Here is a 241707-nt window from a genome sequence, read left to right on the forward strand (position 1 = left end):
CCTCTGTCGTTACGTGACCTTCCCTGCGTGTCCTCTCCTAAGGGCACCATTTTTTTAAAATACGTATTTTTGAGAGACAGTATGCCAGTGGGGGAGGGGCAGAGAGAGAGGGAGAGGGAGAATCCCAAGCTCTGCTGATAGCTCAGAGCCGGACACGGGGCTCAACCTCACAAATCGTGAGATCATGACCTGAACCCAAATCACGAGTCAGATGCTCAATGAACTGAGCCACCCAGGTGCCCCTCTAAAGGACACCAATCTTATTAGGTTCAAGGGTCCATCCCACTCCAGAATGACTTCATCTAAGCTTAACGAATTACATCTGCAAAGACCATTTCCAAATAAGATCACATTCTGAGGTAGTGGGTATTAGAACATCAGCATATCTTTCTGGAGGATACAATTTAAACTGTAACAAGGTCTGAAAAAAAGACCTTTCCTGAATATCCAGAGCTTCATGCCTCCTCCCAGTGATTCATATGTCACCTGTCTTATATCCTTCATAAAAGTGTTTGTCTCCATGTTGGTTGTATGCATCCCTCCGTGGGTATATAATCTGCACGAGATCTCAGGGATTGTGTCTTTGTCTTGGTCATCATCGTATTCCCAGAGCTTGGCACATAGTAGGCCCTTAATAAATATCCGCTGAAGGAACAAACATGAAAGATGCAAAGCCTCTCAACTTTTGGGGCTCAGAGACCACTCTAAGAACTCCGAATGGGAAATATACACATAAACACATAGAGAAATATTTGGAATTCTTTTTTTTAATGTGTATTTATTTTTTAGAGAGACAGAATGCAAGCAGAAGAGGAGCAGAGAGAGGAGACACAGAATCCAAAGCAGGCTCCAGGCTCTGAGCTGTCAGCACAGAGCCCCACACGGGGCTCAAACTTACGAACCAGGAAATCGTGACCTGAGCCAAAGTCAGACGCTTAGCCCACTGAGCTACCCAGGTGCCTCCAAATGTTTGGAATTCTTAACTAAGGCCTGAAGAAGAGTGTGACTTAAGATTCCCAGATAATTAGTGATGGACTTTGAATTATATTCTCATCCTTGAGGGTTGGAACTTCAATATATCTTTGGGAGCCACAATTCAATTCATAACAACGCCTCTCAATAAAGGTGAAACAAGTCTTGTTCGTGTGCCTGGTTATTATTGATTGGGCTGATTATGAATAAAACCACTATAAACATTTATGTAATTTTTTTAATTAAGAAAAAGATGATTTTACATTAAAATCAAAACTTTTAAATTTAATTTAATCTTTTAGAGTAATCTCTACGCCCAACATGGGGCTCAAATTTACAACCCCAAGATCAAGAGTCGCAGACTCTACTGACTGAACCAGTCAAGCACCCCTAAAATCCTAACTTTTATTTTGAAAAATGGGAAAATCTGGCCATTCCAGATGGCTCACATTCCTGCATGGTAATGGGCTGGAACAGAATAAAGATATCCCCTTCACAATGGGCTGGCCAGTGGCCACAGTCCTCACCATGCTCAACTACATTGCCCCGACTACTTCACGTATTTTTGTAAACTGTAGTCCTCAGACATTTGAATTTGAGACTCCCGATATAATATGTCATGAGGATTGCAAAACCATATAAATCATTTAAATGGTGAAAAAAAAACGGAAAAAGGTTTATTTAATTGGGATTAGTGGAATCAAAAAGGAAACATAGGGCCTTGAAGGATGAGTAAAGTGTCACCAAGCAGAGAATTGGGGAAGACGCCCTTTCACTTCGGCTTGCAGTGACTCAATCCAAGCAGGTCCACCTGCCCCAGGCTGCCTGTGGCCAGGAGAGGCTGGCTCTGCCCGCCAGGGAATCTGGGCAGGTGCACCTTATCTGCAGGCTGGCCAGCGGTCAGGCTGCAAATCTAAGTGACTGTTTTCTCTGTGGGGTCAGGACTCAGAATGCATTATTCACGAGCCCTTTTGTAGATGGCAGGGGCTGGCCACCCCAATCGGTGTAGCCAGTGGGTGCCAGAAGTATCAGATCTTACCCGACTGCCACTCTGTCCTGGTTCCTACCCAAAGTGCTTTCAGATTCACTTGTCAGCTCCTTGGAATTGGATCTGGCTCTACTTATGGACTTTGATATGAGGGGTGAGAAAGTGTGTTATCCTCCTCATCCCTGCCCACGCCACCAAGGGGAAATCTCTATTTGTTCTCTTTAAGACACTCTACTTAGGAACCTGTCAGTCTGAGACGTTGGACAACCAGCTGGGAAGAGTCATAAAAGTAGCAAACACAGGGGCACCTGGGTGGCTCAGTCGGTTAAGCGTCTGACTATGGCTCGGGTCATGATCTCGCAGTTTGTGAGTCCGAGCCCCGCATCGGGCTCTGTGCTGACAGCTCGGAGCCTGGAGCCTGCTTTGGATTCTGTGCCTCCTCCTCTCTCTGCCCCTCCCCTGCTCATGCTCTGTCTCTCAATAATAAATAAATGTTAAAAAAAAAAAAAAAGAGGAAGTGTTTATTTTTTAAAAATTTTTTAAAATGTTTTATTTATTTTTGAGACAGAGAGAGACAGAGCATGAACAGGGGAGGGGCAGAGAGAAAGGGAGACACAGAATCCGAGGCAGGCTCCAGGCTCTGAGCCGTCAGCACAGAGCCCGATGAGGGGCTCGAACTCACGAACCGTGAGATCATGACCTGAGCCGAAGTCGGGCGCTTAACCGACTGAGCCACCCAGGCGCCCCGAAGAGGAAGTGTTTAAAAAAAAAAAAGTAGCAAACGCATAGAAAGCACTATGTGTCTAGTGCTCTTGTATACATTTTATGTATATGCCTTAATGCATTAAGTCTTCACAACAGCTTGAGGAAGGACCTCTATTCTGTTTTACAGGTGAATATTCTAAGGCATAGTTTCTCCAACTTAAAAAAAAAAGTTATTTATTTTGAGAGAGAGAGAATTCATGAGTGGGGGAAGGAGAGAGAGAGAGAGAGAGAGAGAGAGAGAGAGAGAGAGAATCCCAAGCAGTCTCCATGCTGTCCGCATACAGCCAATTCAGGGCTTGATCTCAGAAACCATGAGATCATGACCTGAGCCGAAACCAAGAGTCAGATGTTTAACTGACTGAGACACACAGGCACCCCAGTTTCTTCAACTTTTGATATGACCAAGAACTACAGATTGCAGATTCTGATTCAGTAGGCTCTAGGAAGGGCCAGAGGTCCTGTAATTCTACGAGCTCCCAGCCAATATCACTGGTCCAAGGACATTTTAAATAGCAAGTGTCCAAGTTGCAGAGAGGTGAAGGAACTTACCCAAGATCATCCAGCTACTGGTAGCTGTGTTATGTACATATTACAAGACGCCAAGAGCTAATTCTAAAAAAAGTCCAAGGAGAACTGAAAATTCCAGGGACTTTTCCTTCATCTGCTTCCCACAAATGCCCTTGCTCAAAATAGTCCCAAAGATTTTAACAAGCAACTTGTGCAAAGATGTTTATAGCAGCACTTTTTAGATCAGCCACGCACTGGAAACATCGCAAATGCCCCACAACAGAGAAACGGTGAAGTAAGCTATAGTCTAGTTCATGCAATAATATATAGCTATTGAGATGATCGCTATGGGACTAAATGAATGCCTATAAACAAGTATATTAAATCGTGATAAGTAAAAATGTATATCCCAGGGGCGCCTGGGTGGCTCAGTCAGTTAAGTGTCCAACTTCGGCTCAGATCTCATGGTTTGTGAGTTTGAGACCCTCATCGGGCTCTGTGCTGACAGCTCAGAGCCTGGAGCCCACTTTGGATTCTGTGTCTCCCTCTCTCTCTCTGCCCCTCCCCAGCTTGTGCTCTCTCTCTCTCTCTCTCTCAAAAACAAACCTTAAAAAAAAAAAAAGTAGAGCCCAAAATAATGTGTATATACTGATTAAAGGCACATAGTCATTTGTGCACCCTAAAAAAGACTGGGTGAATTTAGTGTAAGAGAAACAGTTGATCACATAAATTGATGGAATTTTTTTTTTCTGAAATGTTTTTCAGCTGTTTGATAAATTTTAAGCCCCTATCTTTCTGTTCACAGGTTTATAATGAAACAGCAAACATGAGTATTAAATTACATTTATTTAATATTTACTCTTCAGGTATCAAAATACCCTTTCTGTCCTTATTCAGTTATTTGCATTACTGGACCTACCTAGGGCTAAAAGTCCTGGGGCTTGATGGGGGTGTGATTTATTTGGCCCAGCCAGACAAACATGAGTTCAAATCCCAGCTCTCGCATTTGCCAGATGCATGACCCTGAGTCCATAATTCATTTTCTCTATGAACTGGGGGTTGCTCTCTTAGGACTGTTGTGAGGATTAATGCATTGACATAAATAAAGTGCCCAACACTATGTAAGTACCAGAAATTACTGACTATAGATTTGGGTTTTTTAAAAAATTAGACATTAAAAAATAAATAAAAAATAAATTTAAAAGTAAGCATTTTATTTTGGTATAATCTTAGATTTGCAAAGCTGCAAAGATAGTACAGAGTTCCTATGTACTCTTCACTCAGTTTTCCCTCTTGCTGACAATTTACATAACCATGGCAGCTTTATCAAAACCAAGAAATTAACACAGGCAATTATTATAAACTAAATCCCAGACTTTGTTCAGGTTTTTCCAGTTTTTCCACTGATGTCCTTTTCCTGTTCCAGAATTCAACCTGACGTTGAATTTAGGCATCGTGTCTCCAGAGTCTCCTCTCCTCTGTGATAGTAACTCAGTGCTTCCTTGGTTTTCATGACCTTGACAGTTTTGAATAGTATATATTGTTGTTCTTGTTGTTTTTAAGTAATCTCTACACCCAGCGTGGGACTCAAATTCACAACCTCAAGATCAAGAGTCACATGCTCCACCAACTGAGCCAGCCAGGTGCCCCTATATATTGTTTTAACAATAGCTTTATTGAGATATTGTGATGGTTAATTTCATATGTCAACTTGACTAGGCCACACTTTAAAGTTTTTTTGAGAGAGAGGGAGACAGAGCGGGAGCGAGTGCATGCAGGGGAGGGGCAGAGAGAGAGAGGGAGAGAGAGACTCCCAAGCACTGACAGCGTGGAGCCCGACTCAGGGCTGGAACTCATGAACCATGAGATCATGACCTGATCCGAAGTCAGATGCTTAACCGACAGAGCCACCCAGGCGCCCCATGTCTTGTCTTTTCTCTTGGTATCACCAAGGAGTGGAATTGCTGAGTCGGATGGTAACTGTTTTTAACATTTTGAAGCACTGCCAAACCTTTTTCCAAAGGTGCCCCACCATTTCACACCCTCACTGGCAATGCACAAAGACTCCAATTTCTCTAAATCCTTGTCAACACTTGTTATTGACCGTCATTTTAGTCATCCTTGCAGTTTTGTGTGAAGTGTATCTCACTGTGGCTTTGATTTTGTGTTTTCCTAATCACTAAAAGTGTTGAGTGTCTTTTCATGTGTTTGTGGACCACTAGTATATCTTCTTTTGGAGAAATGTCTGTTCTAATCTTTTGCTCATTTTAAAATGGGATTATTTCCCTTTTTATTGTTGACTTGTAAGGGTTCTTTATATATTCTGGATACAAGTCCCTTATATACACAATTGCAAATATTTACTCCCTTTCTGTGAGTTGATTATACTTCTATATAAAAATGTTTTAACTTATTCAACAATCTCAAACTTAAAGAAAAGCTGCAAGTACAGTACAAAGAACTTTTTTTCCAGGCCCATTTTAGATTGATCTGCTTTGCTGCTTTGCTTTGCCCCATCACTCCTGAATACGTTAGTGAGCATTTCCCATAATCGAGAACATTCTCCTCAGGGCACCTGGGTGGCTCAGTCAGTTAAGTGTCCAACTTCAGCTCAGGTCATGATCTCGCAGTTTGTGAGTTCAAGCCCCACGTTGGGCTGTGCTGACAGCCCAGAGCCTGGAGCCTGCCCGGGATTCTGTGTCTCCCTCTCTCTGCCCCTCCCCTGCTCATGCTCTGTCTCTCTCTGTCTCAAAAATAAGTGTTAAAAAAAATTTTTTTAGGGGCGCCTGGGTGGCTCGGTTGGTTAAGCATCCGACTTCGGCTCAGGTCATGATCTCACGGTCCATGAGTTCGAGCCCTGCGTCAGGCTCCGTGCTGTCCGCTCAGAGCCTGGAGCCTGTTTCAGATTCTGTGTCTCCCTCTCTCTCTGCCCCTCCCCTGTTCATGCTCTCTCTCTGTCTCAAAAATAAATAAATGTTAAAATTTAAAAAAAAAAATTTTTTTTTAAATTTTAATGTTTACTTATTTTTGAGAGAGACAGAGCGTGAGCAGGGGGAGGGGCAGAGAGAGAGGGAGACACAGAATCTGAGGCAGGCTCCAGGCTCTGAGCTGTCAGCACAGAGCCCGATGCGGGGCTTGAACTCACAGACTGCAAGATCATGACCTGAGCTGAAGTCAGCCACTTAACCAACTGAGCCACCCAGGCGCCCTAAAAAATGTATCCTGATGAAAGGTTTGATGACCAAGGTGATCCCTTTTTTGGCTTAGTCTCCAGATTAAAATGTGTTTTTTCTCTTTATACTTTCTATTACTAATTTTCTAGTGAAAATTTCCCCAACTTCCAATGGCTGTTATCAACCAGAGATGAGTGGAAAGATGTGCTTGATAAAGGTTTAGAAACTGAAGACTTCCTAATTCACCTCAAAAGCCGAAAGCCACCTAAGAATATTTGAGGAATGTATTTATTACTATTATTTTTTGCAGACACAAAAGCCCTATATGAGTCCCAGCCGATCCTATTATTTTGAAGACCCTCAGTAGAAACAAAAGATAGAAATCACTCAGTGTCTATGTTTTTCTCTTTGTTCAAAGCATTTGAAGAATCAGGTCTGACAGTTCCCCAGTGAAACCGTAAGTATCAGATTCTTTTGTATGATGGCAGATACTGGAGGAAGATTGTAGATAGTAGGAAATTCACACACAAAAAAAATGTTTTCCAGTGACCAAGTGGAGTGTTGGCTGCTTTTCATGTTTTTGTTTTGGTTTGCTTTTTAGGCTGTAACTCTTGTTTCATTGCACCACCTGCTGGTGACTTCTCAGAATTTGTTTCTTCCAACAAAAGGCAAAAAGTTTGTTTAACCAAGATTTAACAGATATTCCTTTTCCTCCCACCTAAAAAACTATCATTCCCAAAGCTAACGTGGTAGAAATATTTCAGTGCTCTTCATCTTTAATAAAACAAAATACTTGACTCCAAATTTTCAACACTGAGAACATTTTTTTATTGTGACATATATTCAGAAAAGTACATATATATTTTTGTATATAGTTTAAATAATAATTATAAATATAATCTGTGCAACTAAGACCGACATCAAGAATAAGATTGCCATCACCTGGATAACCCCATGTTCCTCTTCCCTGATCATAACTTTCTCCCTCCCTCCCCACAAAGGTAACCACTATTTCGATAGTCATTTCAGCATGTACTACTTTTGTAATAAGAAAATAATTCAAGTACTAATTTTAAAAACCAGTGTAAAAATTTGATGCAGCTACTTAAACTGGAAATTTCCATGATTATCCCTGCATTTAACAAATATCTACTGAGTTCAACATTATTACAGTCATTATGAATAAAAGTCAAATGATGAGATACCATTTAACACCCACTAGGATGGCTAAAGTCAAAAAGACAGACAATACCAGGAGCTGGCTCAGTCAAGGGAGTGTGTGACTCAATCTCAGGTTTGTGAGTTTGAGCCCCACTTTGCATGTGGAGTTACCTGAAAAAAATTTTTTTAACTTTTAAAATTTATTTTAAACAAACAAGCAAATAAACAAGGGCACCTGGCTGGCTCAGTCAGCAAAGCATGCGACTCTTGATCTCAGGGACGAGAGTTCCAGCCCCATGTTGGGCGTGGAGCCTACTAAAAAAAAAAAAAAGTCACCATCTGTCCCTATACAACATTATTACAATATTATTGACTATTCATAATTCTTTGTTAAGCTATACATGTTTTTTGCATTTTCCTATATGCAGATTTCACAAGTAAAAACTTTCCCTCCTTCCTTTGTTCTCTCTTTTGAAATTTCCCAAAATAAAATAAAAAGCAGAAAAAAATCAAACATCTTTGTAACGTGATGCTTTCATCTTTTCCATTCTATACTCAAGGGCTCTCTTCCCTTGTTAGTTACCCTCAAGGTACGGTGTAGGGGGCAGGCATCACCTTTACTTCCTTTCATTGAGAAAGGAGATTTGAAGCCTTGTTTCATCACAACAACAATGCTACAAGGCAGAAAAACTGAGAAGTGTTGTGTTACGAATCAGGACTGCCCTCCCTTTGAAGATCTTCCAAGATCTTTTGTGTGATGCAGTATTTAACATGACATACACTACACGTAAGTAGGAGCTCTGTCTAGCTTTGCTCATTTTTGCAATCCCAGCGCCAGGCACAGTGCTTGGCACACAGCAGGCAAAAACATGTATTATTAATAACAAGTTTTAAGATGTGAGTCACTTACCATAAAATTCACTCTTTAAAGTGCACAATTCAGGGGGCGCCTGGGTGGTTCAGTTGACTTTGGCTCAGGTCATGATCTCAAGGTTCTGGGTTCAAGCCCCGCATCGGGCTTGCTGTGGTCACAGCACAGAAATTGCTTTGGACCCACTGTCTCCCCCTCTCTCTCTGACCCTCCCCCACTCATGCTCGCTCTCTCCCAAAAATAAATACACATTTTTTAAAAACCAATGCACAATTCAGTGGTTTTTAGTATACTCAAAGACTCGTGCAGCCATCAGTACTAATTCCAGAACATTTTCATCACCCCAAAAAGAAACCTCACATCTTTAGCAGCCAGTCTTTTCCCCTTCATCCCCATTCTCTGACCATCACTTATGTACTTTTTGTTTCTATGGATTTGCCTATTCGGGACATTTTAAATAATTTATTTATTACCTATTTTATTTTTTTGAGAGAGGAGGAGAGAGCGTGAGCCAGGGAAGAGGGGGAGAGGCGCCCCAATGGTAACTACATTTATCACGGTGAGCATTGAGTAATGAATAGAAGCACTGACTCGATATGTTGTACACCTGTAATATAACATGGTATGTCAATTGTACTTCAATACATTTTTTAACTAAAAAAAAAGAAAGAATATATTCGCCTAAGGCAAGGTTACTCATACTTTCAGTTTCACCAGATCATACCAAAGTGTCTTCCAAAGTGGTTCATACTCCCTAAGAGTTCAAACCTTCTGCCTTTTTGAAGTACCTTTGAAAAGTGTGTTGATGGTTTACAAAAAATCTAAGTGGGTTTTCATGAAAGCTGCTTTTGGGCTATTTGAAATGGGGAGATAGTGCCACCTGCCAGAAAAAGCACTTTAAAAAATTTACCAACTGCTCAGCACCTCCCAGCTGTCTACTTGGGTTGACGACAGGGCAAACATCCCCATGTATACATTTTCCAGCAGCGCCTAGCTGGCTCAGTCAGAAGACCGTGCAATTCTTGATCTCAGGGTCATCGGTTCGAGTCCCACTTTGGGTTGTAAGATTACTTAAAAAAATAAAACTTGGGGCGCCTGGGTGGCTCAGTCGGTCGAGCGTCCGACTTCGGCTCAGGTCGTGATCTTGCGGTCTGTAAGTTCAAGCCCCGCGTCGGGCTCTGTGCTGACAGGTCAGAGCCTGGAGCCTGCTTCCAATTCTGTGTCTTCCTCTCTCTGTCGCCGCCCCCCCCCCCCCCGCCCTGCTCATGCTCTGTCTCTCTCTCTCTCTCTCTGTCAAAAATAAAAATTAAGAAAAAAATTAAAAAAAATAAAACTTAAAAAAATACATTTTCCACACACCTTCGATGTGGACAGGTGTTAACTGTTTACAATGCACTTTCACAAACATTTTCATTTAATCATCTTAACAATCCTGAGAGGTAAATGTTTTTATTGTGTATTTTATGGATGAGGAAACTGAGATTCAGAGAGTGAAAGATGTCCAGGGGCGCCTGGGTGGCTCAGTTGGTTAAGCATCTGACTTCAGCTCAGGTCATGATCTCACAGTTCTTGAGTTTGAGCCCCATGTCGTCTGCACTGACAGCTTGGAGCCTGGGGCCTGCTTCAGGTTCTGTATCTCCCTCTTTCTCTGCCCCTTTCTCGCTTGCTTGCATGCTCTCAATCTCTCTCTCTCTCTTGAAAATAAATAAAACAATGAGAAAAAAAAAAAAAGGAAAGAAAGCTGTCCAGATTATCCAGTAAATTACAGTGCAGGGGCTTGTCCCAGGTTTCTTTTTGTTTTTGTTTTTCATCACACCATTGCTACGAATCTGACAAAGTAGCTTGTATAGAAAATTTTGTTGTAAAGGACTCATTGTAACCAGATCAACAGAGCACTCACTCCACACTCCCTAGGCAGAGTGTACTTCCTATACTTCATTTGAGATTTGGTCATGTAGCTTGTTTTGTCCGTTACCAAAGATTTAAAAAGCATTTGAACGAATAGGCTTGCTCTCTCACACTCCTGCCATTGCAGTTAAAGTATTTCTGAGCTGCCCATTGATCCCAGAGGGACAATGAGAGACACTTGGTGCAGAACTGCCTTAACCAAGGCCAGCCTGGACCAGCAAAACTGAATAAGCTACAGAAATGTTCTTTGCTGGATGCCACTGAGAAACAGGTTGCTGTTTGTTTTACCACAAAAACTAACAGATAACTATCTGGGATACAGGAATAGATTTGTAATACTGAACTCTTCCTTGGAAAGGTACCTAAGATCAGGAGATTTTCTTTTTGTATTTTAAATTTTTTTAAGTCTATTTATTTATTTTTGAGAGAGACAGAGACAGCATGAACAGGGGAGGGGCAGAGAGGGAGAGAGAAAGAGAATCCCAAGCAGGATCCACACGGTCAGCGCAGGCCTGAAGCGGGGCTTGAACCCACGAAACCATGAGACCATGACCTGAGCTGAAACTGAGTCGGATGCATCATCAACTGAGCCACCCAGGCACCCCATGAGATTTTCTTATTAATAATTTATATTTAGGGCCTGCTATGGCCTAAATGCTTGTGTCCCCCCAAATTCACATGTTGGAACTCCAATGCCCAATATGCTGGTATTAGGAAGTGGGGCCTTTGGGAGGTGATTAGGCCATGAGAGTGGAGCCTCACTAATGGGATTAGTGTCCTTATAAAAGAGATCCCACAGAGCTCCCTAGCCCCTTCTACCATGTGAGGAAACAAGTCTGTAATCTGGAAGAGGGCATTTACCTGACCAGGCTGGACTTGCAGCCTGTAGACTGTGAGATATAAAATTCTGTTGTTTATAAGCCACTCAGCCTACGGTATTTTGTCACAGAAGCCTGAATGAACTAAAGCAGAGCCTAACGTTTTGAGTTTTGAATGAGGTCCATATCATTTATAACACAATCTCAATTTCTTTTTTTTTTTTTTTTTTTTTTTTCAACGTTTATTTATTTTTGGGACAGAGAGAGACAGAGCATGAACGGGGGAGGGGCAGAGAGAGAGGGAGACACAGCATCGGAAACAGGCTCCAGGCTCTGAGCCATCAGCCCAGAGCCCGACGCGGGGCTCGAACTCACAGACCGTGAGATCGTGACCTGGCTGAAGTCGGACGCTTAACCGACTGCGCCACCCAGGCGCCCCAACACAATCTCAATTTCATTCAACATTTTAGAAATATAGTTATATATTGTTGCCTTTAAACATCTGACCTTTAAAGCCAAAAAATATTTACTATCTTTACAGAAAAGACTTGCTCAATGATAATTTACCCCCTGGCTCTGGGAGGTGGGGGTCACCCTCCCTGAACAAGAGGGAAGCTCATACATTTGGAGATCTGCCATCAAGAAGGAAAGGGGATCAAATTTCAGTAGCAACCAATAGGGTCTACTGCAGGGAACCACAGCCACCCACTCTACCCGCCCATATTATCACGGTCCAGGACATGTGTGAGACACAGGACAAAGTCAGTATCAAATGCAGTGATTATAAAATGGGAGAAAATGAAGTAGGTTGTGGAAAGGACCAGTTTTTCAACCATTCACTGGAGTTAAAAGGATAGTGAGGTGCCTGGCTGGCTCAGTCAGTAGAGCACGAGACTCTTGATCTCAGGATCATGAATTTAAGCCCCACAATGGCCATGGAGACTGCTTTAAAAAAAAGAAAAAAAGGGGAGTTATTATCTTGATAGGTTTGTCATCTTTTAAAGAGCCAGAGACAATACAATTATACTTTATTCATCAATCCATTTATTCATCAAGTAGTTTTTTAAGGACCTATGGGAAACTATTCACTTCCTAGGGCTGTTGCAACACAGTTCCACAAACTAGGGGCCTTTAACAACAGAAATGTCTGGTCTCTGGGGCACCCAGATGGCTCAGTTGGTTGAGTGTCCAACTTCAGCTCAGGTCATGATCTCACAGTTCGTGGGTTCATGTCCCACGTCGGGCTTTGCGCTGACAGCAAGAAGCCTGCTTCGGATTCTCTCTCTCCCTCTCTCTCTCTCTCTCTGCTCCTCCCAGGCTCACTCATGCTCTCTCTCTCAAAATAAATATTTAAAAATTTTTAAAAGAAATTAAGAATTTCAAAATGGTGACAGCAAAGCATTAAGCCAAACACAAAGCCCTTCTTAGCATGAGGCCTGTGTGAATCCTCTAAGGGGAAAATGGTACTAATGGGTATATTTTGAGTCAATTTAAGGTTTGTTTGCTTTTCCACTATTTTTCTGTGTTCCTTGCAAGGCATTTATGAAGCAGTTCATTCTTTCTACAGCAGGTGCATTCTTGGGTTAGGACCCTTCTTTTTTTTTTTTTTTAATGTTTTATTTATTTTTGAGAGAAAGAGAGAGACAAGAGAGAGCGTGCGTGCGCGGGGGAGGGGCAGGGAGATTCAGAGACAATCTGAGGCAGGCTCCAGGCTCTGAGCTGTCAGCACAGAGCCCAACAAAGGGTTTGAACCCATGAGCCGAAGCCAGATGCTTAACCAACTGAGCCACCCAGGAGCCCTGACTTAGGACCCTTCTAAGATCCAATCTCTCAAGGAGGAGATAGTTTAAGGAGATGGTAGCTATCCAAAAGGGAAAATCTTTTCTCCCCAGCTCCACAGAATGTCTGAGTAACTTCATCAGAATACCCAAGAATCACTTTTCCTTTCCCTTCAGTTTTTGGGTCCTTGATTAGGATTTATAACTCTTGGCATGGAGGTTTCTCTGCTCACCAGCTTGAGACGTTCTTAGCGTTTTCCAGCTTCTCCCTGTTTAACCGGGTCACTGTGGTCCAAAAGTCACCTTCTGCCTCATCCCCTGTATCAAAGGAAGTTCAAGAAAACACACAGGTTCCTGACCACTGGCGTCTAATCTCCTCTCCCCCCAGGCTACCCCACTTTTTCATAGGACACCATCTGCCATCTTGAGGTCAAGACAGTCTTCAGAGTCACTTTGCACTATCATACCCACTTTCAAGACCTTGCCCAGGGGGAGTCCTATCCCTGAGCCCCACAGTGTGAACTCTTCAAGGATAGAGGTTGAATTGTTATATACATCTTTGAAACTCTAGTATCCAGTAAGGTGCACACGTATGAAACATAATATGCTTTCCACAAATGGTTATGGAATAAAGTTGATGAACTGACACAAGGGACCTTCAAAACATTTACAATTTTAACGACACAAAATCACTTACCTTGATGCAGATTTCTTTCTTTTCCGGCTCTTATTTAATGTATCTTCCTAATGGTTTCCTGACTAGGGACGAACGTTTCTGTGGTTGAGAACATACGCTGTTTTTTTGTTGTTTTTAGCCAGAATACTTGTTCTCCAACTGGGCATATAGGCATTCAAATATCTCTTTGACTCCTGAAGTCTTCTAGAAATGTTAAGAATTCGGGGGGGGGGGGCGGTGGGGAAGGAAATTTAGGGGAAATCCTCCCTTTCCTTAAAATCTTCATTTAACACACATGTAAACAGAATAATCTTGTAAAACCTTTTTAAAATCGAAAAGTAAGTTCTCTCTGACCATATTCTGGTCTTTACATTTCTAGGCTCAGTAGTTCTGCAGCAGGGCACCTGAGACAGTGTCCGGATTCAGCGTTCCATTCAGCAACACAGATCTTTGCCGCGCTTTCTCCCTCCGCCCTTTAGGCTTTGGAACACGATCCGCCCACTTCCGGCAGGGAGGTCTATAGCGCAGGCGCAACTCCACAGCCTCGCAACAACCCATGGGTCTAGTACTGATGTACGCGCATGTGCAAAAGGGGGCGGGCTGGTTAATAGCGCGGGAGAATCCGGCTCACCGAACTCACGCGACTGTCTCCGCCCACCTAAGTAGGCGGGCGGAGCCGACACCCCCCGCCCCACACACCCAGGTTCAGGCAGCGCACGCGCACTTGAGTGAAGGAACGTGGCGAGGGAAGTTTTAACGCATGCTCATTTAAATGTGGCATGAAGCTTTTTACGTCAGCTTCGTACACCTCCTCCTTTGCGGTCTTAACCCGCCTCTGACTTTTTAAAGGGCCAGAGCACTTTAAAAAAAATTTTTTTTTTCCTTAATGTTTTTACTTTTGAGACAGAGAGAGATAGAGCATGAGCAGGGGAGGAGCAGAGAGAGAGGGAGACACAGAATCGGAAGCAGGCTCCAGGCTCCGAGCCATCAGCACAGAGCCCGACGCGGAACTCGAACTCACAGACTGTGAGATCATGACCTGAGCCAAAGTCGGACGCTCAACCGACTGAGCCACCCAGGTGCCCCAGGGCCAGAGCGCTTTTTCACCCAATCGCTTTTTTTTTTTTTTTAAATTAAGCATTTATGGAGAGCCTAGTATGTGCTGGGCCCAACTTACATTGTCTCCTGTATGCATTTTCCAGTTTTTCCTTTTGCAATAATTACATTAGTTAGTATTTACATGTTTGAGTAAATTTCTTCCTTTGTCCCAGTTGTGCTATTCCCTTGGAGGCAATTCTTCGAAATGAGAGGCAATGTGATGTTCTGGACAGGCCTTCCTAGGTCAAGAGGTCTGAGATTGAATCCTGGCTCAGCCACTTCCTTGGTCTTTTAACTCTGGATAGGTATCTAACTTGTGAACCTGAAGTTGACTTTTTTAAGTGAAGATAAGAATTCCTACCTGTCTTAGAGGATTGTTGTGAAAAGTACTTTCTTTTTTTAAAGAATGTAACAAGTTCTATGCCTCACACCAGCTACCTGTTACATAAATAATGGTCATTAAGTGGAATCAGAAAATAGTTTTATAGTTTCTGTAAGATAATTCCAAATGGTTTTTCAAGAGCATTTACCTAATTGCCTGGATGGCTAGCAGTATGTAATGGTGCCTCTTTCCCCACAGTGCTGCCAATATCACAGTCTATCATTTTTACACATTTTTCCTAGTCTAGACAGTATGTAATGGTATGGCAGGATTATTTTAACTTTCATTTCTTTAATTGCTGGTGAGGCTGTGCATTTTTCTCTGAGATGATTTATTAGCTGTGTTTGTTTGCTGAACAACTGTTTTCAAACCCTGTAATTTCCACTGGCTTACCCCTGCAGACATTATGTTAGGTTCTGACAGAGAATTTTGCTGATAGATTAAAAAGAAAAAAAAAAAAAAAGGATTTGGCAGAGAGAGAGAAATGAAACTTTCCAAGGAAGGGTTAGAGGCAAGAGATGAGCTCATCCCAAAAGCAGCACTTTCCAGTAGAACTTTCTATGATAAAGGAAATGTTCTGTATCTTCAATGTCCCATATAGTAGCCAGTTGCCACACATGCCTACTAAATACTTGGAATATGACTAGTGGGACTGAGGAATTGTTATTTTTATTTAACTTAAATTTCCATATAAATAGCCACCTCGTTGATAGAGTAACCCTAGAGATTAGGAAAAAAGGAGAGAAAGGAGGGAGAAAGAGTCCCTACAGAGTCACTCCTCAGAAGTGGCCTCATGTTTATGGAGGGACTCAAATTTGGACTTTAGGCACTGTTCCCCAGAAGACAGTTCCAGAGACTGCCAGTCTGACAAGAAGGCTATGTTCAGTTTAAAAAACTGCTTGCTTGATAGCAAGCTATACATTGATGATATTTCCACTTTTCTATATATATTTTACACTTCAACAAAAAGTTAAACAACATGTGCTGCACTTTGTATTACCCTCTGTAGGTATTTCTCTCTCTGATTTTTAAAAAAATTTTTTTTTCAACGTTTTTATTTATTTTTGGGACAGAGAGAGACAGAGCATGAACGGGGGAGGGGCAGAGAGAGAGGGAGACACAGAATCGGAAACAGGCTCCAGGCTCCGAGCCATCAGCCCAGAGCCCGACGCGGGGCTCGAACTCAGGGACCGCGAGATCGTGACCTGGCTGAAGTCGGACGCTCAACCGACTGCGCCACCCAGGCGCCCCTCTCTCTCTGATTTTTAATTTAACAGAATTTAAACTGAAAAGTGGCCTGTGACTCACTCTGGTCATCTGAAAACCCCTAGAGGGCGCTCATCCTGCATCAGAGACTTTGTGAAAAAACTATTGAGAGAATTCAGGAATCCTACAACTCACCCATTTAAAGAGTACCATTCAATGGTTTTCAGTATGTTCACAGAGTTGTGCAGCCATCATCCCAGTCAGTTTTAGAATATTTTCATTACCCCTGAAAGAAAGCTCAAGCCCTTAACTATCACCTTCCTAACTTCTCATCTTCCCCTCTAAATAACCACTAATTTACTTTCTGTCTCTGTAGATTTGCTTATTCTGACATTTCCATTCACATGACCTTTTGTGTCTGGCTTCTTTCACTTACCAAAATGTTTTCGAGGTTCATCCATGCTTCAGCATGTATCCGTGTTTCATTCCTTTTTATGGCCGAATAATATTCCATTAGATGGACAGATGACATTTTGTTTATCCATTCATATTTAAAAAAAAAAATTTTTTTTTAAATTTTTTTTTCAACGTTTATTTATTTTTGGGACAGAGAGAGACAGAGCATGAACGGGGGAGGGGCAGAGAGAGAGGGAGACACAGAATCGGAAACAGGCTCCAGGCTCTGAGCCGTCAGCCCAGAGCCCGACGCGGGGCTCGAACTCACGGACCGCGAGATCGTGACCTGGCTGAAGTCGGCCACTTAACCGACTGCGCCACCCAGGCGCCCCTAAAAAAATTTTTTTTTAAGTTTATCTATTTTGAGAGAGAGAACACAAGCGGGGGAGGAACAGAGATAAGGAGAGAGAATCCCAAACAGGCCCTGTATTAATGAAGCTCTCAAACTCATAAACCATGAGATCATGATGTGAGCCAAAATCAAGAATTGGAAGCTCAACCAACTGAGCCACCCAGGCACCCCTATCCATTCATCTTTTAATAGACATTTGAGTTCTCTCCATCTTTTGTCTATTATGTACACCAGAGAGTTTTGCTGGTCCTCACAGGTGGGTCCTTCCTGCCACTTCTGGGAAGCCTGAGACCCAAGTTACTCAGCATCAGAAGGCCCCTTCTCATTTTATGCAGATGGTCCTCTCAGAAGTGGATTTCAGTGTGAATGGACCCCCTAGGATTGACAACTCAGCAACTATTGGATGAAATCTGCAAGGATTTCTGGAGAGGACAGAGCCTCCAGGCTTTCAGCCAAAGCTTTGTGCTCAGGAAAGCATAAGTAGGAGCATGTCTCCTCAAGGGGATGTTTATCTGTGGGTGTATAGAGGAGCCCCTCTGACCCCAGACCACACAGGAGAGCTCTCTTCACCCCAGGCTTTACAAAAGATCCTTGGGAGGAGCCCAGCTAAATTCTAGCCACTCAAGTCTGGCAAGTAATTATCAGAAGGGTCTTTGGAACGAAGCCCTCTTGGCACTTCAGTATTGGGAAGTGGCCAGTCCGTAGAGCCTACTTAGGAGTTTGAGAATAATGCTACCAGATTCTGACCCCATAGGAAGACTGATGTCATAGATTTGTAACCTGCCTGTCCAGCTGGCCTGTGGATGCAGGTAAACGTTAACCTGCTCCACATTCTTCTCCAGGGGACAGTTCTAGCTTCCCTGAGCCAGGACCTTTATTAGAGGCCATCAAAGGGCTCCTTGCAGTGGTGGGACTGTGACTCGGGCCTTGGGAGAGGGAGAGAGGAGATTCTAGACCATGAGGCACCACTCAGTGGGTGGCAGGGTGGTTCTGGATAAAGTCACAAGCCAAGGACAGTTTGTACTAGGGTAAAGCCTGCTGGACCTGTGGGCCAGGCATCTGAGGAGGAGAGGAGAATGTCGTGAGAAGAACCACAGCATTAGTAGTATGACTGGCCAGGGGCAGACTCCAGACCCTACCTGGACCACTCATGAATTTGGGATTGGAATTCAAAAAGAGCCAATTCATTGTGAGTGGTTATATAACCAAGGTATATAAAAGGCAGCTCTTTTCCACCACAAGCATGAGAAAGCTGAGTGAAGGAGACACACAGAGAGATGGAGAGACCAAGTGAGACAAAGAGGATGGCTTTGCTGTTAACAGCTTTCCAACACTCTTGTATCATTAATAAATTTCCTTTATGAGGTAGTACGAGATGGTGTCTCTACTTGCAACCAAAGGGAACCTTGGATGAGGCAACAGAGCAGTTACCCTCTGCTGAGAGGGAGACACACACCCAACAAATTAACTATAAGTGATGCAATGAGTGTGGAAATCAGAGCAAAAGTCCCATTCCAAAATAAACCAAAAAACCAAAACCAAAGCAAACAAGCAAACAAAAAAGTTCCATTCCAATTGGAATGAAGAACAAAGCCATGAAGGAGAGTCTACTGATGATCAGAGAAAAGGTCATCAAAACTAGATTTTGGGGGGCACCTGGGTGGCCCAGTTGGTTAAGCATCTGACTTTGGCTCGGGTCATGATCTCACAGTTGGTGGGTTTGAGCTCCCCACCAGGCTTTCTGTTGTCAGCACAGAGCTCTCTTCAGATCCTCAGTTCCTCTCTTTCTCTGCCCCTTCCCTGCTTATGCACGTGCCCCCCCCCCCCCCCGCTCTGTCAAAAACAAAAACAAAAATACCTGAAGGAGAGGAAGGAATGATGAATGATCTAGGCTGATATCTGTAGGAACAGATATCCTGGCAGAAGGCACAGAAGAGGCAAAGCCCCTGAGGCAGGAACATGCCCAGCATTTTCCAGGAACAGCAGGGGAGCACGTGTGTGGCTGGAGCAGAGTGAGACTGGGTGCCAGAAGTAGGGGACAGGTTCAGAGAGGAAAGGGGAGGTGGGTGCGCAGATGACAGGGAACTTTGGAGGGACTGTGGCTTTTACTGAGTGACCAGGGAGCCACTTCAAGGATGTGAACTGAGGAGGGAGAAGTGACTGGGGCTGACTTGTGTCGGTGTAAAATACACGCATATTCAAGGGGTGGAGGGTCTGTACAGCTTCCATCAGATTCTTTTTTTTTTTTTTTAACGTTTATTTTTTGAGAGACAGAGCACCAGCAGGGAAGGGGTGGGGGGGGGGGGGGAGACACAGAATCTGAAGCAGGCCCCAGGCTCTGAGCTGTCAGCACAGAGCCCACGCGGGGCTCCAACCCAGGAACCCTGAGATCATGACCTGAGCGGAATTCAGAAGTCAGATGCTTAACCGACTGAGCCACCCAGGCGCCCCAGCTTCCCTTAGATTCTTCAAGGTGTCTAGTAGACCCCTGATGAGACTCAGAACCGGTGTGATGTTGGTTTTCCCTTCAAATTTTGCCTCTTTGTCTTCGAAACGTGGCACAAAAGGCTTTCATCTTTTTCTGTCTGCTTAGGGTTTTGTATTTGCCCGGAGGACCCCAGATGGGAGAGGGGCGCCGCATGGCAAGGGCAGTAGCCTCCCGGGACACACTGGGGCCCACGCTCCGCGGTTATCGGCTGTGGGGTCTTCGGGCTCGCCCACCAGCCTTTGGCCACCAGGCCTATGTACCAGCGGCCCTCGACCTCCACAGGCCCTAAAACATCCTTCCCCACGCCTGCGGATCTGCACCCTTCCGGCTGCTCAGCGAGCGCAGTCTCCGCAGGAAGGGGCGGGCACTGCCGGTGGCTTTGCTGGGGCCCCGCGTTGCCATAGCGACCCCAGCCGGGCCAGGGACGCCTAGGCGCGAGCTGCACTCGGCGACTGAAGCAGGAGGCTGAGACCCCACCGCTCTCGCCCCCGGGGCTGAGGATCCAGGTTCCGCCTCGCAGGTGAGCTGGCGCAGGTGAGTGGGGTGGGGGCTCGGGACGGACCCTCAGCCATCTGGGCCCCGCCCCTCCACCTTCCGTTGTGGTTTATTGCGATTTAGTATACAAACTACGGGGCAGAGTCCGCGCACCGCCTCAGAAGGCTTCCTTTCCCTGTCAGTGGCTCACATATTAAGAACGCAACCTCCTCTTGAGTTGAACCTGTGTTCCCGGGAAAGTGTGGGACAGAGGATGATTTTACTTTTTTTTTTTTAATGTTTATTTATCAGAGGATGATTTTATACTACACTGATGAGGCATTAAGTAACACCCAGTGACATCGTAAAAAAGTTATTAGGTTCTAGGTTGTCTTACACTTCTGAGTAAGCCAAGGAGAAAGTGTCAGTTTGGGGGTAATATGACACTACCAACTTTCTGAACATTTGCTAAACTCAACTTCACTAAGCCACAATATCTAGCTAAGACTTAAGTTGGTTTCTTTATAGTATTTCAATTTGTACAGTACCTTCCCCTTAGGGTATCTGACGCACCTTTTCCATTTATAGTAATGACATGTGAAGTCTCTTTCTTCACATGATAAATATATTGATTTTTAAAAGTGAATTAATTTACATATAAAAATCCATCATCATACAGGTGGTACTAGGAAATGGGAGGGGGAAAAAACACATTAAATTTAAGGCCTGAGACTGTTTACTCCCTCCCAGCTTTTGCCCTTGCTGTTTTCTTTACCAGGAGGGACTTACCCTGTTCCTAGGCACGATTGTCAAAATAAATGCCAGCCTGTGTGCTTGGTCAGCCTGGTCAGACTCCTGGAGACCCTGCTGTAGCCCAACAGAAGGAACTTCTTGATGTGTGGGCCCAGCGCAAAATGGAAAAGGGGGCCCTCACCCACAAAATATTAAGAATTAAAAAACAGTGGGGCACCTGGGTGACTCAGTCGGTTGGGTAACCGACTTCGGCTCAGGTCATGATCTCACAGTTTGTGAGTTCGAGCCCCGCGTCGGGCTCTGTGCTGATGGCTCGGAGCCTGGAGCCTGCTTCGGATTCTGTGTCTCCCCCTCTCTCTACCTCTCCCCTGCTCACACTCTGTGTCTCTCTGTATCTCAATAATGAATAAACGTTTAAAAAATTTTTTTTAATAGAATTAAAAAACAGTGACATCAAAGGAATAAACCAAGCACAGGCCCTTCTAAGGGTGGGCCCTGTTCGACTGCACAGGTTGCATACCCACAGGTTGCCCACCCACAGGCTCTGGGTGGTTGGATGCTTGAGATACCATGACCTCCTGAAACCTGCTCAGCCCAGAGGTCATTCTAATTGGTCAGTACCTATCAGGATATTGGTTAAATATTTCACTCTAGCCCCTTCTGCCAGCTCCACTGGCACGTGTGAGTATTGCCCAAACCCATGGAGCAGGATAGATAGTATTTGCTGAGGGGAAACAGATCCCCTGATTGGGAGGAGACCATCTTTATCACCTTGCACAAGCTGCGCCGAGACGCACAGATAGACATGAATGTCCTCACTGGAGATCTTGAGGACATGAAGAGCACAGGTGGTGGGGTCCCAGACTACAGAGAGACCTTAGACCACCCAAAGATTCCCTGCAACCCCATCAGGCGTGGCAGGAAGGAGAGCCCTGGTCTGATGGGAAAACCTAAGCAGGTAATAAGGCAGACAAGTAGAATATCCGGGCAGAGGGCAGAGGTCATAGATAAAAGGATGACCATCCATCCTGGTGTGCCTGGGATCAGCCCAGTTTTGGCACTGAAATCCAAATTCCTAGGAAACCCCGCAATCCTAGGCAAACCCGGACAGTTGGTCACCCGAGATGTAGTATCCTTGGTGGGCTTTCCTGACCACTTCAAAAGCCAGGCCCTGAGCCTTTCCCGTACCCGCTAACAGATAAGGCAGGACCAAAAGAACTACAGTATTGGGTGCTGGGTGCAGAGAAGGTGTCCCTGTGGGCTCTGCTACAGCAGCTGTCCGCCAGCCCAGAGTGGCCTGGCTAGCTCTTCTCCCCCCAACTCTCCCTGAGTGAATCCCACTGCTCACCACTGGGGGCTCCAGGCCAGGCTCTAGACTTAGGACCAGCATCCACTCTGACTGGTCATATTGGTTATTAAATATGTGACTTTCAACCATCGGTGGGGGACAGCTTTGTCATCACAAACCCCCCTGCTCTACTGGTTTCCCTGGGTTCCCAAGCAATTGTGCCATCAGACCCACCGCAGGGAGGCCCTAGAGATGCAAAGGAGATGACAGACACAGGCCAGTCTAGTGCAGAAGGATCCCCCCCAAATGGCTGCTCATCTGCCCAGGGACTCCAAACACACATGACTCACACCATTTGGGCTCAGACAAGTGCCTCCCCAGGAAGCCCCGGGATCCTGGCATTACTAGGGACACACTGAGCCCCTGATGTCCCTAACCCTTTGCCAGCACCTCTGGTCCCGCAGAAGCAGCCAACATGCCTAACTCCAAGTGCCTGCAAAAGTCGGAGCCCCTGTGGAAGGAGTGGGACCAGAAGGCCCAAAAGAATGGACTGAGGCACCAGGTGAACGCTGTCAATGGTGACTGCTATGTGGGCCAATGGAAGGACAACATGAAACATGGTGAGTGGGGGATCTTCAGGGGCTTGGGAGTATGGAGTCTGGGCCATGGTGGGTGATGGGGGCCAAGGAAGTAGCTGGCAGAGCTTGTCAGGGACGTACGATATCATAAGATATGTCACCAAGGCTCCCCCAGGGGGTAAATGCTGCTGACCTGGACCAGCTGGGGGCCTCCACAGCCTGGGGCTCTGGAACCAAACTCAACCCTGACTTTAGATGACCAGGGACCAGCACGGGACAAAGTGGTCTTGAGATACCAACCATAACCACGGCCAGGGTTCTAAGGACTCCAGCATAGTCCTTACCCTCTGAGACCTGGGCTAAGTTGGGCCTGGTTAGCAGGAGGAAAAGGAGCCCCCCAAACCACTTGCAGTGGTGATTCAAAGAGCTCTGATGTGGGGGTCTGACCAGTAATGAGTGAGAGAGGACACACACACACAAGCACATACACACACAACTAGCTGGGGCTTCAAATTTAACTGTAGCTTTAACCAGCAAACAGCATGGGGGTCCTTGTGGTACAAAATCAGCCCTGAAGAAAATCAAGTGTTTTTAAGTTTTATTTATTTAGGGGCACCTAGATGGTTCAGTTGGTAGAGCATGTGACTCTTTTTTTTTTTTTAAGTTTATTTATTTATTTTGAGAGAGAGATAAAGCGAGCAGGGGAGGGGCAGAGAGAGAGGGAGAGAATCCCAAGCAGGCTCCATACTGTCAGTGTGAAGCCTGATGCGGGGCTTGAACTCACGAACCATGAGATCATGACCTGAGCTGAAACCAAGAGTTGGACACTTAACCGACTGAGCCACCCAGGTACCCCAAGCATGTGACTCTTGATCTTGGGGTCATTGTGCCATCAGACCCACCGCAGGGAGGCCCTAGAGATGCAAAGGAGATGACAGACACAGGCCAGTCTAGTGCAGAAGGATCCCCCCCAAATGGCTTGTAATCTCTACACCCAACATGAAGTTCAAACTCATGGCCTCAAGGTCAAGAGTCACATGCTCTTCTGACAGAGCCAGCCAGGCACCCCCCAAAAAACAAATTTTTATTCTAAACAGATGGTATGGCTTCTCACTCAGGACTTGAAATCCAGATGCTGTGTTCTTAACCACTTTTCTGTCCTGCCTTCCTGAGCTAAGCACTTTGGAGTCCATAAAGCTGGGTCAGAATCTCAGCTTCACCAACTCTGGCCTTGAGGAACTAATTACACCACTCTGGGCCTCAGTGTTCCAATCTGTAAAGTGGGAAAATACTTATCAGTAAAGATAAAAGATGACGTCTATCAAGTGTGTAGCCCAGGGTCTGTACAGAAGGGGAACTTCTTGAGTGTTCTTTGAGGGCTGAGCGTGGCAGGGATCACCACTCCTGAGAACTTTCCTTGTCCGGAAGCACTCCAAAGCTCACCCCACCCAATGTGCGACACAACACCACCACTCAGCACTGACTTAAAGGCCAGACTTTATGCAGCTACTCCGGGCTTTGTGTGCAGTTAAAGATGCCTGTTTGTGTGCTTTAGTCCCTGTGGGCAGCAGGTGAGGTGGACAAGGCCCTAAACTAGGAATCAGGATCCCGAAGTTCCGACCCTGGCTCTACCACTGAACAGCTGTGTGATTTCGGGTAAGCCATCTCCCATTCTCTGGATCTCAGCTGTCCCACCTGTGATATGAACTCATGGGTTGACAAGGGCCTCTGAGCCCTTCTTCTGTGTGAGTCCTGCCTCCCCTAGGACCCTGGAGGCATAGAGCTGATTGGGCTGGGGCTCCAGAAAATGGACCTGTCAGAGAATCCAGACCCAGCCTCCCCTCTCTTCAAGACGTGCCTTTGACCACGCTGACAGGGGATTGCTGTGGTGTAAGCAGCCTGGAAGCAGTCAAAAGTCATCATCATTCAGGGCAAGGATTGGAGTGGCTAGTGCTTCCCCAGCCTGTTCATTCGTTCACTCTGCTAACACCCATTGCACTCCTAGTCCATGCCAGGCCCTGTACTGGGCATCTGCTTAATGCCAGCCCCCAGGGAGCTCCAGACTCACAGAGAAGCCACACAGTAAGTAATATCCCATTTTAGAGAAGAGGAAATTGGGACTCGGAGAGAAGAAATTATTTACTGAGGGTCACATACCTATGTGCTAAATGACCTGGAGGCAGAAGCCAGCCTCCCAGAAAAAAAAAGGAAACATGCTGTCTCGAAAACTCAGTGACTATGTATGCTACATGGTGGAGAACCATGGGGATGACTATAAAGCTATGGCCTAAGATGAGGAGGATTACTGTCAAGATATCCCAAAACAGATTCAGAATAAGACCAATGTCTATAAGCATTTTTACCCAGCAGAGTGGCAATCCTTCCTCGATTCTTTGCAGAAGAATAAGATAGAAGTTGAGTGATAGAGGGGCGCCTGGGTGGCTCAGTTGGTTAACCATCTGATTCTTGATTTCAGCTCAGGTCATGATCTCATGGTTTGTGAGTTCAAGCTCCTCATTGGACTCTGTGCTGACAGCACAGAGCCTGCTTGGGATTCTCCCTCTCCTTCTCTCTTTGCCCCTGCCCTGCTCATGCTCTCTCTCTCTCAAAATAAATAAATAACTTAAAAAAAAAAAAGAAGTTGAGTGATTGGCTTATGCCTGCCCCAGGCTGAGACCTCCTCCTGGACCAGAGAAGCTGGAGCCAAAGTGTAAGATTTTAGGCAAGGAGAAGCATGTGGCTAGATCTCTCTCTCTCTCTCTCTCTCTCTCTCTCTCTCTCTCTCTCTCTCACACACACACACACACATACACACACACACACACTCCTCTCTGGGGAAGGAACTGTCTCCCAGACGCTTCTGAGGGCCCTGGGAAAAGCCAGAACCTACTGTTTTCAGAGTGGGTGATTTGTTTATATATAGTCTGTACATAATAAAACAAGGTTATTTTGCATCAAAAAAATAAAAATAAAAGTGTGGCATCAGGATGTGAAGAGTGCCAGGGAGGAGACACAGAGGCAGCCATGAGAACACAGAGAGGTGATGTTTGAACTGAGTGCAAAAGGATAAGGATTCACTTGGTAGAAGAGCATATCTTCTAGATGGTGGAATCAGAATGGAAGGCTTTGGGCTGTATTAAGTCTTGTTCAGTCTTGTTTTTGGAACTGACTGGAAGCCCATGTGCCCAGAGCAGAGAGAGCCAGGGGAAAGGGCAGGCAGGGCAAGGGTTCCAACCACAAAGGACCTTATTGGGGCACATGGGGGGCTCAGTTCATTGAGCATCTGCTCTTGGTTTCCGCTAGGGTCATGATCTCTCATGGTTTGTGGGTTTGAGCCCCGCCTAGGGCTCCACACTGCCAGTACAGAGCCTGCCTGGAATTCTCTCTCTCTCCCTCTCTCTCTGCCCCTCCTGCACTCTCTCTCGCTCAAAATAAGTAAATAAACTAAAAAAAAAAAAAAAAAAAAAAAGGACCTTTGAGGAGGTGGTAAATTTGCCGTCATCCCAGAGGCAAACAGTCTCATTAGACCAACTTGAATCACATGCCCTTCATTGAACCAATCACAGTGGCCTGGGCTGATTGGCTAGCCTTGCCAGGGGGAGGAGTCTGATCCATACAAACCTTAGGGATTGAGAGTTTGGGAGGTGCTGGTTCCCCAAAAGGAATAAAATTAGAAGGAGGACAGGTATAGACAACCCAGTGAGAGCTCTACCTCAAGGGCAAAAATAATTGGTAACATCTTTCCTATTTGCAGGCACTGTTCTAAGTGCTTTCCATACGGTAATGAATTTAGTGATAGAACAACCCCATGAGATTCTCTCATCTCCCTTTTACCGATGAGGAGCTTAATAACATTGAGGCACTTAATAACATTAAGTTATTTGTGCAAGATCAGAAAGCTCACAGGGACAATGTTGGATTTGTTCCTGAGCTACCAAGGACCAAGACATGAATTGGCCCATGTAGGTACTCCACAAATATTTTATTCATCCTTTTGTTCAACAAATGTTTTTGTTCAGCATGTATTTGTCTCCTGCAACTTGCCAGGCACTGTTCCTCAGTGCTGGGAATAGAGCGGTGAGCAGAACGGACCAAAGTCTGTGTCCTCAGAGAGTGCACATTCTCCTCATGGAGAGCTAGACAATAGACAATAAATGACAAGTGAGTGAATTGTCTGTTAGGTTAGGAGTTGATAAGGGATATGGAAAGAAACAGAGCAGGGTAAGAGAGGAAGATAGGCTTGTGATTTTACAGGGGTTGGTCAGGGTAAGCCTCGCTGAGAAAGATTTGAACAGAGACTTGCAGGAGGTAGGGAGTGAGTGAATATTTGGAGAAGAGCGTTCTAGGCCAAAGGATAAGCAGGTATAAAGGCCCTGAGGCAGAAGCATATCTGGCGGGATCCAGGAACAGCAGGAGGCCATAGTGGTTGGAGAGCAGTCTGGAAGGCGGGAGTGGAAGACACAGACGAAGCAGGAGTGGTAGGAGAGGGTCCCCATGTGTGTTCTGGAGAACTGAAGAAATATGCAGAATATTTTCTAGAAATTCTGGCCATCTGGCATAATCATTCAGTATTATTAAGAGATAAAGCTAGGGGCACCTGGGTGGCTCAGTCGGTTAAGTGTCTGACTTCGGTTCACGTCATGATTTCATGGTTCATGAGTTCGAGCCCCGAGTCGGGCTCTGTGCTGACAGCTCCGAAGCCTGGAGCCTGCTTCGGATTCTGTGTCTCCCCCTCTCTCTCTGCCCCTCCCCCGCTCACACTCTGTCTCTGTCTCTCTCAAAAATAAATCAACACTAAAAATATTAGAATAGAAAAAAGAGACAAAGCTTATTAAGAGAAAAAGAAGTGGCAGATTTCTACTTGGGATTTGTTAGAGCAATCTGGTTTCAGAGCAAAGGACTGGAGAACTGCTATTTGTAGAAATGGAACTTTCTTGGTGTTTTCCCTACTGGTGGGTGTCTAGGGGCACAGACCCTGGCCCAGCCCTTGAGAACACCAAGGCAGCCCCTGAGGCCAAGGCAGACACAGCATCTGCCCCTCCAGCCCCATGGCTGCCGTGTCTGCAATCTTGGCCCATCTCTGTGTCATCAGGAAAAGGAACACAGATCTGGAAGAAAAAAGGAGCCATCTATGAGGGAGACTGGAAGTTTGGGAAGCGAGATGGCTATGGCACCCTCAGCAATCCTGACCAAGAGAAGGGAAAGTATAGGAAAGTATACTCTGGCTGGTGGAAAGATGATAAAAAATCGGTGAGTGGTTCCCATCATGCTCTGGGGTGTGGGCCGGGCTGAAAGCAGGCTGTGTGTGTGTGTGTGTGTGTGTGTGTAGGGGGAGCAGTCAGAGAGGCCTGGGAGAAAAGGGGGGAAGGGTTGAGGGAAGGAGGACACGGGCACTGTGTGCGTGGGAGAAGGAAGGGGTGGGGAATCATCAAGGGTTCTCAGAACAAAACCCAGGAAACAGGAAGCAAGAGGAGAGGGCCCAGGGAGGAGCCCATGAAACCCTGTGGCTACAAAAAGCCAGCCAGGCTGTGTGGGGGCCAAGTCTCCTCCCCCATCTCCCCCACTCATTTCCTGGCTTTCTTTTCCCTGGGCATTCCTTTCTAAGAATCCCCCTTCTGTTGGGCCTGAACAAGAAGGGGGTAGGAAAAGTGGGAGCAAGAAAGCAGAGGCCACACCCTTGGCCACAGAACAAGAAAGGAAGGTCCTGGAGGTAGAAGCCAGCCAGAGGCATATCCTCAACCCATAAGTGCCTGACCCCTCACCATAGGCCATAGAGACAGATAATAACAGTGCTGCTATTGAACAACTGCTATTGCGATGCCAGAGTCACAGCATATGATGCTTCAGCTAACTCACAATATCGTCATCATCATCATCACTCATTTTATTCATAAGGAAACAAGCTCAGAGAGGTGAAGTGCCTTGCCTGGGGTCACACACTGCTGGCAAGTGGTAGAGCTCAGGATTTCATGATCTCTGCTCTGAAACTGTTTACTGACCAGTAGGGAGAGAGATCCCAAAATAAACAATTCACATTTAATATGGTGTTAGGATAGAGGTTTTCACAGGGAGCCCACAGGAATTGAGAATTCAGGGCAGGCTTCCTGCAGGAGGTGATGCCAAAAGGTACAAAGACTTAAACAGGGAGGGAAAAAAGGAGAAGAGGAAGTAGCAAAGTGGAAGGAGCAAAGAATGTGTCAAACAGCAAGGTGTGTGTGCCCACAGGTAGGAGTGAGGGGGGAGGGGTAGGTGGGGGCCTTGAAGGCTATGTGGAGAATCAGGATTTTGAGGGGTAGATGGGCTGCTTAACCCAACTTCCTTAGGTGTGATCTGCGGGGAGTCCATGATTCTGTGTAGTTGTGGTGTTCATTTTTCTGGGGAGAAAGTCCATAACTGATCAGATTCTCTCAGAAGCATCTGTGACTTTTAATAGGGTCAAATCAAAGCTGAGGAGAGGGGGCAAACATGATCAGATGTGCGATGTAAAGATCCATCTAGCTGCTTACTGGGGGATGCATGAGGAGGGGAGAATGGGAGAGTTGGAGGAAGGGGACCCGTGGGGAGCAGAGATGAGATACTGGGCTGCATGAAGGTGACAGCATAGGGGTGGAGGGCAATGGGACAACCCGGGGAGCTTTTTCAATTCACGACCATGAGCTTGGGATGTAGGGCTGAGGGAGGAAACAGGGAAGTAGCCAGGGTGTGGCTTGGGTGCCAGGGAAGATGCGGGTGACTTTCCTGGTGTTGGGGACGCCATGAACAGGGACACCTTCATGCTTTCAGGGCTATGGGATTCAGTTTTTCGGACCCAAGGAGTATTACGAGGGTGAGTGGTGTGGCGACCAGCGCAGCGGGTGGGGCCGCATGTACTACAGTAACGGCGACATCTACGAGGGCCAGTGGTTGAAGGACAAGCCGAATGGGGAGGGCATGTTGCGCCTGAGTAAGTGCCCCGCCCCAATAGCCTGCTGGCCACGCCCCACCCACAACCCTTTCTCCAGCTCCAGCTAAGATGAAGGACAGGACCAGATCCCTGCCCTCAAAGAATTTATATTCCTTTTTTCTTTTTTTAAGTTTATTTATTTATTTTGAGACAGAGTGGGGGAGGGGCAGAGAGAGAGGGAGAGAGAGAATCACAAATGGTCTCCAAGCTGACAGCACAGAGCCTGACCCAGCCTCAATCTCACCGATGGTGAGATCATGACCTGAGCTAAAATCAAGAATCTGACTCTCAACCGACTGAGCCACCCAGGTGCCCTCCTGGGAGCTTATATTCGAAAGGGGGAGCCTAACAATAAACATCAACAATTAAGACATTTTCTTATGGTCCTAATAATCATAGTCTATGCTTACACAGCACTGAGCTCACTTAATCCTGGCTATGGTCCTATAAGATAGATACTCTTAGCCCGATTTTGCAGATGAACTGAGGTACAGAGAGGTTAAGTGACTTGCTCAAGGTCAATGCAGTCTGTTAGTCGTTAGATCCAAAGTGCTAAGGAATATCCCTTGAAAATAGAAAGGTGTGTTGGATGACAAAGGAGTTGTGGACAGGAGCGATTTAGATTGACTTATGGTCAGGGAATGTCTCCCTCAAGAGGTGACATTTGAACAGAAGACTTGAAGGAAGAGAAGGAACCTGATAGGCATTGAGCTGGGAAAGAACAGAGGAAAGAGTAATCAGTCAAGTAAACTGCCTTAGCGTCAGGACTTAACCCATTCCCTACGTAGCAACCAGCATGAATTTTTTACAGATTGGACCTGGTGGCTGCCCTGCTTTCAACCATCCGTAGGCAGCACCATCTGGCCCTCCTCACCTAATTGTGCTTCCCACGTCTTCCTCTGGGAATCCCTTCATTTCAGCCAGACTCATGTTCTTCCAGTTCCTCCCACGCTTTCTGCCTCAGGGCCCTTGCACTGCAGTTCTCTCTTCCCCGCAATAGAAAGAAGATCCTCCAGGTCTTTGCACTGTCTCCTCCTCAGAGAGGCCTTCCCTGTTCACTCCACTAAAGCACATTCTCCTCAGCACCTGCTTGCTTCCTTTCCTTTTTAGCGCTAGGTGTATAACCTTGGGCAAGTTTCTTTCTGTCGGTGCCTCAGTTACCTCACCTGTAAAATGGGAGTGAAAGTAGTACCCACTTTGTAGGTGCTACGAACACGTCTGGCACATAGTAGGCTATCAATAAAGCTAGTGCCATTGTCTCTCCAGACTGTGAGCTGGATAAGGACCTGGACTGCGTATTTATTTTGTTCCCCACTGTTTCCCCAATGCCTGGCACATAGTAAGTGCTCTTAGTGAGGACACAGACCAGAGCTCAGTCTCCTGAAAACTCAAGATTCCAACTTCCAGTGAGATTTGGCCAAACTGAGGCATTGGGGCCACTGAGGAGGGTTTAATCCAGTCACTTCTGTCTGTCGTCCTCAACCCCCGGGCACCCAGTGCTGTGCCTGCTTTCAGTGAGCATCTGATAGCCTGCATTTAGTGAGCACCTGCTGCGGCCACACATAGTGTAAGGGTTCTAAGTGCATCATTTCTAGTGGCCCAGACTCTGGAGACAGCTTGCCTGGGTTCAAATCCCACCGCAAGCTCTTACTACCTACGTGACCTCGGGCAATTTGCTTAAACTCTCGCGCTTTGGTTTTCTCATCTGTAAAGTAAGGATAAAAATAAAACTTAAGTAGGGTATTGTGAAGGTTCACTGAGGTTTGTGGAGTGCTTAGCATGGTGCCTGACACGTAATAGTAAGTGTTCAACAATATTATAGCTCATACTTGGAGGTAGCAGGTGTCAGCAAATTACATTCCTTGAACCAAATCCAAATCCAGCTCCGCGTACGTTTTGGTAAGTAAAGTTTTATTGGCACACTGACTTGCTCATACATTTACACATTGTCCACGCTGCTTTCATGATTCGATGGCAGAGTTGAGTGGCTGTGACAGAGAACATGTGACACACAAAGCATAAAATACCGTCTGCCCCTTCACAGAAAAAGTCTGCTGACCTCTGACCTAGAGTTTATCCAGTATCCTTCTAAGCCCTTTCTGTGTTTTGACTTACTTAATCTCCACCGCAATTCTGTGAGGTAGGTGTTACTGTTATTCCCATTTTACAAATGAGGAAATGAGACAGAATGGTCGAGTGATTTGCCCGAGACCACATGGCTGCGAGCGTCTCAGCGGAGAAGTGCTAGCTTTATTATTACTCCTTTTGCAGCACCACCACCATCCGTTGAGCAGGAGAGTTAATTCATGATTAAAAGCATGGTCTCCTGGGATGAACAGCCCTTGGCTTCAAATCTTGTCTCTGACACTTCCTAGCTCTGTGACCTTGAGCACGTCAGTCAAACTCCCTGAGCTTTCAAGCTCCATCTGTAAAAATGGAGTCCGTTATCCTTCATAGAACTGTTTTTGTGAGGAGCGCGTGAGGTCAGAAACATAGCAAAGAACCATGGGCAGAATGAGTGCCGGAAAAACATTGCCTCTTCGTGTCAGTAGCTACATTTTGTATAAATAGGAAACGATGTTGCTCATCCAAATTCAGGCAAGTAGTGGAGGCAAGACTTGGACCGGCTCTGATTCCGGAAGCCATTGACACCCCTAGGCTCTGATGTTTATAGTTCGGGCCTCCCAGACTCCAGGCAGCCCAGCCCAGGGCACTCTCAACATCTTGGTCTCCTTCTGGCTTCCCTGTGGGCACAGTGGCATGTGGAGGGGCCAACGTGGTAGTGGGGCCTGGTTAGGTGTGTCCAGCACCCAAGTGACCCTGTCCTTTCCCCCAGAGAACGGGAACCGCTACGAGGGCTACTGGCAGAGAGGCATGAAGAATGGGTCGGGCCGTTTCTTCCACCTGGACCACGGTCAGCTGTTTGAAGGCTTCTGGGTGGACGACGTGGCCAAGTGTGGCACAATGATTGACTTTGGCCGCGATGAGGCCCCTGAGCCCACCCAGTTCCCCATTCCTAAGGTGGGCAGCACCCACCAGGGCCCTGTGGCCACACCCAGAGAGACAGAAAACAGTACCTCCCCCCAACTGCCCACACACACCCAGGCACATCCAGCCTGGCCAGGCCTAGCCCAGCCCAGCCCAGCCAGGGAACAGACCAGATTTTGTTTTCAGTCGGGGCATCCCCACGGAGACTGGCAGCGCCCAAGGCAGACAGCACTTCCAGAGTCGGGAGCACCCCACAAGGTGGGCAGCACCCCACAGGATGGCGGCCTGGGCCTTCCATGCTCCCCAATCCAACCCCTTACTGCTTCCCTCCAGATCGAAATTCTAGACCCTAATGGTGTGCTGGAGGAAGCCTTGGCCATGTTCAAGAAGACAGAGGAAGATGAAGATTGATGCCAGGTGAGGGATGGGTATACTTTCCCCCCTCGGATGTGGTTGAGAAAGCTCCTGGGGTCTCCTTTGGCCAAGGGGCTCAGGGGCAGGACCAGAGGGTGGGTTTCTTTCCTCCTGCAATCCAGCTGGTTCTTTTTGGTTCCTCCCCTTGAGAACTCATTTCCTCAAAGACCAGGTCCCTCCTGAAAGCCCTTGAGTAAGGTAGTTTGCCCCAGGCCTGCACTTGCGCATCTGTCCTAGCCCCTCCTCGTGTGGGTGTTAAGTGGGGTTCCAGGAGAGGGTGATGGTACAGCATCTTAGGGTCACCAGCTGCCACCAGCCCCTTGCCCCTGCAGAGAATACACCAGAGCTTCTGGAGAAATTCAAGCCCGTCGCCCAACTGCTCAAACCGGTGCGGCTTCTGAATTGAGTGGTGACTCGGGCACACCCTTGGCACCCTCAGAGGGCACCTCACTCCTCCCAGCACTGGATCATCCTCTCCCCAGCTGGCTTTGGGGATCCTCTTGTTACAGCTTTCATTCTGGGCCCCCATTCCTGAGCACGGGAGTATAAAGAACCTGGTGGCTTCAGCCCAGGGCTTGCGGTGTGTGATTGTGGGTGGGGTGGAGAGGGTGGAGTTCTGGGAAGGACTTTAGGTGAGGAAGACAGACGTCCCCACAGGCTGCATGGATTTACCCAGGGGGAGAAAGAAGAAGTGTCTCTAGGTCTCTGACCTTTGAGATACTCCAGGGAGAAGAGCCGGTGTCTGGTCACATTGGCCACTAAGATTTGGGGTTGAGACAGAACCTGGCTTCTCAACCTAACACAGGAACACTCAACCTTAGGATCCTGCAGGAGCTTTAAAAGCTACAGACACCCAGGTTTTGTGACTTACTGGTTTTGTGACCCTAAGTGACCTCAGCTGCCCCATTTGTAAAATGGCACTTAGGAGATCTCACAGGGGTGTTTTTGAGGATTTGCTAACAGATGTAATAATAACAAATAAGTTGTATTGAGGTTAATTGTGAAGCTGAGATCCAGGAAGAGCTTTGCAGAATTCTAGACAACATTCTGCAAGATATAAGGGACCCTTACATAATGGGTAGGAACATGAGCTCAGCAGTCAGACTGCCTGGGTGTGAATCCCAACAGTGATTTATGAGCAGTGTGTTCTTGGACATGGCACCCAACCTCTCTGTTCTCTAGGTTCCCTCCCCTCAGACCCGGACAATAACAGTCCTTACCACCCAGGTTACCGTGGTTAATATGAGGATGAAATAAGGTGTGGTTCTAATCTGAGGGTGCTGTTGTCTCCCTTCCCTGCTGGGGGACACTTGGCAATGTCTGGAGGCATTTTTGGTTGTCACAACTGGCAGGGAAAGATATTACTGGCAACTAGTGGCTAGAGGTTGAGGATCCTGCTAAACACACTATAATATACTCTAGGGGCTCCCGACTTCAGCTCAGGTCATGATCTCAGGGTTTGTGGGTTCGAGCCCCACATCGAGCTCTGTGCTTGACAGCTCAGAGCCTGGAGCCTGCTTCAGATTCTGTGTCTCCCTCGCTCTCTACCCCTCCCCTGCTTACACTCTTTCAAAAATAAACATTAAAAAAATAAACAAATAAACATTCTACAATAGTTTTCCAGCCCAATGTCGGAAGTATAACCCTGTAACCCCATGTTCATAAAGCCCTCAGCAAGTGCCAGATATAAAGATTCAATAAGCAGGGACACTATTGATGTTCTTTCTGCCCTCTAAATCATAAGCAGGGTGGCCTGACCCTCGGTATGGTTCTCACACCAGGAAGCTGGGCCTGGCCCACTTGGGACACAGAACATTCACTCGGTGCCAGGCCCTGTGCTGATATGTGTCTCCTCCCATGACCCCTCAACAACCTATGAGGTGTCCTGCTATTATTAGTACCTTCTCAGAGGAGGAAACAGGTTCAGGGATGTTCACCAGTCACAAAGCTAGAAAGGAACTGTACTTAAACTTAGATCTGTCTGCTCTGAAGGCACAGAACAGTGGCAGAGCATATATAAGGCCAACTTTTTTTTTTCCACCAGAAAAAGTAGGGTGTGTTCTAGTTTATGTATAAAAATCTCTCTAGATAGGAACACAATAAATACACTGGCGACAATGGATGTCTCTGGAGAGAACTGGGAACCAGGGAGGAAGGGCAACTTTTCACTGTTGTATTTGGAACTTGTGAATGTATTATGTATCCAAAATATAAATAAAACTGAAATTAAAGACTGTTCTTTAACTACCAGTGTTTTCCTGAGTTGCCTGGGTTTGAGCACCTGGGGTGCTTGTTAAAAATACAGATTCTAGATCTACACAGACCAACTTGAATTGGAACCTCTACGGGAAAAGCTTGGAAAGCTACATTTTACAAGCCAATCTGGTGATTTTTTGACTTAGGAAAGAAAATAAACCTAAGGGGCGCCTGGCTGGCTCAGTCGCTGGAGCGTGTGAGTCTTGACCTCGGGGTTGTGGGTTTCAGCCCCACATTGGGTGTGGAGATTACTTAAACATGAAAGAAAGAAAGAAAGAAAAGAAAGAAAAAAAAGAAAAGAAAGAAAAGAAAGAAAGAAAGAAAGAAAAAGAAAACAAAGAGGGGAGGGGAAAGGTGAGGAGGGAAGGGAAGACCTAAGACTGGAGTCGTAGCCCAGAAGTTAGTGCAGCCAGCTCCCAAGAAAGAAAGAAAGAAAGAAAACAAAGAGGGGAGGGGAAAGGTGAGGAGGGAAGGGAAGACCTAAGACTGGAGTTGTAGCCCAGAAGTTAGTGCAGCCAGCTCCCAAGTCTTTGCAGAAGCAAAGAGGTGGCCAGGTGACGGGGCTGCATGGAAGATGGCCAGGTCTTCTCTGGGGAGCAACGGAGAGCTTCACACAGGGGGCCCTGCTCCCCACTATTCAGTCCCAGTCAGAAGGCTGTCCAAGGACAGGGGAGAGTAGGTCCTGGTGCGTGAGATGCAGGAGAGAGGCAAGAAGCTGCAATAGGAAAAAGGAGCGCCCCTGCCCCACTCAGCCCACAAAACTGCTCTTATCGCATCTGTTTGCACAGAAGGACAAGAACCTGAAGCCACGCTTTGCCCCAACGAACTCTGACTTCACTCAGAGGACTTTGTTTTTATAAAATCCCATATTGTATTGTGTTTCTGGGACCCACAGAGGTCTCAAACTCAAAGGCCCATGGTGGGGAGCCAGGCAAGTAACATAAACGAGGCTGGCCTGGTGTGAGACAAGAAGGAGAGGTGGGGTCTGTGGCAAACACATCTCCTGGGGAAGAAGGCGGCTGCAACTCAGTTCCTTCTCACTGATGCTCTGCAAGAAGGTGGGACCAGTCCTCCTGCTGCTGCTGGATCTTCCAATTTCTTAAGCAAAGCCAGAATCCACATATATGACTTTTGTGAGAGGCTGGGCTCTGAGCCAGACTTTCTAGGTTCGAATTCTAGCCAATTACACTTAACCTCTTTGGGCATCAACTTTTGTCATCTGCAAAATGGAGATCAACATTCCTGCCAAAACATCACGTCGGGGAAGCCAGGCTGAGGTGGCATTCTACAAAACCACAGGCCCAGACTCCAAAAATGTCGATGTCATAAAGGACAAGACAAGGCTGTTCCAAATTTAAGAGCAACTAAAGAGACGTGACAGCTCAGTGCAACACCGGGGTAAAATCAATGCTAGAAAGGACGTGATGAGGACACGTGGAGAAGTCAACATACATGTCGTTATTAAACAGTACTGCGTCAATATCAAATTTCCTGAATTTGATCACTGAGTTGAGGTTATGTAGGAGAAATGTCCTTGGTTTTAGAAGGAAGTATCTAAGCATGAAGGGTGGTATCTGCAACCAATGCACATGGCTCAGGGGAGAAACACACAGTTCACCCCCATCATTCAGTTTCAGCATCTGGGCACCTGCCTCCTTGCTGAGGTCAAACGGCACTGTTCTGTCTTCTTGTTTCAGCTTTCCTAAATGAGTGTTCTTTTCATGTCGTCTATTTAGTGCCACGTTGTTCACATTCGGTGCTTTTCGTCGGCGATTTTGCTACTAATAAACTGTTAAGAATTTTTTAATTTTTATTTTAAGTAGGCTTTGTGCCAATGTGGGGCTTGAACTCACAACCCCAAGATCAAGAGCTGCACGCTCCACCAATGGAGGCAGCCAGGTGCCCCGGTGATTTTGCTATTTAAAAAGAAGGCAGTAGGGTGCCTGGCTGGCTCCATCAGTGAAGCACGCAATTCTTGATCTCGGGGTTGTGAATTCGAGCCCCATGTTGGGTGTAGAGATTGTTTAAAAATAAAAATCTTTAAACAAACAAACAACCCAGAAACACATAAAACAAGGTTTAACCTATTGAACGGCTGACAAAATATTGTGACCAGAGCCTCATAGGAACCACAGGAGCAATGGTTCAATACTAATTCAGTGTTCATGATGACTTTGTAGAACACAACTGCTATGAATGACAAGAATTGACTGTATATGTATTTCAGTTGCTATTCTCGCAACTTTTTTGTAGGTTTTTAAATTTTCAAAATAAAATGTTAACAAAATTTCTCACTTAGAGGCTCACCTGACTGGGGTGCCAGAATTCATACCAGGCAGTCCAGACCCAACAAAGACAGACACAAGAGGTGTCCCTTATGAGTATATTTATGTGTATACAGACACACACACACACACACACACACACACACACACACACACACACACACGACACTGAATGGGGAGGGGGATCAAGACAGAAAAAACAAGAAGCATCCAAGTGGCACTGGCACAGGGGAGGAGGAGGGACAAAGGGAGCATTTGTCCCCACTGTGGCTCCCACCGGCGGCCTCCTAACAGGAGGTAAACCCAAAGCTGGAAGAACAGGAAGTGCTTATTCTCTTAGAGGAAAGTTTCAAAGTGCAGTCATTTCTCTTAAAAAAAAAAAAAAATAAAATAAAGAAGAAGAAGCCTCTTCCCTCCACTCTCTGCCCCCCAGAAAAAAGCCCAATCCCTGGAGCTGGCTGTCCTTAAGGCTGGGGCAGGACGAGGTCGTGGGGAGCGGCGTAAGGCCAAAGATCTGAAGTGCCCAGGCCCAGAAGGGCTTATGCATAGTGGCTGCCGGGCGTCAGGGGGTGATCCCCTCTGTGGTCCAGCTGGTCCTGCAAGCGGGCGAACTCGGCCAGCTCGTTGAGCTCCTGGAACTGTCGGTCCGTCTTATGGCTGACCAATGAACGGTAGAAGTGGACGGCAAAGACGATGAAGACCAGGCCAAAAGGGACCATGATGGTGGTGGAGGCGATGGCGGCGGCTTGGCCCGGAGTGATGCCACCAGTGCTGCTGACGTTGGCGACTGCATCGCTGGCCGGGGGCTTGCTGGTGGGCCGCAGCTGCCCGGGCTGCTTCTTGAGAGGCAAGAACTTGACCCAGCAGAGCAGCACCACTTCAGCCAGGAAGAGCAGCGTGCCGATGACCGTGGAAAAGGCCCAGGCCAGCTCGATGTGGCGGTGCATGCGCTCATGGGGTGACTCCTTGACCGAGTTGAGGTTATGCACGTTACTCACCGCCTCGATGTTGGGCAGGATGCAGGTGCTGATCATAAGTGCAAACAGGTGCACGGCCACCAGCACCGTGGTGCATGCACTAAAGGCGATGAGCAGCCCAGGAGGGTAGTCATGGTCGGCATCTAGCTGTACCTCCACCATCGCCACCTAGGGGCAGGGGAGAGGCAGGCTGAGTGCCAGGATTGTCATGGCCCACAGAACCACACTCAAATCCTGGCTCCCCTCCCGTCAAGCTCTCGGACCCTGGGCAAATCAACCTGGCCTCTCCAAGCCTCGGTTTCCTGATCTATATAACGGGGGTAAGAGCACCCCCTCACTTAGGGTTGAGAAAGTACTAGTGAAGATAGCAGGTTTGGAGCCCAGGCTGCCTGGATGTGAATCTCAGTTCTGCTCTTCGCGGGCCACATGTCCTTGGGAAAGCCACTGAGCCTCAACTTCTTTATTGTGAAACAGAGATATCACAGTAGTTCACAGGATTATTTTAACAATGAAGTCAGAGGGGTGCCTGGGTGGCTCAGTCGGTTGAGCATCCGGCTTTGGCTCAGGTCGTGATCTCACGGTTTATGAGTTCAAGCCCCGCGTCGGGCTCTGCGCTGACAGCTCAAAGCCTGGAGCCTGTTTCAGATTTTGTGTCTCCCTCTCTCTCTGCTCCTCCCCTGCTCATGCTCTCTCTCTCAAAAATAAATAAACATTAAAAAAAAATTAAAAAAAAAAAATGAAACCAGAGTCCCTGGTACATGGTAAACATCTCCCAAATAGTATCCACTGCTCCTACCAACCAGCTAGGTATTAAAAGCCAAACCACAAATGGTTAAGATGGTAAGTTTGAGGGGCGCCTGCCTGGGTGGCTCAGTTAAGCGTCTGACTTTGGTTCAGGTCATGATCTCGTGGTTTGTGAGTTCGAGCCCTGCATCTGGCTCTCTGCTGTCAGCGCAGAGCGCTTTGGATTCTGTGATTCCAGAGCTCTCTGCCCCTCCCCCGCTCATGCTCTGCTTCTCAAAAAATAAACAAACTTAAAAAAAAAGATGGTATGTTTGATGTATATTTTACTATGATACAGTTTGCATTAAAAAAAAAAAAAGCACAACCACCAAACCACCAGCGGCCCTCTCTGTTGGCCTAACATATGTTCCCAAGCACAGGCCTCTCCTTTACTCCCCGCTCCAGGGAGAAGGAGAGGGGCGGGGTAGAGAGATGAAGGCCCTCCCAGGCCAGGGCCAGCCCTTTCTAAGGACACAGTGCACCAACCAACTGAGGAACGTGAAGCTTCCTCAAAGAGACTGAGCCAGGCGCTGTTGCAGTGTGATTGGCAAGCCCTGGAGCCATCTCCTGCCCTCGCCCCAGCTCTGGGCCCCACGGCTGACGCACTAGCTGCTCCCCAGTTCCTGGAGACCTGTGGACCCAGGGTCACCAGGGGCACGTTCTGGGCCTGCCACCTGCTGCTTCTCACTTGGGCCTTGCAAATCACCCCCATGTGAAGATGCCAGCTCATCAGATCTGGACCAGGAACAGCGAGCAGTGGGCACACTGCCAGGGTCTGCCTGCCAGGCTGGAGGGACTGGGGCAGCAAACGCCAATGGCAATACCATTAAGGATAGTGAGTGGCCTTTCATAAAATGTTTGCTATGTGGGTACCAGGCTCAGAGAGGGGAGGTCCAATGCTGAAATGTATCCACTAGCCCCATACCAGGCGACCCTGACCCCTCCTTACCCCGGAGGCGGGGGGTGGGGCTCTTTCTTTCCCCACTAGCTCTCCTGCCTGTTTGCCTGGCCCTGCTTGCTTTCATTTCTCATCTCTCTCTCTACCCTTCCTTTGACCAGGAAAGGCAGTGTGGGGCATTGGTCAGGATCACGGGCTCTAGAGCCAGGCTGCCTGGCTTTGAACCCTGACTCCTCTGCCCTTTATTCAGCTGTGATTCTAGCAAGCTCCTTCAACTTTCTGGGCCTCAGTTTCCTTATCTGTAAAATGGGAATAATAGCACATGACTCAGAGCATTGTCGTGAGGACCGAGTTAATCCCATGTAAAATACTTAGTGCCTGGCAGAAAGTAAACACTCAATAAAAGTGAGCTTTATTATCATTTTTCCAGTTTAGAAACCTTCATCCCCAAACCCACTATCTCTATATGGAATTGTCTGGAGTTTCTACTCTCCACTGGAAGGGTATACCTGGACTGAAAGAACACCAAGGCCAAAGTGAGGGGCCTGAGTCTGGCTCCAGAACCACCTTCCTTATTTGACCTTGGTCAAAACTTTCCCCTCTTGTCTGTAAAAGGAGGGAACATGGCGAGATTAAGGTCACAGGCTAAAGCTAATCTGGGGTCTGACACCTTGAGAATCTGATGAAAATAATGGATATCCTCCTTCGAACATCCAGGCATATATATTCACAGGGCTTTTCAGACAATTTCAACGAGATTCACAGACTTGCCCCAGACTTGCCCCAGTTGATGACTGTATGAACTGTTCAGCCCAGGAGTTTACAAAATGTTTCAAACTCATATAAATCTGGGGCAGTGCCATCAGGATTTCAACTGTTTTTTAAGATCACTGGTGGCCTAATGCCAATCCTGAGAATTCTTAGTACACACGGGTGAGGGCAGGCCATCAGGGCACAGTGAGTTAAGGGACACAGTTAAGGGACACATCCCAGGGACCCCTGTTCTCAGCCACCAAGCCTGCCCACGCTGGAAAGGGAGGGGGACACCCTCCAGCAATGCATGCCTTCTGCCACCACCTCCCCACCCCCAGCACTTCCTCTTCCTGTTTTTGGCCTGTTGCCCCGGAACCTGAAACTGGAGAAGAGACAAGCAGGAGAGCCTGCTGGCTGCTTGGCTGCCTCAGGCCCACTGGCTATTTATTCACTCACTGGAAATATCCAGACCCATGAGGTACATCAGGCTGAACTGAATGCTGGGGTATATTCCAGGGGGACATATACAGGTAACTAATCTGTTCCCTTACCTGGTGTCTCCCCTTCTATGTAGCCATTAAGGATGAATTGGCTTCTCCACTTACAAAGCTGGTGACCTTGGACAAGTATTTCAACCTCTCTGTGTCACATCAATAAAACAGGGGCCCACTTCTTATGGTTGTTATGACCATTTAATGAGCTAATGAATATAAAGCCCTTGGAACAGGAGCTGGCATACAGTAAGCTTAACAAAGTATCAACGATTATGAGCAACATCATTATTCTTTTACAAATGAGGAAAAATGGGCTCAGAGAGGCGAGGTCAGACTGCTTCTAAGTGGGAGCTCTGAACTCAGATCCATGTGGCTTTAAAGCCCATGTGCAAAGTGGATAATAGAAGCTCTTTCTCATCTGGGTGCCCCTACAGACTGAATGCTTCTGTTCCCTCTAAATTCTCACCTTGAAACCCTAATCCCCAGTGTAACAGTAGTAGGAGGTGGGGCCTTTGGGAGATGATTAGGTCAGGAGGGTGGAGCCCTCGCAACAGGTTAGTGTCCCTACAAAAGAGAGCCCGGGGGCACCTGGGTGGCTCAGTGGGTTAAGCATCCACTCTTGATATTGGGTCAGGTCATGATCTCACTGTTGCTGAGATGGAGCCCTGCGGAGCCTGCCTGGGATTCTCTCTCCCTCTCTCTCTGCCCCTCCCCTGCTTGTGCTCTCTCTCTCAAAATAAATATATAAATAAAAAAAAGGGGGGGGTGTATGTGTTTATGCATGGAACCTGCTTAGGATTTCCTCTCTCTCTCTCTCTCTGTCGTTCTCCCCCAATCACACTCTCTAAAAGAAAAAGAACAAAAAGAGTGAGAGAGCCCAGAGAGCCCCTTGCCACTCCAGCCATGGGAGGGCAGAGTGAGTAGACAGCAGCTTTGAATCAGGAAGCCAGCCCCTCCACAGATTCCGAATCTGCTGACACCTTGATCTTGGACGTCCAGTCTCCAGAACTGTGAGGAAATAAATGTCTGTTGTTTATAAGCCACCCAGTTTGTTATTCTGGTACAGCAGCCCAGATGGACTAAGACAGTTGCTGAGGAGACTAAATAAGGTCTTGACATGTAAGCATTTACCACAGGGCCAGGCTACAGGAGGTGCACAATAAATTTTAGTTAAAAAGAAAAACATGGGGCTTGAAGCAGAAGAGAAATAGCCCAGGGGTGCCTGGTTGGCTCCGTGGGTAGAGTATGCGGCTCTTGATCTTGGGGTCATGAGTTCGAGCCTCATGTTGGGTGTTGAGATTGCTTAAATAAACTTTAACAGAGAGAGAGAGAGAGAGAGAGAGAGAGAGACAGGGAGACAGGGAGACAGAGAGACAGAGAGAGAGAGAGAGAGAGAGAGAGAGAGAGAAAGAAATAGCCCCTGGACACCCTCAGCTGATCCCATGAGAGAACTGATCCCATGAGCCAAGGTTCTACCCCCTGGGGTGGGTGAGAGGGTCAGATCCCCACTCTGGGCCTCATCTGCCCAAGTTCCAAACCTGGGGCATAAGGGGAAAGTGTGCCCCAAACCACACGGTGCCAGATGGCTACCTCAGCAGGACAGAGACCATGCTTTCCACACCATTTGTCATGGAAATGACATGCATCCAGGACCAGAAATCACAGCTGTTGGAACGGACTTGACCTGGGGACACCAGAACTGGCCAGCTCTCCCAGAGGTCTTGAGCTGGGGAGAGGCTGGCAGCAAAGCCTGAAACGCTGGGCACTTTGAGGAAGAGGAAAAGCCCTGCTCCCAAGCTCTGGAAGAAACCCCATTACCCTCACCAGCCCCTATAATTCCTGGGGCTTTGACCATGCAGGCTGGCCGTATGTACTGTTCCCACACTAGGGGCAGAGTTCAGTGCCGTGGGGCTGCGGAAAGAATAATGTGGACTGAGAAGGAACGGATGGCACGCGTCTTGGATCCTGATGAAAACCATTCACAGGAATACAAGCCACTGTTTTTTCCAGAACGCTTCCCGCTTGGGAAATCTTCCCACAGATAGCAAGAGTAAAGTCAAGGGGGCCTCGCGGAATCTGGCAGGCGACTCCCAGGGCCCCAGCTCAGTCCCAGAGAGATCAGATCAGATCAGATTGCAAGCAACTTCACAAGGTAAATATAGCCAGAGTGCTGGGCCTGTTAACCCAAAATAAACAGCTCCCAGCCAGCCAAGGGCCTGCTTGAACCTGGCCACATGGGGCCTAAAGGGATAGGAAGGACGAGAGACTGCCAGCCCCACCTCACACTGGTCCGTGGATCCCGCACAGTGAACACTGGGATGCCAATTTTCAAGTATGAGACAAGAAGATGACCATAGGACTCTACAAAGGGTGGGGCCTGGCTGGCTTTGCCAGGCATGTGCCCGCTACGCCCGAATGCCAACCATCATTCCTCGCCCCTGCTGGGCTCCATGGAGACCCCTGCCACCTGGTGACTCAAGGTCCAGGCCCTTCTGAGACAGTCCTCCCATGCCTGGCCCGACCCCAGCACCCACAGTTGGGAGAGCCAACTGTCCTTTTCTAAGCCGAAGCTTCACTGTTCACTCCTTAAGGAGGGTGGGTGGCTGGGCCTGGAACAGGAGGGCCACCAAGCATAGCCACCCAGGTCATCCAGAGTTGTCTGAGCCTGCCGCACTACCTCAAATGCAAACCATTTATTAAGAAAGAATTGAGGCCTTGTCTAGTGGTTTATAAACTCTTTTGACCACTTCAGTCCAGTACTCCAAATGTTTCCATAAAGAGAAACACATTTGTAACAGAAACAAAAGTTTCCCCAAACAATACTTCTTTTTTTTTTAATTTTTTTTTTAACGTTTATTCATCTTTGAGAGACAGAGAGAGACAGAGCATGAGTGGGGAAGGGGCAGAGAGAGAGGGAGACACAGAATCCGAAGCAGGCTCTGGGCTCTGAGCTGTCAGCACAGAGCCCGGCGTGGAGCTCGAACTCATGAACTGTGAGATCATGACCTGAGCTGAAGTCGGACGCTCAACCAACTGAGCCACCCAGGTGCCCCACAATACTTCTTCTTAAAGGAAGGTAATATAGCCTATCCTTACAACACCCAATGCATGCTATTTCATTCCATTCTTATTTCATTTGAAAACAACAACAACAACAACAACAAAACAAAAAACAAAAACCTGGTGGTGATTCACTAAATATAGGTCATAAGCTAAATTTGTTGAACTTGCTGGTTGGGGGAAGGACAGGCCTAGGCTCGCTCTTTCTTTCTTTCTTTCTTTCTTTCTTTCTTTCTTTCTTTCTTTCTTTCTTTCTTAAATTTTTTAAAAAATATTTATTTGGGGGGAGGGGCAGAGGGAGAGAGAGACACAGAATCCAAAGCAGGCTCCAGGCTCTGAGCTGTCAGCCCAGAGCCTGATGGAGGGCTTGAACTCATGAACCCTGAGATCATAACCCGAGCCAAAGTCAGAAGCTCAACCAACTGAGCCACCTAGGCACCCCTGGGCTTTCTCTTGATCTAGCTAATTCCAATTCCTTGGTTTTACCTTCCAAGTCACCCCTGTTCTGTGGCCTCTCAGGTGAGGATGAGACCATTCACCTACTTATGGGAAATATGTATTGAGAGCTTACTATGTGCCTGGAGGACCTTGTGGCTCCGAGAAAGTGCAGGAACTAGGACAGCAAAATCTCTGCCCCAGTGAGCATGGCAGGCACTGAATATTTAGGCAAAATAAGTATTTTCAGATTGTGGTAAATGTCCTTCAATCCACACTCTCCTGCTACTACACTTATCGAACATGTCCTAAAGACGTAACTATATGACTTGCTTCCTCCACTATACTCTTATTTCCTGTTTCCCCAGGATCCAGCACTGTTCCTCTTCCCTCTAGGGGCCACGGTAAAACACTGTCGAAGAAATAAATCAGGGACACCTGGGTGGCTCAGTTGGTTAAGCGTCCAACTTCAGCTCAGTTCGTGATCTCGCAGTTCATGAGTTCAAGCCCCGTGTCAGGCTCTGTGCTGACAGCTCAGAGCCTGGAGCCTGCTTCGGATTCTGTGTCTCCCTCTCTCTCTGCCCCTCCCTCACTTGCACTCTGTCTCTGTCTCTCAAAAATAAATAAACATTAAAAAAAAAAAAAAAAAAGCTACCCAGAAGTCCCATTAGAGAGAAACCTGCTGGCTTTTACTTAAACTTTCTCAGCTTTACTTCTCCAAGGGACCCCACCCCAGCCCCAAACATTGATTACTATCATCTTAAGAAACCCTAGAGTTCTCTCCTTCACCAGACCTGGACCCAACAACTGGCAGAACTCAATACAAATCCCAGCTGAAAATTCCAGAAATGCAGGACAGACACTTGTGAAGTTTTACAAAAGGCTTCTCTGCGAGGCAGGGAGCACCCTCCCCTTGGGGCATTAGACAAATTTCCATTTATAAACAGCCTGGAGTGCAGAACCCCACATCTGGAAGGATTCAAAGGCCCAGCTATCAACCAGCTACAGCAGCCAGAGGGCAGTTAAGTAGAAATGGCTCCAAGTCAGACCTACCAGTCCGTGAATTTTACTAGCTGGGTATCTTAACTTCTATGTTTCTAAGAGCCTTAGTTTTTCTATCTATAGTAAGTATCTTTTAGAGTTGGTCTGAGGAGGGGGGCCTGGGTGGCTCAGTTGGGTTAAGTGTCTGACTCTTGATTTTGGTTCTGGTCATGATCTCATGGTTCATGGCTAGGGAGTTTGAGCCCAGCACTGATAGCTAGAGATTCTCTCTCTGCCCCTCCCCCACTCGAGCTCTTTCTCTCTCTCTCTCTCTCTCTCTCTCTAAAATAAATAAACTTAAAAAAAAAAAAAAGAGTTGATCTGAGGATAAAATAAGAATGAAAGAAAAGGGTCCAGGGCCATTCATATCTAGTGGTTAGTAAATAGTAGTAACATCATCAAGATTATTCTAGAATTCATCGCACAACTCCTCTCCTCCAAAACCTTAATGCCTCCCACTGCCTACACAAGAATTCAGATTTCCAAAACAGCCAGTCAAAGCCAAGCAACACCTTACCTGACTAGATTCACCTTTCTCAACTACTCCCTACACACCCTCAACTCCAGCCACACCTGCCCCGCCACCTTTCCCTGAGACCCTAAATTTCCCATTTTGTAACTTTGCTCCCAACACTTCCTCTGATAGGAGGGTTCTTCCCGAGCTCTGACTCTATCACCTCTGGAATCACACTCTTTGGAATCAGTTCACCCCTAGGGCGCCTGGCTGGCTGGCTCAGTGGGTAGAGCGTTCAACTCTTGATGGTGGGGTTGTAAGTTCAAGCCCCACGTTGGGTATAGAGATAACTTAAAAAAAAAAAAAAAAAAAAAGAGGGGCGCCTGGGTGGCGCAGTCGGTTAAGCGTCCGACTTCAGCCAGGTCACGATCTCGCGGTCCGTGAGTTCGAGCCCCGCGTCAGGCTCTGGGCTGATGGCTCAGAGCCTGGAGCCTGTTTCCGATTCTGTGTCTCCCTCTCTCTCTGCCCCTCCCCCGTTCATGCTCTGTCTCTCTCTGTCCCAAAATAAAAAAAAAAAAAAAAAAAAAAAAGTCAAAAAAAAAAAAAAAAAAGAACAAGAAATCAGTTAACCCTTACCAAAGTAGTCCCATGGGAACAAGGGTGAGCGAGATTCCTGAAAACCTGGGCCAGGTATGTTCTAAGTGCTTTGCAAGTACTAACGCAATGAACCCTCACACCAACTCTGTGAGGCAGGTACTGCCATTATCCTCATTTTACAGGTAAGGAAGCGAAGGCCCCGAGACATTACGTGACTTCCCCAGGACCTCACAGTTGTAAGCGGTAAAGCCGGGATTTAAACCCAAGTTGTCTGGCTCCAGAGTCCTTGTTCTTTCTTTGCTCTGCCGTATTCAGGCCTCGAGCTCTGTCCTCCTACCACTCCCGGTGTTTCCCCCTAGCGATGGGGCCACCCCAGGGTCACAGGGCTCTGCAGCTCACCAGCCAAGCAATCCCAGCCAAATTATCCACCTGAGACAAAGCACCTGCCTTCGCCTGCCCTCCACAGATCGTGTGAAGATCACAAGAGATGGTGCAAATAAAACACTTAGCACAACGCCTGGCCTACTGCAAGAGCCCAATCAACAAAAGCAATGATTACTATTTAGTAATTAGCACTATGAGTAGTAACAGTTATTTCTTACTCGTCTCCATGCCCCCCTGAACTCTGAACGTATCCCAGAGGCTCAATGTCTTATGATTTCAGCCCTTCCTTCCAACTCATTTTCACAGACATTCCAAGCAACTTCTGAACCCGTTCTGGGACCCGGGAACAAAAGGGTGCTGGCGGGCAGAGAACTTGAGGAGGCAGATAATCCAAAAATAATTGATCCCAGGTTGTGGAAAGCATTTTGTTTACGGCAGCAAGCTGACCTTCCCAATTATCTTCTGCTTAGGCTAACGTTACAGCCTGCCCTCCGCAGCAAACCAAGACTGCCAGTGTGCTTGCCATGGTCCCGCAAGGCACAGGGTCAGGCCGAGGGGGCTGCCTCTCACTTAGATAAACTGAGGCACAGGTGACTTGAGTCATACCCGCATCTCCAGGAGCTCCTGCGGGATGCTGATCATGTGCTATGTATCCAGGGCCCCTGGTTTAGGGAGTCCGGATGCTGAGCCTAGCAAAGGCATGCTGTTTCTAGAAACGCTGTCAGGAGTAGGATTCTTGTTTGCAGACGAGAGAGGGTCCAGCTACGGTGTGTACAATCAGATTCTGACGATTCCTCAACCTCTGGTGGGCTCAGTGAGGACTCATAACGAATCCTCATGCAAGACGAGAGCAGGATAGGTACCCGTTTTGTCCACATGAGGAAACTGGCTTCAAAGAATATAAGCCGCTTATCTGAGATCCTGCAGCCTATCTCCCCAGCACATCAGGGCACCTGGCCAGGCCCTTCCGCCCACAAGGGGGGAGTCTCTCAATCCCCTCCGGGCTCTTCAGAGACCCTCCCTCAATCTCACCTGCTGAGCAGGTGAGCCTGGTAGCCTTGCCAACTCTCCTACCTTTGGAGATCGGAGGTCACATCAGTGCCTCTGGTTTTCCATGTCTCTAGGAAGGAAGCCCTCTGGGGGCAGGAAGTTGGTTGTGCTGACTCACGGGCCAAGGGAGAGTAGTCCAGGAAACCTGCCACTGTTTCCATGGTGCCGGGCTGTGTGGCACCCCTTCCTCTCAGAGGCTCACTCACAAGGCTGGGTGTCTGTTGTGGGGAGTGGAGCAAGGTAGACCTGCCTGCCTCTTCGATCTGTCTGTCCAGGCCAACTCCATTTCTCCCATAGATTTACAGACTCACAACAGTTGCCCCCTTGTAACCACTTTCCCAGAACGCAGGCTGTGATGGGGCCGGCCCCTCCCTGTCAGAAGAACTTTGGGGAGTTCATCTGTGGAGCCAGGAAGCCTTCTCCACCCTGACCAGGGAAAATATAAAGATTTTTCTTTTGTAGGTTTTTTTTTTTTTTTAAGTAATCTTTACACTTAACATGGGGCTCGAACTCACAACCCCGAGATCAAGAGTGGCATGCTCTTCCAACTGAGCCAGCCAGGCACCCCCTGACCAGGGAACTACAGGTCCCCAAGATAGAGTCTGGATGAGCCAAGGCCCACCCAATGCCACTGGCTGCCCTGCTTCCTGACTTCCTGCACCATATTCTTAGCAGGAGGAAGAGGAAGGTGCCATCTGATTGAGAGGCTAGCTTCTTCAGGCTTAACAGGACTCCACAGGGCAGGAAAGTGCTACCCATTAGATCCTCAGTTCTCCCGAAGTGGGAAGGGGGCTGGGCAGTTATGAATTTATGACCCCAAGAAAAAGGGGAACAGGTATGCCACCATCTTAAATCCAGTGCACAGCTGTGAGAAGCTAATGGTGTCATGCCCTGCCCCGAAACCGTAACGTTTTTATTTTGCTTAGAAGAAACTTTCCTGCTCTATTTCCCATCTCCCAGGAGTCTTGGTCAAACATGTCCCTGGCTGGACGTTGGTCAGAACTCCACATACCCACAAAAGGCAGAAGTGCCCAAGACAGTTCTGAGCCTGCAGACTCAGGTTCAAATCCTGCTCTAGTAGAGTACCGTATCGCCTTGGGAAAGTTCCGTGGCAAAACCACCTGAAAGGGTAGTTGAGGAATTAGTGTGGAACTTTGGGAACCTACAGGATGCCTAGTACAGGGTGAGTGATTGGTAAATGTCAGCTAGTCTTTTTTTAAAAATTTTTTTTTTTCAACGTTTATTTATTTTTGGGACAGAGAGAGACAGAGCATGAACGGGGGAGGGGCAGAGAGAGAGGGAGACACAGAATCGGAAACAGGCTCCAGGCTCTGAGCCGTCAGCACAGAGCCCGACGCGGGGCTCGAACTCACGGACCGCGAGATCGTGACCTGGCTGAAGTCGGACGCTTAACCGACTGCGCCACCCAGGCGCCCCAATGTCAGCTAGTCTTAAAGATTCTTCAGGCAAAAGGCTCAGACTTGTCTCCAAGGATCTGGGAATGACAGAACAGAATTCCATCATATGACCTAAACTAAACACTAGGGTGCCACTCCCTCACACAAACACACACATTCTCTCATCTCCTCTCAAGGGCTTCCTCGATTTAATTCTTTTTTTTTTCTTTTTAATTTTTAAAAATGTTTATTCATTATAAACACAAACAGAGCACAAGTGGGGGAGGGGCAGAGAGAGAGGGAGACACAGAATCTGAAGCAGGTTCCAGGCTCTGAGCTGTCAGCACAGAGGGCGACAAGGGGCTGCGACTCGTGAGCGGAGCCGTGAGATATGACCTGAGCTGAAGTCGGACGCCCAACCGACTGAGCCACCCAGGCACCCCTAATTCTTAGAGATACTTCTAAATAGCAGCCTTCATTTACTGATTCAGAAATCAAGATCCAGAGAGAAATGTGTCTCAGGTCACCCAGGCAGTGGCAGACCTAGGGAGAGCTCTTCCCCACCGGACCACCCGGCTTTTCCACTGAGGCCCCGTGTGCTCTGGGCTTGCTCAGGGCTTCTAAAAAGTTCAGGCTCCATTGCGTCGGCCCACTTGTTTGTAGAACACAGGGAGAGTACCAGACACACTCCCAAGAAAACACGAGGGTGCAGCCACTCCCTCCCTCAAGGCCAAGAGCTTAGCTCACTCACTGGGGAGGCGGGAGTGCCCTGGGCTAGGGACCTTGTGGGGGGGGGGAGACCCCACTCACACAGGTTGATGTCACACAGTGATAATCACGAATTGTTCTGTAGGCCCCGCCCTGGGAGACTCCAGGCCTGAAGGCATCCTCAGGGCCACTTCTTGGTCCAACCTGCAGCCTCACCTACACCGGCTCTCAGAGGCTTCTCGCTCTCAGAGGCTTCTCGCTGCAGCCCAGCCTGGCATGGGAAGAGGAAACTATGCCTGACCCCCCAGATCAGCTGAAAGCCCATTCATGGGGAATATGTCCCACTGGCCTCCCCCACACCCAGTGACTCAGTGGCAAGTTTCTGAAGAGTAGACTGAGGGTGGAGAGCGGTTGTCAAAACCCCAGGCTGAGGCTCTCGGAAAATGCAGTGGGAGAAAGGTTGTCAGGAAATCCCCTCCACTAGGTGATAAAAGGGCATGGCCAATACCTTTTGGCCTCAAGTATGAGGTCATGTGAGAGACAGCTCGAGGGTCCCTCTCCACCTCTTGACACCTGCTCCCAAGGAGATCACACCCTTTCCGTCCTTCCTTTCCCCCTGAACATATGTGAGACTGTCTTCTTACAGATCCACTTCTAAGATACTGCTCTTTCCTCCCTACTTGCTGCATCAAACTTGTCCATTTGAAGGCACCTGAGCCCCCCAACCCTGGACAATTTCTATGACACCCAATCTCCCACACCAGGTGTCACTTGTCGCCCACTTTTCCTCACGTCCAGCACTCTGGACTTCCCACCCCCCAGCGTTCACAACACCTTTCTCCCAGATCTTTCCCGCATCCCCTGCCCTCCCGGCCCGCCCAGCTTGCTCCCTGTGGGCACCGTCGGGGCTGCGGGCGGGAGCGGCCAGGACAGGAGAGGGGGCAGGGCAGGGCGGCCCGAGCTCACCATGGCGAAGCCGGAGAGCAGAGCAGAGGTCCGGCTAGAGGCTTTGAGCTTGGCACGGCTCAAGTAAAGCTTGCGCCAGGACAGCGCCTGCATCGAGTGCTCGTTGAGGCTCATCACCTCGGAGTAACTCTGGCCGATCCAGTCCGGGTAGGTGACGGCGGCTGGCGGCGGCGACGACCCCGGGGTCTCCCCGTCCCCGCTGCGGCGGCGGCTCCGGCGGCTGCCGCTGGTGGTGCTGCCGCCGCTGAGGGGAAGCTCGGGGCTGTTGTTGTTCGGGGGCGGGGCGGGCTCCGGATGCATGGAGCACCGTGCAAAGGCGCGGGCCGGCCCGGGCGCCTGCGAAGGCAGCGGCCCCCACCCTCCGCCGCACCTCCGCCTCCGCCTGAGGCAGCCGCCGCCTGCCCCCCGCGCGGGCCGGGCCTGACCCAGACGGCCGCCGAGCACGAGAGGCAGGTCGAGGAAGCTGCTGCAGCCCCAACTCGCAGGCCCGCCGCGCCGCTTGCAAAAGCCCGGGGCGGCCCCGACGCGAGCCTGCGCGCTAGCCGGCGTCCAAGATCCTTGGTCCGGACCCTCGGCGCGCGCCGCGATTGGCCGCCCCCTTGGGCTCATTAGCATGGCCCCCGCCCATTCCTGACACCCCGCCCACGAGGAGGTGGGAGGTACCGGCGCAAGTCATGTGACTCGTGCCCTCCGACGGCACCGCCCACCGTCTCCGGCGCGGGCTACGAGCGTTTGCTCCTCTTTCTGGCAGCTCTCCAGGCCCTCAGGGCCGTGTCGAGCTCTCGCTGCCCGCGCCTCCCGTCTCAGCTGCTCCGATGGCCCCTCGCCCAGAGCTCGGACTCCTGGGTCGGGCCACCTGAGGTCACCTCTCGGCACCTCCTGAGGCCCGTTCCCCCTTGGAACTAAGTGGCTCAAGGTCTGTAGGAAAAAGCTGGCTGAGGTCTAGAGTTCATTCGGTCTTTACTTACTGAGCACCTACCAGGTGCCAACTTGTTTAGTCGCTCAGGGGTGAACAACATGGACAAAATCCCCTGCCTTCGTGGCGCTTATATTCTAGAGGGAAGACACACAAACACCAAGGAGTAAAATTATGATAGTTTAGAGGGTGATAAATATATCCGGGGGGAAAAAAAAAAAGGCAGGGTAAAGGGGATGAGTAGTGCCCGGGTTGCAATTTTTATTTAAGAATGCTGTGGTCGGGGAGTTTTGGTCTGTTTTGTTCAATCCGTTCACTTGATGGGTCACCAGCGTCTGATGTGTAGTAGGTTGGCTGGCACCCGATAAATATTTTTTGAATGAATGAATGCTCAAACCCATTCAGAAACTGTTTACTGAGCGCCTAGTAAGTGCGAGACTGAGGGATTCCAGGAAAATGGTAACCTTACTGGAATCATATTTTAGTGGGGACAACAGGCAATAAATTAATAAGTTTACACTTTTCTGACTTGGTCACATTTGAAATGAGACCTGAGCCAGCGATGCAAAAAGCCAGGAGCCTGTATTCAGGGGACAATAGCAAGTGCAAAGACCCTGAAGTGGAGGCAGAGGTGAGGTGGGGTTAGAGGTCTAGGCTCTGGCAGGACGGGGACATTTACTGTCGGGTTCACAAGTGTACCCCAGTATCTAGAATAGCACTAGGCACGTAGGTGGCGCTCAGTAAGTATCTGTTGAATGAATAGATGTGGGAGAGACAGTGATGAGTGAAGCTCATAATTAGCCCAGTCAAATCACAGGCATGTGGCATTCCAGGTCAGCGATGATGAAATTTAACTATTGTCACCACTAGAGGGCGCTCCTCCACACCCCCCACATTATGGGATAAACCTTAAGGCCCCTTCCTCCCCAAAGTCTCTGGGATTCCTCAGAGGCCTTTCTGGGCGTTTTCTTGAAGACTAGGCAAGTTGGAATTTGAAATCTCACCTCACCGGGCTTGTTTCTTTGATGGCTTTTGTACTTGTTACTCCTTCTCCTTACCATCTGTGTTCAAATGCCACCTCCCAAGACAGACCTTTCCTGTCTAAAGTAGCCCCTATCTCATATTCCATCATCTCACCCTACTTTATTTCTTTTGGAATTCTGATTACTACAGTATCTGAAATCACCTAGTTTATTTATGTATTGACCTGTTTGTCCTTGTCCCCACCCCAGCCAATGAGCACCCTGAGAGCAAAGTTGGTGTCTGTTTAAGTCACTTTGTCAACACCCCAGGGACTCTCACGGGATTAGGTGCACAGGAAACTCCTATTTGAAGCATGTTTAATGAATAAGATGTTTTGGGTCTGAAGAATCCTTGCTCAGACAGCATTGGGTACACACAACATTTGGAAGCTGGTGGGGCCTGAGGGAGGCCACGTCTGAAAGGGGAAGAGGCTGGAAGCTGGAAGGAGAGATTTGCTGATTTAGAAGGAACAATGGGATCTGGGAGTGGCAGTTTAGCAGGGGGCTTTGGAGTTGGGATGAGGCCACGTTTCCTTCCTCCAACTTCTCCATCATGCCCCTCCCCCCCTCCTTCTAATTCTCTGCAGTTTGAATCCTACCACATGCACAGAGCAGAAAAAATAAAAATATTATCCAGACTTGGAGGGGAGACATCTGGGCAATCCCTGCTTCCGGCCCTAGGTCCTATAGCCCTGAAGGGCCTGTGGTTAGTAACTTTTCCCCACCAGCCGGGACCTGAGATGCACCAACTCCATCCCAGACTAACCATTAGAGAGAGAATCCTGTTTGAAACCCAAGCTGCCCAGCCCGGCGGTGCTTCCAAACTCCACGCGTAGCTCCCCCTAGTGGCCAAGGACGTGTGCTCTCAGCCTTTGGGAGTTTATATCCAAAAAAAATCCAAATAGAATTTTTTCAGTCAACTCTGTGCGTGAGCCTATAGAGCTCCAACTGAAAACGTTGCTGTACCCTGCCGCTGTGGCTGTGGGCACAGCCTAGGGCTGACCAAAGATGGCCCAAGCTGCCCTTGGAGATCGGGTAGCAAGCTCCTGGTAAGATGGAGTGAAAAAAAGCTAATGCTTAAGTAGTGCTTACTAATGACAAGTGCTATTTTAAACCCTTTATTATTAAGTAATTTATATATTGTAAATAAGTACATAATATAAAAATATAACACGTATGATTTAATATATATTACATATAATTGATATATTTTATTAAAATTGTTATATATGTTATATATTTAAGTTTTTTATTTTATTTTTTAAGATTCTTTAAAAATTTATTTACTTTTTAAATTTAATTTTCTTTTTTTTTTTAATGTTTATTTATTTTTGAGAGAGAGAGAGATAGAACATGAGCTGTGGAGGGGCAGAGAGAGAGGGAATCACAGAATCCGAAGCAGGCTATAGGCTGTCAGCACAGAGCCTGACACGGGGATCAAATACACAGACTGCGAAATACTGACCTGAGCCAAAATCCAGTGCTTAACTGGTGGAGTCACATAGGCACCCCTATTTTATTTTTTTTTAATATTTCTTATTTTTAATTTGAGAGAAAGAGATTGAGAGCAGGGGAGAGGGACAGAGGGAGAGATAGAGAATCTCAAGCAGGCTCCATGCTCAGCGTGGAACCCAATGTGGGGCTCCATCCCATGACCCTGGGATCATGACCTGAGCCGAAATCAAGAGTCCAATGCTTAACCAACTGAGCCACCCAGGTGCTCCTAAATATTGTTTTAAGTAGGTTCCATGGCCATCATGGGGATTGAACTCATGACCCTGAGATTAAGAGTCATATGCTCCACTGACTGAGCCAGCCAGGCGCCCCTTAAAATTTTATTTTTAAGTAATCTCTATACTCAACATGGGGCCTAAACCCACAACCCAAGATCAAGAGTTGCATGCTCCACAGACTGAATCAGCCAGGGCCCCCCATATTATAGGTTATATTAAATACGTGAAATGATTTCATTGTTTATTATTTTATTATATTGAATATATTGTATTCAACTCAAGAGTTTTTTACAACTCATGCTATTAATATCACCATTTTCCAGATGGAAAAATCAGAAAACTAATGAGTATAGTAAGTACTACAGGACATTAAACCTTAGAGTGGGACTCTAGGATCTGGGGCTTCACCACCATCAAACTCACACCTGCCTGCATCTCCAGAGGTGTTTTGTTAACGTGTAAGTTACTAAAAACCACCCAAGCAGTTTAGTTTTAGCTTGTTCTTAGGGCAAAGTTTGAGAACCACTGAACTAGATGGGCTTTAGTTTTTAAGTACTTTCAGTCTTTTACAATGGTTGGGGTTGGCTGTTCCCTTGTCTACTCAGTTGCAATGTGACCTTGGGCAAATTACTTAACCTCTCTGAGCCCCCAGTCCTCTTAGCAAAAATGGAGGTATTAGAAATATCTATTCATGGACCCTGAGTGTGGACACCTAGTCACCTCTCTCAGGCAGATTAATAGGAGAGGTATATTTGATGCCCAGCTGAAGAGGAACCTTCTTGCCACTTCCTGTTCAATAAAAGCTCAAAGAATTTTCCACTTTTAAAAAGAGAGTACTTTGGGGCGCCTGGGGTGGCTCATTCAGTTGAGCTTCCGACTTTGGCTCAGGTCATGATCTCACTGTTTGTGGGTTCAAGGCCTGCATCAGGCTCACTGCTGTCAGGGAGGAGCCCGTTTTGGATCCTCTGTCCCCTCTCTCTCTGCCCCTCCCCTGCTCTTGCTCTCTTTCTCAGAAATAAGTAAAACATTTAAATAAATAAAGAAAGAAAGAAAGAGAGAGAGAGAGAGAGAGTACTTTGTCGGAGCCCATCGTAATCTGATCCCTTGCTTCTGTTTACTTCCTTCTCCCATCTATGCCTCCCCCTCTGCTCTGAGGTTTAAAACCCCTAAATTAGGAGTGCCTAACTGGCTCAGTCTGAAGAACCTATGACTCAAGAGTCATCTAGGTGTCATGAGTTTGAGCCTTGTGTTGGGTATACAGATTACTAAAAATAAATAAATGTTTAAAAAACACCCTAAATTAATAATCATAAAAACAACCACCATTTCTTGAACTCATGCCTCTACAGAACAGGGCTTGTATACCTCTGGTAATAGGAAGCTCACTCCTTCCAGAAGCCATGCATTTCCGTAATGGTTATTTTTAACAGTTCACAAGTTTTCCTTGTATGGAATTGGTATAGGCCTCCCTGTGACTCCCACTGTGTGCCACACAGAATGTGTGAAATCCCTCTGCTGCCTGGCCCTGATGCCAACTCCACAAGACATCTGGAAGGCAGCTTTAGTGAATGATCCAGAAGTCTTTCAGAATGGAAGAAGTGGGTAAAGAAAGCTGGAAACAAAGTTAGGTAACTGTCAGGGGAGAGGTTGTAAAATTCAGAATTAGGATTTGTGGACTTCACTGTTGATCTCCAAATCATTCTCTGGGCCTGGAGCTCAGAGAGCATGTTGGGGAGTCCCTGCTCTTCCTCCCTGGTCTCCACTTCCTGGGCTTGTGGGGCTCACTCTTCCCCCCTGGTCAGGAGCCATTGCTGGGTCCATGGCTTTTATGGGCCTATGCCTTTTATGGGTAGTGTTTTTTCTGTCCTGGCTAAGAAACCATTGCCAACCCCAAGGTCATGAAGATATTCACCTGTTTTAAAACTTTAAAACATGGATTAAAAAAAAAAAAGATCTAGAGATATTGTTGTATGTTTAGGCATATGATCCATCTCAAACTGATTTTTTTTTTTTTAACTTTTAATTGTAAGTAATCTCTATACCCACGTGGGGCTTGAACTCACAACCGTGAGATCGAGTCATATGCTCCACTGACTGAGCCAGCCAGGTCACCTTCAAACTGATTTTTGAGTGAAGTAAGGTTTCTCTGTTAAAATGTGAGGACGGTTTTGTCAAAAACCAAGTCCCTGCATATGTGAGGGTCTGTTTCTGGCGCCCCCACCTCTATTTCATTGCTCACTTTGTCTATCCTTTTGCCAGTATATCCTGTCTTCATTAGTCTAGCTTTATTTATTTATTTTTAAAAGACATTTGAGTTGTTTCCAGTTTTGTTTTTTGTTTTTTTGTTTTTTGTAATTATAGGCAATGTTGGTATGAATGTTGTTGTTTTTTTTTAACATTTATTTATTTTTGGGACAGAGAGAGACAGAGCATGAACGGGGGAGGGTCAGAGAGAGAGGGAGACACAGAATCTGAAACAGGCTCCAGGCTCTGAGTTGTCAGCACAGAGCCCGATGGGGGGCTCAAAGTCACGGCTGCGAGATTATGACCTGAGCCAAAGTCGGACGCTTAACTGACTGAGCCACCCAGGTGCCCCGATTAGTCTAGCTTTAAAGTAAGTCTTGGGGTACCTGAGTGGCTCAGTCAGTTAAGTGTCTGACTCTTGACTTCAGCTCAGGTCATGATCTCAATAGGGATTGAGCCCTGTGCCAGGCTCTGTGCTGACAGCCTGGAGCCTGCTTAGGATTCTCTCTCTGCCCCTCTCCAGCTCATTCTCTCTCTCTTTCAATAAATAAATAAACATTTAAAAAAAATAAGTCTTGAAGTCGGGGCACCTGGGTGGCTTAGCTGGTTAAGCATCTGACCATTGATTGCAGCTCAGGTGATGACCTCACGGTTTGTGAGTCTGAGCCCCATGTCAGGCTCTGTGCTGATGGTGTGGAACCTGCTTGGGATTCTCTGTCTCCCTCTCTCTGTCTCCCTCCTCCTCCCCCCCCCCCGTCTCTCCCCCTCTCTAAATAAGTAAGTAAACGTTAAAAAAAAATAAGTCTTGAAGTCAACTAAATTAAGCCTTCCAACTTTGTTCTCCTTTTTCAAAATTGGTGTGGCCACACAAGGTGCTTTACATCTCTCTCTATATTTTGGAGTAAAATGGGATAAATGTTGTCAATGCATACATGATTTGGGACTCAATGCATCTCTTCAAGGGGCAGGGTGTCAGAGAATTAAACATCGTCCTGGATGATCTAACATCTTCCCTGGCAAAACAGGACCAACTAGGCCACACTCTAGAGACTCAGCACCGGAGATCAGGGAGGACTGTATGGGCTGAATTGTGTCCTTGCAAAAGGATACCTTGTAATCCTAACTCCTAGTGCCACAGAACATGATCTTATTTGGAGATAGAATCTTTATAGAGGTAATCAAGTGAAATGAAGTCATTAGGGTAGGTCCTAATCCTATATGAGTAGTGTCCTTATAAAATGGGGAAATTAGAACACACACAGACGTACCCAGAGGGAAGATGATTTGAAGAGACTCAGGGAGACGATGGCCATCCACAAGTCAAGGAATGCCTGATGCTACCAGAAGCTAGCAGAGAGGCCTGGACCAGATCTTTCTATAGAGACTTCAGAAATACACCTCGATTTCCAATTTCTGGCCATCAGAGCTGTGAGACAATACATTTCTGTTGTTCTCACTCATCTTGGCTGTGGTACTTTGCTGCAGCTGTCTAGGAACCGAATATAAGTACCCCAGAGTGAGCTGAGGTGGGGTCTTCCAGTGAGCCAGGGGAGTTGAGCTCATCAGAGGGCTGCAAGTGTATTCAAGATGTCAACAGAGATTAGAAAAAGATACAGACTTCGGAGCTAGGTACACCTGGATTTGAATCCCAGCTTTGTCAGTTTGTAACTGTGTCACTTTGGGCAAGCAACCCAACCTCCCTAAGTCCCATCTGTCAAATGGGAATAGCAGTGGGTCTTGGCAGAAAGGTTTGTTATGAGTGTTCCACGAAAGAACATTTGTCTGGCAATTAGCACAATGCTCAGTAAACTGTGGTTACTATTTTCCCTCTTGTGGGATGTGCTGTTCTCGATGAAAGGGGATTGTCTCATTCCAAATCTAATGAATTGGGTAATCTGTGAGTATCTACTAAAGGCAGAATATCAGTGAGAATCCAATGGGAAAAACCAGACACCAGAGGAGGGGAATGGCTTTGTAGGCAGTGGGAGAGCTACGGAAGAAGACAGACAGGGGAGGGGGAAGCAAGCGCAGATTAGCAACAGTAGGAGGGCCTTGATCACCTCTGGGGTTGAAGCCACTGGGGGAGGAGCTGGGGTTTCTGGGATGCAGGAGGGACTGGAGTCACCAGGTAGTAGCTGGACCCACAGAAGGCCTGCCTGGTGGGAGGTGGAGACACAGGAAATGTGGCTGCTGCTGGAGATAACTGCCTGAGGCAGATAGAAAGGGAGAACCATCCTGGCTTCTCCCTTCCTCCCACCCACCTGGTTCCTATCACTGCCTCCCACTGGCCAATCTGGCGGAAGCCAGCCGATCTGGCAGCTTGCTGGTGTTGGCCTGCCTGTGCTACAGAGCAAAGCAGAGTGAGGGCAAAGCATGGAGTTGAAGGCAGATAGGCCCAGGCTCAGCATAAGGGAGCGGGGGTCACGTTTCAACTCCATGAGCCGGATTCCCTTTCTAGAAAATGGGGATAACAGTAGTATGGTAGTCTCTCCGCATAGAATAGTTGAGTGCGTACAGTAAGATAACACGAGTTAACAGTTTAACCCAGTTCCTGGCACACAGTAGGAAGTACTCTATAAATGTGAAGAACGATCTAGTTAGCCATTTTCTGCTCAGAGGATGGAAGGAGGGAGGAGGACAGAGCCCTGGGTATAAATTCACGGCACAGGAACGGTCTTGGTGCTGGTGATATTTTTATCTCAGACACGTGCCCATCTGTCCCCTCTCCATTCTAAGCTGGTGACTCTGTCAGTCTCCTTTTAGAAACCCTGAGTCAGGGCTGACCGCACTGAGTTCAGGGGAATTGGGAGTTTGGTCTCCATGCTCCTTCAAAAGGATTTCAAATCCTCTTGACTTTTAGCTGGTGTCTCTGCCTCCCACTGGTGCCAAAGCCTCCTGGCTTCCCCCAGCCTGGGGCTGAGCCACCTCCAGTCTCTCTCTTTGTATAATTAAGAAGAAAAATAGAACAGCCGATGTTGCCAAACATGTATTTAACGTGACACCCTGGGTTCAGGGAGTGAAAAATGAAAATGTTAAGGTTTAGAGTAAAAGTCTCCATGCTCAGCTGTCTTCTGACCCTGGGATTTCTCCTCAGCCTGACTGCCTTTAATCCTCTGCCCTGGCTTGTAAAAACCTTTCAGGCTGAAGGCATGTATTTCCCAGAGAAGTGTTCCAGCCTAATCATGCAAAAATGCCCAGCATCCCAGGAATAGCCTGTCAAGTGTGATGTGGTTCCGTGAGGCCCCGGGGAGGGTGGGGACGTTGGGGGTGGTGGTGGCGATGAGTTCTTGCTTTCCTTCACCGAGCCCTTCCCCTACAACATCCAATCCATCAGAAAACCCAGTTGACTGTATCTGAGCTCTCCCATCCGGCATCATCTCTCCCATTTTATCCAGACCACCACCATTGCTCGCTCAGAAGTTTGCAGTAACCTCCCTGGTGTCTCTGCTTCTACTTTTAATCCTCCTAAAGCCATTCTGTAACAGCAAACAAAAATCTTTCTAAAACAAGTCTGATCCTGTTCCTTGTCCAGTTGATTAGCTTTATTATTTTAATGTTTATTTATTTATTTTTGAGAGAGAGGGATAGAAACCGAGCAGGGGAGGGGCAGAGAGAGAGAGAGAGAGAGGGAGATAGAATCCCAAGCAGGCTCTGCACTGTCAGCATAGAGCCCAGTGTGGGGCTGGAACTCACGAACTGTGAGATCACGACCTGAGCCGAAACCAGGAGTCGGGTGCTCAACCGACGGAGCCACCCAGGTGCCCTTCATTATTATTATTTACTTATTTTGAGAGCAATAGAAAGCATGAATGGGGGAAGGGCAGAGAGAGAGGGAGAAAGAGAGAGAATCCCAAGCAAGCTCCACACTGTCAGCGCAGAGCTGATGCGGGGCTTGAACCCACGAAACATGAGATCGTGACCTGAGCCAAAGTTGGATTCTTAACTGACTGAGCCACCCAGGTGCCCTCTTTTTTATTATTACTCAAAATTTTATTTTGAGTAATCTCTACACCCAATGTGGGACTCAAATTCACGACCTTAGGGTCAAGAGTCACATGCTCCACCTTCGAAGCCAGCCAGGCGCCCTTGGTTGATTAGTTTCCTGTTGCTGCTGCAAGAAGTTACCACAAATTTAGTGGCTTAAAATCATACCAATTTATTCTCTTACAGTTCTGGAGGCCAGAAGTCCAAAATGAATTATGAGAGGCTAAGATTAAGGTGCTGGCAGGGCTGGTTCCTTCTGGAAGCTCTGAGAAATGCATTTCTCTGCTTTTTCCAGCATCTAGTGGAAGCCCATATTCCTTGGCTTGTGGCTCCTTCCTCCTTCTTCAAAGCACATTTATCCAATCTCTTCTGTTGCCACATCTCCGGTTCTTTTTGACCCTCCTTTCTATCTCTGATAAGGACCCTTGTGTTTACATTCAGTCAATCTGGATAATCTGGGATAATCTCCCCATCTCCAGATCCTGGACTTGGTCAGATCTGCAAAGCCCCTTCTGCCATATGCAGTAATATACTCACAGGTTCAAGGAATAAGAATGTGGACATCTTTGGAGGTTCATTGTTCAGGCTACCCCACAGTGCTTAAAGCCCTCCAATGGCTTTGCATCTGAGTTAGAATAAAACCCAAGCTCCTTACCGTTAATGGGAATGCCTTCTGTGATCTAACCCATTCCTATCTGTCCCGCCCTCCCCTTGGCTCAGTTGCATAAGAACCTACTTGCTTCTCACTGTTCTTTCCACAGTCCGACTCCGTTCTTGCCTCAAAGCCTCTGCATATGCTGTTCCGTCTGCCTAAACGCTCTTTCCCCAGATCTTCATATGGCTGGCTGGCTGTTTCTTCCTTTTCAGACTTCTCCAACGTCCGCTTCTCAGAGAGGTCTTTCCCTGATTAATCTCTCTCACCCACTCCTCTCACCTCCCTGCAGTCCTTCACATCACTTGGGTTTACTTAATGTCACCGGGGTTTACTTACTGTTACTTTTTTTTTTTTAAATTATTAACTTATTTACTGTCTTTCTCCTCCATCAGAATGTGAGCAAATGAGAGAAAAACACTTGCTTGTTCACTGCTATATCCCCAGGGACTGGCAAACAGTAGATCCTTGATAAATGCTTGTTAAATGGATGAATGGATGGATGATGATCAACACATCCAATATGGTCTTTGGGCTTCCATGTCCAGGATTCGGGCTCAGGACAGAGGTAGGTCAGACAGGCAGGAGGGTGCGACATTTAATGAGTACTTCCAGTGTGCTATTCCTTCCTTCATGCAATTCAACATTTACTGAATACCTGCTGTATGCCGGGCCTTGTGCAAATTATTTATTCATGCATTGTTTATTCAATTCAAAGAGCATTTATTGAATGCCTACTGAATGCTAGGCAATGTACATTTATCAAACATTTATTGTATACCAGCTGTCTCAAATCAGTGCCTAGGTACACAGTACTATTCAGTAAATACCTGAATCAATGAATGTCCTCAAGGAGCCCCCAGTCTTCCTGCTAAAATGGCCTGTAAATAAATAACTCTAACATACAAAGATAAGGCAGTAATGTGGGTGTGTTCAGACTGCAGAGGGGCCCCTTATCAACTTGTACTGGCAGGTACCTTTCTGAGTCTTATCTTCTTACCTGGGAACCAGCTCTTTGAAGGTCAGATAGACTCTCCTCTCATTCACTTGCATATCCATCCCCTGGGCACCCAGGAAGGACCTGGCCTGTAGCACACGCTCAGTCAGTGCCTGTTATCTGGTTACTGCTGCTTCCCCTATGGACAGTTGTTCATTCATACACCAGGCAAGAGGGCAATAGCTGGGTCCTCACCCTGGTGCTGCTGGCCGGGAGCCGGGAGCCTCTGACAGGCTGCCCAACCTCCGTTTGGCTTGATTCTTCCAGCAATAAATGAGGGATTAAGTCCTCCTACTTTGGTGCAACCCCTTGACTATTCTTGTAAAAACTGAGGCAATGCACAGAAATTGTTAAAGACTTGGGGCACCTGGGTGGCTCAGTTGGTTAAGCTTCCCACTCTTGATTTTGGCTCAGGTCATGATCTCATGGTTCGTGAGTTTAAGCCTCAAGTAGGCATCTGTGCTGACAGCGTGGAGCCTGCTTGATTCTCTCTCTCTCTCTCTCTCTCTCTCTCTCTCTCTCTCTCTCTCTCTCTCCTCTTCCCTCTGGGTGTGTGCTGTCTCTCAAAATAAATAAATAAACATTAAAAAAATAAAAAGAAATTGTTGAGACTCAAATATTCACTGCAGTCATCAGGTTTTGCCTGATCTGACACTTTCCTTCCTTCCTTCTTTCCCTTCTTTTTTAATTGTGGTAAAATACATACAACATAAAATTACCATTTTAACTATTTCATTTTATTTATTTATTTTTAAACGTTTCTTTCTTTCTTTATTTATTTTGAGAGAGAAAGAGAGAGTGTGTGCAAGCAGGGGGAGGGACAGAGAGAGAGGGGGACAGAGGATCTGAAGTGGGTTCCGTGCTGAGAGCGGCGAGCCCGAAACGGGGCTTAAACTCATGAACCGTGAGGTCATAACCTGAGCTGGAGTCTGATGCTCAACTGACTGAACCACCCCCTTTCCTTTAAGTTATCTCTACCCCCAACATGGGGCTCAATCTCATGACCCCGAGATCAAGAGTTGCGTGCTCCACTGACTGAGCCAGCCAGGTGCTCCCTTTTATTTTTAATTAATAAAAAAATTAACTCATTTATTTGTTACCTTTTACTGGGGTCTTCTATTTAATGATCAGGTTGTTTAGAACATTTACAAAGATAACTTTAATAATATACCAATTATTTTGATAAGAAATGGCAAATACTGAGTTTGTCATAGTAAAACCGAGTCATTAAATTACTTTTTGGAGGTACTTACTGTCATGCAAAATAATGAAGACAGTGCCACTGTGGACCAGTTTAGTAATAAAGAATCATATTATGCAGTTCTAAACTTTAAAAATAGGAAATAAACATACATGTGGCTTAAAAATAATTATATATTTGGGGCGCCTGGGTGGCTCAGTTGGTTAGGCGTCCGACTTCAGCTCAGGTCATGATCTCACAGTCTGTGAGTTCGAGCCCCGCGTCAGGCTCTGTGCTGACAGCTCAGAGCCTGGAGCCTGCTTCAGATTCTGTGTCTCCCTCTCTCTCTGCCCCTCCCCCGCTCATGCTCTGTTTCTCTCTGTCTCAAAAATAAATAAAAACATTTCAAAAATTAAAAAAAAATTATATATTATTATCATGATCAACTTAAGAAACAAAAATTCACCACTTTTATAGCAGCATTATTCACAATAGCCAAAAGGTAGAAACAACTCAAATGTCAATCAGCAGATGAATGGGAAAACAAAATGTGCTATATACATACTATGGATTATTATGTAGCCTTAAAAAGGAAGGAAATTCTTTTTTTTTTTTTTATGGTTATTTATTTATTTAGAGAGAACGAGCAGAGGAGGGGCAGAGAGAGAGAATCCCAAGCAGGCTCCATGCTGTCAGCGCAGAGTCTGACTTGGGGCTCAATCCCACGAACCATGAGATCATGACTTGAGCTGAAGTCAAGAGTTGGATGCTTAATGACTGAGCCAGCCAGGTGCCCCCAAAAAGGAGGAAATTCTAACACACGCTACAATATGAATGAACACTGAAGACATTACGCGAAATGAAACAGACCAGATACTAAAGGACAAATATGGTATTATTCCTCTTATAGGAAGTCCCTAGAGTAGACAAATTCATGGAGACAGAAAATAGAATAGTGGATGCCAGGCGCTGCCTGGAGAGGGAATTTTGGGGAGTTAGTTATTCAGTAGGTGTAGAGTTTCTGTTTGGGATTGTTATAGGCTGATATTCCTAAAACTCATATGTTGAAACCCGGACCCCCAGCGTAATGGTGTTTGGAGGTGGAACATTTGGGAGATGATTACGTTTACATTTTAGAGGTCAGGAGAGAGGGGCCCTCTTGATGGGATTAGTGCCCTTATAAGAGGAAGAGAGAGAAATCTCTCTCCACACACGCTCCAAGAAAAGGCATGTGAGCACACAGGGAAAAAGCGGCTGGCTACAAACCAAGAAGTGGGCTTTCACCCTTATGATTGGGATTAATGCCCTTATAAAAGAAACTGTAGAGTGCCCCCTTCCCTCATGTGAGGTTACAGTGAGGAGACCATCTGTGAGGAAGATGGCCCCCATTGGACACCAAATCTGCTGGCAACTTGACCTTGAACTTCCCAGCCTCCAGAGCTGTAACAAAGAAATGACTGTTGTTTAAGCCACCCTGTGGATGCATTTTGTTAGAGTAGCCCAAGCTATCCAAGAGTGGGATAAAGGAAAGATTCTAGAGTTGGATGGTAGTGATGGTTGCACAACGTGAATGTGAATATACTTAATGCCACTGAACTGTACCCTTAAAAATTAGTTAAATGAAGGGGTGCCTGGCTGGCTCGGTGGGTGGAGCAGGCGACTCTTGATCTCGGGGTTGTGGGTTTGAGCCCCACGGTGGGTGTAGAGATTACTTAAAAATATAATCTTTTGGGTGCCTTGGTGGCTCAGTCGATTGAGCAGCCGACTGAGGCTCAGGTCATGATTTCATGGTTTGTGAGTTCGAGCCCCATGTGGGGCTCTGCACTGACAGTGTTGAGCCTGCTTTGGATTCTGTGACTCCCTCTCTCTGCCATCCCCGCGCTCATGTGCACATGCGCGCACACTCTCTCTCTCAAAAATAAATAAGTGTTTTAAAAAAATTATGAGATTGACATGCTGCCCGTTGTGCTAAGAGGGCTGTAAACATTTAAAAAATTAAAAATAAATAAAAATAAAAATATAATCTTTAAAAAAATGACTTAGAGATGCAGAGGTGGCTCAGTTGGTTAAGCATCCGACCCTTGATCTCAGCTCAAGTCTTAATTTCAGGGTCTTGAGTTCAAGCCCTGCATTGAGCTCCAACCTGGGTGTGAAGCCTACTTAAAAAAAAATTTTTTTTCTTAATTAAAGATTTAAATGATAAACCCTGTGTGGTATTTGCTGCAATTAAAAAACCCTCCTCACTTCATCAGGGTATATACTAAAATTGGGACAATTCAGAGAAGATTAGCATGGTTCGTGCATAATGATGACACATGTAAACGTGTGAAGTGTTCCATATTGAAAATAACAACAACAGAGAGGTGGCTCAGTCAGTTAAGTGTCCAACTTCGGCTCAGGTGATGATCTCACAGTTCATGGGTTCAAACCCCCATGTTGGGCTCTGTGCTGACAGCTCAGAGCCTGGATCCTACTTCAGATTCTGTGTCCCCCTCTCTCTCTGCCTCTCCCCGGCTCGTGCTCTGCCTCTCTCTCTTTCTCTCTCTCTCTCTCAAAAATAAATAAACATTAAAAAAAAAAAATGACAACAACAAAAACACAGTAGCAACAACAAAACCCCCAACATCACCAGCATTTTCTCTGGAATTCTCCATGGCCTCATAACAATTTCCTCCTAACTCCCCAGAAGCAACTAGTAGCCTCAATTTTGGATTTATCTGTTATTATTCCACTGCTTTTTTATACATGTTGTCTACACTGGCTTCTTTTTGAACTTTATATAAATAAACTTCACCTTGTACCTTCTTCTGCAACTTGCCTTTCAACTCAACATTGTTTTGCTAGTCTTCATGTGCACGTACGCAGCTATACGTCTCTTTCACTGCTGTATACTATTTGGTATTACATCACATACGTCACAGGCCTCCTCAGCTCTTCTCAGCCTGCCTTCTCAGACAATCTCCCTTGGTGACCTGTTCCATCCTGACCCTTACACGGTGACCGATTCTGTGTGGGCTCTGGCCAACTAGATTCCATCTTGGGCTTCTCCTTGTGGCAGACATGTGCAGCACTAAGGGGCGTCCGAGGGGCTTACACATGGGTAATCTCCACGTAGGGGGTGGTTTACACCCCATGAGGCAAACGTTGGACCAGGAGCCAGCAGATAATTCTCTTCCCTTCTTCCGACCCCCAGAACTGTCCAAGATGCTGTGGTAAATATGGCCACTTCTTGGTACCCTCATACTGACTCACCCTCTTTCCCTGTCTCACTGCCCCTTTTCCTCTCTCTTGCTTCCTCAGGACTGCATTCTCCGATAAAGGAGTACTACACTAACTTTTGGTGCAGACTGCTTTCTGAGGAACCCAAGGAAAACATTCTGCAATTTGTCCATTCTCCTGTTGATGAACATTTGGGTTGTTTCACTGTTTTTTTGAGACTGCATACAATGCGGCTAGGGCTAACTTCCTTGTTCATGCTTCCCAGTGCACTCGTGGCTGTTTCTCTAGAATGTTCCTAGAGTTGGAATTGCTGGATCATAGGTTGTACACTCTTTCAGCTTTACCACACATTGCCCAATTAATTTCCAAAGTGCCGACTTCTATTTCCAGTTTATTTCACCCCTGTCCCTTGCCATCGGCTCACTACATTGGGATCATCCAGGCTTTCTTTCAGTTCCTTTAGTACATGGACTCCCCCATCATAAGGCCTCTACCTCTGCTATTTTTTCTGCTGAGAACACTTCCCCTACCCTCAGCCTAGCCAAGACCTCTTCTTTCCACGGGGCTCAGCTCTATGCTGAGAGAAGCTCCTTGACTTCCTCCTCAACCCAAGACCAGGTCAACCCCATCCTCTCCATGCCCACATTCTATATGTCAGAGCCTCCTATACCTCCTTGTCATGATACACTTAGTTGCAATGTTCCATCTGTCTGTGCAATTATTGGAACAAAGTCTCTCAACTCTGCTAAGTTTCACTAGCCTGAAAGTCATAGCCACAATGTTTGTTTGAGCTCATTGCCTTATCTCCAGCAACCAACATTGTGCCTGGTGCATAGTAGGACGTTGGTATTCTTATTATTCTAGTAGCTCTTCCATGTTCTCACTGATATTTGAGTCCAGAATGTAATTTTTCCAGCATGTCTTCATATATCTACTGTAGGCCAAGATCATGACAATGTAAACACAATCTCTTTCCTTGAGGAGCTCACAGATCGAGGTCAATAAACATTAATTAAGCCTGCTAGACCCTGACATATTTGAGTGCTTAGCAATGGTTTAATTGACTTAGACATCACCTCTCATCTGAGTATTACTATAATGAATAATGATGATCACTGTTTATTGAGCACTTACTATATACCAGACACTCTACTAAATGCTTTACATTACCATCTTATCCTATCTTCACATCCTACCAGGGAGGTGCTATTATTACCTCCATTTTACAGATGAGAAAACTGAGCCTTACTTAGGAAAGCAAAGTCACTTGTACCAGATTACACAGCTAGTAAGTGATGCACACAGGATTTCTCAGCTTGAGTGCCAACATCCTATCGTGATGCTAAATTTCTCCTGCCTCAATTATTCCGCTTTCAGTTAGATTCCAGAGACTGAGTGCTCGATCACAATGGTAAACTAGCGATCATTATGGGGCACTTACCAAGTGCTAATCACTTTGCATCCATCCATTCATTTATTCAACAAATATTTATTGAGAATCTCATGGGTTCAGTTCTATTTGACAGGTGTGGGGGTACAGAGGTGGACAGAAAAGATTAAAATTGCTGCTTTGTGGAGTTGACATCCTAGTGGGAGGAGAAAAACAACAAATAAATAAAAGATCTGATAGATGGTGATCAGTGCTAGAGAAAATGAAAGCAGAAAAGGGAACTAGGTCGTGTGATGACTGGGGTTTCTGTGGTTTCATTTCATTCTCCCAAACATCTATTATTTTCCCATTGTAGAAATGATAATGAGATTAAGAGGGGTGAAGTCACTTACCCACAGGCACACAACTTACAGGCTAAGAAGTCGGGCCTTTGAAGGACTGAGGATTCTACTCTTTGCTGTGCCTCTATTGAGTGCCTAGGATTGTGGTGTAAAGAAAAGGAGCATCAAACTTTCTTCTAAGAGTTTATAATCGGAGGTGGGTAAGTTGACCCAGGTGAGTGGAGGACTCACAGAACTCTGCTGAAGCGTCCTTGCCACGCCCAGGGCAGACATTAAGCATGATCCCCTGTGGGAGATGCGGACGCAGGGGCTGAAGTCAAGGCTCAGGCAGATGAATGGATTCCAGAGATCAGGAGCAGAGGTCTAAGGCCCGCTAGGTCATTCTGGGGCTGCTGTTGACCCAGAGGCACTACCAGCCCCAGCCCTGCCCCCACAGCAGGCTCTGTGCCACTCTCCCTTCCGCCCAGGGTCTCCAGACTCCAGGCCATCAAGCCGGGAGACCAAGTGGCTAGTGACCAGTGATAAAACCCCTGCATCGCCCTGGGGAAGCCATGCTCACATGCAAAGAGCGGCTTCCCCTCTCCCCACCCAGCATCAGCAACTCCAGGGGCCTCTCAGACCAGGGGGTTCGCAGGCCTCAGCTGCCTGCGATGACAGCTGGTTCCCTGCCCCCTGTCTCCCCTCCCCTCACCCCTTGGCCCTGCGACTCAATTTCTGCCCAGGAGATCTCATGAGATGGCCAGGCAGTCTGGGATGGAGTGGAGGAGAGCCTGGGCTTTGGAGCTAGAAAGGGGTACCACCTCCCCAGGCACACCACCTTGTCTGTTGCACTTTCAGAGAACCTCTTAGAACTTTGCATCTTCAAAGAGGTACAGTTTAAGATTTAGTGAAGCTGAAAATAGAGATTTTATGAACCAAGCCCTAGGGACTGAGGATAAGTAGTGAACTAAGACCAAGGTCAGTCTCCTCAGAGTCTTCTATCTATGTGTCTGTCTATCTATGTATCTACCTACCTATCTTAACATTTATTATTTTTGAGAGAGAGAGAGAGAGAGAGAGAGAGAGAGAGAGAGAGAGAGATAGAGAGAGAGAGACAAGAGCATGAGCAGGGGAGGGGCAGAGAAAGGAGACACAGAATACAAAGCAGGCTCCAGGCTCTGAGCTGTCAGCACAAAGCCAGCCCCATGCGGGCTTGAACTCACCAACGAACTTTGAGATCATAGATCATGACCTGAGCCAAAGTTGGAAGCTTAACCGACTGAGCCATCCAGGGGCCCCGGGACATTTCCTTTAAAAGAGAGAGCCAGACAATAGACTGTTCACACATGAGTATTTTATTATAATTATGACAAGTATTCTGAATGGAAAGAGCTTTGTGCTAGGGTAAGCTGGGCAAACTTACCTGCTCTCAATTTGCAAGGGGTGGTCTCAGAGATCCCTCTCTTTGGGTTGGGGTAAGAGCCAACTGCCCATTCCATTTCAGAGCATCCTGGCCTCCCAGGGTGAAAGGCCCGCTCTGTGCCATGAATAGGTGCTATAGGGTGAAGAGCAGGCTTTCCTACAAAGGCTGCTCTGTGTAGGAATCTAGGAGGCACTCAATAAGTAATTGGTGAATTAATGAAGTGCATTTCAAGGCGAGTTAAAAAGCCACTGACTCCATTTGCAAAGGATGTTGTAATATGGCTAACCAGGACAAGAGAAAAATCTCAGTACTGTTACTCCTAGATTTCTGGAAGGGTGAGAAATTTGGGGACTAAGGGAGGCACAGTAGGGGTGCTGGACTTCCATTAGACGGGTACTTTTTTTTTCTTTTTTTTAAGTAGGCTCCACACCCAACATAGGGCTTGAACTCACCACCCCAAGACCAAGGGTTGCATGCTCTACTGACTGAGCCAGCCCAGGTACGCTTAGATATGTACTTTCAGAGTAGGTGTTGGCACTGTGCTAGGCAGGAGATACGTCCATGCATGAGGCAGACAGGGGCCCTACAGCCCCAGGGTTCCCAGTGTGCTGACAGCATAGGCAACACTAAGAAAATGTGGTAAGTATTATGAGGGGGACAGGAAAGAGAAGATATCAAAGCTGGTTCCAAGAGGATAAGTAAGAGCTATGGAGAGGACGGCTGGCAGGAGAGACAACTCCTGGTGCACAGATCAGCAAATGCAAAGGTCTGGAGGAGAGAAAGCAGCTCTATTCAAAGAACCCAAAACAGTTGAGTGCGATCAGACTTTGAAGGCTTGTTGGGGAGAGAAGGTCGACTTCATTTTAATGAAGACACACACCATGACCACCACCCTGTTACAGAACACTGGTTCATTCAATCCTCCTGTAGCTCTTATACGTTTGATATTATGACCCCCATTTTACAGATGGGATAACTGAGGCTCAGTTTGGGCACCTTGTGTGAAGTCATAGAGCTCACTGGATTTGGGAATTTAGAATGTTCCTTTACGTAAATGCTCTTGTTCTAGCAGTTCCTTTTTATCCGAGGTAATGCGTGTAAAAGGTTTTTTCTGTAACAGACCCGTGTCCACATGAGGCTTTTTAGTCCTCTTGCAGGGCTTCTGGCTCCATCCAGTTCAGCCTGCAGCATTCAGGGAGCCCAGGAAGGGGCAGTAATGAAAGCCAAAAGGCCCAATGGCCTCTCTTAAAATTCCCCTGTGTCTATTCTGGTTCCCTCTCTGGGGGCACCTCCAGATATTATCTTCTGCTAAATAGAGAGTTTGATTCTCAGAAGTTCCAAGACGTGGGAGGTTAAAAAAAAAAAAAAAAAACTGGCAAAATCAACAACTACAAAAACCCCTGCAGCAGCCTGAGCACAAAGAGTTTGAGTTTTGAACAAAGGGCAGGGTGAGACCTGAAAGTAAATGCTGACACATCCTCTCTCCAGCTGTGAACTGGGGGGTCTGAGGGCTGCTGCAAAGGTCATCGGTCTCTACATCTTTGGGGCAGGAAATGCAATTCAATCCTCTCAGTGACTGATTGCTCTGCAAGATTAATGGAATTGGCTCCAACACTGGTCGCTGTTCTGACAGCACAAAAAGTGAATCAGACTTCTCCCTTCCCCTCTCCTCCCACTAAGCAAGGTCAGCTGATTCCCAATTTTAAAAGTTCAAAACTTTTCTCCAGGAAATTTGTCCCAGGGTGTTCCTTTGTGGGGCGAAACTCTACCTGCTGGGCTGAGATCCAAAACGGACACTTGAAGTTCTAGGGAATCTTTCTAGGCTTTTCACCCATCCCTACTTCATCTTTCAAAATAAAATTGATGTTAAGGGCAAGATCGTCCCTGAAAGGGTTAACTGCCAGCCGGGCTGTCAGGCCCTCAGGGATTGGCAACCAACGACAATTTAGCATGATGAAGTAATGCTTGGAGTTTGATTTCCATTGGTTAATACACTTGTCCATCAATCCAAAGATGCAAGTTTTGAAAGTATCTTTGAACTTTTAGGACTCGCCTCCTGGAGTTAACCCCTTAATTAACTCACCTGTTATTTCCAAGTTTCCTTCAGATCCTCGCTCAGGGAGATGTAGAACTCTCGCAAAGTCTTCCCCAAATGCCCGAAGCCAGACGCTCAGGCTGTATGTAAGCTGCCCTGATACTTCAATCTACACGGGACTGGTTGGGGGGGGGGAGGGGTGGGGAAGAAAAAAGAAAAAAGAGAAAAGGTCTTTGGGAACTCCACTCACTTGAACAGAAAAAGTACAGTATGCTGTTCCCCAAGTATTTTTTAAATTGCGAAAGCAATACAAAATATGACAAAATCCAGGATTTGGCAAAGTAGGAGGTGGATACACAAGTCCTTGTTATATTTGGTATATTTATCTTCTATGCCTTTTTGTTTAAAATGTTTGATAAATTTACAAGGGCAAATAATATATGAGATAGTCCCTATATCACTCCTTCAAAGTTTTCTCCCCCCTTGGAAGCGATCAAACGTAATGGCTTGTTGCTCCATTCAAGCTCTTTCTTCTTCTTTTTTAACTTAAAAGGGATCATAGCATATATGATATCCTGACTTTTTTATTTCTTAACCAATCTTGAACTGTTTCTAAATCACGACATTCAGATTTACTTCATCCTTAGCTAATATTTTAGAATGATGCAGTTCTCCAGACAATATATGGAAAGATCTCCAGATCATATTAAATGCAAAAGGAAAGAGGACAATGGGTAATATTTATGTGACATAATAATAATAATAATAATAATAATAATAACAACAGAAAAAGTATATAGAAGTGTGTAAATGCATAAACTATTTCTGCTAGGATACCCAAGAGACATGCTAACAAGTTTTCAGGGGATGGGAGTATGGACAGGAGAAACTGGGTAGATGGGTGGGGATGGGGGAGAAAGACTTAAAGCCATTTAAAAAAATTATTTTATTTTTAAGTAATCTCTACACCCAACATGGGGCTCGAATTCATAACCCTGAGATCAAGAGTCACATGCTCCACCCCCCAGAGCCAGCCAGGTACCCTTAGACTTGAAGCAATTTTAAAACAGTTGTTATTAAAAAAATTTTTTTGAATGTTTATTTTTGACAGAAAGAGAAAGAAACAGAGCGTGAGTGGGTGAGGGGTGGAGAGAGGGGGAGACACAGAATCTGAAGCAGGCTCCAGGCTCTGAGCTGTCAGCACAGAGCCCAACGTGGGGCTCGAACCCACGATCTGCAAGATCCTGACCTGAGCTGAAGTCAGATGCTTAACTGAATGAGCCACCCAGGTGCCCCCAAACAATTTTTAGATTGTGGAATATTTCATAAGTACAATCATATTTGTAAAATCTTAAAGAATACACTCAGGTGTTTACCATCCATATTAAGAAACAGGAAATCACCAGCACTTCTCCCTGTTCAGAGTTGAGTCTCTTCCTGCATTTTGTGTTAATCACTCATTTGCTTTTATTTATGCCTTACTGCTTATGTATATATGCCTAAACAATATTTATTTGGCTTATATTTGCCAGATTTAGAACTTTATTGTCTTAAAAGAAGAACAAAATGAAACTCCTGGGGCACCTGGGGGGCTCAGTCCAACTCTTGATTTCGGCTCGGGTCATGATCTCATGGTTTGTGGGACTGAGCCCCATGTCGGGCTCTGCCCTGACAGTGTGGAACCTGCTTGGGATTTTCTCTCTCCTTTTCCCTCAAAATAAATAAATAAACTTAAAAAAAAAAAAATAAAATGAAAGTCCTGCCTGAGTAGGTATTATGGATACTACAACACAGAAAGTGAAATTGAATCTGTAAGATCTCAAATCAGGCAACTCTAATGCATACATGTGGTAAAAATGAAACGCTGTACCAAAGAATACATTTTCTTCTCTTTTCCAGGTTCTTTCCCCCATTTTTTGATTATATTTATTTCCAAAGAAAATCCTGTACATACGAAAGAATAAATGTAGATATAGATTTGTTCCCTTTGGTTGACATAGTGGTCAGCACAATTTGATCAGCACAATTTGGTATTCCACATCTCATTGTTTCATGTTTAGGATGTCATGAAATCCTCCCACATCAGTATATGTAGAACTACTTTGTTCTTCTTAATGTTTTGATAACATTTCATTGCACAGAAAAATGGTCCAAGGATTATTTAATCAGCTCCCTTAGATCATATTCAGTCTTTTTCTTTTTAAAAAATTTTAATGTTTATTTTTGAGAGAGAGAGAACGCACGAGTGAGAGTGCAGTGGGGGAGGGGCAGAGAGAGACACACACTCAGAATCCCAAGCAGGCTCCAGGCTCTGAGCTGCCAGCACAGAGCCCAACGTGGGGCTCGAACTCAGGAGCTGTGAGATCATGACCTAAGCTGAAGTCGGAAGCTTAACCAACTGAGCCACCCAGGCGCTCCATATTCACTCCTTTTCTGTTGCAAACAGGGTTACAATGGATTGCATCTTTGTGTTCCTGTCTATCAGCATGATACATATCAGGAAGTGGTTACCCATTTCTAAGGCTTCCTGCCCCATCACCAATTATCTGTCCTTGAGAAGTTTATTTGTCAGATCTGGGCAGGTGGGACAATCTTCTACCCAACTGGCATCCCCAGGCAGGCACGCAGAGTGACTGGTTGAAGGGCTAACACTCCAAACATTCACAATGTACCAGATGGCCCCTTCTAGGAAACCTTTGCAGACATCCCTTGTCCTCTTCCCCCACCTCATCATTCCAATAGTTCATTTTCTCAGGGTCCCTTCGTTCATTCCACAAATATTTCCAGAAGGTTGATTATGGAGACCCAGTGCCAAATCAGACTGTGAGGCAGCTTGGTAGGTGAGTTAAGACAAATTCTGGAAAACACTAAGATTGCACAGTCCAATAATGGTAGACACAGCTACATACATACAGCTATTTATATTTTAATTAAAATTAAAAAATAATTTAACATTCACTTCCTCAATCTCACTACCTACATTTCAAGTGCTCAGTAGCCACATGCGGCTAGAGGCTGCTGTATTGGACAGCGCAGACATAGAATATTTCCATGACCATGTCCTAAGGGACAGCCCTGCAGAGAGGTATAGTAAATGGTAAAGGCTGTGAGCTCCGGATTCCTATAAGCCCTGGATGCAAATCTTGTCTGTTATTTTACAACTGTAAAATTTGGGCAAGTAACCATAAAGGTGGCAAATTCTAGACTCTCCCTCATTAGGGTTTAGATGAGGATTCAAAGAAATAGCAACTGTGAGTACCTTTGCTTAAAGACATAGTAAGCATTCAAAAATCAGGAGTTCTTATAAAATCATGTATGAGTGTGAAAACAGCTTCAGTTTCTAACAGTTTGAAAATCTAAATTCTGGGGATTCCTAACTCCCTTTGGAGCTGTCTGTCCACTCCCTGTGCAGCCTGGAGTATGTCTACAATCAGAGCTGGTTCTTCTGTATCCCCTCTGTCTTGAAGCACAGAGCTGCTCAATCAACCTTTGATGAATGAAGAAATGAATGAATGAGGCCAACACAGCCAGGATTTGACTGGGCCTTTTGTAAGAATGAGAAGGAGGGTCCGGGAAGTCATTATTACTAAGTTTCAAATAAAACTGGCCTGCTCTTTTTTTCCTGCAAGAAAAAGTACTTCTCTTGGAGAAGCACCTTAATCTTCCCTTCCCTCTCTCACCTACCTCCGGCACCTCTGGGACAATTAGCCAACACCAGGAGCTCAAGGGTCTTGGCCCTTCCCCCTTTGGCCCAAAATAACCTCCTCCCCCACTTTGAGCAAATGCCTGGAATTCTTTCAAGGGGAGGACAAAGCCTTTCATCTGCCAATTACTGATAAAGGGAAAATGCAAATATGCTGGGGAAGGTGATCCATCAAGGACCCAACATTTATTGAGTGACCACTTAGGACCAGGCGGTAGGGTAGGCTTTCTGGGGGAGTCCAAGGGGAACAAACCCAGGCTGGCCCATTCTTCTTTCGGGTCTGTAGTTTCCTTATGGTTTGTAAAGGGAAGGGATTAAATTAGGTGACTACTCAACCCCTTTCCATTCTGACAGGCGAGGACCTCCCCTTTGGGGTGATATATGGACTTAACTGTTTTTGCAGTGAGGTGCCTGCCATCGGATCTTTTCCTGACACCAGACTTTGGGGACACCATGAGGCCACATGGGGAGAGAGAGAAGGGTCTATGGGAGGAAAGGAGAATCAGGATCAAGCATTCTATTTCGCTTTTACCTTATTGCACTTAACTTCCTTTTCTTGACCCTCCAACCCAGACACCCTCCTTTGAACATGTTCATTTCATTATGTGGGAGCAAGGAAGGTGGTCAATATCCAAAAAACCATCAGATGGCAGAACCAGGCTCTGGTTTGAGCCCCGCCAACTACATTTACAAGCTTGTGAGCTTGGGTGAGTGGTTTTGCCTTTCTGAGACTCAGTTTTTCTTTGTAATGTGAGGAATAACCAGACTATTACCCTTCAAGGGGTCTTGTGTGAAAGAGAAGCAGATTAATTGGTTCCTGGTTCTTGACAGGGGCTGAAGGCTAACCCCTTCTCACTCACACTGAGCTAACCTGGGCGATTTCAGTCTGGAAACAAATTTTGATATTTGCCATCTAGTGGACTGGGATTAAAACAAACTTCAAAGAGCAGTTTTTGGGGGTGGGTAGAAAAGAATATAGAAAGCTAGGACAGGAAACTTTAAGGTGAGGTGATTTCAGTCTGGAAACAAATTTTGATATTTGCCATCTAGTGGACTGGGATTAAAACAAACTTCAAAGAGCAGTTTTTGGGGGTGGGTAGAAAAGAATATAGAAAGCTAGGACAGGAAACTTTAAGGTAAGAAACTATCTCTTAGCGTGACCAATCCAGGGCTGATAGTTCACATCCGATCTCTGATGGGGAAGCCACTTCCTCTCCACACCTGTCTGAATGGAGTGTTGACTGGGGACCATATGGGGGCAGAGGAAATCATTCAGATTGATAATTTCTCTGAGCCTCAGTTTTTCAAAATTACTTGCTCCAACTATCCTACAGGGGCTAATGGCAGAAATAAAAAATATGGGAAGTTTTTTTTTTTTTTTTTTTTTTTGGCAAAGCCTGCTATGAGCATCTGTAATGTTCCTTTATTGTAGCCCTGGTGCTATGTGGTTACCCCAAAGATCAGGCCTAGTTGGGCTAGAGAAATGTTTAGGGCCAGCTTTTCTCATCATCAAAGTCTAACTGACTATTACTGTTCATAATGGAATTACAGGACAGCACATTTAGGATTACAGTTTTGGGGGTGGCCATGGCCAACCAGGTATATTGACAGAAAGCAGGAGAGTGCCAGTATCTCTGCCAAGAATCCCTACAGGATTAATCGAGGGGCTCCCCAAGTTCCCCACGCCCCATCCCAGAGCTTTCCACCGACTTTTCTCTTATAATCGGCCAATGAGGGCTTACCCTTCGCCTGCTTGCCAGCTGCGTTAGGAGGCGCCAGATCCGATTCTCTCGGTATTTCACTCCTGAGCATCTATTTCCTTCTCTTGGCGAGCGCAGGGACCTTTAAAAACTGTCCAACTTGTGTTCCAGGGCTCGTCGCCTAGTAAAGGACTCCACAGACGCGGGCAGGATGAATGAATGAAATGCAACGTCTTCCGGTCAGCTCGGGTCTGAAAAGGCTCTGGTCTGGCTGTTATTTCCTGTACCTGCGTGTGTGTGGGTCCGTATCTTTGAGTCCGGGAGTTTAAAAGTTATGCAGTCCGTACAGGTATGGAGCTGCGCTAATTTCTTCCTGAGCCCCCAAATGCCTCCTCCACATGGCAGGTCCGCATATGGGGGTCTGGAGAGGATCGCCACCCCCAGCACCCCCCCTCCCCCAAAAAAAAACAAGACATGCAGCAGAAAAAACAATTATATATACAAAGCTCTTTGAATTTGGGTCGGCCACGTAGGTAATGGGGTGGGGTGGATGAAGGAAGAGGAAGAGGGGTGGCCCGTGGGGGCCGTGGGCAATGGGGGCAGGAATTGAGGTGGGGGGTCGTTTTGGGGGGTGCCAGGCCTCGGGGGCTTTCTAGCCAGCAAGCTCGGCTTGCATTTCCGCGCCTCCCGCTGAGGCCAGCCGTGCAAATCTGCACCTCCCTCCCCACCCCCTCCTCCTTCCCTCCCTCCCTGCCCCGCCATCTCCGGGATGCGCCCGCCGCCTGCAACTCAGCCCTCCAAAAGTCAGCTCTGCACACAACTCCCGGGCGGCGGCGGCGCCTGCGTGCAAGGCGCACTCGTGACCCAACAACAAAACAGCGATGCCAGGGCGCTAACGGCGCCCGGTGCCTCCCGGGCGCCCTCCCCGCCCCTCACCTCCTCGGGCAGCCGCCCCCGCCCCCCCCATCCCGGGCCGACTGCCCCCTCCACTAGCCCGGCCGCGGGCTCAGAGCGCGATCGGCAACAATGTTTACGTTCCGGGGATTATGACGTCGACGCCTCCCCCCCCACAACTGCTGAAAATGGTTTCCTAGGACTTTGCAAACGGATCTGCTTAAGTGTTGGTGCAAAACTTTGTAGATCTCGGCTCTGGCTTGCTTTATTTATTTATTTTTTGGTTTGTTTTCTTTGGTCTTCCCTCCTTCCCCCCTCCGCCAAAATGCAGGGGGCAGGAGTGTTGACAATTAATTGGTGAACTCTCCTAAAAAAATGGAGGCAGAGAAAGACTCTGGAAGAAGATTGGTGTGTAGCTTTTTTTTTTTTTTTCCAAATCTGTATCTGGTAATGATAGATCTATTTTTTTTTGTTGTTGTTGTTTCTTGCTGCCTTTTCTTTCCTTTTCTGTATTTTGCAAGAGGACCGGAAAAAAATATAATAAATTGCATGCAAAAGGAAGCAAGCAGCTTACTCCTCCAGTCCCTTGTGAGGCTCAGAGTCTCAGACACTTAAGTGGGGAGGTGGTAGAGGGGAAAGGCGTGGAGAGGGACTGAGCGGGCTCGGGGTTCGCCCGGAATCTGGGGGGCTGCAGGGCCCGGCGCTGGGCGGTCGAGGGAGGAGGCAGGGGATGCGGGGAGTGGTGGGGGAGTCTCCTTAGGAAGTGAGTGTGCGCGCGCGCTTGTGGGGAGATGAGGCAGCTGCTGGTGCGTTTTGGGGTCTACGATGGGAGCTTTGTGGCGGGCCGTCTGCCTCTCCCCCTCCCAAGCCCCGACCTCCCCCTCCACCTCTTCTTCTAGCATTGGCGGGCGGTCGGCGGGGGTGGCTGGGGTCTCAGCCCTTCCATTTCAGCTTTCCAGCTTCCCGAGTAGCTCGGGGGCGGCTCCAGTCTTAGAAATGCCGCCGGCCCCCGGTTCCGGCTTCCCGGCTCTGCCGCCGCGGCCGCCCGGGCTGCTGTTAGCGCCGAGCGGGGCGCTGCGGCGGCTCCTCCCGGGGCCTACAAATGCCCCGCCAGCCCGTGCGCGGAGCCCCCTTCGCGGGTTACATAACCAGGCTCCCGGCCGAGTGGGCAAAACTCAACACCTATCGGGGGTGGGGGGGGCCAAGGGAGAGCCCCCCAGATGTCCTTTCCATGGCCTCCAAAGATGCAGGAGGGGAGTGCCCTGTACAGGGCACAGCCGGTCCCCGTGGGTGCGGGCCCCTCTCGTTATCCCGATTTTCAGCATCTTTGGCATTTGCGCAAAGTTGCTCGGGTCGCAATGGTGGGGTGCGGGGGGCGCGCGACTCCTGCACCTGCTTGAGCTGGGCCTAGGGTAAGAGACGACCCCCAGTCCCCCCAATAATGCCTCGGGCTCTCTGGTTTGGGTCCCTGCAGCGCCCGATTGACCGCCAGAGATACGACGAGAACGAGGACTTGTCGGACGTGGAGGAGATCGTCAGCGTCCGCGGCTTCAGCCTGGAGGAGAAGCTGCGCAGTCAGCTGTACCAGGGGGACTTCGTGCACGCCATGGAGGGCAAAGGTGAGGCGCCCCCTCCTCGGGCCGCGCTCCGCGCCGCGGGCCGAGCGCACGTGGGGAGGGAGCTGCCGGTGGCTGGGTTCGTATTTCGCGCCCGCGTCCCCCATTCCAGGGGATCCGGTGACGAAACGAGGCCGAGCACTGGGGGGGTGGGGTGGGGTGGCGAAGGAGGAGGGCAGGCGGGAACGGGAGCCGGGCGTGGGCCTAGACCCGGCCCGCGCCCACAGTGGGCCCCAGGGTGGGCAGAGCCAGGGGACTGGTGGTCAGAGGGACCTGGGGACTGACGGGTGGGCCGAGGGAGGGCGGGTGCGCGGCATTCTACCCCTCCCAGAGCCAGCTCAGCTCCTTGTAGCTGCGTGAGGTGCGGCTGCCTGTCTGGGAGAGGGGCTGGGGTGTCCCAGGGACATTGTGATGAGAGTCCCCCTAGGCCCGAAGCCTCCCAAACCCCGTCCTATTTCGGGCCGTGCCGGTTAGGAGCTGGTGCTGGGGATGCTCTGGTTGCTGAATGATGCCTCCTCAGCCCCTGGGATCTGCAGAACCCCATAACCTTCTGGTCTCTGCCAGATTTGAGCAGAGGCTGGGTCAGTTCAGAGCTGTTGTCTGGAGCCCCCAGTTATGTTTGAGGCCTCTGGCCCTTCAGCCTTGACAGTTTGAAGTGGGGACTGGGGGTAAGAGAGTTCTACCCCCTCAGGCTTCAGGCTGAGATCCCTGACCACCGGAGCTTGAAGTGAAAACTTGGGGTAGCCCTCTGGGGAACCAAGTCTCTTCTCAGACTGAGACTTAGAGAGTTCTGTCCCTTGTAGGCCCTGCCAGTCTAGAGGAGAAGTTGGGGAAGCCTCTGGGGTTTTGGGGTGCCACCCTGAGATCTTCACGGCCTGAGTTTCTCCCTGGCTCTAGTATTAGAAAGGTGTCTGTGGTGTCCCGCCAAGGTTGGGGTGATGCTCTAGCTTGGTCTGAGACTTCCAGAGGCCCTGTGTGACCTCTGGCTCTGCCTGTGGGGTTGGGGCTTTGGAGATACCCCTGCCTACCTAGGTATTTCCCTATGCTCTCTGGGGTTTCTAAGTTTGGTTTTTTCCTCTCAGATACTCAAGTTTCCTTTATAATACACCATTTCCATTTTGTTGCCCCCCCCCCCCCAATCCACCTTGGAAAACCCTTCCATCCCTCAGTGAGCTGATAACAGGGGAAGGGCCTCCCCCTCCAGGTTCTGGTTGAGTGGCTGGGGCTGTAGGTTAGCCCCCAGATGAGACAGTCCTGGCTTTGCATTTTTGAAGTTTCTCCTTTGTGCCCACTGCTTCCTGGGGTTCAGTGGTAGGGGGTAGTTGTTGGGGGAGGAAAGAAGAACTTTCTTCCAGCCTGCCAAGTCTTAAGAGCATTGCATATGCAGGCAGACAGTCTGGGGGGGGGGGGGGGGCGGGGGTGGAGAACTAGTCTCAACTACATTTAAATTTCCTTAGCACAAATGGGATTTTAATTCCTCTCTCGTTTCCTTCTCATTTTGAGTTTGGTGAATCCTATGAGAAAACGACATGCAAACTCTTCCTAGTTATTTGTGAAGAATTCTCAGCCCCAAATCTGAGTGTTTTCTCAAGCTCTTTTGAGGAAGTTGAAGCTGAGGGGGGGGGGCGGTGGTTGGAGCTGGGTTTTGGGTGTGGGCGTGTAGGGGGTGGATTCCAGCTAGGGAGAGTCCTTAAATCTGCTGTCCAGGCTCTTTTCAAAGGAGAGGGTCCTTGCGTTTTGGTAGTTAATTCAGATCTGGCCCCAAAATTCGAGGGAGGAGCTGAGAAACAGAAGGAGCCCTTAGCCTGGATTCAAAGTAGAAGCTTCTTAAACTTCTCTGCCTTTAAATCCTTAGGAATCCCCATTCACTGTGAGCCCCTGGGGATCTGAGCTGCTAAGGTCAGGGCTTTCCCCAGCTCTGGTTTTGTTCTCTCCCTCTGCTCTGAGCAGGGTTGCCTTGGCCTCCTCCCCCACCAAGCTGCCCTGGTGAACCGTTTGCCTGGGGCAGGGGGTTCAGTGGCCTGTGATCTCTCTTCTGACTGGCCAGGGAGGGCTTGTGCCCTTGTGGAGTGCCTTGGTTCACCTGAGGCTTTGGGGATGTGATGGTTTATCTCCGCTTCCCTCAACTCCCTATTTAGGGATAGGGAAGGTTGGGTCAGATCCCCTGGTTTTGGAACTCGAAGAACATAGAAACTAAGGCCTCCTTCATTCTCCAGGGCTTTCCTTAAGGGTTTTGGGGTCTACGCTAGACAAACCCGGGACAGAAAACTACCTTGTGAATTTTCTTTGGGCCTCAGTGTGCCCTCTTCACACAGCCTTCACCTGGGGAGCATTCTGCTCTGTTACCCAGTTGAAGCAAGTATTGTGATAGCTGCAGCAGAATTTCACTATTAAGACAACAAAGCTGTGCCCAGTTCTCTAGTTATTTTGGCACCAAATACACAGTTTCCAGGGAAACCAGCTCCCCCCCCCCCCTTCACTATGCAGGATATTACAATAAGATCTTCCCTGATGCTCAGCTACAATGAGAACTCTCCTCCCAGCCTCCTCTCTGGGGCTTCAGATCCTCCCAGGTGGTATTCTTCAATTTTGCACTGCCTTTACTTTCTGAGCTCAGCTTGGGGTGCGTTTCTCTGTCCCTCTTTCTCAGCGATCTGGGGCCTTTTTCTGTGCGGGGCTCTTTCATGAGTCTCCCTCCCCACCCTCCCTGGCCTTGGGCTGCTCATTGACAAGTTCTGACCCGTGGGGCATGCAGGGAATGACTGAGTAGGCGGAGGAGCTGATAGTTGGCCTGGCTTCTCCTGGGCTGTGCCTGCTCCATTTCCTTGTCATTTTACGGGGAGCTTTGCCCAAGAGCTGGTGCCTGCATCAAATATAACCATGTTCTTTCCTCTGACCAACTGATCGTGGTTCGTTTGCTCCCTCATGACTTAACCAACCTGTTTTAATTCCAATATCCAAACAGATTTCAACTATGAGTACGTGCAGAGAGAAGCTCTCAGGGTTCCCCTGATATTTCGAGAAAAGGATGGACTGGGGATTAAGTAAGTTGCTGAAACTAATTGCTTCTTCCCATGTCTCACTCCCTTACAGTTTATAGTTTGGGATGGATTTCCTGCGCCCTTCTCCCCACCTCTCATCACAGAGAAGGATCTTTCTTCACTACCTGGGGATAGAATCTCTTTGTTCAAGGCCTGACAAAGGGGAAAAACTCTTCAAAGACTGATCTTTTTCAGGGAATTTGGGCAGAGACGACAGAGGGTACTTAAACAGTGTTCACTTCTTTCCCTGACCCATCACAGTTAACGTTCAGCGACTTTCTAAAGAGAACATAGTACTCCCCAAATTAGGAAACTGAGGCAGGGCCTGAGCTGTGAAGGGATTGGCCAGTCTCTAACTCCAGAGGCAGGGTACCTAGATACATATTTTTCTACTCTGGACTCCCACTACGTGGGAAATTGGTCCTTTTCTGTGGAGGGCATGTTTCCTAGGTTGCCAGGCTCCTTGCCTCCTCTTTCTCTGCCCCAGCACCTGCCTCCCCAACTGTGTGTTGTTTGGTTTCCATTCTCTTTGAGATCTGTCAGAGCTCCAGGTGGGGTGGGGGAGACATCCATCCCGGAGGAAGGCTGGAAGAACAGGTTTCCGCCCCTTGGGCTGGGGTGGAGAGGAGGCTGTGGGTGGCATCCCAGCTTGCCTCCCTCTCCAGCATCTACTGCCAGGCTCGCTCAAGAGTCTCATTCCCAGGGTAGAAATCAAACCTCTGGCGTCACTGTGAATTAATAGCGAATGTCAGCACAGTCATTATGGCCTATGTTACCAAATGCCCGGAATTGGAATGATGTGTGTCTTTTTTTTTTCCCCTTTGAACTTAAAGGGATCCCTCCAACCCTCCATAGAGCTCCTTTTTATGGAGATTGTTTGCTAGGGGAAGAGACAAAGAGAGGGCTGCTGACCCTAAAAGAAAGCAGGTGTTTGAATGCCTAGCTCTAGGACTTACCTTTGACACCACAATTCAGTCTTCCCCTGAAAAGTGGGGTGGACAGTGGATGTCTCATCCACTTTTCTGTGGCAGTGCTGAATTCCTACTGGGGAGAGTGAGGGGGTTTGGTTTGCCTACTGGAGTGAGGAAAGGGCTCAGTGGTTGGAGAGTGACCCTCTCTGGGGGCACTCACTGGTCTATCCCCCTCCCTCTGGATTATCTCATTCTGGGTTCCCCAACTGAAGAGCCAGGAAACCCTCTTGGAAAAATGGTTTCCCCCTGCCCCAGAGTTGGGTCTAACTCTGTTGTTTCTGGCTTCTCAGCAAATATCTGTGCTTCTCTTTTTCCAGGATGCCTGACCCTGATTTCACAGTCCGAGATGTCAAACTCCTAGTGGGTAAGTTGCTCACTGTGTGTGCAGCTCAGAGATGCCGACGTTGGGGGGGGGGGGAAGGGACAAGAGGCAGAGGTCTTCGCCACCCTCCTGTTTAGATTTTTAACTGCCTCTGACAAGAAAGTCCCCGTGGGAGGAGGCAGGAGCAGGTGTGAGCTGCAACCGTCTCATTCCGGAGAACAGGTCAGATTGCAAAGTCGTAAGAAGCTGTGTGAGAGGGTGTTGGCCAGTGCATAGTTTTATGAGGGCTGATTTGGACCCTAGCCTCCATCACAACACAATCTTAGATTTCTCCTTTGCATTGTTTGGGGCTTGCTGGGTAAACACTGGGTGCTTTGTGACCCCTGAAAGACTTTCAGACTTTGGAGGGGAGGGATCCTGCTTCCTGCTTCCTCAGGGTTCTAGACAGGTCTAGGGTGGGGTTTGCCACTGAGTACCCAGCATATGCTTATTAACTCCCCGAGCACCTGCCGAGTGTGCTCTGCAAAGTGATCGCTTAGTGCTCCAGACTCCTGACCTGGCATTTCGGATGTTACAGGACGTCCTTCAATAAATCCGTTCTTTCCAGAAGTGTTTCTCAAGTAGCTCCTTCATGGCAGGCAAGTTCAGAGCTGTGAACATGACAGACAAGATCCCTGTCCTCTTGGTTGGAGCGATAGGCAACAGACAAGTAAATAGTTTTTAAAAATCGATACCTTTTTGGAAGATGATAAGGCCTATGAAGAAACAAGGCAGGGTAATGGGCTGTGTCTTAGATGGGCTGGTCAGAGAGGGCCTGGGGTGTGTGTGTGTGTGTGTACATATGGACAGAAGCCTGATTGATGAGAAGCCAGCTGTGGGAAAGAACATTTCAGATTGAGGGATAGGCCAGGTCAAAGGCCAGGAGGTGGGGGACGAGTGGAGTGAGTAAGGGGGAAAGGAGAAAAGGGGAGAGGTCACAGGGCCAGAGCCATGTAGGGCATTACAGGCCCTGGTGGGGAGTTTGGGTTTGGCTCCCAGTGTGGTGGGAAGCCCTGGGGAGTTTTAAAGTGGGGTGAAGGGGGTAGACATGCAATCTGATCACTCTCTTTGGGAGAGGTTTAAAAACACTTTTTTAATTGACATAAAATTCATAGGCCGTAAAATTCACTATTTAACCACTTTGGAGTGTACAACTCAGTGCTTTTAGTACGTTCACAAGGTTGTGCAGCCATCGCCAAGATATGATTTCAGAATCCTATCACCTCTAAAGTCAGCCCTGTACCTCCCAGTTCTCTGCTTTCAACTCCCAACAACCAGGGATGTGCTTTTTGCCTCCGTGGGTTTGTCTGTTCTGGACATTTCGTGGAAGTGGAATCATATAATATGTGGCCTTTTGTGATTGGCTTCTTTCACTTAGCATCGTGTGTTTGAGGTTCATCCATGTTGTAGCAGGTGTCAGTGCTTCATTCCTTTTTTTTTTTTTAATTTATTTTTGAGAGAGAGAGAGGGAGAGAGAATGAGTGGGGGAGGGGCAGACAAAGGGGGACAGAGGATCTGAAGTGGGCTCTCTGCTGTCAGCACAGCAGACATGGGGCTCCAACCCACAAACCCACAAACCTGGAGATCATGATCTAAGCTGAACTTGGACACTTAACTGACTGAGCCACCCAGGCGCCCCAGTGCTTGGTTCCTTTTTATGGCTGAATATGATTCCACTGGACGTGTGTGCATAGACCACATTTTGTTTATCCATTCATCAGTCGGTGGACATTTTGCTTGTTTCTCTCTCTGTTATAGATAATGCTGCCATGAATATTTGTGTACAAGTTTTTGTGTGAACACATGTTTTCATTTCTGTTGGGTCTACACCTAGTTAATTGGGTCATATGTTAACTTTACTTAACCCGAGGAACTGCCAGACTTTTCCAAAGCAGCTGCACCACTTTACATTCCCATTAGGAATGCAGGAGGGCTCCAATTTCTCCACATCCTCGCCAAACCTTGTTATTGCCTGTCCTTTTTTTTTTTTCCTGTTTTAATCTTTTTTTTTTTTTTAAGTTTAAGTAGGCTCTATGCCCAACATGGAGCCCAACATGGGGCTCAAACTCAAGACTCTGAGATCGAGACCTGAGCTGAGCTTAAGAATCGAACATTTGGGGCACCTGAGTGGCTCAAGTTGTTTAAGTGTCCGACTTGAGTTCGGGTCATGATTTTATGGTTCGTGGGTTCCCACATTGGCCTGCTTCAGTTTCTGTGTCTCCCTCTCTCTCTGCCCCTCTCCTGCTCATACTCCATTTCTGTGTCTCAAAAATAAACAAACATTAAAAAAAAAAAAAAAGAGTCGGATGCTTAATAGACTGAGCAACCCAGGCATCCCTGCCTGTCTTTTTTTTTTTTTTTTTTTTAATGTTCATTCATTTTTGAGAGACAGAGCGGAGGCAGGGGTGGGGCAGAGAGAGAGAGAGAGGGAGACACAGAATCCAAAGCAGACTCCAGGCTCTGAGCAGTCAGCATAGAGCCTGACGTGGGGCTCGAACCCACAAACCGCAAGATCATGACCTGAGCCGGAGTTGGACGCTTAACCAACTGAGCCACCCAGGCACCCTAGGACATTATTTTTTTTAAAGCTGGATTCTAGAAATGCTGAAGGAAGTGAACATCACAGCAGAAGCAGCAGACTTTCTGACCCTGTGCGGAAGATGGCATGACGGACCCCCAAAATTAAGTATTGGGACATATGACTCATTCTGGGGCCGCAACCCCACCCTACCCTTTGCTGCTGGACAACCTTAGTTTGAGGCCCACCTCTGCCAGTTGACTGATTTGGGGCATGCTGCTTAATCTACCTAAGCCTCTGTTCCCTCATCTGCAAAATAGATCTAGTAGCAGAATCTGCCTCAGTGGAGGATTCTAGAAGAGAGTGAATGAATGCTTGGCATTTTGTTGGCAGACGAGTGCTTGATGAATGGTCCCTGTTATTATTTATTATAAAGGAAGGCCATGGATGTGATAAAATTCTCTTTTTTATTTTATTTTATTTTTTGAGAGAGAGAGAGAGAGAGCGGGGGAGGGGCAGAGAGAGAGGGAGAGCAATAATCCCAAGCAGGCTCCACACTGTCAGCGCAGAGCCCGATGTGGGCTCTAACTCTTGAACCATGAGATCATGACCTGAGCCGAAATCAAGAATTGGATGCTTAACTGAATGAGCCACCTAGGAGCCCCGATAAAATTCTCTTTATGAGCAAGGATGAAAGCTAGATTCTCAAGTCTGAGGTTCAGGCGACGTCAGAGTCTTAGTAATGTTGCTCTTGGCCCTTTTGAGGAACTTAAAAGCCCTTTGCAGTTTTATTTTGCTCTAGTCATTTCCAGGCTTCTACTGCTTTCTTTGCACCTCATTTGTCTGGTTGTTGAAGCAAGAGGACTCAATTAGATGGTCCTCATGTCCTTGCCAGCTCTCAAAAAGTCTGGGATGGCAAAGAAGGCAGGAATAGTGATACCTACACCCTATCTCTCTTGGCATTTCTGTGATGATCAAATGGATTGATGGGTATTGAAGTGCTTTGTGAAGATATAGTGTGTTCCATGCAGTTAGCATGGGGTATTATGCCCATTTTAATCTCTGAGAGTGCACGCAGGCTTCCGGGGAGCAGCAAAAGGGCACATACTTCACAGTGACATAAATGACAAATGTAACTCAAGCTGGCCTAAGCAAAACAGAATTCACTGGCTTACATAATAGGTTTAGAGTGTGACCTTCAGGCACGTCTACATCTAGGTGTTCCAAGAAGATCTTGAGAGGTTGACTCTTATTTTTCCTTTCTGCTTCCCTCTTTGGCTTCCTCTTTCTGCTTCATTCTTGGGCAAGCTTCTCCCCATGTGGTGGCAAAGATGGTGAGCCAGCAGCTCCGGCTTTATCCTGCCAGCTCAGGTTCTCCTTCCCGACCCGCCAGTCGTTCCATCAAATGTCTCTGGATTGGCTCTGATGGCTTTAGCAGCACCCCACCCCTGGAACTGGCGGCTGGGGTCAACTGCAGCACAAGCAAGTGATCTGGGAGTGGGGAAGGGGTGATTATCCAGGGTTGCTGGGCGACATTCACATGTCCCAAACGTAAATAGGAGTTCTGCCTTGGAAGGTAGGGTATGGGGAAGGCTGCGCCAACCCTGTCAGTGTGGGATCTCACCCTCTGTCTTCTAGACTCTTGCCCCCTCCCCAGGCCTCGTACCTTGGGAGGCAACTGTTCTAGAAGGGGCCAGCTATTGAGGCACCGGTTGCAGCCACAGATTCTTCTCTAATGCCGTAAATCAGGCTTTGATCTATCAGCCCCATTTATATGCCTTCTGGGAATTCAGATACCTGGTCTCCATTCCTAACTCCTCGCCTTTAAAAACAAAAAAGGCACTTTGCATTTTTAGGACACGGTACACTTTAAAAAAAAAAAAAGCTTTTTATTGAAGTATAATGTACATATAGAAAAGTGCACGTATGATAACCATACATCTTGATTAATTTTGACAAATTGAACGTACTATGGTCACTGGCACTCCAGAATCAACCCCTGTGTCCCTATCCAGTCACTGCCCTCCATTGTCATCCTGACTTCTAGCAGCGTGGATGAATTTCGCCTGTGTTCATCATACTTTATGACAGTGGAATCAGGCAGGCGTCCACTTTTACTTTCAACTTCTTTTGCTCAGCTTGGTGTTTATAAGACTCATCGATACTGTTGTGTGTAGTTGTAGGTGGTTTATTTTCATTGCCGTAGTTTTCTGTTGTGTGACTATTTCCCTATGTATGTATTCATCCTATTATTATTTTTTTTTTTCAACATTTTTTATTTATTTTGGGGACAGAGAGAGACAGAGCATGAACGGGGGAGAGGCAGAGAGAGAGGGAGACACAGAATCGGAAACAGGCTCCAGGCTCCGAGCCATCAGCCCAGAGCCCGACGCGGGGCTCGAACTCACGGACCGCGAGATCGTGACCTGGCTGATGTCGGACGCTTAACCGACTGCGCCACCCAGGCGCCCCATCATCCTATTATTATTATTGTTGTTTATTTTTTGTAAGTAGGCTTCACGCCCAGCACAGAGCCCAATGCGGGGCTTGAACTCATGACTCTGAGTTCATGACCTGAGTTGAGATCCAGAGTCAGATGCTTCACTCACTGAGCCACTCAGGTGCCTCTATTCATTCTCTTATTAATGGGCACTCTGATAGCTGCCAGTTTAAGGCTGCTGTGAACACCCCGGGACATGACTTTTGGTGAACAGATGGATGCATTTCAGTCGGGCATATACCTATGAGTGGAACTGTTTGGGTCACAGGGTATGAGCATGTGTTTAGTTTTAGTAGACACTGTCAGTAACTGTCCACAGGGCTTGGTCTGCTTCTCATTGCTCTGCATCCTCACCAAGAGTTCATGTTTCCATCCTTTTTTTTTTTTTTAAAGTAGGCTCCACACCCATCACGGAGTCCAATTCGGGACTTGTACTCACAACCCTGAGATCAAGACCTACCTGAAATCAAGAGTCAGACAGTTAACCAACTGAGCAACCTAGGCTCCCCTTTCCATCCTTTTCATTTTTTTTTTTTTTTTGAGAGACAGAGAGCGCAAGTGAGCAAGGAGAAGAGAGAAAGAGAGAGAGAGAGTCCCACGAGGGGAGAGAGAGAGAAAGAGAAGCGGGGCTCACCCTGGGCTTGTGTTTTACCCGAAGCAGGGCTCCAGCTTACCCGATGTGGGACTTGAACTCACGAACCGTGAGATCATGACCTGAGCCGAAGTCAGATGCTTAAGGACTGAGCCACCCAGGTGCCCCATCCTTTTAATTTTAGTCACACTTCTGTGCTGGAGGGAGTATAGTTTTATCACATGGTGGTTTTAGTTTGCATTTCTTTAATAACTGATGAAATTGCACTCTGTTTCATATGTTTATGTGAGCTGTCTGATCAAGTCTTTTCTCCATTATTTTGAAGGGTTGTCTCTTGTTGATTGTAAGAAGTATTAGTTTGCAAGGGCCGCCATGACGAAGTACCATAGACTGGATGATTTAAATAACAGAACATTTTTTTTTAAGTTTTTAGATGTTTATTTACTTATTTTGAGAGAGAGAGAGAGAGAGAGAGAGAGAGAGAGAGGGAGCAAGCATGAACAGGGGAGGGGCAGAGAGGGAGGGAGAGCTAGAATCCCCAGCAGGCTCCGTGCTGTCAACACAGAGCCCAACACAGGGCTCAAACCATGAGCTGTGAGATTGTGACTTGAGCCAAGATTAAGAGTCTCACGCTTAGCTGACTGAGCCACCCAGGCACCCTGCAGAAATTTATTTTCTCACAGTTACAGAGCTAGAAGTCCAAGATGGAAGTGTTTGTTGTGGGGCTGGTTTCTCTGAAGACCTCTCTCCTTGGTTTGTAGATGACTGTCTTCTCCCTGTGTCTTCATTTGGTCTTCCCTCTGTTTCTGTGACCTAATCTCTTCTTATATCAGTCTTGGGGCGCCTGGGGGGCTCAGTTGGTTAAGCGTCTGATTCTTGATTTCAGCTCAGGTCATGATCTCAACAGTTCATGAGATCGATCCCCACATTGGGCTGTGCGCTGACAGCACAGAGCCTTCTTGGGATTCTCTCTCTCCATCTTTCTCTGCCCCTCCCTCACTCATGCGCAGGCTCTCTCTCTCTCTCAAAATAAATAAATAAGCTTAAAAAAAAGGGGGACATCAGTCTTGTTGAATTAGGGCCCACCCTAAAGGTCTTATTTTAACTTAATTACCTCTTTAAAGACTGTTCTCAAACATGATTACATTTTGAGATCCTGGGGGTTAGGAGCTCAACACATAAATGTTAGGGGACACAATTCAGCCCACAACATAAAGTTTCTTGATCTATTCTGGATATGATTATACATTCCAAAATCTCTTACTTTGTGGATTGTGTTGCCTTTTCACACCCCTAAAGGTGTCTTTGAATGAACAGACAGACGTTCTTTATTTTAACATAGACCGTTTAGCGCTTCTTGGTCTATTACTTATTTTGTGTTTTGTTTCAGAAATATTTGCATACTGCAGGGTTGGAAGATCTTCATGTGTTTTTCTCAAAAAAAAAAAAAAAAGCTTTATCGTTCAGACTTTCACATTTAGGTTTGTAGTTTATGTGGAATTGATTCTTGTGTTTGGTGCACAATAAGGGTCACGATCCCTTTTCTCCTGTGTGTATATCCAGTTAATCCAGTACCGTGATTGAAAAAGCATCCTCGGGGCGCCTGGGTGGCGCAGTCGGTTAAGCGTCCGACTTCAGCCAGGTCACGATCTCGAGGTCCGTGAGTTCGAGCCCCACGTCAGGCTCTGGGCTGATGGCTCAGAGCCTGGAGCCTGTTTCCGATTCTGTGTCTCCCTCTCTCTCTGCCCCTCCCCCGTTCATGCTCTGTCTCTCTCTGTCCCAAAAATAAATAAACGTTGAAAAAAAAAAATTAAAAAAAAAAAAAAAAGAAAAAGCATCCTCTCCTCGTGGCAATGAAGTATTGTCTTTGTCGTAAATCAGGTGACTGCTTTTGCACGCGTCTGTTTCTGGATGCTCCAGTGTGTCCCCTGAGCAGCTCCCCGCATCCTGCAAATAACGGGCTCAATCCCAGATAATCCATTTAAGAAGAATGGGATATTTTCACATATGTGGGTTGGGAGTTGGGGGGATAGGGAGACTGGGAAGGAATTCTAGTTGCCTCTGAAGATGCTTTAAACTTTCTGAGAAAATATATCCATAAAGTGCTGGGTCCCCACTCACTCTCTACCAGTTGTGTCACTGATTGTGTCCTGCATATTATCTTACTGTATTTCTCTCTAAAGAGGATATCCCAGCTCACCGATGTTTTCTTTGACCCCTTTTCTTGAAAAATATTCATGACAAATCACCTCATTCAGTATTTATTTATCCAATTATAGAAATAATCTCCTGTCTTTTACTGTCTGTTTACCAAATGACCTCATTTTGTCCTCACCAATAATCATATAAATTATTACCGTTCACTCTCCCGATGGGGATCCGAGGCTCAGGGGGAACAACCCACATGGCCCATGGATGGGCGATCTACATGGGACCTGAACTCAGCTCTGGGTGCTTCTCACACTTTTGCTTCATGACTTTCTCCTCCATTCATTCTTCCTTCGTAGTGTTACTGGTGTCTGCATTGTGTCTGGTGAAGGAGACTCACCAGACTTGGATGTGCCCTTGACAGGTTGTGCTTAGTAAATTCTCACACTTTAGAAATCAAAGATAGCTGGGGCGCCTGGGTGGCTCAGTCGGTTGAGCATCCAACTTCATCTCAGGTCATGATCTTGAGGTTTGTGAGTTCAAGCCCCGCGTTGGGCTCTCTGCTGTCAGAGCGGAGGATAGAGCCTGCTTTGGATCCTCTGTCCCTCCCTCTCTCTGCCCCTTTCCCACTTGTGCTCTCTGAAAAATGAATAAATACTAAAAAAAAAAAAAAAAAAAAGTCAAAGATAGCTGACTTGCCTTTAGACTTTTCTTTTCTTTTTTTTTTTTTTAAGTTGGTTTAAAATCATAGACACTTTACATTTGAAACTCTGGAAGAGTTTGTTTTTGTTTTTGTTTTAATGTTTATTTTTGAGAGAGAGAGAGAGAGAGATCATGACTTGAGCCGAAGTCAGACGCTTCACCGACTGAACAACCCAGGTGCCCCTCTGGAAGAGCTCTTAGAATTCCTCTAGTCTTGCTTTCCCCTTACACAGGTGGGAAAAACTGAGGCCTGGAGACAAGTGACTTGCAAGTTGCCCAGACAGCAGATGGCATATGAGATTCAAACATGGGTTTGAATTTCAGTGATTGGGAGAAGATGATGCTTGTAATGGAAACCCAGAGGAAAAGTAGACTTGTGTGGGGGGTGTGGATGGGTTCAGTTCTGGCCACGTTGAATGGAGCTCGGGAGAGAAATCCAGGGTGGACAGATGGCACGGGAGGCATCCACCTGGCAGAACAGATAGAAACTCAAGCAGAGGAAGGTGCATGAAGTCAGGAAGGCTGAGACTCCTGAGTGCCAAGGAAGGAGAGTTTCAGAGGAGTTCGGTTATAGTTATTTCTTGTTCCTTTTTTCTTTTTTGTTTTTTTGTTAAATAAGTTTTAAAAATTAATTTATTTTTTTAATTTTAATTTTTTTTTTTTCAACGTTTATTTATTTCTGGGACAGAGAGAGACAGAGCATGAACGGGCGAGGGGCAGAGAGAGAGGGAGACACAGAATCGGAAACAGGCTCCAGGCTCTGAGCCATCAGCCCAGAGCCCGACGCGGGGCTCGAACTCACGGACCGCGAGATCGTGACCCGGCTGAAGTCGGACGCTTAACCGACTGCGCCACCCAGGCGCCCCTATTTTTTTAATTTTAATTTTATTTTTAAAATATTTATTTTTGGGAGAGTGCAAGCGGGAGAGGGGCAGGGAGAGGAGGACAGAGGATTTTGAAGTGGGCTCTATGCTCTCAGGCTGACAGCAGTGAGCCCCATGTGGGGCTCAAACTCATGAACCTCAAGATCATAACTTGAGCCAAAGTCAGACGCTCAACCAACTGAGCCACCCAGGTGCCCCTATTTCTTTCTTTCTTTCTTTCTTTCTTTCTTTCTTTCTTTCTTTCTTTCTTTCTTTCTTTTCTTTAATGTTTATTTTTGAGAAAGAGAGAGACAGAGTGTGAGCTGGGGAGGGGCAGAGAGAGAGGGAGACACAGAATCCGAAGCAGGCTCCAGGCTCCGAGCTGTCAGCACAGAGCCCGACATGGGGCTCGAACTCAAGAACTGTGAGCTCGTGACCTGAGCCAGAGTCAGATGCTTACTGACTGAGCCACCCAGGCACCCCTTTTTTTTCTTTAAGATGAGCCCCAGCTCATTGGTTTGTCCTATTTCCCTTTCCTTGGAATGCCAGTGTTCTGAAATCAAAATCTTGACTGTACCTGGGCTTTGGGGAGCTAAACTTGCTTCTGCCCACTGTTTACCTAATAGAAATCACTCCCCTGTGGGTAGCTCCTTAGACTGGAACTACTCGCATTAGCTGTTGCTTCCTGAGATCTTAGAAGCCAGGAACCTCTGCTGTATTTTTTCGTCTGATCCACATAAAACTGTATTTGCCACTATCCCCATTCCATAGATGTCAAATTGAGGCTCAGAGTGATTTGTCCACAAATAGCTAGTGTGTGGAGTTGCTGATTTGTGCCCATATCCATTTGACTAAGGAGCTGTTCTCTTAACTTCTGCACAGTACTGTGGCTGGCTCTTGGTGTCCCATAATCCAGAGCTCTGTAGTATTTTTGGCTTGAGTGTCTGTTTGGATTTTCTTGGCTGATTGGGTTTCACCCTGATTTGTTAGCCTGGGTTTGTATCTTCTTCTGGTTTTTGTTTTTTTTTAAGTTTATTTATTTTTGAGAGTGTGCAGAGAGAGAGGGGACAGAGGATCCCAAGCAGGCTCTGTGCTGACAGCGGTGAGCCCGACGTGGGGCTCGAACTCATGAACTGTGAGATCATGACCTGAGCCGAAGTCAGACGCTCAACCAGCCGAGCCACCCAGGCGCCCCTGGTTTGTATCTTACGCTCATCTGTCTGTGAGGGTCGGGATCTTGCACCCGGGGCACAGAGGACATCCTGGTATTGGATCTGTGCTGGAGATAATTTTGTTTATTTATTTATTTACTTTTTTTTTTAATAAATTTTTTAAATAATGTTTTTAATTATTTTTGAGACAGAGAGAGACAGAGCACGAATGGGGGAGGGTCAGAGAGAGAGGGAGACACGGAATCTGAAACAGGCTCCAGGCTCTGAGCTGTCAGCCCAGAGCCCGACGCGGGGCTCGAACTCACGGACTGAGAGATCATGACCTGAGCCGAAGTCGGCCGCTTAACCGACTGAGCCACCCAGGCGCCCCTGGAGATAATTTTTAAAGGTGCAGAGGTGAGGAGCCAGAAGATATCAGTGCTTAGGGAGAACTTAAGGACCTTTGTAAGCACCTTATTTCACAGTGAAGACACTGAAGCCTAGACCCTACAATAGATCTGTCCCAGGTGGTGCAGGTAGTGTCTGCTCTGGGCCCTCCCCTTTCCCTCATACTTTCGGTTTGGGAGAGTGTCCTCAAAAGGACTCCTGCCTTTAAGTTTACAAAGTGCTTTCAGTAATCGTGTCAGAAGGTCCTATTCTCTTCACTTTACAGATGAAGAAACAGAGACCCAGAGAACTTCAGGGATATACATACCAAAGGCTTCACCGCTAGGAAAGAGTGAGATTTGAACTGTGGCCAGTGCTTTTGCTAATAAACACTACCTCTGTGAAATGGATGAGGAGACACTTTCAAGGAGCAGAATAAAAAAACCATTTGAGAAACTTGAGGAAGATAGAGAGGGTTCCAGAACGACGATGGAGGACAGTTGTGGGCACTCTCAGGAGGAGTTTGGGGTCAGTGCCTGTGTGTACTTTATATTAGTGTTCAAGGTGACTTTCAGCAGCCTCTTCCCGGCTCTGAGCCCGTGGCTCTTGGAGCTGACTGATGGGGCCTTCAAAGCAAGGGCCATGGGGCTACGGATTAATTTCTGCAGCTGGAATTTGTTGGATGTGTGTGTAGCCTGTGAGCCCAGAGAACCAATGAGAATGGGGGGGCGGGGAGGAGAGAGAAAAGGAGGGGGGTTGAGCTGCTGGCCTACTTAGGGACGCCAGACACTGCTCAACGTGGAAAATTTTCCCTGTAACCCGTTGACTTCAGAAGCCGGAGAGTTCCATTGCTCTGGGTCCCTTGCAGGATCCAAAGGGCAGCTTGTCCCTGTCACCTGCTCCAGAGGTGGCTGCTCCCAACGCTGGGAGGGCCACATTCCATTGTTAGCACTGATCTGTCCCTTCTTCTGTCCCTTGGGGGCACACGCCTCTTCCCCCTGTACTGAGCTTCCTGCTCAGAGACCTGGCATTTACAGCCAGCTCTCCTTTGCCATCAGCAGCAGACCAGACTGGGAACCTGAGAAGATGGAGGGCCGATTCTTAATCTCCCAGCTCAGACTGAAGAGGACAAGCAGGCCCCACAGGCCCCAGTGTCCCCAGTGACCCCTGGGGCAAGCCTGTGGGTCTCATCCCCCACATGCTTCTCTCCAGTTCATGTTTAAGGGATCTGATCTATTTAAGAAGTAGGCTAAAAATCAGTGTGTTGGTCCTAGAAGAGGACCTGAAAAGACCTAACCCAGTGGTTTTCAAAGGGAAATCCCCAGAATCTGGGTCTGAGTTCTCAGCGCACCCCCCCCCCCCTTCCTGCTTTAACCTGAGCTGCTTGTTTTTATTTATGCCTTTGGCTCTTGTCAGAGCTTCTGTTTGAAGAAGGAGTTCTATGGCGGTAAAAACAGAAGTGTAAAGGTCATTCTTCCTGCCTTTGCACATGAGGCAACTGAGGCCTGGAGCAGGGTCAGTTAGGGTTGCTGGGACTGGAACTCAGCCCAGGGCTCTTGACACTGTTCCAGGTGCCCTGGAGGCATCTACCGCTCTTTGCGTGGCCTCCTGTGGGAGGAGCCAACAAACCAGGCACCCTTGCTTCCAGTGTGGTTCTTCATGTGAGAATAAAAGAGCCTGTTATGGGGCTGTGTCTTCAGGGTTAAAATCGCGGGGCCTAAGAAGACCACATATGAGGCAGGGGCATGAGCTCCCTTTCCCCCTTCTGTCTGATTGGGACACCTCCTCATTTCCTATTCAAAACGTCAGGGCCCAGACCAGCTCTGTGGCTAGTGGCTAAGTGCGTTGCACACCCTACCATGTGCCAGACATTGTGTTAGGTTCTCTTACATCAACGGGCCCCTTTTACAAATGAACACCCTTCCAATTCTAGAAAGGGTAAATGAGTCCCCTGAAACCACAGAGCTAGGAACAGAGCTGGGATTTGCTGGAGAGAATTTAAAAAAGTAATGAGGAGAGGGGTGCCTGTGTGGCTCAGTTAAGTGTCAGACTCTTGATTTCAGCTCAGGTCATGATCTCATGGTTCATGAGTTTGAGCCCCACCTCAGGCTTCGTGCTCACAGGGCAGAGCCTGCTTGGGATTCTCTCTCTCTCCCTCTTTTTCCATCTCTCCCCTGCTCTCTCTCCCTCTCAAAATAAGTAAATAAGCTTTGAAAAAGAAAATAAATAAAACCTTAGTCATAATAGCATTATCACACCTAATCTTTTAAAAACAACAATTCCTGGGATGCTTGGGTGGCTCAGTTAGTTAAGTGTCTGACTTTGGCTCAGGTGATGATCTCGCAGTTCGTGAGTTCAAGCCCCGCGTCGGGCTCTGTGCTGACAGTTTGGAGCCTGGAACCTGCTTTGGATTCTTGTCTCCCTCTCTCTCTGCCCCTCCCCCACTCACACTCTGTCTCTTTCTCTCTCTCTCTCTCTCAAGAAATAAACATTAAAAAAAATAAAAATAGGGGCGCCTGGGTGGCGCAGTCGGTTAAGCGTCCGACTTCAGCCAGGTCACGATCTCGCGGTCCGTGAGTTCGAGCCCCGCGTCGGGCTCTGGGCTGATGGCTCGGAGCCTGGAGCCTGTTTCCGATTCTGTGTCTCCCTCTCTCTCTGCCCCTCCCCCGTTCATGCTCTGTCTCTCTCTGTCCCAAAAATAAATAAACGTTGAAAAAAAAAAATTAAAAAAAAAATAAATAAAAATAAATAAAAATAAAAAAATAAAAACAATAATTCCTTAAAATGAGTAAATATCAGAGGTACCTGGCTGGCCCAGTCAGTAGAGTGTGCACCTCTTGATCTTGGGGTTGTGAGTTCAAGCCCCACATTGGGCATAGAGCTTACTTAAAAAAATAAAATAATTAATTTAAAAAATAAATAAAATATGTAAATATCTATATTTATTGTTCAAACTCCCAGTTTCATGTGACCATACATATCACTTCTTTGTTTTGTTTTGTTTTGTTTTGCCAGTTCTATGAGTCAGAAGGTAAATAATGTCCTTATATTGTGATTGGTTGTGATGCCTTTTAAGTCTCTTATTTATAATCTCTAGGCCCTCCTACCATCTCACACCAGTCTGAAGAAGTTGGATTGTTTGACCTGTAGAGTTTTCATGGTCTGGATTTTGCCAGTAGCATTCCCTTGGAATAGCTTGTGTTCTTTCTTGTGTAGTTTCTGTAAATTGGCAGTTGGGTGTAGACTCCTGATCAGGTTCAGGTTCATTTCTGTCTCTCCGCACAGAAATGTACTCATTCATTCATTCATTCATTCATTCATTCATATTTTCTGGCAACACTACTTCACAGATGATGTTCTGTTCTTCCATCAGGAGGCACATAATGTCAGGTCATCTCTCTCTCTCTCTCTCTCTCTCTCTCTCTCTCTCTCTGTCTGATGTTGGAAGGCATTGATGTTTAATGTCTAGCTTCATTATCGTGTTGGGGCTACAAGGTTGGTGATGGTCTAGTTTGATAATCCTTTGTCATTTGTTGACTGGAAGACACCTGGAGAGACACTTCCCCTATTCTGCTGTTTGTTTCAGCCTAGTCCTTATCTTAGACTCAAGCCCGTGGTCACTTCTCCCCACCTCTTTCTGCCTCCCTTGAAAGTGTGCTATCATTTCTGCACTTCTCCCTACCCTCTGGGGGCCGGAACCCAGCAGAGTTGAATTTTCTAGGTCCTCGCGTTTCCCTGGGGGTTTATGTTTATGGAGCCCAGGCACCTAAAAGAACTGACTTCCCTCCTCCCTTTCTTCCTGCTTCAAGCCCTCCCACAGACTGTGGTTTCCAGGACACCTGGGGAGCTGGATGGAGCTCCCCTGCACACCAAGGAAACTATTCTTAGAACCAGTGTCTCGACCTTCCGCTCCAGACCCAGTCACTCAGCCTCTCACACCCTCGGGCCTCTTTCCTGCATACCCTTACTCCCCCATCAGCCCCAGCTGCTCCTCACTGCTCCCATCCCTCCAGGTCCTGACTTCCCTTTTCATCAGAGGGTGGGGGGCCGGCTGAGGTGGGGTCAACTGGGACCTGCACCTGGCTAAGAGCAGAGGGAAGTGAGGATGCGTTGAGAGCCCTGGGGATTGTGATGAGGGTGATGGGAGCCTGGTGTGTGTTCAAAAAAGAAAAAACGGGCCTCTCCCACCCACATCCTTCTGTGTTCAGGGACAGTTGTTGCACTGGTGGGGCTCCTGGTTGCTCACGATTTCCAGATGTTTTTCAGGTTGGGGGGCTTCATCTCTAGCGTGGAGAGGGTTACACATACCCACCTTGAGGCACCCCCAGGCCATTTCTCAGTTTTACTGTTACTTATATGTGAGATCATATGTCATATGCTGGGCAGAACATATAACTGGAAAACACCAACATTATTTATTCATTCCACAAGTATTTTTACTGAGTTCTTGTTATGGGCCAGGCTCTCTGTTCTAGATGTGTGGGATAGAGTAGTGAGCAAGACAGACAAGACTCCTGCCCTCATGTTGTTTACAGAGTAGTAGGAGAGAGAGACAAGAAACAAGCTGACAAAGAATTAGCATCTAGGATTAAGTGGTAGGATGTCATTGGTGGATGACATTTTCTCTTTTAAAAATTTTTTTTTTTCAACGTTTATTTATTTTTGGGACAGAGAGAGACAGAGCATGAACGGGGGAGGGGCAGAGAGAGAGGGAGACGCAGAATCGGAAACAGGCTCCAGGCTCTGAGCCATGAGCCCAGAGCCTGACGCGGGGCTCGAACTCCCGGACCGCGAGATCGTGACCTGGCTGAAGTCGGACGCTTAACCGACTGCGCCACCCAGGCGCCCCCATTTTCTCTTTTCTAAGCTTCTAGTCAACTACGTTTAGTTACAGGGTATGTCTGTCCTGTAACGCCTAGGACAGTGGTGGGGGTGGGGGTGGGATGCGGTGGGGGAGGCCAGGGGGGCAGAATAGCCCTTCTCTGCCTTCGGGGATATTTATGGAACCTTGTGGGGTTACCCTGTCATTCTCTCGCCCTGCTTTTGGTTTGCTGAGGCTCCCATGGCACCACACCCTACGTGCTTAAAACCACAGAAGTGTATTCCCCCACAGTTCTGGAGACCAAAAGTCTGAAATCAAGGTGTTGGCAGGGCCAGGCTTCCTGGGAAGTCTCTAGGCGAGAATTCTCCAGAGATTCCTCTAGCTTCTGGTAGTTGCTGGCGTCTTTGGTGTTCACACATTGGCTTGTGTCTGCATGATTTCAGTGTCTTTCTCCATCTTTATGTCGCTGTGTCCCCTCTGTGTGTGTCCAAATTTTCCGTGTCTTATAAGGACATTGGTATTGGCTAAGGGCCCACTCTCATCCGCTCTGACCTCATTTTAGCTTGATCACAAATGCAAAGACCCCATTTCCAAATAGGGTCCATTTACAGGTGTCCAGGGTTAGGACTTGAACATCTCTTTTTGGGGACACAATTCAACCATAGGAGCCCGCAGGGTAAGCCGGTTAGTGGGATAGAGGACACTAAGGTTAGGCCCAGGAGAGGAGGGAGCCAACACCGGGCTGTGCCTTTCATACCTCCAGCATTTTGTATGGGCCACCTCAGTTGACTCCACACTTTCTTTTTTTTAAGTTTATTTATTTATTTTGAGAGAGAGAGAGAGAGAACTAGCAGGCAAGGGGTGGAGAAAGGGAGAGAGAGAATCCCAAGTAGGCTCTGAGATGTCAGTGCAGAGCCCAATGTGGGGCTTGATGTCACAAACTGTGAGATTGTGACCTGAGCCAAAATCAAGAGTCGGACACTTATCCAACTGAGCCACCCAGGTGCCCCTAGTTTTATTATTTTTTAAAATACCTTGGGGCACCTGGGTGCCTCAGTCAGTTGAGTGTCTGACTTTGGCTCAAGTCACGATCTAGAGGTTTGTGAGCTCGAAGCCTGGAGCTTGCTTTGGATTCTGTCTCCCTCTCTGCCTCTCTCTCTCCCTCTCTCTCTCTCTCTCTCTCTCTCAAAAAATGAATAAACATTAAAAAGTAAATAAATAAAATACCTTGACGTATGCAGGGAAATAACATTTTTAGGGGGTCATGGTACAGTTTTGGAAATTATTGCACCCTTGTAAGTAAATGATACTATTGAACTAGATTACTTTAAAGCTGCAAAAGTCATAGTTTATAGGTTAATATATGTGTGTCTGTTGCGGGGGTTCTGTATACATGGAAATAAACAGGAGTTGTAAGTGTTGCATAAAATATCTTACAAAAGGCAAGTGTCATGGTGTACGCAAGGCACATACATATTTGAAAACACACTTGTGCCCACAATTTACTCACAGTTACATGTGGATATGAATGTCCTGTAAGGAAGGTGTTACGTGTTTTAAAAAAACCACTAATTTTGGGGCACCTGGGTGGCTTAGTCGGTTAAGCGTCCGACTTCGGCTCAGGTCATGATCTCATGGTTTGTGAGTTCGAGCCCCGTGTCGGGCTCTGCTGACAGCTCGGAGTCTGGAGACTGCTTCGGATTCTGTGTCTCCCTCTCTCACTGCCCCTTTCTCTTCCCCGCTCTGTTTTTCTGTCTCTCTCGAAAATAAACATAAAAAAAAAATTACCACTAATTTCAAGAGGTGAAGGGGAGTGGAAGGTACAGGTTTCTACTTATGGAATGAATAAGTCATGGGGACGAAAGGCACAACATAGGGAGTACAGGCAGGAGTTGTCCCAGTGTCATGTGGTTTCAGGTGGTAGCTCCAATTAGTGCTGAGCATAACATGACACAGAGACTTGTCAAATCACTGTTGTACACTTGAAACTGATGTAACATTGTGTGGCAGATGAACTGCAATGAAATATATATATGTGTATCAGCAACTTGTACATTACGATGTACATACCATGAATAACTGAATATACAACATCTAATTTATTTTAGAGTTTTCCTAATGTAAATATGTGTGTACATTATGATACATGTACATGTTAATGTATATCTATATTATTGTTTACATGTGTGACATATTTATACACACATGCCTATTACATGCATTATGTGTATATCATATGTGTGTACATATAATATGTGCTCACAAAAACGGATAAATTTACCCAGTTTTAAGAGGATTTTTTTTAGAACCAGATTTGGGCTGTTATGTTTTTTGACATCTTTTTATTATAGTCTTTGATTTTCGTTGTATATAAGTTGGCATCATACATAATACTGACTTGATAGAATAGTATTGATATGATGACCTACTATTTTAGAGTTGTCAAAATTGTACATTTATTGTGCAAGTTTGGGACTCAGGTTAATGAGTCAGAAGTATTCTGAAAGAGAAGGGGTTGATATGTACATTCTTGTCATTTTATTTTATTTTATTAATTTAATTTAATTTAATTTATTTTAATTATTTTGAGAGAGAGAGTGTGCATGCGTGTGTGAGCAGTGGTGGGGGGTGAGGAGCAGAGGGAGAGTGAGAGAGAGAATCTTAAGCAGGCTCCACGCTCAGCTCTCAAACCGTGAGGTTGTGACCTGAGCCGAAATCGAGAGTCAGATGCTTAACTGAGCCACCCAGGTGCCCTGACAATCTTGTCATTTTAGATTGGCAGGGACAGGAAGCTGTGAGTTGCATATACAAATCTTTAGTTTTTTTTTTTTTTTTTAATGTTTATTTTTTTTTGAGAGTGCAAGCCCTCCGGAGAGGGGCAGAGAAAGGGGGACAGAGGATCTGAGGCAGGCTCTGCACTGACAACATAGAGCCCAATGCAGGGCTTGAACTCACAAACCGAGAGATCACGACCCGAGCTGAAGTCAGACTTTCATCTGACTGAGTCGCCCAGGTGTCCCCAAATCTTTAGCTTGTATGCAGTGAGATGCCATAGCACATTTGGTACCTTTAAGAGCCTTTCATTTGCCTCCAGCATTAATTGTCTGAATGTGAAAGAAAAATTTTTTAATTAAAAAAATGAAATTTTAAATTACATCTAATTAATTAAATTTTTAATTAAAAATGTTTTTTTCACAACTGTTTTTTGAGGTAGGTGGTCTTATCTCTGTTGTAGATGAGGACATTGGGGTACTTTGTTTAAAGATCTTATGCTCTGAGGAAAGACAGGAACCTGAAACATGAGTCCTTTGATCCATTTTTGCATGTGGAATATATTATATATGCTGAAAAGTTAAAAAGAAAATTCTAAAACAAACGCCTGCCACCCAGGTTAGGAAGGATTGTAATTCCTTACATGTTCCTGTGAGACCCTCCCGCCCCAGAGGTGCCTGTTGTCTTGTGTTCTGGAGCTGCCATAACAAAGTACCACAAACCGAGTGGGTTAAAACCACAGAAATTTATTCTCTCAGTTTTAGAAGCCAAAGTCCAAAATCGAGGTGTTGACTGCATTGGTTCCTCCTAGAGTTTCTGAAGGAAACTCCTGCTTTGCCTTTTCCTGCTTTTGGTAACTCCAGGCATTGCTTGGCTTATAGATACATTATTTCACACTCTCCTCCATCTTTCACTTGACCTTGACCTTCTTCTAAAGACACTAGTTATGGGATTTAGGACCCACTCTCAGTCCAGGACAATCTCCTCTTGAGATCCTTACACTAATTACCTCTAAAAGACCCTTTTTCCAAATAAGGTCCTATTCAAAAGTTCTGGGTAAATCCTTTGGAGGGTCACCATTCCACTACCATCTTGAATTTTGTTTATCATTTCCTGGTCTCAATTTAGGGTTTCCCACCTCTGCCTGCATCCCTAAGCCCTGTTAAGTTGTGAAGAACTGAGCCCATGCATACACCTAGTGCCTCCCTAGGGGAGGGAAGGGCATTGTGGGCGGTTTGTGAAGCCTCTGCAGAGAGAGAAGCTGAAATAGTGCATGGCCCAAGCTCTTGGTCCATGATGAAGGGAGACTCACAAGAAACAATTAGGTAAAAGGAGACAGAGAGAGAGAGAGAGAGAGGAAGAAATGAAGTTCTTGTTCTTGTCAGGTTAGAGGAAGTATATGAGATTTAAATTCATATCTTACATTGCTTTGAAAAATAATTTATTGTGGGTGCTTGGGTGGCTCTGTTGGTTAAGTGTCTGACTTCGGCTCATGGTTTGTGAGTTCGAGCCCTGTGTCGGGCTCCATAATGACAGCGCAGAGCCTGCTTGGGATCCTCTCACTCTGTGCCCCTCCCCCACTCGCGCTTTCTCTCTCTCTCTCTCTCTCTCTCTCTCAAAATAAATAAAACCTAAAAAAAAAAATTTATTGAGGTGAAATTCACATAACATAAAATTAACCATTTTAAGGTACACAATTCAATGGCATTTGTTACATTCACAATGTTGTGCAACCATTACTTCTCTGTTGGTTCCAAAACATTTTCATCACCCTGAAAGGAAACGCATAGCCATTAACACTCATTCCTCATTCCTATCCCCCAGCCCCTGACACCCACTAACCTACTTCTAGTCTCTGTGGACTTACCTTTTCTGTACATGTTATATAAATGGCTTCATGAAATATGTGACCACTGGTGGGGCACCTGGGTGGCTCAGTCGGTTAAGCGTCTCACTTCGGCTCATGATCTCATGGTTTGTGGGTTCGAGCTCTGCGTCGGGCTCTCTGCTGACAGCTCAGAGCCTGGAGCCTGACTCCCATTCTGTGTCTCATTCTCTTTCTGCCCCTCCCCCGCTTGTGCTCTGTCTCTCAAAAATAAATAAATGTAAAAAAAAAAAATGTGACCATTGGTGTCTGGCTTCTTTCACTGAGTATCATGTTTTTGTTTTTTTTTTTTTTCCAAGTTTATTTATTTATTTTGAGAGAGAGCGAGCAAGCAGGTGAAGTGCAGAGAGAGAGGGGCCAGGGGAGAGAATCCCAAGCAGGCTCTGAGCTGTCAGTGCAGAGCCCGATGTGGGGCTCTATCTCACGAACCGTGAGATGGTGACCTCAGCTGAAATCGAGAGTTGGATGTTCAACCTGCTGAGCCGTGCAGGTGACCCGTTGCGAGACTTTTGAAAGAAAAAAGTTACTTTTAGAATAACCAACTTTGTTGGTCATTTAGTGCCTGAGTTGTTTTGTTTAATAACATTTTTATTGAGGTATCATTCACATGCCCTACAATTCAACTATTTAAAGTGCCCAATTCAGTGGCTTTTCATCTGTCCACAGAGCTGTGCAAACATCGCCACAGTCAGTTTTAGGACATTGTTATCACCCGCCATAAAAACCTCACACCTGTTAGTCATCCCTGTTGTGTTTTAGGATCTGAAGTAGTCAGTCCATTGGACTGGCTGGCAGAGATTTAAGTGGCTCTGACTTTCTACTGCTTAATTTTCTCCACCTGTAATTATAGATGAACTTGGCCAATTAGGTAACAATACCTATCTTTAGGCACTTTATGGAAGTGTTTCATGTGCATTATCTCCCTTAAGGCTCAGATCAACCTGTGGGCAAGCTGCCATTTTTGTCCCCATGTTACAGATGGGGAAACTGATAGAGAAACTAAGAGGCCCAACGTCCAGCTGGTTTTTGATCCATGAAGTCTTTCCTTAATTTGTTGTGCTGATAGAGGCGACTGAGCTCCAGTCTTCAGTGCTGACTTGCATGAGCCTCTAGGTCTGTGATTGTTATCTACCTGCCCAGCAGTCCTTCCACAGCGGGCTTCGCAGACATGACCTTGTGCAAAGTTCGGAAGGAGAGGCTGCAGGAGGTGGGAGGCTGGCCAGAGACGGGGGAGGGTTTGGGTGCCTGTTCTTCTTTCAACTCCCCTGCTGTACTAGCAGCCTCTCTGCCAAGTGGGCTTCCCAGAAAAGCTGAGCAGAGCCTACCTGCTCCAGGAGCCCCGGGTAAGGTAGGAGCCAGCACTGTCCAGAGCAGGCCAGAATTTCCAGCAAAGTTCAGGGATGCCCCCTGGTGGATCTGCACTCCTGAAGCAAAGACAAAGCTGTTCTCCGAGTCTTCCCAGGATCTGTGGGGTCAGGAGCCAGTCCCTGAAGGCAGAGATCATTTTTCAACCATAGCATGTGATCTGGATTCAGTATTGCATAGGACAGGAACAGGAGTCGGGGGACAGGAGCCTGGGCACCGGATTAGATTGAATTGGCATCACGTTGCAGTTCTGCTGCTCATTAACTGGGCATTTTGGGTCTAGTTAGTTGTCTGAGCCTCGGTTTCTCATCTATCAAATGGGTATAAGTGAAGGTCTACCTCACAGAACCATAATAAACTTAAGATAACCTGTGGAGAGAGTTTACCTGTGCTCAGTAAATATTGACTATTCTAATTGGTAGAGTATGTTCTGGACAACGAGCTGATCCCATCGTCTGTAGACATTAGCTTCCTCATTTATTTATTATTATTCTTATTATTTTTTAATTTATTAATGTTTATTTTTGAGAGAGAGACAGAGCGTAAGCAGGGGAGGGGCAGAGAGAGAGAGAGAGAGCGAGAGAGATGCAGAATCTAAAGCAGGTTCCAGGCTCTGAGCTGTGAGCACAGAGCCCAGTATGGGGCTCAAACTCACAGACCATGAGATCATGACCTAAGCCGAAGTCAGATGCTAAACCAACTGAGCCACCCAGGCACCCCTAGTTTCCTCATTTATAAGACAAGGACAGTCCTACCTAGCATCTGGGGTGGTTATGAAAAATTAGATATTGAACCCAAAAGATAGTAACACCCAAGTTCTCATATGTGCCTATGGAATTATTTTTATTATTCAGTTCCTACTATGTGAAATGCACTGTGTATTAATTTAGCAAATACTGAACTTGGGCCTCTTATAAGGCAGGCTCTGTGCACAGAGCTGGGTATATAGCACTGAACCAGATGGGAATAGTAGTCACATCAGCATGTAAGTTCCATGAGGGTTTTCTCTAGTTCAAGGGTTGGCAAGCTTTCTCTGTAAAGATCTAGAGCGTCAGTGTTTTGGGCTTTGCCGGCCATTTAGTCTGTGTCAGCTACTTAGCTTATCCCTTGCGGTATGGACACAGAGACATTGTGTGAACCAGAGTGTGGCTGTATGCTAATAAAACTTTATATATGGACCCAGAAATTTGAGTTTTGTAGTATTTTCATATCACAAAATATTCTTCCGGAGGGGCACCTGGGTGGCTCAGTTGGTTAAGTGACTTCAGCTCAGGTCATGAACTCACGGTTCATGGGTTCGAGCCACTTGGGCTCTGTGCTGTCAGTGTGGAGCCTGCTTGGGATTCTCTTTCTCTCTCTCCCTCCCAGATAAATAAATTTAAAAAATATTCTTCTTTTGATTTTTTTCCCCCCTCCCTCATCACTTAAAAATGTAAAAACTGTTCATAGCCCGTGGGCCAGGTTTGCCCACGGGTTGTCATTTGCTGCTTTCTTTGCTCTTCTGTCTTGGAGTGGCTTTGAACAAGGTGATCTCCTGCTTCTTGTTCTTTTCTTTCTTTCTTAATTCCTCTGGCTTATACATTTCTAAGTTCCCATGGACCATGTATTTGTCACTGAGCTAATGGGGAATTGAGGTCTTTCCTTAACAGATGGTGGGCTCCTCATTCCAGTCCTGATGCTTGTTTTGTGTCCTGACAGATAGGAGGGGCCAGCTTTCATCCTCAATCACCATGAATTTGGCAATCTGCTGTGTGTCTGTTTTCTCACCGCTCACAGCGCTTACTTTGGTTGTTCCTTCTATGTTGACTGAAGGTCTGGAGCCATTATTATTCCCATCTTACAGATGGGGAAGTAGAGTCCCCGGAAGGGTTGTGGTTTCCTTGAAGCTCTGTTCGTTGCTATTGGTCCCAGCGCTAGTGCTGACTGCTCCTGTCTCCCAGTCCTGAGCTTGTTCCTTTTTCTCTGGGAAGCAGCGGGAGGTGGCTCAGCTCACTCCTGAGATAAGAAGTGGGGCTTTCCTGAGGAGGGGCGCCCCTCATTCCTTTCAGTTCAGCGGTGGTTCCTATGAGAAGTCGTACGTCCCATGTTGCATGGGACAGCCAATATTCCTCACTTATTTGTTCCATAAATATGTACTGAGCTCCCGCCATGTGCCAGGCTCTGTTCTAGATACTTGGGGTAAAGTAGTGAGCAAGACAGACAGGACTTCTGTCCTGGCAACGATTACAGAACAGTAGGGAAGAAAGACAACAAAGCCAACAAAACATATTTAGGAATTGTGATTAGTCCCAGGGAATAAGGGGGAGACCCATGCATTTCAGTACCAGGTACTGTGCCTAGTAGTTCTGTGAGCATCATCTGATTTAATCCTCACAGTTAGCCTATGAAAAGAGATGGCAGGGCCACCCGAATGGCTCAGTTGGTTACGCATCTGACTTTGGCTCAGGTCATGATCTCACGGTTTGTGAGTTTGAGCCCCACATCAGGCTCTGTGATGACAGTTCAGAGCCTGGAGCCTGCTTCGGATTCTGTGTCTCCCTCTCTCTCTGCCCCTCCCCCCTCCCCAACAAAAAACATTAAAAAAGATTAAAAAAATAAGAGATGGCAGGATGAAGATACAGAGGTTCAGAGAAGTCAAGTAACTCCTGGCTTCACAGACCAGGGAGGGAGACTACCAAACAGCTAATTTTCTATAGAAATAAGTACTATCTGGGGCGCCTGGGTGGCTCAGTCGGTTGAGCGTCCGACTTTGGCTCAGGTCATGATCTTGCGGTTTGTGGGTTTGAGCCCCGTGTCAGGCTCTGTGCTTGACAGCAGAGCCTGGAGTCTGTTTCAGATTCTGTGTCTCCCTCTCTCTCTGCCCCGCCCCACCCCCCACTCTGTCTCTTTCTCCTTCAAAAATAAATAAACATTTAAAAAAAAAAAAAAGAAAGAAGTACTATCCTAGTGCTGTGAATAAACAGAAAGGCCTTGAGTGCCATGCTAAGAGATTCTTTAGTAGGCAGTGTGGAGCATTGAAGGTTTTGAGCAGAGAGAGGAGTGTCCATGGTCAGGTCTCTGTTTTAGAAAGCTCACGCCGGCAGCACTGTAGAGGATGGACAGGAGGGGGTAGTTTGGAGACCTTTTAGGATGTTCTGGACGGGAGAGGGGAGTCCGGAGACTGCTTAGGATGTTCTGGACGGGAGGAGGGCGTCTGGAGACCGCTTCGGAGGTTGTCTTGCAGACTAGTAAGGGTGGACTGGACCAGTGTGGAGGCCATGCCGGTGCAGGGAAGCAGTGGAGAGAGATTCAGTGAGGAAAACCAAGAGGATGAGGTGACAGAGCAGACATGGCATATGGAAGAGGCAGGTTTTGTTCATGGGGACCCCAGGTGGGATCCGGGCCCCAAGCTGTCAGGAGCCGCCAGCACGTGCACTCTGCCCCCAGGCGGCCGTCGGCTGGTGGACGTGATGGATGTGAACACGCAGAAGGGCGCGGAAATGAGCATGTCCCAGTTTGTGCGGTACTACGAGACTCCTGAGGCTCAGCGGGACAAGCTGTACAATGTCATCAGCCTTGAGTTCAGCCACACCAAGCTGGAGCACCTGGTCAAGCGTCCGACTGTGGTAGGTCCCCGGCCGCCGTCCCTCCCGCCTCCTCTCCTTGCCCAGCCTCACTTGCTTCAGGCTTGAGGCCAGCCGGTGTCAGCCCCAGGGAAGGACAGGAGGGGCGTGGGGAGCATGGGGAAGGGTGGAGGTGGTGAGGAAGCCCGGTGGAAGGGCACCCCAAGACAGGAAGTGCTGACAGCGATCTGGCTTTCAGGTAGACCTGGTGGACTGGGTGGACAACATGTGGCCCCAGCATCTGAAGGAGAAGCAGACAGAAGCCACGAACGCCATTGCAGAGATGAAATACCCGAAAGTGAAGAAGTAAGACTGCCTGGCTAGTGGCGGGAGCTGGGGGTGGGGGTGTCTCCTAGCCCAACAGGGTGCTGGTGGGATGTAAGGGATGGGGGTCCTTGGCGTGAGCAGGTTGGCGCCTTGGAACACGGGGGCTCTGCCTTCCCCATCCAGATGGTCCTTCTTGGCCTCCTTGCCAGCTCTCCCTCGGGGCCTGTGATCTGAGTGGAGGGGAGGAATACTGGGGACCGTCTCTCTGTACTTGTGTGCTTGCCAGACCTTTATCTACTCCTGCCAAGTGACTGCAAGCCCTGGGAGTGGGCAGACCGTGGACACTTTGCTTTTGCCAAGGGCTGGGAAGGGATCTGGTGTTCTTTTGCTGCTTGCTGTTGAGATGCAGGGCCTCTGATCCAGAACTTTTCCCGATCGAAGCCCAAGGGCTACTTACTCACTAAACACTCCTTAGCTGGTGTCTCGAAGCGGCAGGTCGGCTCAGGGCCGGGAAGATGGCCACGTCTAATTGCAGGGACATCACTACATATGGACCAGTAAGTCCTGAGACCAGTCGTTAAACATGGGCAGAGGCACCTATGATCCCTCCCACATTCTAGAATTTCGGTAACGGATCCTGGGGACCCTTGGGGCTATCGGGGCTCTCTCCACCTCAGACCGTCTGTGTTTCCATCTCCAAAACGGGAAGGAGATGCTGGCCGTCCCAGGCATGACCGCTGCTCTGGGCTTCCTAGAAGAGTTGGCTCTGGCAGCTCTGCATCCATTAATGTCTTTCTGCTCAGCCCTGCTGCCAGGAGTGCCCCCAGGAGCGTGAAGGCTGTGAGCTGTTCATTTACTCCACCCTGAATGAACGGTAGAGTGAATGTAGATTCGGTGCCAGCTTTGTAAGAGAGGCCAGCACACTGGCCCTGGCTTCTCAAGGCTTTGCTTTCAAGCTCTCTCTTTCTTTAATTATTTCTCAGGCATTTTTCCTCCCCTTGAAGCTGAAGCTCTTTACACCCCTTAGATTTGGGCTGCGTCAAACACAAAGAACGAGCGCAAGGTGGGGAGGGAAGAAGGGTTTCAGTTCTGTTCCTGTCCCGTTCGATCACAGCAAAATTTCTGGAGCCCCTCAGGTGGGGAAGTAAGATGAATGAGACTAAGAGCCCCTACCCTCTGGAGAATGTGTCGTATAACGCATGGGGTAAGGTGCCATCTCATCCTAGGTAGAGTGAAACCAGTTCTGGGACGGGACAGGGAGAGGAGGAATCCTTTTTGGCTGGTGGCAGTGGGAAGTCCTCTCAGAGGGCACACTGCACCTAGGCTTTAAAGGAAGAGGAGATGGGAGGGACTTGGAGGGGGGTGGTGGAGGAAGGGAAGTGCCAGGGGCCTTGATGGAATCATGAGGGTAGAGCTGGAGGAAAGAGTGTGGGGCTCAGAGACTAGTTAGGGGTGGATCACAGCTCTGATCGATTGATTGGGTGATTCAGTCAGCATATGTATTAAACATCTGATTGGTGCTGGGCACTGAGAATGCGGAGAGGAGAAAACCAGGTGAGCTCCCTGCCCTCACGGAGCTTGTAGTCTATCCGGAGACAGACGTTCATCCAACAATCAGAGAAACAAATGGAAATTTGCAGCTCTGTCGAGACCATAAGGCAGAGATCCACAGTGCTCCAGGATTGTGTACCAGGGCACTGTCGGTCACGGAGGGCAGGGCCGTCGTCCCCAGGGTGGGGTCTCGGGGAAGTGGGGTTACTTAGGTGAAGAGGTCTGGGAAGAGCTTTCCTGGCTGTGTGCAGAGAGCCTGGTGGGATGGCTAGGAAGGTCAGGAAGACAGGGGCAGGTGGACCTGTGGAAGGAAGGTTAGTGAGGCTGGAGCAAAGTGAGGGAAGTGGGTGGGGGGGTGCGGGACGGTGGGGGGGCCAGGCTGCTCAGGGCCTGATGCGCCAGGATGAAGGGTCTGTGTTTCTCCTAAGAGCAGTCAGAAGCCTCTCTGAGATCTTAAGCAGAGAGGGATGTGTGCAGATACGCGTGCCACAAGTTGTGCTGCCGCTGTGTGGATTGAAGGAAGTGGGGTGGAGTGAGAGCGGAAAGCAGTGCATCGCCTCCATAGGGCAAATGCTGGGCCAGGAGGGAGCAGGGACTTGGATGGGACATGTGTCTAGGAAGGGAAGATAGCACTGGGGGACCTAGATTTCAATTGCCTTGCCCCCTTTAGATGCTTGGTATATTCACCTGATAGAAAAATTCCTCTGAATAGTAAGTTCTAGTAATACCTTGAGAATCCTATCGAATTACCAAAAAGAGCCCCATGCACTATTTTCTAGAACCATGTGTCTTTGACTCATTGGTTGGATTGTGTGGCAAATACATTTACAAACTCTGTCAGTGGCCTTGGGAACTTGTTACAGGATTTGAACCTTGTTAGGAAGGAAGTTGTCACTTTGGGAATCTTCCATTGGTTTGGCTGTAAAGAATGCTGATTTCAGTTAATCAGCAAGGTAAAAATCCCGCAATGATGAAGTCCTCTGGGACCACAGAATGGTTCTGTGGAATTTAATTAAAATGACACTGTTTCTAGAAGTCAGAGCTCCCATGCTGACAGGTCACCTGATATAAGGTTTGCAGGAGGGAAGAGAGAAGTGTTACAGACCCATCATTGCTTTCTCCCCGGCTCTAGGGTTTGTGCAGTTTGATCGTGGAGGGGGGGATTTCAGAATTTTAATGAGTTCTGGTTGAGATACTTAAGGCTAGGGGTACTGGTGGTTGTCAAGGGGGTGGCTGTAACTTTGTGGGAGACAAAAGATGTAAAGGATATGTTAGTGTATCAGTTATCTATTGCTGTGTTAACTGACTGCCCATAAATGCAAGACTCTAGTCTAAGTAATTGGTAGGCTACAGTGAATAAAGCAAAGTTCCTGTACTCGGGGGGCTTATATTCAGGTGGTGAAAAGAGATGGGCAAGTAAACAAGTGAATAATATAATTCAGGAGGTGATAAATGTTGGGAGGAAACCTAAAGCAAGGTAAAGGGAGGCTCCTTGCTGGCTGAGTTGGTAGAGCATGCGACTTGATCTCAGGGTCATGAGTTTGAGCCCCACATTGGGCGTAAAGATTACTATAGAAAAAAAAAAGCAAGATAAAAGGAAAAAGAGGATGACAGGGCAGGCTGAAGGAACATCAGCTGCCCCGTGCACATCCGCCATTGCCTGCCCTCCATCTCTACCCTGCAGGGATGTTTTGGCCATCCAGAATTATTTGTCTTGGAAAATTCCTCATAATCAGATAAACTGACAACTATTTGGGAGTACCCCTTGTATTAGTTGTTTGTTGATGCATAACATTTTCCTAAAACCTTGTAGCGTAAAAAAGACATCTTAGCAGCTTAGAACAACATTACCTCACACTTTCTGTGGGTCAGGAATCTGAGAGTGGCTCATAGTTGCTCTTGGGCTTGTCTTGACTGGGGCTAGAGCGCCCACTTCCACGATGGTGCACTCACATCGCTGTTGGCAAGAGGCCTGAGTTCTTCACCTTGTGGGCCTCTCCATAGGGCTGCTCAAGAGTCCCTGTGACATGGCAGCTGGTACTCCCCCACCCCAAATAGTGGGGGAAGAGAGAGCAAGGAAGAAGCCACAGTGCCTATTATGCCCAATTTTGAAAAATCACATGCTGTTTACTTCTATCATATTCTATTAATTAAAAGTGAGGTACTACGTCTAGCCCACACACCAAGGGGAGGGGAATTTGGCTCTATCTCTGAAAAAGGGAGTCTCAAGGACTAGTGGGCATGTTTTAAAGCCTCCACAATCTCCTAGGTCTCTGGCATGGGCGTACCTTTCTCACTTAGGACCACTGGGTATTATAATGCCTTCCAGAGGGAAATTAACAAATCTTTTCTCTCCTCACATGCTGCTTGCAGAAATGAGGTTTGCGGCTTAATGGAGACAGGCTGTGAACTGACAAGCAGTGAAAGGAAGGGGGACCCCACATAAAGCATATATTCGGCTCCCAAATAATTGGGAGTGAACCGCATTTCCTCCCTGCACCTTATGGGGGTGGCAGGAAGAACTGGGGAAAAAATTGGATGTGGAGCTGAAACCCAGACAGGGTGCAGCTGGGTGCTGGGATGAGCAAGGTTCAAGGGCTGCCCCTGGCAGTTTCTGGTGGCTGCAGGAAGTCTTTCATCTCCTCTTAGGGACTCAGTTTCCCCTTCTACAAAGTGGGGATCCTGTCATCCCTGCCCCACCTCCCAACCATACTACAGGGAAGATGGAGCCTACAGTGGATGTGACATGTGGGTAGGACAAGATGTTTGTCTTTGTGGCCTCGTGTAGATACAAGTCTCCAACTGCCATCGGAATCCTTGGCTTTTCAATCTATTCTCTCACAGTTGCACTGGGCTTTTATCTCGGCAATGCTCATTTACTTTCAGCTCTCCTCAACCACGTTTGCTGGTATTAGAAGCGGTCATCCCTGTGTAATATATCACACAGGGAATCTGACCTAGAGAGGCTGTTGACGTCACACAGGCATAGAACTGTGTGGGCCACACACCCACGTCCCAGGCTTCTGGATTTCTGGCTTTTCCTCTCTACATCCACACCTTTTTAAGAGGAACAAAGAAGCCCAGCCTTTCTGTGCTGCCATGTATAGATGCAGACACTGTGTTAAACACTTAGCATGTACATCTTAATGGTACTGGAAGCAGGTGTTACTCTCCTCATTTTACAGACAAGGAAATTGAAGTTCATATGCTTCAGTGCAGGTAACAGGTGCAGCAGCTGAGTGTAAGACGGTAGGGGCTGGTGTGGATGTGGATAACTTCAAAAATTCATTCATTCATTCATTCATTCATTCATTTTGAGAGAGAAAGAGAGAGAGGGAGGGAGGGAGGGAATCCCATGCAGGCTCTGTGATGTCAGCACACAGCCCGACGCGGGGCTTGAACTCACGGACCATGAGATTATGACCTGAGCCAAAATCAAGAGCTGGACGCTTAGCCGGCTGAGCCACCCAGGTTCCCCCCAAAATTCTTTTTAAGAAACAAAACAAAAAAACAAAACAGAGCTGGCCAAACCAAGCACATCGACGGTCTGGTTTGACCCATGAGGGCCACCAGTTAGAGGCCCCTGATCAGTTAAACAAATGGGAATGCTGAGTTCCAGGAGGGGGAAACATTTAGTCCAATGTCACACAGTTGGTTAGAATAATTATAGGGCTGTATTGGTGGGTGCTATACTTAACACAGATGAATCTGATGTGATCCCTGCTGGGGGCTGAGGCATTTGTGACTAAAAAAGTAATAATAATTTTCCCGTGGGGACAGCCTGGTCCAGCTGTAGGGCCTTCTCTCAGCTCATTTAACTCCATCTATATTTTGTGTGTGTCAAAGACCTTGCTCAAGAACACCCACTCAATGACTGGTGCTCAGATCCAAGGTGAGAGATATTTCTTGTCATACAATTTTTTCTTTTAAATAGACAGAACATACATATGGTGAAAAAACCAGCCAGTTGCAAAAAAGTTCACAGTATAAGCTCGTAGCAGGCCATTGGAGAGGTACTAATAGGCGGGCCATCCTGTAAATGACACCGGGGAGCAAAACCCTGGCCCAGGGAGTTGACCACCTTGAAATGGCTTCACTGCTCACTTCCCTAAAATGGGGATTATAGGGTTGTCTTATTTATTTATTTATTTATTTATTTATTTATATTTTATTTATTATTTTTTGAAGATTTTATATATATATATTTTTTCAACGTTTATTTATTTTTGGGACAGAGAGAGACAGAGCATGAACAGGGGAGGGGCAGAGAGAGAGGGAGACACAGAATTCGAAGCAGGCTCCAGGCTCCGAGCCATCAGCCCAGAGCCTGACGCGGGGCTCGAACTCACAGACCGCGAGATCGTGACCTGGCTGAAGTCGGACGCTTAACCGACTGCGCCACCCAGGCGCCCCTGAAGATTTTATATTTTTAAGTAATCTCTACACCCGATATGGGACTTGAATTTACAATCCTGAGGTCAAGAGTCGCGTGCTCCGCTGACTGAGCCAGCCGGGGGCCCCATGGTTGTTTTAAAGGTGTAATGATACCATGCATATAAGTAGCTGTTGGTATTAGCACTTGATAATTAGAGTCTATTAATTAACATTGGTGGAGAGCCCCAGGAGATGGGGTTTGGCCAAAGACTTAAGAAGCTTGATTTCTGACCCTGCAGAGGTGTCCTGCCCCCTTGGGGTTTAGGGGAAGGGTGTGGAGACAGAATGGGAGGAGGGCTGTGGCCCTGGTGAGCATGCCCTGGAGGGTAGGACTTCTGATTTGAGCTGGACCATCTCCTGCAGCCGGAAGTCAGTGGTTGAGTTTGACTGTAACCTGCAGACACTGCTTCTTTGAGAGTCTTGGGATTTGCCAGGTTAGACTGGGAGGAGGCCTGAGAAACTCTGAGACAGGCTGCCTGGGTAAGCATCATCACTGACTACGATAGAGACCTGGGTGGGTGAGCCTCTGCTTTCTCATCTGTAAAATGGGGACAATCTTGGGAATGACCTCAGAGGGTTGTGAAAATTGATTTAATAACCAAAGTATCATAGTGCCAGGTACTGTGTTAACATGTATATATCTCAGTGAATTCCTACAGTGATTCTATGATGCACGGTTACACAGCTACTAAGAGGGCAGGTAAGGGACATCTTAGAATGGAGAGTTGAACTTCGGGTCACCTCCCTGCCATTAGGATGAGAAAACCTGCTCAGGGAGGGAAAGTAAGTTGCCCAAGGTCACAGAGATAATCTGTTTTAGGGCCAGAGCAGCATAACCTGGTCTCCGAGCTGCCTGCCTGACCTGGGATCTGACACTCCCTCCAACCCCTAGCCGTGCCCCAATGGACACATGTAAGGAAGGTGGCTTTGCTGGGTGGTCACCTCCAGTAGCAGGACGGCGTCCACACTACCTGAAAACGGGGGTACAGGGGTTCCTGAGCGCCCGCCTGCAGAGCTACCCTCGTGCCCCCACCCAGCCGAGGCGAGGGGGCGGCCGTGGGCGGCGGCGGCCTCCCCTGGCGCTGGCCGACTAGCTTCCCTGTCGCCGCCGCGGCCTCCCTCCTCCTTCCTGGCGGCCGCCGCGCCGCGCGGGTGTTCAGTTTCAGCGCGGGGATGAGCGCAGGCTGCGCCCAGCTCCCCGAGGAAGGAAGGAAGAGAGAGAGGGCTGCACAGTCCTCGGCCGGGCCCTGGCAGCGCCGTGGAGGGGGCTCGGCTCCGGTCTCCGGGGCTGGGCGCGCGTCCATCCTGCGCTGCCGAAGGGGACGCCCGGGAGCCGCGCTGCCGCCGCCGCCGCCGAGGGTAACCGCGGACGCGCCGGGCGGGGCCGGGCGGGCGTCCCTGCGCTGCGCCCCGCGGGCCCGGGGCTACCCCGGGAGCCACCGCTCCTATGGGGCGCGCCGGGGCGGGGTGTGGGTCGCCTCCAGCCCGCGGGCTGCGCGGCCGGCGTCGCGGAGCAGCTCTTTGTGTCTCCCGGGGCTGCGTGTAAGTGTGTAGTGTGTGTGCGCGCGCGATCGGCGCCTCCAGCCCCGTCACCCGGTGCCAGCTTTTCCCAGGTTTCCCCCGCCAAGACCTTTGCCCGAAGGGATGCCGCCTGAGCCGCCCGGGGAGTTTCGCTAAGTTGGAGGGAAAAGGGCGGGGTGGGGTCGCCCGGCTTCCCCGGATCCCAGGCAGTGCCCCAAAGTTGGTGCTGCAGGTGCAGCGCCCCCTCCCATCACGCTCCTCCCCAGCCTGCGCGGGCCTTGGGAGGCGGGAACCCCCCAGAGGCTTAGCTCGGGGGCTCCTGATTCTCATCCCCCAACTTGGAGGGTGCGCTCCTGCACAGAAGCCACCGGGGCGGTGGGGGGTGGGGGGTGTTAAGGGGCGCGGCTTTCCGGGCAAGGGGCAGCCGAGGCGGAAGCCAGGCTGGCTGGCCGGCGGGGAGAGCTTAGCGGCCGTGGCACAGAGCCGGGGTGCCCATGTGACTGCGGTGTGCTTTGGAAGAGGAAGCTGTAGAGGTCAGTGCAAAGGCGTCACGCCAGAGCGAGCGGGAGCAGGAGTGAGGGGGGAGACCCGGAATGAGCGCGGGGCAGCTGGGAGGGCGGGGGTGGCGGCTGCAGGGGCCCCCTGGACAAAGCCGCCCTGTCACAGCCACCCTGGCCGCTCCAACGCATGCAATTGCCCGGCGGGAGGGGCGGCCCGGCCTAGCGGCCAGGAAATGAGGGACGTGGGAGGAGGGGCCTCTCTAGGAGAGGCTGGTCCTGGAAGTGGCGCCCCCAAGCTCCGAAGGGCCCCAGAGGATGCTGAAGGGTGACTGGGAGGGCAAATCAGACCCGAGCACAACTTGGAGAACTTTCCTCGCACATAGCTGCCGCAGCTCATAGTGATTCTGTCCACGCGTGCTGGGGACGTTGGGGCCGGGGGGGGGGGGGGCGGGGGCGGTGCGGGAGGTTGGGGGGTGGTGACCGGTGTGGCCAGGCTAGCCTGGGGCCTGGTGCCCAAGAGACACGCTCCTCTCCTCTCCTCGCGGGCACCTGGGTTGCTATCCAGCTGCAACTGAAGGAAACACATCTCCCCCAAACACTTAAATTGTTTTCACGAGGCTGTTTTCTGTTGAGGCCCCGAGGGGGTGGAAACCAAGGTTAGATTAAAAAAAGAAAAGAAGAAAAGCCAGACATAGAGGTGGTTTTAGGAAAATGAGGACTAATATTTTGAGGTGGTTTTTGGAGGGCAGGCCGGTGTGTCCGTGGGGGTGGGGTGGGTTAGGGCTTCACCCCCACTCCCCACCCCCATTTCCTTGGAGAGTAGAGGATCACTGGGGTCTCCAGAGTGGAGACCTGGCCGGGCGGTGCTGGGCGGAGGTGGGAGGGTGCAGAGCCCCAGCCGAGCTGGGACTTTAACAACCCCAGCGCCAGCCCCGCAGCCCGCGCCTGTCTTCGTGACAGGGCTGCGTCCTGTGCTGTCAACTACACCCCTCCGTTGGGGTTGCTAGGCAGCAGGGCTCTGATGTGCGGGAAGGCCTTCTGATTTGTCAGCCTCCTGCAGACACATGGTTAAGGCTCCTTCCAGCCTATCCGGAGGAGGGACGCGGGGCACGCTGCCTGCATACTGCTGAGCCCCGGGTCCACCTGAATGTGAGGTGCAAAAGGCAGCTAGAGGGAGGGGGGCACCTGGAGCCCACCAGCCTCCTAACCAGCTCAGCCCCTAACCGCCCCCACCCCCATTATCTCCACTGGGGCTTGCTGCTGGCTCCTCCCTGCCAGTCCCTGCCCCATTCCTCCCCTCTTCCCCAAACCATGGAAAAGCAAAGTGCAGCGGGGAAAAGAGGTCAGTGGGGTAAGCATGTGTGTGTGGGCCTCCGGAGATGCCAAGGTGCATGAGCATGGGCCGTGGGGAGGCTGCCCCATCCGTGCTGCCGGTGGCTCTTGTGGGAAGGGGTTGGAGGGGAAGAGGGGGCCCTGGCATCACTGACTGCCAGGCCTGGACTTGGAAGCCTGCTCTGCCCCCCCCCCCACTTAAGCTCTGCCCTCCCCCAGGAGGGCAGCATGGCAAAGGAGGAGGGAGGAGACTGGTGAGTTCCTGTAAGGAAGGGTGGGCTATCTGGCTGCTGCTGGAGCTCAGAGGAGGAGCTGCTGGCAGGTTCCTTCTTCCGAATTCACTTCCTTCACCCAAGTCTCTGAAGCCCAGGTTCTCCCCTCTGCCTGTCCACCACCTAACCCCAACATCTGTTAATCTCTTCCCCCACCTTTTTTTTAGCAGCTATATGGAGATATAATTCATGTACGATTCATCCATTTAAAGTGTACAATTCAGTGGTTCTTATGTTTACAGAGTTGTGCATTCACAGTCCATTTTGGGACGTTTTTATCACCCTAAAGTGAAACCCTGTACCCATTAGCAGTCACTCTCCATCCCTGCTCCTCCCCCCCCCCCCCCCAGGCCCTGGCCACTAATCTACTCTCTCTGTAGATTTGCCTACTCTGTCCATTTCATATATGTGGAATCCTACACTGTGATCTTTTCGTGGCTGGTACCACATACTTTGAGCTGCATTGCTCACTTCTCAGTCCCCTGCAGTTTGTCTTGCGATTTAACTTTTCCTGTGCAGTGCTCCATTAAGAGTGTCCCGTCCTGAAGGGCAGGTGTCTTAGGCATTCTTATGCCTTTCTCTAAGTGCCATGCCTAGGTCTGGGCTGGGCCGTGGGTTGGCTCTCAGTGATTGTTGAACGAATGAGGAGATGAATGGGGACTGGTAATTGGCAAGCCACACAGGTGGTTTACAATGGAATTCCAGGGGGTCCAGCTGCTGCAAAGGGGACTGGCAGCTCAGGAGAGCTGCAGGTACAGGAAGGAGCTGGAAGGAGCAGAAAGGAAGCCTCTCACTGGGGTAGGAGTGGGGGCGGGGCCAGAGTAGAACTGTCTGTCAGGAAGGAACCAAGTGGCCTGTGGGTTGTCAGCTCTCTCCTGGGAACCTGAAAACAAAAATGCCTCCCCCAGCCTTGGGGGCAGGTGGCCAATGCTTGAGATTCATCATCTGATCACAGGGGCTTCCCCCATGGGGAACTCCGATTAGAACTGGGTTTAAAAAGAAAAGAAAAGAAAAAAAATCCCCCAGTGTTAGCATTTGCAAAAGGGCAGCAGGTCAAGCATCTCTGAAGCTGTTCACTCACCTCCTGTGATTCAGGCGTTGAACTGTTTTTCTGCTCCCCTGCTTCTGTGCTGCAGATACTGTCTGATGAGCGTCAAAGGTTGTTTCACTGACTTCCACATCGACTTTGGAGGCACTTCTGTTTGGTACCATGTTTTCCGGGGTGGGAAGGTGAGTCGAACTGAGTTTCTTCAACTTCTGTATGTTCCTGACTGTTTCTTCCTGGAGGGGCTCGCTCCCCTCACCCACGCCCAGCCAGCCCTTGTCCTGTGACTGCTTTCAGGGCCACCTCCTCACTCTCTGTCTTCTCCTGGGGAGAAGGATCAAGGGTCAACTCTTCTGCATCACGTCTAGTGACCGGTTCACACCTGCCCACCCAGTCCAGTGTTCTAAGCATCTCAGGCCAGATTAGAACTCCAGCTTTGGGTCCTAAGATTTGCCAGCATTCATTTTGCCCACTGTAGTTTTTAGCTCCAGTACTGAGAACATTTAACGTAAAAAGTCTAGTTGCCAGCACCACCTGCGTTCATGAACATTTTACATGAGGGACAGGCGTCACCCAGAGAGAGGAGGTGGGGCGTGCATTCGGGATGCTCCCGCTGTGCTCAGCTCTGCATGTACCCTGCGCGGGTGTGGGTGCCTGAGAGTATGTGTGCCGTCCTGCTCGTCTGGGGCTGTGTGTAGGTTCGTTTTAACCAAACACGTTGGAAGAAATTCTGGGTAGGAAGTCATCCTGCCCGGTTCCAGATGTTTTCCTCCTTCTCCAGAGTGAACACAAGCTGGGTTTATTTATTGGGCCATTTGATCAGACAACTTAGGAAATTCCCTTCCTCTCCTTTCCTTACTTCCTCAACGAGCCTGTGGCTTAGGAGAAAGAATGTTCCTCTCAGTCCAGGAAGTCTACCCACCCTGGTTTTGCAGTAGGAATGGAGATTTCCTAAAGGCAGGCCAAGGGTGTCCCAGGACGGTGGCACAGCCCCCCTGCCACCTCAGAGACCCTTAGGGGCCTGGTCCTGGAGGCGGTGCCCTGTCTTCCCCCCACTCCCAGGCAGGTGGGGCTGTCTCTTTGGGTTGTGGCACAGCCTGGAAGGAATCCAGGACTTTGGCCCGGATCTTCAGCTGATTGCCTCCTTTTCCTCCCAAGATCTTTTGGCTGATTCCTCCAACCCTACACAATTTGGCACTGTACGAGGAGTGGGTGCTATCAGGCAAACAGAGTGACATCTTCCTGGGAGACCGCGTGGAGCGATGCCAAAGAATTGAGCTGAAACAGGGCTACACGTTTTTCATCCCTTCCGGTAGGTTCCGGCCAAGGCTGGCGCTGGGCTCTCCCTCGGCGCCTGGCTCTCCCAGCACTGGGAGAAGGCTCCCGCATCCCTGGGGCCTCAGCCAGGGTTTCGGGCCAAGGAACGGGGTTCTGTGGGCCTCGTGGCATTTGGCAGTCCCTGACAGGAGTAGGCCTCAGGCTGTAGGGAAAAACAGCCCCCTTTCTCTCTCACATCTAACCTGTGTCTCCCCACCTGTGGGCTAGAATTCACTCCTGGGAAAAAGCATAGGGCCCTCCCTCAGGGGAAGTGTGAATGGTTTCCCTAGGACTTCCTGTGGAAATTTCCGTGTGAGGGGATGACAGTGGCACTGTGGGGCGGGGGTAGGTTCACCCCCTTGAAGGAGGAATTGGGTTGTTTATCCAAGGAAGCAAAGTATGGAGGTTGCAGTCCAAGGCAGGTTCTGGGAAAGGGCAGACCCCAGGGCCGGGAGCTTTACGGGGGTGCCTGAAAGCCTAGGGAACGGACAGAGGGCAATGTGGCATTGGGGAAGGACCTGGTGTGGCAGCCTCCTTCCAGCAGAAGTAGGTGAAATGTAATTGAGGTCAGTGTCAGCTCTTGTACTTGGACTCCCCCTGCCTCCAAAAGAAAAATTAAGAAGAAAAAAGAAAAAGAAATTAACACTGCAAGTATAGTAGAGGGCAGTAATTAAGAGCACTGGCCCTGGAGTCAGACTGCACGGCCTTAGTTTAATTTTCAGATGTACTGCTTTTAAGTTGTGGCTTTATGGAAGTGACTTAACCTCTCTGAGCCTTGGTGTTCCTGTCTGTAAAATGGGAGTGAGACTTCCCAGGGTGGTAGTGAGGACTGGAGTGAGCTAAGACCTACATGCCTACAGCTCTTTGGAGAGCCTGTAGTTCTTGGACAGTTACAGGGTGAGTCACCAGTGAGTATGACAGATGCCCTAGGGGTCAGGGAGTGCAGTCTTTGGCTGCATTAATGGAAACATTTTACCCAGGATGAGGGAGGTGACAGTCCCACTGTATAGAGTAAGGGAGTCAGGTCACACATAGGAGGTAAGTCGACCTAAAGAGTCTGGATACCATACCAGGTGAGATGAATTTGCCTTTTTTTTTTAAGTGTATTTATTTATTTTGTAAGAGAGTGAGAGAGACAGAAAGAGAGAGAGAGCATGACTGGGGAGGGGCAGAGAGAGAGACACACACAGATTCTGAAGCGGACTCTAGACTCCAAGCTGTAAGCACAGAGCCCAATACAGGGCTCTAACTCACAAACCGTGAGATCATGACTTGAGCCGAAATCAAGAGTTGAATGCTTAACCAACCGAGCCACCCAGGGGCCCCCAGGTGAGATAAATTTGAAGGAGGAATTGTGTGGTTTTACCCAGGGGAGTAAAGGTGTAAGGGAACAGCAGTCAGCTAGTTGTTGTCTTCTGCAAGAAGAGGTATAGCCAAGTAGTGTTGGAATGACTTGCTCAGCTAGGTAGTGAGCTCCCTGTCACTGGATATATACGAGTAGAAGCTCTATATATGGCTGTGCCAAGGAGGCTGCAGGAAATTTGCCACTGAGTGGAGGCTTGAACCTTAGGAGTATTCTTTGAAGCGCTTAAGATCCATTGGAGGGAGAAGCTGGTCACACTTAAGTTTCTGAAAGTTGGGTTGGAAGCTGGTCTTGGGTCTGGACATCAAGTGCTAGTGGCAAGTGAGGAGGGGGCCGTTATGGTAGCAGCTCCCACTGAGGGGATAGGGCCTGCACACTTGGGCTCTTCTAGAAAGTTGGGCAGAAAGTAAAGATTTCACTATTAGGGAAATTGGGGATTTGGAAATGGTAGGGTTTAGTGGGGATGACTTTGTTACCATGGACCCAGGTCCATCCTCAGACTTGGGGGAGGGGAGGGACCCCTGTTTGGGACAGGAATGGGTTGCAGTTGGTGGGCAGCATTTATGGTACATACCCTGGCAGATGTGGCATGGAGAATCGGGAAGGAAGCGGTACCCTTCTAAGATGTGTTCAAGCCACTTGTAGGTATTGGAGGATAAGCTGTGATGATTCAAGGGAACCCAAAGGAACTTTGGGCTGGTCTCTGCCCCTGTCTGCGCCTCAACTGTCCAATCTCTTCAATGGGAGTCAGTGGGCTAAACTGTGAAACCCTCAAGGTCCTTCCCAACCCAGCCCCCCTGAGTGCAGGCCTCCTAATCTCTCTGGGAAGACTGGCCTTCTTTCCTCAGGGCCGTTGGCAGAGTTGGGAGGTGGTTCATTGGTTTCCCTCAGTCTGGGATGGGAAGGGTGTGCGTTTTGGGGGCTTAGCGAGTTGGAAAAGGTCTTGAGAAGCAGAGGTGTGAGTGTTTGTTGACGGCAAGAGCGGGATTTGAAGTACAGTTAGCAGATGTTGAGTTAGATCCCAGCCAAGGCTCCTGGGCACTGAAGGTTGTGAGTGAGACATCAGGATGTTTGGGAAGGAAAAAAGGGACAGTTAGAATTTGTCACTTTCTCAGAGGCTGGGGGTACACGTGGTTCCCAAGCATTGATTTCAGTGACCGTTAGGAGGGGGAGGAGTTGGGAGCTTATAGTTACAAACTTGTAGTTTTCCTAAAGATGGATGTTAATGAAAAAAAAAAAAAAAAACCAAGGGTGCCTGGGTGAATCAGTTAGTTAAGCGTCCGCCTTTAGCTCAGGTCATGATCTCACAGTCCGTGAGTTTGAGCCCCACATTAGGCTCTGTGCTGACAGCTCACAGCCTGGAGCCAGCTTCGGAATCTGTGTCTCCCTCTCTCTCTGCCCCTTCCCTGCTCATGTTCTGTCTCTCTCTGTCTCAAAAATAAATAAAAACATTAAAAAATTTTTTTTCTTTTAAAAAAGTACCAAAACACCCAGGGGGCACCTGGGTGATTCAGTCGGTTAAGCATCTGACTCTCGGTTTCAGCTCAGGTCATGATCTCATAGTTTCATGTGTTCAAGCCCTGCATTGGGCTCTGCACTGACAGCAAGGAGCCTGCTTGGGATTCTCTCTCTGCCCCTCCCCCATTCATGCTGTCTCTGTCTCTCTCAAAAATAAATAAATAAATGTAAAAAAAATAAAAAACAGGGGCACCTGGGTGGCTCAGTAGGTTAAGTGTCCCGACTTTGGCTCAGGTCACGCTCTCACAGTTCATGGGTTCGAGCCCCGTGTTGGGCTCTGTGCTGACAGCTCAGAGCCTGGAGCCTGCTTCAGATTCTGTGTCTCCTTCTCTCTCTGCCCCTTCCCTGCTCTCTCTCTTTCTCTCTCAAAAATAAATAAATGTTAAAAAAAAAATTAAAAAAAAAAAAGAACAAAAACCAAACACCTGGCATCTACTAGTGCTGATTTTCATGAATGGGAGATGATTCTGACACTAAAAATTCGGAAGTACGTAATTTCAGAATAATGGCCAGTACTTTAAATTTGATAGTTTTGAGTTTATGAAAATGTATACCATCTTCATTTTCCTCATTGTGTTGCCAGCCAGTGAAAATTGAAGGACCAGAGTTTTGTGGTCACTGAGGTAGACGGCCACCTGGGGATTCTTCCCAGCACCCACGCCCCCTGAGCTGTGTGCAGACACACATCTGAGAGTTAGGGTGGTTGGGGTGTGGCTTTGGGTGGAGAGTTGGAGAGACAGCCGTGGGCAACACAGCCCCCTGCATGTGGGTTTTCTGTATCGGGAGTAGAAAATCTAATTCTGGCATTTCTCACCTCTGACGTGGGTTTTTGTCCCCACAGAGTGACTTTAGACACGTGACCTCTTACCTGATGCTGGCTTCACGTCTGCCCATGGGTCGTTCAGCAAGTCTTCAACTCAACGCTAATGGGAGGCTACTGGCATGGGAGGGTTTTAAATGTTACAGTCTTTGTGAGACGTGCTTTCACTCTTTTCTTCTTGTGTCTGGAGTGAAGAGGTTGGGTATTGGCTGTGCTGTGGGTGTGGGTGGTTCTCAGGCCTCATTCCTGGGTGGTCCAGGAAAGCTGCCTGGAAGAGGCAGATCTGAAGGGGGCTGAAGAGTGAGATGATCTCAAGAAAGGGGCCTGGGTTTGTCCTGTTGATGAGGCTGAGGCAGTGGGAATACAGTTGCCTCCCCAAGGTACACAGTCAGGGTCAGAGTGGCCAGCGAGTTACCCAGATTCAGCCTAATCATTAGGTGGAAGGAAAGCTTGAGGTGGAAATCATCCCCAAGGAGCAGGAAGTCAGAGAGACCCGGTGACCTCTTTTTCCTTTGTGTGAGGGGACCTGTGGCCAATGCCTTGACCACGTTGCTGGGCTCAGCCTCATTCCTCTGGCTGCGCCAGCTTAATGAACTGGTAATGAACTGGTTAATGGTAATAGTAACTCACATTACTGAGCAGCATTTTACATTTATTACTTACCTTTTTGTGAGCATGTAGGGAGCAACTTATTTTCCCTCTGCCTTTTAAGTAACGAAGGCTCCTGGGGCCCAGAGAGGTGAATAGACTGGTCCAAGCTCACACAGTTAATAAGCAACAGACCAGGGCAAGAACCCAAGTGTGTCTAGTTTCAGAGCTGACCTCGTCCTCCTTTAGCCTGGGAGTCAGCAGACTTGGGATCTGGTCTTCCTTCTCGGCCGTGAGACTTTGGGAAAATTATTTGCTCATTTAACAAACTTTCTTAAGGGCCCACTGGCAGTGTGGAAGGTGGTAGGGAAGCTGTAAGATAGATTCTGTCTGTCCTGAATGTATGTCCAGCCAGGTAGCAGCCAGAATGGTGGAGCCCAAGTATAGGGACCTGGGAAGGGCCCTGGGGTCAGTGGCTTGGACTGACCTGAAAGTATTTCCCATCTTTGCTTTGTAGTAAGAATCACCCATGATCCAGAATTCACAGGCAGCCCTAGGTATTTCTTAGACTTGGGCCAGTCTGAGAAAAAGTAACCCGAAGCTACTTAATAGCGTAATGTAGCTTGGGCCTCAGATGACCCACCTATAAAATGGGTACAGAGCAGGGAGAGAGGGTGGAAGTGAAGAAGTCTGGATGTGAGATAGAGGGTGGTTGTGCTCAGGGAAATGAGATAACTGCTGCTCACCTCCAGCCAGTTAAAGATGAGAATGGCCTGTGGGGCCATCTTCCTATTTTTCTAGAGAAGGAAACAATTCAGCTTGTCTTGAGAAATTTCCCCATTACTTTTTTTTTTTTTAATTTTTAACGTTTATTTATTATTGAGAGACAGAAAGCGTGAGCAGGGGAGGGGCAGAGACAGGGGGAGACACAGAATCCGAAGCAGGCTCCAGGCTCTGAGCTGTCAGCACAGAGCCCAATGCGGGGCTCGAACTCACAAGCCGTGAGACCATGACCTGAGCCGAAGTTGGACACTCAACCTACTGAGCCACCCAGGTGCCCCTGGAAATTTCCCCATTTCTGTAACACATGTGGGTCAAACTAAGCACGCTCCTGAGTCTGCTGCAGCCTGTGACCTGCCAGTTTGGGACCCTGGTACCAACTATGAGGTCCTAGAAAGGAAAGGGCATTCTTGCTTCATCTTGGCAGCTGCACTGCCCAGCCTGGGACCTGGCCTAGCTCAGCGAAGGAAGCAGGTCATGGCCCTCTGTGAGATGCCCCCAAGTTCTGTGATTTTTGGGTTTACCCCTACGGCAGCCACAAAGAGAGACAAGTGTGGATGGGGTGGGTGGGCTTTGGTTTCTGAATCCCGAGCGTTTGGGTTGTGGGCAAGACTCCATGTGTCCCACTGTCCCTCAGGTCCCAGGGAACCACCCGTCGGTAGGTTTTATGGGTCGCCTGCTTTTCTTCCACGATTGATCTGTCCCTTGTCGCTTGGCCTGAATAGTCTCCATTATTGCCTTCATGTTGTTGGTGACTCTGGCCTGGAAGCAAGAGACAGATGCCAGCCTCCACAGCCCCGTCACCAGCTTGGGACACCTGCTCTCTCATGCTTCCTGGGATGCAGCCAAGGAGATGCCATCGGGAGAGTGGGGATGGATGGGGCCTATGAATACTGTTATTCCTCCTTGGTTCTTCCTGAGGGGAGTATGAAAGTCATGGAGTAGATTTGAGGAAGGCTGGGGGAGGCAGTGCCTAATCCATTTGAGGCTGCCTGACCCACCTGTGAGGCCCTGGCTTGGGGACAAGAGGAGAAGCTTCTAAAAGCCCTTGAAATTCCCTGCCGCTCCACTTGAAACAGAACCTCTCTTCTGTTTCCCTCTTTTGCTCACATGGCAGGGTAGCAGGTGTACATCAGGTGTGTCTGCATTTCCACCTGATAAGATGGAAGGGAGACTCCAGGGCTGATAAATGCAGATATACGTGGGCATCACTGTTTGCAAAGCCCTGGAGATGGATGAGACTACCATGAATATCAGTGGCAGTTGCTTCCATGGACTGAGCTCTTGCTCACCAGATTTCCTGCAAGGGAGGCAATGATCTCCCTCATTTAACGTGGGCAGGTGAAGGCCAGGAGAGGGGTGGTCAAGAGTCCGACATCACATGGTGAGTTGGCCATGGGACAGTTTCCAGCCGAGGTCCCGGGACTTGGGCTTTCTGTAGGGTGCTGGGTGGGTGTGTGAAGAGCATAGGAACAAGACCCAGGAATCTTTGCCCCATTCAGGCCTCACCCCACCCTGTGCATTTACCTGACCCTGGTGGTCCTAGGTCCCAGTGTTAGGAAGTGATGCTTAAATAACATTGATGGTGGTAACAGGAACAATAATAGCGTAGTGCTGCTCGACAAAGATACAAAAATGGACAGCTGAGAAAATCAGCTGGTACCCAGCTGAGGTCGAGAGGCTGAAGTAGATGTGGAAACTGAGGCTTTAAAGGCAGCAGCTGTACTTGTCCTGCACAGAGGTGTGAAGGTGGTGGGGAAGATGTCCACAAGGGCCGGAGATGTGGGGAGCTCACAGCAGCACCGGGTTTCAGAGAGCCTTCGTTCCCATGCTCTTGGCTGTCGGTTTTCTCTGCCCACCTCGGGGACCGCCAGCTCATCCCACCCTCTGCCCAGCAAGGGAGGACCAGCACCCCGAGTGTCCTACAGATGGCAGCAGTGGCCTCCCAGCTCTCTTCCCAGGTGGCACCTTTGCTTCTGGCAGCCGTGGCCACCGGTGGCTGCCTGTGACTCAGGGCTGGCGTGTTTTGGGTGCATGGTAGGGGAGGTCTCTGTAATTTTCCTCCGAGCAAACAAATTATGCATATAGGTCGGAGAAGAGGGGTCAGAGAAGAGGAGATGTGGGCACCTGGACTTGGGAATCTCAGGGCTTGGGCTGCCCTTTCTGTCCTCTTTCCCCTCTGCTGATCCCGTCTTTCACTGGGAGTCTGTCTACCTCTATCTGTCCTTGTCTCACCTCTGTCTCTCTTGTTTCTCTCTGCGTGTTTTTTTGCCTTCCCAGAATGTTTGCAGGCCCCGTCTCCTGGGGCCTGCACGCCTGGTGCTAAGCCTGTGATAGAGAGATGGTGCATCACGGTTAAGAACGGAGGTGCTAGCTCTTGCCAGCTGTGACTTCATTCAGCAAGTGACTTACCTTCTCTTAGCCTTGGTTTCAGCATCTGTAAATGGGAGTGGAATACTTCCTGTCCCCTAGCCTCACACTGTTACAGTAGGCTAGAGGTGCATGTGGGTCTGTTGAGCACCTGAAACATGTGTTAGTTACTTGGGGAGGGAATTGTGGGGTTTGATTTGTCTGGCCTTCAAGGACCAAGTGAGGCTGACTCCCTGGGTTCCAAACCTTATAGGTGACTTCACTTCTCTGTGTGCCTCAGTCTTCTTTTCTGTAAGTTGGAGGTGAATGTAGTATATATCTCTTAAGGATTTTGTGAGCATTAAGTGAGATAAGTTCTGTAAAGGCTTTAGCCCAATGCCTGGCACAGGGGCAGCCTTCAGTTTTATCCCCAGGATTACTAGGCCAGGCTTGCCTGGAGCTCAGGGGGACGAAAAAGCCGTGTCCCAGGCCATTAAAAGGGCTACATTCGGCAGGAGAAAGACTTGTCAGCAGCTGTAGGGCAGAGCAGAAGCAGAATTGATGTGGGGGCACAGGTGTCGTGTGGCTAAGATGACCACCTGGAAACGGGCCTTGGGGGATTTTAGTGGCAGGAGGTGGCCTCAGGCAGGAAAGTGTCTGGGTTCTGCAGTTTTTGCAAGGTGTCATTCCTGCATTGTGGCCCCAAGCAATCCTTTGTGACTCCCCCCGGGGATGAGTGGTCACTGGGATGCTGAGGAAGAGGCTCAGGAGCTATGAGCAGCCTTGAATAAGGGGTGTCCCGCTCTCTGGAAGGGGCACAGGGCCTGCCTCTTTTGGCTGCTGCGGCCCGCTCCGCCACAACACGGCGAAGCCTTTGTCAAGGCCCTCAAGCTGCCAGCCACCCGTCTTGAGCCGACCAGGAGTTACTACCTGCAGAAGTCCATTGGGGCTGTGTATGTGAGTCCTCTCAGCCAGCCAGGAACCTTGCCTTCCGCATCAGGCAGCCCGAGCATCCCCGATTCTAGCCCTGGGTGCTCCCCTGGGCCTCCTGTGATCTTCTGCATGCTTCCATAGGGTGACCCTCCCCGGTGGTCCAGGAGCCAGTGGCTGACCCTCTCTGTGCCCTCCTCACCCCAGGTTGGATCCACGCAGTCTACACTCCTGTAGACTCTCTGGTATTTGGTGGAAACATCCTGCACAGCTTTAACGTGCCCATGCAGCTGCGGATCTACGAGATTGAGGACAGAACACGGGTAAGGCGGCTTCCTTCTCTCCTCGTGGGATTGCCCAGCTCCTGAGCTCTGCCTGGCACTTGGGGTGTGTGGGACGAGTCGTTCCACAGTCCTCCGTGGTTCCCCCTTCCCTGCTGCTCCCTGCCTCAAGTGGGGGCCTTGGTCCTTGCTGGGGGCTGTCTGCAAGAGCCCCACCCAGAGCCCCTGGAGTTTCTGTTCACCTCCAGGCCAGTGGCAGCCAAAACCCCCTTGTCAAAGAGGAAGTATCTGTTGAGAAAGCACCGTGAGATACCGGGAACGTTGCTTCTTCTTCTCACGTGTAGAGAGGGATGCAAGGGCGTTGGGAGGGATTTTATGGTTGTTCCTGCTGTGGTTTGGAGGGGGGCTGGGACCTTGGAAAGGTCAGCTCTTGACCTTGTGTCTCCTCTACCCACGGACCCCAAATGTGATGTAGTGCCCCAAGGAAGCCAGTATCTGTGGGTCCCCCAGGTATTGTCTCTAAGCTCTGCCTCTGTTTGCTTACAGAGTTGGCGGGGCGGGGGGGGGGTTCATTTTCTTCTTGAGAGTAACGGTTTCTCAGACATAGAGAATCCCCGCCCCCCACCCCCCAGGACCAGGGGCTGAGGCTTAAACACCTGACATGTGCCCTCTGCTCTGCTCAGTGAGTTTCCTCTGGAAAGCACTGGCTGCTTGCCTGCACCCTCTCTCCCATCGTGGAACTCGGCCAAGAGTCCCAAGGCATCTGAGACAGGTCTGAGGTTGGGCAACTGGGACCAAGAGGACCCATTCCTTCTTCTTTCCTCTTATAGTTGTTCAAATATTCATTTCTTTTCTCTATTGAGATTCATTCCACGTACCATAAAACTCACCAGTTATGGTGCACAATTCAGTGGCATTTAGCGTATTCACCATGTTGTGCGGCTACCACCTCTAATTCAAGGACATTTTCATCACCCCAGAAAGAAAACCGCTACTCATTAGCAGTCACCTTCCATCATCTCCCCCGCCCGGCCTGTGGCAACCAACAGCCTGCTTTCTGTCTCTACAGATTTGCCTGTTTTGGACGTTTCATAGACGTGGAATCCTATATCGTGTCCTTGTGTGATTGGCTCCTTTCACTTTGCATGATGTTTTAGGGTTCATCCACGTCGAAGCAGATGTCGGTGCTATGTTCCTTTTTTATGGCTGACTCATATTCCGTTGTATGGCTTGACCACACCATGTCTTCTTGGGCTTTGCCTCAGAGGTGACTTTTTTGCCCCAGAGAGGTAATGTCATGTCTGGACACTAAAGAAGCATCAACTTGAGGCAGATGCTCTGAGCCTGGGGTCTCTGCCTTTCTTGGTCTTGTTTTTAGGCCCTGGTCCGCACGGAATCATGTAAGTGAGCCAAAATCTTAGCTACTGTGTGTGTATTTGGCCTCTCTAACAGTCCCGACATTGAGGGACCTTGTCCAGGGCTTTCCTGGGAGTAGCATTGAGCTCTATGCAGTGGTCAGGTGTGCCTCATCTCCAGATTGGCGGGTTTGCTGCTGGGAGGCCTGGGTCTGCAGAATTTGGGTCTTGTTTTGTGGATTTTCATGCCTCTTTTCTCTGTCGTCTGCCCACCATCCCTTTCCCGGTCTGGTGGATGCTGCCCCGTGGCATTCTGGAAAAAGGCACCATTTGGGTGTGAGTGGTGATCTCGTAGTCTGGGTCAAGTGCTGTCTGGGGCTTCGGCCAACTGTTCTTTGGCCAGCCCTGAAGAATGGGCCAGTTTGTGTGTTAGCTGACTAGGGAGGCGTGGGATAGAAAAGGAGAAATCTAGAAGTGAGGCCCGCGACTTTCCAGCCAATTCCTGAAAGCCAGAGTCAGGCTGGGATTTCTAAAGGCTTTGGCAACTTGCTTGGCAGCTGTCCTCTCCCCCAGGGAATCCGAATTGCACATCTCAGTGGATTTGGGCCCCATCATTCCATTAGGAGCCCAGCTCTTCTCCCCTGCTGGGTGGGAGGCTGGAGGGAGGGTAATAGTGCGGAACCCCCAGCGTCACGCCAAGTTCCTGTAGAATATCATGCCCACATTGAGATGAGTGTGGCGGGGTCTCCTCCCCCAAGGCCCACTGTCCCTGTCGTCTGAGTGGGCACCCCATCTGGTTTCCCTGAAGCAGGTTGATGGGCGGGGGGCTGGCGGGCAGTCTGGGCTGGAAGCAGCGGCAGGCTGTTTAATCTGCTTTGATTTCTGGTCTTTGGAGAGGGCTTGGCTACAAGGCCCAATTGTTTATGTCTTAGGAGCCAAAGCAGACAAAAGATGCTGGGGAGAGAGCACGGGAATCCAGATAAAATGCCAGGGCTCCTTGTCAGCTCGCTACAGCTTAATTCTTTACATCCCTGTGAGCTTTCTTAAGAAGGTTATGGTCATTTAAAAATAGTTTTTCAAGAGCCCCTAAAAGAGGGCTTTGCTTGGAAACCAAAGGCAGGGGGTGGGACAGGAAACTGTCAATCTTTAAGCCCCATGATGTGGATTTGTCTAAGAAAAAGAATTTGCCTTTGTGGCCCAACGTGGGGAAACCCCCTCCCATCCAGACCAGGGGAACCCCAAGGTTCTCCTATGTCTAGGAAGCCATGTCTCGCTCGCTCGGATTTTAATTTGGGGAGAGGGGTTCATAGGTGGCTTGACCCTGCTGCCCATGAGGCCTTACCCTGCAAGGGCCTGGTGGTCTGCATGTGTAGAAACCCACATGCATGCCCCCCCCACCCCCCCCGTGTGGATTAAATCCTCTTGTTCTAAAGATGCAGGGAGTCAAAGAACTACAAAGAACGGGTGTGTTGCATGTTTATTATTTGAAGATAACGTCTCAGCAACTATCACTACGTATTTTTAACTCCAGTTAGGTTCATAAGGGACAGGGATGGTCCAGTTGGTCATTCATTAAACTGCCGTCTCTCTTATGTTTATCTTTTTTTTTCCCCCCCTAATGGCTCTAGTGAAAGCAGCTTTCTCAGGAAAGGTAACACCACACACTCCATTCCCTCTCAGCCAGTGAATCTATTTGGAAATTGCAAATAATTTTCCCTTCCTCTCCTCTTTCCTCTACCATTGGATTTTTTTTTCCCATTTACTTTTTTTTTTTTCCAGGAGAAAAACAAATTTTAAGACACTTCCACCCATCCTCATATTTTAGTTTTTCAAGTCCCTTGAAACCCGGGAGTTCTAGATGCACCGAAACACCTTTGGTTCTGATCTCCTGAGGTCACTCAGCTCTAAGAGGAAGGGCTAAGGCCGAGTGCTACTCGCATGGGCCTTTGGGAACTCAAAGCTACCCCTTGAGATCCGCTGATAGATTGATTACCCCCCAGGCTAGGAGCGCTGCATGCTTTCTGACTGCCTTGCCTTTCGGTGAACAACTCAATTTGGTGAGGCTCGGAATTTGTCAACAAGTAATGTTGAGCAATCGTGTGTTTAATGTTCCCAGGCATGTGGCTGAAACCTTTTGAAGGCGAAGGGTGGAAGGCGACAACCCGTTTGTAAGTCAATTCTTTGCAAATTTTGTTTCCTGCGGTGCTCTCTTGGAAAAAAAAAATAAAAATAAAATGAAAAAATTTGAATTCCTTCATCAGCATTTATTTGTTTTCACCCAGCCGGTTTCCCTTGGGTTCAGCAACAATGAGGGGAGACTTCTCTTCCTCTCCTGAAATACAGCCAAAAAATAGATTTTTTTTTTCCTGATCTAGAAAGATTCTCAGGTGCCATGGTGCCCTTCAATGCAGAGCGGCTCGGCTCGGATGGTTTCCCAAAATTTGAAAGGTCAATTGCAACTTCAGAGTTTTACCAATCAAACCTGAAGTCGGGAGATGTGAGTGGGGGTCTGAGAAGAGGTGAGCCTGCCTGTCCTCAGCCTGCTCCGTAGGTACTGGCAATTGGTTTCAAAGTCTCTTGGTCCTCCCTCTGGAGCAGGGGTGGGGTTGAGGCTCCCAGACCCTTCTTTACAGGAGGAGGTCAGGGTCTGTCTCAGTCTGAAGTGCCCCTCTCCTTTTTAAACTCCAAAGGGCACTGATCCAGTGACAGTGAAAAAGGATTAATACTATCCCAGCATTAAAACCAGGGTTCTTGGGAAAGTAGCTGGAGCCAAGGAAACCGCTAGATGATGTTCCCAACTCCATGCATCCCCTGGAGGAGCTCAAAAGCATGCGGCGGCCAGGATCTCATTCCAACATACCATCCACCAGAGGTGGGGAGGTCAAATGGACCCACTAAGCAGATGGGAGAAGTGAGGCCCCCAACATGGGAAAAGGGCCTCGCTGTTGAACACTGAGTCAGCGGGGCCTGGGGTGGCCGGGGGACTGAGCTGGGACTCTCAGGGCAGAGCTGAGGCCTTTTGCAGGTGGGCACTGTGAGAGAGGCAGCAAAATGGTATTTTAGGGCAAACGGAGGAGCTAAGTGTGCTTGTCTTTGCCTTCATCTCACATGTAGAATGTTGCCTGTACACTATTGCAGAAAAAGGTGGGAGCGTGTTCTTGCTTAACATCCAACTCCCTGAGTTTCTGGAAGATAGTAGAGGTGAAGAGGGGTCTGGTCCCTTGAGGCAGACACACTGTTGGTGAGAGGGCAAGAGAGAAGGCTGGGAGTGAGCCTGGACATACAGGATCTACGTGTAGCCTTGGAAGAGAGGGCTCAGCCCCCTGGGGTGGGGGCGGGAGGGAGCCAGGGACCACCTTCTCACCACCCTCATTCCTCACTAACCCTCTCAGGATGAAGTTTCCAGAAGGTTCATCTGTGCAAGGCCATCAGTGGTATTGCTTCCTTCCCATCTTCCTCTGCCATCTCGTCCATATAGACCCATCAGAATCCTCCTGGAGCCCAGGCCTTTTCATAATTCTGATACACAAAGCTGTCTGCACCTACACTTCCCCCCCCATAAGAAACTGCCAAAAGGGAATCTCCATCTGGTCTCCTGCACCAGACCCTGGTGTTAGAGTGGTCCCAGGTCACCGTGGGGACTTGGGTCTAGGGAGTCCTTCTGGAATATGGGCTGGGCAGTGCCAGGTGGTTGTCGGGGAGGAGCAGGAGGTGGGCCCCTCTGAGGCCCCGCCCCTGGCGGTAGGAGAGGCCACACCCCCTCCCTCCTCATTGGTCCGCCTCGTGTTGCCTCCTTCCCAGAGTGCAGGAGATGCTTGATAGCCCGTCTGCAAATGGGTAAGGTTTGGGGGTCGATTTCTGCCTTTCAAGGGGCAGGGAGGGATAGCAGAGTCTGTGTAAGAATTTTTTGAGAACAAGGAGGAGCCTGTGTTTGTTGTAGCTGGAATCAGGATCACATCCGCAGGTACCCGCACCCTCCGTCAGTAGGTCAGGGGACAACTCTTGTTTCTCTGCATCTCACAGAAGCACAAAGCGGACCCCATCCGCCTTTCCCTGGCGGCATGCAGCTCAGGGAGCTTTGAAATGATGCTGTCACATAGGCCTCTTTCTCCCCTCTTCCTCCTCATTTGTGCATGCTACTGGTATCTTGCCCCTTCCAGCGCCTCTCTCCTGCCTTCCGGCCCGCCTCCCCCATTTTTCCCCTCACACCATTTGTGCTCTTGCTTAAGATGGTGAAAATAACTCCCACCTGCAGAAACCCCCTCCTCCCAGTTTCCTCCCTGTTTCTCCTTTGCCCTCCAGAAACTGACTTCTACTCCTGGGTCTTTGCTTTCAGGTGCAGCCCAAATTCCGTTACCCCTTCTACTATGAGATGTGCTGGTATGTCTTGGAGAGATACGTATACTGTGTGACCCAGCGGTCCTACCTCACTCAGGAATACCAGAGAGAATCCATGCTTATTGGTGAGTGAAATGCGGACTGGCCGCCTCCACTGCTCAGCTGGGCAGGAAGAATTTTTTCAGTGTGGCCCCTGAGAGTCCCTGGGTTTCTGGAATTCTTTTGAACCAAAGTGTCGGATAGATTCCTAGAGACCCCTTAGGAAGGGGAAGCCATCCTTGTTGACCTTCCATTTGGAATACAGGGTCCAAGAAAATGAAATTGTGACACCCCCCCCCCAAAGAGTCCCACTGGTGGCCTCCAGGTCTCGCTGGTGACCGTTTAGGTGTGAGGAGAATCCAGTCCAGGCATGGTTGCTGAGACAGGACCCCCACGGAGCAAATAATCCTGGTTGTTTTATTTCTCCGTGGCCACCAGCTGATCCCCCTATCCTCACCCCTCTGCTGCACCTAGGGGTTGGTTTTTGTCTATATGGGAGCAGGCCCGCGAGGTGCAGCCAGTCCTCAAAATCTGAGGCCAGCTTTGAGCCAGCGGGAGGGGTGACCAGGGCTGGAGACACAAGCTTGCCAGAGCAGTGGGTGGTTCTGACAGAGGCTGGGAGAGAGCGTTTATAGCCACAGCTGCGGAGCCCTGCCTTACTTCCTTTATTTAAAGGGACATCACCCCCCGAATGGCTCAGTCCTTGAATCTTGACTCATAGGTGCCCGCCTGAAGTTGCCTCTAGCTGTGACAGTGAGCCCCCAGGAGCAATCTGGAGGAACACCCATCTTCCCTCTGTCCCTGCCTCTGAGCTGTTACTGCTGAGGGGTTTCCTGGATGCAAAGTCTGCTGAGCCTCATTCATGGTTTCTGTCTCATCACAGGATAGAAAAATACGATCGGTCTGTCTCCTTTAGGGTTTGCACTGTTTCTTTCTCTTGCAATCGCCAGGATTTTTAGATTCCCTATTTTTTTTTTTTTTTTTTTTTTTTTCTCACTGCAAAAAGCCTTCTTCCCTCCTTCCCTTGACTTTCATCCTCGGTGACTTCTGGGGGTTTCACACTGGGCATATGATGGGGAACAAATGTTTCTGCTGGGGTCTTTATTGGCAAGTGCTTCTTTACCTCCTAGAGGTTCAGTTTTGTCTGGGGAGTCTGTTGTGAGTCTCAAACATGTCAGATGATGTAATATTCAGGTGTGGAAAAGTCTGAGACCCCACAGCCTGCTCTTTGGAAGCTCCCAGCTTGGTAGGAATTAGGAAATGATTCTGAAATAATGAGATAACCCCTGTGGTTGTAGTAGCTCCACGTTCCTGTGGGGACCGGATGCTTGATTTTGTGGCAGTCCTCAGGACCAGCAAACAGGAGGTCACATCTCTCATTTGTGTATTTAGGGCCATAGGAGAACATCCCCGATTCCATTTGCAGGCATGAGACAAAATCTTGAGGCGGCATTTGGGTCATTGGTGCCTGATTTTTTCTTAAAATTTCTTGTCTTTGTTTCTCATTGTCTCAGCACTCCTCCTATAAAAGAAAAGGGGAGATGTTAGGCAGTTGCCTCATTTATCAAATGCTGGTTGTGCACCAGGACCCATGCTTAGTGATGCCTTACTGAATCCTCACCATAAGTGTTCAGAGGAAGCATTTTGTGCCATATATATATATATATATATATATATATATATATATATTTAAGTTTATTTATTTATTTTGAGATAGAGAAAGCGTGAGTTGGGGAGAGGCAGAGAGAGAGAGAGAGAGAGAGAGAGGGAGACTGAGAGGATCTGAAGCAGGCTTTACACTGTCAGTGCAGAGCCTGAGGCAAGGCTTGAACTCATGAGCTGTGAGATCATGACCTGAGCCGGTCAGATGCTTAACTGACTGGGCCACCCAGGTACCGCGTGTGCCTTACATTTTTAAAAACATGTAGTTCACATATCCTACAAGTTAATGTGTACAACTCAGTGGTTTTTAGTATATTCCCAGAGCTGTGCAATCATCACCAGTCAATTTTGGGGTTGGTTTCTTTACCCCAGAAGGAAACCTGTACCCTTGAGTTATCTCCTTATCTCCCCCTACCCCAGCCTAGGCAGTCACTAATCTACTTTCTGTCTCCATAGATTTCCCCCTGTTCTGGATATTTCATATGAATCATTATATGTATGTTTTTGGTCTCATTTTTATATGTTGAAAAATAAAATGCCAGGTGTATTCAGAGAGGTAAAGCAACCTGAATGGGAACACACAGCTAGGAAGAAACAGAGAGCTGGGATTTGAACCAACGTCTGACTGACCCCTACCTTTCTAAAGGCTGAGGGAGGCATAGACCATTAGAACTGTCAAAAGAAGCGGGGCACCTGGGTGGCTCGGTCAGTTAAGCGTCCGACTTCGGCTCAGGTCACGCATAGACCATTAGAACTGTCAAAAGAAGCGGGGCACCTGGGTGGCTCGGTCAGTTAAGCGTCCGACTTCGGCTCAGGTCACGATCTCACAGCTTGTGAATTCGAGCCCTGTGTCGGGCTCTGTGCTGACAGCTCAGAGCCTGGAGCCTGCTTCTGATTCTGTGTCTCCCTCTCTTTCTACCCCTGCTCCGCTCATGCTCTGTCTCTGTCTGTCTCAAAAATAAACATTAAAAAAATAAAAATAAAAAAAAAGAAGCCCGGTCTCCTGAGTAAAGGGGAGACATAGTGAGTGGAGGCTCCAGGGACTTCCAGCAGGGAGTTTGGGCCATTCATCTCAGTCTTCTGCTGACCCTCCTGCTCCCTGTAGATGCCCCAAGAAAACCCAGCATAGACGGCTTCTCATCTGATTCCTGGCTGGAGATGGAGGAGGAGTCCTGTGAGCAGCAGCCTCAGGAGGAGGAGAAGGAGGAGGAGGAGGAAGAGGAGGAGGAGGAGGGTGCAGATAAGGTGCCCAAACTTGCGGCTGATGGTCCTGCCTCGCCCACCAGCACCCCTTCAGAGGACCAGGAGGCCCCCGGGAAGAAGCCCAAAGCACCTGCCATGCGGTTCCTCCAAAGGACTTTGTCTAACGAGTCGGAGGAGAGTGTGAAGTCCACGACGGTGCCCACAGACTACCCCAAGACGCCCACTGGCTCTCCAGCCACGGGGGTCTCTGCCAAGTGGACCCACCTCACCGAGTTTGAGCTGAAGGGCCTGAAAGCGCTGGTGGAGAAACTGGAATCTCTCCCAGAGAACAAGAAGTGTGTCCCCGAGGGCATCGAGGACCCCCAGGCACTCCTGGAGGGTGTGAAGGTGGGCAGGGGGTCGCATCTGGACCTGGGCGGCTGAGAAGGGCCTGGCAGTTCCCAGGGGCAGCTCAGCACAGGGTGGCTTGGTGCAGACTGTCCTGGGGGTATGTCTATGCATGGAAAGGGGCTTCTGGTCCAAGCAAGCCCTTGTAGGGCCCCTGAGCTGAGGCCACCATTGAGCTATATAGGGGGAGCGGCCTCTGTGGTTGGCAAGGACTTATTCTCAGCACTTATTGAAAATCTGGCAGGCTTTGCTGGCATTAGACATCATGGGTGTGCCCACAGTGCTGTTGTTAGGTTTGGGGACAGACCCCTCCATCCTGTTCAGCAAGGCTCTGGGCTGGCTTCTCTCAGAGCATGCATCTGTTTCATATGACCAGTTGTACCTCCTGGTGGTCCTCTAGGTGGCCTGCTGAGGTAGCCACCTGGGGTTCAGAGGTCTTTAAACAGAGCCTAATTATTGAGCAAATATTCATTAAGCACCATCTGGGCTAACCACTGGGGAAACAGAAAGCAGGAAGGCATTGGTAGCTTACCTATTAGCAGGGAAGTAGAGAGGAGAAAAAGTCAGGACATAGGGAATTAAGTTGCCTGTGGCATGCTGTGTGTACCCAGGGCATAGAAGTGAGGTGAAGGACACTCATCAGCCACACCAGGTGCCAGGGCTCTGAGACAGTTACGCAGAGGGCATTTGGCTTGGGCCTTAGAGGTTGCATAGGAGTTCTCTGGAAGGGGAAGGCTGTTAGAGGCACAGTGCACACAGGCGGTGTGTGTATTTCCTAGGACATACCCTGAGAGGCCTTGCCCTGTAGTAATCATCATCATACCATTTGTGGAAAGCTGGCTACCTGTCAGGTACCAGTGCCAGGCAAGCTACCTCAACTATCTGCACTTACCAGATACGGAAGTAGGTTCAGAGAGGGTAAAGGATGTGCCTGAGGTGACAGAGCAGGTAAATGAGGGGAGCTGGGATGAGGACCTGGGAGTGGCTTAAGAGCTCTCGAGTGTATACCACTATGCAGAACCACGTCTTTTTTCAACATCGGTCAGGCTTTTTGCTGTGAGGCCTCAGAGGCATTTAGGCTTCCTCTTCCAGTGTCTGATTCCCCAGTGAGTCCAACTGCCTGCTGCTGGGGTTGGAAGCAATTTAAGTCTCTTTTTTTTTTTTTTTTTTAATTTTTTTTTCAACGTTTATTTATTTTTGGGACAGAGAGAGACAGAGCATGAACGGGGGAGGGGCAGAGAGAGAGGGAGACACAGAATCGGAAACAGGCTCCAGGCTCCGAGCCATCAGCCCATTGCCTGACGCGGGGCTCGAACTCCTGGACCGCGAGATCGTGACCTGGCTGAAGTCGGACGCTTAACCGACTGCGCCACCCAGGCGCCCCTTAAGTCTCTTTTTTGATGGCTGGAGACGATACCCAGGTCTTGTAAACTAGTTCATGCGTTCACTGATTCATTTAGGAAACAGGTGTCAGGGCCTGCAATACAGAAATATTAAGAAGGTCCTGTCCTCAAGATGCTCAGTGATCTGGGGCTGAACTCTTATTGAAGTGAGACCCCAGGGCAGGCGGAGGGGCATCGGGCAGCCTGACGGGCACCACCAGCAAAGGGAGAGGGTGTTCAAAATCATTAATCCAGATATATTTCACTTCATATAGAAGGTGTGTTCCTCCAGGTGCCATGAAATGAAAATCTTATAAACTGGGGGAAATTGCCTGGTAAAAGAACTCTGTGGTGACCATCCCTATAAAGCAAATCTTTACTTGCTTTGGGTCTTTTTTATTGACTCTTGACTTTTTTATAGGTTGCTGACCTCACCTGAGGGTTTTATATAAATTTGCTTATACACACAAAATTTTGCATGCCAGGTCAGGGGACTCCTAACCTGTTGGATTCCTGAGCCTGTTCCTGGACCCTGGGTTAAGAATCCTTAATCTCTCGGTATGGAGTTTTATCTATTGGGTTTCCCAAAGAAACCTTAGCATTCTTTCATGAGGCTCTTTTTTTTCTTCTGAGGTCCTTTAAAGTAAAAAAAAACAACAACAAGGAATTTTCATCAGTCATAAGACCATTAATAGTATTGGGGCCCCTACATATTGTGAGTTAAAAACACATTCATCTTATAAGGAAATGTTGTTCTGTGCTTGTGGAAAGCCCTTTTTTTACTTTAGATTTTTTTTATTTTTGAGAGAGAAACAGAGCATGAGAGGAGGAGGGGCAGAGAGAGAGAGAGGGAGACACAGAATCCAAAGCAAGCTCCAGGTCCTAAACTGTCAGCACAGAGCCCGATGTGGGGCTCGAACCCACAAACTGGGAGATCATGACCTGAGCCGAAGTTGGACACTTAACCGACTGAGCCATCCAGGCACCCCTCCGTTTTTTACTTGAAATGCATCTTTGTGTCTCTGATCTGTTTGTGTAGTGTTCCTGGTTCCTCAGTTGGTCAGATTTCTTTCTCGGGGTGAGGCTTGGCCCCTCCTGTCTCTCACGTGTACCCACCTGATGGGCATCTGAGACTGGATTCAGCCTAGGCTGGTCGATGGTATGGAGGAGGCCTGGGGGAGGGGTTTAGGTAAATTTTAAGGAGCCCAGCCTCCTCCCTCCTATCCCCACCATGGGGTTCAATGGCAGGTTGTGATAATGTGTGATAATACATCTCAATTGCAATGTGCTCTTATAGGTGTTTTCCATATATAAACTCATTTAAACCTCCCAACAACCCTCAGTAGTATTTTTACTAGCCTCATTTTGCAGATGAGAAAATTGAGGTACTGATAGGTTAAGTGATTTGCCCAAGACCACAATGGGGGAATCCTTGTGTTTACCCCCTACACCATACTGCTTTGTAGAGAAATTCTCTCCCCTCTCAGAGGCCATTCTGCATTTAGGGAGAAGGTGGTAAGGGGACTGCTTGGGCTTTCTTTACAGAAGCAGTGGGTCAGGCCCTGGAACAGGTTATAAATCAGCAGTCCCTGGCCAAATCCAGCCTCTTGGCATTATGTTTGGCCTGCACAGTATGAAATATATTTTTGTAATTACTTGCCAACATTAAAATATCAGAAGAGTCATAAAAAAATATCCTAGCTCTCCTGGCCTGTGTTCCGGACTGGCTACCATTAGTAGGAAGTGAGTAGCAGCACCCTACTCCCCACCACTCCCTACTGCCTCCCTGAGTGTGTATTTATTATTAGGCTCTCACATCTTTTTTTCATATAGTCTAGTCACTTAGCTCACTTATTGAACTTGCCTCTCTCTCTCTCTTTTTTTTTTTTTTTACTAAAACAGCAGAAGAGATGATTGATTGTATACATGTTCCAAATGAAAACAGAATTAGTCCCGAAAGTCACAGGTCCAGGGCAAAGGACCAAAAGGGAGTGTTTTTTGGTCTGAACAAGCTATGTCTCTCAAAGGTGGTCATTGTGATCAGATGGTGCTGGATGTTTTAGATCCACTGAATCAAGTTCTAGAAAGTAGCTGTGCAGTTCAGGAACTCGTACCCGTGTCCCTGGCCTCTGGCTTTCCTTATTTCTGCTCCTGTGGCTTCCGTGGGTGCATAAGCTAGTGGTTTACTTGGACCTGTGTCCCATCTTTCCTCTTTTTCTCCTTAGCCTGTGCTTTTGCTTCTTCCTCCACTTGGCTCTCCTGGCGCAGAGGTTTCCAGGAAGATGGCAACTGAGGCCGAGAGGGCTTGAATTGCCTATCTTTGGAGATATTTATGTTCTTGAGCCTTGTCTGGGGAGGCCTTTTGCAGCTTGAAGAGCTCGTAAATTGGGTAGACAGGTCTCCTTAGAGCCTCAGGAAAACTGGAGCAGCTGCTGGTGTCTAAGTGCTGTGTGGCCGGGAGTCTGTACAGGGAAGTGGGCCAAACATCTCTTCCAGAACAGGGGAGTTCTTGGCTGTCCAGCCAGGCCATCAGCCCCTCACAGTCCCTGGAGACCCAGAAAAGATGTGGCATCCAAGAGTGACCTTCAGAGCGAGAGTGTTGTTACGGACACTGGCTGCACACACTTCGGTGCCTTTGTTCTCTGTCCTCAGATATTGAGCTTTCGTTTGTGCTGGCTGAGAAATCAAACACAGGTCAGGAATGTGGGTCCCATGCCTATGGGTATCCCTACCATTGAGTGATTCGTGTCTCTGGCCAATGGTGGTTCCCCCTTGGTGACTGACCAGTTATGATCTTTGGCTGTGTTGCAAAAAGACAACATTTTTCCTTCTGTCCTTTTCTCCGGGGCCTCAGAGATTGCTGCTGATGGTGGTTCATGGTGACCAGAGGCCCCTGGGATTGGAGACGGTCCCAAAACAACTCGGTCTCCAGATGGCTAGGTTTTGGCTTTTATCAAAAACCCATTTTTGGGGGGCACCTGGGTGGCTCAGTCGATTAAACATCCGACTTTGGCCCAGGTCATGATCTCACAGTTTGTGAGTTCAAGTCCCACATTGGGCTCTGTGCTGACAGCTTGGAGCCTAGAGCCTGCTTCAGATTCTGTCTCCCTCTCTCTCTGCCCCTCCCCTGCTTGCACTCTGTCTCTCTCTCTCAAAAATAAATAGACATTTAAAAAATTAAAAAAAAAAAAAAAACGTTTTTTTCTTTAAAAAATTAAAAAAAATTTTTAATTTTAATGTTTATTTATTTTTGAGAGAGAGCAAGAGGGAGCATGCATGCACAAACGGGGAGGGGCAGAGAGAGGGATACAGAGGATCTGAAGGAGGCTCCACGCTAACAGCAGAGTCCGAGGTGGAGCTCAAACCCACGAACCGCGAGATCATGACCTGAGCTGAAGTCAGATGCTTAACAAACTGAGCCACCCAGGCGCCCCCCCACCCCCGCCAATTTTTTATTTAAATTCTAGTTAGTTAACATACAGTGCAGTATTGGGAAAACTCATTTTTTTCTTTCATTTGTAATGTATTTATTAAATTTTTTTTTTAATTATTGAGAGACAGACACAGAGTGTGAGCAGGGGAGGGGAAGAGAGAGGGGAAGACACAGAATCTGAAGCAGGCTCCAGGCTCTGAGCTGTCAGCACAGAGCCCGACGCGGGGCTCGAACTCACAAACCACCAGATCATGACCTGAGCCAAAGTTACTCAGGCACCCCTGTAATGTGTTTTTTTTTAATTGTGGTAAAATACACATGACACTATTTTGTCTTAAAATGTTTTCTTTTTTGGGGTGTCTCAGTGGCTCAGTCAGTTGAGCATCCGACTTTGGCTCAGGTCATGATCTTGAGGGTTGTGGTTTCGAACTCCATGTCAGATTCTGTGCTGACAGCTTGGAACCTGGAGCCTGCTTTGGATTCTGTGTCTCCCTCTCTCCCTGCCCCTCCCCCACTTGCACTCTGTCTCTCTCTCAAAAATAAATAAACATTAAATTTTTTTTCTTTTTTACTTACTAGATCACTACTTTAGAATCTTCCAAAATGTTCAAGAATTGGGGCACCTGGGTGGCTCAGTCGGTTGAGCATCCCACTCTTGATTTTGACTTAGGTTGTGATCCCAGGGTCATGGGATCGAGCCCTATGTCAGGCTCTGTGCTGAATGTGGAGCCTGCTTGAGATTCTTTCTCTCTCTCTCTCTCCCCCTCTCTCCCCCGCTGCCCCTTTCTCCTGCTCCTGTTCTCTCTCCAAAAAAAAAAAAGAATAATGGAATACTAAAAAAATCTTCAAGAATTTACCATCTTAACCATTTTATTTTATTAAAATACTTATTTTAATTTTTAAATTTATTTTATTATTATTTTAATATTTATTTATTTATTTTTTGAGAGAGAGAGAGAGAGAGAGAGACAGAGTGTGAACTGGGGAGGAGCAAAGAGAGAGGGAGACACAGAATCTGAAGTAGTCTCCAGGTTGGAGCGCCTGGGTAGCTCAGTTGGTTGGGCGTCCAGCTTCGGCTCTGGTCATAATCTCTTGGTTCGTGGGTTCCAGCCCCATGTCCGGCTCTGTGCTGACGGCTCAGAGCCTGGAGCCTGCTTCAGATTGTGTCTCCCTTACTCTTTCCCCCTCCTCCACTCAGGGCCTCTCTCTCTCTCTCAAAAATAAATAAACATTAAAAGAAACTAAAAACAAAAAATGAAGTAGGTTCCAGGCTCTGAGCTGTCAGCACAGAGCCCAACGCAGCACAGAGCCGACGCGGGGCTCAAATTCATGAAACGTGAGATCATGACCTGAGCTGAAGTTGGATGCTTAACTGATTGAGCCACCCAGGCGCCCCAATATTGTTTTAATTTTTTTATTTTTAAGTAATCTCTACACCCAATGTGGGGCTCAAACTCACGGCCCCCAGATCGAGTCACATGCTCCACTGACTGAACCAGCCAGGCGCCCAATCTTAACCATTTTCAAGTGTATAGTTTAGTGACTTTGAGTACATTCACAATGTTGTGCAACCACCACCTGTGTGTAGTTCAGAACATTTTTAACATCCCAGACAGAATCCTGTCCCCACTAGCAGTCAATCCCCATTTCCCCCCTCCCCTTGTCTGCTTTCTGTCTTTATGGGTTTACCTATTCTGGATATTTCTTTTCTGTAAAAGTTTCAAGTGTTCCATGATCAATGTAAGAAAAATTAAACATTGTAGGCTGGAGGCTAGAAAAAAATGTCCTCCTCCTCAGCTTTCCCAATTGGAGGTAACCCCCTATTACTCATCTGCTAAATATATTTCTGGGACTTTCCCGTCGTCCCCATGTATACATCATTTTTAAAAAGTTGGATTGCAAGTTGCAAAAGCAACTTGCTTTTGTCCCTTTTTGTGTGTTTATCTTCCTGTAAGTCTAGCTTATACTCTTTTGGGGGGCAGAACTTTCAAAAGTTGAGTTTGTCCTTGCTGTGATCCTGTGGTTTCAGTAGTTCCCAGTGAGCTCATTTGTACCTTGAAAACTTGCCTTGAGAGGGTCTGGATTTAGATGCAAACCAAAATGACCACCCTGACTTCATTTATATTGTGAAAAAAAAGATTCAAGCGTCTTGTAAAAATCGAACTGAGAAAGCCATTTCCTTTCCCTGTGTTTGTGAAATCCTTGGGGTTTGGCACTGAGATACCTTTAGCAACTTCCTTCTTTCAGAGCACTTCTGCTGGAGGAGTGTAGGATATTGGCCTGTACCTAATGGGGAGAATAGGAAATCAGGACACGAGACCCTTGAGTTCTATTTCCGTTTGTTCTTTGCCGCGTGCTGTGTGGTCAAGTCATTCCACCCATCTGTTCACCTGCACGTAAAACAAGAGTTTGGGACTAGCTGTGCTTTGTCTTGGTGGGGACCAGATTCTGTAGGTCCTTGGCTGTTCTGAAGGGCTTCACCAGTTGAAACCTGAGTGTCTTCACTGTAAAACGGGGCTAACAACAGGGACCTATGTCCCTGAAGTATTTTGAGTGACAATGAGGTAAGGAATGCCTAGCGCTCCTAGTTAAACCTGTGGAGAATAATTACATATTCATAGGTGACAGTCCAAGGAGAGCCAGCCTGGCCTTGGCCAGCTCCCCACCCTTCCCCAGCTCTGTCCCATCTCTTAGCTTCCCCCACATCCATCTTCCAGGTTAATGATTGCCATCTGGGTGAGTTTCCTAGGGCCTGCCATAACAAAGAACCACAGACTGTCTTAAGACAACAGAAACTTATTCTCTCACAGTTCTGGAGGCTGGAAGTCTGAAATCAAAGCCGTGCTTTTGCTCTGAAGACTCGGGGGAGGAAGGAACCTTCCTTGTCTTTTCCAGTTTCTTGTGATTGCCAGCAATCTTTGGCATTCCTTGGCTTGTCCCTAGATCACTTCAATCTCTGCCTCCGTCTTCACATGGTTGTTTGTCTTTTCCATGTGTCTTCTTCTCTTTTGAGGACATCAGTCATTGGATTAGGTCCCACCCTCATCCACTATGACCTCATCTTAACATGATTACATCTACAAAGACCCCATAACTTAGTAAGGTCACATTCTGAGGTTTTGCACATGAATTTTGAGGCCACGCTATTCAACCCACTGCATCATCTTTTTTTTCTTCCATCTTGGATTTCCAACAGTAAGATGGGAGTTGCCCTGGATGCTGTTCCTTCTAGAAGAATCTGTACTTTCAACTAGAACTCAGGGAGAGAGAGATCTGCTTCCTGTCGGGAGGAAAGGGAGGCATGGTGCTGTTTTGGGGGCAGGTCTACTCAAATTGACTGTAAATGACTTGAAAATTACCAGTGCATTGCAAGGTTGTGAGGGTTTGGGTCTAAGTGGGTGGTGACCAGTGAGGTTGGAGATGGGAGGATCTTTGTCAATTACCCCATTGCAAGGTTATTCTGCAGCTGTTTTTGTTAGTTAAAGTAATACCAGACTCCCCTGGCTGCCAGACTGTCAACTTGGATGACAAAGGCCAGCTCACCACAGACAACCACCTTTCTTGTTGCTTGGAATTGTGGGGTTGCATGGAATTACGGGGCTGGAAGAGCCAGCGAGGGGCCATTGTTTTCAGGTGTTCTTTATGTATATATATATATTTTTCAACATAAAAGAAAGAAATCAATTCTATTGTTCTTTCATTGAAACCCAAATATCATAGGAAAGAAAATGATTGTAAATTAAGAGTACATTATCCAAACATGTATTATCTTTTAAGACCAAAGTTTCTGGAGTCAGGCTGAATCCCATGTGCCATCCATTAACCAGCTGAATGCTCTTGCGGAACGTGATAAAATTCAGTGAGGCAACATGCATAAAGCTTTACTTAGCACAGGGCCTTTAAGTGCTCAGTAACCTGGAGCTGTTTTATTATCATTACTATTATTGTTGTTATTATTATTATTATTATTACTATTATTATTTCAGACACCGTGGAATGAAAACAGGCCCATTTAGGGATGAGTGTGAGAGTTTGTGAAACCCATGACCGTGGAACATTTATACAGCTTTTCTCTCAGGGGTCATCAGTCCTCACCTCGGAACACCCCTGCTTGTTTAAGCCCCTCCCCCGCCTTGGTGTTGTGCAAAATAGTAAGGTGTAGAGCCCAGACCTCTGGAACTATTGGCTTTTTAATTTATCACCACCACCACCACACCTGCTTCAGAAGAGCCAAAAAGCAGGAAGCCAGTGGGAGGTCTGCAGCCCGGCTCCCTCCCGCCCCGGAGGATGGCCCAGAGCATAGAGAAGGTACCCCACAGATTGAGTGGGGCTGGGGGTCTGGCCTCCAGTAGTTGCTCAGGCTCTCCTGTTGGGGGCTGGATGTAATATTGAGCCGTGTGTTTTGTATTTTTGTTGGGCAGGGAGGGGATAGAGGGTTGACACAAAGGTGAGTGAGACAGGCCTAACCATCTACTATGACGACAAACCATGCATACTCCGAGTTCTCTGCCTGCACCACCTCAGGGGAACGGAGGAGGACCGCAAAGGGCCAGAGATCTGAGTTCCAGACATCTGGGCAAACCCTAGACCTGAAAAATGGATAGGTTGTCCATGTCAGCTGGAGCTTTTTTTTTTAGCCTAAAATTAACTTGTGGGCGTTATTCTCTCTCCTAGTTAGGCAGCTCAGTAAGCTTTTAGACTGCCCTTCCAACTAAATAAACTTTTACATTTCCCTGTGCTTAGAACTTGTGAAGTAGTGGAATTCTGCAGACAGAGGACAGGGACAGTGTATTCCAGCAGGAAATATGACATAAGCCACAAGAGATCGGCCAAAAGTTGTTGAACATTTACTGTGTACCTGGTACCTTCCATGCATTGTGATCCTTGCCACAACCTGGCGAGGTGGAGACTATTATCATCCCATTTCTTAGATGGAGAAACAGACTCAGAGAGATGTAGCGACTTGCCCAAATCATGCAGCTAAGAGGCTTTTAGCCACAGTATGTTACGGCAAGTTTGTGCTAGTTGCCTGTCACTGCCATAACAAATTAATTACAAACTTGGTGACTTTTTTAAATTGTTTGTTTGTTTGTTTGTTTGTTTTTTAGAGAAAGAGAGAGAGCATGAATAGGGGCAGGGCAGAGAGAGGGAGACAGACAATCCTAAGCAGGCTCTGCGCTGTCAGCACAGAGCTCAGTGTGGGGCTCGAACTCCTGAACCGTGAGATCATGACCTGAGCCAAAATCAAGAGTCGGACATCTAACCGACTGAGCCACCCAGGAGCCCCAAACTTGGTGGCTTAGGACAACAGAAATTTCTTCTCTCACAGTCTGGTCTGCATCCTGAGAAGGCTCTAGGGGGGCATTCTTGGCTCTTCCAGCTTCTAGTTGTTCCTGACGTTGCTTGGCTTGTGGCTGCATCCCTGCAGTCCCTGCCTCTGTCTTCCCACAGCCTTCTTCCTTGTGTCTCTGTTCACATCCCCCTCGTCTTTCTCTTATGAAGACACCAGTCATAGGATTTAGGGTGCACCCTAAATCTAGGATTATTTCATCTGGATAGCCTTAAACAATTACATGTGCAAAGAACCTGTTTCCAAGTAAGGTCACATTCACAGGTACCAGGGATTAGGATTTGAACATACCTATCTGGGAGATATGGTGCACCCCAGTACAGATGGGTTTTTACAGGCAGGCACATGGTGGTTGGGCTGGGGCAGAGGCAGAGAACTTGAGAGGCCCAAGGTGCATTGAAACCCAGTTCCTGTGGCAAGCAGAGGACCCCTTAGTCTGCTAGGTTCCTCAGAGCAGCATCGGAGCTGCTCCAGGCCTTGTGACCTTGTTACCTTCCTTTTTACCCATTGATTCTTTCCTGATGCCTGCCTCTGCTTTATTATCATTATTATTAACACCCCACCCTAGGGAATGGTGGGGCCTGAATCTATTGTTAACCAATTAAACTCTCTGAGAGAGTTAGAGTAACAGGGAACAGAGGCCCAGCACATCCGTTGTCTGTGGTCATCTTGTTGGGTCAAAAGCAGGGCAGTTTCCAGCAGAAACAGCCTCTAGTGTCCTGAATCTCTCTCCGTCTCTCTCTCTTTTTTTCTCAAATTTTTAAATGTTTATTTTTGAGAGACAGAGAGAGACAGAGTATGAGCAGGAGAGGAGCAGAGAGAGAGACACACAGAATCCAAAGTAGCCTCCAGGCTCTGAGCTGTCAGCACAGAGCCCGATGCGGGGCTCGAACCCCTGGGCATGGAGATCATAACCTGAGCTGAAGTTGGACGCTCAACTGACTGAGCCACCCAGGAGCCTCAATCTTTCTCTTATTTATTTATTTATTTATTTATTTATTTACTTACTTACTTATTTATAGCATGCACAGATGCACAAGTAGGGGGAGAGAGAGAGAGGGAGAGAGAGTCCCAAGCAGGCTCCACGCTTAGCACAGAGCCTGATGCAGGGCTCAGTCCCACAACCCTGGGATCATGACTTGAGCCGAAATCAAGAGTTGGGTGCTCAACTGACTGAGCCACCCAGGCACCCCCCAATCTTTTCTCTTTTAGAAAGTCTGCCCGAGGCTTTCTAATTGGGAAGGTTTATAGGATGTAACCCAAAGGCCCCTGGGCTGGTATTACCTAGTCTCTGCTTCCTAGAGCCCCAAGGAGTGTATAAATTCTGCAGAGCCCAGGGAAGCCAGTGACAGGAGTTTCTTCAGCACAATTTATTTCTCAGAGAATCTCCAATTTGAATAATCTCCTTTTTCTGTACCCTGTCACATACTAATGAAAATACTTCTCTGCGGGACAGAACCCCGAGCGCCCCCTGGTGGCCAGTGAGGTCCATGGGGGAACTGCTTCCTACAGTGAGTGTGTGTGAGGTGCCCCACTCTAGGGTACTTGGGGAGGTCTCTATTAATTTTTAATTATTATTTATTGTTACTAACGTATTTTTAGTTATTAATAATACTTACACCTCCAGTAATAGCTTTTTGTAACCACACAGTCCTCTAAAGCGGCCTCACCTTGCTTGTGAGTGATGGACTCCAGCTTGATACTGAAATGATAGGAAATCTTGAGACAGTTCAGAAAGAAACTCCAAGAAAACCAAGGTGAATGGACTTTATTTTCAATCTTACACAGAGTAGCATTTGTATGCTGGTGGCCCTTGGGCTTAACTGGCCCACAGATCTTGTTGGGCTCACAATTGTTTTTATTATTATTATTTTTAAATTAAAAAAAATTTTTTTTTTCAACGTTTATTTATTTTTGGGACAGAGAGAGACAGAGCATGAACGGGGGAGGGGCAGAGAGAGAGGGAGACACAGAATCGGAAGCAGGCTCCAGGCTCTGAGCCATCAGCCCAGAGTCTGATGCGGGGCTCGAACTCACGGACCGCGAGATCGTGACCTGGCTGAAGTCGGACGCTTAACCGACTGCGCCACCCAGGCGCCCCTATTTTTAAATTTTTAATCAGTTGTCAGCATTTAAGTGATTTCAGATAAAACTATGGATCTTTGATTTCTTCTGGAAAATCAAAGATCTGGTGGGGCTTTCATGTCCACAAGAGGTTAGTATGTTGGAACTGAGTAGCATTTGCCCTCTTTAAACTGGGCCTGTGCCTTCTAGTTTGCATAGACCACACCGCTGTCTAGTGCTCTCATTTGTTGATATCTTGCATTTTATCTGCTTGGTTCCTGGAAGCATTTGAGTTTGTCATCCCAGCCTGGAGTTTGCGATTAGGGTAAGGGGGCAGGAAGTTCTGTGGAAGTAATGGGCCCCCTGCTGCAACCATATGGTAAGATAGGTTTATACATATATATGATTCCCATATATATATTGGAATATATAATATATATCCACACATATATCGAAAGGTTTTGCCTAAACACAGAGCATCTTACTTGACAATTTTTTTTTTTTACTTTTTTTTGGGGGAGGTAGGGAAATATTCTTAAAAAACCCCACAGAACTCTGATGTATGGTGTAGCAGGTTGTGAAATTCCTAGGATTATTATTTTTCTTTAAGTTTATTTCTTTATTTTGAGGGAGAGAGTATGCATGTGTGAGGGAGCGGCAGAGGGAGAGAATCCCAGGAAGGCTTACTTGTTGTCAGTGCGGAGCCCAGTGTGGAGCCTGACCCCACAAACCATGAGATCATGACCTGAGCCGAAATCAAGAGTCAGAGGCTCAACTGACTCAGCCACCCAGGAGCCCCTCATAGGATTATTAAGAACCATGAAATGTCAGCGAAACTTTGTGCTTATGCGGACCCATATTGGGCCTCGTGCCTCTTCTGTGACTGGGGCAAAGTTTGAAAAATGCTTTGTAGAGGGGTTAGTGGCTGAATTAGTTCTTGGTCTTAACTTGCAAGGAATAGGCAAGGATAACTCACTTCTGTATTTGTTAATCGAATGGTAAATATGAGCCCAGATTGTCTCCTAGGCGTCACATTTTTCAATAATGAGGTATAGGTCAGCTGTAGAGGTTGCTGGAATGGTCTCCGGAGTCTTTATCACCTCTATTAATGCCTGGGCTTGTAGTTAGATGGGCCTGGTCAGTGTCAGGTTCTATCACCTCCCAACTGTGTGACCTTGGGCAAGTCACTTGACTTCTCTGAACTTAAGTTTCTGCTTTTGTGAAATGGGCAAGATCGGCCCTATCCCCCAGAGAAGATTAGTCTGGAGCAAGCACTTAACAAATGCTCCTAGAAATGGTAGCAAAATCACATCTAGCTTCATGGCATAAAATCAACGTTAGATATCACTGTTCTAAGCTGTGGCTTCCTCAAGGTCACACAGTCCGATGTTGTAGAACTTGAACCCAGATCTTCTGACTCTAGAACCAGTGTTGTTGCAGGCATAATAGCAACAGCTTAACTAGCAAAATATTAGGTCCCCTATGTGTACTTTCTAGAACCTCCAAATCCATTCCTTAGGGAGGGACTGCTTTGTCCCATTCTCTCCTCCCCTTTTAAAAAAATTGTGGGGCACCTGGGTGGCTCAGTCAGTTAAGTGCCCAACTTCGGCTCAGGTCATAGTCTCACGCTTTATGGGTTCAAGCCCCACATTCAATAGCATGGAGCCTGCTTTGAATCCTCCATCACCTGCTCTCTCTCTCTTAAAAATGAATAGACACTTAGAAAAAAATAATTAAGACATTTTTAGAAATAAATCAATAATTTTGGTAGGGGCGCCTGGCTGGCTTAGTTGGAAGCGTGGGCAACTCTTGATCTTAAGGTTGTGAGTTCGAGCTCCATGTTGGGTGTAGAGATTAGTTAAATAAAAACAAGACATTGCAAAAAGTTTTAAATTGTGGTAAATTATACATAATGTAAAATATACCATTTTAATCATTTTTCAAAGTGTCCAGTTCAGTGGCATTAAGTCCATTCACACTGCTGTAGAGCCGTCACGACTATGCATTAAGCAACACCCTGCTTCTCCCTCCCTCAGCCCCTGGCAACCACCGCTCTGTTTTATGCTTGTATGAATTTGACTACTTTAGGCACCTCATGGAAGTAGAATTATGCACTATTTGGCTTTTTGTGTCTGGCTTATTTCACTCAGCAGAATATTGTGGCATGTGTCGCAATTTCCTTCCTTTTTTTCAGGCTGAATAATATTCCATGGTGTGGATAGACCACATATCATTTATTCATCCATCCCTTGATGGACACTTGGGTTGTTTCCAAGTGTCCTTTGGCTGTTATGAGTAATGCTGCTAGGTTCGTGGCCCCCCTCTTTTGTTTAAGGATAGGTTGAGTAATACCGTGGTTAGAGCACAGGTTGTAAAGTGGAGGGGTCTCCACCTCTTACTGGTTGAGTGGTCTTGGACCGTTCCTTCACCCCTTACACCCTGGTATTCTCATCTGCAAATGATGGTGGTCTGTCTCCCAGTGCAGTCAAGCAGTTGGATGACCGAGTGGATATGGCATGTTTATTACAGTACCCAACACAGAGCAAACACTCAATACATCTTATTCTCGTACATCCATTCAGCAAAATATGTGGTACCTGCCTTTTGATGTTTCCATTTTACCCCTCACCTAGCCAGTCCCACCTACCCCGAGCAGTGGGTCAAGGCAGAGAAGGGGCAGCGGGAATGACCCACTAGGGTCCATGTAGTAAAGGGTGCAGTGTCTGCAGTCTATTTAATTAAAAACCAAAACTGATCAAAAATTGGTCTGCTTTTTATCATCATTGGGAACTGGCGATTCTAAACAACATCACTGATGAAATGCTCCTCCCCCCAGGCACGGATCGTTCCCACTGCCCCCAACCTTCCATAGCCTCTTTCATGCCCCTTGTGAGGTCCACATGTGTGTTGAATAATGCTGTGTTCTTGGTTCCCTTCTGTTCTATTTCTTTTTTCTTTTTAATGTTTATTGATTTTTGAAACGGAGAGAGAGACGGAGCACAAGCGGGGAGGGGCAGAGAGACACCCACACAGAATCCGAAGCAAGCTCCAGGCTTTGAGCTGTCAGCACAGAGCCCAACGCGGAGCTTGAATCCACAAACTGCAAGATCATGACCTAAGCCGAAGCCAGATGCTTAACTGACCGAGCCACTCAGGCACCCCTTCTTCTTCTTTTTTTAAATTTTTTTAATGTTTATTTATTTTTGAGAGAGAAAGAGAGACAGAGCCAGAGTGCAGGAGGGGCAGAGGGAGAGGGAGACACAGAACCTGAAGGAGGCTCCAAGTTCTGAAGAGTCAGCACAGAGTCCAACGCGGGGCTTGAACTCACAGACCAAGATATCATGACCTGAGCCAAAGTCAGATACTTAACTGACTGAGCCATGCAGGCGCCCTGTATTTTTTTTTTTTTTAAGATTTTATTTTTAAGTAATCCCTACACCCAGCATGGTGCTCGAACTTACAACCCCAAGATCAAGAGTTTCACGCTCTGCTGGCAGCCAGCCAGGTGTCCCTGTTGTATTTCTTTTTAAATACTCTGCATACATGTTAGAAAGCTTGGCAGCCTAATTATCCTGTTTTCCTTTACGGTAGCTGTTACTACTGTCTGGCATTTTAAAGATTGCTTTTTGTGATAGGACTTTGTGTTTCAGAATGGCGTCAGATTGACAGAAAAACTCAGCAGGTAGTATAGAGAGTTTCCGTTTACTAGACTCCCCCCCACCATCCCATCCAGTTTCCTCTGTTATTAACATGGTATGTCTGCAGAGTACATTGGTTACAATTAAAACCAGTATCTGTACATTATTCCTAACTAAAGTCTATAGTTTATTCACATTTCCTCAATTTTTACCAAATGTCCTTTATTTCAGGATCCCACCCAGGATACCTCTATCTTTGTAACTGTCATGTCTCAGGCTCCTCTCAGCTGTGACGGTTTCTCAGATTTTGGGGGGCTTTTTTTTGTTGACCTTGACAGATGTGAGGAGTGCTGGTCAGGGATTGAGTAGAAAGTCCCTTTTTGGGGATTTGTAGCCTCATTTATTTATTTTTTAAGTTATTTACTGGAGGGTTACTGTAAGTCATTGTGCAAGGCTAGGGATATAACAGTGAAACAAAACATTTATAAACAGCATTTATAGGGGCGCCTGGGTGGCTCAGTAGGTTAAGTGTTTGACTTCGGCTCAGGTCATGATCTCACGGTTCGTGGGTTCGAGCCCCGCGTCAGGCTCTGTGCTGACAGCTCAGAGCCTGGAGCCTGCTTTGGATTCTGTGTCTCCCTCGCTCTCTGCCCCTCCCCCACCCGCACTCTGTCTCTGTCTCTCAAAAAAATGAATAAACATTAAAAAATTTAAAAAAACCCAGCATTTATAAATCAGTGACATTGACGCTGGGCTTGGAGAAGGCTGCAGGGGCTGAGAATTGAACCCAGGCGGCCCCGAGTCTGACCCTTGATCACTGTCCTGTTTGCCACCTCCCATGGGCAGAGGAGGTGGATTTGGGATGTTAGGTAAATTTTGAAAAATCTGGCAACCAAAGGCACACGAGGAAAACTAAGACAGTAGATGGAATAAATTACAAGTGAGTTGGATTCATTTCCAGTGGGTAGATGAGGAAAGTGAGTTAAAATACTCTCCCTACATTTCTCTTTGGAGCTCTTCTGTTCTTCTTAAGTTCTCCTGTGCAACTTTCTCTGCTTTTAAATGTCCCTGCAGGAATGCTTTTGCACAACACAAAAATTAATGGTCAAGGTCGGAAGAGGCCAGTGACAGATCTGTGTCTGTCCCTAAAGGCTAATGGTGCATTGCGGATGCAACTAAAAAACCCATGTGTGGAGTGGTCTTGGGCCGGGAAGTCTGGAGCCAGAAAGTGAGTTCAGGCGCTCTGCCCTCCTGGTCTGGGGCAGCGTCCGAGGCCTTTGAATCTTTCTGAGCCTTGATTGCTGTGCCTATAAGTTAGGGATAATTCAGTGGAGTAGCATCTTGCACCTGGATGAGGTTCTCAAATCAGTCACCACCTAAGGCCGAAATCTGGTAGAGTCAGAATTACCTTTGAAAAGCCTTCAGATGACATACAAAGATGTGAACACAGCGTGCCATGTGGGAGACCCTTGCCCAGCCTGGATGTATGTCTGTCACAGCCCACTTTTCTGCTGGCATTTGCGGCCATATGACTCCATCCTTGGTCAAACCAGATTAAGTATCTACCAGTGTTTATGAAGCCCATGTTGTAATAAACAGTGACATGTCTTTACACACGGGGAATAGAATACGCATGACTTACTGGCTGAGTCAGGTCTCACAGGTGTCAAGACCTCGTGGTTAGTGTTGTTTTTTTGTTTCTCTGCATCCATAGTTGAGTTTTTGTACATTGGAATATTTTAATGCACTGCCCAGCCCGCTCCCGGGGTACTTGGTAAGGATTGAATGAGGTTGTGTGTGAGTCCCTGGTGCTGGAGATAAATATTTGGCACATTATAAATGTGATCAGTGAGTGATACTTTCATGGAAGTCATAGGGAGGTGAGTGATTTACTCTTTAAACATTTTTTGGAAAGGAGGATGTTGTGTGTCTTGTGGTCTCTGACGGACCCTGGTGACTTGGTTTCTACTGAGTGTGTGGGTGGTGGGTGACTGCAGAGGCCTATCAGTCTTTCACTGGGTTAGGTCCAGTCTTAGCCCCCTTTAGAGACCTTCCCTCTACTCTGGGCTAATATGGCTCCTTTGTTTGGCCACAGAATGTCCTGAAGGAGCATGCAGACGACGACCCCAGTCTGGCCGTCACTGGGGTCCCTGTAGTCACTTGGCCAAAGAAGACTCCAAAGGTAAGACGCAGATTGCCCACAGCTGAGGGACCATTTCCGCTGCCTTTCACATCTCCTGTAAGATGAGTGTGGGCAACTTTTCAGTGGGGACTCCCGGCCTAGGGCACCCCAGTTAAGATGAATGTTTTTGGTGATTTGTCTATTGCAAATTTTTGTTTCTTGAAAGGAATCATTTTCCCTAGCTGTGGAAACTGCAGGCAGTGGTGGCCACCTGGTGGCCACTCAGAAAACTGTGGGGAAATGATGGCTCACTTATCCCCTTCTTTAGGTGACTTCTTTCCCTTTCTCCCTCCCTCCCTCTCTTCCTTCCTTCCTTCCTTCCTTCCTTCCTTCCTTCCTTCCTTCCTTCTTTTTTTCCTCCAGTTGCTTCAAGGACTCTTTCCTCTCTTTTGAAAGTAACTTTTTTTTCTCTTTGTAAACCTGATTGATGCTCACCATGAAACAGTCTATTCAAATAGGAAAGGACCAAGACCCTAGGGAGAATGACAGTAATGTCACTGAGGGCTTACCAGGAGCAGGTTGCTTTGCCTCATCCCCTGCATCCCTTATCTTCTTTAGATTCCCAGCAGCCCTGTGGGGCAGACACTTGTGACTCTCATTTTACAGATGAGGAAACTGAGGTTTAGAAAGGTAAGGTCACTTGTGAGGGCACCTGGCAGAGCCGAGGGCAAGGCGATCGGTCTGACAGCAGAGACTAGACTGTTAACCAGTGTCTACCTCAAAGTCCATTCTCCAGAGAAAACCAGTAACATTTTGGTGTGTCTTCTTCCAAAGTCTGTGCTGGGGTAGGACACGTATGTATCAGCCCATCTGCGACACTCAGCTCACCACTTTCTTGAGCAGGTTATAGATGCTCCCTGGACCCTTACTTTCCTCATCTGTAAAAAAGGGTTATACCAGCACCTACTCAAATGGTTGTTGTGACGACTAGATGAGATAATGCATTGTTGAATTTGTTTCTGGTTAACTATTAAAAAAAAAAAAAAGGAATAATGTATGCAAAGTTCTTAGGACAAGGAGTGACCAGTGGTTAGTGCTCTTTAAATGTCAGTTGTGACTTCAGCAGCCTCTTTGTTGATGTGTATTTTGCCAATTTCTGGGGTTTTTGTTTTTTTTTTTTTTTTGCTCTTATAAGAAACATTTAGAGGAATATTCTAGATCTGTGTTGTCCAAAATGGTAGCTGCTAGCTGTATGGCTATTGAACACTTGAAATATGACAAGCTCAAATTGAGATGTGTCAGAAGTATAAAATACACAACAGATTTCAAAGACTTAGTGCAAAAAAGAACACTGTAAAATTACTCATTAATTTGTTTTTTATATTGATTGCATGTTGAAATTAGGGTTGCCAGATTTTAGAAAGGATCCCCATTTAAATTTGAATTTCAGGTAAACAACAAATAAAACTTTAAGTGTAAATATAGCCCACATATCACATATACTTACACTAAAAAAGATTATTCATTGTTCATCTGAAATTTAACTGGGTGTACTGTATTTTTATTTGTTAAATCTGGCAACTCTAGTTGAAATGATAATATTTTGAATATATGGATTATTAATGTTAATTTCACCTTTTTCTTTTTGCCTCTTTAAATGTGGTTACGAAAAGTATATAAAAGTATATGTGTGGCTCACTTTACATTTCTATTGGATAGTGATGTTCTTAGGTCATTCTTTCCACTTTTGTTTGATTATCTCCTTAGGGTATATTCCTAAATGTAGAATTGCTGGGGAAGATGGCCCCTATTACTTGTAGGTATTGAATTCTAATTCTCTTTGAAGCTTAGTGGGAATTTAGGTGGCAGTAGAAATGAAAAAGGATTCACTTTCATAGCTTCTGCCATTAGTTTCCCGATCCATGGAAGTGAGTGGAGTTTTAATGTTCACTTTCCCCTACATGGGCAATAAACACAACCACCATTGCTCAGACCGCAAACTGTACCTGCAAACATAGCGCCTTGCAACAACCTAGCCGGGCCCCACGGCTGCTCTGAACTTGAAGAGGAAATGGTGGCTTTGCCTCACTGCCTGCTCCCCTCCCAGCTAAGGAATTGCTTTGAGGGAGGGATTGGGGTTTACAGAACATGGGCTTTGAAAAAACAAACTTGCCAGGACCCATTGTAATCTCAGAATTAATGGAGGGGTCCAAACGAACTTCTCTGGGGGAAAGCACTTCAGGATTACTGATGTGTCCTGTCCTTTGTGCCTTAGACCCTCAGTTTACTCCTGAGAGGCTTATAGGCATTAAAAAAAAAAAAAAAAAAAAAAAAATCAACCCTCTGCCCTTTCGCTCCAAAGGGCTTGAAACAGGAAGCAGGCTTCTGGGGGGAGTAGCCCTTATCTAAGATTTTTGTGGAGGATTGGTGTATAAGCACGGGTCTATACACAAGGTCACGTGGCTAATATCAAATCTGGGGGTGGGGGAGAGACTGAAGCCCTTCGGCTGGTTAGAGAGTGAAGAGAGAACATTCGAGATTTAACAATACTAAACCAAACAATACTTTGGGGGTACCAGTCTTTTTTTTTTTAAACACCTTATAATGAAACAGATACAACTTGCTTACCATACAGTTCTCCCGCTAAAAGTGTACAACTCACATTTTAGTATAATTGGGATATTCAGAGAGTTGGACAGCTATCTCCACAGTCTAATTTTAGAACATTTTCATGCCCTCTGAAAGAAAGCCCATCAGCAACCAGTCCCCAACCCCTAAATCTTCCCCTCCCACAGCCCCTGACAACCACTAATCTGCTTTCTGTCTCTATGCATTTGCCCGTTCTGGACATGTAAATGGAATTATCCAATACTTGACCTTTTGTGACTAGCTTTTTCACTTAGTATCATATTTTTAAGCTTCACCCACATAGTGGCATCTGTCAGTATTTCATTCCTTTTTATGGCTGAATAATATTCCATTGTGTTTGTAGACCATACTTTGTTCATCCCTTGTCCAGTTGCTGGACCTTTGGGCTGTCCCTATCTTTTGGCTATTGTGAATAATGATGCCCTGAACATTCGTGCACAAGTTTTTGTGTGGATACATGTTTTCATATCTCTTGGGTAGATGCCTAGGAGTGGAGTTGACTGGTCACATGGTAACTCTGTGTTTAACTTTTTGAAGAATGGCTAGACTGTTTTCCAGAGTGGCTACACCCTTTTACACTCCCACTGGCAATGTATGAGAGTTTCAATTTAACCCACATCTTCGCCAACACTTATGATCCATCTTTTATATTAAAAAAAAATTTTTTTTAATGTTTATTTTTGAGAGAGAGAGACAGACTGCGAGCGGGGGGAGGGGCAGAGAGAGAGAGAGAGAGACACACAGAATCAAGCAGGCTCCAGGCTCCGAGCTGTCTCCACAGAGCCCAACACAGAACTCAAACCCACGAACCTCGAGATCATGACCTGAGCGGAAGTTGGACGCTCAACAGACTGAGCCACCCAGGCGCCCTTATCCATCTTTTTGATTAGAGCCATACTAGTACTGTCTCTTTCGTTTTCATTCAGCTTATGGTTTCTACAACTCATTTGAGGTTTATTGTGTGAGTTTGCAAGGGCTGCAGAAACTGTGTGCGTGGCTTAGAGGACAGACGTTCATTTTCTCACAGTTCTGGAGGCCAGAAGTCAGTTGGCAGGATGCATTTCTTCTGGGGACTCTCTCCTGGGCTTGTCGATAGCTGTTGTCTCTCTTTGTTATCACGTGGTCTGCCCTCTGTGTGTGCCTGTATCCTAATCTCTTCTTATAAGAACGTCAGTCTTGCTGAATTGGGACCCACCCGAATGACCCCATTTTAACTTAGTTACTTCCTGAAAGACTTTATCTCCAGGTAGTCACATTCTGAGGCACTGGGGTTAGGGCTTCAACATAAGAATTTGGGGGGCAGGGGGGACACAATTCAACCTGTAGCATTTATCATACATTATTTCAGAGCCACAAAAAAAGATGTAAGTAATATAATAATGAACTCCATGGCCCCCACTCAACTCTAGAAATAAATTATTGCCAGTACAGCCCCAACCCCCTGTAGTTTCCTACACAATGTATGGACCAATCTTTAGAGGTCTTTTTTACATCTTGTTTAATCCTTACAGCGAGGCTGGGAGGTGTGGATAGTGTTATCTCTGTGCGTGCAGTTGAAACCGGGGTCTCAGAGAGGGATGCCGGTATGCCTTGGGCCACACAGCTTGTGAATGGAGAGGCGTTAGTGCCCAGATCTGAGGAACTCGTGCAGTGTGGTGGAGAAGCGGGGGCGGGGAAGCCCGCTGCCCTGTGTATGCATTTCCTGGCTGGTGGGGTTAAAAAGTTCACAGGAAAAGGAGAAGTAACTGAACGACTGACTGCCTGGGCCGCCCGGGGTCTGTCCGTTCCCAGGTTTGCAGTCCGCTTGCTCCCAATTTGATGCAGGTTGGGTTGAAAGATCAAGGGTGTTCGTTGAGGCTGTCAGGATGCGAGGTAGGGAGCGGTATTGGGTCTGGGTCAGGTTACTTAACAAGTAATTAATGCTAAATGATGATTAGCAAGAAATGCTTTGATCTCCCACCTTGTCTCCTGGAGAACAAAGTCCCTTTCTGGAACTGATTAGGTGCTGTGAGGTCATTTCTGATGTCGTGTCTTTCAAATCAAAGATGCTACTGAATCACCATCCGTCACCATTCCCCCGATTGGCCGTTCCCACCAGCGGTGATGGATTTGTTTTGATCCGTCTACACTCTGGCTGCTCCCTTTTATGACCAGGTGGCAGGATTTTGGGGGCCTGTCTGTGACCTTGGAACCAAGCCAGGAGAACTGAGCTTCTTTGAGGCTTGACCTCCGACCTCAGTCTTATTAGCAAGTTGACCTTCGGCTCACCAGCCAGACACTTCTACCCAGCTAGCTTGCCGGTGCTTTCACACGGAGGGAAACTGAGGAAGGAGGGGAGACTGAGCCACAGCTGTCTGCATCTTAACCCATCAGCTTGAGTGGCCAAACTGGGCTGCCACATGAATTTCAATTATTGACAGTTTTTCTGGAGTTAGGAGCAGACAGGCTGGAGTGTGTATGCACAAGTACCCTGACAGGGGACGTGGGACAGCCCTTTTCAGTTATTGGATTGGCTTCCTTATGGGGACGTTACAGGGCCACGCAGGAACCACGGCAGGAAGTGACACACACACACACCTGATGTCTGTGTTACTCTTGGTTCCCCTTTGTTTCTCTTCCCCTTCCTCTGCAGTTGGTCATTTAGATCTGGGAGGCTTGATAAGTGTGGGGTCCCTCTGGTGTGACACATAGCCCTTACCTGAAAGAGAGGCACATAATTCAATAAAAAGAGGCCCCGTGTACTTCCTGTTCTTTTTCTGCTCTGCTGTCGATTCCTGTCACCCCCGGAGTAATTAAATTGATGACGAGGAGAAGGAGGATGACGATAATGCCTGCCTTTTATTGTTGCCTACTCGGGGCCAGGTAGTTTCCGAGAAAGGCATTGCGGTCTAATGAGAGCCAGTCTTCAGGCTGCTGGCATCAGCTTTACTTGGGGAACTTGTAAAAAAAAAAAAAAAATACAGCTCCCTGGGCCTGGTCTGGGACATTGAGATTTAGTAGGTTTGCGGTGGAGCCTGGGAGGTCTACACTTTCTGGACACTTTGTAGGCAATTCTCATGCGTGACTAGGGTGGGCTCTGGGGTCAGATGCATCTGGGAATTGAACCCAGGCTTTGCCACCAACTGTGTGGTTGTAGGCAAGACTGAGCCTCAGTTTACTCATCTGTTATAAGGGCTAATAGTGCCTTTCCTGTAGAGTTGCTGTGAGATGCCGTCTGTAAAGTACCTCGACAGTAGGCTATCAGTCAGTGATAGTTAATGTGATTTTTTGCAATTATAGCTTCTAAGTAATTGACAACCCTGAATTTGCCTTCCAGAAGGCTGGTGATGGTCTCTATGGAAATAGCGGATATGGAAGGAATGGCATGGAGCAGGGCAAGGGGGTGAAGAGTTTAGAGACATTTCCCATCCTTCAGTTACTATTGGCTGGGGCAAACACTTAATCTCAAGCAAAGACCCTAGTGACTTCATTCTCCCCTAAGTAGTCATGGCTTTTCTGAAATGGCCGGCATACCCTTACGGGGGAGCTGGTTTAAAAAAGTGGTTCTCCTCCTTTATCCCTTCCTCACTCCCCCGAAAGGAGAAGTCCCGGGTGCTGTGGGTGACTGTTGCCTTAGACTGTGCCCCTGAGGGTTTGAGGCTGTTGAGGCCACAGGCTTTGCTTCTGGGTCAGGGTAGGAGGCGAGGGTGCCCAGTCTTTCCAGCTTCCTGAGAGCAGACTCCAAGAGCCGGTGGGTGTAATGCTCACGGGCCCGGAGGAAGCCGGCAGTGAAAGAGCCCTGGCACCAGGAGAGCAGAGAAAGGCAAGAGAAACCAGTGGATGGTGGGTAGGCTGCAGCGAGGGGAAGCAAATGGAAAACAATCTGGGGCCCCTCGTCTGGAATCCCCAGGGTTTTCCTCAGTGACAGCTAAGTCATCTGTGAAGTCCAGCAGGTTCCCAGGAGTGCAGCAGAAACCTGTGATGAAAGAGTACCCACAAAAATAGCCTGCTTATTCTGGAGAGTGTTGCACACAACATCAACAAGTAGAAAAATCCAGTTGGAAGAAAATCATCGGTAGTGAACGGAGAAGCTGGGGCTCAGGTCTCTGGACCAGTTTTTGTGAGCTCCGATTCCAAATCAGTTTGTGGCTGAACTCACATGGTTTTGCGAGCCGGATGACAGGGATTTCATCAGAACCCTCCCTTTTTGGTGGAGTGAACCGAAGCCGGAGGGTAGAAGCTTCTAGAGCACACCACATGAAACCTAGGCAGGACAGAACTGTGGCTTTGCCTGCTGACTTTTTGTAGGTAAGCGTCCTGTCTTCTCCCTGTGTCTTCACATTGTCCCCCCTCTGTACGTGTCTGTGTCCAAATTTCCTCCTTCTATAAGGACACCAGTCATACTGAATTAGGGCCCTAATAGCTTGATTTTAACTAAATCACCTCTGTAAAGACTCAATGTCATATTCTGACACATTAGGGTGGGTAAGACTTCACTATATGAATTTTGGGGCAGGTAAGATTCAGCCTATAGGGGCACCTGGGTGGCTCAGTCGGTTAAGCACCAGACTTTGACTCAGGTCATGATCTCACAGTTTGTGGGTTCAAGCCCCAGGTCAGGCTCTGTGCTGACAACTCAGAGCCTGGAGCCTGCTTCGGTTTCTGTGTCTCCCTCTCTTTCTCTGCCCCTCCCTGCTCACACGCTGTCTTTCTCTCTCAACAATAAATAAACATTAAAAAAAAAAAAAAAAGATTCAGCCTATAAACTTGTCAAGCCTTCCATCTTTAAATCATCTCCCAAATCCTTGACCCGGTCCCAAGTGCCCAAGTCTTCACTTGTGTTTCTGCCATGGAATCTCATGATTTTCTCTCATCTCCTCAACATTGTAGGGGAACTGAATTACTCCATATTTTCCATTTAGTTGCCTTGGTCTTTGCTCACACTATTCCCCTTCTGGAAATGCCCTTCTTATTTCCCCATGTACAAAATTTCCACCTCTAAGCCCAGCCAAACTTCTTCACCAGGAAGCTTCCTGGGCTGGATGTTTTCTATTTGTACCTTCAGAGCCCCTCTCCAGCCTTCTCCCACCTGCTCCAAAAGTGGGCTCCGTCAAAGGGCTTTCTTGCCTTCTCTGGCTTCTGGTTGGGCTCAGCAGACAGAGAAGTACCAGCATGAGATGGAAATGTGGGAGGAGAAAGAGGCTGGGGTATTTATTCCCCCAGCTTCCTCCCCATGGGATCACTGAAGGTTGGCTGTTTCCTTCTTTTGAAGGCCACGATTCCTGTTTTGTGGCCTTCTCCAACTTTTTTCTCTGCATTTCCAGTCCAGTAACCGTTCCCTCTCATAGCCCATCAGCCAAAGGGAGGTAATGTCTCATGGCCGTTGCTAGGCTTGAGGTGTAACACTGTGCCTTGTAGATTTCCCTAACCCTACTTACCCTCTGCAAACCGAGTCTCTGTTAAACTCTCCCACATGACCTGGTATGAGGGTGCCAGGGTACCATCCATTTCCTGCCAAGATCCTGACGGCTGTACTTCCCAGTCTCTCTTTCCACTGGACGTCTATATTCTACTCTGCATTTTATGGCCTTCACCAGCTTCCTGAGACTGGAGCTCATCTTATTTTTTCCTTCTCCATTTTTATCCTGTCATGCACGATTTCTCCCAGATAGCAAGGACCCAGGAAATGTCTGTTGAGTGAATGAACTCGATCACAGGTTTTCGCAGCATTTCTAAAAGATGAAATCGGACTCCATCCGTTTCAGGCTCTTGGCTGTCTTTCTTCTACCTATGTCTCTTTGGTGAGAATGTGGATCTCTCCTTACTGCAACTTTTATGTCCCAGCCCCAGCCAACTGTGAAAGAATGCTAAATGGAATGTTCATTGCTCATGGGTACTTTTGGACCCTTTTTTTGTCCCTCAGATTTAAACAACCTTCTTTATCCCACTGGACTTAGAAATCACCTGGAATTTCTCAGCCATCGTCTGTGTCATTTTAGAACTGCTTTATTGAACTTTAAGTCAGCGTTCAGCTAAAATAACCTGTAATTAAAGTCTGCAGCCGAGGATTTCTTTCTTAGTCTGATAACCTGCTCAGCTGTCTGTGTTAATAACGCCAAAGACAAATTCTTGGAAAGCAATTGAAATATTGCGGGCTCCTGCCTTTGGTGGGGTAATTAGAAAGCCAGGCAGGCACTGTAAGTGATTGCCTGCCATTATCCTTGTTTTATTTCTGGAACAATGGCCTATCCTTCAGACTTTTCTTTTTTCTTTTTTTTTTTAATTAAAACATTTTTTTTAACATTTATTTGTTCTTGAGAGACAGAGAGACAGTGCGAGCAGGGGAGGGGCAGAAAGAGAGGGAGACACGGAACCCGAAGCAGGCTCCAGGCTCCAAGCTGTCAGCACAAGCCCGACACGGGGCTCGAACTCACGAACCATGAGATCATGACCTGAGCCAAAGTCAGCCATCCAATCGACTGAGCCATCCAGGTGCCCCTCCTCGGACTTTTCTTATTGTCAAATGTCATCATAGATTTCCCGTGTTAAAGGAGGACACTTGATCATTGACATGGGGAATAAGTTATCATGTTCTTCTGCGCCACCCCCCCCATCATTTGGCTTTTTAATATTGATTGATTGATTCATTGATTCATTGAGGAGGAGGGCCGAGAGAGAGGGAAACACAGAATCTGAAGCAGGCTCCAGGCTCTGAGCTGTCGGCACAGAGCCTGACATGGGGCTTGATCTCACGGACTGTGAGATCATGACCTGAGCTGAAGTCAGATGCTTAACCAACTGAGCCACCCAGGCGCCGTTCATTTGGCTTTTTTAGAAGGATGGATACGTGTGTGATCGCATGATGTTGCCAGGTAATGTGTTCTCCAAATTTAGGTGATCTAGAGAAAAAAAAGGCACGAGTAGATGAACACAGGTGAGGTATTTACATCGTTTAACTTTGCTTTTTTGTTATAAAGGTGACAAGGGCAAGTGTATTTGTTGAGATGAGGGAAACTTTAATCACACATGAAGAAAGCAGGTGAGAAGGGACAGCTGGAGTAACACCTACTCTGAACCACTGGAGTTTTCCACCAGTGTGTGTAAATAACTAAGCAGCAAAACACTCTGAAGGAGTTGAGACATTTAGATTCATGTCTCCCTTGGTTAATGTTTATGGGACAGGATGGTTCCGTGGAGCAAGGCTTATTGGTTTGAGCATTCCCTATTGATATATCCATTCTCCTGAGGGAGGGTATTTCTTTTATTTCCTTTTCTTTGATTCTTATCATATTTTTTTTAATTGTGGGAAAATAGATATAATGTAAAATTGATTGTTTTAATAACCGTTTTATTTATTTGTTTCTTTATTTAAAATATTATCCTCTGGTCCTGTCTGTGAATGGGGGACCTGCCTTCTTCTTTTTTTTCTTCTTAAGGTTTTTTTTTTTTTTTCGAGAGAAAACACCAGTGGGGGAGGCACAGAGAGAGAGAGGGAGAGAGAGAGTCCCAAGCGGGCTACACACTGTCAGCACAGAGCCTGACCCAGGACTCTATCTCACAAACTGTGAGATCATGACCTGAGCTGAAATTAAGAATCAGATGCTTAATCAACTGAGCCACCCAAGCACCCCTTCAACTTGCTTTATTTTTTATGCTGAAGTATTCTTTAGAAAGTTACAGACATCATGTCATTCTACTCCTAAATACTTAGCGCTTAGTTTACATCTCTGAAAAAGAAAAATATTTTTCTACACAGCTAAAATCATGTGGGTTACACCTACCAGAATTTATAATTCCTTAATACCACTTAGTGCCTGGTTATAGTGAGATTTCCCAAATTATCCTTTGCAGATGCTTTATCTAAACCAGGCTCCAATCCAGGACGGTACATTGAATCTATTTTCATTCTATTTCAATCTAGACCTTTCTCAGGACATTGATTTGTAAAGAAGATGGAACCATGTGTCCTCCAGAGGATCCCTTCACTATGTGAATTTTTCTGATTGCTTCCCTGTGGTGTCACAGAACTTTCCCCCTAGCTCTTGTAATTTCTGTAAACTGGAAATGAGATCTAAAGGCTTGGTTAAAGTTAAATATCATAAATGGTGGATTAAGGTGATGGTGGTCTGTTACCCCATTATTCAGTTATGGTTGTCCCTCTTTCTTCCAGAAAACAATCTGGAAGGGGATCCATTGGCCCCCTGGTTCCCTGCTTCCCTCCATCATTCACTCATGGTTTTAGTACCAGTTGTTCATTCTTTCCTGTGTCAATAATTGTATCAAAAGATGAAAATGGAACTTTAGTTTATCATGCTCTCCCTTGTGAATTAGCTGGCATACCCTCCCCCAAATTTTATTGAGAAATAAATCACTGATATAAATTGTTGAGAATTACATCACTGACTTGGCTTTTTTCCCTACAGTTTTCCCTCATCAATTAGGGCCACCCTTAAATATAGTTCCTCCTGAAAAGAGCATATACATGCTCAATTTTCCCCTTTTAAATTCCAATTTTCAAAATAAGGAGTTGGTTTAATGGCCATTTCAAATGGTGACAGATGAGTTTGTCAGGCTTTTTCTATGTTGAGTGTCGTGATAAACTCATGGAATTTCATAGATCCAGGGGGCTTTTCAAGGCAAATTGGCCTGCTGGAGATGAGCCATTTTTAAAGAAAAGCAAGAATGGTAAATGAAGAGAGGGCTATGGCTGCAGCCAAAGTGTGTGTGTGTGTGTGTGTGTGTGTGTGTGTGTGTGTGTGTGAGAGAGAGAGAGAGAGAGAGAGAGAGAGGGAGTGTTCCCCCATCCCTACTCCCAGCCACACCAACCACTGTACATTTGCATTTGTCAGGCTTCCCTAAAGTCTTTAAAGCACCATCAGAGCCCAACAGACCACCACAGTGCCTGTTAGCAGCTCATTTAAGAGGTGATTCAACTATCTCTTTGGTTTGGTTAGTTTCAACATGCCCCAGGGTTTAGGGCCTACATTTCCTAACCAGGTTACCTTTCAGGAATAGGAATTAAGATCACTCTCAATGATGGTGGGTAAAAAAATATATGTATTACATTGCATGGATATGCCACATTTTGGCTATTGTAAACAGCTGCTAATCAGTGATGAACTTAATTTTACTCCTGTTTTGCCTCTTGTCTATGTTATCATCCCATCTTAAGTAATCTACTTTGAAAATGCAGAACTTTTTATTCTGATTCTGTAAGGTGTTTCTCTGGAGGATGGGGAGATACATAATGGGATGGGTGTCCATTAGGAAAGCAATGAAGGGGGGAGATTTGGTCTTGTTAAGAAGAAATATTTTTGAAGTACAGAAGTCTTGGTTGTAGGCCAGAATTATGCTGGCATTTTAGTATTTTTAGCCCCTCCTATTTTCCGGAGCCCCAGGGGAGAGGGGTTTGTAAAGTGAACTCATTTATTTCGTCCAAATTGAGTGTTCAGCCTTAGCCTGGATTTTTGTAGGGCAATGAGTAGAGAAGGGAAGTAACTTCCTAAGGTCATCGAATGAACTGGAAATGGGGTGGATGGCGGGAAAACATTTCTCAGATCAATGCCGGTCACCTGTTAAATTAGTTAATCTTTAAAAAATCCTGTGCCCGGTCACAAATCTTCCAGTGAATGTAAATATTTGTTGGTTGATTTTGGTAACGTAAGGAGACATTATTAGGAGAGGAACCCCATTTAAAAGAAAGCTCAGTCTGTTTAAAGGACCCATATGACAAATATACATGGTTTTTAAATGCTTGTGGAATGAATGACTCTCCAGGGGGAAAATAGAAAGCAATTAAATAACATTATTATTTCCTCGGCAGAAATCACTGCAGCCCTTGGCTGGTCATACAGACACTCTTTGAACTGTAGTTTCTTCCAGGCAACCCTGGAATCAGTCCTAAGTTGCTATGTGACACAATGTAAAAAATCCTCTGATTTACATTTTATTAGAAAAATAACTCTCCAAGAGACCGCCTTTTGCTGTTAAGGGGGAAAAAAACCTATTGAAAAACAGAGACAAAGGGTAAAATATAGTAAAATAACTGAAGCACGCATTCCCTGGTGCTTGTTAAGTATAAATTATTACTTGTGCTGGGAAGCTATCCCTTCGTGTGCCTGTTCTGTCATTTCTGTTCCCTCCTTAGGGGCATGTTTACAAATGGGGTCCATTGGTTTAGGACTGTGCCAGCCCGTTACTGGTCTGGACAGAGAATCCATTCTCTTTCCCTGCCTTGATCCTCTGGAAAATAATGTTCCCAAGCTTTAGCCATGCGCTTTGTGACATGGGCACAAGGAAAGGGGCCACACATAGGAGAAACCCTTGTCCTAGGGAAGTCCAGAGTCCAGCGGGCAACTTGTTCCTGTTCCTGGAAATGGGGATAGAGAAGATGGCTCCCCTCCTTTAACCTAATAAGCTCAGGGCTTGTGCCTGCACTGGGGACAGCCTGCAGTGTCCTTAGGTGGCTAATTCTGGGCACAATCTCTCAGCGTATAGGGGTCATTCCTGGTATCTCATGATCTGATAGGCAGACCAGAAAATTAAATGACAGAGAGAAAACAGGGAAGTGGGTGCCGACTGTGACCAAGGCTGATTCGGCTCCCATCTGTTTTTTGTTTATTTCTTCCCTGCTTGGTGGAAGTTCTGGATCCTCCTGGCTCAGGGCAAGCACCAACTGCTCGGGTGGCATCAGCTTTGGGAAGCTCTTTCTAAGAATATAAGCCTTGGCTAAGTGGAGCTGGGAGAGCATTCAGCTCTGAGGGTCAAAGATGAGGCAAAGATGAGGGAGAAAGGATAAGCCTAGAAGCACAATGTAAACACTAAATTTTCAGGTGGCAATTCTGCTGGTCCCGGGCTAGCATAATGTATTTCTGAATACATTTTTTCTTAAAATTTTTAATGTTTATTTATTTTTAAGAGCAAGAGACAGAGTGAGAGCAGGGGAGGGGCAGAGAGAGAGAGAGAGATACAGATTCTGAAGCAGACTGTAGACTCCAAGCTGTCAGCACAGAGCCCGATGCGGGGCTCGAACTCATAAACTGCGAGATCATGACCTGAGCCGAAGTTGGATGCTTAACCGACTGAGCTACCCAAGCACCCCTTAATCGTTTTTAAAGTTTATTTTTATTTATTTTGAGAGAGAGATAGCAAGGGGGTAGGGGCAGAGAGAGAGGGAGACAGATCCCAAGCAGGCTCTGCACTGTCAGTGCAGAGCCCGATGCAGGGCTCAAACTCATGAACCATGAGATCATAACTTGAGCCGAAGTCATGAATTGGATGCTTAACTGACTGATCCACCAAGGTGCCCCTAGCATAATGTATTTTATATACAGCCCAGCACACTTTTAATACAAAACAAATGTTGGATAATTGTGTGTGCCAATTAGCTAAAGGAAACTTGACCGAGGGGAGGAGTAAGAAGTTCTTTGCAAGTGTCAAAAGAGGAATTAGAAAAAAAATTTTTTTTATTTTATTTTTATTTTATTTTTTTATTTTTGGGACAGAGAGAGACAGAGCATGAACAGGGGAGGGGCAGAGAAAGAGGGAGACACAGAATTGGAAACAGGCTCCAGGCTCTGAGCCATCAGCCCAGAGCCTGACGCGGGGCTCGAACTCACGGACCGCGAGATCGTGACCTGGCTGAAGTCGGACACTTAACCGACTGCGCCACCCAGGCGCCCCAGAAAAAAAAAATTTTTAATGTTTTATTTATTTATGAGAGAGAGAGAGACAGAGTGTGAGCGGGGGAAGGGCAGAGAGAGAGGGACACACAGAATCGGAAGTAAGCTCCAGGCTCCGAGCTGACAGCACAGAGCCCGACGTGCGGCTCGGGCTCACAAACCGTGAGATCGTGACCTGAACCAAAGTTGACGCTTAACCGACTGAGCCACCCAGGCACCCCTCAAAAGAGGAATTTTGAAGAGGTGTTAGGATAGTGGCTGGCAGGAGCCTTCTTACTGTTTGGAGAGGATCCACTGCATTATCATGTCTCACTCCTGATTTCCAACTTCCAGACCTGGCCCCTGACAGATGATTGATCAGACAGCAGTTTGGTTACCAAAACCATACCTATCTGCCTTGAAATTGAATTTGAACGGAGAATACAGAATTTGCAAAATTTAATAAGGGATAGTTGATTTAATTCTACAGAAGTCTGAGTTTTTCACTTGGATGCTTGTATCGATCTCATTTGGCATCCTCTTTTGGCTCTGGCGTGAGGGATCGGAGCGGTGTGATTAACAGCCCAAGCCCCAGGCTCTCGGCTCTAGGCTCCAGATGCCTGCGGAGTCAGATCCAGGTGCTTTCATTTCCTAGCAGCAATATGCCTCAGTTTCCTCATCTATAAAATGGGTGAACAATGGTACATACCTGATAGGGCTGTTTAATGGGATAAATAAGGGCCTCAGTCAGTTAAGTGTCCGGACTCTTAATTTCGGTTCAGTTCATGATCTCACGGTCTGCATTGACAGCAAGGAGCCTGCTTGGGATTCTTTCTCTCCTTCTCTCTCTGCCTCTCCCCCAGTTATGCATTCTGTCTCTCTGAAAGAAAATGAACAAACAAACAAAAAGGCATAGGACATCTGGGTGGCTCTATCTAAGCGTCCAATTCTTGATTTCAGCTCAGGTCATGATCTCGAGGTCACTGAGTTTAAGCCCCACATCTGGCTCCGTGCTGACAGTGCAGAGCCTGCTTGGGATTCTCTCTCTCTCTCTCTCTCTCTCTCTCCCCCTCCCCCACTTGTGTGCATGTGCTCTCTCTCAAAATAAATAAATAAACTTAAAAAATAAATAAAGGTAGGGGCATCTGGGTGGCTCAGTCAGTTAAGCATCTGACTTTGGCTCCGGTCATGATTTCATGGTTGATGAATTTGAGCCCTGCATTGGGGGAGCTCAAACCCCGCTTCGGGTGAGCCCCGCTTCTCTCTCCCTCCCTCTCTCTCTCTCTCTCTCTGCCCCTTGTGGGATTCTCTCTCTTCTCTCTTTCCCTCTCTCTCTCTGCCCCTTCTACCCTTGCCTCACTCACTTGCACCCTCTCTTTCAAAAAAAGTATACGGAATAATGAGATAATGTCTATAAGACACTTACCACTGGCTCTAGCCCTGCAATCATGCTTTAGTAAATATTAGCTGCTGTTATTGTCTGGACCCCTGAAGGATGGGGTTCTCTGGGTGGTGTTATTATATAAGGGACCCTGGGCTTGAGAGTATTTCCTAATTTTCTTTGGGTCTCCATTTCCTCATTTGTGAAGTGAGGGGGTCTGGTGAGGCCCCTTCTAGTTCAGAAATGATATGGTGGAAGGAAGTTTGTGTTAGCTACAGCTTCTGTTTATCAACATTTTCCCTTTCTCTTCTTTGTGCCATGATAAATGGGAACCATGTCTTTTTACTTCCTTAAATACAGAAAAGAGCTTTTGAGAGTTCAAAAGAAATCGCCTGAAGACAAGTCTAGGTGATCTTGCATTCCTGATAAGCAATGGGAGAGACCTTCAAGAAAAAGTCCCACTTCCGTACCTTTGCAGTTCTGACCACAATGAATGACAATGAAGTAAAAGCATGATTAGCATATTATCAGCCCCTCCCCTTTATTTTAAGGGGCTTCCTAATGGGTAGAATGGCCCCTAAGAGGTCATCAGATACAGACTTAGGTCCATCACTGTAGCTTTTTAAAAGCTGAGATCTTTGGGGATGGAGTAAGGTAGAGGGGGGGGATATTCTTTTGCATTTTGTTTTTGCTAACCTTGAGTGGCTTGTGGAAACTATAAAGAAACTATAAGGAAGAAGGCAGGAAGGAAACGCAGAATAAATATGTTTCACTAAAGAGCAAGTCTGTTGGGATTTTTCCCCCATAGTGTCAGTGGGTGTATAAATTTCCTACAGACTTCAGAATCCACTCAGTAAAACTGACATTCCTGCTTACCCACTCCTGCTGACTCCCTGCTGGAAGCTCCTGAGTTTTACTTACAAGGTCTCTGCCACATACATTCTGCCTTCCTTGAAAGTCCAGGCCGTGACCTGCCTGTGAGTCCCTTCTGTTCTCACAGTGGATTTCATGGCCAGTGGCCTGGGCATGAATAACAGTTGGACAACACTGCAGAGTTGATTACGAGATTTCACAGCTAATAAGCTTTTTCTTGGGAAAGGCTTTGATCTCTGCAGAAGGTTGCTCATCCCTGGGTTGGGCATACCTTCCCATTTTACAGATGAAGAAACTGAGCACACACAGGTAGGCATGTTTAGCGTCATATTGGACGTTCCTAGTTAGACGATAAGTATGCCAGCTGCCCAGCTAAGTCATCTGCGCCTTGTCTTGAGTTTAACTGTGGTTTTGATGCTTATAACAAACAGCACTGATTACTCTAGCTAATGGTCAGAGCTCCTCTTCGGAATAAGGGCAGGGGGAGGAAAGTGTCCCATAGACATTTTTTAATTTTTTTAATGAATCTCAATCTGGATTTCCAGTAACAATTTTCTGCAGGGCTGGGCTGCTTTTGGATTAAACATTAAGAGTTACAGTTTAAATTCTTTACAGTTTAAGAATTTAGAACCCATTCCTTCTGGGCCAGGCTCAGACACTGCCAATCTCATAGGAGAACTGGGTTCTGGCCTGCAAGTGCCCTGCCCCTTCTGAGATCGCTTCCAGGGCATATCACCTCCAGGGTACCACTGGAAGGAGGGTTTCTGTCCAAGACGGTGGGGCGCCCAACTCGGGGCAGAGTGCATTCAGGGCGTTCTCTCTGGGAGCGTCCAACTCCGGCATCTCTGTGGGAACTCCCGCCTGCACCACAGTACGTTTCACGTGGACTCCCTCTTGATCTGGAAAGGCAAACCTGAGAGCAGAGAGGGCAGCGTCAGGGTACCTGCCCAACCCAACTGCCCGCTTCCGGGGGAACTGAGCCCCCACACCATATGCAAGCCAGTGGGCCTAAAAGCTCCTGGTACGGGACTCCCGTATTCGCGGGCATCAGGTCCTGGTCCCAAAGCATGTGCAAACCTGGGAGCCTGTGTGCCCGCTGCCGGGGGCACAGGGAGTCTTGCTTGGCGTCGCGTGCAGGGCCGCCCCCCGTGGCCGGTGCGCCCCGGGGCTCCTGCCAGACGCCCCGCAGGACCACACAAAAGACCCCACCCCAGGTCGGGCGTGCATTTCCTGTTAGAGCGGCGGCGGCGTGCAGCCACCCATGTGCATCCCGCGGCGCGCGGGCCGGGCGGGCCGCGGGGCACGCCCCCACGCAGTCCCAGTCCCCGCGCGCCGGCCGCGAGGGGCCGCCCTCGGCGGGCCCGCCCCCATGTCACCGCAGGCCGGGCTCCCTTTGTGTGCGGCCCGAGCGCCGCGGCCGCGCCATTGGCCCGCCGGCCCGGGGGGCCAGCCCCTTCCTGGCTCGCTTCATGCATATGCATGAGCGCCCCGGCCCTCCCCGCGCCGGCCCCTCCCCGCCCCCTCCCGCGCGGGCGTGCGAGGCGCGCGGCGCGGCTCCCTCCTCGCGGCAGCAGGCGCCCGAGCCCGAGCCCGAGCCCGAGCCCGAGCCAGGGCGAGCCGAGCCTGCTCCGGGCGGGCGGCGGCGGCGGCGCCGCTCCAGCCATGTCAGCGCGCGCGAGCCTGGGCCCACCATGAGCCATGGCCATGTCCGTGAGCGCCGAGGACGACGACTATGAATCGGAGCCGGACCAGGTCGGCGGCCCGGGGTGGGGCTGAGGGAGGGACCCGCCGCCCGCCCGCCCGCCGATCTCCCGACCGACCGACTGACGCGCCCCGGGCGGCAGCGACGCCGCGGCCGCCGCGATGAGGAGAAAGTTTTGCAGCCGCCGCCGGCGGGGCCGCCAGGGCCGGGCCCGAGCGGGGCGTGGAGGAGCTCGGCAGGCCGGCGGCCGCCGGGGCGCCGCGGGCCCCGCAGCCGGCCCGGGCAGGGGGCGTGTGCGAGCGGCTGTGCGCGAGGGTGGCCGGCAGTGCCGCGGGGACAATGTGGGCCTCGCCGTCGGGCGGGCCCTGCCAGGCGCGGGCCACGGCCCGCGGGCAAGTTGCGGGCGCCGGCGCTGGCGGCCAGGGCGCGCCTCGCCCTCCCCTCGAGCCCTCGCCCGCGGCCCACGCGCGTGCCGGCCGCCCTGGGCGCACCCGGACCTGCGGCCGCCTGCGCCTCCCTCTTTTCTGTTTGCAAAGTTGCACCGGGACCCTCGGCCTCTGGGCTGGAGGACGCCGCGGCCCGGGGCCCGTGGGCCCGACGGCCGGAGCTTTTGTCTGGGCGCCGCGCGCCCGCCGCCCGCCGTGGGCAGACGGAGACAGGAAGGGGTGCGAGCCGCGGGCCGGCGCGGGGAATCCGGAACCCGGCGAGTGCGCTCCGCCACGGCGGGGCGGAGGAAGCCGTGACCCCAGATGGCAGTATTTGGCCTGGGTTGGATTTAGAAGGGAAAGCAACCTCTCTTGGGACGAGGGGGGAGAAATCTGTGTATAAAACAAAGCCCTGGGTGTGTTTACGGCGTGAATTTGCTCCGGGAACATTCGTGTTTAGGAAGCGGGGGAAGAAAGTTGAGGTTTTACGGAGTGCAGTCTGCACAATATTTGAAACAGCACACAGGCTAGGTGGACTTGTGCGAGGAATTAAGCATGGGGTGGGTTAAGTTATCATGTGGGCATAGGACCAGGTGAATAAGATGCTTATTTATAATCCTGGGTGCATTTCCTCAGTGGAATAAAGATGTTTTGGAATGTTCAGGCCGAGATGTAGGAACGTCTTTCTCGTCCGTTGGGGGCGATTGAGGAAGCGCTGTATATGCTGCGCTTAAATTGTATCAGACACATCATTAAGTGGTTTTATCTAACAGACGAAGTTAAATCTTATTGTTTAGTTGCATTTTACTGTTTTTTGAGTTTTGCTGGGATATTTTTCAGGCACATGCACCTTATGAGGCGTTCCTGAATCTCGCTGGTCTTAGGGATTGGGTTAACCCAGAGACAACCCAAGTGGTTTTTGTCTTGGAACTTTTATCAAGTCAGCAGCACAGTGTGCGAATGGTTCTCACTTCTTGCTTCTTGGTTCTCACCAAATCTTGGTTTGAAAAATTTTCAGTTCAGTTTGGGTCTGCTTAATTCCTGCCAGCAGGTTACTCTTTCTGCATCTGCTTATTCACAAGAAGACACTGGTAGCCAGCTTGGACTGTGCTCTGGTGTTTCTGGATTGAGGTTCCTGTTACTTGCTTTTGTTTTGGTTTTTTAATTTGGCCACACCCTGTGGCCTATGGTAGATGCAATCTTTGACAAGGTATGAAACAAGATTTCATGTGTCTCTGGGCTAAAAACCATGGTTTTCAGGTCTGCCACTCCTGAGAGAGCCTTCCTTCAGGAGAGGACCTGTGCTCCTGGTAGCCAGACTGCTTTCCCCCTCCTGAGGACAGTCAGCCCTGTGTGGCCCTTCTGGAGCTGTCAGCAACAGAAGTTCTTGAGCTTCACTTTAAGGCGGTCTGTTTCACTCAGGTGTTTTGAGCTGACCCCTAAGCCAGGTCAGTGGGCAGCAGGTTTTTCGCATATTCCCGGCAGAGAAGAAGATTGTCCGTGAAGGACCGCACGCCTGCGGAAGCTCCAGGCTGTAACTCCCTGCTGTTGGCCTCCTCTAGCCCTTCCTCACTAGGTCTTTCAGCCTTTCTCAGCCTCAGGATTTCTTGGGCCTGAGAACAGTGGCTTTCTCTACAGATCTCAAAAGCATTTGCGTCTTTCCACCGGAGAGTGAGTCTCTGAGCTCTAGACCCCACTCTTCTGTAAAGTGTCCTCCAGGGAGGAGTGGGCACGCAGGTACACTCACGAAGAGACCGGCGGAGGCCCTGTCGGGAATTGCTCTTGCCCAGTTACCCCCAGCAGCTGCACCTGGCCCCTCCCACACTCACCCCGCATCAGAATCTTGCCTGTTCCACTTTAAAAGTCCGTGCCCATCTCTAGTGCCCACCTGAGGCTGGTGTCCGGTCCTGGGCGGCATCAGGCTTCCTTAGGTGTGTCTGCCCTGTGGCTTCCCCCAGCAGCCTGGGTTTCCCCCCCTGCTCCCAGTGTGGGGTGGGGGCGAGGTGGTGATGGTGGGCAGGAGGAGACCCCTTGCCTGCTCTTTGCCAGTGCTCACTCTTGGCTGGGCCTTCTCCCCTGGACTTGATTTGCTTCTCCAGTGCAGAATGTGTCAGAAAATTCTTTAGCTGTGTTCAGTTTGAGGAGATGCCCCCCAAAAAAGGGCTGTTAATGAGAATATGTGTTCCATCTTTTTTTTTTTAACCCCTGAAGTGAAAATAGCTTTGTTCCTTTTCTTAAACTAAAAGTGATTGTTGTTTTAAAAAAGTAAAAATAATAGAAAATTATGAAGAGGAAAATCTCTCAGAAGTTTATGCAGCCATAACTACTGTATTACTCATTGTAGCTTCTTATGAAATTTTAAGACAGGGGTCCCTGAACCTTTCTGAAATAATATCAAAGGTTTGTGACTTTGTGTGCATTTTTCTGGGAAAAGGTCCTTAGCTTTCCTCAGATTCTCCAGAGGTCCTCGCATCCCCTGGGTTTCCGGTAGCTCTCGTGTTTTTATTCTCTTGCTCCTTACCCTCAGTATATAAACAAACCAAAGCCCTCCCTGGAGTCTACAGGTGTGTGTTAAGGGGCCCCACACTGCTGCTAACATCCAGCTTTTCCTGGGATGTCCATTATGCATGAAGATTTGGGAACAGACATATGTTGAGGTGAATCTATGTTATGCAGAATACAGCATTAGCATGACAGATGTGGGGGGGCCATCACTACCCCTCGTGGGGCTGAGTGTCGGTGTGCTGCTGTTGGGGGTAGCTTGCTGGGAAATATGCAGCGGTCTTCACTGTAAAACCACACAGCCGCCTTTCACTGTTTTTCTCACTGACTCCTCTGGACAGTCGTCCCTTCTTGAAACTCTTCCCTGGCTCAGGGATGACCCAACCGCCTGCTGCTTTGCCTGCCTTTCCGGCCGTTCCTCCGCGGGCTGGTCTTTCTCACTGGCCCTTGAATGTCCGTAGTCTTGGAGGTAGTGTCCAGGACCCTCTTTTCACTCCGCCCGTCCTCCCAGGGCAGCCTCGTGGACTTAACTATAGTTTAACACTATGTGATGCTGACTCCCGGCTGTGGAGCCACCCTGGTCCCTCCCGCTGCCGGCCAGCTTCCTTGAATGTCCTGTGGCTCCTCAGATTCTGTGTGTCCACGGTGGAGTCACTGATCTTTCCTTCCTCTCCTAGGCCCCTTGTTCTCCTGTTGCTCAATCTATAAACCTCAGAGCTTTCCAGGGCTCTTCCTGCTTGTATGCCCCATGTTCAGGCAGCCTCCGGGGTCTTCTAAAACCAGGTCTGCTTCTAAAACATGTCCTGAATCATCCCCTCCCTGTCAACGCTTCTGTGGCTTCTGCTCATGCCTTCATCATCTTCAGCCTGGACTGCTGTCGTCGTACCCTTCTCAACTCCTCTCCCCGCCTGTCATCTTGCTCACTGTCCAGAAAGTCACTCCTCACACTTGTGCATGTTGCTCCTGAGCGTAAAGTCCTTTCACTGCTCTTACAGGGGACACCGTATTTCTGTGTCCTATGAGGCCCTACAAGATTGGGCTTCTGACATCTCAAGTAGTTGTGTCAGGCTATTGAACATGTCATGTCACTTCACGTCTGTCTTATTACTCTTCTTTCTGCCTAGAATATCTGCTCCCTACCCCCACCCCTACCCTCGGCCTGAAGATGCGGCTTGTTCTCCCTTAAGACCCACCTTAGTCGCCACCTCCTCTGTCTGTGACCCTTTTCCCAATATCCCTTCCCAGTGAGATGAGGCATTTCTTCTGGGTCCGCATGCCAGGGGCCATGCTTTAGAGTCACTGCTGAGGCTCACATCTCAGCTTCTCATTCATTGGCAGTATGACATTAGGTAGATGACTTAACTCTGCTGTGCCTCGGTTTCCTGACTTTTTTTTTCTTTCAGTTTCCTCCTGAATGGAGATCATAATTCCTGTCTCATAGGTTACTGATGCGAATATTGAAAGGAATGATTACTTCAGACAGCGTTACTTGTAATATCATTATCATCACCATCACATTGCATTGCATTTACGTGGTTGTTTGTTTTTCTCACCCTAGACTCTAATGCCTTTGAGAGTATGGGATGCATCTTATTCATCTCTGTATTCCCAGCACCTACTATTGAATCTGGTACAGAATTCTCAGCCAGAAAACACTTGAGTAGGCAGGTGGGTGAACCTGTGACTCATTAATGAATGAGTCTCCAGTGCAGATTACATACTCTTGTTGGCTAGTAATGTTAAGCATCTTTCCATGTGCTTGTTCCCCATTTGTATGTTTTTGAAAATATACCTATTTAAATCCTTTGTCTACTTTTTAATTTAAAAAAAAATTTTTTTAATGTTTATCTTTGTTTTTGAGACAGACAGAGACAGAGCATGAGTGGGGGAGAGGCAGAGAGAGAGGGAGACACAGAATCTGAAGCAGGCTCCAAGTTCTGAGCTGTCAGCACAGAGCCCGATGTGGGGCTGGAACTTGTCAACTGCAAGATTGTGACCTGAGCTGAAGTCAGACGCTCAACCGACTGAGCCACCCAGGCGCCCCTAAATCCTTTGTCCATTTTATTTTTTATTTATTTATTTTTTTTAATTTTTTTTTTCAACGTTTATTTATTTTTGGGACAGAGAGAGACAGAGCATGAACGGGGGAGGGGCAGAGAGAGAGGGAGACACAGAATCAGAAACAGGCTCCAGGCTCTGAGCCATCAGCCCAGAGCCTGACGCGGGGCTCGAACTCACGGACCGCGAGATCGTGACCTGGCTGAAGTCGGACGCTTAACCGACTGCGCCACCCAGGCGCCCCTTTTGTCCATTTTAAAATTGGGATGTTTGTCTTTTAATTGTTGAGTCATTAGAGTTCTTTATATATTTTAGATACTAGTCCCTTACCAAATGTATTATTTGCAATATGTTCTCCCACTCTCTGGGCTTTTTCACCTGATTGTGCCCCTTTTGAGCACAAAAATTTTCAGTTTTGAAGTTTAGTCCATCTCTTTTCTTTTGTTGCCTCTGCTTTTGGTGTCCTATCCAAGAAATCATTGCCTAATCCAGGGTCATGAAGGCTTACCCTTTTGTTTTCTTCTAAGAGTTTTATAGTTTTAGCTCTTACATTTAGGTAAGAGGTAATTTGAGGTAATATTTTACAAATAGTGTGAGGTAGGGGATCAACTTCATTGTTTTTGCATGTCCCTGCATCATGTGTTGAAAAGACTATTCTCTTCCCCGACTAAATCATCTTGACACACTTGCCGAAAATCACTTGGTCTCAAAATTCATTTTGTCGTAAATATTGTGAGGGTTTATTTCTGGATTCTCAATTCCGTTGATCAATATGTCTGTCCTTATGCCAGCATCACATAGTCTTATTTACTGGAGCTTTGTAGTAAGTATTGAAATCAAGAAGTATTTATCCTCTAACTTTGCTCTTCATTTTCAAGATTGTTTTGGCCTTTCCAGGTCCCTGGCATTTCCACATGAATTTTAAGGTCAGCTTGTCGATTTCTGCAAAAAAAAAAAGAAAAAAAAAAAAACAGCTGGGACTTTCACAGGGATTGCATAGAATTTATAGATCACTTTGGGGAGTATTGCCATCATGACAATATTAAGTCTCTCAATCCATGAACATGGGATGTCTTTTCATTAATTTAGGTTAATCCAAGTAATTTTAATCCCAGTATTTTAGACATGAGGGATTGAAGAGGTTCTGCCCAAGAATATTCAGGAGAAGAGGATCTGATGGATAGGATGCACTGTTAATACTTGTGGAATGAATGAACAAGTGAATGAAAGAACTACCAAAATACTATTGCTGTTAAGGAAAATGCTTAGGAGTAACTGATGGAGAAGAGGTGTCAGAATACTATGTTTTGTGTGGGGGACAGTTATGGACTCTAGATGTCCTTAACAGGTGGAGCTGGGCTGATAAAATCAACAAGTGGCCTTGGGGTTGAGGAGGCCAGTTTGTAAAGTGAAAGTCAGTGGATACCATCACTCCATTTGCTGAGAATAGTTCATGCTGAAATTAACAAAGATGCATTCTGGGTTACTTGAACAAATAGAGGCAAAGGTAGGATAGAGTGGAATTTAGAATTGGTTTTGAACTTTTAAGTGTTTTTAAATTTAGTTTTGAGAGAGACAGGGTGCAAGGCGGGGGAGGGGCAGAGAGTGAGGGAGACACAGAATCTGAAGCAGGTTCCAGTCTGTGAGCTGTCAGCAGAGCCAGACGTGGGGCTTGAACTCACAAACCGCAAGTTCACGACCTGAGTCAAAGTCGGACACTTAACTGACTGAGCCACCCAGGCACCCTGAGTTTTGAACCTTTAGGTATCACACAGAAGAGATTAGGACAGAAGTTTCATGCCAGAATGACAGGGCTTTGACTTGTTTACCTTCCTTAATAGAGACCCTCCACTGTCTTTTTCACCTGTTGATTTTCTGGGTGGTCTTTCTTAGGTGCCTGCATTTCAAGTGCTGCTCAGCTGACTCCTGACAAGCCAGCTGGTGTCCACTGCCTGCAAAAACTGGCCATGAGGCTGTAGGTGGCAGCAGCTTTTCTAGCTTGACTTGGCAGCTGGCTAGAGAGGGCCTGAGTCAAGGTCTTCAGAAACAGAGCCTCCTCACACCTCTTCTTCCAGGACATCGTCTCTCGTTTGCCCTGTCATTTTCCAGGATGTCTCAGCTGCCATTGGGATCCTCAAGAATTTGGGTTTTTTTCATGGGTTGGAAAAGTGCCTCTCTGGAGAGGAATGTACTTTGGAAAGCACTGGAAGGTAGACTTGTTTCACAGTCACTTATGAGCTCTGTGACCCTGGCTGGATTGGCCTAACTTTTGACTTCAGAGGGACACTGTCCCCATGGCCAGTAAGGACAGAGGTGCCCAGCAGCTATTTATACCTGACGCTCCTGAGTGGAAGAAGAGAACCGTGTTTGGACCCCAGGAATGTTTTCAGTCCTTCACCAAAGCGGCTAGTCCTTAGAATCTCCTGCTGTGGGAGTCAAAGTTTGAGCCCTTCCCCTCTGGTTTGTCCTTGGAGGTTGGACTGTGTGCACTGCCCTCACATCTGTACCTGACTTGAGGCTCGGCACTGTCTGCCTCATTGCCAGGGTTTGAGGACTGAGTCACTTAGAGGACATGTGCTCTTTATAGGGGTAGAATCTTACTCGCATTGGCTGTGACGGGAGGGAGAAACCTTCCTGGTTTCCACTTCTCTGGCAGTGAATGTGCTTCTGTGTACTTTCTTTTGGCACCTGTCCTACTATGGGCGTGAAGGCACTAACCAGGGGCCTCTTCCAAGGGTGTGTGCTCACCTCCAGTGGACTCCCGCCCTGCTGTGCCTGCCCGTGTGCTGTAATTCGTAGTGCTCAGAGCACAGTCTGGGTGTGTGCTCATCCTCTACTGGCTCTGTCACTTTGGGCAAGCCACTTATCCTCCCTCTCCAGTCCCCTCATCTGAGAAATGGCATCTCTCATAGGGTCATTATTGGAAAAATAAAGTAATATCATATGCAAAAAGATGATCACAGTAGCAAGCATTCGGCAAATATCCACCATCACTGCTGTCACCGTCCTTGTCATCAGCTACTTCTGCCTGGCACACTTGCTGCTCTCTGGTCAGCTGCTTAGCGTTCAGGTCCGTGGCTCCTTATGTACCATTCTCATCTCCAAAGCCTCTGAAAACTCATCTTTTTTTTTTTCCCCCTTTACTACTCATCTGGCAGCAATACCTGACATGAATGTACATGTATGACGTGTGGGCCGATTTATCCCTCTTCTGGTGTTAGGGCTGCCAAGCTTCTCCTGTGTGTGACAAGGGGCACCGGAGACCTCATTGGGGTGCAGTGTAAGGACTGGTGGGAGGGGGCCGCGAGACCTTCGCTAGGGGAAGGCAGAGTAGCTTGTGTGGGAGCAGCCCCTTCCCCGAGGCAGCTGGTGGTGACAGGCCCATCTGTGGGTCTCCCTGGTGACAGGGCCGCTGTCCGGGCCACCTCACAGCTCAGGGTGGCCGTGACCGAGTGAGCGTGGAGTGGCTCTGTGGCAGCGGCAGGGTCAGGATGGGGTTGATGAGGACCAATGGGCCACCAGAGCCAGGTCTGGTGTCTCCCTTTCCCCTTTGGAGCTCAGGGCAAGCTGCGGGGGATAAAGATCAGGGGAGCAGCACTTCCAAGGTGAGCACCTCAGCCGTCAGACGGCTTTGCAGTTCCCTTGAATGTTGCAGGCTGCTAGGAAGATGAATTGGAGGGAAGGGTCCACTTAGGTGTCGGTACTGAAGTGGGGTGCATGTGTGAGATCTTCATTCTGCTCAGGGACCACTGCACTGGAGAAGAGACGGTTGAAAGGTGGACGATGTTTCCTTCTGATGTGGCTGTTTCTAGATAGCCCCTGTGGTCTTGGGGGAAGGTGGTCCCTGGAAGGAGGACCCTCTGCACTGTTGTGATACATAGTAACCACACTTCTGGGCCCCCAGAACTGACTAGAGGAGCTAATTTTCTTAGGGATCCGGGTGTGGCAAGCGAGTGAAATTAAAAGGCTGGGACTGGACTGGAGATTAATTGGCTGCAAAGGGCGTTAAGCATTTGAGGCCAATTCGATCCGATGGTTTGGGGTAAGGAGTGTCTCCCTGACAGATGAACCATTTTTCAGCAAACTCTCCTGCTACTTGGAAATGTGCTTCAGACAACGCAGGCTACATCCTGGTCCCTCCCACTTTTAGTCCCAGGTGCACAGGGCCCCTCAGCAGACTCTGTCCTCCAGCAGTTCGCCCAGGAACTCCACCACGGATCCTGGTTTGCAAGAGGCTCTGAGACTGCTGGCTGGGATATAAGGACCCCTGAACAGGACCTGTGGCTGGCTGGTTCACTCTTTCACATTTTTGCACTGCTTTCTGTTCATTTCCCTTCTGTTCTTCCTCTGAGTCACAGGGAAAGAAGCATTTGGAGCCCATTTAGAGAAGATCTTGAAGTCGGGGTTCCTTAGGGTTACTGTCTCATTCCACCTGGGTTTGTTTGGTTTATTGAGCACATCTGGTGTGCCAGGCCATCTTGTAAAAGGACAGTGGTGACAAGACTTTTGATAACCGCTTTCCTGAGTCTGCCTCATGGGGGAAGGCGCCCTGAACACAGGACAGGGAGGCTGCCAGAAGAAAGCAGTTGTAAACTGGGGCCTGCAGAAGAGTAGGCATTAGCCAAGCGGAGTGGGGAAGGGAGTCTGTGTTCCTGGCAGAGGGGACAGAGGCCTCCCGTGCGGCCGTGTACGGCCTCTCTCGGGAAGCACAAGTAGTGGGACCTGGCCTGAGGCGGACAGGGGCCTCTGCCGAGGCGTGGGGGCCCAGAAGGGTCTTGAGCCAGGACATGCTCTCAGAAGCAGGGTGTCCTCCTTTTACTTTCAGGGGCTGCCATAATAAACTACCCAAAACTGGGACACTTAACAGAAACTTACTCTCTCACAGTTCTGAAGGCCAGAAGTCTCAAATCAAGGTGTTAACAGGACCATGCTTGCTCTGAAGGCTCTAAGGGAGGATCCTGCCTTGTCTATTCCAACTTTTGGTGGAGCCTTTGGTGGCCGCGGACTTCCTTGGCTTATAGACCCATTACTCCAGTCACATGGCCATCTTCCTGTGTCTCCACATGTGTTCCCTCTGTGCCTGTGTCCAGACTTCCCCTTTCATAAGGATGCCAGTTGTACTGGATTAGGGCCCACCCTAATGACCTTATTTTAATTGGATCGCCTCTGTACAGGCCCTGTTTCTAAATAAGGTCGGAGCCTGAGGTCCTGGGGTTGGGACCTGAACACGTCAGCCTCAGAGGCCCTGCGGTGGGGGTCCGGCCAGCCCTGCGGCCCATCTCACCGGCCCTGTGTGCTCTCCCGCAGAACCGGGCGGTAGGTCGGCCCAAGGGGAAGCTGGGCCCGGCCTCCGCCGTGAAGTTGGCCGCCAACCGGACGACGGCGGGAGCTCGCCGGCGCCGGACGCGATGCCGCAAGTGCGAGGCCTGCCTGCGGACCGAGTGCGGAGAGTGTCACTTCTGCAAGGACATGAAGAAGTTCGGGGGCCCCGGGCGGATGAAGCAGAGCTGTATCATGCGGCAGTGCATCGCGGTGAGTGCGGCGGCTGCGGCCACGCGGGGAGGCCCCTGGGGGCCTCTCCCCACACCCCCAGAGCAGAGCAGAGGTGGTGGCCCTGGCCCTCCTCTGAATCCAGACCCCACCTTCCTGGCTTGTTCTTCTGCTTGTTGGTCTGCCTCTTTTCTCCCTTAAAAGAGAATGTTGCAGCTGCAGAAACCCCTAGGAGGGGCTCCCTTGTGGGAAGAAAGGGGGCTCTGACCAGTGCCGTTTCAGATTCCACATCGCAGGACTTGGGGGCAGACTTACCTTGCTGGGCCCCTTTTTCTTCACAGGCTGATGGCCTTAGAACTGCTTCCTTCCCTAGATGACCGAGTACTTTGAAGTGTCTGCCATTAAAGATGTCAGCCTGTCCTGTCTGTGACCCCATTGCCAACATTTATGGTCCAGTTCATGACGGTTCTGGGCCCTCCCTTCCTTCCTGTCCTGCCTTCAAAGTCAGAGGTCCAGGTGGAAGGTCAGTGCCCCGCCTGAGGGGACTGCCCCAGATAAAGACGGCTGATTTATGGTGCCCAGGAGCCGGGCTGCTGCAGAGCCTGGCCGGCCCCTCCACACTGCCTCACCCGCCCCAGCCTTGCTCCAGGGCGGCCCAGTGGCACAGACCCTGGCAAAACATGGTCTGGGGGTCTGTCCCTGGATCCCTACAGCACACACCCCACCTTCTGCAGGGTGCTGCTCCCAGGTCCTCGGGGTCCTCCCTGTGGGAACGGTGATCTCTCCGCTCCCGTGGGAAAGCAGGCTCGGCAGGAGGGACAGGATTCCTGGGAGAGCTGCTCTGAAGGCCCAGCCTGGCATTGGGTGCACCTTTCTCTCCGGCTGCTGCTGCCCCTCTGAGCCCAGGGACTCCTTCCCCTTCTCCCTCCACACATACTGCCTGCGTTTTTGTTTTTGTTTTAGTTTAGTGTTTTGTTTTTATTTTTTGTTTTCTTTCTTATGGTCAAAAACACAGAACAGAATTTACCATCTTAACCGTTTTTAAGTGTCCAGTATAGTTATAATACCTACATACTCGTTGTGCAAGCTGATCTCTAGAACCTTTTCATCTTGCCAAATGGAAACCCTATATCCATCCAACAACTCCATTTCCCCTCCCCCAGCCCCTGGCAACCATCTTTCTACTGTCTAAGTGTGCCTGCTTTAGATCCCTCATATAAATGGTATTTCTCCTTCGGCGACTGGCTCATTTCACTGAACATCATGTTCTCAAGGTTCATCTACGTAGTGGCATGGGTCAGGATCGATCTTTCTTTCTTTCTTCCCTTTTTCTTTCTTCCCTTTCTTTTCTTTCTTTTCTTTCTTTCATAAATTCTGTGCCCAACGTGAGGCTTGAACTCACAACCCCGACATCAAGAGTTGCATGCTCTACCAACTGAGCCAGACAGGCACCCCAGGATTTCCTTCTTTTTAAAGACTGAATAGTATTCCATCATTTGTATGTGCTGTGTTTTCTTTATCTGTTCCTCTGTTGATAGACATTTAAGTTGCTTCTGCATCTCTTGGCTCTTGGGCACCGTGGGGGTGTCCAGTACCTCTCTGAGATCCTGTTTTGAATTCCCTTGGGTATATACCTGGAAGTAGGATTGCTGGATCATACGGTAGCTCTACTTTTATTGGTTTCAGGGACCGCCATACTGTTTTCCGTAGAGGCTGCTCCATCGTACATTCCCACCAATGGTGTACAAGGGTTCCATTTTCTCCACATCCTCGCCAGCACTTGAGATTTACTGTTGTTTTGATAAGCAGTTGCCTGGATGGAAGTGAGGTGGTACTTCGTGGTGGTTTTGATCTGCATTTCCCTGATGATTGGTGACGTTGAGCATCTTTTCATATTTTGTTGGCCGTAGCTTCTTTGGAGAAATGTTTGTTTAAGTCCTTTGGCCATTTTTAAATTGGATTGTCTGTGTTTTTGTTGTTGAATTGGAGTTCTTCATGTGCCCTAGATACTAACTCATCATCACGTACATTCGTGGGTTGCCTTTTCACTCTGTTGGTTGTTTTTCCTTTTGCTGTGCAGTTTTTGTTGGGTTACTTGTGTTTTTAATTGTTACTTCTACCCAGGTCATTTCCGTGGATTTCAGGAATGTTGGGAGTCTCCTTGAAATTAAATACAGGTTTTTGTCTGTGTGCCTGCCTCTAGGTACATTTTTCTGGAGTGAGGGTCCATGTGACCCATCGCATGCTGTCAGGATTTACGATTTTGAGAATAGTGTCCCCTAAACACGGCATGTTAGCAGTGATCCAGCACTGTCTCTTCCTCTTCAGCCCTCCCCCATCCCTGCCCTGTGTCCCAGGGCCAGTTATGGGACCTGTCTCTGATGTTACCTATGCTTCGCAGCCATGGTGCCTGCCACTGTGAGTGTTGGTTGAAGGAAACCTCAATTTTGTGTGTGTCTCTCCAACCTGATGGGGCTTTCGGAACTAATAGCAAGTGTCGTCTTGGCCTGACCATTAGGGTCCTCTTTACTCTTCTTCCAACTTTTCCACGTTGCTGGGGCTCTTCCTGCCATGGTTTACCTGCCTCTGACACATGCAGGCCACCTCTCCTCCCTTTCTAGGCTCTTCTTTCTTGATGTGCTGCTGTCTCTCTCCTCCCTGTGAGGCTCCATCCCTTCGCACCGTCCAGCACCATCTCCCTGCTGGCTCGGGCCTGGGTTCCCCTTGTCAGTCTCTGCGGTAGCTTTGCCTGTGGTTCTGCCTGCCAGTTTCAGACTCAGTCCCCTACCCTCACCCATCCCATCACAGACCGTCTTCTGGCCACCAGGTGCTCCTCACCCGGCACCCCAGCTTTGGGCTCTCCGCACTCCCCTGCCCCCCGGTGGCCTGGCCTGCTCCCAGTGGCTGAGCGCGTCTGGCTCTTGCTTCTCTGTCCTCTTTCGCGTGGGTTGGTGGTCCCTTCTCCTTTTCCTGCTCCTCACTTCTCCGCGCCTGCAGGAGCCCACATTCTCTGTCCTGGGAGTCCTCCGGAAATCAGCCTCTTGCTGCTCCCATAGCACTTGCACATGACTTTCCCATGTCTTCCTAGGATTTCAGCATGCTCTGTCTTCATCTTCCCAAACAGCTCGGGGGAGCAGCTGCCTTCCTCATCACTGTTCCCCTTTTGGTTGCTTGCTTCAGGCTTCAGCAGATGTTTATTAAGTATTTGTTGAACAAATGATGGCTCTTTTGCCTTCAGTGTTCTATTTATTTGAACTCAAATGTTTGTGCCATTTTGTAGACTTTTCACTTAGTAGTGGAGCCTATATCGCCTTTTTGAAGCTCTGTTAATTCAGTGTGATAAAAATTGACTGTGTGCTTCGTCTGGATCCCAGGTACAGGGAGGGTGGGTGTGTAAAGGGGGGAGAGTGTAAGTGGCTCGACTCTGTCTGCAAAGGGTTTATGGTTTAGCACATCAGTTCTCAAACGTTGTGGTTTTGGGAATTCTGTACCCTCTTAAAAATTATGAGCCCCCCTCCCCCCCTCCCACCGCAAAAGCTTTATTTATGTGGGTTATTTATTATTATTCAAAATTAAAATGGAGAAGTTTTAAAAATACTTGGAATTCATTTAAAAAGAACAAACTTGGGGCACCTGGCTGGCTCAGTTGGAAGAGTGTGCTACTCTCGATCCCATGGTCATGAGTTTGAGCCCCATGTTGAGTGTAGAGATTACTTAAATAAATAAAACTTTAAATAAAAAATAAAAAGAACAAACCCACTACATGTTAACATAAATGACATTTTTATGAGAACTAGCTACGTTTTCCAAAACAAAAGTGATTAATAGGAAGGATGGCGTTGTTTTATGTTTGTGTAAATCTTTTCTTTTATGTTTGGTTCATTAGACAAGATTTGCATTTTCATATATATGTCTGTCTTCATTCTGTCGCAATACATTGTTTTGGAGCAACTATGTGAGGAAAATGTGGCCTGGTACAGATCCCTAGTTGGATAGGGGAGGAGTATTTTAGCAGTCTTCCCAGTAGGGGTGGAAATCTCTGGTACTCCACCAGAACGCAACAGGTGGCAGTTTCTTAAAGGTTAGTTGCATTGTGGAATCTGAAACTGTATCAATGAACTTGTCATGCTGTTACATTAAAATTCATTAGTCTTTCCTTGCCCCCGGAAAACCTCATTTGCTCATGCATGATGTTACAACATCACACGTGGGGTCATTTGGAAAAACTGGCTCACTGAGTTATACAGATTTTCCAAATAGGGGCAAACAGTGTTATACTATGTAAAAAAAAAACAAAAAAAACAAAAAAAACAAAAAACCCCACACATTTGTTGACACGCCGCCAGTCTCCTCTGAAGAGTCTTTAAGTGTGATTAGGAAGCTGCCCAGTTCATGGTGGCTAGTGTAGGTTTTCCAAAATTCTAATTTTTGTTTTTAAAGTTTGAATTTTATCATTTGCAACGGATGCTGTAAGTTTGTTTTTCTGGACATGACCGGCTCATTTCATCTTTGAGAAACTTGCCAATACTTTTTTTTTTTTTTTTTTAAATTCAGTTGCTCTGTCAAGTAGAATGATGTTCTATGCAGAAAATGACCAAGTCAGGTCACAACTTAGTCACGAGTGCTTTTCCTTTAGATAACCATCGTCCTTTGGTATGCAGCAGGGGCACCTGATGCACACTTCCTATTTTGTCGTACAGAATATTAAAAGGTTATGTTTTCAAGGGTCAAAGATTTCATAAAATTAGTAATTTTTTACTGCTTCATCAAAGACCTTCTTCAGTGAAGCCGGTGGTGTTTGTAATAAGCGTGTGGCAGGGACAAACTCAGTACTGCCCCGACGAGGACCGGCAATGTCCCTTACCAGTGCAAATGTCAGCATAGTTGAAAAAGGCAGATAGCATCTTAGTGTTACCCTGAAGATAGTTTTGACCCTGCGGACCTCCCTGTAAAGGTTGTGGGGACCCTGGAGTCCTTGGACGTGCTTTGATGGCCGCCGGTGGTGCACAGCCTCAGTCCCCCACAGGCTTGGGCTCAGTTCACACCCCACCTCCTCCTTCGGGTCTTGACTCGCATGGGACGCTGTCCCTGACCTCCATGTTCCGAATGAGCCCCTTCCACCCCTCACCTGGCCCTCCTTGCTGTATGTTTCTCCGTGTCCCTTGTCACAGCATATCCTGTTGGTTTTCATTTGTCTGCCCCCCTCCATGAAAATGTAAGCTCGGAATGGCAGAGATATTTATTTGTCTTGTCCAGTGCCATTCCCAGCATTTAGTATCTGGCACAAAGAGATAGTAGCCTGATGAGTATTTGAACGAACGAACGAATCAACGAATGAATGACAGGCAGTGGCTGAGCCAGTTCTCTGCTGCCTCCTGGCCTTGGACCTGCTCCCCACGGTTCTGGCCCCTGCTGACTTCGCTGTGCTCTCTCCGGCTCTTCAGCCAGTGCTGCCCCACACCGCCGTGTGCCTGGTGTGTGGCGAGGCAGGGAAAGAAGACACAGTGGAAGAGGAAGAAGGAAAGTTTAACCTCATGCTAATGGAGTGCTCTATCTGCAACGAAATCATCCACCCCGGATGCCTTAAGGTGAGCGGTCCCGGGGGGGTCTGGCTGTGCTGCTCGGCACCCCCATTGAGCACCTCTGGTGGTGCTGATGCTGGGGGACAGTGAGCTTCCTTCCCCAGAGGACCTCTGAGTCTGGGGGGGTTCTGGGTGTCAGATAACAAGCCGAGGGCAAGAAGGGTCTGCAGTAGCTCAGACCTCCCACCTGTGGCTTTGAGGGAATGAACACATACCTCCCCCCACCCCCCACCCCCCAATAAGACAAAACCAGAGAGAGTTCCCAGAGTCTTGCACTGAGACCAGAGGGAGAGACTGGTGGTTGTGCTGCTCGCTGGAATCCTGGCTCCGGGCTTCTGGGAGAACGAGGCCTGGGCCTGGGTGGGCGGACCCTGTGATGACAGGTGGTTGCACCAGTGTCCCTTTGTGCCGAGAACCTGCTCCCTTGGTGTGCCCAGGGCAGGGCTGCCTTCTTGTGGGGACCACTGTGCTGTGCCTGCCTGTCTCAGGCAACAGGTTCTACCTCTGCAAGGAGGAGACTGCTCTGGGCTTGTCCCCAGAGAATGTTGTCAGCCCTCTCAGCCCAGGTGTCAGCCTCAATGTATCTGTGTGTGTGTGTTTTTTAATGTTTGTTTATTTATTTTGAGAAAGAGAGAATGTGAGCAAGGGGGGAGGGGAGAGAGAGAGGGAGAATCCCAAGCAAGCTTCCTGCTCCGCACAGAGCTGGACGTGGGGCTCAATCTCACAACCAGGAGATCATGACCTGAGCCGAAATTAAAAGTCGGACGCTTAACTGGCTGAGCCGCTTAGGTGCCCCTATGTGTGTGTTTTAGAAAGATTGAGGTGGGCTTGCCCCGAATACTGCCTCAGCTCTGAAATGTCTCTTTTCTTCGGTGGCAGTAGTGGGGGCTTGTTGCAAGGCTCATCCTCCTGCACACACCTCACAGTCTGAAGGGGGCACTGTGATTGTTCCCTGGCTTTGGAAGTCAGACTTGATGTTTTAGTTGCCTGGTTACTTCTGTGTCCCAGATCAGAAGCTCCTCAAGGGCAGGGACAGCACCTCTGTGTTGCTCACACCTAGCACCCAGTGCTACCAAATGACTGAACAGGCCCTGGGCCCATTGCTTTCCCTAGGTTATCTTACTGAATTGTTGCAGAACAGTGGTGAGACAGGTACATTCCATTCCATGATGGAGGGCGCTGGCCCACAGAGATGGAGTGATTTGCCCGGGACCACTGAGCTAGTAAGAGGCAAAGTTAGGCTTTAACCACCTTTGTTTTGTCTTGGTCAAGGATGGGATAGAAGTGACATCTGGGAGGGGGCTGTTGGTGTTCCTGGCAGGTGTGGCATCTTCTGCCCCCTCCCTGCTTGCTGACTGACTGTGCTCTCCTTCGCAGATTAAGGAGTCAGAGGGCGTGGTCAACGATGAGCTTCCAAACTGCTGGGAGTGTCCAAAGTGTAACCACGCCGGCAAGACCGGGAAAGTGAGTGCCGGGCTCCAAGTCCCAGGGGTCAGCCCGGGAGGGGCAGACCTTGGCCTTGTCAGATGCGCCTGTCCGTGCGCTGTGGGCCAGCGGGGTGCCGCGGGTTCCTGGAGGGGGGCAAGTCCAAAGATATACAGTTTGTTTGTTCCTTCTCTCTTTTTGGCCTACAAGCAAAAGCGTGGCCCTGGCTTTAAGTATGCCTCCAACCTGCCCGGCTCCCTGCTCAAGGAGCAGAAGATGAACCGGGACAACAAGGAAGGGCAGGAGCCTGCCAAGCGGAGGAGTGAGTGCGAGGAGGCGCCTCGGCGCAGGTCAGATGAGCACCCCAAGAAGGTGCCCCCGGATGGCATCCTGCGCCGAAAGTCAGACGACGTGCACCTGAGGAGGAAGCGGAAATACGAGAAGCCCCAAGAGCTGAGTGGACGCAAGCGAGTATGGAGCGGGAGGAGCGGGCAGCGAGGGGTGGCCTGGCCGGTCCCGGGTGCGGGGCGCACAGGCGGGGGCGGGGACGGGCAGCGGGGAGAACTCGGGGTCCTGGCCTCTGGCTGCCCTGAGCAGGTCACATAAGTCCCGAGAGCCCGGCCCAAAAGAAAGGAGGGGAAAACCAGCGAGTCACTCCTCTTCCCACCCCTTTAGGCCTCGACGCTTCAAACGTCCCCCGGTTCCTCCTCTCACCTCTCGCCGAGGCCCCCTCTAGGCAGCAGCCTCAACCCCTGGTGGAGATCCAGTCTCACTTACTTCCAGCAGCAGGTGCTCCCACGTCGCCCCGCCCTCCTGAGGCCCTGGGGACTTGCGAGCCCCGGGCCGCCCCCGCCCCCCCCCTCCCCGCCCCTGCGGTCTTCCAGCCCATTGCCGCAGCCGCTCCGAGGCATCTGTGCGCCGCAGCTTCCCGGGCCCCAGTCCCGGATCACTGGCTGGTGGTTCTGGCGTGGGGCCTGAGAAGCTGAAGCTGCCGCGGGGAAGCCCTGTGGATCTGGAAACCTCGGAGGATCCTGGCAGCCCCGCTTCGCCCAGCGGCTCTTCCCGCTTCGGCCACGAGGTGGCGCCTGGTTGTCGTTTCCCAGCTCCAGCCATTAAGGCTCCGCTGGGAACCCTGCAGGCCCCGCCTCCAGGACCGGCTCCCAGAGCCAAGTCCAACCTCAGTGGGCGAGTGCACACCTCAGGGTCTGGCCGAGGGTGGGAGGTCAGTTGGGTGGGAACAGTTGGACCACACTTCTCCCCTTCCAACGTCTAAAAGCAGCAGGCAGGGACCACCGTGTTTCAGCCTCAGTGGAGGAGATGGGATTTGTGGGAAAGGTGGCCCTCCAGCCCCTACTCCAGAGACTGTGGACTTGTGGTGGGGCAGAGTGTAGAGGGGACCGAATCCCATGAACCCTGGGAGCAAGCTCTGCATGCTTTCTTTCCTGTGACAGCTAAAACCTGGCAAAGAAGATAAGCTTTTCAGGAAAAAGGTACCGTCTTCCCCCCCCCCCCCACGCCTGCTCCTGGGTCATTGGGTCCCTGTGGGAGGGTGGGGAGGCAGCCCCGAGCCGAGGGGCTGAGCTGCCCTCGCTCCCCCCTCCTCCCTCAGCGGCGGTCCTGGAAGAACGCCGAGGACCGGATGGCCCTTGCCAACAAGCCTCTCCGGCGCTTCAAGCAGGAGCCAGAGGATGACCTGCCCGAGGCGCCCCCCACCGCCCGGGAAAGCGACCACTCCCGTTCAAGCTCCCCTACCGCCGGGCCCAGCACCGAGGGGGCAGAGGGCCCTGAGGAGAAGAAGAAGGTGAAGATGCGCCGGAAAAGGCGGCTTCCCACCAAGGAGCTGAGCAAGGAGCTGAGCAAGGAGCTGAACCAAGAGATCCAGAAGACCGAGAACAGCCTGGCCAACGAGAACCACCAGCCCATCAAGTCAGAGCCCGAGAGCGAGAGCGAGGAGCCCAAGCGGCCCCTGGGCCTCTGCGAGCGCCCCCACCGTTTCAGCAAGGGGCTCACCGGCCCCCCCCGGGAGTTGCGGCACCAGCTGGGGCCCGGCCTGCGGAGCCCACCCCGTGTCATCTCCCGGCCCCCTCCCTCCGTGTCCCCGCCCAAGTGCATCCAGATGGAGCGACATGTGATCCGGCCGCCCCCCATCAGCCCCCCGCCTGACTCACTGCCCCTGGACGATGGGGCGGCCCACGTCATGCACAGGGAGGTGTGGATGGCCGTCTTCAGCTACCTCAGCCACCAAGACTTGTGTGTCTGCATGCGGGTCTGCAGGACCTGGAACCGCTGGTGAGGGGCCGAGCTTGGACGGGGAGGCGGCCAGGGACCGGCGCCGTGTTGGGCTCCAGGCTAAGGCTTAGACTAGACCAGGAATGGCACATGCGTGGTATGTGTCTCCACAAGTCACTCATGGTCGTCTTTCCTTCCTTCTAAGCTCAGTCCAGCTTAATTATTCTTCTCAAAGAGTTCCAGGTGGCTACAGCAATCTGGTCACACTGGTCTTGTCAGAAGAGGTGAACCCTATTTGATTGCTTGATTCGGCCCTTGGAAGATGAACTGGGGACCAGGTGGAGTCCTTGTCCTTAAAGAGGTAGTCCAGGTTAAAAGCAAGTGTTCCAGTTACTGATCTTAATTTCAGCTTCGATGTTTCCTAGCTCTCTGGCCTTTGCCAGGTGACTTACCTTTATCTGTAAAAGGGCATGAATACGGTGTCTGCCTGGAGCGTTCTTGTGAGAAGTGGTGTGTAGGGGGTGTGGTGGAGGCCCCAGTAAATACTTAATGAAGAGCAGGTACTGGCACCTTCCATGGGGGCCTGGGGCCATCAGAGCAAAGGTGCCCAGGTGTGGGCAGGACAGGAGTGAAACGGAGAAGGATCCAGAGGGCGGAGTTAAGGAGCTCCCCCTCCTCCGAACGTGGCAGTGGGGTGAGCTGCCACGGCAGTGCAGGGGGCCAGCTTCAAGTCTGATGACACCCCCTCTGCTGGACCTGGCCCCCAGGTGCTGCGATAAGCGGTTATGGACCCGCATCGATCTGAACCACTGCAAGTCCATCACGCCCCTGATGCTGAGTGGCATCATCCGGCGGCAGCCTGTCTCCCTGGACCTCAGCTGGACCAATATCTCCAAGAAACAGCTGAGCTGGCTCATCAACCGGTTGCCTGGTGAGCACTGGGCCAGGGACCCTGGAGGTGCAGTGGTGGGGGCTGGGTGCATCGCCTGACCTGCCAGCCCTCCCCTGTCCCCCAGGGCTCCGAGACTTGGTGCTGTCGGGCTGCTCGTGGATCGCCGTCTCAGCTCTCTGTAGCTCCAGCTGTCCTTTGCTCCGGACCCTGGATGTCCAGTGGGTGGAAGGACTAAAGGATGCCCAGATGCGGGATCTCCTGTCCCCGCCCACAGATAACAGGCCAGGTGAGTGGCCGGGCCCAAGGGGGTCGACGCGGAGGCAGTCTGACCAGGCTCTGCCGTTGGATCTGGTTTTCACTACAGGCCCCACCCGGTGCACGGGTTCTCAAGCCTTCTCTGGTCCCAGCCCTTTCCGGAGGATGCTGTTATGTTCTCACTCAGCTTCAGGCAGAGAAGGGACCACTGAGAGCAGAGACTTCTTTGCACACCCAGGACTTCACTGTGGGGGCTTTGCATGCGTCTGATTACTTCTCTGTTAATTTGTCCTTCGTTGGCTTCAAGCTTCCGTGAGCACGGGGGTCAGTGTAGTTGGAGATGAGCTCACAAGATGGAACCTTCCTGGCTTGGGTTGTGAGGGTCATTGCTCCCTGCCTGTAGCTCAAATGAGGAAACCCTGGTGATCAGAGATGCTGTGCAGTCTCTGCTCTAGTTGGCTGAGGACTGCCGGGTAGAATGTGGGCTGTGTTTCTAGACGTTCTGATTTTTCAGGAATCCAGAAGTGGGAGAGTTGATGTGGAACCCTTATATTTTTAAACGTGGGAACCAGTTTGGGGAAACAATGGCTAAGTGAAACTGAAGTGTGACATGTGGCCAGTAGGCCCTCTAGAGTGTTAGGTCATTGTGACCACATCTCCCCGGTCAGGTTGACATGCTGCCTCTCTCCTTCCTGCCCCCTCAGGTCAGATGGACAATCGGAGCAAGCTCCGGAACATTGTGGAACTGCGTCTAGCAGGCCTGGACATCACAGATGCCTCCCTGCGGCTCATCATACGCCACATGCCCCTGCTGTCCAAGCTCCACCTCAGTTACTGTAACCACGTTACCGACCAGTCCATCAACCTGCTCACCGCTGTGGGCACCACCACCCGAGACTCCTTAACCGAAATCAACCTATCAGGTCAGTCAGAGGCACCCAGCAGGCTCTGCCTGGGACCCTGGGGGACAGGCTGGAAATTTCACCTTTGCGGGGAAATCCGCTGTGTGCCTGCTGTTACAGGGTCACAGGGTCAGGGCCGGGACGTACCTGAAAACAAGACAAACAGCCTGGGCTGGTGGAGAAGCCTTGAGCACAGGAGTTATCACTGGATTGGTAATGAGTGCTGCCAAAAGATTAGCGCTGGTGGCAGCGAGAGCACGCGCCAGTGGTTCCTGACCCACAATACGGGCTGGAGGAACTGCTCCCCGGTGGTGCACACAAGCCGGCTCCCGCAGCGGAGAGGAGAGCAGGGGAGCCGCGGGCTGTGAGGCCAGGCAGGCTTTGATCCCTGAGGTAGCTCAGCGTCTGCTGGGGTTGTCCTCGCTTATCTGACCCTGCTAGCAAGGGGCCCGTCGGAGAGAAGGAAGCCGTACAGCTGGTGTCGCTGCGGTCCTGTGTCTGCAGAGCCCGCGCTCCCTCTACTCGCCCATGGGGCCGGAGTCGGGTTTTAAGGCCCTGGGGGTGACTGACAGTAATGGGTCAGGCGGTGGATGTAAGATTTACACAAACCCTCAAAAAATGCCTTTTTCTCCAGAAATTAGCAACTAATAAAGGCCACCTTCACCTCACGCTTAGTAGCTCAACAGCTTCCTGTCAGCTGTGCCACATTTGAGGAGGAATGGGGAAGTTGGTGGTACGAGAGAATTCTGTACCGAGGAAGCCATCCCTGCTCCTCCTCGGGGAGTCGCGGCAAGGGCCGTCCCGCCCCCGTGTTGGCAGAGAGGAGAGAGCCAGGCAGGGCTGACCATCCCGGCTCCAGGCTCCACTCGAGGTCTTACACGGATGCCGCGGCTGTCCTGCGGACGAGGGCCTGGGTGCGTGCGCCTTGGTGTTACGGCGACTCTGTTTACTGTCGGTTGCCCTGCATGTGGAGCGGAGATTCCCCTGCAGTGCCGTCGCGTGCAAACGCGCTTCTGTGTTTTTCCACGGAGCTCACCCCTTGGCCTCAGTACATAGAGGTGTCTCGAGTTCCTGTTCAGAGCCATGCCGGACGGGAAGGCAAACCTTGAGACCCAGTCTCTTTTAGGTTCATTGCTTTTTAAAAAGTTTTCCCTTGCCATCAGGATAACTAGTTAATGGTAAAAAGTCTGGCACAACAAAGAGGACAGTTGACCTGTTTCAGGACCTATGAACGTGAAGCATATGGTCTAGAGACAAAGTCAAGTCACAGTTGTCTAGCTTTCATTATTAGGCTGCGTGTTCCTCTAGATTACTTATTTGGGTGCTCACCACCCCCCCCACTCCCCCCCCCCACCCGGCCAGGCAACCACCTTAAATTCTTTCTCCCAGTGTCTGTCTCTGTACTTGCACACCTTGATTTTTTTTTCCATTCAGGCATTCTGTACTTACTGGCTTGCTGTGTAGAACACAGGATTGCTGCTCTTACATCGTCTCTCCCCTTATCTTTTGATTCGTGGTTAAGTCTCTTTCTGTGGCCGCATAAGTATCGTCCACTGTTGAACTAAATAGTGCATTATGAGTACATTTCCCTTGTATAAATTTTCTTTTTCCTAGAGTTAATAATTGCGTCTTTTTTTGTTTGCTTAGTCTCTAAGCAGACCCTACAACAGACCTGAATACCGTTCTTCCCTCACACACAAACTCCTCTCTGTGGCCCCAGCCAGTTGTGGGTTTTTTGGTTTTTGTTTTTTAATGTCTATTTTTGAGAGAGCGTGCGGGCAGGGGAGGGGTAGGGAGAGAAAGGCAGAGGACCCAAAGCTGGTTCTGTGCTGACTCGTGGGGCTCGAACTCAGGAACCTCGAGATCATGACCAGAGCCAAAGTCACTTAACTGGCTGAGCCCCCCAGGCACCCCGGGCCCTGACCAGTGTTTGGCGGGAGCCCTTTCTCCTGGACTCCCTCCCTGTCTGTTTTCTCCTCCTAGACTTCTACCTGCTGCCCAGCTGCCAGCCTAGAAATTTTCTTGGTCTCTGTCTTGTGTAGGGTCCCTATTTTCCTTGACCCCATGTTTCTTCTTGTCTCTCTGATTTCGCGGAGGACATCTAGACTTGGTACGTCCGAAAATGGTTTTATTATCCCTCACATTGAACTGATAGCTGGATCTGGCAACTGTGATGTTTCAGAAAGTGGGCGCTTCCTTCTCTGCATTCAGAGTCCAAATCCAAAACCATTTGATTCTTCTCCCTTCAGTGAATATTTTCTCTAATCAAAAGTTTGTTAGTTTGTTTCTAGTTTTCTGTAATTGTTGAGTCTTGCTTTGAATCTGTTTTCATCCACCACACTCATGAGCCCTTTCGATTTTTCAACCTAGAAACAAATGTCCTTCAGTTCTAGGAAACTTCATTGAATTATTTCTCAATTTCCTTTTCTGTTTTCCACCTGTAAGTCTTGTCATTTTTCTGAGAGTTTCTACTTTATCACACAATTCATATACCGAGTTTTTTACTGTTGTTTATGTAGGTCAAACACAGTGAAAACATGGGCAGTTTCATATGGTTCAACTGGTAATTTTAAAAAGTTTTTTTAATGTGTATTTTTTAGAGACCGCACACAAGCAGCGGTGGGGCAGAGAGGGAGACACAGAATCTAAAGCAGGTTCCAGGCTCCGAGCTGTCAGCACAGAGTCTTATGCAGGGCTCGAACTCAAGAACTGCGAGATCATGACCTGAGCTGAAGTCAGATACTTAACTGACTGAGCCACCCCTCAACTGATATTTTTTAATATTACAGCTGTATCTTACTCTCTGAACTCCCCCCCCCCTCGCCGCCACCACCACCACCATCCTACTATCCTCTCCCCTTTCTGTTATCTGAGCTGTTTTTTTTTTTTAAGACTTTATTTTTAAGTACTCTCTACACCCAACGCGGGGATCAAACTCACAACCCCCACCGACTAGGCCAGCCACGTGCTCCCCTTCTCTGAACCTCGGTAGAGTAGCCTGAGGATATTGACAGCTTTATTTTCTTCTCCAGGCTTACATGGTTTCCTTCAAACATAGTCAGTGGCCCTCATAAGAGATCTTCCTTGGATTTAGTGTCAACACGGGGTTGTCCACACTAAGGTGATCAGAGGCTGGCGACACACGTTGGAGCAGTCAGTCATTGTGTGATCAGTATAGGTGGTTTCTTTGGGGGAAACCAAGACATGAGATCTTTGAGAGGTTTCTCTTGAGCTGGTCAGGGTTGCCAAAAGGATTCTCCTTGACCTCCCAACTGGAGGGTGCAAGCCAGACTGCCCAGTGTCCTGGGGCCTGGCAGGGGAAGGAAGCCGGGGATGTCAACAGCAGGTAAGTTTCCCCCCTAGACCCTGATTTTGAATGGGTGCCCCAGCCTGGTGCTCAGACCAGAGACTTTCTCTCTCTTATATCAACATCTAGGGAGGGAATCAAACAGCCACCAATCTAGCCCATTCATTAGCTCCACTTCCAGTGTGCCTGTTTTTTTTTTTTTTTGTTTGTTTGTTTGCTTGCTTTACATTTTATTTATTTTTGAGAGACAGAGACAGAGCATGAGCTGGGGAGGGGCAGAGAGAGAGGGAGACACAGAATCCGAAGCAGGCTCCAGGCTCCGAGCTGCCAGCACAGAGCCCGACATGGGGCTCGAGCCCACAGACCGCGAGATTGTGACCTGAGCTGAAGTCAGCCGCCCAGCCGACTGAGCCACCCAAGTGCCCCTCAAGTGTACCTGTTCTTTCTCCTACCTGGACCTTTGGGGGTGTTTTACAGAATGAATCTGCTTCTCTGCTTTCCCTTCAGCCTATTTAGGTTAAGCTTTCTCAAATCTATGTTATCTCTTCTCCAACTTACAGAATTAAAAAAATTATGGTAAGATACATAAAATTTACTGTTTAAGTATACAGTTCACTAGCATATAAGTTCATTTACGTTGTGTGCAAACTGCCCCCCCACCCCTCTCCAGAAATTTCTCTTCACCCCATCAGAAACTCTGTATCCACAAACTAACTCCCCATTCCTCTTTCCCCCAGCCCCTGACAATCTCCATGCCGTCTCTGTGAACTTGACTTTTTTAGGGACCTTATGTAAGTGGAATTATATAACAGTGTTTTTTTGTGTGTGACTGGCTTGTTTTAATTAGCATAATGTCCTCAAGGTTCATCCGTGTTATATCAGGTGTCAGAATTTCCTGCCTTTTTAAAGTTGAATAGTATTCCATTGTACGTATAGACTCAGTTTTATTTATTTGTCCATCTGGACAGTTGGGTGGCTTCCACCTTTTGGCTGTTATGAATAATGCTGCTGGGAACACGGATGTACAAATATTTGTTCGAGTCCCTGCTTGCAGTTCTTTTTGGTATATACCCAGACATGGCCTAGCAGAATCACATGGTAATTCTAGGTTTAATTTTTTGAGGAACCACCATATTGTTTGCTGTAGCAGCTGCACAGTTTTACATTCCTAATGTAATAGGACACAAAGGTCTCATTTTTCTCCACATCTTTGCTAAACTTTATTTTTTATAGCCATTCTAGTGGTATGAAGTGATATCTCAATGCAGTTTTGAAATACTTTTTTTTTTTTTAAAGTAATCTCTACACCCAACATTGGGCTCAAACTCACAACCCCAAGATCAACAGTCACATGCTCTACCAACTGAGCCAGCCAGGTGCCCCTCAACGTAGTTTTGTCTTGGGGAGTTAGCATTTTCCTCGTGATTAGTGGTGTTGAGCATCTTTTTGTTGATGGTGTATCATCTTTGGGAAATGTCTATTCATGTCCTTTTCCTGTTTTTTAATCAGGTTGTTTGTGGATTTTTTTGTTGTTGAATTGTAGGAGTTCTTCATATATTCTGGGTAGTAGTAATCCCTTGCCAGGATCCATGATTTGCAAATATTTTCACCCATTCTGCGTGTCTTTTCACCATCTTGATAATGTCCTTTGCACAAATGTTTTTAACTTTGTGCTTTTGGTGTCATCTTTAAGAAACCATTGACAAATTCAAAGATTTTCCTATTTCCTTCTAAGAGTTTGGTAGTTTCAGCCCCTATATTTAGGTCTAAAGAATTTTGAGTTAAATTTGTATATGGTGTGAGGTAGAAGGTTCAGCTTCATTTGTTTGCATATGGATATCTAATTTTCCCAGCAGCATTTGTTGCAAAATTTTGTCTTTTTCCCTCTAAGTGGTTGTAGCACCTTGTCAAAAATCATTTGAACATTCAAGGGTTTAAATTCTAGGCTGTCAGTTATAGTCTGTTGGTTAGTCTGTATGTCGTCCTTAATGCATTAACACTATTCTGTGGCTTTGTAGTAAGTTTTGAAATCCAGAAGTGTGAGTCCTCCAATTTTGTGTTCAAGACTACTTTGGCAATTCAGGATCTCTTATACTTCTGCATTAATTTTAGGATGATTTTTCTATTTTTGCAGAAAACACTGTTGGTATTTTATAGCAACTTCATTGAATCTGTAGATTGCTTTGAGTTGTGTGGCCATTTTAACAATATTAAGTGTTCCCATGAGCCAGGGAAATCTCTCCATTTATATCTTTAATTTCTTATAGCAGTGTTCTTAAGTATTCAGTGTACAAGTCTTTCACTTCCTTGGTTACCTTTATTCCTAAGTGTTTTACTCTGTTTTACTCTGTTTGATGCTATTGTAAATGGAATTGCTCATTTTCTTTCAGATTGTTCATTGCTAGTGTATAAAAATGCAACTGATTTTTGTGTGTTGATTTTGTGTCCTGCAACTTGGCTGAACTTTTTTACTTCTTTATGCCACCTCTAAACCTGGGACTTCAGTACCACAGCGCTAGCACAGGGCTCCTGATTGTATTTGCAGTTTGCCTTTACTGTTTTCATTCCTACTTAATGGAAAAATGCAAATGCAGAACTAGTGATGACAGGCCTCGAGATGAAGGCCACTCAGATGAAGGAAATCATCAGGCCAGAGGGGGGATCTCTGAGGCTCAGTTGGATGCTCACTGGCATCAAAGCCAGAGAACTGTGGATTCAGTTCTCACACAAAAGAGGGTGATAAAAGCAACGTACCAATCAGTAGAATATGGGGTAGAGAAGTGTGTCTATAGTGGAGGGGGTGATGACGGATTCTGAATTCTGGTTTGCTCACTGTAGACCGCATCTCGTCAGCCCTTGTAGCACCTTGGGGTTTTCTGCACTTAGTAAGGGGGCTCCCAAGCATGCTGTACCTCGCTTCAAAGCACTGGTGCCCACACGAGGGAAAAGGATCCTCAGACGACCACAGAGATGGTCCAGAACGTATCTGAAGGGAATAAGCAGATAAGCGCACAGTAATGGAGACGGGGAGGTGTTTTTCAACAGTAGATGGGAAAGGCAAGCTGTTTGATATATAGTGTGGCCCTATCTTTATTAAACAACATAGACAGGGGACCTATTTATGTGAGAACATATACATGTAAAGCAATGGTAAGATTCTAAGTGATTCCACTTGAAACGGTCTGAACGCTTTTCAGGCCTATACTAACCTTTACAGTTTGGTAGATGGAACCTTTCCCCATTTAAAGAGAGCTTTCAAGCAAGTGCAATTTTCCCCAGGGCACGAGGGGTTGGAATATGCTCACGGGCCCTGTCCCGTTTCTTCATGGCTGAGGGGGGTGGTGGTGGGGGGCTCTGGGCCTCTGCGATTCCTCCACCTCACGTGTCCCCTCTTCTTTGCAGACTGCAATAAGGTGACTGACCAGTGCCTGTCCTTCTTCAAACGCTGTGGAAATATCTGTCATATTGACCTGAGGTACTGCAAGCAGGTCACCAAGGAGGGCTGTGAGCAGTTCATAGCTGAAATGTCTGTGAGTGTCCAGTTTGGGCAAGTGGAAGAAAAACTCCTACAGAAACTGAGTTAGTCCGAGGACAAGTATGTAAATAAGGGATGGGTGGGGAGAGGGGACACGGCCGAGGAGGGAAAAGACTTTAAAAAAAAAAAAAAAAAAAGGAGGGCTTTGATTTTCAATTTGGAACTTGGACAACAGACCACAGAACGTTCCATCTGCAAGTCTTGCCGAGGGAGAAGCTGTTCTGCCGCCTGTTCTGGGGCTGAATGAGCCGGACCCTTTCCTTTGGTCTGAATTCTAGCCGCACTGCTTTCTGGACCATTTCTAAGGCGGCCTTTACCAAGAAGACATTCCCGCCGGAGGAGGATGGACTCTGGAGAAATTCTCTTGCTGAAGAGCGAGCTTAGGAGTTTTTGCTGGTGGTGGTGTTTTGTCTTGGACGCCTCAGTCCTCGCAACCCCGGGGCTGGTGTCGACATACAGTGGGCCACACACCGCCTCTGCTGCCATCTTGACATTTTGTTTGGTTGGTTTTGTTACATCTTACATTATGCAGAACTATTTTTGTACAAATTGTTTAAAAGTTATTTATGCAAGGTTTGAATGCATACCTGTGTTTTTATTGTTTGAAGATTGCCAACTTTCCTGGTTTCCCTGAGGTAGGAGAGAACTTGACCTGTACTTCATCAACACAGATGCCCCATCTACACACGTGCCCAGATCTGGCAGAGCAGGCCAAGACCTTCCCGTTAAAAGCATGTTTAACTGGAAGTTGAGAGCCCGCTTTGGACGTCAAGAATTACCTAAGCATGTGGATCTATGTTAATTCTAGTCGAAGTAAGACACTCTGTACAGAATTCACCTATTTCTCAAAATTTTAAAATTCAGACTTCAGCCTTTGCACTCAGGAGGGTTTTGCGGCCAGCGCATGAGCTGTTGTACCTACACAGATTAATTTATACAGTGAGTCAAGTAGAATAAATGATCCAACATAGCCTTTCTTTTCCTTTTTTCTCTCCTTTGAGGTGAGTTGAGTTCTCGTTCAAGGTTTATAACATGGCTATTTCCTAGTTGTAAAGTTATGCCTCCATAAGTGCCATTCTTGTAAGGTGTTGTTTTCCTAGACCTTCCCCAAAGCGGTTTTACCTTTGTTGAATTTGTATAAACAATTGTACAAAAAAAGCACCCTTGGACTTTGAGAGTTTCTGTTCTAGGAGTGGACTAGAAATTCGATTAAAAGATCCAGAGGCAGTAGTCTCGACATTGGCATAACACAAGCTGTAATTTCGTATTCCCCAGAGAAAAGCTGTGGCCCCCTGGTCCATGTTTTTCCTGGCTTCAGAGAGAACTGGTTTAGGACTCCTGAAGGCAGGGGGAGGAACTCGGTACAAACTGCCATAGGGGCGAGGCGGCTTACCTGTTTGGGTGGCGCTGACCCCTTCCGTGGCCGCAGGGGAGCAGGCGGGGGACATCCACCTCCTCAGCCTCTCCCTAGAGGCAGCTCATGGAGGCCACACACTGCTCGGTGGCTGAAGGCACAAGGATATGAGGTGACTATCCCAGCTAGCAGACACAAACCAGTAGGAAGTAATTTTAGATCATAGAAAAAAAATTTTTTTTTTAAACAGGGCCCTGCAAGTTCATACTTCCATAGAAAAATGCTCTAGTGAATCTGAAAATGGAGAAAATAACCCAACTTCCTTCCTTGGTAGTTTATTGCTCCCCTTACCTGTTTTTTTTTTTTTTTGGCCACAGCAAAATGGTTTTAGATCCCATCTGGTCTCCTGCCTTCTGTTAGTTAAAACCTAGAGATCCTTTGACTCAAACTGGTGTACCCCAGAATTTAACTCAGGAGATGCACTTTACAGAGGTAAGATTAGCTTAACACTACAGTTTATTTATAAAAACGCGGCTTACCTTTGCAAGCCTGTTCATTCATCACAGAACACCTGCACAGGAGGCCAAGTTTCCATTTTCTGGGAGCCGAATTCTCTGAACTTCCGAATACGTGTTACCCTGATGTCCAGTGAAGGCATCTTCTTCCTTGGGAATTGCTTTAAGGGTAACAGTGTTCTCCAGGTGAACAGTCCCTGGGGTTAGAGGGCCCTGTTTCTATGTTTCCGGGAGGATGCAGGCCTGCCGAGCGGAGGAGGGGCCTGCCGGCGCTGGGGAACCACGGCTACCATGGGGACACCTCAGAACCAAGACAGCAGTCTCCGTAGGCTTGAGGCAGACTACAGTCCTGTGATGGTTGCTCAGGGGCTCTCCCAAGTGTACAGAACTGGTTAAGGTTATAGCCCAGGACAGTTTCTCTACAGACCTGTTATTTTTAAAAATGAGCTTTAGATGAGGCCAGCCTGAGTTAAAAGCTTGTAAATTGCCGCTCTGAATCCGTAGACCATAACGGATGAAGCGGACAGGACCATAAGCCAGAGGCAGTGCTTTGTGGATTAGGTCACAGCTTCCTATCCTAGAAAATAGGCTCTATCTCCCCTCCTTCCAGGGAACCTGAGGTTTACAAAGGATAATACCATGGCATGTCCAAAGCATCGAATGTTCTCCTTCCGTATTGTGAGGATAGGGGCCAAGAGACATCCTTGTATTCTGTAGACCTTCAGACTTTTATGCATACATCACCTGTTCAAAAAAATTAGAGGCAGCACATGCCAGCTAGAAAATGGACATTGCAGAGAGATATTTACCCTCTGCCTAACAAGTCTGTACCTAACAAGGTGTGGTTATTTCAGTTGTCAAGCTTGCTAGACTAAATATTTCTGTTGGCTAGTCACTAAACCAAGATTACTTCACACTACCTTTTAATTTTTAAAAAATTTTTATTTTTGTTGGGGGGGGGGGCAGAGAGAGGAAGACACAGAATCCGAAACAGGCTCCAGGCTGTCAGCACAGAGCCCCATGCAAGGCTCAAACTCACGAACCATGAGATCACGACCTGAGCCAAAATTGGGACACTCAACCAACTGAGCCACCCAGGTGCCCCTCAAAACACTACTTAAAAAAAAATCCATTAAGACTTTTTATTCTCTTGCTAAAAATAAGTACCCAAGACAACTTCTATAAGTCCAAGAGGAAACATCAAACAAGCTGTTTGAAGCTGAGATCATATGCAAATAAATCTCAGTTTTGTAACTTAAGACAAACCACCCGCTGCTTAGTTTCTATGTGTTTACTATCACCTGCCAGCCTGTATTTGAAGACTTCTTTCAACGAAATTAGGGATTTGTGGACGAGGTTGAATTTCTGGAGTTCATGGTCTGATGAAAGGTACAGGGTAAGTGCTCCTACAGCTTCAGCAGGGGTTGGGCTTTCACTGGTTCTGTGGTGTGGTAATGATCTGCTCAGGCTGCTTACTGTGAATTATGGTTAACACCAACCCTGGGCTCTGTAGGCCAACAGGAGAGAAGGGTGTCTGAAATATCCACGAGGCTTTGGTTTGTATGCTTTGACCCTAAAATCCAAAAAAGGGGGGAAGGTAGGTTTTTCTTCACAACTAGGCCAACTTTCTTCTCTATCTGCCCCCACTTGTGGATCCTGAGCACTTAAAGGCAGGTGTGCTACCCACTGCAGAATCAAAAAATAAAACCCAACAGGACTCAGCTGAGAAGTCAGGCATTTCTTACAAACACACCTGCCCACTACCAGTGGGAATGAGTCCACAGCTGGTCTCAACACCACCCTGGTCAGAGTTAGACATAAAAGAAAAGCAATTTCAGATCATTCAGGAACCTTTCTGCATAAGCCCGGGTCAGGTTTCTCATTTGCTGGGGGGTAGTAGAAGAGTTTAAGATCAGACCTAGTTCAAATTCTGACATTAGCCACTTCCTTTTTTTTTTTTTTTTCAAGTATCAAATATTTTATTATCACTTTTTTGGTAACAGCTCTATTAAGAGACATTCACATCCCAAATAATTCACCCACTTTTTAAGTAAGCTCTACTCCCAACATGGAGCTTGAACTCATGACCCCAAGATCTAGAGTCCCATGCTCTTCTAACTGAGCCAGCCAGGCGTCCTGGCTACTTTTTAAGATCTTAGACAAGTTCTTTAACTTCTCAGTTTCTCCATTTGCAAAGCAAGGCAACATCTATTTCAGAATGCTAGAGAACACTAGAAAGCACTCGGCACAATACCTGGTCATAGTCAACAGCAAATCTGTAGTTAACCTTACTGGGGAGTCAGCAGCAAAGGTAGATCACTGCAAGGCTTTGAAGGTGCTCCTGTCCCCATGTGAAGAAAGGTACTACACCAGGCGCAGACACCCATTCATGCTGTACCCAAGTGAATTAGAAACTGGCTAGGACAATGTAAGCAAAAGCATTTTTTAAAATCTAATTTTATTCCTAAAGTTCAAATTAGCTAGCAGTAGCACTGAAAATACACTTTCACTATACAAAACAGTGTAAACTGATTACACGTGAATAAAGATTTTAACACACACACTTCTCTAATGAACGAAGCTAGAGGCAGCCCTTACTCTAAAAAGCTGTACCTGAACAGAAATGGACATACTGAGTCTAAGGCCCTGGCAGTTGACTATAGAATGTCCTTTGTTCCCAATTACGTTTAAACGCAGAAATAGCAACAATGTGGAAACTTACATTCATCAAATAGTAGCATTTAAAATATACATGACTAATAAAGTGAACATTAGAGAGGCCACTGCTCAGCGTGTGCCGTGTTGGCCACTTGTGGACAGTGATCTCATCCAAAGAACAGAAGTTTCAAACATCTGAGTAGTTTAAGTTAAAAATAGGATGAAGGAGAAATAAGAGAACAGGATAAGTGTTCTCCAAAGGGAGCAGTAGCTGACGCTGTAAGCAGTCTGACTTCGTCAGCAATTAGTGATCATGGACATGGGATGAAACCCAGCAAAACCTGGGAAACGGCTTGTCCACAGGCTGATAGGTGCATGGCATGGACCAATGTTGCCACAACTTAGGATCGAATCTTTCTGTCCCCAGTTAGTAGTGAAAATAATCTTTAAAAATAGTCTCAGCCTCTGAACAGTAAGTTTCCAGTCCCTTCTGTGCATTGAAATGTCTGGGATCAAGCTTGGGGCGAGCGTCCTGTCGGGAAGAACCTGGGCTTCAGGACTTGAACACATGCACGGCGCGCACCACGTACTGCCGGCAGATGGGACACTCGCTCATGCGCTTGCCGCACTTGGTGCAGGTGACCATGTGCCCACACTCGAGCAGGACACAGTCGATGACGGCGTCCATGCAGATACGGCACAGGCTGTCATCTTCCTCATCCTGCAGCTGCAGCCGCTCACCATCTGAAAGGCAACAGACAGCTGGGGCTGCAGGCACCGCGCTGCCCGACGGGCGCTCAGCAGGCATCTGGGGTGACCGCAGCGGCCGTCGAATGAGCCCAGGGTTGTAACTTCTCTGCACCCTCAGTTCCCTCTGCTGGAAATGGCAGTGATAATAATGTCTGTACCTCGTATTGTGGAGAATAAGTGAGAAATGCTTAAGGCCAGGTATGAAATGCCCAACAAATGTTACCTACTGATTTCTGTTTTTTAATCTGTATGTAACTCCAAGTGTTTGCGATAAGGATAAATTACTTCTGTAAGTGAAAATGAGGAGACCCAATGTTGTCCTACTAATGGGCCTCAGAGAGCACGACTGGAATTTCCAACCCAACTGTGTGGCCTTGGGAAAAGTCAGTGTCCAGAGCTTCATCTCAGTAGGACCTTTATTTCCACACTGATAGAAAAGTTATGAAGTACATCAAGCAGCCTGTACTTGGGGGAAAGTTTAGAAGTACCTCAAAAACCAACTGTATTCCTGGCCACCCAGGTACATTTGGAGTCTCTCTAACTTGAAATGGATAAGCCATCCTTGCTGTGTGGCCCAGGTTGGGTTCTGAGAAAATCCAACCTGGGTTAAGAAAAGTGCTGAATGAATTTTAAAAAGTGCACCTCAGCCTGAGATTTGTCCATGGAGCTATGGACACTGAGGCTTCCCTTTCTACAGCTTGTAGAGGGGATCAATATATCACGAATACAGTTAGAAAAGAAGAGGAATTCAACCTTCAAGGGCCAGTAGTCTCTGGATTTAAGAGAAATAACAATGCCACAATCAGGAGATTCTTGTAAACCAGGGGCTGGGGACAAAGGATGCATGGGATGAGACAATGGATGAGCCAATGGAGAAGACACTAGAGGGCTACTGAATCAATCAGAGTCTAGGCTTTGGTCCCCTCTCCTACATGGAAGTTTCTTTCCAACTCTTACAAGTTCTGAGCATAAAGCAGAGGAGCCAGGGTCTGTCAAGGGTATTAGGTAAGACTGTCGGGGTGAGTCTCAACCTAAGTGGCTTCAGCCAGTCAAACTAGGGAAGATTCCAGCTGTGCTCAAAACAAAATGAGTATTCCACAAACCTGGAGATTGGGCCAGGGAAAGGGTAAGCAGTGAATCAACTGAAAAAGGCACTTTGGCAAACGTGCACGTCACGGCTTCCTCTACCATAAACTCCTGGGGGGGTAGGGGTGAGGATGGCTACGCATGACCACTGTTCACCGTACGCAGCTGGCACTTACACTTGCTAAGTAAACGGGCTTCTCCCCTCACTGCGAGGATTCCATTTCCCAGCCAAGGCCTGGGACCTCTGGAGGCTCTGAGGATTAAGATCTGTGTATCTGCCACTGTGGCATCACCTTAGCAATAGGGATGCCATAACACTTACTGTGTATTCTGGGCATAAACCTGTTTATCAATAATTGCTGTATTATAAGCAGATTTAAAGACAAAAAACTCAAGATGGAAAAGTTAGTGATGGGAGGGCTGTTTAGATAGAAATAGTATTTGCCGGTCTAAACACCACTAAAATCTTTTCTCTTGCCTATAAACGCTCCATGGCTTGGCCCTGTTACTGGCTGAGAATTTCTGCTCCACGCTTCATCAGTCAATAGTTGAAGAATTCTTAACCTCAGCTTTTCACAACTTACACAGAAACCTGATGCTTGATGCTAAGAACTACTTAACATCTTGGCTGTAGAGAAGTTCTTTTTCCCAGTTAGGATTTAAAAGCTACCGAGCTAACCGAAGTACTGGCCTGCCAGAGGGGTCAGTGAGAAAACACGCATTTTTAGAGAGACAACAAATTTCATCAGACTTCTCACAAATTATGGCGAAGAAAACGAGACTGACAAACGATTCCCTAACTCACCTGCCATTAGTGATCTCAGAGCCAACATCACATAATAAACTTACTACTTAACAGATCAACAAACAGGTTCCTACATCTAATTCGCTCAATAAAAGGGTAGTTTTCGCCAAAAACGTGCCTTCACTGTGGCAGAAACAGCCAGTTTTTAAAAGCCAAAAGAAGGCTACCAGAGAGGCAAAAAAGAAAAAAAGAAACCTACATGACTTTTGGTTTTCTTCATTCTCTTTGTATAACCGGTTTACTTTCTCTACCAGCTCCCATTTCTCACAACAGCCAGAATAGTTGACAAAATTCCGAGCCAGGATCTCCTTCAGCTGCCGCACGCTCATCCCTTCCACCTCGTCAAGGCTCGACAGGTCAGAGAGCGAAGCTCTCACTCGCTTCTTGGAGAGGCCGGGCATCTGCAATCACAGAGGGCTTCCTGAGCTCCATTCCTGCAAGCACAGACCTCCCACAGCCAGGCGACTGCACGCGCCCCTCACCCCGCAGCCCCACTGCCCCCCCACCCCCGGCCCTGGTGTTCTTCCCAGACGTCGCGTCAGTTCTTGAAGTGTCTTCTAGATGATGCTACATTCAAACCAGAAGAAACATCCTGGGCTAATGTGGCACATGGCCGCATGGGCACTCTACCTGCCTGCCAGGTTCCCCTGTCAAGGAAACCAAATTTGACGGGAGCTCTCACCCGCTCCTCCAAGTTTTCTTCATCATCATCATCCTCATCATCCTCATCATCTTCGTCATCTTCATCATCATCATCATCTTCTTCTTCTTCTTCTTCTGTGTTTGCTGAAGCTATTTCACTTTGTACCTACACACATAATCGATCTCATCAGGTTAGGAACCCTATTATCCTAACGGCATCCACCCTGTTTGTCAATATTTATCACTGGAGAAAACCTTTCCCACAGATCCTCCCCGAGAATGACCCCAACACCTGGCATACTCCACAGTGACCTTGGGCTCCAAAGAGTTGGGCCCTACATAACTTCATAAACAACTTACCTTCCATAAAGTTATCTCAAAACCCATATTCCTTTGTGTGTGTGAATTTGTAAAACCTCACCAGAGTATTAACTCCCTGAGAAAGGTCCTGTCATGAAATGCCAAAGCCATAAGTATATGTAACTGCACCGCACTGTTCTCAAAGGACCTGCCAAGGCTGGTCTGAGACACAGAGACAAACTAAAGTTCCAGGTCCAGCCCAAGCGGCAGGGCCAATTGATTTGAAAGACTTCAATCCCACTACATCAAACTTAGACATTTTGACTCCAAAGAATGGTTTTTAGACTTCCTCACCGATGGCTGTTGCTGGTTCTAGTTTTCAGAAATGCCTCCACAATCAGAGGTACTCTTCTTCAGGAAGAGCACAGAGACCTTCAGCATGGGTTACGTGCCATCTTTCCTATCTTTCTCTTCAGACTTGATTTTGGCCATAGCTCTACAATACTCTAGGTCAGTTCCCAGCTTCAAACATTCCACCCCACTCACTGGTTCACACGCACCATGTCACAGCACCCAAAGACCCACACCTCCCAAGTGGGGTCCTATAACCAAAAATGGCACAAAAGTCAGAGGTGTCGTATGTTTGCATCATTATTATGCCAGCTCTCATTTGGAAAATAAAATTCCTAGCTTGGACTTCTCTACTTTATGACTATTTAGAGGTAGGTAGGCCCGATTTCCCTCTGCTTTTAACTGCTTTCTTCAGAGAAGAAAATTAAATGTGGAGAGAAGTGTTGAAAACAATCCATTCAGTATTTTGGAGTCATTCATACGTACAAACTGAATATTAATTACAAGCCCTTGCAGGTTATTCAAGCAGAATGCCCAAGGACCCCACTGGGACAATATTCTATGATGGCATTTCTCTGAAATTAGTAAATAATCACATCCTTTGACTAATTCAGATGGCTTTTTCCCATTATCTAAATTAGAATTAGAGCAATTTTACTGTCGCAAGGCAACGGGGCATTAGGTTAACTTACTGTATCGTGTACGTGGTCCCTGACAAATGAGCCTACAAACATTTATGCACTACTTTTCAGTCATTAGTTTAACAGCATTTCACGTCTTGGGAAACTGAAGCAACTAGAGTCAAGAGACTGCTGAGCTTCAGACAGCTGACTCTGGGGCTCCCTGCCACCGAGGCTCTGTGCCCCCCAGGAGAGCCCGCGTGCACAGGAGTCAGAGGTGTGTGCAATCTCTGCTCCCGCAGGGGCTCATGAAGCCGTAAAGACCCCCACCACATACGGCCGGGCAGACACACCAGGCCCTTGGGGGGATCCCAGCCTCGTACCTGTGCCAGCGCTCCAGATGCCAAGGTCCGGTCTCCACCCATAAGCTCTCCCTGAAACGAAGACACGGTAGCAGAAGGGGCTGTGTAGTTTGAAAAAAATGAATGTGTGAAAAAGCTAGAAGTCTGGGACTGTGAGGAATTCAGACTGCTCGTGTCCAAGTCATCCTCAGAGCCCAGCCCGCGGTGGCAGAGAACGAGATCTACCAAGTCTTCCTTCTCTCGACAGGTGTCAATGGGGATGTTTCGAAGAATGAGATACTGCCGGAGATCCTTGACTTTTAGTCGCATTAACTGTGGGCGCTGAAAGGCCGTCTCTTGTAGTAAGTGACAAGTGGAACATCTACGGAGATTGTCTTGTAGGACTGAACAGACGGAGCAAAAATCCTTCTTGCAGTCACAGCACACATGCTGGAGAAACAGAGACAAGAAGCAGTCAATGACAGCCACCTACAGGCCCCTGGGAAAGCACTAGTTTTCTTCCCGCCTTCTATAAAATTCAATTTTAGTTCTTCTAGAGTCTCCCATGGCACCTGGCTACTCTCATAGCCACTTCCGTGTTCCGAGGCCATGAAAATCGAAACACTCCCTGCTCAGGCAGTTTGGATTCACAGAAGTTCAAAAACAGCCCTTTAAGAAAAACACATACTTTTGTGTTAACGAATTAAAACCTTTCCACCCCTTGGTGCAAACATGTAATTAGCAGAACAGAGCTGACTCGAACCACGTGGAGCAGAAAGCACCACCACAAACTCTTCCTGCTCTTTTCCTATGTGAAATTCCCCATTTAAAGACCAGGTGGGCAGGGGACCCAACACAGGGAAAGGGAAAGAGAAAGACAAATGATCTCTCAAGGTTGTTCCAAGCAGAGGATCTCACTATTCTAGTCACCTGTACCCTGCCGAGGCCTAATCACACTCAAAGCCACTGCACAAGCAAAGCTTAGGGATGACATGAAGATGTGACCCTTTCTACTTGCTGCACTGTTCCCATCAGCTAACACCTTGTTCCCGAAGTGTTTCAGAGGACTGAACTGACGATCAAAGACTGAGATGGCCTCATAATATGATGGTGCTCAGAAAAAAGGACTTTCCGTCCTAGAGAAAATAAGTGTTGTAGCCCAACTGTTTCATGTTGAACCTCCACACAGTAGTTACCTTACACTTATTTCTTCACTTGAGTGAAGAATGTGGATAGGGATACATTTTTTGGAACACGAGGTCAGTTACAGTAAATCACCTCTGAACAAAACTGCAGACTAATGAAATCCCTTGCTCCAGAACATAAGCATCATCAGGAGGAATAAAGTTTACAGAGCTCAGAAGATGCCTGAGACGTGAGAGCAATACCTTGTCAGGACACTTGAGCAGTAATACAGTCCATTCAACTGAGCACTTTAAAAAAAAAAATTTTTTTTTATGTTTTATTTATTTTTGAGACAGAGAGAGACAGAGCATGAGCAGGGGAGGGCCAGAAGACACAGAATCTGAAGCAGGCTCCAGGCTCTGAGCTCTGTCAGCACAAAGCCCGACGTGGGGCTTGAACTCACAAACTGCGCGATCGTGACGTGAGCAGAAGTCAGACGCTCAACCGACTGAGCCACCCAGGCGCCCCTGAGCACTTTTTTTAAAGAGAGAGCGAGAGCACACTCCTGAGAGTAGGGGAGAGGGGCAGAGAGAGAGAGAGAGAGAGAGAGAGAGAAGGAGCATCTTAAGCAGGCTCCATCCTCAGCACAGAGCCCAACACAAGGCTCGATCCCACGACCCTGGGATCATGACCTGAGCTGAAACTGAGTCAGAGGCTCAACCGAGTTACCCAGGCACCCCTCAGGTTAATAAGAAATTTTTATATTTTTAGGGTGCCTGGGTGGCTCAGTCAGTTAAGCGTCTGACTCTTGGTTTTGGCTCAGATCATAATCTCATGGTTGTGAGTTCGAGCCTCACACCAGGCTCTGCACTGACAGCATGGAGCCTGCTTGGCATTCTCTCTCTCCCTCTTCTCTGCCCCTCCCCATCTCATGCTCTCTCTCAAAATAAATTAAAAAAAAAATTTTTTTTAAAGGTGGGAATGCTTTACATAAGGTAATAGTAAAAACTTAAAAAGTTTTCTTATTTTTCACAAAAAGATTCACTAGTATTCAAAATAACATACAATCAAGAATTGTGATGTTTCTATAGATAACATTTCATCCAACTCACCTTCTTTCTAAAGACTGAAAATGAAAGTCCACAGGCTTTGCAAACTATATTAGGCCCTTCCGTAGGTGCTGGTGGGTAAGTGGAAAAATCAGAGTTTGGTGCAAATCTGAATGGACCGGTGCCTCCTGCAAATCCTGACTGCTGGCCCCGGACAGCTCCAGTTCCCATGACTTCATTCAGCAGCCCACAGCATGAAGCCCACATAGACGTGGCACCCGCCTGGAAAGGGACACAAGTAGAGACCACAGTTGAAAGCTGAGTGGAACCTGGGCTCTCTAGGAACTTCTGGGAATGCCATTCTGGAGAGGCTCATTTGCCCTGAGTAACTTCGAGATTATTCTTTTAATTGAGGCAAAATTGGTATATAATGAATTTTGGATGTACACAATTTAATACCTGGATGCACTAGAAAGCAATCACAAGTCCGGTTACCATCCATCACCATACAACTGAGCTGCTTCACCCATTTCGCCCATCCTCTTACCACCCTCCCCCCCTCACCCCCGCCGCCAGTAACCAGCAGTCTGTTCTCTGTGTATCTGTGAGTGTGTCCATTTGTTTTGTTTTTTAAATTCCACATGTAAGTAGAATCATACAGTATTTGTCTTTCTCTGCCTGACTTATTTCCCTTAGCATAATTCCCTCAAGGTCCAACTGTGTTGTTACAAATGGGAAGATTTCCTTCTTTTTTACAGCTGAGTAGTATTCCATTGTATGCATTAACCACATAATATCCATCATTCACCAATGGACACTTAGGTGTTTTCCTATGTTGGTTATTGTGATAATGCTGCAGTGAACATAGGGGTTGCACAGATCTTTTTGAATTAGTGTTTTCATATTCTCCAAATCAATACCCAGAAGTGGAATAGCTGGATTATGGTATTTCTAATTTTTCAAGGACTCTCCACACTGTTTTCCATAATGGCTGCACTAATTTACATTCCCGCCAACAGTGTACTAAGGTTTCCTTTCCTTCACATGCTCTCCAACACATATTTCTTGTCTTTTTGATAATAGCAATTCTAGTAAGTGGGAGGCAAGATCTCACTGTGGTTTTGAAAGATTATTCTTTTAAGCATCACAAATTTAAGCTCTTTGGAAAGAAATCATTTTTTGGTGTTTTCAAAGAATACTTGGCAATGGGTAAAATCATGACACATCATTAAACAAAAGGAAAAGATACAACATATACCCAATTTTGTAAAAAAAAAAAAAAAAAAACCCAAAAAACTCCACACACACTGAAACAGATACACGTGCATGCACACACATGAATGACTGAACAGAAGTACAGGCTGTGTGACACGTGGGATATGCTTACACCAAAATAACTGCTTGTTGCTTATCTGAAATTCAAACTTAACTGAGCATCCTGTCTTCCATCTGGCAACCTTCAACTGGTGACCACTGCACTAGATAGCACAGCAGAACGGCTAAACGTCCAACTTCGGCTCAGGTCATGACCCTGCAGTTTGCGAGTTTGAGCCCCACACTGGGCTCTCTGCTGTCAGCGCAGAGCTCACTTCAGATCCTCTGTCCCCCTCTCTGTCCCTCCCCCACTTGCATGCATGCTTTCTCTCAAACATAAACATTTTTTTAAATATATAAATTCAAATTACTTAATTTCATTAAACTTCTGTTCTCACTCACAGCCATGCCTAATAAACTATGGCATATAAAATTTTTTAATTTTTTTTAAATGACTGGGAAAAACATCAAAATGCCAACTGAAGCTCTGGTTTTTAATGTAATTTGTATACATTTATTTTCTCCAGTTTTTCTCTACTTTCCAAACTCTTTAAAAAGAATACATTGCTTTGACACTAAAAATATATTTTTATGGGGTGCCTGGGTGGCTCAGTCGGTTAAGCGTCCGACTTCAGCTCAGGTCACGATCTCACGGTCCATGAGTTCGAGCCCCGCGTCGGGCTCTGGGCTGATGGCTCACGGCCTGGAGCTGGCTTCCGATTCTGTGTCTCCCTCTCTCTCTGCCCCTCCCCCGTTCATGCTGTGTCTCTCTCTGTCTCAAAAATAAATAAACGTTAAAAATAAAAAAAATAATAAATTTGTAAAAAAACATATTTTTATAAAAGCAGTGATCCTATCTTTTCAAACGGAAAATACTAAACACAATTTCTGATGACTGGATAACCATCATGACCTTCCAGGGTGTAAGGATTATTTGTCACTCCATTGAATGTCCTGATATTAACGTATTGCCTTTTGGGTTTTTCTCTAGTCTCTTCCCTTTCTGAGAGGCACCACTGCTAACATTATACTCACCTCCAGCAACCCCCTTTATTACTGCAGACTCACAAAGCTGACAGCCAAGCATGTCAGAAGTATATATGAAAATATATTTTCAGTGAGGGCTCAAGGTACTTTCCCAAACAAAAGTATAAAAGCTGTAGTGTTTGGAACCAATGAACTTTGTGCCCCTTGTCCTAATTCTTAAGCATATTCTAGACTCTAGATAATGTGATAGGTAATGGAAGTCCAGGTGGATGAGATCTGATTAGTTAAAATGGCCACATAGTTCCATATTTTATTATCTAACTCTATCAAACATTTGTTATTTGTCCAACAAGCTCTTAAAAATGTTTTTTCTAAACAACCTCAAAAGGCTATTTAGAATGCTACAGAAGGATCATGCTATTCTTGCTACTTCCCACAAGTAATGCTACATTAAATATAGGGAAAGGAGAAGGTAAAGCAATAGGAAACCACAATACAGGGTTCAAACAGTCTCAAGTAGCAGGGTCACTGACTTGAGTATTATATGGCTTCACACCCTATAATTCTAGAGAAACAGTGATGCCTTTAAAAGTCAGGTTAATGGGGCGCCTGGGTGGCTCAGTCAGTTAAGCATCCGACTTCAGCTCAGGTCATGATCTTGAGGTCCGTGAGTTCGAGCCCCGACAGCTCTGTGCCGACAGCTCAGAGCCTAGAGCCTAGAGCCTGTTTCGGATTCTGTGTCTCCCTCTCTCTCTGACCCTCCCCCATTCATGCTCTGTCTCTCTGTCTCATAAATAAATAAATGTTAAAAAAAAATAAATAAAAGTCAGGTTAAATTATAATTAATAGTTCATACCTTTAAACAAATATATACCTCAGGCTTGAGAGCCACAGTATGTTTAAACATAAAAATATGAAAATCCAGGGGCGCCTGGGTGGCTCAGTTGGTTAAGCCTCCGACTTCAGCTTAGGTCACGATCACGCGGTCCGTGAGTTCGAGCCCCGCGTCGGGCTCTGGGCTGACGGCTCAGAGCCTGGAGCCTGCTTCCAATTCTGTGTCTCCCTCTCTCTCTGCCCCTCCCCCGTTCATGCTGTGTCTCTCTCTGTCTCAAAAATAAATAAACGTTAAAAAAAAATGAAAAAAAAAATGAAAATCCGAATTTATTAAGTTCACTGAAAGTGAGTGTTCTTTTCTGTGGGGAGCACAGCACAGTGTATAGAGGTGACAAGTCCATCTAGTTACCGTGCTACAAACCTGAACCTAATGTAACATTGCAGGTCAATATCAATAAAATTGTAAAAACACATTTTAAATGAAGCATTCTTTTAGCAAAAGATTTATCCTCAGTGCTTTAAACAACGAGCTCTTGGGGTGCCTGGCTAACTCACTTGGAAGAGGATAGGACTCTTGATCTCCAGGTTGTGAGTTTGAGCCCTACACTGGGCACAGAGATTACTTAGAACACACACACACACACACACACACACACACACACACACACACACACGAGTTCTAAAAACTGAAAATGTTTTTAAAAATTCAATTTGCAGTATGCCTGAAACTAATATAATACTGTGTTAATTATAATGAAATTAAAAATACATAAAATAATGGTTTTCAAGTTTACCATTGGGGGGATAAATATAATTTGCACGTAACATTTTTGGGAAGGAAATACCTCAATTGCAGAAAGCACCACTGGGATAAACTCTTCTTCATTCCAGGAGTTTAAAGAAATAAAGTTCTCAGTAAGCTTCTGCTTCCTGCTGACCTAGCTACAATAGTTAAACAGCTGTGTTGGCTTTTATCCATAACCCTTCTGATTCCTGGTGATGTGCCTCCGCAAACAACTGCAAGTTCCTTGTGGACATGACTCCCTCCTTGCACAACATCTACTCCACCACGACTGAGAAGAAAATAACCGTGTAGAAGGTTTCTTCATATTACCTCTTTAAAGGCAATGTAATATTACATTTTGCATGCTACCCAGAAAGATCCAATTGCATCTTTTTGAGAAAGTATTAAAGGTAAGAAGGACTCTAACCTAGCAGGCACGAAATCTCAGATGTGAGCTCAATAAAAAGCAGCACTGTCACATTTTGTTCCTTCTACCAGAAAGCAGTTTTACAAGAGTTAAGGAAGGATACACACTTTCAAACCATATAAATGAGTAGAATCATCACAATTCTAGGCTGCAAATATTCACAGCTCTTATGAATAGAAGGATTTATTTTGGGAAAACAGGTAGAATCCCTATACGTATATCAATATTGGGAGTAACAACTTTCTCCTCCTCATTTCTATAAAGGGGAGGGAATTTCCTCTTCATTCCCCAGAAGGGAAAAGAATGAAAAGAACACTCCTATCTTCTTTTGGTCATCACACTACAAAATAAAAAAGCTCAAGCCAACCCCCAAAGTGTTGTCCCAGGCAAAAATATGTTGCTACAACCTAATATTTAGTATAATTCAGCCACAGACCATAGGAGAGGGAAAGAAGAAACACCAAAAAGAACTAGGTCTCAGCCTCATCAGCACTGAGAACTTAGACAAAATTTCCCAATAATACTCACACTTCAGGGTGACCCTACCTACTTAGACTATTATCTTCTGACAATAGCATTTGCAATACTCCAGCCTTCTTCAAAGTTCAGAGATTTGCAATCGTGGAAGCCCCAGGCACTAATTTTACTTGAAGGACCTTTCTTTCCCATCCAGCGTATTTTTAAAAATTAACTTCCATTTCCCCCTTAAACCCCACGTTTTCTGGCACCCCAGTGCTGAAGTGCAGATGATCTCTCTTCAGTGATTCGATCTCCCCAACTTCTTGGGAGCGGGGATTTTTAGTTCTGTTCCAGGGGGCTGCTGCCTTGGTCTCCTGCTAGGAAACTGCACAGGCCTATGACATGGTCCTGAAAACAGTGGTTGGACTCAACAGGGGAACCTTAAAAAAATACCGATGCCTGGGTCCCAGCCCAAGATTCTTAACTGGTCTGGGTATAGCCTGACGCATCAGAATTTTTTTAAAGATTTATTATTTTTTTTTTAAGTAATTTCTACCCCCAACTTACGGCTTGAACTCACAACCCGGAAACTAAGAGTCACATGCTCCCCTGAGCCAGCCAGCCAGCCCCCACCCCCCCCCACCAGAATTTTTTTAAGTTCCCCACTTGATTCAAATTACAGCAAAGGTTACAAGGTTAACACCTGCTCAGTTTAGGCCATTTCTGTTTCCTGTCTACAGGGTTTCAGCTGGAAAACCGCTCTCAGCAGAGTGCTGACGAAAAGAGGCTGTGGTTACTTCCAAAGCCTGTACCTCTCCAGTTCCAGGACCAAGACCTCAGCCAAATGCTCCTCATAATCTGTGGATAATTTTTCCCTGCAGGAGTAGGACATGCCTCCCTCCCCTGTTTCCTCTCCCTCTATGGTCTCCCCTAGTCCCTTCACAAAGGATCGGCTGAGTTTTTAACAATTTTATCTAATTGTTATATTAGTTCCTTTCCACATATTGGCCTGGAACTTTTGTTGAAATTTGGTGCCTTCTTTCATTTTTAATTTATTCCGTCATTTTATTTACTCTTTGCTTTTTGGCCCCAACTTTTTATTTCCCAAAGTACTCCTCTCCATATTTTCTTGTGTGAAATCCCCAACACTGGGAGAAAGAAAATGATTTCTGGGTCAAAAGCAGCCCTTGTTCAAACTATTTTTGTCCTTCACCTGCAAGTTGAAGAATCCATCCAGAAGGTGGATCCCCCCCCAGGCTTGTTGAACTCCATTTCCTTGCCCCCTTTAGTATGCTTCATCTTCCAGCACTTTCCCTTAACATCCCAATTTCCTCAATATTTTCTGCACGTCCCCTCAGGGCACAGGCATTCCTACCTCACAACTGACACCTTGATGTTCACCTAATAATGCTTGAAGTGTCCTGCACCAATTTTTCCCCTCTCAAATCTGTCCAGATTTTGTTACTACTTGGGGTAACAGTCCCAATTTTTGAGTGACAGAATCTATAAAAGCAATTAGGAAAGTATTTCAGAGAGCACTTTCCCAAGTTTACTGAACGTGGGCTCTTGAAGGGGGGGGTGTGGAGAGGGAACATGCCAATTGATCCTCTGAGCTCTTGACTCTGCCTCTATGTCCCTGGAGCCCAGTTCCCGTGTCTCATAAGGTATCAGCCAAAGAGCTTCCCTCTTTTTGCATCTTCCCTTTAAAAGCTTTAGATTTAGAGACCCAGGCTCATGTTCTTTCCCACGGTCTTCCCTATCCTTTAAGATCTGCCACCAGTTTAAGCAGCCTGCATTCCCTTATTTTTCCTTTATTCATTCTCTGTTCACCTTTCGGTAGTAAGACTGAAGCATATTTTCCAAACTATTCCACTTCCTCCTAGATTTTCTGAGCAAACCTAATTCCTAGACAGCATACAAGGCACAGCCCTTTGGCTTTTAAATTTGCATTAAATTCACTGAGTTGTTACTCTGCCCCCATTCCAAAAAGGTGTGATATTTACACCTTTTTTATGCCATTCATCTTTTGCTTATTGAAACAATATTTAATATTTAATATTTACGCCATTCATCTTTTGCTTATTAAAACAAAAAGCTACCCTTCCGTGAGTGAAGCCAAAGTCTGGATTTCTGAAAACTACAGCTATGATCTGGGCTTATGTGACTAACAATTCTAAATCCTACTTGGGACCATGGCTGAGAGCAAGACTCTACAGGCTAAACTACATGAATCCGAGAGGTTGGAAGGAACAATCTGTAAAGATGGCAACATTTCTTCCCTGGACCATAAATGTAGTTCAGAAATGGAGACTAACTGAACAAAACAACTATCTACCTATGCCTGGCACAAAACTTACTCAGGGAATTTAACTGTGTTTGCAGTTTATTTTCTACTCCTCAATGACTAGTGAAAATAAATGATTTTCATGATAATCTAAGCCCTTTCCTACATACCCCCTTAGGCCAAAATTGCTCCTGAATAGAATACTCATGGGACATGGCCTGCCTGGCTTGTATTAGCTAAGAACTAGGTATCATACTAAAAACTTACATGCTCCGTGGTAAAAAAAAAAAAAAAAATCAAATTCTAAAGCCTCCTCTGAACTGGCCCAGACACCTAGATCTCATGTTATTCTGGTATCCAATGCCAGTTTTTGTGTTTTTTCCAAAGCCAGTACACCAAGATTTGGGGGTGAAGGGGGGCAATAATGACTTTTTTCACTCCCAATTTGGAACTAATTAAGAAATAATACAAACAGAAATTTAAACGTTTGCTTTACTTACACCAATTTGAAAGCATGACTTTAGCTCTGTCGCCTATTGGTCTTGTTAACAGGCCAGTCACCAGCACAGCAGACCAACAGTTGCTTGTCGTCTAGTTGACCACAATGCCACCACCCCATAGGAAGACAGATCTGAGAAAGTTCCAGAAAGTACCGTTTGGTTCCTGTGCTAAAACTTACCTACATAAAAGTTCTCTTCTTTCTCTGATAGCATAAATGCTGAAAGTGTTTGCCTTATATTGTTCCTTCCTAGAGGATGAGTTAGAAAGTATCTTCCCTCTGTAGGAGTACAGAGGAGGGGAGTGTATCCACAAATCTAAACAATTTGCATGCAAGTGGGACTGAGTTTCCAGTGCTCTGACATTTATTTCCATGAGACACACCAATTTTATAAGCACTCTCTCAGATTCCTCAGATTCACACAATATAAGCCCACTCTGAATCATTTCAGTCAACAAAAGCAAGAGGAAACATGCTGTATCTTTGCAAAACCAAAAGCCCAGCCTTTTTTCTGGCAGAGTGCCAGAGTTTTCAAATGGCTTCAAGGTTCAACCATCTTTGAGAGACAGAGAGAGAGAGAGAGAGAGAGAGAAAGAGAAAGAGAAAGAGAAAGAGAGATCTAATGTGCTTTTAGAATCCCTGCGGAGGTAAAATAATTCCAAAATGCTCAATTAAAAAATGTTTGCTGCAAATTTTGAATCCTATTCTAAACCACATCAGGATGTGATCCCTTTTAATGATTCCACCAAATATAATAGTAACTAGGCAAACTACAATGAAGAATTTAAAAAGCCATGCTGGTTTCCATGAAGACTAAATGACAGCCAATGAGAGAGAAAGTTGATGGATTTGAAAATAGCAGAAAACTAACGATCATAGTCTAAATCATTTTTTAAAATAAGCTCTATGCCCATCATGGGGCTTGAACTCACGACCCTAAGAGTTGCATGTTCCACCAACTAAACCAGCCAGGCACCCCTTTATCATTTGCTTTTGATTAAAACAGGTAAAGAGCAATAATAATGCCATCTCCTAGGAGTTGCTTGCCATAACTCTCAATTAAATACATTATACAGTTACCTCCAGGTTTCAGACTGAAGAATATTACTTTTCTTGGATGTTGTATGAAGCTAACTAGGACCAAGCAGGAATTCAATTCTTCCACCAAGGAAAGTTTCGTCAGAGAATTCACTCACCATATGTGTTGTTTTCAACTCCCAACAATTTTGTTTGCTAAAACTCAACGTCCTTGTGTTAAACAACATGAAAAGATATTTCAAACCTCACCACTAGTGATGTAAAATAAGTTTTACAGTTTCCTGTAGAACTTAGGACTACCAGAAGAAACAAAGCAAAGCAGAAGAAACAGTTGAGATAATTATCAAAAATCTTTAACCTATTTAGAGCCACATGAGAAGAACATGCTCCTTAAAATGTGGGAAGATTTCTTATGGAAACCGCAACTGAAATAAAATTTGCAGAAATTCTGCCTTTTTAATTATCAACTAATCAGACCATACACCACAAAGGAGGAAATTCTACATCCTAAATTCTGATAGTCTAAATAGACTGGTGTCTATTTAGGTCTCCATTTTGCTTCAAAAAATATCTATCTTTGCTACATTTTTACCTGCCACCAAACCTTGTTTCTAAAATTTCGATTCAGCAGTATCTTCCACTTCAACTGATTTTAAAGAACTTGATTAAAAAGTTCAATACTGGACCTGTCCCTACTTCTTTTCCTTCCACATCTAGTTCACTGATGGGCCACAAATTTAATACTTCTCAAGATACCGACATTCTTTGAGAATATCTACACACACACACACCCCTATTTTGTTTCTGAATCTTAACAGAGCAAGATGATAATTTTCAGGGAAGATAGCTAGTTTTAGGTATTTTAATAGGCATTCTAAGTTAAAATATTTTATAACTATACCAGGAAGTTAAAAATAAGGTGTTAGGGACACCTGGGTGGCTCAGTCGGTTGGGCATCCAACTCCTGATTTCAGCTCAGGTCATGATCTCATGATTTGTGGGTTTGGGCAGTGAGGAGTCTGCTTGGGATTCGCTTTCTCCCTCGCGCTGCCCCTTCCCTGCTCATGCTCTCTGCCTCTCAAATCAAATAAATTAAAACAAAAATGTGAATAAAAAAGGTCTTACAATATCTTCATACTTTCACACACTGTTCGCAAAGTTATCTATTTCTGGGCACCTGGGTGGCTCAGCCGGTTAAGCATCTGACTTCGGCTCAGGTCATGATCTCGCGGTTAGAGAGTTTGAGCCCCCTCGTTGGGCTCTGTGCTGACAGCTCGGAGCCTGGAGCCTGCTTCGGATTCTGTGTCTCCCTCTCTCTCTGTCCCTCCCCTGCTCACTCTTTCTCTCTCTCCCTCTCAAAAATAAACATTAAAAAAAAAAAGTTATCTATTTCCAAAAATCTTCCTTATTTCCTGAGGCCAGAAACATCCTTTCTTGCTCCAGAGCATTTAGGATTTGATACCTTCCATCATACTCTGCTTTGTAATGTGGTTGAGAAGGTCTTTTCTCTCTAGATTGGCAAACTCCTCAAAGGTGGACTGCATTTTCAATTACTTCAACTCAGCAAGTGTCCCTCGTACCAACACACAATATTTGCTGAAATTTCTCTAGCCGCCTGACACTCCCTATCAATCTCCCACGGTCCATCTTTGAGGTTTTTTTTGTGAAGGTTCTGTTTGAAGCCAGCAGTTCCCGGTTATTTTCCTTACCCACAACGAGCACACCTCTTCACTGGGATTAATGAAATCGTCTAGGTCTGAAACAGGATCACCTTACCCCACTTGGTCGGAGTTCAGCTAACGAATCAATACCTGGATTGACTGTCGTACACAGAGCTCTGTAGAACTCTCGGCGCTCAAGTTGAGAAAATCAGCTCCCAAAAGTAGGCCAGAGTCTCCCCGCTTCCCCTTTTCCTTAAACTTCTCACTCACTGATGTTCCCACGCTCTCACACCCACCTTGAAGAACTCAAGCTGTCAAATTACTTGCTGCGTACCTAGTGGCGAAGCAGACACATCCAGTTTGCTAGCGCTCTAGGTCACGGCCCCAAAGATAAGCCCGAAATCCCTCGGAAGGGCGCCCCGAGGCGTTTCTAACCTGTTAGCCTGGCCCCAGCCTCACGACTCCCCACACTAACTCCTTTTCCCTTCGTCCTGCAGTTCGCATCCTGCGACGGTCCCGTCGTGTTCCCGACATCTGGGTTAGTTCAAGGACTCGGGACGGGAGAGGGCACGCTGTGGGCAAAAGCATGGAGGGCTGAGGCGGGAACTAGGGGGTCTGCCTCAGGCCCCCGAGGGAGAGGACAGGGCCAGGAGCAAAGACGGGCCCACCAGGCTTGAGCGCGGGGGCCTCCCGGCCTCTCCCCCCTCCTCAGGCTCGCTGCAGGGAGGCGCTGTGGGAGCCGGAGAGGTCCCAGAGCCCAGGATCTCCGCTCCGGGCCGGGAAGGGCCCGGACGCCGGCCCGGGACGCCCCTCAGCGGAGCTCTCCGAGGTGCCGGCGGGGTTCACCTCTGAGGCTAAAGGAAGGCACTTCAGGCGTCCCGGCCAGTTAGGAGAGGCGAGGAGGAACTGCCCGGCCCCACCGGCCTCTCACCTTCATGGCCGCGACCGCCGCGTCTCGGTCGGCTCTGCCGGGGAACTAAGCACCATAGCAGCTCCTCGCACAGCCGCCCTCCTTCCTTCTGGGCGGCGATTACGGCGCCTCCCGCGGCGACCTAGCGTCCCGACGTCAGGGGCGTAGTCGCGCCCGCCTCACGCCCCCAGGAAGAGCGCCGAGCGGCGGCGGAGTCGGCCAATCCGGAGCCAGTCCTCGGGGGGCCGGTCACCAGAGCCAATGAAGTGGCGGGAGCGGGGCGGGGCCTCTGGCCTGCCGGGTAGGCGGAGGAAGACTTCATTCCGCCCGGCGCTGAGCTGGGCGGGTCTGGGCGTTGGCGGGCGGTACCCGCCGGGGCGGATTTCTTGGTTGGGTCGTTGAAATAGGAGTCAGCGTCCCCTGAGGAACCTGTGTAAGCGGAGATTTAGCTTTGGGGCTCGGTGATGAAGTCTCCAGGGCTGAGAAGGCAGGAAGGGGCGTGGTAAATTTGAAAGTAGGTTTGAAGGCTTTTTTTTTTTTTTTTTTAAATAGCAGTCGGAGCAGCACCTCTGGATTTCCTCCCGGGACGTTGAATCCTCTCACACTCGGTAATGACCTTAGGTCTCGGGAGGGTCTGGTGAGCAGAGCGGCAAGCCGCGCAAAGACGCGGCTTTAAAAGCAAGGTTTTATTGAAAACACTTGAACCAACGGTTCTCAAATCCCAGCTGCTCTTTTAGAGCGACGTTCAAAATAACCAAATCCGAACACAATGAGAGAATTCAGACGAGCCCTTGGAGTTGACTTTAGAGAAAATTGAGGTTGTAAAATAAAGTATCGGTTTCTTCAGTCCGACTTGGTGACATTCCGTTGGTTTTCCCACACTTCCTCTCCCCTCGAACTCCACCGTATTTAAAGAAAAATACAGGATGATGTCAATTCACTCACCTCTCAAGAGGACCAAAACTGTTGTATTTCTTTTAAACAGATTTGCTTATATGCACCAGGTGGGATTTAACACAAAGGCACGCCACTTCCTCAGGCTGCAAGAATACTTATTTTTTAGCTTCTATTTTAGCGTCCTTCTTTTTCTTCAAGCACTGCTGAGATAATGTCATTTAACTTCTTACGCAGTTCTGTCCCGAGTTTTCTTCTTTGGGAAAAAATGCAAAGAAAGCCTTTCGTTCACCACGTTGGAGCAGCAGCCGAGCTTCGCTGGAAAAGAGAGTATTATTCTTCTAATGATCTAGGCACAAAGAAACTCAATAAAAACTCACTGGTAGTACAAAGCCATAATTCTCCCTCATAAGAAGGAAATCTGGCAGGCCTGCCTCAAAGTTAACGAAGAAGCACATGAAAAGATACTCAATGTCATTAGCCATTAGGGAAATGCAAATCAAAACCACAATGAGATTCCACCTCACACCCATTAGGATGGCTAAAATCAAACAGATGATTAGTGTTGTAAGGATGTGGAGAAATCGGAGCCTTAGTATATTGCTGTTGGGACTGTAAAATGGTGCAGCTGCTTTGGAAAACAATCTGGCAGTTCCTCAAAATGTTAAACGTCGAGTTACCATATGACCCAGCAATTCCAGTCCTATGCATAAACCCGGGAGAGATAAAAACATATATCTGTAAACAAACAAAAAAACACCACCTCTTGTACATGAATGTTTACAGCAGTACAATCATCAGAGCCCAAAAGCGGGCAAATGTAAAATGTCCACTATTTTGATGAATGGATTAAAAATGTCATCCCTGGGGCGCCTGGGTGGCGCAGTCGGTTAAGCGTCCGACTTCGGCCAGGTCACGATCTCGCGGTCCGTGAGTTCGAGCCCCGCGTCGGGCTCTGTGCTGACTGCTCAGAGCCTGGAGCCTGTTTCCGATTCTGTGTCTCCCTCTCTCTCTGCCCCTCCCCCGTTCATGCTCTGTCTCTCTCTGTCCCAAAAATAAATAAACGTTGAAAAAAAAATTTAAAAAAAAAATAAAAATGTCATCCATATAGCAGAATATTATTTAGCCAAAATAGGAATGAAGTAGTGACACATGCAACAACATGGATGAACTTTGAAAAAACAAAAATGATGCTAAGTGAAAGAAGGCAGTCACACAAGGTCACATATTGTTTGATTCCACTGGTATGAAATGTCCCTATTAGGCAAATTTATAGAGACAGGAAGTAGAGTAGTAGTTGCCAGAGGTTGAGGGGGTTAGAGAGGAATGGAGTGACAGCTAGTGGGCAGTTTCTTTTGGGGCAATGAAAATATTTTAAAAGTTAACTGTGGTGGGGGCACTTGGCTGGCTCAGTTGGTGGAGATGTGACTCTTGATCTCTGGGTGATGAGTTGAAGTACCACAAAGGGCATAGAGTTTACATTTAAAATAATAAATTAAGTAAAATTAACTGCGGTGATAGTTGCACAACTGAGTAAATACACTAAAAACTATTAAATTTTACTATTTAAATGAGTAAATTGTATGGTATGTGAGTTAAATCTCAATAAAGCTTTGATAATAATAGAGATGTTGGCGGTGCATGGGTGGCTCAGTTGGTTTAGCATCCAACTTCAGCTCAGGTCATGATCTCACAGCTCATGAGCTCGAATCCCTGACCCGCATCAAGCTCTCTGCTGTCAGCGCAGAGCCTGCTTTAGATCCTTTGTTGCCCTCTCTCTATCTCTCTCAAAAATGAATAAACATTTAAATAATAACAACAATAATAATAAAGATGTGGAGTAAAAACACACCAAAAAAGAGTTTATAAAACTGGAGAGTAGCCAGAGGAAGGTAATGAAAACAGCCAAGGGTACACCTGAAATGAATACTATGTTAACTATACTGGAATTAAAATAAAAACAAATAAATGAAACAACAACCACGGGTAGAGAACATTTTTTTTTAATGCTTATTTTTCAGAGAGAGGGAGTACAAACAGGGAGGAGGAGCAGAGAGAAAGGAAGACACAAAATTCAAAGCAGGCTCCAGGCTCTGAGCTGTCAGTAGAGCTCAAACTCACGAACCCACGAGATCATGACATGAGCCGAAGTCCGACACTTAACTGACTTAGCTGCCCAGGTGCTCCAAGTATTGGAGAACATTTTAAAACTATAACTCTTGAGGCAAACTTATTTTGTGCCTAGCAAAAAGTAAGCTCCCAACAAACGTTTGAGTGAATTCTTTCTTCTGTAAGACTAAGAAGGAATAGGATATTGACAAAACAAAAACAAAAACAAAAACAAAACCCAAAAAAACCAAAAAACAAAAAACCTCACCCATTAGGGAGTAAATAAGGTACACACTTTCTAAATAAGTTCACTCTCTCATAAGTTCACACTTTCTAAATACTTTAAGTTGGGACCTCCTGAAGCTTGAGAAGCATTTTCTGGTTAAACATCATACTTTTTCAATAAATGAGATAAATTATGTGATTATTTTTTTTCTTTGTTTCAAACTTTATATGACACCTTTCTTTCAATTGTGTACTAATTGTACCAATTGTGGTTCAGGAAAATGTGGTCTGATTGCTAAGGTAATCATAACAGCCTAATACTTTGTATTTCAGAGTCAAAAAGTATTACCCAGGCACGTGAGATATTTATTGCAGTTCAATTACTTGCTTAGGATGTCATTAGAATGTTATCTGAGTTGGGTTTTTTTAATTCCCCCCCAAAATTTTATTGAATTCAAAATGGGCTATGTCAAATAATTTCAAAACTTGTCTCAAATTCAAGAAGTAGCAAATGTTTTGTTGTCTACATTTTTTAAAAACCTACTGAATAATCTATTTCCTTCAACATCATGTGTATTCATAAGACAATAGGGTAGAAAGCTAGCTATTTTTATTCTAGCAATGGATTCTCTCAAAGATAAAAAGTCATAGAAGACCATATGAGCCTTTTTGCAAAGTTGGTTAGCAACTTGCTATACTAAGCTATTTCCTATTTTGGAAATTTTCAAACATATAGGAAGTAAAGAGAAGTGAGTGATGAACTCCTTGTATCCATCACCCACTTTTCACAATTCTCTACCTTCTACCACTGTCTCATATCCAGCATTTGTATCTCTGCCCCCACTCCCCACCCATCCCCCATCAGAGTTATGTCACATCATTAGATTAGTGCATGACTGGTTGCCTGGATGAAGGTATGTGAAAATTGGGTCTGATTTGCTTGTTGGGTCACCTTCACAAATGTAACTATTTTACCCAATGTAATTCATCTTCTTTGTGGCTGTTGCTTAAATTTCATGACTTAGAAGACTGAAGGGTTCTCTAACGATCCTCAATTAACCTGTGTTTGCAAATACCAAAGCTGTAGATAGGGCATAAAATCTACTCACCAGTAGAATGAAAAATCATCTCTTCATTGGATTGCTTGAGCCAGGTCTTATCTGAATCCCAGATGTCTGATTGACTTCTGCTATGGTAAAAATAGTTTCAACAATACTTACTGCATTTTATAGAACTGTCTATGCAGCTGGAGAACAGATGGTTCCACAGAATCATTTTGTCCGGGACTCAGAATCTTTTTGGAATTCTGCTGGTGAATTATTTTGCCAACCTGAACATATAACCCTCTTCTACCTTAAGTATCTCCATCTGTAAAATGGAGATAATGATTATTAACTAGCAGCTTATGTCTTACACTTTGCTGAATGGTTGAAGAATCTGGATGCTCTACGTGAAACAGAACTTTAAACTGTTTTCTACAGAGTAAAACAAACAATGTGGGGCCATTTTATAATTCTCTAAAGTAAAGTTGGAGCATTTTACAGGCTTTCCTCCTCCCCCTTGATCCCCATGAGTAGGCAGAAAGGGGACAGGGTTTTCTTTTCAAGCCTTGGGAAACTGAGCCACAGAAGGGAGCCTTGGTGCCTGCGGCAAAGTGAGGCAGCAATGAAAACGAGACTAGCTGCCAAATCTTCTACGTCCAGCCCAGTATTATGCTCGCCTATATTACGACTCTTCTAACAAAGGCGCAGACCTTGTAAAACTAGTTACCTCTTGTCCATTAGATCCACATTCACATATAGACTCTATGGATATTATATACAGCATTGGGGAGACAATTCGTCTACCCCTGAAATGTGGAGTCAGTACAATTTCCGCCTCGTATTAGTATATCATTCGAGTGTATTAAGCACCCACTATGTGATGCCAAGCACCAAAAAAGAGGGCACATCCCCTCTCCTCATGGAGCTTAAATGGCCAGAATAAAAGAAAATGTCAGAAGTGGTACTTTGGTTTCCTGCGGCTGCCATAATCAAGTAACCACAAACTTGATGGCTTAAAACAACAGGACTTATTCTCTCACGGCTTTGGAGACCAGAAGTCCTAAATGAAGGTGTTGGCAGGATTGGGCTTCCACCAAAGCTTCTAAGGTAGTCCTTCTTTGCCTCTTCTAGCTTCAGGAAGAAGCCTCTACAGACGGTTCCTTGGTTGTGGTAGAATCCCTCCAGTCTCTGCCTCCCCGTCTTCATACAGCCTCCTGTTTATGTATTCTTTCTCCCCCCCCTCCCCAGTTTTACTGAGATGTAACTGATACATAACATTGTATTAGTTTTATGTGTACAATATCTCTTCTTATGAGGACACTGGTTATTGGGGTGGGGGATGGATGAAATGGGTGAAGGTGGCCAAAAGGTACAAACTTCCAGTTATAAAATAAATAAGTCCCGGGGAAAAAACAAAATAAATAAATAAATAAATAAATAAGTCATGGGGATATAATATACAGCATGACAACTATAGTTAAAAGTACTGTATTGAGGGGTGCCTGAGTGGCTGAGTGAGTTAAGCGTCTGCCTTTGGCTAAGGTCATGATCTGACGGTTTGTGAGATTGAGCCCTGCACCAGACGGCACTGACATCATGGAGCCTGCTTGGGATTCTCTCTCTCCCAGCCCCTCAGCCCCTCGCCCCCAATAAATGAATAAATAAATAAATAAACAAACAAATAAACATTTTAAAAAATTACCATCACAAGAAAAAAAGATCTGTAACTGTATGTGGTGACAGATGTTGGCTAGCCTTACTGTGATGATCATTTTGCAATATATACAAATATCAAATCATGTTGTATACCTGAAAGAAACATGTCGTATGTCAATTATACTTCAATTAAAAAAAAAAAGGCAGAGCAGTCATTGGATTTACGGCCCACCCATATAATCCAGGACAATTTCATCTTGAGATCCCTAACTTAATTGTAATGACCTTTTTCCCAAGTAAGGTCACATTTGCAGATTCTGGGTGGACATGTCCTTCCGAGGGCCACCATTCCACCTACTACAAGTGGCAAGACTGCTAAAGAAAGATAAATGTATATTCAGTATTCTACCTTCTCATTCCCCAGTTTTAGGACAAAATTCTACCAAATTGAAGTAATTTTATTCATCATGCCTATGTTAAAATACACTTGAGTGGCTGAGGTAGTTGAGCATCTGACTTTGGCTCAGGTCATGATCTCATGGTTCATGAGTTCAAGCCCCACATCGGGCTCTGTGCTGTCAGCGTGGAGCCCCCCTTCAGATCCTCTGTCTTTCTCTCTGCCCCTTCCCCACTGGCGCTCTCTATCTCAAAAATAAATAAACATTAAAAAAAATACACTCCTCTCTCTCTCTCTCCCAAAAATAAACATTAAAAAATTTTTACAAATACATTCATGGGGAGCCTGGGTGGTGTCTGACTCTTGATTTTGGCTCAGGTCATGATTTTGCGGTTCCTGAGATCAAGCCCCACCAATGGGCTCTGTGGTGACAGTGCAGAGCCTGCTTGAGATTCTCTTTCTCCCTCTCTCTCTGCCCCTACCCCCTCACATACTCTCTCTCTCTCAAAATAAATAAATAAATAAAAATACACTCATATATATTTATCTTTTTTTATTGAGATATATTTGATCTACAACATTGTATACGTTTTTTTTTTTTAATTTTTTTTTTCAACGTTTATTTATTTTGGGGACAGAGAGAGACAGAGCATGAACGGGCGAGGGGCAGAGAGAGAGGGAGACACACAGAATCGGAAACAGGCTCCAGGCTCTGAGCCATCAGCCCAGAGCCCGACGCGGGGCTCGAACTCACGGACCGCGAGATCGTGACCTGGCTGAAGTCGGACGCTTAACCGACTGCGCCACCCAGGCGCCCCTACAACATTGTATAAGTTTAAGGTGTACAACATATTGATTTGATACATTTACATCGTAATGATTGTTATTGTAGCATTAGCTAACAACTCTGTCTGTCAAATACTTATCATTTCTTCTAGTCTTGCAAACAATTAAGACCTAGCCTCTTACCAAGTTTAATGTTTATAATACTGTCATTGTCTATAATCATTGTGTTGTGTTTTGGTTCTCTTGGACTTATTTATCTGCTAGTTGCCAGTATATACATTTAAATAACATTTCAGGGTAACTGGGTGGCTCAGTTGGTTGGCGTCGAACTTTGACTCAGGTCATGATCTCATGGTTCATGAGTTCGAGCCCCATGTCCAGCTTTGCACTGGCAGTGCTGATCCTGCTTGGGATTGTCTCTTTCTCCCTCTCTCTCTGCCTGTCACCTGTCCTCTCTCTCTCAAAAATAAATAAACATTAAAAAAAATTTTAATAAATAAAGAACATTTCTCCCATTCCCCTACCTCCATCCCTGGTAAACATCATTTGACTCTCTGCTCTTATGATTATTTTTAATTCCACATATGAGAGGTATCATACAGTATTTGTCTTTCTTTCTCTGACTTATCTCACTTAGCATAATGTCCTCAAGGTCCATCCATGTTGTTACAAACGTCTTTTCTAGTTAAAAAAAAAAAAAATCTCCATCTCTCTACTCCAAAATCAGCCTCCAGAAACAACCTCTCTTTTTCATCACTGTGACCTAGGGAGGTGAATCCACTACCACAGTTAGAGACTTCAACACCCCTCTCTCAGAAATGGACAGATCCAGCAGGCAGAAAATCAGTATATACAGAAAATCAGTATCAGACATGGTTGAACTCAACAACATCATTAACTAACTGGATATAATTGACATCTATAGACTACTTTTCCGACAACAGCAGAATATACATTTTTTCTCAAGCTCACATGGAACATTCACCAACACAAACAACATTCTGGGCCATAAAACACACCTTAACAAATTTAAAGAATAGCAATCATACAGTGTCAGTGGAATTAAACTAGAAACCAGTTAAAAAATATATATATAACAAACCTCCAGCTTTTCTGGTGACCAGCTCCATCACTAGGCGATCTAGGGCCCCACCTAAGTCATTCATTAATATAAACTCAGATGTGCTCAGAAGGGGCCCCTTAAAAATAACAAAATACAGGGGCACCTGGGTGGCTCAGTGGGTTAAGCATCCAACTTCCTCTCAGGTCATAATCTCATGGCTCATGAGGTCAAGCCCTGTGTTGGGCTCTGTGCTAACAACTCAGAGCCTGAAGCCCGCTTTGGATTCTGTGTCTCCCTCTTTCTCTGCCCTTCTCCTGCTCATGTTCTGTCTCTCTCTTCAAAAATAAATAAACATTAAAAAAATTTTTTTAAATAACAAAATACATTCCTATCAGGAAATTCCACTGGTTTGGCTCTGTGCCGGGAACCAGGGACAAAGACCAAGTATATTGCTTATTGTACCACACACACATTTACCAGTAGACATTAGCAATAGGCCTCAGCTATCTCACTCTGCATATGCTCCTAGGCTAACAATATATGAAAAGTAGATCAAGTCAACTTTTCCCATCCTTTTGAGAACTGATGGCAGGTACTAAGCCTCTTTCCAAAGGTCAGAATAAATGCCTTTATTAAATCCCTCATTGTGTGTGGTGTTATGCCATGCTAACTGATTTCAGAGAAAATTAGCTAAACCTTGTCTCTTCTCTAACAGTTTACAATCCAGGGCAGACAGGCTGAAGCTCATTCACACTTACAGACAAACTGGACAGACACAATGGAATACACACATTAAGTCAACTCATGAATGAACAAGATAAACATTTAGAGATGGAGATATCCAGATGGTTGAGATAAAAATAGTTGTCTTGAAATATTCCAATTTCAGGCTATGCAACATAAAAAGTTTTCTGTCTTCTCCATCACCACATTCATGTATCATATAAGAATATATGTGCTGGGGGTGCCTGGGTTAGTCAGTTAAGCGACTGACTCCTGATTTAAGCTCAGGTCCTGATCTCATGGTTTGTGGGTTTGAGCCCTGTGTCAGGCTCTGCACTGATAGCGCAGAGCTTTCTTGGGATTCTCTCTCTCCCTCTCTCTCTCTGCCACTCCCCCTGCTCACAACATTGTGAATGTACTAAGTGCCACTGAATTGGTCACTTTAAAATGTTTTTAAGTGAGCTGTATGCCCAATGTGGGGCTTGAACTCATGATCCCAAGATCAAGAGTCACATGTTCTACCAACTGAGCAGATCAGCGGCTCCTTCAACTCAATTTTTTAAAAAATAAAATCAACAGGGGCGCCTGGGTGGCTCAGTCAGTTAAGCGTCCGACTTCGGCTCAGGTCACGATCTCGTGGTCCGTGAGTCTAAGCCCCACGTTGGGCTCTCTGCTGACAGCTCAGAGCCTGGAGCCTGTTTCGGATTCTGTGTCTCCCTCTCTCTGACCCTCCCCCGTTCATGCTCTGTCTCTCTCTGTCTCAAAAACAAATAAATGTTAAAAAAAAAAAAAGTGTTAGATAGGTATATTAAAAAATAATAAAATAAAATAAAATAAAATAAAATAAAATAAAAAAGGCTTTCCTTTCATTCTGGCCTTGTCTAAAGTTTGGTAAGCTCTTCATTACAGTATTATAGTATTATAGGATAGTATACATCCAAACTGTTTGCTTTTCCCTAATATATTTCTACTCTCAATGCTTATCTACATGTAGAAAATTATTAGCATAATGTTTCCAATTTAATTTCCTCCTTAATGCTTTCTCTGGAAAAAAAAAGTGAACTGTAATTTATGTTCTTAGGATAATTTGTACTTGGAAAGTAAGAATCAGATCTAGAAGCTTACCACTTTTTTCCTTATTACCTTAGAGTGGCTGTAGTGAAGAGGTTAGTTGAAAATTTACATTCCAAATGGACTCATTATCAAGAGGGGAAAAAATGAGATGTTCAATTTTCTCTCCAAGACTTGTGCTTGGCACCTGTTTGCCAATAGTATTTTTCTGTTTTAATAATTATACTGAGATTTTTGGAGGGGGAAGGAAAGGCAGGAGTGTTTTTCATTTGTGCAAAAGATATTAAGAATCAGGTATAGGGGCGCCTGGGTGGCGCAGTCGGTTAAGCGTCCGACTTCAGCCAGGTCACGACCTCGCAGTCCGTGAGTTCGAGCCCCGCGTCAGGCTCTGGGCTGATGGCTCGGAGCCTGGAGCCTGTTTCCGATTCTGTGTCTCCCTCTCTCTCTGCCCCTCCCCCGTTCATGCTCTGTCTCTCTCTGTCCCAAAATAAAAAAAAAAAAAAAAAAAAAAAAAAAACGTTGAAAAAAAAAAATCAGGTATATAGTTTTGAAGGTAATCCTAAATCTATGGGGGGAAAGCCCCTAGGTTTTGGAGTTAGTCTCCACTTTCTCCTTGTCTGCCTACCCTCCCCACTCCTTGCTCATTCCTCAAATCTGGTCTATTCCCTTTTCCACCTGAATGATCCCAGACAAAGAGCATTCAGGAAATATGTTAGAATGAATGAATGAATGAATGAGTGAATGTAGATGTGCCAAATGAGTGTTGAAGACTGTTGCTCCATCAATTCTGGGGAGGAAGAAATCATTCCAGCTGGGGAGGTCAGGCAAAGCTTCAACTCCAGTATGTCTAGGCTTTGGACCTTGATTTAACCTGACCCATGTGCTTGTCATTTTAGTTGTCCTCGTGGCTTCTCCTGCAACACTGAGACAAAGTCACACTTCAGGTAAAACCAGAGAAACTAACCGCCTTCCAAACTAATATCAGACCCCTAGGCTTAAGTATGGGAGTTATTTAACATTCTTCTTGATCAACACTAACTCTTTTGTAGTATCTTCCTTCAAAATATCTTCAGGAGATCCCTCTTTCTTTCCATTTCTGTCTTTTAAAGATGATTGATATAAATACTGACTGCTGTTTGTACAAATTTGGAAAACACACACAAATATATATATATGTGCTATAGACTGAATGTGCCCCCCCCCCCATTCATATATTGAAGTCCTTAAGCCTCAATGTGACTGTATTTGGGATAGGGCTTTTAGGGAGTAATTAAGGTTAAATGAAGTCATAAGGGTGAGGCCCTAATCTGATATGAATGATGGCTGAAGAAGAAGAAGAAGAAGAAGAAGAAGAAGAAGAAGAAGACGACGAAGAAGAAGAAGAAGAAAGGGGAGGAGGAGGAAGAGGAGGAGGAGGAAGAGGAGAGATATCCCCATCCCCATCCCGGGCCATGTGAGGAAAGCAAGAAGGCAGCTAGCTGCAAAGCAGGAAGAGTGCTTTCACCAGAGACTCAGTCAGCTAGCACCTTGATCTTGGACTTGCCAGTGTCCAGAACTGTGAGAAAATAAATTCCTATTGTTTAAGCCACTGAGTTTATGGTATTTTGTTATGGCAGCCAGAGCTAATACAACATGTAAGAAGATCTGTATTATTCCAGAATCTTCTTTTTTAAATATTTGTTTATTCTTGAGAGAGAGAGAGAGAGAATGCGTGGGGGAGGAGCACAGAGAGAGGGGGACACAGAATCCAAAGAAGGCTCCAAGCTCTGCACTGACAGCAATGAGCCTGATACAGGGCTCGAACTCATGAGCCCTGAGATCATGACCTGAGTCAAAGTCAGACCCTTAACCAACTGAGCCACCCAGGAGCCCCTTATTCCAGAATCTTTTAACCCAAAGGATAACTGGTAACACCATTTCTTTCCAGTTTTTCTTTTCCTTTCTCACCCAACGGCTACCTTTGTAGTCTTGTATATTTGCCGGCTCATGCTCTCCCTTTGTTCCCAAATTACAGCTCTTTTATTGGACTTAAAATGTTTTCATTGATCAAATTCACCCAACTCTGCCTATACTCAAGGTCTTTCCCGTCTGGATTCCTTTAGCACGAGGTCAGAAATCTTCTTGTTCAGATCCCTGCAAGAGCATAAATCCACACCAGTAAATTTTGATATAAAATAAAGTTGCAACAATTTGTGTTGATTAGGAAAATGCCTAAATTAGTGAAAAGTCTGAATTATGATAATTTGAAAGAGATGTGATTTCAGCACATTCCAGTTTGTGCAATAGTTCTGAATAAGTCAAAATTCAGGAAAAGGGGAAATTCGTGGAAATTTCCTTTTATGAGTAGGTAAATATGATTTCCCTTGGATTCAATAAAAAGTTTATGTTTGGACAGTGCTTTAGTGTTTCAAAAATGCTTTGCCTTTATTATTTATTTTGATACTCAGTCTCAGAAGTAAGGGAGGCATGTATTATATTTTCCATTGTAGAGGTAATAAGAAAGCTAGTGACTGACTTGGAAAGTGTCAAAAGTCACCCAGCTTATCAGCTTTTTTTAATTTTTATTGTATTTTAATTTTTTAATTTTAATTTTTTAAGTTTATTTATTTATTGAGAGAGAGAGAGAGAGAGAGAGAATGCATACTCATGTAGGGGAGAGGCAAAGAATCCTGATACAGAGCCTGACGTGGGGCTCGAACTCACAAACCATGAGACCATAACCAGAGCTGAAATCAAGAATCAGACACTTAACCAACTGAGCCACCCAGTCACCCTATTAAATGCAGTAATAATAACAGCTAATATTTATTATGGTTTACTAAGTCCTAGGCACTATTCTAGGCACTGTATATGTGTCTTATAATAACCCCTGTGGTTTGTACTGTTTTTATTCCCATTTTATGGACAAGAAAATGGAGGCACAGAGGATTAAGTGACTCACCCAAAGCCCCATGATATTAAGTAGTGGGGCCGGCTTCCAACCTAGGCCATCTGAGTACAGAGCCCACATTTCTAACCAGTTCTGAAATGTGGTAGGCTCACCACAGATATTTCAGAAGGGCAGAGATGTTTGTTATACTTCACATAGATTAGGAGGAACCTATTATGGCCTGGTTTGCATGGTTCACTTACCTAGAATTGCATCCCATGCAGGAAGAGAAGAATCCTCAGAACTGATTGTCCAAATAAATGCAGGATCTACGTATTCTTTGTTACTGATGTTTGGCTGTACTCCATTCGTACTTACTCTGCATTTCTGATAGCCCACTTGCACTCATGTGACAATTTTGTTTTCCCAGTTAGATTGCAAGCATCGAGGTGCAGATCTTTTTTTAAATTTTTTGAAAGTTTATTCATTTTTGAGAGACAGCATGTGAGTGGGGGAGGGGTAGAGAGAGAGAGGGAGACCCAGAATCCGAAGCAGGCTCCAGGCTCTGAGCTGTCAGCACAGAGCGCAATGCAGGGCTTGAACTGTGAGATCATGACCTGAGCCAAAGTTGGACGCTTAACCAACTGAGTCACCTGGGCACCCTGAGGTGCAGATCTTAATGTCTGGTTTCTTGACATCCAATACATTGCTGTGTTTAAAATTGTTTTTTTACCCTATTGGTTGAGAGCAAACAAGGTAGGAATTAGGAAATCAAGAATGTGGGCTGTATTCTGCCACCAAATAGCTGAGTGACCTCCAGGCCTTGGTTTCAGCATCCTCTAGGTCTCAAGTTAATTTTGAGAAGATCATCAGCAAGTAGCTTTTGTTAGAAAATGCAGAGCCCATACACTTTTTTTATTGTGGTAAAATTCACATAAGGTTCACTTTTTTTAAAAGCCATTTTAAAATGCACAATTCAGTGACATTTAGTATATTCACAGTATTGGGCAGCCATCACCACTGTCTAGGTCCAGAACATTTTCTTTTCTTTTGTTTTTTTTTTTAGGTTTATTTAAGTAATCTCTATGCCCAACGTGGGGCTCTAACT

The 241707-nt window shown here is 47.3% G+C and overlaps 4 protein-coding genes, 3 long non-coding RNA genes and 1 other non-coding gene across 23 annotated transcripts; 3 read left to right on the forward strand and 5 right to left on the reverse strand.

The window, feature by feature from the left end:
• Positions 1 to 10087: 10087 nt before the first annotated feature.
• Positions 10088 to 14092, reverse strand: LOC124518275 (uncharacterized). 2 transcript variants are annotated; one of them, XR_006963646.1, is made up of 3 exons: positions 13639 to 14092; positions 13175 to 13259; positions 10088 to 10131 (listed from the first exon to the last, which is right to left on the reverse strand). It is a non-coding gene; the product is annotated as an uncharacterized LOC124518275 (long non-coding RNA). The 2 variants fall into 2 exon arrangements; XR_006963645.1 differs by lacking the exon at positions 10088 to 10131 and adding an exon at positions 11617 to 12108.
• Positions 14093 to 21202: 7110 nt separating this feature from the next.
• Positions 21203 to 33603, forward strand: MORN3 (MORN repeat containing 3). Of its 4 annotated transcripts, XM_047088107.1 has the most exons (5): positions 21203 to 22734; positions 27785 to 27942; positions 29476 to 29635; positions 32472 to 32656; positions 32957 to 33603. In XM_047088107.1, the coding sequence occupies exons 1-5, from the start codon at positions 22590 to 22592 to the stop codon at positions 33032 to 33034; spliced, it is 726 nt and encodes a 241-aa protein (XP_046944063.1). In that variant the 5' UTR covers positions 21203 to 22589; the 3' UTR covers positions 33035 to 33603. The 4 variants fall into 4 exon arrangements, with proteins under 4 accessions (XP_046944063.1, XP_046944064.1, XP_046944062.1 ...); XM_047088106.1 differs by lacking the exon at positions 21203 to 22734 and having other exon boundaries at positions 27477 to 27942; XM_047088105.1 differs by lacking the exon at positions 21203 to 22734 and having other exon boundaries at positions 27477 to 27942; positions 32472 to 33603.
• Positions 33604 to 37357: 3754 nt separating this feature from the next.
• Positions 37358 to 52101, reverse strand: ORAI1 (ORAI calcium release-activated calcium modulator 1). Its single transcript, XM_047088232.1, has 2 exons — positions 51576 to 52101; positions 37358 to 38723 (listed from the first exon to the last, which is right to left on the reverse strand). The coding sequence occupies exons 1-2, from the start codon at positions 51873 to 51875 to the stop codon at positions 38118 to 38120; spliced, it is 906 nt and encodes a 301-aa protein (XP_046944188.1). The 5' UTR covers positions 51876 to 52101; the 3' UTR covers positions 37358 to 38117.
• A 14435-nt stretch (positions 52102 to 66536) lies between these two features.
• On the forward strand, positions 66537 to 66648 carry LOC124518556 (U6 spliceosomal RNA). The gene has a single exon (XR_006963686.1). It is a non-coding gene; the product is annotated as a U6 spliceosomal RNA (small nuclear RNA).
• Positions 66649 to 69016: 2368 nt separating this feature from the next.
• Positions 69017 to 70477, reverse strand: LOC124518437 (uncharacterized). The gene is made up of 3 exons (XR_006963667.1): positions 70456 to 70477; positions 69324 to 69388; positions 69017 to 69108 (listed from the first exon to the last, which is right to left on the reverse strand). It is a non-coding gene; the product is annotated as an uncharacterized LOC124518437 (long non-coding RNA).
• A 29-nt stretch (positions 70478 to 70506) lies between these two features.
• On the reverse strand, positions 70507 to 78239 carry LOC124518148 (uncharacterized). Its single transcript, XR_006963631.1, has 3 exons — positions 78136 to 78239; positions 72739 to 72869; positions 70507 to 70541 (listed from the first exon to the last, which is right to left on the reverse strand). It is a non-coding gene; the product is annotated as an uncharacterized LOC124518148 (long non-coding RNA).
• Positions 78240 to 78375: 136 nt separating this feature from the next.
• Positions 78376 to 205940, forward strand: KDM2B (lysine demethylase 2B). 8 transcript variants are annotated; one of them, XM_047087944.1, is made up of 23 exons: positions 78376 to 78442; positions 80462 to 80606; positions 83569 to 83647; positions 84933 to 84979; positions 110108 to 110286; positions 110483 to 110589; positions 121297 to 121390; positions 122364 to 122517; positions 131078 to 131193; positions 136843 to 136969; positions 139651 to 140135; positions 158098 to 158184; positions 186661 to 186885; positions 192288 to 192431; positions 193803 to 193889; positions 194052 to 194321; positions 194526 to 194639; positions 195302 to 195340; positions 195460 to 196139; positions 196847 to 197010; positions 197096 to 197257; positions 197931 to 198149; positions 204838 to 205940. In XM_047087944.1, exons 1-23 carry the CDS (start codon positions 78428 to 78430, stop codon positions 205017 to 205019), a joined length of 3921 nt encoding a protein of 1306 aa, XP_046943900.1. In that variant the 5' UTR covers positions 78376 to 78427; the 3' UTR covers positions 205020 to 205940. The 8 variants fall into 8 exon arrangements, with proteins under 8 accessions (XP_046943900.1, XP_046943896.1, XP_046943897.1 ...); XM_047087940.1 differs by lacking the exon at positions 78376 to 78442 and adding an exon at positions 78863 to 79213; XM_047087941.1 differs by lacking the exon at positions 78376 to 78442 and adding an exon at positions 78863 to 79213 and having other exon boundaries at positions 194061 to 194321.
• Positions 205941 to 208816: 2876 nt separating this feature from the next.
• Positions 208817 to 227875, reverse strand: RNF34 (ring finger protein 34). Of its 5 annotated transcripts, XM_047088161.1 has the most exons (7): positions 227785 to 227872; positions 227289 to 227425; positions 216630 to 216848; positions 214435 to 214842; positions 212821 to 212946; positions 212338 to 212539; positions 208817 to 210241 (listed from the first exon to the last, which is right to left on the reverse strand). In XM_047088161.1, exons 3-7 carry the CDS (start codon positions 216831 to 216833, stop codon positions 210051 to 210053), a joined length of 1131 nt encoding a protein of 376 aa, XP_046944117.1. In that variant the 5' UTR covers positions 216834 to 216848; positions 227289 to 227425; positions 227785 to 227872; the 3' UTR covers positions 208817 to 210050. The 5 variants fall into 5 exon arrangements, with proteins under 5 accessions (XP_046944117.1, XP_046944116.1, XP_046944118.1 ...); XM_047088160.1 differs by lacking the exon at positions 227289 to 227425 and having other exon boundaries at positions 227785 to 227875; XM_047088162.1 differs by lacking the exons at positions 227289 to 227425; positions 227785 to 227872 and adding an exon at positions 224156 to 224266.
• Positions 227876 to 241707: the final 13832 nt, after the last annotated feature.

Source organism: Lynx rufus, unplaced genomic scaffold (assembly GCF_022079265.1).
Source record: "Lynx rufus isolate CCGP_SWC_20201006 ecotype Redwood Valley unplaced genomic scaffold, mLynRuf1.p SCAF_24, whole genome shotgun sequence".
NCBI classification, from domain to species: domain Eukaryota; kingdom Metazoa; phylum Chordata; class Mammalia; order Carnivora; family Felidae; genus Lynx; species Lynx rufus.

Coding starts and splice junctions, on each gene's coding strand:
- MORN3 (XM_047088105.1), top strand. CDS start 27,616: ATGGAACTTTCTTGGTGTTTTCCCTACTGGTGGGTGTCTAGGGGCACA. Junction 27,943..29,475: donor GGAAAGATGATAAAAAATCG/GTGAGTGGTTCC, acceptor TCATGCTTTCAG/GGCTATGGGATTCAGTTTTT. Junction 29,636..32,471: donor GGAGGGCATGTTGCGCCTGA/GTAAGTGCCCCG, acceptor CCTTTCCCCCAG/AGAACGGGAACCGCTACGAG.
- ORAI1 (XM_047088232.1), bottom strand. CDS start 51,875: ATGCATCCGGAGCCCGCCCCGCCCCCGAACAACAACAGCCCCGAGCTT. Junction 38,724..51,575: donor TGCTCTCCGGCTTCGCCATG/GTGAGCTCGGGC, acceptor CCCTGCCCCTAG/GTGGCGATGGTGGAGGTACA.
- KDM2B (XM_047087940.1), top strand. CDS start 78,863: ATGCGCCCGCCGCCTGCAACTCAGCCCTCCAAAAGTCAGCTCTGCACA. Junction 121,391..122,363: donor ATGTTTTCCGGGGTGGGAAG/GTGAGTCGAACT, acceptor TTTCCTCCCAAG/ATCTTTTGGCTGATTCCTCC. Junction 197,011..197,095: donor GCTCATCAACCGGTTGCCTG/GTGAGCACTGGG, acceptor CCTGTCCCCCAG/GGCTCCGAGACTTGGTGCTG.
- RNF34 (XM_047088159.1), bottom strand. CDS start 219,774: ATGTTTAAACATACTGTGGCTCTCAAGCCTGAGGTATATATTTGTTTA. Junction 212,540..212,820: donor AAGAAAACTTGGAGGAGCGG/GTGAGAGCTCCC, acceptor CTGTGATTGCAG/ATGCCCGGCCTCTCCAAGAA. Junction 210,242..212,337: donor TGAAGAAAACCAAAAGTCAT/GTAGGTTTCTTT, acceptor GTTGCCTTTCAG/ATGGTGAGCGGCTGCAGCTG.